Below are 274,133 nucleotides of genomic sequence, written 5' to 3' on the forward strand. Positions count from 1 at the left end.
GAAAAAACAATCTTAAAAGCGTGTATCCGGAAAGCCAAATACAGGGGTTGGCGAGCGAAGCCCCCTAGTCTTCTATAAATCCATAAAATATTGGGTCACTTTAACTACAGTTTGCCACTGAAGTAATATATTGAAAGAATTATACATTTTTGCCGTAAAAACATAAATGTGTATGTTTAAAATCTATGTACATTAACAATGGTCTGAAAATCTATCCATACTGTGCTTGTTCTTGTGCATTTATTCCTGTAACCAATTTGCCTGAGGGGAGCTACCATGTAGAGGCTTGTCATGGAGGACATGTGTATGGCTCTCCTTTCTCATCTTCACCGGGCTGTGGCAGTGGAGCAGTCTAAATGAAGTGTTTGCTATCATCCAAATCATGAGGTTGGTTCAGTACAGTTGGCCTGACCTCATCTTACAAAGGATTCAAAAGAACTGTAGGCTTCTCTTGGCTGAGCAATGGTCACTGTTCATGACTCCCTCCAAAAGATGGTAGGCAAAAATGGACTTCATTATTGATGAGCAAGGCGAAAGTAATTGCTAACCAAAAGAACATTATGTACTAGAAAGACCCTGGGTGATCCCCAAATCTTTTGAGAAATTGTTCTATGGACAGCTAAGAGTATAGTACATTTTTATTTACTTTTTTTGGGGATGACGATGGTTTTCATTATGTCCAGTGTAAATCAAACTACTTCACAGTAAGAACATCAGAGCAGCATTCAAACATGGTAGTTGTAGTGTAATGGTGTGGGGTTGCTGTGCTGCCACAGGACTTGATTCACTTGCCATAACTGAAGGATCCATACATTCTGTTCTGTAGGTACTTCTTGAGGAGACTGGCTGGTCTGTCTGTGAGTCGTGGCATAGCTGAGTAATGCAAGAACACAATGATCCACAACATAAAAGTAATTCTGCCCTAAAATGGATGAAAACAATCAAAATTAAGGCTTTGGACTGGTCAGATCAAAGTCCAGACCTATACGCAATAGAGATACTGTAACAGAACATGAAATGAATCATTAATATTTGAACAGCAATCAGTCTTCCGGAAATAAAGCAGTTCTGCAGGGACGAATGGGCTAAAATCCATCTACAGCAATGTGAAAGACTGACATTGATTTATAGGAAGTGTTTGGTTGCAGTCAATGCAGGTAAAGGTGACACAAATGGAAATTAAGTGTGAGAAGAAAATTACTTTTTCCCAGTTGGTGTGTGATAGCACTGTTGATTCAACAAATAACATAAACAAAAAAAAGTTTTTTGTGTTCAGACAGATTCCCTTTTAACTGATAATTCGATTTTGGGTACACCTGAAAACATTACATGACATAAAAACAGAAGAAAATAATCATAAAAAAACTAACTGATAATGCTCACAAATAATATCCCTTCAATATTTGTAATGCAAAATAATTTTCATATATATATACTGCATTTACAATGATTTGTAACTTATTGCAGAATAAAGGTTAATAGTAACAGCTAAGAAGCCATCACATAAGACCAGTTAATAATGTCTAGTAGATGACTATTTATAATTTGACAAAAAAGGAGAATGATGAAGAAGAGGTTACTATACTGTATAAAAACTAAGAAATGGTTTTCGTACATAAAAACAATTTTTATTTATTTATTTTGGCAGTTTGTCATTTCTCATACTCTTAGACACTAGCAAACCACATATGTAGGAACAGTTGACCATTAGCACATATCTCTACCATAGCGTTACAATAATGCATATTTAAAGAAATTCTCTGTTACCTACAGTGGGTATAGAAAAGAGTCACCCTCTTTGAAATATTCCCTTTTTTTTTGCTTTACAGCCTTAAATGAAAACACACAAACCAATATTTTTCCAGCTTTACTTACTCAATGCAATCTATAACATCCAAGTGAAAGATATCACAGCTACAGTTCAGAAGAATTTTGCAAAATAAAAAACAAATACTGAGATGAATAAAGGATCACCCCCCCCCCCCCCCCCCCCCATACAACCAATCAGGTGTAAGTAAGCACCATTTCCGTTGCAGATCTGTGATCAGTTGTAATCAGTGGGATTAGTGAAGCATAAAAACAGTTGTTCCCGGAGCATTCCCTTGCTTGATAGTGCAACTGACAGCAAACAACTGACTATGGGTGGCAAGCCACTTTCAAAAGATCTCTGGGATAGAGTTGTGGACAGATATAAGGCAGGAGATGGATACAAAAAAATTCAAAAGGCTTTATCAATCCCAAGGAGCACAGTAATAAAGAAGTGGCAAGTGTTTGGTACTACTAGGACCCTTCCTGGATCTGTCCGTCCCTCCAAACTGGGTGGAAGAGCAAGGAGGAAACTGGTAAGACAGGATATCATGAGGCCAATGGCCACTTTGAAGGAGATACAGGATTTTATGGCAAAGAGTGGTCATTGTGTGTATGTGACAACAATTTCACAAGTGCCCCACAATTGTGGCTTGTTTGGGAGGGTCGCAAGGAAAAAGCCACTTCTCAAGAAAGGCCACATTAAGGCTTGTTTAAGCTTTGCCAGAATGCACTTTGAAGATTCTAATGCCAAGTGGGAAAAGGTCTTATGGTCAGATGAGACCAAAATCGAATGATTTGGCCTCAATACCAAACGGTACACCTGGTGGAAATCCAATGAACAGTTCTGTAAAGAAGAGTGGGCAAATATTGCTCAATCTAGATGTGCAAAGCTGTTAGAGAAGTATCCCAACAGACTCAAGGCTGTCATTAAAGCAAAAGGTGGTTCAACAAAATACTGACATTGGGGGGCGATCCTTTATTAATCTCAGTATGTCTTGTTTTTGATTTTTTATAATTTTTCTGAACTGTAGCTGTGATATCTTTCACTTGGATATTATAGGTTGCATTGAGTAAGTAAAGCTGGGAAGAAATATTTTGTGTGTGTGTTTTCATTTAAGGCTGTAAAGCAAAAAAAATGGAATATTTTGAAGGGGTGATTCTTTTCTATACCCACTGTACTTTCCTATTACAGTATGTGCAGAAAATTGAGAAGCTATGATTAATTATTTTGATTGTGCAATTCTTGTCTCAGTGGGGTTTATCCCATATCCCCAAAGACATGCTGGTTAGGTAAAATTATCAAGTCTAAGTGTGCTTTGTGTGTGGGTAGGTGCTGCAATGCTGCCAGGACAAGCCCACCTGTGAGTAGGAACTGGATAGAGCAGGTTTGAGAATGTTATGTTGGGTGTCATTTGGGGTGCTACATTGGTTTAGTGGTAAGCAGTAGTACTTCTCTCTAGAGGTCTGAGCTTGAAATATTGCCCTTATTCTGCCTGGAGTTGGCAAGTTCTCTCTGTGTTTATGTATGGGTTGTTATGCTAGTATTATAGTTTTTATTATTCTATGGCAGTGATTCTTAACCTTTTTTGAATCATGGACCCCTTTAAGAATCTGATGAAAGCTATGGACCCCCTTCCCCCAAAATATTTACATAAACACAACTTTGCATGCAATAAATATAATGTACTTTATTTATCGAGATTTGATTATCTCATACATATATGACATACACAAAGTGTTATTAAACTTTAAAGTAAACAATTTAAAAAAACACTCCCTTTTTTATGCAAAAAGTAATGGCCACTTATTCAAATTATGAAATGCAATCCTCTTGTGCAAATTTAAACAGATCTACTACTACTATGTTTTTGTACTACCATTACTACTTCTACTACATCTACTCTAAATCAACAGTACTGGGCTGTATAGTTAATATAAATGTTCATTTTTATCTATCCCTCACAGACACTCTGAAACCCATTCAAGGACCTCCTAGGGGTCCATGGACCTGAGGTTAAGAACCCCAGTTCTATGGTAAGTTAAGTTTTCCCCTTTTAATTGGTTGGCTCCTGCCATGTGCAGACATTTAGTGTGTTTGCAAGTTTTGCTTAACTTTTTGTTGCAGTGCTGGAGCCCCCGGCTGTGTCAATCATTTTAAGTGGTAGGCTTCTGGCTCTACAGCTCTGAACAGCATTAGGCAGATTCAGATAGATAGAGATAGATAGATAGATAGATAGATAGATAGATAGATAGATAGATAGATAGATAGATAGATACTTTATTAATCCCAAGGGGAAATTCACATACTTGAGCAGCAGCATACTGATACAAAAAAAAAAAAAACAATATTAAATTAAAGAGTAATAAAAATGTAGGTAAAAACAGACAATAACTTTGAATAATGTTAATGTTTACCCCCCCGGGTGGAATTGAAGAGTCGCATAGTTTGGGGGAGGAACGATCTCCTCAGTCTGTCGGTGGAGTAGGACAGTGACAGCAGTCTGTCGCTGAAGCTGCTCCTCTTTCTGGAGATGACACTGTTTAGTGGATGCAGTGGATTCTCCATAATTGATAGGAGCCTGCTGAGCGCCCGTCGCTATGCCACGGACGTCAAACTGTCCGGCTCCATGCCTATTCAGTGATGGATGGATGGAAATCTTGTTTGATTTCTTGTTTGTCAGTACTGTTTTTATTTGCCAATGTTGCAAAAAATATTGCTTAGAAAATAGCAGGGGCAGATGTCGAGGTTTTCAAATAAAGTATTCCTAAATCCACACCAAAACACAGGTATAAATAAAGTGGTTTAACAATAAATATGCCAAGATGTTTTGACCTTGTAGCATCCATAGTTGGGTATTTTGGGTGCCCATTGTGTTACTTTTTTTTTTTAAACAAACTTTTAGCTGTTAATTTTAAGATTTCTAAACATTTTTTGTACTATAATTAAATCAATATTTTATTTTAATTATCTTTTTTTAGTTTAATATTTTCAAATATTAAAATCTGCTTAAAGCAGAACAGTTGTTTTATTCAATGATAAGGTCAGAATATAGCTGAAAACTCTGTGTATCTTACTGAGTCAGCAGTCTGGCCATACAAAATTCCCAGGTTTCCTCTGTGAGTAGGACAGCAGGGACAAGACTTTCAACTGGGATTGGCCACTTAGAATAAAGCTACAGCTTGGTGGAAAAACCTGCTGCTACCACCAATTCATATTACAGTTTAGTTAAATGAAGCAGCTTGTCAAAAGTCTATCAAAAGATGAAGCATGTTTTATATATTTGTCTGTCCACAAAGTTTCTGTGTTTGTCTGAGGTGAAATTGAAAGGGGGCATTTTAGACAGACCTCATAATAGAAAACTGATTTCTGAAACAGAATTTGATGGTGCGATGAATGGCCTGGAACGATAGGCTTAGCTATCATTCAAAGAAGCAATTTCTAAGTTTTTAGGTAACAATAAAGTTCCAAATTATAAAGAAATTGCAAAAAAAAAATAGTTAAGTTTAAGGAATACAATGTAATATGATCACTAAAGTTCAGTTTTTGGATTTGCATTTGGAATTTTTCACTAAAAATCTTTGAGCATTGTGTGAAGAGCAGGGGGAATGATTTCTTTCAGGATATGAAGGCAATGGAAAGAATGTACCAGGGACATTGGGATGTCAGTATAATGGTGGACTGCTGCTGGGGATGCACCAGAAAAAGCTTTCAATCACAGGCTACCAAATGAAGTTTTGGATCACAAAAACTAAGAGGTGACAAAAATGAGAAGTTACTGTATATGTAAGTCAATAAATATGTATTGTTTTCTGTGCACACATTTTACAAAGATCACGTAAAATTAAAATTTTATACTGATTTATAAAAATATTGTTTGCATCAAGTTAAGTACCCTTTTACTGTTATCGCAACCATATACTGTACAAGTACATGGTGTGACAAAAGTACATGCCTTCAAGCCCATGGTGTAAAGTGCAACAGCACAAGACAGCATGAAGCATAACACATTTTACAACAAAGTGCAGAAGACAACACAGTGCAAAACAGAGTTCTGTACAACAGCTCATATAAGAAATTATGAACTTATTCCCTTAGTTGTTAGGTTATTAAACAAAGGTATTTCACTAACCTAGTTCCAAAAATTAGAATATAAGAAGAGTTAAGGATTAAAAGGATGAACAGTGTGTAAAGCTCAGCAAGAGGCAGTGGAGTCTTTAAGGAGCCTGTCAGCCTGGTGGGTAGAAGCTATTAAGCGTCTGATACGGATACTGCAGGAGGACAGAAATGTTAAGAAGGGATTGAATAGAATTTGTCACAATGATGGATACTTTACAGAAGCAGCGTTTATTAAGAGTGACCCGGAGGGAAGGCAGATGTACACCAATTTTGCACTTAGCTATCCATACAGTCCTCTGTAGTATCTTACACTCATTAATACATTTTTATTTCAATGTAAACTATTTATAGCAATTTTATTTTGCAGGGTTAAAAGGGTGAAATATAAAATGGATGGATGGGTAATTCATATGGAACCTGCGATAGACTGACCTCTCCGCCTTGCTACCAGTGTTGTTGCGATAGGCTCTCACCGTAAACCAGAACTGAATTAAGAGCTCTGAGAATGCTGTGTTAAAATTAGAAGTGAGATATTTAAAGTGGACAGAGGCTAGGGATCTGTGCCGGCAATCAGAAGGTTGCCGGTTCGAATCCCGTAAATGCCAGACGTTGGGCCCTTGAGCAAGACCCTTAACCTGAAATTGCTCCATCCAGGGTATAACGTTAAACAATATCGAGCCTGCAACGTAGGTCCTTCAACTTACATAGGAAACTTTTGAGATTGGGGGAAGTTGGTAGTATGGTGGCAGTTTTGGCACTCCAGCCGCTGTTAAAAAGAACTGCTGGGATCCGGAGGTGATTGGTCGTGTGGTGGGTGCGGCAAGGCGCTGTATCAGTGCATGCTCTCTATTTAAAGTAATAATGAATTATATGGAGTTATATAATATTTAATTAAAATTTACATAAATAAATAAAATATGCCAGTACAATTCTGGACAATCAACGGTGCCTTTACTAATAACCCATACAATTTAAAATATACAGAAATGTGTACGTGTACTTACTTATTGTGAGCAACTGGCCTCAAACTGAGAAGGGTATTGTATAAATGTTGGAATACTTCATTGTCTTATATAGCTGACTACCTTTAAATAGATCATAAACGGCATCTGAACACAACACAGCAATTCAGGCAAAGTCATATGTATATACACAGGAAGGTACAGGTACTTTATAGACTAGGCAGTGCCTGAGCTAATTTTTCAAGTAAGCAATTGGTATGTAATACTACATAAGGTTGTTTTAAAGCCAACATTTTGTTAAAGGGTATAACAAAATGAAAATACCACATCGGTACGGTCAATATTAGCACGTCCGTTTTTATGACGATGTAAGGAATAGTGCAATATCCTAAGTGCTAACATATGCGTGATATTACAATATAATATTCGTGGTAACACACCTGACTTGCTAGAAATGTACACCTGCAAGCGTGCAGTGCGAACGCTCGCGATACAGTCTGACCACTTCTCGTGCTCACCACTTTGCTCATATTAGGAGATGGTTTTGCAGTGGAATTTTCCCACAGTGCTTCAGCGCAGCAGCGTAACGGACTGGTCAGAGGTCTGCGGTTGCTGTTTTCTGCTGCTGTTGTTTGTTGTCTTTTGAATAAAATTGCACAAGGTGAGTGTAACTGCATGTTTAGTTTATTTGCATGGTGCCCAAAGCAGTTGGTCAAGTTTTGTTTTTGTCTTCCTTTCATCCTTCGATGTTTCAGGGCTGTCCGAAGTCGTAGCTGCGCAGGTCATTTCAAGATTGTATTGTGAACAGAAATACGCAACTTAAATGTACTGTGAACAGAAATACGCAACTTAAAAGAGTAAAGGTAAAAGGTTTTAATATTGGATGTACCCCCAAAACAGGATATTCCTGCGGGTCAGAAATGTTGTGTTTCTCAGACGTAAGTGAAAGTCTGGTAACTGGGAAATCCATTTATTCATAACGCCTTTTTTAATTCAGGACATCGTTTTATTTTATTTTTAGTTTTTTAGTCGAGGTCAGATAAAGCTGGTTCTGAAAGTAGTATACAAGCAATGTTTATACAGTTACTACTACTCGACTGTAAGTTTTAATGCCTCTTCACTGTTTAACTTATTCATAGATTGATTATGTCCGTGGTTCATTTTCCGCATCCAGGATTATACGGTACACACAAGGAATGTTGGGGTTCACGAAATTAGGTGGAAAATATTTTGGGCAAATTACCATCAAGGATTGTATACACAAGAAATGCTGGGGTTCACGAAAACAAAAGTTTGGTTTGATATACAGTTCACCAGCATTTCCCAGCTCATGCCACAGTAGGAACGAGTTTGTGTAATCAGTTGTATATTTTAGCATTTGTATGTAACAATTATTGAACAGGTAAGCTTAAAATTGTGTTTTACTGGTTACTTAACGTGTAATGCTCATTTAACCTAGTAAGGCCTTCCCTCTCTAAAAATGATATAATTGTTAAACAGAAGGAGGAAATTGTAAAGCACATTGGACTGGTGTTCATCAGTAAATGCAAATAAAACAACTCTTTGTTGTCTTGGGTTGTAGAGTTTAGATTTTAATGGTATTGAAAAATCATCCTAAAAATCGTACTTTTTTCTTCATTTCTCTTTTTCCTGAGTAATGTTATATTTAATATGATTTCTACATTAACAGGCCATCATTTTGTTAAGAAGATAGTAAACAAGACAGATAAGATGTTGAGTTGTGTGGATAAAAGTTGGGGTTTTCCCCAGAACTTTGTTGTGTATTCTATAACCTTTCTGGGGAAATTATCCCAATATACATATTTCAATCAAACATTCTAGCTTTAGAAAAGTAACATTGAAAGAATGACAAATTATCTTGCATTGTATGTATTAGTTTGAAATTTTACACTGCTAACATTTAATGACATCACACTTTTATTTTAGCTATATCAATGCTATATATCAGAGTTTTAAACTCGATATTTAAAACAAATCCAAGTGTCACTATATACATGATTGAAAGTGTTCTCCAAAGTCATTTAATCCTAGAGACTAGAGGATGCTCAGTGAGGTGGGTTCCAAATGACATGAGATCATTCTGGAACTACACATGTATTGTAAGGGTGTTGTTACCCTCTTTCAAACATCAAGAGCAAAATCTTTGAAAATTAATAAGTCTACTGCTAAACTACACTATTATAATTTGCTTAAAATCTTTCAAAAAAAGGCTGAATATTTTGTCTGTTTAACTTGCAAGATTCCAAATTCAAAGTCCAAATTCATATAATTGTATGTTTTTTTAAAGTTGTTTTAACATCTTGATTACATGAGAGAATGTAATTTTGTCATGGATATCAAATCTTCTTGTGCTTCAAAAAAGTACAGCATTTTGTAGAACTAAATAAACTCATTGATTTTTTAGTTTTGTGTTATCTGTAACCCAAAGATAAAATTGATTAGAAAATAGCTAGTACAAAAATTCAGTTCATTTGCAGTATTCTTTTATTTTAAAGCTCACAGAGTTGCATTTCCATATGATGTGGAAATTGGTAATGAGGTGGTACTGCAGTGGAGTGGTCAAACCGTTGTGGTGGCCAAGTGTAAAAGCATACTATTGCAGTAAGCTGTGCATTAGGTGGAAGCAGCAATAGATCATTGATTCAGATTTTGCAGTTTCAGTAGCACTGTTGTGAACTAAACAGGATGAAGGAAAGTAGACTGAAGTCTTCTTTCTAAAAGGCCAAATTTATAGAAGCAAATGCTGAAGCCGTGGTAATCATACAAGTGTAGAAAGCAGCACCCTTCATAAACACTAAGGTTCTCACTTTTAACACCTGCAGTTGCTGGTTATCATTGCCTGGACGATGTCCGATTGTACGACTAGAATTTGTAGGAATGACTGATTATATGACTGTCTTGTGACTTTACAGCACAGTTTTAAATTTCCTATTGTGCTGCTGGCAGCCAATCCACATGTAGCACACTAGCATAATTATGAGAAATAATAATAAAAAAAAAAAACCATTGTTTTGGCTTTAAAGATCCCTGAGCCTGTCCACTGTCTGCACAGTCCAAAACACCTGTTTCCTTCACTTCTTGTTCTTTTGTGTTAATTTTTTTCGTGTATGTTTGATTGGGCACTTATCTGGTTGTGTGCATTGCTGCTGTGTACATTTGACTAGGTGTTATTTGTTTGTCAGCTCTTGCTTGCTCAGAACTTAGAACAAATTCAAACCTGTTTGATTTTGTTGTGGTTAGATTGAGAGCACTATGACTTAGTCGCTGGGCAGGTGCTATGACTGTGTGCTTATCTCCTAGAATATGTAAATTAGGCTATCAAGATACAGTAACATGGCTGGCAAGAGAAAACAGACATTGACTGAACAGCCATATTAATTGTTGACACCTACTTAATTGAGAAACACTTTTTTGAGATAACTGTGTTCAAGGCAGAAATTAAACCTGAAATGAGCCATCGTGAGTCCTACTCATGCACACACCACACTCACATGAAGCCTGTGTAAAATTGCTAGATAACCTAACATCCTCATCTTTAGGATATGGTGGAAAAACCTTAACAGACATGGGACACGTATTAAAAAAAAAAAAAATAGACAGCCATTGGATTCTTCATGTCATCCATGACAGCTAGAGAGCTGAGATATTGAGGTAAACTTCTGGAGGAGGGAAAAAAGACATAGCAATGAAGTTTGGAAGTAGGTGGCAGGATGAGGAAGTAATGATGAGGTAACACCATTGGAAGAGGTTTAAGAAAATGAGGAAAGAGATCCTTCTGAGACCTTTAACAGAAAGGATTGGGACAAATGTAGTGTGACCACTAGGATGCATAACAGCGCCCCAACCCCAGACAACCACAAAGACTAAAGTCCTTGGTTCGAATACAAGTATTTATTATCATAAATACCTTACAAAGACCTCCAAAAATGACACAACTACATGTATTCTCTCTTCTCTTTTCCCTGTCCTTCCACTCCGCTCTTTGTTTATCTTCCACCTGACTACAACTCTCCTGGATGTGGTTGCCCGACTTCATTTATTCTAGACCTGGGAGTGCTTCTGTTGCTAGGGCATAGCCTGTTGGAAGCATGTCAAGCAGAATTCATCAAAAGGTGTGAATCCCCACATCACCCACTTGTGGCACCCATGGAATCTTAACAGGTTCTGCTCCATGGCACCACAATTTCCAGCCTGCACCATGGGTATCCATTTTGGTAACAAGGCCCAAGAATGCTGCCACCTAGCATGCTGGGGAAACCATAGCCATGTCCCATTGTCTCTACTTGTCCTTCCAAAGTACTGCTCTCCCAGCCGGGTAACTGGCTGTTCTCCTTGCCCACTGGGATGCCAACACATTCTTTATAGTGTTTACATCTTCTGCCAACCTCTTGGAGAGAACATGAAATATTCATCCCATGTGCCAGCTCATGAGTGTTGTCCATCTCAGTAGCTTAAACCACTGAGACACAGTCAAATATGCTGCAACTCAAGTAAGAAGATATTGGTACTGAAGTGCTAAAAGTAGCTCCAAAAGAGACATCAAGTAGAGCCCCCATGACACTACACTTTTTCCAGTGATTTTCATTCACAGACTTAATATTCATAACTAGCCATCACACTGCTTTTTAATGATTTTTAAGCACAGGGAAAAAAAATGAACATTTGAAAAATCCGTAATTTAATAAACCACCAAGAAAAGTAACATTGCAACAATGCTTGCTACGAACCAACATACAATCATCGTTCAGTACGCACTGCCTTGTGCCCGCCCCCAACGCTTTTGTCTCTGCTACAGTCCACATGCACCTCTGAGCCACGTTGTCTTTTCATTGTTCTTTGCGGTTCCGGCTGCTTTTCTATATATAATCCACCAAGTCACCCGACCATAGTAGTAGCGAGGGGGGGTGTGTACAAAGGGCAGGGACGTAATCAGTGCGAGCGTATGACCCGCACTTACTGGGAATTCCTCGTTTGTGAGGAACAATTGCAAGCCCCGGTCTCCATTACGAATGGGGTTCAACGGCTTACCCATGCCTGTTGGCGCCGGGTAGACACACGTTGATCCATTCAGTGTAGCGCATGTGCAGTATCGGACATCCAAGGGCATCACAGACCTGTTAATGCTCAATCTCACGTGGCTGAAAGCCACTTGTTCCTCTAAGAAGTTGGATGCCGACCGGTTGGCGATTGCATAACTATTTAGCAGTAGGGAGTCTCATTCGTTTTCGGAATTAACCAGACAAATCGCTCCACCAACTAAGAACGGCCATGCACCACCACCCAGAGAATCGAGAAAGAGCTATCAATCTGTCATTCCTCTCCGTGTCCGGGTGAGGTTTCCCATGTTGAGTCAAATTAAGCAAAATTTGTGTGTGGTGAGTTGTTGTGTCCGGACACATGAGCAGGCACTGTGAATGCCTTGAGAGCGTGGGTGGACACGTGCCGGGGAATAATGAGTATCTATATATCTTCTTAGATATAGAAAGCATTCTGATGCGGTGTTTGGTGAATTGTTGCAGTTTGTGAGTTAGCAGTTGTGATAGTTTTACACTCCAGTACATTACGGTGAACACTGGTAACAGTCGGGCTGGCGGGCAGGCGTTCTCGTCCCATCCATATTACTAACCGAGAATGGTAAACCGGATGGCATGGACGCAGGGACACGGCGATGGGACCATGAGACGTACTGCGCAGGCGCGTACAGTGCGCGTCTCATAAACCGCACGCGAAGTCTTATCCACCGCGCACGAAGGAGTCACGGCCCAAAAACGAAAGAGCTCAACTGACGTGAATGAGTAATGAAGCAACAACGCTCCCATGGCTAACGACTACCGACACAGCCACACAAATAAGAGGACTCTGCGCTGCAGCCCAGATTCAAACGGAAGAGGCTACGGAGGCCCCACGGGTCCATAAAGTACGGAAGGCGCAGGCTTCACCGCCATAGTGTGAGTGGCACTACTGTGGAGTGAAGGCACAGGCGTCACCGCCATATTGTGAGTGGCACCACTGCGGAGTGAAGTAAATGCGCGTCTGAAACTGCGGAAGCAAAGCAGGCACGGATTCAAAACGAACGAGCTCGACTGACGGATATACAAACAATGTATTTCAGGATACCCAACGCCGGGGGTAGGCGAGCGAAGTGAGCAGGGGGCGGACCCCCCTTGTGCTCTTTGAGTTGGTGGGTGTGTCTCTGTATCGGTTCAAGTTGTTGGGCGGTGCTCTGTCGTTTGTATCCCATGGTCGGACGACTTGGTGGATTACATATAGAAATGCAGCCAAAACCGAAAAGAATAATGAAAAGTCAACGTGGCTCAGTGGTGCATGTGTACTGTAGCAGAGACGAAAGCGAGTTGGTGAGTTGTTGCGTCCGGGCACATGAGCAGGCACTGTGAATGCCTTGAGAGCGTGGGTGGACGCATGCTCGAGTTGGTGGGCTGGGCTTTGTGAGTTGACTGACATGGCTATTTTTTGCGTATCCCATGGTTGTCTTCCGGCAGTGTGAATGCCTCGAGAGACAGGGTGTCCTTGTTTGGTGAGTCGTTGCAGTTTGTGAGTTAAAAGCTGCGATGGTTTTACACGTTTGGTGAGTTGTTGCAGTTTGTGAGTTAAAAGCTGCGATGGTTTTACACGCTGGTAACAGGTCAGGCGTTCTCGTCCTATGGTCTTAGAGTTGGTGGGCGTGGCTCTGTGTTGTCGGCGGGCGTGGCTCTGTGAGTTGTCGGCGTATCCCATCGTCTTAGCGTTGGTGGACGTGTCTCTGTGAGTTGGCGGGCGTGGCTATATCGTGCGTATCCCATGGTTTTCTTGCAACTGGTTTTGGCAGATACATGCATATCTTTTTGAAAGTTTGGCCCTGTGCTTTATTAATTGTCATCGCAAAGGCCAATCTAACAGGAAATTGTCTTCGTGTAAAAGTAAAAGGCAAATTATCCGCAACAAACAAACTGTTTTGCATGCTGCATACAGCGATTAACACCCGCAACAAATATGCCTCTCCTTAGATGGTCCTGCCGTGTCCACCCTCGTTCTCGAAGCATACACACCGCCTGGTCATGTGCCCGCTCGCAAGAGCATAAAAGTAAAAGGCAAATTATCCGCAACAAACAAACTGTTTTGCATGCTGCATACAGCGATTAACATCCGCAACAAATATGCCTCTTCTTAGATGGTCCTGCCGTGTCCACCCTCGTTCTCGAAGCATACACACCGCCTGGTCATGTGCCTGCTCACAAGAGCAACTCACAGAGACCCGCCCACCAACTCTAAGACCATGGCATGTAAAACAGTTTGCGATGGTGGACACGGTCGTGTGTCGTAACCGAAAAGAATAATGAAAAGTCAACGTGGCTCAGAGATGCATGTGGACTGTAGCAGAGACAAATGCGAATGACGGCGTGTTTTGTGAGTTGCTGCAAGGTGGGCGTGGCTCTGCGAGTTGTCGTCGTATCGAATGGTCTTAGAGTTGGTGGGCGTGGGTCCATCCTGCGTGCTCCATGGGTGTCTTGCTCGCTGGCAGCTTAGTGAATTATATACAGTGGAACCTCCGATCACGAACGTCTCGAAACACGTACAAATCAGTTTACGACCAAAAAAGTTCGCCAAACTTTTGCCTCGGTTCACGACCACACACTCCGTATACGAACAAGCCAGTTTCCCTTTCGGTTTGTACATGCTCAGTCTCTCCCTGTGCATTTCCTGTGCAGCGAGCGAGCGAGTGAGCGAGAGAGAGAGCGTGACACATACACACACACACACGCACGTGTGCGCGAGACAGAGACACACACACGCGCGCGCACACACACACAGGCGCAAGAGAGACACACACACACACACACACAGGCGCACGAGACAGAGGAACACACACATGAGACAGAGACACACACACACAGGCGCGGGAGACAAAGGCACACACACACACACACACAGAGGCACACGAGACAGAGGCACACACACACACACACGTGCGCGAGAGAGAAGCACACACACACACACACACACACACACACACACACACACACACACACACACACACACACAGGCGCGCGAGAGAGAGGCACATACACAGGAGCGCTAGAGAGAGACACACACAGGCGCTCCAGGCTCGTGAAAGAGAGACACACGCACACACAAAAGAGAGAGCGAGCGAGCGAGGGCTGGACGCATAAGGTAGAAAAGGCTTGTTTTTGTTTTCAGTTCTGTTTACAGCTATCGGTTCGTAGCTTGTATTGTTGCAATGTTACTTTTCTTGGTGGTTTATTGAATTACGGATTTTTCAAATGTTCATTTTTTTCCCTGTGCTTAAAACTCATTAAAAAAAGTGTTTTTAGCAAGCAGTTCCTAGCACTATAGTGTGAACTATTGCAGTGTTAGTTTTCTCTGTTGTTCAAGGTTTTCTCATTGTTATTCAATGTTTTTACATTTAGTTTACTATTATGCTGTGCATTCTATGGTATAATTATCTATATTTGTGCTTAAAAACTAAAAATATATATATTTACATACAGTTCGTACGGTCTGGAATGGATTAATTGTATTTACATACAATCCTATGGATATGAATAGTTTTGGGTTATGGAACAAAACATCTGAGTTTCCATTATTTCTTATGGGGAAATTCACTTTGATATACGAGTGCTTTGGACTACGAGCACGTTTCCAGAACGAATTATGCTCGCAAACCGAGGTTCCACTGTATAATGCATAGAGCGCAGCTGCAGGAGAGCACATAATTTGGACCTCGCAAACAGAGGAGGGGCTCATATGCCTAATGTCTCATACCACAACTGAGTGGGGCGAAAAAAGATAAAATAAAAAAAGCTGAGACTGTGGCTCATTTTGCTTTAGCTTTTGCATGAGCACCATGTCAGGCAGTAGATTATGGACTGTCATAAGAACGGGTAAGCTCACAATACTTTGGAAATGTAAAACTTTCTGGAAAGTCATTACCAGTTCTCTTAATTTGATATATGCTGCGATTTCTACACGTCAAATCTTACAAGCATAGGTGATGAGATCAATAACTGCAGTTGTCAAGTTTGACTTTCCCTCTATCTAGAAGTAATATGCCACCAGCTTATTTGTAGTTTAAATTTCTTAATCTCAGAATGGAGGCGAGGGCAGATTTGGAGCTTTGCTGAGAAAGTACTGTTTCAGAGGAATGGTGAATCATCATGGGCTGCATTTAATGCAGCCCACAAGTTTGTGTTTAGTGTAACATACATGTCGATTACATACAGAGCAGTGCTTACATAAAGTGACATTTTTTACTTTAACAGTTAATTTACCTCAGGCAGCTGCAGCTGGTATACAGTAGAAGTGGCCTGCATACCTGTGCCTCTCATGGGATTTGACTACCCTTTTATTCACTATCTGTTTTGCCATCAGGAGCACCTGTTGGATGAGTAAAAGAGGAAAACGTACCAGTTGCATCTAATTGAAGCTGAACCGAAAATTTCTCTGTGTTAAAATAGACAAGTTCCCAAATCTGTCAGTGCTTTCAATAGAAGGTTTTGAAATTTCAAAACTGTGCAGTATTTGGAATATCTAAATAAAATCTGAATCTTTCCAACACATTTCCTTGAGGAATAAGTGCCAATTTCAACAAAACAAAATCGTCCACAGGGAGCTCAGTTTTTTAGGCATGCATGCAGGCAGGCAGAAAGGCTTGATGATCAAAGTAGATGCTTTTCACATGAGTCCAGTAAATAATACAATTCCATACATTATCCTTCTCTCTGTACCCAGTGTTATGTTATATTTTATAGTGCAAGGACAGTATTAAAATAGATTGTGTATTAGGTGCAAGTGCATTGACATGTTTTATTGAATGAAATAAAGATAGTACAATTAAGAAGAGGAACATTTTGTGAGCACTTGTGTCTCATTATCTTCATTCTTGACATTAATGCATTTGTGTAAGTGATTGGAAGGACGTAATAGCCAGCTGTGTTGAGGCTATATGAAAAATTTTGTGTGTGACCTTCAGTTCTAATCTGGTTTTCTTGCTTCTTTCTGGGGGTTACCATTTCAAAATGTACTTGTTCTGCAGCTTGTATAGTATTGTACAAGGAAAAATATTTGTTTATATGCAATTTATATCTGTATAACCAATTAAAACTTCAAATAGAGTGGCATAATTATTAATTATATCTGCTACACACTGCAGTGCCCCTGAGTATCTCTTCTCTGCAGCAGATAAGTTATAAGGAAAGAGAGGCTGTTATTGCCAGGGGCATATGGATACACTGGAAGCTTTTAATTGCAAACCCCAATAGGCCTTTATTTTAATTACTGTTTATGGGTCTGTTGTCTTGTATTTTGCATATCACAACAGAATGGTAAAAAAGGCTGGACTTGCTGTATGTGGAAAGCATTTATATAGCACCTTTTTTTATCAAGCAGCACGTTATATGCAGGCAGAAAAAGGGACAAGCTTGTGATGCTTTGGAAATTTGAAACTGAGCTGAAGTTTGCAGTGTCAGTAAATTTGCCATGTCCTGTGATTTCTAGTTATGTTAACTGACATGTTCATGCAACAAGATCAGCTTCTGCATTTGTCAAGTTTGGCATTCTCCTCTGATTAAAAGTTGTGTAATATGCCACCTGCTTAATCTGCCGTCTTAAAGGCAACAAGATCCTGCAGCTGCAGTTGTCAAGTTTGACAACTAAAAGTTGTATAATGTCCCACCATATAAAGAGTGTAATTTTTTTTTTTTTTTAATTTCAGTCATCATTTTCAAAAGTAAAGAACAAGTTGAAAACCAGAAATAGTAGATACAGTATGTGGAAGAGGGATTGTTAAATTAGAGGTTAACTAGATGGGGGACTCTCCTTGCTCAAATTTCCCCTTGATTTTCTTAAAGGAGCCATTACATATAGGAGTAACTTCATACTGATAGCGTTGGACTGCATTCAGTTTTACAAATGAACAGCTCTCAGAAAAAAATGTACAATTGTGTTTAGATATGTTAGCAGAGTTTAGAAAATTAAATGATGCTTTGTTGAGTTTGAAACCTTTTTTTATAAGTATATTAAGTCATTGTTAATGGTAGTATGGCCCACATATAACCATTGCTGAAAACTGTTGTAATGTGTTTTTGTATTTTAAGTAACTGCTTTATCCATTCAACAAAACCTTGTTTGCTACAAATGTTATATTAGCCTTACATAAAATGTTGTTTTCCTGTGTGCAACATTAGCTTGAAATTCCGATATCTACAAATGCAATGCTTGCAGAATGATCACATCTTTTAGAATGTAATTCTGCAAAAAAGAAATGTCCAAATATTGGTTCATGTGTTTTGTTGTATTCATTTTACTTAATTAATTTACTTTCGTGAATATATTAAGTCTATTTTTGTGTTCTAAGTTGAGTTGTGTTCATTGTTCCTGGGCACCTGTAAAAAGGAAAAAAATATGTAATATATGAAATTGTATTTGTTAAACAAATTTATAGGTTTGCTCACATATAATATGAAAAGCACCTACAGTGATTGACTGATCTGTCTGTCCACATGAAAACTCTACTCTCAGTGGACTAATTTGATTGAAACTGATACTTATTCTTCAAGAAAATTAGGGGGCTTTTTCCCCCTGCTCTCTTCGCTCCCCAACCCCTGTGCCTGCGCTACGCGGTAGCCATGTTGTGGTTCTGCCGCTCACATATGGGGATGCGGATGTACAATTTCCTATTTTACATTACAGCAAGTAATTAACCATATTAAAAAATAGTAAAACATAATAATTTGTTAATAAACATGTTTCATGTTGCATTAGTTATTCGTTGCGTAATACGATTTTTTTTCTTTTTGGCTTTGAAATTAACATGCAAAAGCTTTTCAAACTTAGACTTTTACTGTAAAACTTCAGTAAAAACAATTTTTTGAAATACATTTTCGTCAATATTGCATTGAATTTTGATTCTGTGTTTGAACTTTCATCGTGACAACGCAACATATAACTTTTCTTTCTCTCCGTTAAATAAATATAAGTATATATATATATATATATATATATATATATATATATATATATATATATAAGTATATGGAAAAAGGAAGTAATAAGGTAATTTTGGCAAAACAGCAAAAGAATATGATGCATTTAAAAATGAACGACCCAAAGATGAAAACAGCAGTGATTTTTTGTGATTAAAAATATATACAGTGTACACACCCCAGCCCCTTCCAAAGTTCACATAATTGTCCAGTGTTCAAGTTGTATAATTTATAAAGAGTGAATGAATTGTAGAAGCTGGCCAACCAAAGAATTTGAAAATTTAAATGTAAAATATTTTTACAGCCAGTACTGAACCATAATATATAACAATAAAAAAAAAAGGACTTCAACAAGCTCACTCGAGTCCGCTAGTTATAATTAAATGCAGAATTCATGTCTGGGTGGGGCAGAGTGGTGGCTCTGAGGCTAGGGATCTGCGCTCGTGGTTCAGATCCAGTAAATGCCAGAAGTGACTCTACTCTGTTGGGCACATGAATAAGACCCTTGACCCGTAATTGCTTTGTGCTGGGAACGCTGTTAATCTGCTTCCAGCCCTGCAAGCAGGTCTTATAACTTGCAGGAAAAACTTGTGGTATGGTGGCAGGATTGGCACTCCACCCACCAATAAAAAAAACCCAAAAAACCTCACACTGTTCCAGTGTGGTGCTGAGGTGTCACCCATTGCATTGCTGCACTTTTGTCCCAGTCCAGGTGGTTCATCGTGTGGTTGGTGAACACGCTGTATCAGCACATGCTCCCAACCTTTCTCTCTTGTGTTTGGGAGACTATCGCTGTCTCTAGACAAATCGTCTAGATAGATAAATCGAACCTTTATACGTGACAGATGGCGATCTGTATAACTAGTTTTCACGTCTTGTTCATCCAATTGCTGTGTTCTTTCACCTTTCAAAAGTCAGTGTGATTTATGCAAATTCCTTTTACAACCGGATGTCTAGCCTTCAGGGGTGCCGCTGTGTTATGGTCCAGGTTGGCTCCATGCTTTCTGTTGGCTTCTGGGAACCTCTTGAACCCGTAACTGTAGATAATCAAGATGAGCCGGGCAAATGAGGAAACGCATATTCAGCAATGTGTTGATGCAAAAGTATCAAGTGCTTTAAGTATATTATGGATTTCTTCTTTTTTTTTATTTATTTAAAGAGCTTCTGTAAAAAGCCAAATTTTCCCCTGGGGACAAATTTCTATAAGTCTATCCATCCGTCTGTCCATCCATCCACAAAACCATGTCCAAACAGTGCAGTCCAAAAATGATCTTCAATAAATAATCTGTTAAAATCAGTGAATGTGATGATTAAAATTCAAATAAATATATTGCAGTAAAAATGAGATTCAAACACACTACAGGAAGCAGTTCTATAAAACTCACAAACCCAGGTGCATCTTTGTTAAAACTAATGTCTTCTCTGCTTACCCCTGATGGGATCCGGCAGCCAGAGGAGACACCTTACTGACAGGCACAGCCAACCTTTTAACTGGCTTGGGTCTCTGCTGCCATCACATGCTCCTGGCAGGGCACCACACCAAGCCTTGCTTCTCCAACTCCCTCTACTACTCCTCAGCCTCATGAGGGAGCCCTCCTGGAGAAGTCTGTCACTCCTGCTCCCCAGATTGTTCAGCATGAGTGACCTTTGGTCCCCTCATGTGCAACATTTATGTATACAGAAACTTGTCTTTTGTTTATATAATAACTCTAATTTCATCCTGTATATGTGTGTGTATGTGCGTTTATGTAAATGAGTGAACCAAGTGAAGGACTTGTTACTCATCTTAGCTCGGCTCCTCCTTCGACTCTGATGGTCTAAATTGCCACAACTTTATATTGGAATAAGCACATTGAAAGAGTGAATGAATTTCAATACAATGAATATTTGTGCTTTTCTTAAGTTTTTAGAATGTCTCTAAGTTTTGTTATATGTTCTTCCTTTTGAAAACATATTTTCAACATTCAGTATCTCTTTGAGGCAGCTTTCATTCTAGCATTCACATACAAGCCAACTGTATCATTTGTATGCTCTGATATTGCCTGAATTCCCCTACAAAACTTACATAATTACATTTTTAATTAGAATGAATCCTAAAAATTTCTGTAAAGTGTCATGTCAAGTAATGTTTCTTAGCTGTGTTCGGACTGAAAATCTAGAAATAAGGTATAACATGACAAAATGACTGCAATTTACCAGAAATTTTATTCGCCATATGTTTATTGATTTGAAGGTGGAGGTTGTTGTAACATATCTTAGACATCATCATATGTGAAAGTGGATGGGACCACAGTTTAAGTGTTTCTCTCTAACATATGCACACACTCATCCAGAAATCTTTCACTTATACTGATTCATAAACAGAGGTAGATTATAGTGATGTGGAGCTATAGTATACAGCAGAGAATCTTACATTTCTTTCAGCAGAAGTTCTGTAGCATGGTGGAGAATGATAGTAGCCAAGTTCTCAATGCTCACTTTTCTGGTCAAATGAAATGTCTATCCATACTACGTCCGTACACAGTGAGTGTTTTCAGCTGTCGTGGATATTGTTACAGCATAGAACATCATGCATATTTGAGAATAGCTATGACAACTACAGTAGAACCTCTGATCACGAATGTTTCCAAACACGTACAAATCGGGTTCCGATCAAAAAGTTTGCCAAAATTTTGCATCTGCTCTCGACCACACGCTGTGGTGGCGAACAAAAACACAATGAAAAAGATTCACAGACTTCCCTATTTTTTTTTTTTTTTTTTTTACCCTATTTTTCTCCTTATAATAAACAAATAAATTAAGCACAATTTTAATACACTGTACACAATTACTAGGATTATACTAGTTTACCATTTTTTCCTATGGTTTATATGAATCAATGTGTATTAGGTTCCTTATGTTTTTTCCATTGCATTCTATTTGCTATAGTTTTATTTACTGTGTTTCAGTACTGATGGTGTGACTGCAGATGTAAAAAAAAATGTTTATGCAGATATTAGTTATAAACTGCTGCAGCTATCATTCATATATCAACTTGGTCACTTACTGAACTATGAAGATATCAGTTGTTTTATGTAGATAAATATTTAACAAGGAGGACAAAAGTTAGTATTCTGTTTCAAGGCAGTGTTGCATTTCCATATAAAGACTAAACATAAATATCAAATTTCAGTTACACAGGGATAAAATTTTGTAAAAACATTAAGTGAAGCCAGAGCAGGCAAATTTAACATTGCGTAAAATGTGCGAATTAGATAATAAGCATTACTTAACTTTCTATTTTTATTAGAACTGTTACCCTCAAACCTGTATGACTGTAGGCCTTCTGAAATTAGGTACATTGTCTTGAGAGGCTGGGCAAGTAGATAGTATCCAGCTTAGTTCCTGACTTTACAGTTTACATTTTAAATAATTGTTTTGAATTCTTCACAGATTGAGAGAATTAACTAATTGTCTATTGACAGAGCTCAGCTATTTAAAAACTAAGTCAAATAATCAGCAAATGTGTAGAACTCATAAACTGTACAAGTATATACAATCATATGAAAAAGTTTGGGAACCCCTCTCAGCCTGCATAATAATTTACTCTACTTTCAACAAAAAAGATAACAGTGGTATGTCTCATTTCCTTGGAACATCCGAGTATTGGAGTGTTTTCCGAACAAAGATTTTCAGTGAAGCAATATTTAGTTGTATGAAATTAAATCAAACTGGGTGTGCAAAAATTTGGGTACCCTTGTAATTTTGCTGATTTGAATGCATGTAAAGTATCTCACAAAAGTGAGTACACCACCCCTCACATTTTTGTAAATATTTTATTATACCTTTTCATGGGACAAAACTGAAGATATGATACTATTATAAAGTAGTCAGTGTAAAGCTTGTATAACAGTTTAAATTTGCTGTCCCCTCAAAATAACTTAACACACAGCCATTAATGTCTAAACCGCTGGCAACAAAAGTGAGTACACCCCTAAGTGAAAAATGTCCAAATTGTGCCCAAAGTGTCAATATTTTTTGTGGCCACCATTATTTTCCAGCACTGCCTTAACTCTCTTCGGCATGGAGTTCACTAGAGCTTCACAGGTTGCCACTGGAATCCTCTTCCACTCCTCCATAATGACATCATGGAGCTAGTGGATGTTAGAGACCTTGCACTCCTTCACCTTCTGTTTGAGGATTCCCCACAGATGCTCAATAGAATTTAGGTCTGGAGACATGCTTGGCCAGTCCAGCATCTTTACCCTCAGTTTCTTTAACAAGGCAGTAGTCGTCTTGGAGGTGTGTTTGGGATCGTTATCATGTTGGAATACTGCCCTGCGGCCCAGTTTGTGAAGGGAGGGGATCATGCTCTGCTTCAGTATGTCACAGTACATGTAGGCATTCATGGTTCCCTCAATGAACTGTACCTCTCCAGTGCCGGCAGCACTCATGCAGCCCCAAACCATGACACTCCCACCAATCTTGCTTGACTGTAGGCAAGACACACTTGTCTTTGTACTCCTCACCTGGTTGCCGCCACACATGCTTGACACCATCTGAACCAAATAAGTTTATCTTGGTCTCATCAGATCACAGGACATGGTTCTAGTAATCCATGTCCTTAGTCTGCTTGTCTTATGCAAACTGTTTGTGAGCTTTCTTGTGCATCATCTTTAGAAGAGGCTTCCTTCTGGGACGACAGCCATGCAGACCAATTTGATGCAGTGTGCAGTGTATGGTCTGAGCTGACCCCCCACCCACCCCTTCAACCTCTGCCGCAATGCTGGCAGCACTCATACATTTATTTTCAAGAGACAACCTCTGGATATAACGCTGAGCACGTGCACTCAACTTCTTTGGTTGACCATGGCAAGGCCTGTTCTGAGTGGAACCTGTCTTGTTAAGCCGCTGTATGGTCTTGGCCACCGTGCTACAGCTCAGTTTCAGGGTGTTGGCATTCTTCTTATAGCCTAGGCCATCTTTATGTAAAGCAACAATTTTTTCAGATCCTCAGAGTTCTTTGCCATGAGGTGCCATGTTGAACTTCCAGTGACCAGTATGAGAGAGTATGAGAGCGATAGCACAAAATTTAACACACCTGCTCCCCATTCATACCTGAGACCTTGTAACACTAACAAGTCAGACACCGGGGAGGGAAAATGGCTAATTGGGCACAATTTGGACATTTTTCACTTAGGGGTTTTCTCACTTTTGTTGCAGCAGTTTAGACATTAATGGCTGTGTGTTGTTATTTTGATGGGACAGCAAATTTAAACTGTTATACAAGCTGTACACTGACTACATTGTATCAAAGTGTCATATCTTCAGTGTTGTCCCATGAAAAGATATAATAAAATATTTACAAAAATGTGAGGGGTGTACTCCCTTTTGTGAGAAACTGTAACTGCCCAATACTGATACTTGCAACACCAAATTGATTGGATTTAAGCCTTGAACTTCATAGACAGGTGTGTCCAATCATGAGAAAAGGTATTTAAGGTGGTCAATTGCAAATTGTGCTTCCCTTTGACTCTCCTCTGAAGAGTGACAGCATGGGATCCTCAAAGCACCTCTCAAAAGATCTGAAAACAAAGATTGTTCAGTATCATGGTTTAGGAGAGGACTACAAAAAGCTATCTCAGAGGTTTAAACTGTCAGTGTCAACAGCAAGGAATGGAATCAGGAAATGGAAGGCCACAGGCACAGTTGCTGTTAAACTCAGGTCTGGCAGGCCAAGAAAAATACAGGAGCGGCATATGCGCAGAATTGTGAGAATGGTTCACCTCCAATGACCTGCAAGAACATCTTGCTGCAGATGGTGTATCTGTACATCGTTCTACATTTCAGCGCAATTTTCACAAAGAACATCTGTATGGCAGGGTGATGAGAAAGAAGCTCTTTCTGCACTCGCGACACAAACAGTCACTTATATGCAAATGCTCATTTAGACAAGCCAGGTTCATTTTGGAACAAAGTGCTTTGACTGATGAGACAAAAATTGAGTTATTTGGTCATAACAAAAAGCGCTTTGCATGGTGGAAGAAGAACACCGCATTCCAAGAAAACACCTGCTACCAACTGTCAAATTTGGTGGAGGTTCCATCATGCTGTGGGGCAGTGTGGCTAGTTCAGGGACTGGGGCCCTTGTTAAAGTCGAGGGTCTGATGAATTCAACCCAATGTCAACAAATTCTTCAGGATAATGTTCAAGCATCAGTCACATGGCTCATAGTTTAGGTCATCTTTATACTGATGACCCAGACTTATTGTACACATATTTAAAGCAGTACGTATCTGGAGGGCAGCTTGAGCATCATCATCTACAAGGAACATCTTCCTGATAAGGATCTTTTGAAGTGTTGTTTTTGTTCTGAGCCATGTAAGCCCGAACACCTTTTTATCACTTTAAAGTATGATCATATATACCATCCTTGGTGTAAATGAGGGCCTATGACCTTCTATTAATGAATAATTCTTCAGAAAATGAGCTGCTATATTGTACAGTGCCATGCTTGTTTTGGTGAAAGAGTATGATCATCCAAAACAATTCTGTGGAATGTGTGCTGGAGTTGTAGTTTTTTGTTGTCATGATCATGTGCATTTTCCTTGTAATAAAGATAATGATTTTACAGGATTTCAATTACAGCAGATAAAATTAACATTAAACTGGTCTAAGTCAATCACCACATTAAACGTTAAAGGTGCAAATTGTAACAGAGTAACATGACTGTAGGTGTTCAGAGAGGTCTGCTTATAGAACAAGGCAACTGCGGGTAGCACAGATAGGCAAAATGGAAACCACTGGCTTAAATTACTGCCCTTTATTTTACCCCAGGTGTTTAGGATTATCTCTGCAGAGGTTAATTTTTTCGTAGACCACAGTACATGCATATCTGATGCTAATTTGCATTACTTTAATAACAAAATTAACAGGTGGTACTGGCTTAAAACAGTATTTTAGATGTTAACCTGCTGTCATGATCTGGCATTTGTTTTTAACCAAGTAATTATTTCTCTCAAATATGCAAATTTAATGGTTGTATTAGTTTTTCTGATTTCACATATTTTTAACATTGTTTAAATTAAATCACGTTGTCCCATGATGCTATCTTGTTCTTTTGTGGACGATGCAATGTTGAAACAGTTGTTTTTGCTGGTTTCTATGCAGTTATCAGGCAGGATGGTTGAGAGTGTGTGATGAATGTCATCATTACCACAGTAGTATAAAAGGTCAGCATTGTAATCTTCCTCATTAGTCCAAGTTTCTGGATTCAAGTCAAAAACCCTAGCGCTAATTTCCTTGCTTTATAATTGATTATCTGTTATAGATGTTTTCTCTTCTTTTTAATGTTAATCGTGTATTTACATTTTGGCTTTGTTTGTGTGCTTTTCTGAGTTTTTGACTTACTTGCTACACCACCTGGCTACAGTTTTTGGTTTTCATGTCTTGAACCTATTTCTCAATTCTTGATCTCTCTGTTTTGACCTACACTAGTATATGCATTGTTTTCCCTTCTCCATATTACATTCTTCATTTAGACTGCTGCCATTTAGTGTAGTCAGTACGCCTGTCAGCATAGCCTGCCTGGCTGAATATATCTATTTACTGTGTTAGGTCCAAAGAATAAGAGATCAAGGTTACTTTGACCCAGGTTTGCATTGATCTGCCTGTATACATAAAGAGACAACACTGACAAAAGAATGGACAATATATTGAATATCTGTGGTCGTGCCTAGTAGTGGACTGATTCTTGTGTGACAAATCTAACATAATCGTGACTAGCTGTGAAAGTATGCCTCTTTTTTTCATCACTTCTATGGCCATAACAAATTGCAACATTGCTCAAAATGTGATTTGCTGGTGATAACCCACCATCACTTTACTTAAAATATAACTATCCCCAACTGCTGTGATTGTTACTATTTGTACTGTACTTCCTTATAAAATTACTTTATTGATTACATAAACCGTTCATTCAGTTTTACTTTATTAGTGTCCTCCTCTCTAACTTACATAGTTCGTTATTATTTCTAGTTCTCCAAAATGCATACTACAGTAATTTTCCTCAAAGTATTAAAACAAATTCATCAACAATAAAATCTGTTTAAAAAATGGTTATGATCAGGACCGAGTTAATGTTTTTTTTGATTCAGCCTCTTTTATCTCTACTGGCTCTTGGGGATAGTATTAAAACATCATTTAAACTTTGTTTGTTAATTCTACGCACAAGTTTCTGTAGAATGGCAAAATTTAAGAAACACATTTATTGACCCCTGCAATTAGCGATATCACATCATAAAAAATAGAGAAGTTTGTTGTAGCTTTGTGAACATTTGAAAATTTTGTATTTGACAATAAACTAATTTTAAGCTACGAATTGTAATGCATGTTTCGTATCAGGATTTCACTTGTACTACTTTTTGTTACTTTAACACCAAGAGCAAGAACAAAGTTCATGGAATGCTTTACTTGTATATTTATTTCATCAAGTGTAAGAGACAAAATATTTGCACCCTTAACAGTGCATTTATTAAAGCTTTTTTTTATACATTTGTGTTTTTTTAAGAGACAGGTTTATTCCATTTTAAATGAAAAGGTACTAAACAAATTGAGCCAAAACTTAGAACTAAAATGAGTGTGTTAAAACAGACCTCGGAAAAACAGTGCTTAAATTATAGTTGTGCCATCTAGACGAAGACATGGACTGACAGCAATCGGTGGACTTAATATCACCATGGTCTTTTTGACATGTCCCAGATCAACACAGTTTACATGTGCTAAACAAAACCAACTGAACCATGGAATTTTTTGGTTGGCTTAAAGAAATGTTTTGAAGAAGGTAAGAGAAATTAAACATCTGTGTTTTGGAACTAGTGGAAAAGCACCATTATACTGTATATTGCCAGAGGTATTCCTTGGGTGCAAACTTTATGCATACCTTTGTTCATTGGCACCATTGTGGTATTTTTTGTTTTGTACAGTATAACATTTTCACCCCATTGCTCTGTGACTGCAATTCTTTAGGTTTCCAATAGTTGGAACATCATGGGGTCAGTGGAACATCATTGTGTGCTTGAGACTTACACAATAAATTAGGTGACCTTTATTATTTATTGAATGAATAATATTGAGCTATGCAAGATTTAAACAAGTTTTGAAGTGAACTGTTAAGTAAAATACAAGAACTATCATTGCATTGCTGCCTAACCAGATGATGACGACCAGCTTTTCCCACTAGATGGAGCTCCTTTCACATGCATTCTTTAGTTTTCTTTTTTTTCTTTCTGGATTTTTTTTACTATTGTGTTAGAGTAAAGGCTTCGTAAGCTGAGCCATTCTGAGCTTGTCGGATCTGTGGTTGATCTGTAAAGTTTCATAATTGTATTTCTTCTTTTTGCACTAATAACAGACCTCTCCAGACATTGTGCATTAAGTAATGCACTTTCACTGTAAGTATGTAACACACAACTCTGAATTGTGAGTTTGAGAATATCATTTTTATTTACATATGGTAACAGACATCTGTTTTCATACTAACCAAATGATGTTTCCCTCATTGTGTCATTAACAGTGTCTGTGAGTTAAAACAGTAAACCACTGTTTATTGTTTTTAAACTCTGAAAATACAAATGTTCTTATAAGAATATACTGTCTTCTTTTAAGCACTTGAACCTTGGTGTTGCTTAATTTGCTCAAACATAGATGTTGCCTTTGATAATGAGATCTCCTTTATTGGTTATAATGAGACCTGCTTTTTCCAACTAAGAAAAATAGTATGAAGAAGTCTTCTTGATATGTATGATACAGAGGCTAGTTCATGCATTTGTTTCAAATACAGCTTTACTACTGTGAATTCTTTACTCAGATTATTCAGGTCATTTTATTTTAAGACTTTTGAATTCAAAACACCACTCCAAGGGTTGTTGCTAGAAATATTTGATTTGTTTGATCCCTTCATAAAAATGTATAAACTAAACTGCTCAGACAGTGAACTATATCTTACGGGTCAAATTAGGAAAACTGCAGGCTTTTATTATAATGCAGTTATTTCATCATCATCATTTTAAAACAGTAATGCTACAGCACTATTGGATTCCTTATGTTTGTTTTTAGTGTAATGTTTTCTTTCTCAGAATATATACTGAACCTTTTCCTATAATGTTCAAGTTTAAAAATATATTCAGAGTGATTCTGGGCCAGTACTTTGTAGACATTTTCCAGATCCTTCATGACCAAAGGTCTATGCTTTTAATTCAGTCCACAGTTTGACAGAATGCTGACAGAAAGGGCCATTATTAAGTGCTCATTTGTTTTCATTCCAACATTCCTTTGTTGATTGTGAGATATAATTAGAATTTTGTTATTTTCAGTCATGCAACTATGGCCAAGCAGCAACTTTTCAACAAAGGCAACAAGTTGTTTCATCATTATGTCCTGATACTTGATAAATTTCAGAATTACAGTGATTTTAACAAAGCCCGGTTGTTATTGGCAGCATGACAGCACAACACCATTAATTATCCACAACCACTTTGAGTTTGAGGTTGTTTTCTTTTTGTTGCATCATCTACTGACACCAGACATATTTATCATTAATGTGTTAAAAAGACTGAACCAAGTACTCCATTCCAGTCAAACTCCCAATAGTGTTGGCAAAGTCTAGCCACTTTACTAGAAAAATTGTTATTCTGATAATAAGCTAATTAATTATGGCAAACAGATTGTTTGCAGCACATAATTTTTGGTTTGAAGATTTGCTGACCCAAAGATGCAACTGGGGTGCTAGGCATCAATTTGCTTTCAACTTTTGCATTTATAGGCAATACATTTGTGTTGCCATCCTAGTAAGTTATCTAATTGTATTCTGTTTTGATCTTTTGTTGATTGGCTTAGTAATTCTAAGCAATATTTTAGCAAACAATTTTTTTATTTTGATGTGTCCTAAAGGTCAGTTGAGGCTGTAAGTTTTCTATCAATCAAGTAGTCTTTGTTTTATAAATAAAGACTGGTTTTCAAATGTATATACTGTACTTTGATTTTTGCAGTTATTATGAGACTTGCATTATACTTGTACCTTTAAATAGAAAATGAGTGCCAGCAATGAGATCTTTAGGAGAAACTGTTTATTTAAAACAAAAGCATCACAAGAGATGGATGAAATATTGTGAAAACAGAAAGTGTCAATCAGTATTGCAAAAACAAAAAGCACAAAGGTGGGGCATATTTAATATACAAGAAGACTTTTAGTGTCTTCAGAACAAATTTTTATACATTTCACAATAATTTGTTTAATATTAATGGTATTTTTTGTTTTGTTTCCTTTTACTGTATGTAGCTCAAATGTAACGATATTAGTCATGTTTTTACAATAGCCATTTTACTGTTTTTTTGTTTTATATATATATACTAGGGGGCTTCGCCCCCTGCTCACTTCGCTCGCCAACCCCCGTGTTTGGTTTTCCGGATACACACTTTTAAGATTTTTTTTTTCTTTGAATTGTTCCTATTTCATTAGTTTCACTTTTATTTCAGAATTTCTGTAAAAACAATATTTGTAATCTTGCGAGTCCCAATATGCTGAATCTTTTTAATGAGGTCAGGATAGGTTTCTCTGTTTCAGCACAGACAAAACGATCTACATCATCAGCAGTCAATAATTTTTTTTTTACAAAGTAAAAAAGTAAGTAGAGTTCTGCATTGGACTCCTGTCTGTAAAGTCGTGCTATTTTCCTTTCACATTTCCAAAAGTACATGGGTTTACTAAGGTGATACCCCAGCATTTGTCTTGGTTTTTGTACAAGGGCTAGACAGAACGTTTTTGACTCCTGGGGTAAATTTAGCTTTTTAAATAAGCAGACAGATAAATATATATACATTAACAAAGTAACCAATAAATGCATGTGCGGTAAACTCCGTTTTTGAAATTCTCAAGATTCTTTATTTGTCACATGAATAGTTATACAGGACAACACGCAGTGAAATGCATCCTGATACGCTTATCCAAAAACTGTACAAAGTTAGAAAAATATCAGTTAGATTAACAAAAAGTCATAGATTGAAAGATAACAGTATAGTAGAACATAATAAATAAGTAAAATTATGTGAATAAAGTAGAATTAAGTGTTAAGGTGCCATAGTGTAGTAATTATTGTGCAAACCAAAGTTAGACTGGTGCATAGTTAAATGAGGCAGTTTGTTTGTTTGCGCTAATGCGATCTTTACTTTCTTTTTTATATTTTCTAATTTTCCTACTTTCATATCCTTTAACTTTCTCCACATGTGTATAGCGCCAAGGTTTTTTTTTTTTTTGAGCCTTTGTAATTTCACTGGTTTCATAGTCTCTAACCTGCTCTGCATGTGTTTAGTGCCAACGTTTGTAAACGTCTTTATGAAGTTCTACTTTGTCTTTTACTCATTGCCTTTTAATTCTGAGCCGGATTGGATGTGCTTTTTTTTCAATTCCACTTGTTCCGGGGTGATAATTACTTTCCTTATTTTCTGAATTTGCACCTCGATTATTCTTTTTTGCTCTTTTTTTTTCTCCGCGCTGCTTTCTTCTTCGCTTAGATGTCGACATTTCATTTATAACGTACTGTCCTTATAAGCTTTATATGCGCTGAGAGCCCTGGATCTGTGTATGCTCAAATCCTTCACAAGACTGAATGTTTTGCTGCCTATTGGCCTGTTTGATAGATTGTAAATAGGGCGTGTCTTTGGTCTCACGGGTAGATTGTAAGTAGGGCGTGTCCTTGGTCTCGCGGGTGTTTAAAATGTCTTCCGAGAAGATTATGTATCGTAGACTTGCTTTTCCATTCCAAGATTTTCTTTTATATAGAGAGAGATATAAATAAACCTGTCTCTTAAGGCCATGTCACATTAGCCTGCTTTTCCAGTGATTTTCAGTCATAGCCTTCATTTACATAATCATAGTGAGTCAGAGGCAGTTGGAAGCATGCTCCAGTGAAACCTATCATCTACGTTGACATACCTAGTGACTCATTCCAGATATAAAGTCAAACTGGTTTGATTTTGTCATTTAGTTGTAGGGATTGACTTCTATATGCATGAGAGCTGACAATTCTTGCTTATTACTTATCTCTAGTTTGTGGCCATCTGTTGTATTTTGTTTGTGGTTATCATCTTTTGTTGTTTGAGCAGGGAGGTGCAGTCGTTAGCATTGCTGCCTCACATCTCCGATCACATTTTTGGCTCCAATAATCAGTCTAGCATAGTTGCCAGACACTTTTCTATGCATGAGGTGTCCCACCAGTGGAACACTGCCATATTTGAGAGTTGTTTTTGTATGTTGCAATAAACCCACAAGTCAATGAAAAGCAATAAGGGTATCTTAACTTACCAAAGGGAATCTGGTGTAAAATTTTGCTGAATTAATATGTGAACAACAATATAAATTTCCATACTGAATCAGTCGAGCCCCGGGTTAACAACAACTGCCACCAGTACTGTCTGCCAACAGGGTGCTGGCGGAAATTGGGCTACCGTTGGCCGAAGAAGGAGAGAAAGAAGTTAAAGAGAGTGGAACTGAGGGTAGGAACTTTGAATGTTGGCAGTATGACTGGTAAGAGGAGAGAGTTAGCCGATATGATTGAGAGAAGAAAGGTTGGTATATTGTGCGTGCAAGCGACTAAATGGAAGGGGAGTAAGGCCAGGTGGATTCAAATTGTTCTATCATGGTGTGGATGGGAGGAGAAATGGGGTAGGGGTTATGCTGAAAGAACAGTATGTCAAGAGTGTTTTTGAGGTGAAAAGCGTGTCTGACAGAGTAATTATGAAGAAGGAAATTGGAGGTGTGATGATGAATGTTGTTAGTGCATATGCCTCACAAGTTGGGTGTGCAATGGAGGAGAAAGATGATGTTTGGAGTGAGTTGGATGAAGTGATGAACAGTGTACCCAAGGGACAGAAAGTAGTGATTGGAGCAGATTTCAGTGGACATGTTGGTGAAGGAAACAGAGGCGGCAAGGAGGTGATGGGTAGGTATGGTGTCAAGGAGAGGAATGAAGGTCAGATGATAGTGGATTTTGCCAAAAGGATGGACATGGCTGTGGTGAATACATATTTTAAGAAGAGGGAGGAACATAGGGTTACGTACAAGAGTGGAGGAAGATGTACACAGGTGGATTATATCCTATGCCAGGGGTGTCGAACTCCGGGCCTAGAGGGCCGCAGTGGCTACAGGTTTTCATTCTAAACCTTTTCCTAATCAGGGAGTAGTTTTCACTGTAATAACTCCTTTTCCCTTCATTTCAATAGCCCTGTTTTTAAGGACTCAGTCCTCTGAATTGATTTGTTTCTTCATTAAATGGCATCCAAACAGAAATGAGACATGAAACAAGTCAACAGATGGCCAGTTAACTGGGATTTCAAACTCCAACCAATTTCACTCCAACCACTCTCTTAATGAGAAGCTGATTCTTGTTGTTAATTAAGTCCGTTATTTAATTCAATGGCTTGTTGCTGCTCTCATTCTGCCACAGCAGACATTTCCAAATCTGTTGATTTTTCTGTTTTTTCTGTCATATAGTGGCTTGTTTGATGTCTCATTATTGTTTGGCTACTAATTAAGGAAAAAGAGACAATTCAGGTGCCTGACTCAAGTTAATTAAAACTAAAGAAAAAGAAGTTAACAGTAAAATGGCTCACTAATGAAGAAGATGGTTAGAATGAAAACATGCAGCCACTGCAGCCCTCGAGGACCGGAGTTCGACACCTGTGTCCTATGCAGAAGAGTCAATCTGAAGGAAATGGTAGACTGCAAAGTGGTAGCAGGGGAAAGTGTAGTTAAGCAGCTTAGGATGGTGGTCTGTAGGATGACGTTGGAGATTAAGAGGAAGAGAGTGAGAGCAGAGCCAAGGATCAAATGGTGGAAGTTGAAAATAGAAGACTGCAAGGTTGAGTTTAGGGAGAAGGTGAGACAGGCACCAGGTGGTAGTGAAGAGTTACCAGACAGCTGGGAAACTACTGCTGATGTAGTAAGGGTGACAGCCAGAAGAGCGCTTGCTGTGACATCTGGACAGAGGAAGGAGGAAAAGGAAACCTGGTGGTGGAATGGGGAAGTACAGGAGAGTATACAGAGGAAGAGGATGGTAAAGAAGTGGGAAAGTCGGAGAGATGCAGAAAGTAGACAAGAGTTCAAGGAGATAAGGTGTAAGGTGAAGAGAGATGTGGCAAAGGCTAAAGAAAAGGCGTATGATGAGTTGTATGAAAGGTTTGACACTAAGGAAGGAGAAAAGGACCTGTACAGAGGACCGAGCTGGGAAAGATGTGCAGCAGGTTAGGGTGATAAAGGATAAAGACGGAAACGTACTCACAAGCGAGGCGAGTATGTTGAACAGATGGAAAAGTACTTAGGCTTATGAATGAAGAGAACGAGAGAGAAAGAGGGAAGAGGTTGGATGATGTGAAGTTTATGAATCAGGAAGTGCAATGGATTAGCAAGGAGGAAGTTAAGGACAGCTATGAAGATGATGAAAAATGGAAAGGCTGTTGGTCCAGATGACATACCTGTGGAAGCGTGGAGGTGTTTAGTAGAGATGGCAGTGGAGTTTTTAACCATATTGTTTAATGGAATCTTGGAAAGTTAGAGGATGCCTGAGCAGTGGAGAAGTGTACTGGTGCCGTTATTTAAGAATAGATAGATAGATAGATACTTTATTAATCCTAAGGGGAAATTCACATATTCCAGCAGCAGCATACTGATAAAGAAACAATATTAAACTAAAGAGTGATTAAAAAAAAATGCAGGTAAAACAGACAATAACTTTGTATAATGTTAACGTTAAACCCCCCTGGGTGGAATTAAAGAGTCGCATAGTGTGGGGGAGGAACGATCTCCTCAGTCTGTCAGTGAAGCAGGACATTGACAGCAGTCTATCGCTGAAGCTGCTCCTCTGTCTGTAGATGACACTGTTTAGTGGATGCAGTGGATTCTCCATGATTGACAGGAGCCTGCTTAGTGCCCATCGCTCTGCCACAGATATCAAACTGTCCAGCTCCATGCCTGCAATAGAGCCTGCCTTCCTCACCAGTTTGTCCAGGCATGAGGCGTCCTTCTTTATGTTGCCTCCCCAGCACACCACTGCGTAGAAGAGGGCACTCGCCACAACCGTCTGATAGAACATCTATAGCATCTTATTGAAGATGCCTTCTAAGGAAGTATAGTCAGCTCTGTCCTCTTTTGCACAGAGCATCAGTATTGGCAGTCCAGTCCAATTTATCATCCAGCTGCACTCCCAGGTATTTATAGGTCTTCACCCTCTGCACACAGTCACCTCTGATGGTCACGGGGTCCAGGAGGGGCCTGGGTCTCCTAAAATCCACCACCAGCTCCTTGGTTTTGCTGGTGTTCAGGTGTAGGTGGTTTGAGTCGCACCATTTAACAAAGTCCTTGATTAGGTTCCTATACTACTCCTCCTGCCCACTTCTGATTCAGCCCATGATAGCAGTGTCGTCAGCGAACTTTTGCACGTGGCAGGACTCCGAGTTATACTGGAAGTCCGATGTATATAGGCTGAACAGGACCGGAGAAAGTACAGTCCCCTGCGGCGCTCCTGTGTTGCTGACCACAATGTCAGACCTGCAGTTCCCAAGACGCACATACTGAGGTCTGTCTGTAAGATAGTCCACAATCCATGCCACCATGTATGAATCTACTCCCATCTCTGTCAGCTTGTCCCTAAGGAGCAGAGGTTGGATGGTGTTGAAGATGCTAGAGAAGTCCAGAAACATAATTCTTACTGCACCACTGCCTCTGTCCAAGTGGGAGAGGGATTGGTGTAGCATGTAGATGATGGCATCCTCCGCTCCCACCTTCTCCTGGTATGCGAACTGCAGAGGGTCGAGAGCGTGGTGGACCTGTGGCCTCAGGTGGTGAAGCAGCAGCCGCTCCATGGTCTTCATCACATGTGACGTCAGAGAGACAGGCCGGAAGTCATTCAGCTCACTAGGACGTGATACCTTTGGGACTGGGGTGATGCAAGATGTTTTCCAAAGCCTCGGGACTCTCCCCTGTTCCAGGCTCAGGTTGAAGATGCACTGTAGAGGACTCCCCAACTCCAACGCACAGGCCTTCAGCAAAAAGGTGGATGTGCAGAACTGTAGTAACTACAGGGGGATAAAACTGATGAGGTACAGCGTGAAGTTATGGGAAAGAGTAGTGGAAGCTAAGTTAAGAAGTGAGGTGATGATTAGTGAGCAGCAGTATGGGTTCATGCCAAGAAAGAGCACCACAGATGCGATGTTTGCTCTGAGGGTGTTGATGGAGAAGTATAGAGAAGGCCAGAAGGAGTTGCATTGTGTCTTTATGCACCTGGAGAAAGCATATGACCTGGTACCTCAAGAGGAACTGTGGTATTGTATGAAGAAGTCGGGAGTGGCAGAGAAGTACGTAAGAGCTGTACAGGATATGTACGAGGGAAGTGTGACAGTGGTGAGGTCTGCGGTAGGAGTGATGGATGCATTCAAGGTAGAGGTGGGATTACATCAGGGATCGGCACTGAGCCCTTTCTTATTTGCAATGGTGATGGACAGGTTCACAGACGAGATAAGACAGGAGTCCCGTGGACTATGATGTTTGCTGATGACATTGTGATCTGTAGCGATAGTAAGGAGCAGGTTGAGGAGATCCTGGAGAGGTTGAGATATGCTGTAGAGAGGAGAGGAACGTCAGTAGGAACAAGACAGAATACATGCGTGTAAATGAGAGGGAGGTCAATGGAATGGTGAGGATGTTAGGAGTAGAGTTAGCGAAGGTGGATAAGTTTAAATACTTTGGTTCAACAGTACAGAATAATGGGGATTGTGGAAGAGAGGTGAAAAATTGAGTGCAGGCAGGGTGGAATGGGTGGAGAAGAGGGTCAGGAGTAATTTTTGATAGACTGGTATCAGCAAGAGTGAAAGGGAAGGTCTACAGGACAGTAGTGAGACCAGCAATGTTATATGGGTTGGAGACGGTGGCACTGACCAGAAGCAGGAGACAGAGCTGGAGGTAGCAGAGTTGAAGATGCTAAAATTTGCACTGGGTGTGACGAGGATGGATAGGATTAGAAATGAGTACATTAGAGGGTTGGCTCAAGTTGGACGGTTGGGAGACAAAGTCAGAGGCGAGATTGCGTTGGTTTGGACATGTGCAGAGGAGAGATGCTGAGTATATTGGGAGAAGGATGCTAAGGATAGAGCTGCCAGGGAAAAGGAAAAGAGGAAGGCCTAAGAGGAGGTTTATGGATGTGGTGAGAGAGGACATGCAAGTGATGGGTGTAGCAGAGCAAGATGCAGAGGACAGAAAGTTATGGAAGAAGATGATCCGCTGTTTCAACCCCTAATGTTAGCAGAAGAACTTACCAAAGGGTGTCTTCTTTCAAATAAGTTATAAGTTTCCATTTTGCCTGCTCTCTTTCGTTAGTATAATATGCGATTTGCACACATATATGCCAAAACCAGAAGCATGTAACAGCTGAGCGAATGACTTTGAGCCACACACAGGGATACTCATCATTGGATAGCGGAGTTTCAAATCTTTCCAATGATGTATAGTTGTTTAAGATTCGTCATTCATAACAAAGGTCAGAGCTGTGCATAAAAGGCAAGAAATAAATTGCGTTTCTGAAAGCTGATCTTTATGCATCTTTACACACAAAAGTTCTGTGAGACTGCGAGGGATTGTTTGGTTCATGTGCAAGAAGACTTGAAGTAAAAGGAAACCTACTGTTGAGGAAGCACTAAAAAAGTTACAGAATGCTAGTGATACAGAATATAAAGAACTAGAGTCACAGTTATGCTTGATTTGTAAGTACTGCTTAATATAACTTTAAAGTGTCACAGTGTGCATTTTGTCAATTCAAGCATCTTGATTTCAGTTACCTTATCCAGACTGTGTGTTGCACATTCTACATATGTTTTCTGAGCAGTGCTCTTCCAGTTTCAACTTCTTAGTATACTGGTGAAAGTACCATTAAACCGTACCCACTTGAAGTTTTTGATCGAACTTTTTCATCACCCTTTTGATCCAAAGTCACTTTTCCGCCCTCTATTTTGCAAGCCATAAATGTGCAGTTTAGGTTATTTGGACACTGTGTGAATGATTTTAGGTGTAGGTGTGTTTGTACGCTGTCCAGTGCTATTTCCTGCACTATGCCCAGGGCTGCTAGGAAAGGCATTGGGAGAAGCTGGTTTGAAATTGTATACATGTACTTGGTTTATTGCAGATGTGAAATGCAAGAGCAACAGCAACAAAAAAAAAAATCTTAAAAACACAGTACAATTCTGTGCAGCAACTGCAGCAGAAGGCAGGAGAAGATGTGAGAATTGCAGCACAAAAAAATCAATCTAATGTACAAAATGTAAGGTTTCTCCAAGTCTAGTGGGAAACAAATTGTTTCAAGGATTAGCATGAAAAAGTAATTTTGAAAGTAAAGGTTTGAATGAGTGCATAATTATACATACAAAGTTTCAAATTTGTTTACTTTTTGCTACTGAGTAATATATAAAGTGTGCTTGTGTAGATATATATTCTCTATCAAAATTCAACTGCAGCTGCATCTCTTGTTTTGAGAGATTGTTTAGGTGCAAGAGACTAAATGTTTCCAAAATGGGAAACAAAATGTTTCCAAAAAGCAGGGCATTTTGTGCCAAACAGTTTAACTTTGCAATACTATGAGATATGAAATCTAAACATGGCACGATGATAGCTGATAGATTTGGGAGAAAAAACAGAAATTGATTACAGGGTTGTGCATCATAATTTTCTTGGTTATTTATTGTAAAATCCAGTTTTTTGGATAGCAATTCCAAAAATAACTTTTTTTTTATTTAATGGACATTGGTATGAAGTAAAGGTTTTTACTCCTATAAAGACTTTCTTTTAAAAATTTGGAGTGTCTCTTATACTCACTAAATTTCAACTATTTGAATCTCCTTTATTACATACAGTAAGCAGAATTATAGCCTTTTATTTTTGGGAACATGATTTAGGCCCAATAATACCAAAATCTCCTTCAGGCATAAGGGGTTCAGAGACCATTTCACCATAATAAGCCATTCAAAACTAGTTCAGTTCCTCCTTCCCTACTGACTTCAGTACATTTCGTCAAATTCCGTGAAGTTCCTGAATATTTCCTGTGATTTCACTGAACTTGCAGCGAACATCACTAGACAGGATTGTTGTGTTGGAAGATTGTGGAATTTACTTTATCTTTTTGTATGTGGAATTTAGCATTGCATCATGTTGAATTTTTTAGCATTTACTCTAAACAGACTATAATAAAATAAATTTTTAATACACATGTGTATTAATGCAATGTTTGTACAGTATGTGATGTTTAATTTCTATTTGTATTTTTAACTTTGTTCAACCTAACCTGTTTTTGCTGGTTTATTAAAAGTTTTCTGCATTAAAATAATTTTTATTTAGTTTTTTCTTAGAAAAATTATATACAAATATACACAAAATAACTCAGATTTTTGTAAATATCAGTGCAAATGCAACAACAATGTAATAAGCATTGTCTTGAATGTTGTGTGCTATATTTGTTAATGTGTTTTTTTTTTGTTTTATTTTTTTCCCGTTTTGTAGCTTCCTTCTCTTCGTTGCCTTACATTTTGTTTTGTGGAAATACCTCAGCGATGTCCGCATTCAACTTACTTCATTTGGTGACTAAAAACCAGCCAGTGCCCGAGCGAGCCTGTGGACTCCCCTCAGGTTGAATGGGTGCTGTTTGTTGTGTTTTGCAAAGAAATAAATCTAACTCAAGCCAGCAGGTGACTGTTCTTGCTGTTGAAAACTGTAACAAAATTTAATGTTTTAATAATTCAGAATGTTATTTGAAAAATTCTGCTATTATTTAATATGTAGAGTAAAAAATCAAATTGAAACTTGAACATTTAACAGTTCATGAGATGTCTGGCTAGCTTGACTTGAGAGCAGCTTCTGCTTTGAAGTGGTTGCATGATCAATTAATAGCTGCATGCAATTGAAATACTTTTGTTTTTATAAATTAAAGCATGACTAAATATCAGCAGCTCTTTAAGCTTAAAATAACAAATATTTTTAGAATACATATACAAATGGTATTTACAAATAGAATAGCAATAGAAGTTCCTTGGCATTAAAAAAGCATTTTTTCCCACTAAAGCTTTTTTTTGCAAAATGTGTTTTATTTCACAACTGTGTGTGCATTTTCACATATTGCTTTTTACTCACTGTTTAATATTTGTTCAAAACTTTTCTGAAGCAGAAATCAAGGTTTGGTGTCATTCACAATTTAATTTTAAATTCTGTTTTGTGTTACCATTCTCTTTAGATTTGGTACAGTATGTTTACTTTAATTAGTAAAGCATTAAAGATAACTGAAAATACAATGCTTAGCACTGCTGCATCACAATACCAGGAACCTGGTTTCATTTCTTGGCCTCCTGACTCTCTAGGTAAAGCTTGAACGTTATTTCTGTGTTCACCAGAGTTTGCTCCTGAGGTGAACTGGGTATCCTCACACATAACAAAGATTTTCATGTTAGATTAATTAATCTGCAATTGTGTGAGTGGGTGGACTGGCATCCAATATACGGCTAGTTCCTGCCTATGATTAATGCTGCTGGACCTTGTGATAATGTAATGGGTTCAAAAGATTTTGTGCATACTGTATGTAGAAGCTCATTATATTAAAGACTGCATTGGAGCTATGAAGGTGACATTCTCAAATAGAACAGTGACAGAAGTACCACCGTCCTAGCACTGCTGTCAAAGTGTTAATGGTTGCAGCTTTACCTACTGTTGAATATATTGCAGCCTACTTTGATTTTTACCTATAAATGTGTAAAAGTAAATGTTGTGGGTATAGACAAACCCAGTTTCCCTTCTGTAAACTCATGGAATGGTACAAGTCCTATAATTCATAAAACCTTGTGAAAACAGGAAAGTTACGGGTTTCAGCTGGTTTTTCATTATGTAAGAATTTTTTCATGTAACTGAAAGTGAAAAAATTTGGGATTGTAATACGGATCCACAGTTTTAATAGTTCAACTTCATTCACTACCCAATGGATCTGCATGTAAGTTCCCTTTACTTTTGTGAAACACAATGCACATGCTGGGCGGCACAGTGGCGCAGTGGGTAGCGCTGCTGCCTTGCAGTTGGGAGACCTGGGGACCCGGGTTCGCTTCCGGGGTCCTCCCTGCGTCGAGTTTGCATGTTCTCCCCGTGTCTGCGTGGGTTTCCTCCGGGCACTCCGGTTTCCTCCCACAGTCCAAAGACATGCAGGTTAGGTGGATTGGCGATTCTAAATTGGCCCTAGTGTGTGCTTGGTGTGTGGGTGTGTTTGTATGTGTCCTGCGGTGGGTTGGCACCCTGCCCAGGATTGTTTCCTGCCTTGTGCCCTGGGATTGGCTCCAGCAGACCCCTGTGACCCTGTGTTCGGATTCAGCGGGTTTGAAAATGGATGGATGGATGGAATGCACATGCTTGAATAGTTCTCCCATCAAGGCAGAGTGCTGTATTTTATATGTAAGCTTATTACAAGTACCAGTTTTTAAATTACTAAGTATAAAATGCATACACTAAAAGATACAGATTTGTCTAAACACACCATAAAACAAGCAGCTCCAAATTGATTAACATAAGTGAAACCTAATACTGTCAGTCCATTAACATTATCTTTATACTTGAACCAGTTGAAAATGGAGGAGAGAAAAAACAACAGAATCTTTATATCTGTTGATTCCAGGGCTCACAGTATCTGTGGTGTTTTTTCCATGGACAAGAAAAACAGCTTTTAAGTAGAGCACTGAAACAAAGTGCCACAGCAGGATACTGGGGAGATAAACAAAATAAAGGAGGGTTAGTAACAGTTCATAATGAATTGTATTACTGATAATTTATGCATGTGACTAATAGCAAAGATATAATAGTTTTCAGCCTGGGTTTAAAACCTGAAACTGAAGGGGCATTTTTATATAAGCATACAGATTGTTCCACAACTTTGGGGCTCGGTAGCTAAAAACTCAATCTCAAATTTGTTGTTTTGTTAATTCTTGCAATCTTTTAGTATGCTAGCATCTTGAGATCTTAAAACCTGCTCAGATTTGTAAATAATGATAATTTCATATAGGTAAGTAGATCCTTGTCTATTTAAAGATTTGTATGTAAGAAAGAAGATTTTAATATCGGCCCAAGGGATTACTGAAAGTTATTGTAAGGACCTTAAAACACAAATCATGTGATGGTGCTTTCTATTTCTTGTATGAATTCTTGCAGCAGCATTTGTGAGTTAACTGAAAGTTCTGTAAAGAATGGTTTGAACAGCCTGTGAATAATGCATATAAATAGTCAGTTCTATTAGAAATACAGGCATTAATTAATTTCTTGGTATCCTCCATATTTAGAATCTGTGTTCATTTTCTTATATTCTTAAGCTAGAAAAAACATTTTAGGTAGCTTTGTAATGTGTTCTTAAGGAACATATACATATTGGTGTCAAGGATAACACCTACGTTGTGTGCTGATTCAGTAAAACTAATATTTAGACCAGCGAAGTTAAAACGTGACACAATATTGTTGCAGTCTGTCATTTTCATCAATAAATAAAATTTCCGTTTTTATTCAGAGAAAAATAGTTATCATCCATCCAGTACTTTAACCCAGTTGGCACAGTTAATTAAGGACAGAATTGGAGAACATCATTTGGGTTAAAAGAAGGCTATAGCTGGGTATTGTCTGCATATGAGCAAAAATAAATGTTAGTTCCCAATGGAGGCATGTAAAGTGAAAATATGAGTGTGTTCCAATTATAAGATTTAAATATGAAAATACTGTTTTCAGACAATTGAAATTAAAAATAAATTAACTGCTCACAACAGTGTAATTTGAAAATACAAACTTTTACTAGCATATTATGAGCCTTTCCTCCTCAAGTGAGAGAACATTTTTTGTAACTTTTTTTCTTATGTGATATTTTTACCAGGCAAAATTACCTGTTTGTTGTTCCAAGTAATCTTCAGTTTCTGTTTGACCCCCATACACCCTGTCATTCAGCATCACTGGACCGCTGTCAGAAAAACAAAGCAACAAAATATTCACACTGACTTCATGGCATCTGGACTATAGCAAATGATGCTCCATTTCTAAATTATAGTTAACCAAAGTGACTACTATTTGTGTTAATTGTAAAAATGCTAATCACAAACAAAGAATTATCTCTGACTGTACAGAAAGACAGCAAATGAAGGTGCCTAATTAATGCAAGTTGTGAACAAATAGATCTCCAGAAAACCAATGGCTGCAGCATTAAATAATGGCTGTTTCAGTTTTGGTGGAGAATGCATTGAGAAAACAAATAGCAATTTTAGTATAAAGAACACAGGAGAAAAGTTATACAGTGATCACAAATAAACACTGAGCGAGGGGATTTACATCTTAGAAAGTTCATAAATAGATGTGGAGTTTAAAATTAAATATGAGCCAATCAACAGTCACAAGCCACAAAGACTACTTTAGGAGAAGTTAGGGAACTTTGGGTCTTTGTGTCAAGAAGGCATAACTCAAGCAGCACATTCTTAAGGTAGGAGAGAAAAGAAGCACTGTAACATTATGTGCTGATCTGTTATTATAGTCACATTCTATATTACAAGACCAGTGGAACAAGTGCTGGAAACATTTCCTTGCTTAAAATGTCAAAACTATGAGCTTATACCTCTGTCTTCTACCCTCGATCAGTGTCAGCCTTTTAAGGCCAAGTGTCTTTGTCTCTTTGTTATCTAATATTGTCCTAACCCAGTTTCTCAGGAGATATGCACATCATCTAGGGTGAATTAAAACATGCACCAGGTACTTTAAAGGGCCAACACTTAACACACTAAATTTGGTCAGAATAGCTGCAGTTTAGGGTTTAAAACCATTTAATGACCCTTGATATCAGGAGAGAGAACAAGCACTAATCTAGTCAGAGGAACAGGCCATGGTCTAAGAGAAAAGAGCAGAGAAGAACAGGCTCAGTCATGAGTATCTGGACAACTGTTTCACAGATTGGAGCCAGGGTCCACACCCTATAAGGAAACATCAGGGGCCTCATGTATAAACGATGCATACGCACAAAAATGTTGCGTAAGCCCGTTTCCACGTTCAGATCGCGATGTATAAAACTTAAACTTGGCACAAAGCCACGCACATTTTCACGTTAGCTCAAACCCTGGCGTACGCAAGTTCTCCGCTCGATTTTGCAAACTGGCGGCACCCAGCGTCAAAGCAGTGCTACTCTTCCAGTGTGGTTTCCCTTTCTTTTTCAGATCCATATCCCTGACGCAGCTTTATAAATACACTGAAGTTAACCGCATATCGTTTATTAGTTTAAGGCATCTGATTGTAATTAACCTGTAACAATATAATGGTCCACGGAATGTCCAAACTATTCCAAATACCATAGCTGCTTTAGCGTTGTTACTCTCACTGCACCACTCGGAGCAGCTGATCGGAAAGAGAATTATCGGTATACAGAATCCAGCACATACTGCCTCAGCCATTCACTATTTGAACTGCTCTCATCCGACAGACGCTTCAGAGCCTTTCCTGTACGGACTTCGAGGTTCAGAAACAGTTTCATCCCAAGAGCTATAAATGCACTCAATCAATCCATCAAGTGCTCCTTATAGAACTGTTTGTACTTACAAGTACAATTACCTCACTGTAAACTTGCAAAACAGTTATAATATTGCACAACCTGCACCACTTTATAAAGCGCGTATTTACATATGATGACGATATCATTTTTAAGAAGAAATGCAGCAAATGTTTATTACATTTTACAGATAAAATGTTAACGTCATTTAAATAATCTATATTGTTAATAATTAAACATGTGAGGACACAGTGTCGAGCGCTAGCGACGAGCTGGCGCCCTGATTATTCCTGCCTCGCGCTGTATTCTTGCTGGGGCTGGCGCGACACTGCGGAAAGACAGATGGATAGAATAATTAAACATGTACTATGAAGATATTTCAGTGTTCCTTAAAAGTTTTGACGAATTGGCGTTCTAAGCTTACAGATGGCTTAACATCTATTACAGAGCTGATTGTGTGGCGATTGGTTACTTGAAGAAAAAAAAGGAAGGACAGGAATTGGGGGTTAGTATGTTTGAAAGAGACAGTATTGCTGCAATAAATTATTTCATCGAAGGTCGCACACGACTCAGCAAGCATCTTGCGGGAGGCAGGAACAATCTGTGGACGAGGCACCTGCTGCGCCACCGTGTTCCCATGTTTAATAACATGCTTTACCTCCTATCATCATGAAAATGATATCATGTATACATCTCAGTATTTTAATTATTCAGAGAGCTGTAATATCACGAATGTAATGGATTCTGTATCCTGTCGGAGGAAGAGAAAGCCCGTTTAAGAAAAAGGTAGTGCACATAGAAGATCAAATACAAAACAAAGCATTTAACGTGCAACTTTAGTTACGATGGGATTTGAGAAACTAGTAAATTAAACGATTTAAAGATGAAGTTTATGATGTTCTACTTTAATGACAAAATAAACTGCGTGATTAAAGTGGAAATTTCGAGATTAAAGTTGACATTTTGTGCTTTTTTCCCCACTGTGTGCCTATTTTTTTTTTCACCCTCTGTACCTTAATAAGCTTTCATATGACACTCAGACGCTGGGCTACAACTCGCCTTTTCACTACAACTTTGATATCTGACCACTTCTTTTTTATTTTGGGCACTGTGCGACTTTGTGAACTTGAACTTTCGAGTTTCTCCGACACTCTATGTCACTCGATCAACTTCCTTTTGTTGTATATATCACTGTTTAAATCAACAAATATTAAGTTTTTCCTTGCCTCCACTTGGCATTTGCCATTGTCTTTTCACAGAACGCTGAGCTTAAAGGCTATTTATATTGATTTGCATATTCAAAGATGCGTAATTCTGGGAGGAGTTTGGGGCGGGACAGCAGGCGTGTGCACGTGCGTTACTTCTCACACTGACCGGGATTTATGTAGTGGAAGAACATGGAAGTTGGCGTTCGCACAGATTTATGCATCTGGATTTTTTTGTGCGTAAGCACATTTCCGCTTTTGTCCGTACACCATGTTATAGTGTGAATTCTATGCACGGGATTATACATGAGGCCCCAGGAGAGGCTGAGAGTTGGGTCCCTTTTCCCAGTTCAGTTCTACTGTGCTTGCCCCTGCTATTTGACCCTGTTTGTTTATTTTGTCTATAATAAAACTTTTTTGTTTTGGAACCTCTGATCTGGTTTTAAAATTATTCTGGGTTCTGAGATGCTTCAAGAGCAGCCTCTATTGTTCATAACACACTCCAGTCAACTTGCCAGAGGACCAAAAGAACACAGCAGTTGAATAAAAAAAATACACTTGATGCTATATGTGCAAAAAAATGTTGATACCATAATTAATTCAGAGATCTGCAGTAGTCTTGGAACAACTGAGACTCATACAGGATCTACTGTCTAATGACAAGTTTTGAAGCATTAAAAATTGTTAATGAATCTAATGAAACATGACATGTGCCAGCACTTTTGTGCATAACGCATTGATTGAATTTATTGACATAATGTTTGATATTTCCAAGTCTGCATATTCAGTGAAACATGTAATTGTACCATGGGTGTCCAGATCTTAGCATAGAATTATGTATGTGTACACACACATACAGTGGGGCAAAAAAGTATTTAGTCAGCCACCAATTGTGCAAGTTCTCCCACTTAAAAAGATGAGAGAGGCCTGTAATTTTCATCATAGGTATACCTCAACTATGAGAGACAAAATGAGAAAAAAAAATCCAGAAAATCACATTGTCTGATTTTAAAGAATTTATTTGCAAATTATGGTGGAAAATAAGTATTTGGTCACCTACAAACAAGCAAAATTTCTGGCTCTCACAGACCTGTTACTTCTTCTGTAAGAGGCTCCTCTGTCCTCCACTCGTTACCTGTATTAATGGCACCTGTTTGAACTCTATCAATATAAAAGACACCTGTCCACAACCTCAAACAGTCACACTCCAAACTCCACTATGGCCAAGACCAAAGAGCTGTCAAAGGACACCAGAAACAAAATTGTAGACCTGCACCAGGCTGGGAAGACTGAATCTGCAATAGGTAAGCAGCTTGGTGTGAAGAAATCAACTGTGGGAGCAATTATTAGAAAATGGAAGACATACAAGACCACTGATAATCTCCCTCGATATGGGGCTCCACGCAAGATCTCACCCCGTGGGGTCAAAATCATCACAAGAACAGTGAGCAAAAATCCCAGAACCACACGGGGGGACCTAGTGAATGACCTGCAGAGAGCTGGGACCAAAGTAACAAAGGCTACCATCAGTAACACACTATGCCGCCAAGGACTCAAATCCTGCAGTGCCAGATGTGTCCCCCTGCTTAAGCCAGTACATGTGCAGGCCCGTCTGAAGTTTGCTAGAGAGCATTTGGATGATCCAGAAGAGGATTGGGAGAATGTCGTATGGTCAGATGAAACCAAAATAGAACTTTTTGGTAAAAACTCTACTTGTCGTGTTTGGAGGAGAAAGAATGCTGAGTTGCATCCAAAGAACACCATACCTACTGTAAAGCATGTGGGTGGAAACATCATGCTTTGGGGCTGTTTTTCTGCAAAGGGACCAGGACGACTGATCCATGTAAAGGAAAGAATGAATGGGGCCATGTATCGTCAGATTTTGAGTGAAAACCTCCTTCCATCAGCAAGGGCATTGAAGATGAAACGTGGCTGGGTCTTTCAGCATGACAATGATCCCAATCACACCGCCCGGGTAACAAAGGAGTGGCTTCGTAAGAAGCATTTCAAGGTCCTGGAGTGGCCTAGCCAGTCTCCAGATCTCAACCCCATAGAAAATCTTTGGAGGGAGTTGAAAGTCCGTGTTGCCCAGCGACAGCCCCAAAACATCACTGCTCTAGTGGAGAGCTGCATGGAGGAATGGGCCAAAATACCAGCAACAGTGTGTGAAAACCTTGTGAAGACTTACAGAAAACGTTTGACCTGTGTCATTGCCAACAAAGGGTATATAACAAAGTATTGAGATGAACTTTTGTTATTGACCAAATACTTTTTTTCCACCATAATTTGCAAATAAATTCTTCAAAAATCAGACAATGTGATTTTCTGGATTTTTTTTCCTCATTTTGTATCTCATAGTTGAGGTATACCTATGATGAAAATTATAGGCCTCTCTCATCTTTTTAAGTGGGAGCACTTGCACAATTGGTGGCTGACTAAATACTTTTTTGCTCCACTGTATGTACACTTACAATGTTTGTCTCCACAGCTTTGAATTAGAATAAGCAAGGTATTTATGATGTTAAAATGGATTTTTAACAATTTCTGAACTGCTTAAATCTCATTCCATAAGCAAATGATTATTTAAGGTTAGTGCACCTACAAGTAGTCTTAATTAAGACAAGAAGTCAATTGAGAAGAGGAAGAAAAACCTCCTAGTTAATTTGGAACAAAGAGAAAATAAACCTCATCTAATTTTAAGTTTCAGAACCCAGCCAATTTGATTTGCAGTTGTCTCCATCATAAAAGGTTTTGTTTCAATGAAATATTTGCAAATAGAGTAAATATCTCAGAAATATTGATCAGCTCTGGCGTCTGTTCCAGAAAGTGAGAATAGATCATCCTGGATCTCAGAACAAATTCCAGCTTGCTTTAGTGCGATTTTGCACCAGTGGGTTAGCCAGTTCTAGAGCACCAGATTTCAGTTGGCTCACACAATCCCTTATCGATTGATCCAAATTAATGCATGTTCACAGCAAAATTTACAAGCCCTTGTGAGTGCATCAATGAACAATCTATCAACCATGGACTACAAGTCTGAGAAACAGAACAACCTTCACACCAGCAGAGAAAGGGGCGCATTTGGCTCTGCATAAAGGTTATCCATATATCCAATAGAAGAGGGAGTAGCAACACAGCAGAAGCAGCAGCAAAGGAAAGGGGCATGGAGGAATGTCAGTGACCGAGTGCATGTGTAAACTGGTTAATCAGTGAAATCTATGTAAACTTTGTGTTGTAAATTGTTGCATTGTGCAAAATTGACCCCAGCAATATTAGTTTGCTTGAAATATTATATGCCCCTAAGTAACCATTGTATTCTTTATTTGCAATTGAAAGTAAGACCCATTATAAGTGTTCAGCATACATGGAATTGTTGTAGTCATTATTGCAAAAGATGTCTAACGTTAGCCTTCCTGCAGTGAACCCTGTATTGCTTGGTAATTACATGACAAAAAGAAAGCAAACATCAATTGCTTTCATATACAAATCCACAATAGAAGATTCATAGCACCCACTCTTTAAATGGTAACTTACCTTGTTCAAACCTGACATCCCTGGTATTTGGCCTAAAATTTTGTACATTAGAATATTACAAAAATTTATACAAGAACATGCCATTTACCTCAACAAAGCTTGCAAGTCCTCTTCACTTCATTCCTCCAAAATAACATCAAGTCAGGTTTTGAAGGGCCCTAAATTCCACCTGTCTTTCTAATGTTTGTGCAAAATTTACCCTTAACAAATTTGCAACTGTGCCGCTGCATTCTTGTTTAACAGCCATGATCCACTGTACTAAATCTTTTCATAATTTTGAACACTTCAGTTCTGTCACCTATAAATTTTCTTTTGCTTAAACTGAAATCTTTCTTCATAGCTCATGTCTCTTTTCTGGATTTGGCTTAGTGCTTCTGTTTTTTTTTTTCTTTTCCCTGTAGCTTAAGGACCAATACTAAACACAGTACTCCAGAGGAGGCCTTACAATCTATATATATAATTCACTAAGCAGCCGACCATGGCACGCAAGACAGAGACCATGGGATATGCACGACAGAGCCCCGTCCGCCAACTCTAACCCTCCTCCCGCGTCATGAGTTACACACGACCGCGTCCACCCTTGCAAAGTGTTTTACATGCTGCATACAGCGATTCCCATCCACAACAAACATGCTTCTTCTTAGATGGTCCTGCAGGAACAGGGAAAACCTTTGTCTACAAAAACCTGATTCATACCATACTAAGAGCACTGTTACCAGCATTCACCACAATGTACTGGAGTGTAAAACTATCACAGCTGTTACCTCACAAACTGTCCTTATTCCCCAGATTTCCCTGACCCCATCAGATTCAAATTTGCCTTTTACTTTTACACGCAGACAATTTCCTGACCCCATCAGATTCAAATTTGCCTTTTACTTTTACACGCTGACAATTTCCTGTTAAGATTAGCCTTTGCAATAACAATTAATAAGGCTTAGGGCCAAACTTTCAAAAAGATATGCCTCTATCTGCTGCGTCCACCCTCGCAAACTGTTTTACACGCTGCATACAGCAATTCCCATCCGCGACAAACATGCTTCTTCTTAGATAGTCCTGCAGGAACAGGGAAAACCTTTGTCTACAAAACCCTGATTCATACCATCAGAGCTAGGGGAGACATTCCTACAACCGTAGCATTTACAGGAATAGCTGCAACATTGTTACCGGGTGGACGAACTGCACATTCCATTTTTAAAATACCGTTGAGGCTGAATACTACTTCCACATGCAACATCAAACCTACCTCGCCACACGCTCAACATCTTCTGCAATCCAAATTGATCATATGGGACGAGGCACCAATGACACATGCATACGCATTCCAGGCAGTTGACAGGTTATTACGTGACCTCACGGGTGACACGCAGCCATTTGGAGGCAAAACAATACTATTGGGTGGAGATTTCCGACAAATTCTCCCCGTCATTATGCGTGGCACTTACTGTCGCCAGTTGCATTAACAAGCAATCTTTGTGGCATCACATACATGTTCTTATACAGATGATAAATATGAGAGCTTTTCCTGAAGAACAACATTTCGCAAAATGGCTCCTCGATGTTGGAGACGGGGAAAACGGAACACCTGTGACATTGCCTTCAGCATTGACTCCATCGTCACAGACGATCCTGCAGATCAACTTTCATTCCCCGAAGAATTTCTTAATAGTCTTACTCCCACTGGCATGCCTCCGCATAAACTCAAAATTAAAATTGGTTCAGTCATCATGCTTCTCCTGCCAGCAAAAGGTCTCTGTAATGGCACTAGACTTTCTGTTACCAGCATTCACCGCAATGTACTGGAGTATAAGACTATCACAGCTGCTACCTCACAAACTGTCCTTATTCCCCGGATATTCCTGACCCCATCAGATTCAAATTTGCCTTTTACTTTTACATGCAGACAATTTCCTGTTAGATTGGCCTTTGCAATGACAATTGATAAGGCACAGGGCCAAACTTTCAAAAAGATATGCCTGTATCTGCCGAAACCAGTTTTCAGTCACGGACATTGCTCTCTCCAGAGTTCCATCTTTTCATTCACTCACAGTCGTATCCTCAAACCCACCCCATTTGGACAGCTGTGTCTTTCAGGAAGTGTTCACCCACCAATAAATAATTATGCGGCGTATGCTACGCCGCGGTTGGCTAGTGTATTATAAACCTTCAGCATAACCTTTTTTGGCTTGTGCTCTACACAGTGTGCTATATAACCTAACATTCAGTTAGCCTTCTTAATGGCTTCAGAACACTTTGTAGAAGTTGATAGTGATGAGTCCACTATGACTCCTAAATCCTTCTCATAAGATGTACTTTCAATTTTCAGACCTCCCATTGTGTATTCAAACCTAACATTTTTACTTCCTATCTATAAAACTTTGAACAGAGTACACAGTGCTTGCATGGACTGGGTGTTGGACATGGGTCGTAGGGTCTAGCGGCTGTGGGGCAAAGAAAGATACATGATCTTGACTTTTCTAACGATGCTGTGATCTTCACAGGGTCAATGGAGGCTCTGATTCTTCTCAGATGCAATGGAGGCTCGGATTGGGGCTGTCGAGAATGAGTGAGGAGTCTGAGTGTCCTGGATAAAAAACAAGATCCAGGCCTTTAATGACCTCTTAGGCACAGCCAGCAGCAGTGTGTCTGCAGAGAGAGTGTCGACATATCTCTGGTGACTCTTCCTATGAAGTCAATAGATGGATAGGGAGAGCATGGGGTGGGGGTAATGAGGTTGCTGGAAAGGGGTATGTAGCGTTCCTGATATCTATACAAAAGGATGAAGGTCCAAGTCTTTAGAGTCCTGCTACTTCCTGTCTTGCTATATGGTTGTGAGACATGGATAGATGCTATCCAGTGACCTGAGACAAACACTGGACTCCTTCGGTACTGTGTCTCTTTGGAGAATCCTTGGGTACCATTGGTTTGAATTTGTGTTGAATGAGTAGTTGCTCATGGAGTCCTAACTGAGGCACATTACCTGCATAGTGAGGGAGCGTCAGTTACGGCACTACGGCCATGTGTCTTGTTTCCCCGAGGGTGATCCCGCTTGCAGGATCTTCATTGTTGAGGACCTAAGTGGCTGGACCAGGCTATGGGAACCTGGCTGTGGCAGGGAGGGTGGGACTGGATCACGTGTCTTCCTGGGGGGTTGCCAACCAGGATCCCAAGCTGTTTCATCTTGTGGTGGGTGCAGCAACATACTGTATCAGTGCATGCTCCTTGACCTGACATGACCTATAATAGTTTACATTTCCTTGTGTTAAGTTTCATCTGCTGCAAATCTGCCCAGTCCTGTATGCTGTCCAAGATCCTTCTGTAGTGATTCAAAGGATACAAGGTTATCTGCCAGTCCACCTAGCATGGTTTCATTTGCAAACTTAACCATCTTATTGTTTATATTCCTAGTTCTTTTTTTCTGCTTCTTAAATAGTACTGGTAGGATCATCATTTCTGACAGGACATTTACTGCCTTTGATTTTATGATTTGATGCTCTGCCCCTTAATTATTGAGTCTGCAAAGCATAAAGATCTATCTATCTATCTATCTATCTATCTATCTATCTATCTATCTATCTATCTATCTATCTATCTATCTATCTATCTATCTATCTATCTATCTATCTATCTATCTATCTATCTATCTATCTATCTATCTATCTATCTATCTATCTATCTATCTATCTATCTATCTATCTATCTATCTATCTATTAATCCTTCACATTAAACCATCTTTTTGCAGGTTAGTTTCAGAGCATTGGTTGCACCAGTAACTAGAAAGCAGGATTAGATAATTATCCGCATAGTTACATTGTGTCTTGGTAATGCAAAGAAGATTCTGCTTGCAACTTGGTCTGTTTGTAGTGCAACATTTGCTGTAACAATAGGCTATATTCAGTTTCCTTTTTGGACACCATTTTTTTCTTTTTCTTTCCAATATACTATATTGAAATTTCTTCTATTAAATATATGTATATTTTGATAACTACTAAGTAACTAGTAATTTACACTAGTTTTTTTTTCCTTTTTTAACTGTTCAACATCATGGCCTAGGTTTATTGTATATGGACTGTACCATAAGAAATCTAATTTATGATAGTGGGTGTAACAGAACAAGATGCAGAGGACAGAAAGATATGGAAAAAGATGATCCACTGTGGCAACCCCTAACAGGAGCAGCTGAAAGAAGAAGAAAAGCATATAACTTTCCATACAATCAAGTCAAACATAACAAAACGAAATTCAATCCCCACCCACAAGAAAGAGAGGAAGCCCAACAGCCAAAGTAAAGTAGTAAAGAGGGAAAGAAGTCCTTCTCCCCAATATAAATGCTTATTCTGAAATGTTATTGATTAGATCCTGCCAGGTTTTTATAAAGTTTTGAACATATACTCTAAGTGAGAATTTGATTTTTTCCAATTTCAAATAGTATATAATATCAGTGCTGGGCGGTATACTGGTTCATACCGAAAACCATTTTTTATTTTTGTTGTGATATGGATTTTTCTTATACCGCAACACTGGTTTAAATTGCCTAAACAACGTTCAGAACGTGGTGCAGCGGGAAACTGTTGAAGGGGGACCTTTTTCACTGCTACACCGCTAAACACATGCAACGGAGTATATGTGTTCATAGGCATATATAGATAGTCGCCGCATTCACTGTGTTGCCCAGTTGACATGATACGTCAGCGTGTACGCCATATTGCAAGTGGCAAAAGTGGCATTTAAACTAAAACAGGTAAACGTGGAAACCGGGTTTTTTGATGAAAAAACAATCACATTTAAAACAGTATCGTTTACATATAACAGATTTTGACGAATCGTTTAAATGCAATTATTTATATCCATTTATACACTAATAATGACAATTATTAAATAATAATTATTATTATTAAATAATTCCTCCCATATAAGTAACATTTCTCAGACTGCCTTCTTCCATCTCCGAAACATTTCTAGACTTTGTCCTGTTCTTATGCAACACAGTACTGAAGTATTGGTTAATGCCCTAGTCGCCTCACGCATAGATTACTGTAATGCTATTCTATCTGAAATCCCACAAAAACTTATCCATCGCTTACAACTTCTTCAAAATTCTGCTACCAGGATAATAACCTGCTGAGATTACTGTAATGCTATTCTATCTGAAATCCCACAAAAACTTATCCATCGCTTACAACTTCTTCAAAATTCTGCTACCAGGATAATAACCTGCTGTTCTAAATCCACTGCACATATTACGCCTCTTCCCTCTAAACTTCACTGGCTCCATGTTAACTACCAAATACAATACAAAATACTGCTCTTAACATTTAAAGCTCTCCACAACCTCACTGATCTCCAACAGACTTACACTCCCTCTCACTCACTCAGATCCTCATCTGCAGCTCTACTTTCTGTACCGCACATCAAACTGTTCTATGGGAGCTCGAGCGTCTCTCATAGTGCTCCTCAACTCTGGAATTCGCTTCCCTCTCATATACGTCAGCTCGATTCAATAACACATTTTAAAACTACCCTCAAAACTTATCTTTTCAAACTGGCATGCCAATTGTGAATTTTGCACTGTTACTGCCAGTTAACTTTGTTTGTCTTTCTTTTAACAGTGAAATGATACACTCAATGACAAAAATAAACAATTTTATTGTATACAAATTGGCTTAATAATTTCTGAAAACATTTCACTCATTCCTCTCTCAATCTCTCTCACACACACAGACGCACACACACACACAATGTATACAGGATAAGATCTAAAATCCATGAAACAGAACTGTCTTACATAGCTTTTTCCATGTGTTGCCACTCTGTAATTTGAGAGTATTCAGTCTGGCAATATGGTGCAGGCTTAGTTTGTGGAAGACAGACACAACTAAAGACATGAGCATAAAATGATGGTTGTCAATTTCAAACTGTTTCCTCAATGTGCTCCTTGAGAAAAAAAACATCATCTGAACCAATCTCAGCCCGAACAAACTGATTGATCAAAGATACACTGACAGCTTGCCCTAATGTTGACTATCGGATAACACGCTCAGCTACTTTGACCACCTTGACTGTACCCTCAGAAGGAATCATCAGACCTCCTTTGTTTTTTTAATATGAGCAAGTGGTAGCTTTGATCATATGATGCCAGTACAGCATCTGTTACCAAACTAGCACGGCACAAATCACAGGACAGCTTTCTCAAAATCCCTCCCACTGCTTCCTGAGGTGGATTTCTTTGGGAAACTTTCAACGTTTGAGAAATGTTAACAGCTAACAACAATCTACATAGTTAGTGACTAAATACGTTTAGGCAAAATGTTGTTTGGATGCTCACTTGAGCATATAAATGCATAGCTTTGCTAGTTTAGCCTGGCATAGCTAAAGTTAAGATTATAAAACGGGATTTTCTAATGGCCAAATACTGTATAACCAAAACAATTGTTCAGCTTTACCTATGAAATGTAGTCCCTGTGATCTGGTTTGGAGCGTACAGCAGTTTGTACAATTCCAAGCGACACATGCGTGAGGCATCTTTATCCATTACTTCACTCCACAGCAGTGTCACTCGCAATATGGTGGCAAGGTTGACGTACGATGCGGCTCGTCATGAGGCATCTAGTAATTCTATGCCTATGCATGCGTTAGTGGAGGTGTTGCACGGGGGCTCTTTTTCACTGCTATACCGCTAAACAGGAATGCAACGGAGTACATGCGGTAGTGGAGGTATTGCACGGTGAAAATGGACAGAGAACATTGCGAAACTGAAGCTGTAGCAGACGATAAAGTTGAACATGATGACACAGAAGAACTTTTGCTGCAAAAAGGAGTCACGTCTGTTGTCTGGAGATACTTTGGATTTAAAAGGTCGGATGTGGACCATTATGTTCAAATGTGTGAATACTGTTTCTATACTACTGGATAATACTGCAAGCCAAGTTGTACTTGTTTTATTTTTTTCAATACCGTGTAATGTACCTGGGTACTGTGTAATAGTGTGACGACATCTTGACTTTATTCTCGACATTTCCAATTTAATCTTGACGCTTATGGCGAGAATAAAGTCAACATGTCGACTTTATTCTCGTAATTTGTTATTAAAGTAGAACATTGTAAACTAAACTTCATCTTAAAATGAATATTTAATTTATTACATTTTCTCAAACCCCATCATAAGTTATGTAGCACATTAAATGCTTTGTGTTAAGTGCTCCCGAAGCCATGTTAATCGCTACGTGCTTCTTAAACTGACTTCCTCTTGTACCAAGAGGAGGCGCAGGCAGCACACAGAGTACATTAATTTCATGATATTCCTGTTCCCTGAACATTTAGAATGCTAAGATATATACTTGATATAACCAAGTCATCACCAAGTTGCACTTGTTTTATTTTATTTTTATTTGGTGAATACTGTCTAATGCACCTGGGCTTGAAGTCTTGAAGTAATAGTATTATTACTGGAAGTTGCACTATTATTTATTTTATTGTTATTATTTATTAGTTTAAATATTATGCAGTTTAATTATGGTAAAGTTGTTTAAAAAGTCACTTTAATGTGTCAGTGGACAGGGATTGTTAACATTAACAGAAAGTGTAGTTGGTTTACAAAATATATTTACTATTTATTCCTTTTCTAAGACATGTTCAGTGCAGTACAACTTTTGACAAGCACCTCTGGATATTTTACTAAGTCTAAATGCCTCTTTGGATGGTTGAAAATATGTTGTCAAAATTTTAGTTTAAGTTGTTTACAAAATTTGTTCAATAAAAAGGTTCTATATTTTGACTGGAACTGTCATGTAATGTGATTCCTTCTCTTCATTAGTGCCACTCCCTTGAAAACTATCACTTTATGGGGCCAGACAAACCTGTATTAATACTTGTGTGCACATTAAAATGTTTTATTTGTACAATGTACAATTCTCATGACAGTGGAATAGGTTATTCTTAGCCAGTCTACTGCAGTAATTGCAGTGGAAAATGTGGTTAACATCCACTCATGCATGGGAAAAAAAATACTTTTGAATACCGTGAAACCGGTGTAATTTTTAAAAATACCGTGATATAGAATTTTGGTCATACCGCCCAGCACTATCAGTTACCCATTGACTTAAAAGAGATGAATTTGGATTCTTCCAGTTGAGCAAGATAAGTCTACATTCCAATAGTCAAGTAAAGGCAATTTGTTGTCCTTCTCCACTTTAAGCCCATCAGGGAGTACACCAAACACAGCTGTTAATGGGTTAGGAGGGATTGTGATACCAAGGCAGTCTGATAGGAATTTAAAAATTTTGTCCAGAATGATGTAAATTTGGTACACGCCCAAAACGTGAACTAGTGAAGCTGGAGCTCGATTGCAACATTTATGTTCAATTTTGCTCGATAAAAGATTTTAAATTAAATGCATTGCGCATATGGAGCTAAAGTGAATTTAATGCATGGCTGCCTTCTTCTCCTTTTTTGAAATGTTGAGTAAGAGGTCCTTTTCTCTCTACTCTGAGATCTTTAAAAGGAAGGGACTTTAAAATGGTTTTATATATTACAGAAATGCTGCCTGAGTCTTCAAGACTGATCAGTAATTCTTCTGGAGTAGAAATAGGTGGGAGGTGAGGAAAATTGGGCAGATTTCGTATACCAAAGTTTCTGATTTGGAGATAGTGGAAAAATATGTTGATGGTGTGCCGAATGGCCGGAGCCCTTACCCGCCTGGGATGCCCCAACAGTGTAAGGACTGGGGGAGACAACATTTCCAGGACATTTCCTCCACCGCACCGGCAGAGGGCTGCCCCCTTGGCTTCCAGCTGGGCCACAGGTCATGAGCATGCAAGCTCAACCCTGCTGGGACCTGTGCAGGGCCCTATTTGGCAGGACTTCAATCACATCTGGAAGTGCTGCCGGAAGAAGCTCGTTGGCCACCTGGACTCCTTCTGTGTGCCCTATAAAAGACGCACAAAACGATGCGTACACCAACTTCCAAGCACTTCAGCTCCATAAATCCCGGTCAGCGTTAAAAGTAATGCATGTGCATATGCCTGCTGTCTCACCCCGACTCCTCCCAGAATTTTGTATATTTTAATTTGCAAATCAATATAAATATCACCTTCCCTGTTCAGTGTTTGGTTTAAAGACAATGGCAAAAGCACGTGAGAAAAAGAATTTCAGCTTATGTGAAGTGGAGGCAAGGAAAAACTTAGTATTTATTGACTTAAGCAGTGATATAAACAACAAAAGGAAGTTGATCAAGTGATACTGAGTGGCACAGAAACTGTGAGGTTTATGTTCAGAAAGTTGCACAGTGCCCAAATTAAAAAAAAAAAAAAGTGGCCAGATATCAAAGCCAACGTGAAAAGGCTAGTTGTAGGCCACCATCTGATTGTTATACGGAAATGTATTAGGGTACAGAGAAATGAAAAAAATTAGGGACAGAGTGAAAATAAAGGTTGAAATGTTCACTTTTATTCTGTCATTAAAGTAGAGTTTCTCAGATCACATCGCAACTAAAGTAGCAAGTTAAATGCTGCATATTGTATGTGTTCATTTATGTACTCTGTGTGTGAATCAGTACGTGCTTCTTAATTGGGCTTTCTCTTATGCCAACAGGACACAGAACACATTACCATCATGATATTCCAGCTCTCTGAACAATTTAAATACTAAGATGTATACTTGATATCATTTTCATGATGAAATTAACTAAAGCATATATGAAACATGGGAGCACGATGACGTAGTGGTAACGATATGCTGGCTTCGCGTCCAGAGATGCTTGCTGGGATGTGCGTGACCCTCTGTTAAATGATTTATTGCAGCACTACTGTCTCAAACGTGCCAACCCCCAATTCCTCTCCTTCATTTTCTATCTCTTGCCACACAATAAGTTCTTTAATAAATGTCAAGCCATCTGTAAGCTTAGAAAGTGGATTCTTCAGAACTTTTAAAGAACTTTGAAATATCTTCATAGTACATGTTTAATTATTCCATCCATCTATCCATCCAGTCCAGTTGCGAGGCCAGAACAATCCCTGGATGGGGCACCAGCTCATCACTACCACTGCAACACTGTACCAACACATTTAATTATTAACAGTATACATTATTTAAATGAAGTTAAAAATGTATAATGTAATATACATACTTGAATGCATCTCATCTTAAATATGATATCAAGAGCTCCAAGAAGATAGCTCTTGGAAATCTAAATTGACTTAGAAGCCAGTTATCATCATCTGTAAATACATGCTGTCTTCTATTGAATTGAATTGAATTCCTTTATTGTTATTGTATTGTACAATGAGATTCAATATGCAAATCCTCCTTAAACTTATTTTCCTATAAAATGATATAATAATAATACGATAAAAACAATGAAAAATATTCAATATGAAAGCATAAGTACAATATACATGTACATATAATTCATATGGTTCATAAAGTGGTTCAGGCTGTGCAATATTACAACTGAAGTGCTAGTTTACAGTGAGGTAATTGTAATTCTAAGTACTGTACAAACAGTACAGCTCTTGGGATGAAACTGTTTCTGAACATTGAGGTTTGTGTAGGAAAGGCTCTGAAGCCTTTACATTGGGAAAAGTTCAAATAGACTGTGCACATGGCTGAGGCAGCATGTGCTAGATGCTGTATCCCCATAGTCCTCTTTCTGATCAGCTGCTATACAGCTGTGAGTCCACACGCCAATACAGTGGGTTAAAATACTCTGAGTGGTGTACTTGTAGTAACAATGCTAAAGCAGTTATGGTATTTAGAATAGTTTGGCCATTCCATGGACCATTGTATTGTTACAGGTTGATTACAATCCGATGCCTTAAATTTATAAACGATATGTGATTAATTTCAGTGTATTTGATAAAGCTGCGTCTGGGATGTGAATGTGAAAACTAATGAGAAACCACACAAGAACAGTAGCACTGCTTTGACGCTTGGTGCTGCCAGTTTGCAAAACCAAGTGGAAACTTGCTTACACACAGGGTAAGGCTGGCGTGAGAATGTGCGTGGCTTTATGCCAAGTTTAGTTTTTATACATCGCAATGTGAGCGTGGAAATGGGCATATGTAACATTTTGCGTATGATTCGTTTATACATGAGGCCCCAGATGCTTTCCCACTCTGAAGTGAATTTATAGCGTCTAATAATTCTGATAGCGTCAAAGGTTTATCCAGTTCCTCTGCACTAAGTATCTAGTTGTGGTGTCTGTAATGTATCAAAAAATCTATTAGATTGTGTCTTGTATTTTTTAAACTGAATAGAATACATGGACTTATAAATGTGTGCATTATATTTTTATGGTCAAGGATTTAATCTCTGTTGGTGATTACTGATAATGGATTTGTTGAGCTAAGATCTTATTGGCCTTCTCTCTGGGTTCTGAGTACTGATTCAGAGTAGTGATTGCGATTTAATAATTAGTTGTTTTGTTTCTTTTGTTGTCAAGAGGTTGAGTTCTGATTTTTATCCTAAAAAATGCCTCATTTGGAGACCTGCTGTGATCTTGATCTATTGTAGTAATTTCACTGATTAACTCTGAGGCCTTCATGGTTTCCGATTTATTTTTGTGGGAAAGATATGTGATAATCTGCCCTCTTAAAAATGCCTTGAGAGTTTCCCAGAGTATTCCTGCAGAAACCTTTGAGGATGCATTTGTCTCTTAAAAAATCAATTTGCTTAGATATAAATTCCATATAGTTCTCATCAGCTAATAACAGGGGGTTACGATGATAGCTGTGAGATGAGTATGTGGGGCACAGCAATTTGAGCTCCATGATCAGAGGGGCATGGTCAGTGATAACAACAATCTTGCATACTTGCAAGATTTAATCATGGGCAAGAAATTGTTATCTATAAAGAAATAACCAATTACATTTATCCATTTCACTCCCAACAGCTGTAAGTGCCAACATAATAATAGGCTCCTTGGCCTTAATACCTGGGAACAATATGTAATCAAGGTTAAAGCTATTGTATGAAGCAACATACTACATTTGTTTAAGTTTACAAAATGTTCCTTAAAAGCTCAGAAGTAGTGTCTCTCTGACCAAACATTGAACTTTGTAAGCTATAATGTCTAAGGTCTCAATCACGATCTAAAGAGAGAAAAAAGTACTTTCTCACCTACCAGGTCTAAATGCCAAGATAGTATTTTTAGAGGAGACTCGCTTAATAAGTAAGGACCAGTTTTGGTTGTAAAGAGATTAGACTGGAGAAATGTTTCACTCCACCTATACAAAGAAAACCAGAGGTGTGAGAATGTAATACACAAAACAGTCTCATTTGTAGTATCAGACATAATATCTGATCCTGAAGGGCAATATGTCATAACTAGCCAACGCCTGCCAAAAGACGCAGTGTGCATGTAGAATTTCCGGCCAAGTAGGATTACATGTGAAAGTGATAATAAATCAGGCTTTTCGAATTTACGTACTATGGCCATAGCATCCTGATAATTTTGCATGTATCTTGGACTTCCTGGAAATATGGACGGCAATATGATCATTTTGCCTACACGAACGTTGTTATTTTCAGCGTTTGCTTGCAGTGCGTCTGATAGTTCGACGTGCAGATCTTGTTGATGTAATCTGAGATAGTTGAGATGCGCGCCTTCTGTTTTAACATGCGCATCTACGATGTACTGTTGGAATAGTTTGCCGCTGGAGTGCAAAATACTAAATGTATTCCTCATTGCTAATCTGTACGCATAAAATTGGCATTGAGTAAGCCTTATTCGCTTGGCGGTTCTTTTATCGGGAACGTGTTGTAAATCTTTGTGCCAGCCAATGTCTCCGTAAGGGAATAAAAGTGGGTAAACCATAGGATTGCAATTCATATGTAGCTCAGAAATCTGTTTACAGGAGTTGCCTATGGGATAGATGCAAATGTCCCTTTCGGCAGGCGGTTCGCCATCTTCTCCGACGAAAATCGCTGCAACATCGGTGTGACATGTCGGGGCATTGTATCGTCGTAAATCCTGCCTAGGGAGTTCCTTGAAAACCATTCATATAGATGCTGTTGGATTGGACTGAGCGATTTCATGCATGTGTTTGTATGATTTAGCGAAGGGGTTGATGGTACTGAGCATGGAATCTAGCTGGAGATGTACATTTTCGTTACATGCAGAATTTGCTTTATTTTGTAAGCGTACTTTTGTAGTTTGCGCTGTGTCAAAAACATACAACTGTCCATATCCTGGAGAGATAGAAGTGTTAGCGTATAGTGGAGAGATTTGGTGATAAATTTGCCCGTGTATTTTAAAACAGTATGGTCAATGGCCAGGAGGTTGAGTTATCTGTGCACCCATGGAAGCAAACACTAGAGAAGGGTTGTATTCTCGAATGTGTTCACGATAATTTTTAGCTTCTGATGTTTGCTGTGTAAGAAGCTGTTGTAAAGACACAGGTGGCTCCCGAAAGGGTGGTAAAGCTACTTTACCAGTGTGGCAGCACCTCGAGTACTTGTTGGATGTATTACGCTCAGCAGGACAGTATAGTGCATGACATGGAAGACGACGAATAGGAATCGAGAAATGCGTGTCGGCTGCATGTGGGCGGGACCAGTTTTGAAGTGGAAGCAGGAGGAACCAGAAGAGAAATTTATATAAGAGATGATGGGTAATTTATTTAAATGTAAAGAAAGTTATCCACATCCTTGGCCTCACAGATCACATAATTCTGTCTTAATCTGTTCCAGAAACTCAGGTTTGAGTTACAGTAATCCAGGTTTCCTGGAATGGAATTACCCCGATTTCTGTGAATCTGATTTACTTAAAACAGATTTTGCACTAATCCTACTTTTTGGAACAGACTGCTAGTTCAAAAAACATTTGGATGTGTTTCATTTTCAGCAAAATTTGGCTTCTAACTAAGAAATTGGTCAGAGTGAAAATGGTGACCCTCTAACAGCTAAGCTTGAGACCCCCAGAATTTGCTAGTTATCTGCTTGCTCTCTTTGTGTTTCATTATTGTTTGGCTACTTGTTAAGGTCAAAAGCCTCAATTAAAGGTTGTGAATCAAAAAAAAAAACAAGTCGGTTGCTGTTAAGACCAAAGAAGTCTTTTAGCAACAGAAGTTAATTACTAATTAAGAAAGTGTCTGCAATGGAAGTTGTGGCAACATCGACTCTACAGGATCTCATCTTAACAATCCCTGGTCTATAAGTGATTGTAAACAGCCTTAACAGCAAGTGTATACTACACTAAAACAGCAAGTTTCTGACAATGATTCATTTACAATTTTATACTTAAGAGGAAAGAATATTTTAGTTCTACTCCTGGTCCTTGTTGCCATGTTTTAATTAACAGTAGAGTGGTAAGTGAATGATTTGAACAGACCAACAGAAAAGTATTACAATAGTCAGTTCTTATTCATATGAATTAGTGAACTAGCTTTTCACCATCATGTACTGTATATTAAGAAACTGCCTTCACTTTATAATGTTACAAAGCAGGAGAGAAAGAGTGAAATATTGTACAACAATATATTAAATAAAGGTTAAGATAATGTGAAAGACAATGTCTAAATTTCATGTGGATTCAGTCTAACAATCCCTATCCCTTCTTCCATGTGTAACAATTGTTTTTTTTCCAAGCATAGTGGTAGGTTGAATGCCTACAGACAATAAACCCCAAAGAATAATTTTCAGACATCTGTAGCTGTATCATACAATAAATGATTTTTTACATGTACATTGGTGAGTGCTGTTCTCTCGCTGATCCAGTCTCCTGGGGTTGAATCAGCCACCTGGCTTTTGTCTGTGTGGGCACATTCTTCGTAGGTCTGCATGGGGTTTCCTCTGAACACTCTTAATTTTTCTCTCAGATACCCGAAGATATTCAGTTGAAGTTCATCAGCTATTCCAAATTGTTCCAATGTGAGTGGGGCTGTGTGCAAGAATGGGCCCTAGGATGGACTAGACTGTTTCCTGCCCAGCCCAGTGCTCTGGAATAGGCTCTAGTCTCCTATGACCTTGAATTGAATTAATGGGAGTGTCCTGTTATATGAAGTAGACCACTCAAGTTTGTGAAATGAGTAGTGACCGGTCTAATCCTCTTTTCTGATCCCTGCCACTATTGAATTTGGAAATAATAATAATAATAAATTTTATTTATATTGCACTTTATATTTTAGCAATCCCAAAGTGCTACAGAGTAAAAATAGAATAATAAAATAAAAAAAAGAACAGAAGAGTCTATAAAATACTTTAACAAAATGACTTTCTAAAAAGATGAGTTTTTAGGTTTCGCTTAAAGGCCTCAGTCGACTGTGGGGCTCTCAGGTAATCAGGGAGGGCATTCCACAGCCTCGGCGCCACCGATGAAAACGCCCTGTCACCCATGCTGCTGAGCTTAGTTCTGGGGACTTGAAGAGTGTTAGTGAGTACAGAGCGGAGGGAACGTAAGGAGTTATGGGGGGTAAGGAGTTCCTGTAGATAAAGAGGGGCATGTCCATAAATGCACTGATGGGTAAGAAGGGAGACCTTGTACTCTATTCTGAATGAAACAGGGAGCCAGTGAAGGGTTTTCAGGATTGGGGTGATGTGATCATACTTTCGCACCCTCATCAGGATCCTGGCAGCGCTGTTCTGAATATACTGGAGTCTCTGGATACTCTTGCCAGGAATCCCAATGAGGAGTGCATTACAGTAATCCAGCCTGGAAGAGACAAAGGCATGGACGAGCTTCTCTGCATCTGCCAGGGTGAGTAATGGGCGGAGTTTGGCGATGTTCTTGAGATGGTAAAAAGATGACTTACAGAGATATTTGATGTGGGTGTCAAAAGTAAGTTGGGAGTCCATTCTAACACCCAAATTAGTAACAGATGTGGAAAGAGGAATATTTTGGCCAGAGAAAGTAATACTGGTGATGGTAGAAGAGCGAAGATGATGTGATGTACCAACTAAGATAGCTTCTGTTTTGGATCTGTTCAACTGAAGAAAATTGAGCCTCATCCAAGCCTCTATCTCCTCCAGGCAGGTAGACAATGTAGATGTTGGCAGAGGAGCAGTAGAGGAGGTGGGAGTAGTCCTGAGGTAAAGCTGAGTGTCATCGGCATAGCAATGGAACGATAAACCATGTCTGCCAATGACAGTTCCAAGGGGGAGCATGTAGATAGTAAAAAGGATAGGGCCCAGCACAGAGCCCTGTGGAACACCACAGGCGACGTTGTGGGTGTGGGACTTTGCGCTGCCAAGGGCGACATGCTCAGTTCTGCCAGTCAGGTATGATGTAAACCAATTTAGAACAATTCCTGAGAGTCCAATAGTGTATTGCAGGCGGTGAAGAAGGATGTTATGGTCTATTGTGTCAAAAGCAGCTGTCAGGTCAAGGAGGATAAGTAGTGAAGGTGAACCAGTATCTGCCGTCATCAGAAGATCATTGGTGACCCTGACCAGGGCTGTTTCAGTGCTATGGCCAGGGCGAAAACCAGACTGAAACTTTTCAAACAGATTGTTCAGTTTGAGATGATCGTGAAGTTGTGCTGCAACTATTTTTTCCAGGACTTTGGAGAGAAATGGAAGATTGGAGATGGGCCTATAATTGGAGAGAATTTCAGGATCCAAGGTGGATTTTTTCAGTAGAGGTCTGATGACAGCAGTTTTTAGTGCAGAAGGAATATGGCCAGCCAGGAGGGACTGATTTATTATCCTGGTGATAAGTGGAGAGATGGCAGAAATGTTGGCCCTCAGCAAGGGTGAGGGGAAAGGGTCCAGGGAACTAGTAGACGGTTTCATTTTCCTGATGACATCCTCCACCTCTTCCCGTGTGGCAACAGAGAAAGAGCAAAGAGGATGGACGGTCTCAGACAATGAGTCAACAGTTGGGAAGGGCAAGATATCCTTGGTAGAGAGGTGTAAACGGATATTATCAACTTTTTGTTTAAAAAAGTTGATATACATGTTGCATCTGTCATCAGTGGTCTCAGAATGGGCAGGTAAAGGAGGTTTGACAAGATGATTTATGGTTGAAAAAAGTTTTTTAGGGTTGCTGGAGCCATTTCTGATGATGGTGGAATAAAACTTGGACCGTGCAACCTTCAGAGCTTCTGCATACGCTCTCATGTGTTCTCTGTAAGCCTGTTTATGGACAGTCAGCCCAGAGGCTGATTTGTACATTCATATTCAAGAAACAAATCATGTCAAAATCACACTTTAATTCACTTAATTGGTAACAACTTATTTTGTGCTGCTTATTATAACGCAGACAACTATTGAAACCTCATTTGAGTTCTCATTTATAAAAGGTTGTGTGGATTCGAGTGTGAAAGTATGCATATGCCATAAAACAAGAAAATGCATATGCCAACAAAAAACAAAAAATTTCTATTCAATTTACCTTTATAAATCAAAATCATGTTGTGAATGAGTGTAAGTGAATGTACAGCAAGCACCACCCGGTTGCCACCTTGAAACTACCCTGCATTGGACCATGCGAATGAACCTCGTGCATATGCAGTCACAATGCAGCAGAACTTCATTGGCTGGTAGAGCAGCCTCCCAATTGACACATCAAGTCCTGTGCTGCCCCCTGCAGCTGAGTGTGCAAGAACATGCATTACATTGTAGCGGCACTCCTCTGCATTCTGGGGGTCTGGGAAAGGCATAAGGCACCAGCATCTGTGCAGATCCCCACTAATCACTTGGCCCATGTGTAGGCTATATGAACTTAGGGTTCACCTGGTTATCTTGCCAACAAGCCAGTCGCCGCATACAGCAACATTACATCTGCCAAAGCTTATTTGCCTCAAAATAAATGAATCGCATGTTGATCCAGGCCATCAACACACAATGCCTGCCAGTCACATCTTAGATGACTTGTGCATTTATGACATGTAACTGCTTACGGTTAACAAAAGCAGCTTCATTCTTGCCAGGTGACTTTATTGCAATATGAGTGTAGTAAAGTGCTCCAGTTACATCGGGAGGACCAGATTTCTTCTGTAAATTGCTGTAAATTTACTTTTTATGTTGAAAAAAACATGTTTTATGTATGTACACCCACACCAAATGAAAACTGGATGTAGTATCTCACTGGTTGGTTAATGACTTCTAGCACAGCTGGCATGATGAAGTGAAAGTTGGCTGAGATATTCGTGACCTGTCAGACAGTTCCCTGAGAAGCGACAGCAGGTAGGTGATATAAACTGACGAATACCAAAGAAGTTCTTCAGTGCAAATATGCAGCATTAACTCTCTTAAAAGGGAAATCAAATACAGTCGGTCCATCATATTGGTCACTTTTAAGGTTTAATAAGTTTGTCACGTCTTCTATGATTTACAGTGCACAAGGATTGTCATTTAGCTGGTTTGACTTCCTGCGGTGGGTTGGCACCCTGCCCAGGATTGTTTCCTGCCTTGTGCCCTGTGTTGGCTGGGATTGGCTCCAGCAGACCCCCGTGACCCTGTGTTCGGATTCAGCGGGTTGGAAAATGGATGGATGGATGGATGGTTTGACTTCATTTCCCTGCTTGATCAAGAATGTCATCATTTCCCTGTTTTACAAAACATTGTGTATGGATTGGTTGGATTTGCCTTTTATATGCATACAGAAGTGGGAAAAAGTAGGTTTGCATTTGTTCATATGGAAAAAGATGTGCAGGTTATGATTATTACCATAGCTTTATTAACTCAATATTTTATTAACTCAAAAGAATGTCATGATGGCTCAGTGCACTTGGGTACAGTCTTGTAAGTGCTCAAATTGCCAGCCTTCATTATTTACACATTCTTGTAGTCTATTTGCTACACTCAAGCACACTTTAATTATAAGAAGTAAACAAATAAATGAGACAAATAATACAATAATTAATAAATAATAATACAAGAATAAAGTTGTGTGTTTCTCACAACTGTAAACCTACTTTTGCCCACCCCAATATAAAATATATATGCAAGTGCTCCCATCAACCTTTCTTTTATAAATTTCTACTTTTGCCTGGAAAATTCCGTGCACACATTTCAATTGAAATTTTCATTTGAAACACTCTGTTTAGTCGAGTTTCCAATTAGGAAACTTGAGGCTAATCTGTCAAGTCCAAGTATGTCCAACCTCAGATCATGATGTCAATCCAAAACTTTAGCGAGAGCTGTAGCATTATACTGTTTATTAGCAATTAGCAATTTTTGACTCACTAAATCAGGTGTACACACAGTACTGTCCAATATATATCTGTGGATGTGTTACTACGGTGTTTGGATGTGCAGAATACCACATAATGTGTTGTTATCAACTGCAGTTTACTCTGATGGAGCACACACAACAAAGGTTTTCCTGGATGTGTCCATATTGATTTTCCTGGAACACGGTCAACTCGTGATGTCATTCCCAGCACCAACATCCAGCTTCTGAGGTAATTGTAACACAGAATTAGAATCACCAGTCAACCTGACACGTACTGTATGTTTTGGGTTGTGAGTAGAAAACAAAGCACCAAGAGAAAACCCATGTGAACATGGGAAGAATATGCAAACCGTCATCTCACACACATACCCATTTATTTTACTAATGTTTATATGACTAGCCTAATGCTTGTAGGATATTTATCAATGGAAGCTATGTAACAATCAATACTTTTTCTGCCGTAAAATATTAAAAGGTTTTTAAAACTTATACAATTTCTTTACAGCTGCAATAGTTGTATCAGCTTTATTCATATCTCTCTATTATATAAAAAAAACTGCGCCGAGACCAGACTTTTTTGAAGAGATTTTTTCCAGTCCCGCGAGACTTTGGCTGTGAGATTTTTTTCAAGTCATGCCTTCCTCTCAACCATTTTCAACTACTCTCAGCTCACATTTGTGTGAGTTTTTTTTGTCGGACACAGTTCCTGCTCTCTCAGCCCTTATAAATTTTAATATTTTCCTCACTTTTAAGTTCCCAATTAAAGAAGACGTGTTATGTCCTAATCTTTTTGAAGAATTTCATCACAAAGGGTTATCAACAGAAAACAGAGTACACGGCCAATCATAGCACCAAGAAACGATAAAGTCGATGAAGAAAATTAACTCCAAAAATGTTGATCGGATACACGTCAAATTGGTTAAATGTATATCAATAGACTATGCTGAAACAGTTGGCAGTGATGAAAACATCAACTTACAATATCCCAAAGAATATCTACAACCATTAATAATGTCCGGTCCTCCAACGCACAAATTCCTGTAGAAAAAAGGATGTATCCAAGAAAGGTAATGTAGTAAATCTTCCACGCATAACATTAGACAACAAAGGAGATCTTGATATACCATTTGTATTAAAATGTTAACAGTTTCCGGTTAGAATAGCGTTTGCAAAGACAATTAACAAATCTCAGAGCCAAACATTTGAAAAAGTAATTTTATTTAATAGAGAGAAGCAAAATTCAATCATGGGCAGTTATATGTTGCGTGGTCATAATGTAAGTCCAAACACAATCAAAATTCAATGCGATGTTGGTGACACTAAAATGACGCTAGTGTATGTGAGTGCTTGTATTCACTTTGCGATGAGCTGATGCCCTGTCTAGGAATTGTTTCTACCTCGTGCCCAATACTTGCTGGAATGGACACATCCCTGGATTGACAGATTTAATCATTAAACACCCTTTTCAGAGATATTGCGGTAAGGGGTCCTCGGAATTTAATGGGTGTTCCAGGCAATTTACAACACAGCGAAGCAGAACCTGTTCTCACTGTGATAATATATCTCACTGCCACCTGGTGGATGCTTCCAGATTTGCGTAAAGTACACGTGCAAGTATAAACAGTAAAATGTTTGCATAGCAGGAGCGTCCGCTGCAGCATGCGTTGCGTCACGTGAAATTTAAACCCAGCTTTAGAGTTGGGGATATACTGTACATTAACTGGTAAATTGAGAGCATTTTCTGAGCATTTTACCCACCTTTTCTTGTACAATGGCAATACTATCGATGCTGTTGAGTTAATTACTGAATTAATTTCACAATTTCCACTACCTTCAACCAAATATAGTCAGACAAGGAAAAGGAGTTATCCAACAAAACACTTATTGCTGTTGTGAAGTAGCCACATGTTAAGAGAGAAAGCCACAGCAAAGCTATTAATTACTTAATATGTTATTTAAAGGCAGTAAAAAAGTCAGTAATCCAAAATTATTCATTTTCAAAAAGAAAAAATATATATAGAGATTTTTGTGTGACACGATTTTATTCAAAAATACACTAAAAAGTCGAAAATAAATTTTTCATAGATCGGTTAAAGTGAAATTTCTAACCAGCTTAACTATGGAAAGAAAGCGGCACATCATATAAAAGTTGATTAACGCATGTAGGATGGTTAATGGTTATAATTGTAGAAACTTTGAAATTATAAGTTTTTTTTATCATTTAAGGAATTTCTGCATTTAATTGAATTAAATTAATTATTTTATGGGCACCCCACGATTTTATTTTTAGTCACATGTGACTAACAAAATCTTAGTACAAGAAAGAAAAATATTTTATACTTTTTAGCGCATTTTTGAATAAAATCAAAACACTTAAAAATCTTTTGTTTGTATATTTTGTAGCCACCCTAATACCACACAGTCCTCTGCACGTTACAAAACACTTGACTTGGGCAGGAAGGTAATTTGACAGGAATTACATTAGCGACAGAATGCAGTTGAACCTACAATTTTAAAGTAAAACATAACATTCATTCATGTTCATTTCTCACTTCAGAAAATCCGAATCATGGTGAAACCTTGCACATGTAAAGTACTGGAAATGTGTGTTTGTCTGTTGAAGAATCGAACCTTCAATCTTTCTTAGAATAGCCCAACACTTTGTCCACTGATCCAACATTGTCATATCACTAAAAAGAGTGTTTAGTCAAATTTGTATATAAATGATGAAAACTTGGTAAAATTAAAAAAAAAAAAAAGTTTGTGTACATTGTTCTTGAACCTTCTAAAATTTGATTGAACAACCAACACTACTAATTTTTCATATATACATGTATTGGCTAAAAGCATTATATATATGTGTGTAATCACTTAAAGTATAATAAGAAAATGATGAGCTTAAATTTGATGTAATTAACATACAGATCCTGGGTCAAAATTGATGAAATATTGCATTGTCACCAGAGATCAGAATGCATGCAAAGTCTGAATGGCATTGGTTTGGTAAAAGTGGGTAAAAAGTTGATTGCAGAATTTGACCCAGACAAACAGAAAGGGCAAGTTGAATAAGATTGTGTAATAATAATATAGCAATAATGGTAAAAACTACATCCAAAAGCAAATGCTGAAATTCCAATAATAACAGGAAAGGAAACACAGAACTACAGAGAAGTACAAAACAGAAGTTATGTGCCGGGAGGATTAAACCATGAAGATCAAAATCTCTACCACCTAAATTTGAATTTTTTAAAAGAACTAAATTGAATACATAACTCAAAAATTATGAAAATAAAAGCTAAGCTTACTGGTAGCTAGTCTCACAAATATCTTCTTTATAAGCTTCAGTTTCATCTACAGTTTTTTGGAGCAGCTTCCTTCACTCTCACTCTCACTGTACACTGAAACCCCTTTCTCCCTCAGATCGCCCTTCACACAGTCCATCCACGTTCTCTTTGGTCGTGCTCACCTCCTCCATTCTGACACCTCCATATCCATGATTCTTCTCCCCACATTCTTTACCTCTGTTCTCATTACAGACCCATATGGTTTAAACTTTCTTTCCTGTAGTTTCTTGGAGATCTCCCTAACTTTCTCTGTACCTCCAATTCTCTCATTCCTGATCTTCGTAATTCTTTGTTAGTTCACACATCCATCCTAACTTCCCCATTTCTGTAGCATCCATTTTCCTTTCATGCACCTTTTCAATTCCTGGGTTTCTGCTCTATTCAACAGTGCTGGTCTGACCATTTGTATGACTTCTTTGGTGAAATAACACACTCAATACATTTTCCAGTTTTTTCAACCTGGTTGCAGTCTATGGTTTGTTTCTGAATCAGGATCCCCATATTCTGTCATTGTTGATCCTAAATCAGTGGCACTCAAATATAATTTTTAAAGGTCCTCTCACTAAATTTTCTCATGAGACAAATGTCCAGAGAACGTGAGGTCCATTGAACAAATAAAGAACAGAACTTTGTTCAAAACAATGTTTCAAAAATTCAGACTATGCGCAAAGTAAGCATTGCAGTTTTAGTGAGAAAAATTACATTTCATTCTCTAAGCCTTTAAAATTGGGCACAAAATGTGTAATGCTCAACTGGAGACACTCGTGCAAATGGTCGTTGATGAGTCTACTTATCATATTCAAAATTGAATATGCTGATTCACAGCAGTATGTTGAGGCAAACATGGTGAGTAGTTGAATGGCCAATTTTTGCAGATGGCTGCAGTAATCATCTTTGTCCAGAAAGTGACCATTTCACAGTGAACTTCCTTTAGAGTACGGGTTCTTAACCTAAGGTCCGTGGACCCCTAGGGGGTCCATGGATGGGTTTCAGGGGATCTGTGAGGGTCAGATAAAAATTTACATATTCACCATAGAGCAGGGTACTGTTGATTTAGTGTACATGTAGTAGTAGTAGTAGTAGTAATGGTAGTAGAAAATGTAGTAGTAGTAGCAGATCTGTTTAAATTTGCACAAGAGGATTCATCCATCCATCCATCCATTATCCAGCCCGCTATATCCTAACTACAGGGTCACGGGGGTCTGCTGGAGCCAATCCCAGCCAACACAGGGCTCAATGCAGGAAACAAACCCTGGGCAGGGTGCCAGCCCACCGCAGAGCACACACACCCACACACCAAGCACACACTAGGGACAATTTAGGACCGCCAATGCACCTAACCTGAATGTCTTTGGACTGTGGGAGGAAATCGGAGTACCCGGTAAAACCCATGCAGACACGGAGAGAACATGCAAACTGAACCCAGGTCTCCTTACTGCAAGGCAGCAGCACTACCCACTGCTCCACTGTGCTGCCCGCACAAGAGGATTGTATTTCATAATTATAATGAATGGCCATTAGTTTTTGCATAAACAGGAGTATTTTTTAGATTGTCTACTTTAAACTTTTAATAATACTTTGTGTATGTCATATATGTATGAAACAATCAAATCTCGATAAATAATCTCGATAAATAAAGTAAATTATATTTAATGCAGGCAAAGTTGTGTTTATGTGAATATATCTAGGGAAGGGGGTCCATAGCTTTCATCAGATTCTTAAAGGGGTCTGTGACTCAAAAAAGGTTAAGAATCGCTGCTTTAAAGAAAGGTTTTCTTGGAGGTCAATTAACTCCGTTTGCAGTGAAGCAGCACTGGCCCATTGACAGATTTTCTTTGTTTTCACAGAGAATTCTGTGACATTTTTTACTGCAAATGGGTTTTCAAGGAACAGTACGTTTTCCCAGGCTGAAGTCTTCAAAGCAAGTTTTGAAATTTTCAGTGAATTTCTCCAGGAAATAATTCTGATGGTGATGTTTTTCTTTTGGTTTGTGCCAGAAGTTTTCAGAAGTGAAGCATGCCCTCCTGTATGTATCTTTAAATACCTAAAGTTTTCTCTGGAAAGAATGCACTGCTGATATAAGGTCACATATTGTGCTGTTTCTACCCTGGAGCTTCACATTTGGGTCGGTGAGGTAGGATGTTCTGTCAGACAAAATAAGCAACAACTTCCATTGTTTCATTCTGCATGAAATCCATACACTGTTTAGCTTTTGCATTGTTTTAGATAGATAGATAGATAGATAGATAGATACTTTATTAATCCCAAGGGGAAATTCACAATGTAATTTTTCTCACTAAAACTGCAATGCTTACTTTGCACATAGTCTGAATTTTTGAAACATTGTTTTGAACAAAGTTCTGTTCTTTATTTGTTCAGTGTTAAATGTTAGCAGTTCTTTCTAAGTGACCCAAAAAGTTTCCAATACCCTGCTGAGCTACCTTACATTATTGTGCAAAAATAAATAATCAAATGTTGCACTAACACGTGTCAGGAATGCACGTAGTAAATAATGCTGCAGTGCAGATGATTCTTTCCAATAATTGACAACTTTCATCACTGTCGTCATAACTTTTCAGTAAATTTCTCCAAAACTGGCACACAAAACTGTCTGGTGGATTACTCAGTGATAGGATTAACAGGTCTGGGTCATGATCTTTCAAGTGTTCCACCAATTCCTTCTCTTTTCTTGTCATGGGTGGTGCTCCATTAGCAGCTACTGACACAACATGCTCAGGTCATTAGTGCTTCATAAAGGTTTTCTAGTCTTTTGTGGCCATGAAGAGTTTTCAGATGTAAAAACTCTGCCTTTTCCTTATCATAAAGTCTAACAAAAAAATCAATTGTCCATTACCTGAGATATCCGTTGATTCATTCCCAGCTAACAAAATTGTTTTTGCCTTTTTCATGGAATAGTTAATTTTCTTAAGTAAATATTCAGCAAGTATTTCTGTTCATCTTGCTACAATGGAATCTAAACAAGGTATTTGACTTATTTTTTTCTGTCATTTCATCCTTTTGTTTTCCGTCAAGCATACAGAAGCTTGTATCACTACACTCATGCATTATTTTACTAATTTGTGTTCAGTCCACAGTGTATTTAAAAAACTTCTGTAAAAAGCCAGATTTCCCTGGGGACAAATAAAGTTCTATCTATCTATCTATCTATCTATCTATCTATCTATCTATCTATCTATCTATCTATCTATCTATCTATCTATCTATCTATCTATCTATCTATCTATCTATCTATCTATCTATCTATCTATCTATCTATCTATCTATCTATCTATCTATCTATCTATCTATCAGTTTTCTAATGCTTGCTCTTAAGTATTCATTGTCTTAATAATTATTCTGCTTGTAGCTTGATATGATGCCTTCAGCTGGTCCAATACCCTGGCTCTTACCTCGATGACCTTTTGACAGTTCTCCTCAAAATGTCTGTCTTTGGTATTATAGTGACATTTCGCATTGCTACGCCTTACAACGGCAATGGTATCATGACCAACAAAGCACATTGGTTTTGTAATTTTTTTTCAGGAAGAATGAAGGCATACTTTTCAATCCAGTCATCCTTAAATGTGCAGTTTTCATTCTTAACTTTCTTTTTCTTCATGATGAACATTTTAAACAGTTTTTTACTTTTTTTTTTTTTTATGAGTTTTAACCATTCTCGCTGCAGCCTGCGGAACGGCGAAGTTGAATGTTGAAGGCAGAGCTTGTTAACACTGTCTAAGGTGGCAGGCTGAGGTCTCGTACAGAAGTCATCACGTTCACACACCACAGTGTTACAACTTCTGTAATTGAATCATATACAAGAGCACCCATAATGAGTGCTTTGAAGATAGATAGCTAACAGTACATGGCTCTTTTTTTTTCTTTGTGCTAACAGCAAATAACCAAAATAACTGAATTTTTGTTTTGTTCAGAGTCCTAATTAAATCGTGTTTGGATCCAGATCCGAACTGGAGTTTGCCAGTTGAGTACTACTGTCATAGATATTTTCATCCCTTGTAAGTCTTTCTCCCTAGAGGTTAAGTTCTCCATCTTGTCCTTGTCCCTTAAATCTTAGATGTGTTTTTTTTTTTTTTTCTAACTAACGTTGAGGTCTCTATTTGCCATAGCTCTTCTACACTCCTCCTGTTTCCTTTCTGCAATATTCTTAGTGGTGCCACATTGTACAACATTGTCCACAATTAGCATACACCATTGGACCTGACCAATTACTCCCCTTGCAATAGCTTCCATGACTACAATAAAAAGATACAGGCTTAACCGTGATATCTTAAATCATGCTTAAATTATGCTGAATTATGTTAAAATGTACTTCCATGAAGTTCAAAGCATGTCTACACATCAGTCAATAGCCTCATGGGTTAGTTCAAAGGCAACTGTTTCTTGAAGCCCACCTCTTCAACACTAATTTCCTTTAGTGGCCCATCGTTTCTATACATTTACTTATTTGCCTGACGCCTTTATCCAAGTCAACTTACAGCATTTATGATTCAATTGATTTTGGTTTTTCAATTGGGGCACTGGCAGGTCAAGTGACTTGCTCAGTGTCACACAGCATCAGTCCAAAGCCTTAACCACTACACCACACTGCCTTTATCAGTGCCTTGCCATCACTGAAACCAGGGTGTAGGTTGTTTAGGTGACATCAGGTTCTTCAGCAAAGACTCAGTCTTTGGTCACCAGCTGCCTCTCTTTGCTTCAGTATCATCAACCTGTGCAGTTACAGTATTCAGCTTTATGTGAAACAACAAGGCCAGCCAGCTGGGCTTTTGCATTTCATAAACACCGCATTACTATAATACTGCATTTACAGTTAACCTTATATATGTAATGAATTATTATTATTATTATTATTATAGTGCTAATCATTGAATAATAGGTTTTGGCCAAGTTAAAATGGGACCAGGGATTCACAAGTGGGCCAGAAGAGAGGACAGAGCTTGGGTGATAAGTAAGCACAAAAAGCGGACCCTCACACGGCAGAAATTTCTCATGTCTAGTTAAAATGGGCACTGTTGTATTGCTTTGCTTTCTTCTTTAACTACATCTCTCTCTATTCCTGTCTTTAGTATATGTTCTTTTTAAAAATGATATGATAGAAATGTGGAATCTGGCTGATCGCTCAGTGTGCATTGGGTCCTTTGGAGCGATTTGTGACATCACTTTCAAGCTCCTGTGACCACTGTAGTTGTTTCTTCTACTCTTACAGATCCTCTGTCTCGGTTTCATTGAGAAGGGCTTAATGAATAAATTACAGGGTGTATCAGAGCCTTGGAGCCAAAGAAAATATTCCTTTTGCAATATTTTCCTAATCTTACACAGCACACTTTTTGTAAATTGAAATACTCCTGTGATTATCCACAGTATATGGCCAAACTAGATTTCTTGGGGTTGTGCGATTGATTTCACGAAAGTGTATCAATTTGTTGCCAAAGTGCTTCAGTGATTTAACATTTTTGGGATCCTATTTTATAGAGTATTTAATGAAAGTACCATGTAAGTATTAGTAAGAGCATGGATGTTCATAGCAACCTGGGAGTTCAGACATCTGCTACACCTTGAGCGGTGCTTAGGTTTTTGATTCTAGTTTGAGATTGATTTGGAGAGACAAGTGAAATTAACATTTTATAGCGCTTGGCACTGTACTGTATATTCACGTGTTTTAATTCCTAGCCATTGGGTTATAAAATGCTTGTATGCTCTATACATTTTATAGGAAGAAATGCAGATAATAAACACCTGCTTTACTGATCTTATTGATTTTAGTTTTCTGTTTTTGATTGAAGTGTTCCCACATTTTGAAGAGGTTGGGGAAAGGGTAAGGGTGGCTTTGCAGGTTACTTCTGTGGTGTACTTTTACAATGTAAGTTTATATCTCCCATCCATTCACTATCCTAACAGAGGAAATTCCATAACTACCCCCCTCCCCAATCCCACCTAATCACCATCATCTGTTGGAATTGTACTGTATGCTTCACTCTGCCAGTTCACTATAAAGTCATCAAAGGAGTTACTGCATTGTGGTCAGGCAGTACAAGAGCATCCCTGTGTTTGACCCCAAACTGTTTCCAATCATTTCAGGGTGGCCACTGGAAAAGTTTCTTTCCATCTGGTAAGATTTAATATCAAGGGGCAACATTTCTCAAATGTGGCTCATTCCTGCATGTGCTAGTAGAGAGTGTGTATTTTCTTTTTTATATTATTATTAAATTTCATACTGACTTACATTTCTGTCTTAGATGGCATGCTTTAGTACACGACAGCTGCAAATTTAAAATGAATTGTGTACAGTAATTTTATGAATGTTCATTTTATTTAAAAATATAATGAAAAAAGAGTGTAACCAGTGAAATAAGAATGAATAATTATTGAAAGGGAATGGTAGAATGGCTCAGTGGTTAGCTGTACTGAGTCATGGACCCGGCATTCTGAGATCATGAGTCTGCACCTTCTCATCATGTCTGCACCCCAGGGTGCCCTGGCCTTTCTCGCACATCTCCCCAAAGATATGACCAACCAGCTATGCTTTTACATTCCATAATCACCACAATACTATAAGAATGAATTAAGTTACCGTTAATGTTGCTAATCAATACATATGCTTTGGCATTGTCAAATTGGAGGCAAGGATTCACAAGCAGGCCAGTAATGTGGAGTGTTGAGTGTTGGTGAATTGGCCGTGTATGTGAGTGAGGGGGGCTCCCTGTTCAGGACATTCACCTGCCTCTTTAGCTTAATGCTGCCAGCCCCCCACAGCCTTCACTTAAATTAAGGGTGGGAAGGGTTGAGAATATTATAGTGTTTACTGAAAGGTTTTGATTTAAAAATAAGAATACAAAGACGCAAAGTTTTTTTTTCACTCTCAATACTCTAATTAGTATAAAACAGAGATTTTCATATTATTATGGAATCAATATGGAGGGAAGCAGAAAGGAGTACAAATGGTATTTATTGATTTTGAGTAGGCATATAAGTAGGCATATGAGTTCCCTGGCATGAAATGTGGAGATATATGAGAGAGAAGAAAGAACCAGAGAACTAATTAAGGAGAGTGAAAGTTATGTATGAGGGTGCCTACACACAAGTGAGAAGCAGTACAGAAATAACAGAAGGATCTGCAGTTAAGGTTGAGTTACATTAAGGGTCATCATTAAGCCCACATCTTTTTACTCTAGTTATAGCTGTTATTGCAAGAAGAATGATAGATCAGGCCTCATGGTGCATGCCATTTATGGACAACATAATGCAATGTGGCACCAATAAGAATATTGTGGAAAGGAAGCAGGAGAAGCAGAATAGGGATATGGAGTATAGAGGCCTTAAGATTAGTAGAAAGGGGACAGAATATCTCAATATAGGGACAAGAACAAGATGGAGAACACTGAGACAGGCTTAAAATAGTCAAAAAGGTCAAATATCTCGGATCAACCATAACAGAGGGCGGAGAGCTATATTTGGAAATAAACCATAAAATGCAAAGAGGTTAGAAAAGCTGAAAATAAAGGTATTTGGAGTGTTACGTGATGTAAGAATTAGTGTGAATAAAATGTATAAAACAGTAGTCAGACCAGCATTGTTGTGTGGATCAGAAACCTGGGCAGTGGAAAAGGTGCATTAAAAGAAAACGGATGCTTCAGAAATGAAGATGTTAAGATGGATGTATGGAATAACAAAGCTTGATAAGATCAGGAATAAGAGAATAAGACGTACAGTTAAAGTACGGAGAATCTCTAAGAAAATACAGGAAAGAAGATTAAAGTAGAATGAGCATGGCATGAGAATAGAGGTCAACAATGTGAGAAGAAGAATCATAAATATGGTGATGTTGGGACAGAGGAGACGAGGACGACTAAAGAGCAGGCAGATGGACTGTGTGAAAGGAGATCTAAGGGAGGAAGAGGTATCAGGTAAGGTAATGTACAACAGATGGAAGTGGAAAAGCCTGGTCAAATATAGCAAACATCATGAAAGTGGGAAAATCCTTACAAGAAGAAGAAGAAAGATTTTTATGTAATGAATTGTACTTTGCTGTTATTTGTAATATTACATGTTCAGATTTGGACATCAACAGAAATAACTCTGCAGAATTGGTACAGTGGTTATCATGTTAAGATGTACCACTCTATAAAATAGACAAACTGGATGTTAGTTCTTAAGTAGAAGGGATTCAACTTGGATGATTCTTCACAATGGCATAACTAGAATTAGGTAAATTAAATCCCGTTAGCAAATGACCACCATTGATGATAAACATCAAGCTTATAGACTACATACAAGGTCAATAGTCATAATAAAGCCTTATGGAGTTATGGGAATGATGACAACATTGACCTTTTAATCTGATGTCAAACAGGCAAGCATGCAGTCACCCTTGGCCCTCCTCGTCCATCGACCCCGGTACAACTGCTTTATCCACATTGCCTATAGTTATGCCACTGATCATATACATACTTCTTACATTGGCCTTTTTAAATAATACTAGGGGGCTCTGCTCCCTGCTCGCATCGTTTGTCCACCCCCGGGTTTGGTTTACCGGATATACAATTTAAAGAGATTGTTATTTTCATGGGAATTTTTATGCATTATTTTCACTTTTACTTTAAAACTTTCGTAAAAACAATACTTTATTTCTGGCCCTGGGTGTGGTTAAATCTTTCTTGCAGGACGTATAACGCTGCTCATGTTGTGAAGGGGGGCGGCTGAACGCACGCTAAGGAGATGCCGTTGGATCATCTGCTGTCTTTCAGCTGCTGCTGCTGGCGAGCTGCATGTTCTTTTGGTCGTGCTGCACGTCGTCACTGCTGCTTCGTGTTCTGATGGGGGGCTGAACGCACGATAAGGAGATGCAGTCGGATCATCTGCTGGCTTGTTGCTGCTGGTGAGCTTCGCTTTCTGCTTGTCGTGCTTTGCGTTGATCATTTCAAAGCCTGTACAGCAACTGTCCTTTTGCCACTTCGCGTCTCTGCCGCTCGCGTTGTGAAGGGGGGGGGGGTGGGGGGGTGGCTGAACGCACACTAAGGAGAAGCGGTCGGATCATCTGCTGGCTTCCTGCTGCTGCTGCTGGCAAGCTGCGTGTTCTTCTTGTCGCTTGTTGTTGTTTTAAGAGCTGGGAGCACATGATGTCTGTCTGCCAAAAGCATTCCAACAACTGCTTGGTTAGATGTCCATGAACTTGTTTTAAATGTTGTCTCACTGCCTTGTCTCGCATGACGTTAAAGTGTCTCCGCGGGATGTCAGATTGTCTTCCGAGAAGATCATGTCTCGTCTCCCTAGTCTCCCTCCCAGGATTTTTTTTATAATAGAGAGATATGTGCTTGTAGCAAAGAGGAGGAAGAGCAAGGGGAGGTGGAGGAATAACCTGGAATGAGTTCCTTGAATGTATATTGTTCTTTTTGTTTATTGATGCTATTTATACTAATGAACTTGTTTGTAAAAAATGAAAAATATCTGATCAAAAAATCTATAATGTATGAAATATTTAAGGCCATCAACCACTTTAGTGACAGGCATGAGCCCAGTGAATACAATTCTTTTTCAGTTTGGTTGCCTATCCAAATAGATTCAACACATTTCACAATAGGGCAGTGTGTGGAAGCAAATTAGTTGCAGGGTTTTATTGTACATAGTATCTCATTTTGTGGAAAAAAATCTTGGAGAGAGATTTCATATAATTTATTTGGCCACAACAAGTCTATTGTGGATGGATTTGGGTTCTATAAAGCTAGGAAAAACAGCTTTACAGTAAGTCTAGAGTAACACTCATGATCTTAGTTCAAGACTCAAGGGTCTGATTAAGGCAGAATTATTGGATTTATTTTAGGTTAAGCATCCATCTATCCATTGTCCTAACCCACTTATTAAGGACAGAGTCAAGGGGCAGGTGGAACCTATTCCAGCAATCACTAGCCACAAGGCATGAACAATACCTGGGCAGGGCACCAGTTCACCACAGGGTGAACACACAAGTAAGCATGCACACTAGGGCCAGTTTAGCAACACCAGTTCACCTAACCTGCACATCTTTGGACTGTGGCAGGAAACTGGAGCTTCCAATAGGAAACCCATGTGGACAGAGGTGGAACATTCCAACTTCATGGAAAGAGCACCAGGGACCCTGTTGTCCTAATTGCAAGACTGCAACACTACCACGGTGCCACCCCTTAGGCTAAATAAATAAAGAAAAAGTACTGTTGGTGATCAAGCTCAAACTAATGTACATGGATTCTCTCTGCTACCTTGACTTTCATCTTGACTATAAGATCCTACCAACTATACTAGTCTTATTTTGTTTAGCCTTTCTCAAATATTTCGCCATTACACCTCAATTTTGACATAACAATCCTACTTATTGTAATTCAGGATTGCCAATTTGAGGCCAGTTTAGAACTGCAAATTAACCAACTAGGCATGTGGAAGAAAAAACCCTAAGTACTTGAACAATATTATGACACAAAATACAAAATGTAAGGGAAACATTATAGAAAAAGCCTGGCCACTCAAGAACTTTAAAGAAATGTATTTAATTATCACCAACAAAAAAAAAAAACAAACGAAAAATAATAAGCTAATCAGAAAAAGGAAAGGGCATAATCGTGAAAGAAAACACAAAATTAAATACTGTCATGGCTTGTAATAATTTTGATCACTTTCACCAAATTTTCTTGTGCGTTCTTCTATTTATTTCTCATTTTGGTTATATTTAAATATTAATTTTTCTCTCTTTCTGTCACATTGTGTGTTGCCACTTTGAATGTTATTTCTGATCTTTGTATCTTTTCAAGTGGCCAAGGCAGTCGTGTTATAATGACGGTGTGGTGTGTTATAATCTGTGTATTTTAAATGTTTATTGTACAAATTTCTGCAGAGTGTCTGGCGAGCTAAATGTTTGTTGTAATGTTTTAAGAATTCAGAATTGGGTCTTTATTGTTTTTAACACCCTTTGATAGAGTGTAAAATCTATTTGTGTTTTCTGTCAGTGCCATTTTGTTTCTTTTTGGTTTTGTCATTTTATGATGCATCCTCCTATTTTTGAGGGTTTGTTCACAATGGTTGTGACCCTGATCTCGCTAGGTTACAGGTCTAAAGTTTAAAGTCCATGTTTTATATGAGTTTTGTGGATAAAAATCACATTCAAAATTTTACAAAGCCTTTTGTTTTTGATCTCTTGCTCTTTATTCTGAGTTCTGAGTTCTGATTTTGTTTTCCAGAAAGATAGGATTGACCCTCCCTTCTGAACTCAGCTTGATTTTTTGATGATGCGTTTCTCCTGGTCCTTTACTATAAAAAATATTCTTGGCTCCATACACTACACTACATACACATAGCACTTCTAAGATAGCTCTCTATAGGATAGGACTTCTTGTTTGTTTGTCTGTTTTTTAAAAAAAAAACTTTTATTTTGGCAATTAAAGGGTTGTATACCTCACCTTTGTACAGAGTATATCTATCTAAGGTAATAAATAATAATCCAATCCAATGTTCCTTTGATTGCATTAGACTTTTCTTTTATATTGAGACTCATTTTTGAAATAAAGTAGTTGTCAACTGGATTTGTCTCTGGACTCTTACTAATCTGGCATCGAGTTACTTATCTGAGGCACAACAGATTGGTGATGAGGATTGGGATTGTGGGGCAGTGTGAAAATGGCTAATGTTGTTACTGCAGCTTTGGAGTTTAAAGAGTCAGAGGAAGAGTTTTTCTAACTTTGAAGACAGGCTTGAGAATTTCTTTGTAGCAAATGCTGTTTGAAAAGAAAAGAAAAAGGTGGTGTTCCTGAGTGTAACTGGGACAAAGAACTTTGAGCTACTAAAAGATGTCATAGCTTCATGAACCACAAAAGAATGAGCTTAGAACAGCTAACCACCTTGCTAAAGGCACGTTTTGAACCAAAGTGGAATATGATGGCTGAATGTTATGTTTTTCACAGCGGAAAACAGCAAGGTATGGAGTCTGTGTCACATAAAATATTGGCTTTAAAGGGACTGGTAAAACATTGTCAGATTGGCACAACTTTAGGAGAAGTATTGAGAGGCCAACTAATCTTTGGGTTGACTAATGGGGAGCTGCAAGGCCAGTTGCTAAAAGATGCTTATGAAGAATGGTTAACCTGGGGCAAGACGGTGGATATTTGTAAAAATTATGAGTGAACCATTGCCAGCATGAAACAATTTCAGCCAGTAAAGCTATTTAGCACTGGCAGCTTGGTTGCCGGGCAAAGAATAAAGGAGAAGTGCTTCCATTGTTTGGGGATTGACCATAAGCCTAATACATGCCAGTTCAAGGATTTTAAGTGTAACAAGTGTGGAAAAGTGGGACATTTTGGCAGGGCTTGCTGAAGCATTCCAGTTGGTGAACTAGTGTTGTCATTTCCAAAACTTTGTGGATGGTGTAAGAATGAAGGTGGAGCAACTGCATTGCCTACTCCTGACAGGCCCTCTAGGGTAGGGGTCAGAGGTTGTGATGGACTTCTGTGAGATAAATAACATGAGCGCGATCGGTATGAACAGTGCACCTAGGGCTAATTATCGATTGAATGCTTTTCCCAGGATGGCAGGAAACATGAAGGTGGGGCCAAGGGTACACGTTTCTTCTGATTGATACAGGTGCTGCCATGTCTGTAATTCTGGAGAAACTGTACATTTCTGAGTTTACCAGGTTTCTGTTGTGTTCAACGGAGGTTGCGTTAAAATCTTATACCTCAGAAAATCTAATAGTTTTAGGTACGTTACTTGTAATTGTAGAACATGATGGGAAACTGGTTCCATTGCCACTACTCATTGTAAAAGGAAATGGGGGTGCTTCAATAGTCTGAAATTGGCTTCCTCGTTTAATGCTAAAAAGTTCTGGTATATTTCCGGTAACTGATCAAATTGAGGTATTGCAACAGTAATATGGTTGTATTTTTGATGGGGAAATGGGGTTTGTAAAAGGTATCCAGAACAATCTATATGTATCTGACAATGCTATTCCAAAATTTTGTAAGGCAAGGCCTGTGTCCTATGCAATTAGAGATGCAGTTTGACCTTATATTACAATAAGGGTATTGGCCCCAGTATTGTATGCAGAATGGGCAGCTCCAATTGTACGTATCCCCAACTCAGATGAGAGTATACATGGGGACTAGATGTAGATTCCTACCATATTCCCCGTGTTGCTAATTGTAAACAGTTTAGTAAAACTGATTTATCACAAGCATATCAGCAAGTTGAACTGGATAATGGGCTAGATTACCCTATAGAGCAGCCAGCGTCCCTGCCATTTTCCAGCACAAAAAGGACACAGATTTCCAAGATTTGAACAGAGTGATCTGCTATTTAAATGATATTTTGGTTACCGGGCACAACCAGGAGGAACACTTAAAGATTCTTTAAGCTGTGCTGAACAGGCTAAAGCAGTGTGGGTTTAAAATTAATTCAGAAAACTTCTCATTTTTTCAGAGTCAAGTGAAGTATTTAGGGCATATATTTGACAGGGAAGGAATAAGGACTTTTGAAAGAAAGAACTGAGGCAATTGAGAGAGCCCCCACACCCTGGAATGTATTAGAACTGAGGTCATTGCCAACTTTAATAAATTATTGTGGAAAATTTATTCCCAACCTATCCACACTTGTGATCCTATGACAGAGTTACTGCAGAAATGACAAAAAATGGATGTTTTCAAAACAGTTGCATTCGGCTTTTGCGAAAACCAAGCAGCAACTTTGTTCAGAAACATTCCTAGCTCATTTTAATCCAAGACTGCCCGTGTCCTTAGTCTGTGATGCTTCACCCTATGGTGTGTGAGGTGTTGTTGCACACAAGTACATAGATGGCACAGAGAGGCCCACTGCATATGCTTCTTGAATACTCATTAAGGCCGAGCAAAATTATTTGCAGATGGAAAAGGATGCACTTGCTATTATTTCTGGGCTCTTAAAATTTCATGAATATCTATATAGCAGAAAATTCAACTTAGTCACTGATCACAAGCCCCTAGTCAAAATTTTAGGTTTCCGAAAACAGCAATTCCCACTTTTGCTCCTACAAGACTACAGAGATGGGCATTCATCTTGGAATCTTATCAAAATGAGATTCGATTAAAAAAATCTGCTGAGCACGGGAATGCTAATACAAATAATCAAGATTGCCATTAAAGTAGACTGCTCCAAATTCAAGTTTAGAATACAAAGTGTCTTTCTTAGATACTCTTCCAGTTTCAGCAGCAGATATTGCTCAAGTGACAGCTAGAGATTCAGTGTTGAGGAAGGTGAAATTCTATACCTTGAGTTGGTGACCAAAGTATCTAAGAGAGGATGAATTTCTGAACCCTGATTTTCAGAGGAGAGCAGAGCTCACTGTAGAGAACAATTGTGTACATTGGGGGCTGAGAGTGGTAATTCCAGCATTGTTACATAGTACCCTACTGGACAAGTTACACAGGGAACACTTGGGAATAGTAAAAATGAAAGCAATAGCCCAGAGTCGTTTTTGGTGGACAGGATTGGATAGGCAGATAGAATAAAGGGTGGCTGTGTGCAGATTCTGCCATGAAAATAGGAATCTGCCAGAAAAAGCACCTGAACATTCTTGAAGTTGGGCTAAAAGACCCTGGCACAGGCTTTGTTTGGATTTTTGTGAAGAAAATGGGCAAATGTTTTTATTGTTAGCGGATGCCTATTCAAGGTGGGTCAAGATTGAAAAGGAAAATGCCTCTACTACCATGAGGTTGGCTGAGGTTTTGAGAAAGCTCTTTGCTGCCTATGGTCTCCTGGAAGAGATAGTATCAGACAATGGTCCATAATTCAAGTCAGCTGAATTTTCTGAGTTCCTTAGTCTAAATGTAGTAAGACACAAGAGTTCAGTACACAATTGTCCACAAAGAAATGGAGCTGCAAAACATAAAATTGGAAGAACAAACAGGGTGTCCGAGATCATTAGAGCAAAAGATAGCTCATTTCTTACTTGCTTATCATACCACACCTCATGCCACAAAAGGAAAGGACCCTGTAGAACTGTTTCTGAATAGATAAGTCAATAATGAAGCAACCATATTACATAGTTATGAGAGTGAAAAAAAAGGATGCTTAAAAGCAAGAAGGAACTAGAGAATGTATGTGCCGACAGTGTGTGTTAGTTAGAATGTACTAGGGTGGGTAAAAAAACTGGGCAATATCCTGTACCTCAAATGGGTAAAAAAGGAGGTGAACCAGTTATTAGTCACAGGGGAAGCGGAAACTGGTGCAATGGAATGGGAAACATCCATACCCATTACTGCCGATGTGAGCGAGACAGAACCTACTAGGGCTGAGTCAGATACAAATGAGGGGAATGGCGGTAATCCTAAGGCAAAACCTTACACTTCCAGCAGAACTTTCTGAACAGAATCTCAGGGTTCATTCGCATACGGATAAGGAAGCTTCCTGAAAGGCTGATGCCAAAACTGTCATTTTGATTAGGATTGATTTGTCATGCTCATAACCCATTGCCCCACTGAAAACCAAGGGGGCTGCCCTCTATTGCCCCAGGGGAGAAACTGTCCCAATAATATTCTCTCCCCTGGTCCATTGGGCATCCTGGCCGGGCCACCCGCCACAATGTACAGTATATCTTCTATAAGGACTGCTTGATTCCTGTAATTTAGTGTGGATGAAGCTTACTGTTTGACATAATATGCCTTTTTTGCAACATCAGGCACACAAGCTGTTATGAACTTGTTTTTGTTTGTAATTTTTTTTTTACTTGAAGGCGCATGTTTTACACTAAAGTTTCTTTTTCTATGGGTTTTTTGAATTATGCAGAATTACATTTTTGCTACAGTTGTTTTTAAAACATATTTAATATTTTCAAAATAATTTTATGTTGATTTTGACACCATATTTGTTTCTCTTGAGCATTGCCATTTTGGAGCTTTTGTAGTAGCATTACTTGGTAATGAACTGGAGATGCACAGCATGTGATTTCTGCTCTCAAAAAAGGTTAGCACTGATGTCCTGTCTCTGTCTGAGATTTCAGATATAACCTTGGAAAAAGTTGTGTGTATTTTCTTGTTTTCGTTCTCTGTGGCAGTAGATATTGTGGCCATGTATTTTTTGACTTTGGTATGGATTTTGCCTTGGGTTTGGTAAAAGATCGGTCAGATATTGTAGTTATTGAATTTTGCGCTCTACTTCCGCCTGCATTTCATTTCCTGGTCTGTTTCGTTAAATATACTGTCTTCTCTCTGAGACAGAACATACAGTATAGGAAATAAAACTTTGTGCTGAGTGCTATGAATTAGCGACGCAGAGCTGTGCTGTTCATAAGTACCTGCTGTATATATGCTGTGACCACTAGGTGGTACCATCAAGTGTCAAACCCCAGGCACAACTCTACAGACACAAATCCCCACACTGCACAATTTTTTTGTCCTTCTCTCTTCCACTCCTCCCCGGTGAGTGTTGTCCCTCTCCTCTCCTGAAGCCAGTTCCAGGCTTCTTGTTAAGTCCCAACCCAGAAATACTTCAGGTCCCAACTGCTTGTCACTGGAAATCACTTTTGGGCAAAACCTGACCCTTCACTTCCTGACATCTCCCCCTGCTGGCCTCCATGGAATTCAACAGGTCAAGGACGGGTATGGGACCAAAACTCCAATGCTGCCCAGGAAGAATCCATACTGGGGTTTGTCATAAGGGATGTTGCCACCCAATGTAAAGGGGAACAATCTGCATGTGAGAGGCAGTCTCATGTGTCTCAGTCTCAGTGAGGGTGGAGTGTTGGCTCTGAGGCTAAGGATCTGTGCTGGTATCCAGAAGGTTGCCGGTTCGAATCCCCATCACTGCCAAAAGAGATCCTACTCTGCTGGGACCTTGAGCAAGACCCTTAACCTGTAATTGCTCCAGAGGTGCTGTACAATGGCTGACCCTGCACTCTGACCCCAAGGGGTATGTGAAAACTAACAAATTCCTAATACATGTATTCCTAATATATAAGGCGAAATAAAGAACAAAGCAAATCATCCCATGTGGTCTCCCAACCGGGAAAAAGTCCATTACTTATTCCAGTCGGGATGCTCCAACCAATTTGTTCTTTGGCATCCCAGCTAGGTATGTGATTCCCATCCATTGCTGCTTGGATGCCAGTGCTGTTGCGTTTCCCTTCTGTGCAATTCATTACGTTGGCCTCCTGGTTATGTAAGGGATGGTAGTTCATCTCAGCTGGGACGCTGGTCCATCTATCACTCTGTTTGTGTATGATAGAATATTTTATTGGAAATTGTAAAGTTTAGATTGAATGAAAAAGATCTTAAAGTACTATGCCATACCATTTACTAACCCTGCTTAATCGCGAGCAGAGTCCTGGGGGTCCGGAGCCTATCCCATCAAGCATCAGGCTCAAGGCAGGATCAATCCCCTGGATAGGGTGCCAGTCCCTTTCAGGGAAGAGCTTAAAGTGGAAGGAAAAAAATTCAGATTGACAAAGCAGTAAATCATTTTTGAGGTTTTCCATTAATTTTAAAACCTCTCGCAGATGCATTTGCCTCATCCGATTTTTGAAGACTAATTTATGTAATGCTTAACTTTGTATAGCTTATTAGTCCACAGCAGACTATATGCACAGAGTGAAAAAAAACCCTCCCAAAGTCTGACAACTTTAAATAAGCAAAGGAGGTTTTATGAAGAACAAACCTTGCTTACAATTAGGAAACAATATTTATATTTGAGGTTTAAAAGCCAGGATGTAGGAAAATCTTGCTAATTTGAAAGGTGACCTTTAAGTGCACTAAACCAAATAATTTGTAGGCTACGACACAGGGCACATTCTTGTAACAATCTGTGTGAATGCAGATTTAGTGGTTCCCAAAAGACAAACAAAAAAAAAAAATGGAATGAACTCCATATTCTTGCCAGATAATAGATCGACGTAGAGTGTGAAGTACGGCGGCCTGCTTTCAATGCTTGTCATCTCAATAAAAACTGGCCGAAAGCAGAAACTTTGGTTTGGAGGGGTTGTGGTGGTGGGTACTCCTGTTGTCACAGCAGCAGCCGTGTGTTAAAATGTGCTATGAAAGGCAGTGTGGCGCAGCAGTTGAGGCCGTAGTCTTCAAACTCTGAGGTTGTGGGGTTCAAGTCCTGCTACTGACACTGTGTGACCCTGACAAATCACTTCACCTGTGTGTGCTCTAATGTGGAAAAACTAAACAATCCTAACCAATTGCGTCTCAGATGTCATTCGCCTTGGGAAAAGGTGTCAGGTAAATAATAAATGACAATGGATGTATTGAGTTTGTTCACCTTTTGCTACATTTCTGTTTGAATTTGATTTTTTTCCCAGTGGCATTGATATACAGTACTTCAGCAAGGACTGAGTAAGACACTTTTTTATTTTTCAGGGCCATATATTTGCCTTGGTCCGCCCTTTAAACTTTTTTTTTTTTTTTTTTTTTCAATGCTCTCGAGTAATGACTCTAGGTAGAAAAGCATCTAATGTTAGGAAATGGCAATTCAATACCACGTAATTTAAACCTGCAGTTTCTTCTCCGTGCTCTAAATGACATACAGATGGGCAGCTCTGTTGCTAGTAATTGGAAAGCACAATTACTCTTTCATATTGTAGCACACAGTTGCGTTAGAAACAAAAATAGTTTTGTCAGAAGTGTTTATTTCTGTTTGTAAGTGTTCTAATTGCACCCTACAATTAGAAAAAAATAGGTATTTTGTTAAATTGAAATGTGCAAGTTTTCTGTTTTCTTTTGGTCGTGGGATGGGGGAGGGACTGGTTGTGTGGGGGGTATGCAGCAATGGCAGGAGGAATTTCAACAAAAGGCTTTCACTTTCTCGGGTGATGAATTCCTTTCATAAAGTCATTCACCATGTGATTTTAGATTTAGTAACAATATGATCATCTGCTAGCTTGCATGATGCTCAGTGGATTACCAGCCATCGCTAAATAGATGAAAATTTCATAGTGTAGCTCACTTTCAAACTCTCTCTGCTCGTTTCACTCATAAAGAAGTAAACTAAATTTGAGAGGTACTTCACATGAGAGGTTTCTGTTCTGATATTGTAGAAGGTTGTCCAGTTAGCTGGAAACTGGAAGTGGGGTTGCACTGGACAGGGGATGATCTTGACAAGAGCCAGACAGAAGGTGACCAAAGAGGACTTCTATTCATCAGTAAGAGTACACAAAGTGCTGCAGAGCACTCGAAAAATTAATCATTCGCATTCACCTGAAAGAGAAAGGACAAACCCTGGTGGAATGGTGGGCATCGCAGAGGTCCCATTTAGAACAAGTGGCAAGCTGTTTCCCAGACTGAAGAACATGTGGGCCTGAAGCAGTTCCTATGTGTTATGATTTAGTGCAAAGCTAAAAATAAAGACGGTTAGTCCTGATATAGTAATTCATAACATAACTCTCTTATTGAATTAGTAAGTATTTAAAATAATAGAGTAGTCGTTGATTAATGTCTCTCTATTATAATAAAAAGACTTTTTGGAAGATTATTTTAAGTCCCATGAGTCGTGACTTTGGCCATGAGATGTTTTCAAGTCACGCCCTCCTCTGAACCATATTCAGCCACGCACACGGTACTGTCACCTCTCATTCGTGTGAATGCTTTTGACAGACACAGTTCTTGCTCTCTCAGCTCTTATAAATGTTAATGTTTTCCTCACTTTAAGTTCCCAATTAAAGAAGATGTATTATGTCCAAATCTGAAGAATTTCATCATGAAGGGTTATCAACAGTAAAAATGAGTACACGGGCAATCCTAGCACTGAGAAACGATGAAGTCAAACTAATTAACACCAAAAGTGTTGATTGGTTATACGGCAAATTGGTTAAATGCCTATCAATAGACTATGCTGAAACAGTTGTTGGTGATCGCGTGGAAGATGAAAACATCAACTTGCAATATCCCAAAGAATATCTACAACCATTAACAACGTCAGGTCTTCCTCCACATGAATTACTGTAGAAAGAGAGATATATCCAAGAAAGGTAATGTTGTACATCTTCAGGGGATAACATTAGACAATAAAGGAGATCTTGATATGCCATTCATATTAAAATGTTAGCAGTTTCCCATTAGAATAGCTTTTGCAAAGACAATTTACAAATCTCAGAACCAAACATTCGAAAAAGTCATTTTATTTAATAGAGAGAAAGAAACGAAATTCAATCATAGGCAGTTATACGTTGCATTGTCACGATGAAATTCCAAACACAGAATCACAATTCAATGCGATATTGATGAAAATTTAATTCAAAAAATTGTTTTTACTTAAGTTTTACAGTAGAAGTGTCAGTTTAAAAAGATTTTGCATGTTAATTTCAAAGCCAAAGAGAACAAAATCGTGTTACACAATGAATAACTTGTAACGCAACATGAAACATTTACTTTCAAATGATTACATTTTACTATTTTTTAATATGGTTATTTACTCGCTGTAATGTAAAATAGTTAGTAAATTGTACATCCCCATATGTGAGCAGCAGAACCGCAGAGAGGCTAGTGCGTAGTGCAGGCCGGGGGGGGTTGGCGAGCGAAGCGAGCAGGGGGCAAAGTCCTCTAGTATTAGAACAAAAATGTCCTATATTTCAGCCAAAAACAGAAGAAGATTTCAGCTAGGGTTGCTCCCCTGTTGTTGTGAACTAGGAGTGTCAAAGCAGATAATTCTCAATAAGTTCCAAAAGCACTTCTAAAAATGCCCTCTAGAGGGGGATATCACAATCAAACCCTGGCTAGTAATAAGGCTAAGCACTGAATCTTTATAAAATAAAATGTTTTATTTTCAGAAAATGCTGTTCAACAACAATGCAGCTCTGTATAGCACAATAAGCAAAGAAATTGCCCGAAAACACAAAGGGAGTTGTTCCCAGGCACAAGTTTAGGATTGTCTGTGACACTAATTGGCGCCAGGAGCTGCTAATCGACACAGCTGTGCCACGTCCAACATTTTAAAAGGAGAAGTGTGAGTGGAAGGAGGGAAGGCTCAAAAGAAAAGATGGAAACAGAGCAGGCTCGCAGGAGAGGAAGCAAGCAGCTGGGAGGAGAACCCCTGGGAAGGAGTGTGTGTGGCCAACACTCGGGGTGGCAGTCAGATGTGGTCACTCCAGCTGAGATGTTACAAGGAGCGGGAGTGCCCGGGAGTTTTGTGTGGCCCACCACAAAAGACCAGGAAGGCAGCAGAGGTCGAAGAGGCTTGGAAGGAGAGCCCTAGCATGAGTGCCATGGCCACTGGGGACCTAAGTCTTGGTCTGGTGAAGAAGTCTGTCTGTAGACACGGGATAACAGTGTTAAAAGAAGTCACCGGGCTTTTAGAAAGGACTTTTCCTGCCAGTGGATTTTAACCTCTTTTTAAAGAATATTTACTGTATTTATTGTGATATTAACCACGACCTTTTCATCTGTTTTTATGGATTAGTTATTTATGAATTTTGAAGCACTGCACTTTCTTTTTGGACACTGATTTGTTTGAGATTTGTTTTTAATAAAAACACTGAACACTTTTGCATCCTTCCCCTTGCTTCACGTGGTGTCCTCATTTGTACAGCTCATCCCAGTCATGACTATCAACTATGTCAGTTTCAAGAGGGTCCCAAATGAGAACAGGGAGCATGGAGTCGGACCCACACCGTCAAACTAGTGCATGACAAAAAGAGGTAATTAAGCAAACGGGAAAGATTATTTAAGCCTCTTAAACAAAATAGAAATCCTATGGACTATCTTAACATTATATAAATTGATCATACTAAAAGGTTGAAATACCTTTTGAGTAGTGAGAAAAGCACTACAGAAATGTAAAGAATTATTATTTTTTAATAGAACAAAGCTTCCATTAAGTTATAATTACTTTAGAAAGAATCAAGAAGATCTAAAATAGTAGAAACACCAAAACAAACGATATAAATATAAGGTAAAACTCCCCTCAAAAAAAAACAAAACAAAAAGGAATACTCACACAATATGCCATTAAATAACCTTAAATCTTACCTTGATAATCTATATACAGTACACATGATTACTCACAAACTACTGGGACTGGACCATTGATTTTGGTCTAAACTGAAAGCTTATAACCTGATATGCATTGGTGATTTAATGCCAACCTCGGCAAAGTGTGCTGGGTTTTTTACGTTTCTTACACAAAAGGTGACCTGGCAGAAATAAAAAGAAGAGCAGCAACATCTGCTGACTGTGAAGTAAACTGCTGAAGCCACTTACATAATAGGAAGAAGAAGAAGAAGAAGAAGAAGATGCTTAGCATCAAAGGACATATGGCATGGCAACCTGCTGATACTCACAAAATACTGGTGTTAGAACCTTGATCTTAGTCTTAATCAAAAGACTATATGACCTGATACGTCCTGGAAAGTCAAAATATGTGAGGTTGTAGTAACCTCAGAAAAGTAAAGTGATTTGACAGAGCAAGAATGGCAGAAAGAAAAGTGCCATCTTCTGAGTGTCTTACTGCTAGGCAGGAAAGTTCTTTGTAATGAAACTTCCATCCTCACAAGCCCATCTATTGATAATCCCTGAGGACATGCTAAATACATCTTCCAAATTCATAATTAAGTGTAAGTATTGTGTCTATTGATCATGGACTGTTATGATAGAAAGAAGGAAGAAGAAGAACAGCAACATCTTCTGAGTGTCAGGCATATCACGGAAGACACTTAATACAACATACATCATGCATGAATGAGTACAAAAGAGAAACGTATGCAGATAAGTGAGCACTACTCAAAAGTTACATCACTGAGATTACTGTGAAGCTGTATTGTTTCATGGGAAAAAAAACACTGTCTTGCCAAAATGGAAAAGTTTGGCTTACTGTTATGTGTGTGGTTTCCTAGTACAAAATAAAACCTTGGTGAGAAGACATAAACCGTTTATATAGGGCAGTCTCAGATGACTGACCTGTATACACAGGTGGTTCTGCTTCTACTGAGCACTACTTAAAGAGACTAAAATAGAAAATAATTAACCTATTAAAATGTGGCAGTTATGAAATAATTATTTGAAAGAAAGAAAATTACATAAATAATAAAGAAGCAATAAACTCAAAATCAAGCAAAGAAAAATAGGAGACAAAAAATAATTCAAAGCAAAAAGAAAAAAAAAACAGAAACTAAATCAAGCCAAAGAGGACACCTCAATGTTGCCCTAACACGATGGAGGCCACTAGGTGTCACTGTGATCTAGCAGCTCAAGAATTCTACAGAGTTCTACTGACCCTGGAAGTAATTGTAGAGCTTGACCCAGAAGTAACCCTGAGTGCAGAGTTTATTGGCCGTGACCTGCTGGAGTCCCTGTGAGTTTAGAGTAGCTGGATGAGGCAAGGCAGATGGAGGCTAGAGATACAGAGACAGATACAGAAGGTGAGAGCAAGAGCTGAACATAAAGCTGAAAGCAGGCAGATACAGCAGTTAATAAGATCCAGAGGGGCAGGGGGGTTTGTTTACTTTTGGGTTCATTTTCATATTTGTGTTCTAAGTTTGTTCATTCAATCTATTCTTATAAAGTTGTTTTCTACACCATAGCTTGTCATGCTATACACGCTTTACATTACAATGTGGTTAAAATGGAATACAAAATAACAATCATCATCTTGTATGTTTTTTTGATTTCAGTTAGGCACAATTTCTGATATTTTGTACTATTCTTGATTGGAGAGTCGTGCTGTGCTGTGCTGTTATAGAATAATTTCTGATATTTGAGCAGGTGGAGGAGACCAAGAAGACACTTAAGTTAAATGCTTAAAGTTCTCCAGTATCACACGAGCAGACCGCAAACTGGTTAGGAACCACAATACATTTTAGTACAAAGAAGTATAAATATTTGGATTTGGCAGTCTAACTTGGTGGCACAAAGATGCACTCCTAAGGACGTTGATTGGATTTTTGAAGCAGTAGCTATTGCCTGCATACGTCCAGCCGTACCGTGATCCTGAATTGGAGTAAATGGATTTGAAAATGTTATATTATGGTATGTTAGTTAGCATTAGTGCTTGACTGATCCAATGTTCTGGGCTGAAATCCTAGTCTTGGTCATTTTCTTTGTGGAGTTTACTCATTCTCCTGGTGTTTGTTTGAGTTTTCCCCTCACATCCCCAAAGATGTGTGTGTGTGTGTTGGGTTGATTGCTAGTTGTAAATTGCCACTCTACAAGTGGACACTGTGATAGACTTGTACCCTGTCCCTTTTGCCCAATGCTGCATTGACTGGCTGTGGCTCCAGTGGATTAAGTGGCTTTGAGAATATTAAGGGTGATTTATTGGAATTAAAAAATGATGAATCATATAGTTTGTTCACACCTTATGTTCTTAATCTATGATCTTTTTTCAATTTCTCTTTTATCATAGTCGCATGCTGTTTTCAGAACTTTTGAGTATTATTTTAAATTAAAGCTGCAACAAGTATCTTTGATACTTTTGAAGAGTGACTTACAGTAAATGAACTTCAGCCTATAAGCAAAAAAGTACAGATTTTGGGACGACAATGTCCCGTAGTTGAATCTAAACAGCTTCAGAGAATGGATGAATGCAAAATAATAAAATATGGATATTGGGCTTATAAAGCACTGGGGTTATTAGTTGATCTTTAGTGGATTTTGAGTGTACATGCACAAGAGCCCTTTAGAGTGTCTCTCTCTGTCTCACATTCTTCCAACACGGTGATAAAAAAATTATAAGAATTGCATGGACCCTAATCATAAGATCTTAATTTCACCTTACATTCCTAAGGACTGGAATCCTTTTGTAATTTACTTTAACATTGTAAGACTGTGTTAGGTTGCATGTAAAATCCAGCAGAAGGAATTACATCTCTCTATTATTAAAAAAAAAAAATCTTGGAAGGAGACGAGACGTGATTTTCTCAGAGAGACACTTATACGTTCCGTAAGAATGTTGGCACGGTATACATGCAGAGCATGTTAGAGATAATGGAAGTACAAAAATTCAAAAGTCTCAAAAAAAGGATAGAGAAGATCGCATTAGCGCAAACAAACTGAAATTATTACTCGGTGAAATAACAGAACAGCGAAAAGAGATATATATATTGTTCAGATTTAAACTTTAAGTCAGAGACTTGTAGATCGTCCAATTCGTGTTGCCAGCAAGAATTAAAACAGTGGTTCTCAAACTGTGGGGTGGGCCCCCCTAGGGGAGAGCGAAGTAACAAAAAGGGGGGTGCAATGATGTGAAAAAAAGAAAACAAGAATCGAAAATATAAAAAATACATCTATTGAAACCAAAACAAATTAACTTAAACTACATTCTGATACTAGAAAAATAAATATAGAGTTAGATAAATGTCGATAAAAGTTAAGTAGGTATAATAAAATATGCACCTACTGTATGATATATCATTAATTAAAAAAGAACAAATTGGTATTAGTGGGTTCCTTTCAAAAAAACGTTAGGGGGGCGCAATTAAAACTGTTATGAAAACTCGAGTCGCAAATACTTAAAGGTTGAGAAACGCTGAATTAAAAGATTCCAAACACATTGACGTGGTATGAAGTCCCGTGAGACGAAGACTTTTAACATGAGATTCTTTCAAGTCACGCCCTACTTAAAACTATTTTCAAACAAGACCACGGTCATCTAAACACAGTTGCGTGAATACTTTTGCCGGACACACTTCCTGCATTCTCAGCTCTTATAGATTTTATCAGGACAATAATTTTATACGTTCTACATGACATGTCAATGACTAAGCGAAGAAGAAAGAGCATGGACAAACATTTGAAAAAGTTGTTTTATTTATTAGAGAGAAAGAAACGATATCCACTCACAGGCAGTTATACGTTGTGTTGTCACGATGTAAGTCCAAACACGGAATCAAAATTCAATGCGATCTTGAAGAAAAGTTAATTCCAAATATTGTTTTTATTAAAGTTTTAAAGTAAAATTGAAAATAATGCATAGAGTATGTAACAATTCCAATGAAAATCGCAATCTCTTTAAATTGTATATCTGGTTAACCAAACTCAGAGGTGGGCGAGCAAAGCGAGCAGGTGGCAGAGCCCCCTAGTGATAATAAAAAAAAGTCTTGCATAGAGAAAATAACCAGCTGTTTTAGTGGCATAAGGTATTATCATGCCAAGGCCAAGAGTAAGTTATTACTGGGACACTAGGAGAAATAGTCAGAAACTTTCAGTCAGTAGAGGTTGCTGGAGTGGGCTGGTTGGAACAACAGGCTTCCTGGGGGTTATTTTACTGTTTAAACGCTTGTTGTAGTTTGGTGATGCAGGAGTACCTGGGGCCACCATAGGGAGCTCTAGGCAACTGGCCATAGGGCTTCTACACAGCATGCATGACCCCAGAAGTAGTTCCTGGGTTTAACTTGGTTATGGTGGAGCTGTAAAGTTGTCTTTTTCAAACCAGTCTAATGAGTTTGAATTTGGGAAAGGAGTCAGAGGCATGGGCTAAACCAGTAAGAGGATAACAAGCCAGAGTAAATGAGCAGAAGGGCTGGGAATTGAACTTGGGTACCTCCTCGAATGTCAGTGGTGTACATTCCATGTGAGCAGGCTCAGTAGGGCAATAACTTATTATAATATATAAAATATATTATATATAATATAAAATAACTTATTTTTCTTGCTTATTTTATGCCTTCTTATCCCTCCAGTGAGTAAACATTCCTTTTTTAGCATTTCTGTGGCCTCTTTGGTGTTGTTTGAGTATGGAGCTTAAGAGTGCTCATCACCTATTATTCACAACATATATTCATGTGTGTGTTTTTAATTTTACCATTTACTTATATAAATATTTTTTTCTGTTTCAAATTGTTTTGAAAAAATGTTATAATTATCTATTAAACCATATCTGTAATGCTCTAATGTACTGTATTACTGTACCCTATATTGTCCCTGCTTTCAACAAGGTGGGTGATACACAATTCTACATTTCAAAGATTTTAAATAGCTAAAGTATTTCACTGAGCCTTGGTAGTTTCTACATTTCTGTAAACATTTTCCATTTTTATATGTGTGAGAATATTCTATCAATATATTTGCATATGCTTTTATATTGTCTTTCATTTACCAGTAATAAAAACCATGTTAATTCTTTTTGACATTATTATTACATCACAATACATTAATTCTTACAGATTTTCTACTTTATTGTTATTAGATTTTCAGGGTACAGCTCAACTGCTATTGCTAATGTACAACTGGAAAGGTAGATGCGATATATTTTTGTATGAATTACTGCAATTTGAAGTGAATAACACATTTATCAGATTTGTTAACATTATGGTGTTTTTGAGAATTTGCAGATTATGGCTTTCACTCCATCTCATTAATCAGAACCATTTCCTATCTGTAACTGGAGTCAGATTAATTCATAAACTGAAACAATTTAATAAAATTTGTGAATGGAGGCCACCTTTTCCATGCCTGTCACTTGAATGCCAATGAACTGATGCCACACTTCTCGCCTTATAGGTTGAGATGTGACATATTGGCTCTATGTGGCTTTTTCAATCTGTACCTGACTGGGCCTCTGGGATCACCTGGTCACCAGGCTCCCCAGAAAATGTACGAGTTTCAAATATATTTAGTAAATGCCATAATTGAAATGGTGCTTTTTGGATTGTTTGCCAAACGTGAGTAATTGACTTGTTGAATTGACTTATCGAATAATTGCAGTTATGTTACGTGATCAGCGACTGTATATTCTGTACACTTGGGTAAAGAGGGGTGTTGGTCTGTGTGATATTTGCCCGAACACCACCAGTAGGAAACCACTTCTTTATCAAAATCACACGTTTATTATACATAATAAACACAGTCCTTAAACACCACACAATGCACAAAGCAATAATCTTCCCAAATACTCTCTATCTCAGTCCTTGCCGCCTCTACTGTCCTCCTGGGAGCTTCGTCCTGGTCCTGGTCCTGGTCCTGGTCCTGGTCCTGGTCCTGGTCCTGCTCCCACTCCCGACTCTGGCTCCCAGACTGTAGGAAGGCGGCGCCTTTTATCCCTGCCCAGATGTGCTCCAGGTGTCTGATGATGTCCATCCGGCAGCACTTTCTGGTGTGGCGGAAGTGCTGCCCTTTGAACCGGAAGCACTCCGGGCGTCCCTGGCAGGTTCCTCCACCATCTTGCCAAGTGTGGCGGAAATAACTGTTTCCAAGTCATACAAGGCTTAAGGCGCTCCCTGGCGGTGGCCACAGGTCCCAACAGGCCAGAAGCTTTTTGTTCTTCTCCCGTGGTCCTCTCCTGCTCCAGGGCGGTTGCCCCTCGTGGCCCGGAAGCTATTCCTGCCACCTTCCGGTCCTTTTAGGCATCCCGGCCAGGTAATGACCCCGGCAATCTGCCACAGCTGTCATCTAATCACCATTTTCTGCAGATCTACTTTGGATGGACAAGGCTTACTGGGCAGACATGGAAGACTTAAACAGATAGTCAAAGGGTATACTAGGTTGAAGAAAGTCTTTATGTACTGTTATAAGGAGATTCTCCAGGAGATCTGACTGGGTGGTGCCAGCTAGTCAAGTGGGTAGGAGTTGCATGAGTGACTGAAGTGAAATCTCAAGCATCAGGAGGTGTTTAGGGAGTCCAAGGACAATGATTTTCATATGGATTCAGAGAGGAGTTGACAAAGCATTCAATGACACAGAAAAGGTAGGGGAAGGAATAAAGAGGGGCAAAAACTGATCTCAACTAGGAGGATCATAAATAAATAGAAGATGCACTTTTGAGGATCTTGTAAACTCAGTGAAATTGCCTCATCAACAGTGGGCATTAGTAAGAGCTGGGTCTATTTCTGTCTCTGCAGTCACTGCAATGACCGAAAAGCTCCTTAGTAATACGACTACCGGAATATAGTAAGGGTGTTTGAGTGACATGGCTGTTCAATGTCAAAGGCAAAAAACGTGTCTTGAAATTTGCTAATTACATTGGTGGTCCCTATTTTTAAATAGGCAGACCAGAAGGACTGTTCAGCTGTCCTGGGAAAACCTATATACTCTTCCACTGGAAGGGAGTGTTCCTGTGATAGTCCAATTCTTTGTTCCTTCACAGATCATGTGAACAACTTTTTTAAGATGCAGAGAGTATAGTCCATATGGTTCACATTCCTCAAAAGGCCCACATAACTGGTCAGTTTTACTCTGATTTGCTTCAGGTTTTCCATTAGTCAATCAGACAAAAGTAATGGGGAAAGTTATTGAGCACATGCCCTTCTTCTTCATGGCCATGCCCCTGCTCATACTGCACAGGTTGCAATATGAAACCGGATATTCAAACACATGACACATCTTCTCTGTTCTTTGGTGCTGGTCCCCTGTGACTACTTCCTGTTGCCAATTATGAAGGGCTGCCTTTGTGAGATGCGTTGTGCCAATGGTGAAGATACGTATTCATAGAAGCGTGATTATAGAAGCAAGATACAATGTTATACTTGAGTGGCAAAGAAAAGTTTCATGAACATTATAAAACAAAAGTGTTAGCGTTATCAGGGATTAGTCTCTGAAAATGTCAATATCTTCGATCACCACTTGTATATTTGTCAGTGGGCTTGGGAACATCTAGAAATTCCCAAGAGACTGTTTCTGAGTTTGGGGTGACCTCATCGGTCTAGTTTAGAATATTGTCAAAGGGTGAAGTGGATTGATAGAGGTGATCTTTGCCCTATACTAATCCACCCATCCATTATCCAACCCACTATATCCTAACTACAGGGTCACAGGGGTCTGCTGGAGCCAATCCCAGCCAACACAGGGTGCTAGGCAGGAAACAAACCCTGGGCAGGGCTCCAGCCCACCTCAGCCCTGTACTAATCAACATGCAATTTGTCCACATGATCAGTTGCATGATTAGCAAGTAGAACAACCTTACTTTGAAACGTGTCATCCTTACATGAAGAATACTAGAACAAAGTCGTCAAGTAAGCTCCCTCAAAGTATGTAGAACTACCAACTGTCTAATTCCAGCCGTGATGTGAAAAAGTGGGATTGTACTTTCCAAAGAGCTTTACAAATACAAGGTGCATCTGTCTACATCTATTTTTATATATTTGGAGCACTGGCAGATTACTGTAAGTGATTTGCTCAGAGCTACACAGTGAGGTGGCGGGTGAAGACTGAACTGACAGTCTTCTGGTGTAGAGTCCAGTTCCTTTGCTATTATGCCATGCTGCCTGTCTGTAGTGATTATAGTGTGCATAGCTACTGTGGATTGTGTAATTATCTTTTTGTATCATGCATTGCAATTTTACTTATTATCATATTTGAAGTGGCAATATATTTTCACATTTCCATTTTTACTGATTCTTTTTCTTTCTTTTTACCTCCACCTAAGATTAGTCTTAAGGACCTGTGGTATCTAGTCATTCCCTTTTCTTCTTCACCCACTGTACTGTGACTGTGCTCCTTGTCTTTTAACCAGTTTCCACACTTAATACTCCCAGTTGATCCCTCCCTATGTGCTCTGTCTGGTTTAATGGCCTTCCTGCTGCTGCACCATTTTCTTGGAATAATATTTTTAGACATATATCTCTTTGGCTTCCAAAAAATCCAAACCAACATGTTCAAATTAAATTCATTGTATCAAACCTGCCAGTAGAATTTCACCAAGGAACTAGCCTCTGATCCTTTGTGACATCCATGTACCCACAATGTTCCTAGTACACTTATGCACATATTTTAGGACTATTGTCCTGTCTCTTCTTTTCAAACTGTTTCTCTAGTGTCCTCTGTATGATTCTGTTATTGGATTTTCTTTTGCTATCCCATATTTTCTTCCTCTTTTTACCTCTCCTCTCTCCTGTCTCCTACTTTCAATGGAGGCTTTTGTCATTAGGCAGCACTGATGCTAAGGTGGTGTGAGTCTCCTGATGGAAAGTCCCTGTTTCTTGTTTCTGTTCATTTCTAAATTTCCTTATTTTAAAATTTTGTTCTTCTGTGTCATGAATCCACTGCTACTTTAAATGTATTCCGAAGAGAAAACATTTTTGTTATAGAATACATCCTAGGTATATTATCAGGAATCTTTGGGCAAGCTTACTTTCATAATTAGAAGCCTATTTTGAAAGTTTACATTTTTGTTTTGATTATTCCTGTGACACCATTTTGTTTTGTAATTGGTTCCACCATTTTGTGCATAAGTTGCTATTCGGATGCTAGGGACATGCCTGCTGGAGGTTGCGCTCTACAGCATCATTCCTACAACTCTGTATATAAACTGTGTAAATCTCTAGATAGGTCGTTCCAATGTCCAACTTTGTGGATACCACTTACATCTTTTTTGCTGCATGTTTCTTAGGTTTATTTTTTGGTTTTACTCTCCTTTAACCTTTCAACTATGATTCAGTCTTCTCTTTTGGTTTAGACCTTAGGCCTTGATTGATCTTCTGCTGTTAGCCCTGATTGTTTTCTTGGCATTCTCTTCCCATTCTCATAACGCTCTGCCTGTTCACTGGACGGTGGAAGAACATTCTGGTACTTTGTACATCTTGGATTAACTGGTTTTCCAGAACTTGGCACAAATGGCACAGTCCCGCCATCTGCCCCGCACTCTCTTGAGCCCTGCCGCCCAGTCCTGCTCCTGTTAAAGGAGAGCTCACTCTCATTGGATGATACAAAGTGTTACTGAAATTAGCAAAAAACAAACAACATGATTAACAGGCTTGAAAGTACTGGAATAAACATTTTTACCAGGCTTGGAGCTAAAGTTTATATTTATTTTTATTATTAATACAATTGTAATAATAAGTCATATGTCTTGCTTTTTAGGCTGTTGACATTAATTTCTTTACAGTTACAAAGGACAAAGTCTCCTTTGGAGCACTAGTAGGTTGAATTTCTTGCTCAGGGTCATGATTTTGCTTTTTATCGTTCTTTATAGTCTGTTTACTGTGCAGTATGCACATCATGTTTGTTCAATAAACAGTATTGTGATATGCAGTAAACATAAAATAAAGATCAATCAATCAACTAATAGGGACTGGTCTGTCAGCATAGGACTTTCAGTTGACTACCACATAGTTAGGTTAGTTGCTTAATCACATTTGTTGTTCACATTTCTTGCAAAGTGTTTGCAGCACTGTCTAACCTCTGCACAGACAATAGCAGTCCTTCTTTCCTATTAAATGTACTGTACACTGTGTTCTTTGTTCTCCATCTGAGAAGAAGAGGTGTAATGGGAAATGGAAATAACAGACTCTGAAATCATTGGTTGTTGTCTTCGTGATGGACATGGAATGATCGTGCTTTTATTTATTTTCTGTTCCTACAGGTCTGAAAAGAGAAAAGAAGAATTACAAGGTGGTTTTCACTGAAGAAGAACTGAGGAAACGCCTCTCACCTATGCAGTACCATGTTACTCAAGAAAAGGGAACTGAGAGGTAACATGTCTCTAAAGTATTCTCCATAAATGCAGCTCAAAAATTCACTTCTGATAAACATATTTACATTTAACTTTATTCACTTAGCAAACACTTTTAACTACTCAAAAAAAAAAGATATTTCCTCTCTAGTTCTACTCACATTTCCTCATACCAGGGTGCCGTAAATCCATCTGGATGCACCAAGTCATTGTAAGAGGAAGCCTTTGAGGCCCACAGAGTAAGTTCTGTTTTAACACTCATTTCTGTGGCATGTTATTGGAGAAGACCCACAAGGAGAAAATGAGAATGTGTAAACTAAACAGACAGAGGCCGGATCAGAAACCAATCCAGGATCCCAGCAGTAGGACTAACCATGCTAATATAGTGTTGGTCCTCTGAAATAATTCATTCAAATACACAATTTCTTTTCTGTACCCAACAACAGTCTTGGTTAATTCATTAAAATGTAATTAGTGCACCCTATTACTGTGATGATCTATCTAGCTCTCTTAATTTAAAATGAGATTTTGGCCTCAAGGTGATGTCTAACTGAAGGGAAAGCCTTACCCCAAACTCAAAAAGCAGGCTTCAGCCAGATGGGGGTGAATTTAGTTTTGTTAGGTTTTTGTCTTTTTTGTCACTGCTTCCATTTATAACTTTCTGATGAGGTATTTTTTTCTTCATTGTATTTTTTTTAGTTTGAGTATTAAGTCTTGTTGCATAAGCTTGACTTGATCATATGCAATGTTATTTTCTTCAAATAGAATAAATAAAAATTAAACAAAAGCACAGGCCTGGCAAATAGGGATGAATGTTTTAATAGACAAAAAAGCTCAGCTCAGAAAGGAAGAGGACATCCAAAAAAAGCAAACATCAGGGCAAGCTAAACCAATAAGCAAAGTCAAATATTCAAAGCAAAAGTTCACTAAACCACAAAAGAGAATCAAAAGGTGCACTTGAAAATGAACACATATTAGCTTAATACTTTAAACAGCATATTCAATAAGAAATAATAAGGGACAAAAAAGACAAGAACATAATCTATATTGCTAAAAAATTAAAGAAAAGGAAAAATGCACTTGCACCTGAGGTCACACCCAGAATGCACCGTAACAGGTACGACCTCCACCTAACGTGAGAGGAAAATCCTTCACCTCTTCACAAGACAGGCACTGCTTTACTCTGGATTGTCTTTCTCTATCAGGCATAACACACAAAGGAGAAAAAAATCAAGCCAAAATAGGATTATGCTTCTGTAATACATGGAAATTTGTCAAAATAAAACCACAACAGATTCCATCCAATATATGAAATTAATTGTGAAACAGGGGACAGTCATGATTCAGCTTCCTTTTTTGAAATTCATTACATGAAATAAGTAAAACCCTATATTTGTGATTTCTCATCCATGCCATTCTCGGTCTCAGGATTAATATAGAGATTGCATTATTGGTTTGATTTGTGTCTTCTAAAGAAATACATTTCCAGCATTGGCCTGGTTTGACTTTATTTTCATATTTTCTCTTTGTTTTACTCATTATAGTGCCTTTAAAGGGGAATTCGCCGACCACAAAGATGAAGGAACCTATACCTGTGTTGTCTGCGGGGCTCTGCTTTTTAAGTAAGTTGCATGTGTGAAGTTTAATGACAAAACTGAATGCTTTGTAAGGTTGCCCACATTGCTCCTTGATTAACTGAATCTATCCACCATCCATCGATTTCCTGTTCCTACTTTGTCCAGTTCATGGATGCGAGGACTGGTCATATTCCGAGCAGCATTACAGGAAAGCTGGTACTAACTGAAGAAGGAGGGTCTTTTCCTTGAAGAGCACTCTCATACTCACTCCTGTGTTTATAATTTAAAGTTATAAATAATCCTAACTGTGCATCTTAGTGGTTATGGGAGGAAAATGTGAGAATTCAGAAATTAATTCTCAAACTCAGAATTCTCAAAGTCTGCACTGACAATACCTTGGTCAGGATATGGAGGCACAACTCTAAAGCTTCAAAGCAGCAGCAGTAACAACTATGCCAATGTGGCATTGTAAGTTTTTACAGTACAGTGTACAAACTTGCAAACTGGCTATATTGGGGACTGTGACCCGTAAGTGAGATAAGGACCGCTGACCTTAGAGTTTCAAATTCTGCACCTTATTGACGATATTTACTTTTTTTTTTTACCTCAAAGCTGAAGACCACAGCAAAACTTAGAGATTGGAAGTAGGAACATTCACTGATGGATTCTCAGGACCTAACTTTGTTTTTAGTGGTATAGACCATAGTTTTAGCACTATGAGTTGGAGCTTTTGGGACTGTGTCTATAGTGTGAAACCTTTCTGAGGCAGTTGGAGATGGTATTGGAAAGTAAATTCATAGTACGCTTTGAGTACTGAGAAAAGCGCTATATAAATGTAATGAATTATTATTATTATTATTCACTGATCATATGAAAATGAAGTCTGTAGCTAAAAATGGCTGGAAAAATGTCCTAACCCTGCCCCCTACTCCTGACCCTAACCCAAAGCCTGGTCTCTGTTTGTCAAACTCCATTACCAGGGCCTAATTTGATCTCATGCCTACAAGTCCATTGGGAAATCTAGAGCATGAGAGCAATACTAGCCAATATCTCTGAAGCCATTGTCCAAATCTTTAACAAGATATGGCCTACTCAAAAAAACATCATCTTTACAAAAAAAAAAAAAAAATAAGGACCAGGGTGGAAACCTAAGAGCTTAGAGCAAAGAAGCTGCGTCTCCAGGGCCTAACCCTAATCACAAAGCCTACAGGGCCTAAAGAAAGCATGGACTATGAGTGTCCATTAGCATAGCCTAACCCTATTCCAAGCTCTCAAGGCTAGAGCAGAGCCTGGGATATGAGAGCAATGCCAGCCAATAACTCTGCAGACCTTCTCCGCTATCTGTACCCAGATATGGTCCATACAAAACACAATGGACACTAGAATCACTCTCAGCAGGGAAAAGGACAGTGACTCCTAAGTTGACTCCCTCTACATCCCTTGTGCATTTTTGGAAAAAAACATTGGGAATGGGGTCATTGTCCAAAAAACCTAAACCTGACCCTAATGCAACAGGGCTTTCAGACACATCCATGTTAAATTATTTGCCTGTTTGGAAATTATACAAAAATAAATGCAGTTTGGTTTAGGACTTAAACTGCTCATCTTACATGATGTCTCCGTCTCTTTCATCTTGGGAATATTTTTGGAAAACGTTTACTAGACTGAAGAATTTCTCCAGTTTGCAAAGAAAAAATACACTTTAATGGTTGATAAACATAAGCATGGGTGGCACGTTGAGGAAGTGATTAGTGCTGCTGTCTTATAAATACAGATAACTGTGGTTGAATTCAATGCCGAGCTATCGTGTATGGAATTTGCATAGTATTCCCATATCTACACAGGTTTTCTTCTGCATACTTCAGTTTTGGTTGCACATTAACACATGCAAGTAACAATTTCACTGTACATGTGACAATATTGATCCTGTGGCCCTGTGTGCTGGTGAATTCTAAATTGGCCCTGTGTGATTATTGGTGTGGGAGTTTGCAGTTGACTATTACTTGCTCCTGACTTGTATACAGTGTCGCTAGGAAGGACCCCTGCCTTGCAACCTTGAATTGTATTAAGCAGATCTAAGAAAATTAATTTATTCTAGTGAAAAGCCTTTCAACTATTGTTATGCTTCAAGCAGTCTCCCCTGACACACCATTTTACCTCTGCAGTAACAATCATAGTGGAAAGGGGTTCAAGAAAACTGGTTTCTTTCTCATTTTCAAAAAACTCTTCCTAACAAGCAAAATCTGTATTCTGTTATTTTGTAGTAAGAGCTGAATGCCCTTCACATTACTGTATGTGTTTCCACCCACTCATTACACTTTGACTTAACTTTATGAAACAAACAAGAAGAGAATGATGGGAAGATATAAATTAGAGAAACAAAAGTGGGGTAGGAGAAAGTGGGGAAAAACAGTGGGGGCATGAGCTCACGCATTGTGATTTGTGCCTGTTTTCTATGACAAAGAAGTACAATAGAACTGAAGTGACACCTACCTAACCTGGAAGAAATATCTCTGCAGGATTGTGATCTGGTTTTACTTTTAGAAACAATTACCGATGCTTCCCTATAGGAAAGATGCTATAGAATGGTTTTTGGCTGAATGATTGTGATGTTTGGAGATTCTGGTCCATGCTGACTTGATCACTTTATGTAGTTCCTCTAGATTTTTTTGCTTGTGTATTAATGCTACAGGTCTCCTATTCCACCTTATCCTAAAGGTGCTTGCTCTGTAGGGTTGAGATTTGGGTTTGAGGCAGACCCTCGAAGCAAATCAAAGTCACTGTCATGTTTGTGGAAACAGTTTGGTATGATGTGTGTTTTGTGATATGGTGGGCTACTCTGCTACAAATATATACTATAAAATAGATAAATGCGGTTAAAAGAGAAATGCACATTGTGAACAGTAATACTCAGGTGAGCTGTAGCATTCCAATGATGGTATTAAGCAATATGTGCCATGAAAACAATGCCATTACACTGCATCTACCAGCCTGCACCATTAACACAAGGAAGTACGGGCCCATGGAGCCGCGCAACTTACAAAAGGTCCTAATACTACCATCTGTGTGCCCAGGCAGAAAAGGAACCTTGTTCAGCCAGGTGACATTTTTGTATTCTTCAGTCACAGTATCCCATTTTGGTGATTACAGTGACATATGAACGTCTGGGCACTCTTGCTTAAAATGTCTGTTACTGTGAACAGTTAACTGAGCAGAAGATGAACTGATCATCAAAAGGCTTAAAGTTAACGATGACACATTTCTTTTTGGAAGACAATTGAGTGTCATTATGAACAATGCTGCTCTTCTTTCTGACACACTGTGGATTTTCAGCCAATGAATTATTCAGCATATGTCTGTCAAGAAAATGCTACTGGGGCTCCTTCATACCAACACAATACGTCTGCAGAATGCTTCACTGCAACTTTAACTTTGTTTTTTATTTTTGGCCAAGTCAGAAGTTTTCTTTCCATTCTTTTCAGTTTTATTTTCTTTTTTAGTCATTCTGATGTGTATTTGAGAGGGGGTCTGTTGCATATTATGATAATGTTTATTTATTAAGCTTCTGTAAAAAGCCGCATTTCCCCTAGGGACAAATAAATATCTATCTATCTATCTATCTATCTATCTATCTATCTATCTATCTATCTATCTATCTATCTATCTATCTATCTATCTATCTATCTATCTATCTATCTATCTGTCTGTCTGTCTGTCTGTCTGGTTTACAAGTTATGCAAATTTTAGTCAAATTTTTCCAAGTGTTTGTTTTTATACCTTGATTTAATTGAAAAAATACATAGTTTAATTTTTGTTATTCCCCCATTTCTGATTGCTCAGTACTTTATAAAAATAAATAAATACATTGTGAAAAACAATCTCTTAATATATTTCAGAATTTTACCTCTCAGATTTTATAAGGAGAAAACATATAATACTTTATTGTAAAATTAATTTATATCTTTGTTTATTGTGCATGTTCATTAGTAATCCGAGTCCTCATAGCAACATATGTGGAATTGAATTTATTATACGACCCATTTCCTTATGCAGCTGTTTGATTAGTCTCTGTTGGTTCATGAGAGCTATTGCCATTAAAGAATACCATGAAATGCGATAGTTCGTTTTTTTTGTGAGAAAATATTTTTTTCATGAGTAATCTCTAAAATTACCTTAAAGACCGTTTCCCATAGATTTTCTTCTTAATCCAAAGTACAAAGTTGTATGATCGACATGCCAGGTTACATTAGTGGTCATAAAAACAGAAGAAAAATTAAGAACAAGGAGGGCATTGAGTCCATCTGGCCCGTGTAGATCATTGCACTTAATTTAAAACAGAATCTGACCTGTGTTTGAAGGATTCCAGTGTCTTTGCATTAACAGCATAATTTTGTAATCCTTTCCCTGGATTCATCGTTGTGTGTGAAGTATTTTCAGTGCAGTACTCAGTCTGCTGCTTTGTTAGACAAACGCGTTTCATGCTTAATTTTATTGTAAACCGTGCATTTGCGAGTTCTGTTGTGGCATTTATATAGGGCTCACATCAGTAAAGGATGCCTATAACATAATTATAACCAGAGTCTGCTGGTAATTTGAGTACACGTTTTTTCATCAGATTAAAATTTAACTCTGGAATTTGTTTTTATTATAATAAAAAAGGGTGTTTCCTGATGGTTACAACCTGGAGAGGGAGAGGAAAAGCTTCTGTTCCTTTTGAGTATAAAGTTTATTGGTGCTCTTAGCAGAAGCTAAAAATTTAAAGGTGTAAATTTCAGAGTCAAATTATTTTGTTATTAAAACTTGAATTTGTTTTTGCACTGAGACTTGTTCTGCCTCATTTTTTATTTCACTTTAAAATACTCTTATAATACCGTAAAAGATGAAATAACTCACCTCAGGACTGCTACAACCTCACAGTAAGACCTCAGGTGCAAGGCTGGAACCAGCAGTGAAAAGACTGTCAGCCATCACAAGGCTCTCTCTCTCTCTCTCTCTCTCTCTCTCTCTCTCTCTCTCTCTCTGTCTGTCTGTCTGTCTGTCTGTCTGTCTGTCGGTCGGTCGGTCGGTCGGTCGGTCGGTCGGTCGGTCGGTCGGTCGGTCGGTCGGTCGGTCGGTCGGTCAGTCACACTCACACAGACAAGGGATCAATTTAGTTATATCAGTTAACCTAAGATGCACATCCGTCTGCTGAATAGACTCTTCATCCGTCTGGAAAAACAGAGTAGCAAGGTGAAGATACTGCTTCTTGACTTCTCGAGTGCATTCAGCACAATACAGCCCAATCTGCAGGGGGTGAATGAGGCTCAGTGAGGGTTAATACTACCATTATGTCCTGAATAATGGACTACCTAACTCTTAAACCAGTTTGTGTGGCTTAAGAACTGTGTATCAGACATGGTCATGAGTAGCTTTGGGGTTCCACAGGGACCTGCACTGGCACCCGTCCTGCTTACCCTGTATATGTCAGACTTTAGATACAATACCAAATCTTGCCAGCTGCAGAAATTTTGTGATGACACAGCCATAGTTGGGTTTATCAGCAGTGGGCAGGAGAATGAATTACAGGACACTAGTGAAGGACTCAGAAATCATGTCATGTGCATGGAGTACATTAGATACATACATACATTAAAATGATCTTTAAAATGGGAAAAGTCGTACAAGAGCAGGCTATTACTTTTCCATGCTAAGTACTTCCTGCCTAGCAGAAAGCTGACATCTCCGACTTTTCCTTCTGTGGCATGGTCTTTCCTCCTTTGTTCTCTACAGTTGGGGCTCTCAAACTCGAGTCATCAAGGGCTACTCTTATTTTGTGTATTAATTCATGATAGTAAAATAAAGCTTTCCATTCTTTATTGTTGCTATAGATTATTGGCAGAGATTTATATGACATCAGTATTGCAGTTAAGATAAAATAACATTTGACGATTTAGCATTAAAAAGTGCTCAGTTATGGAGTACTTTTCTATTCATGTTTAAATTTTCCTAGCCTACCACTTGGCTTTAATTTCCTGCTGATTTTTAAGGTGAGGTACTTGATGGAGTTATACTTTAAAGATAGCAGAAGAAAAACAAACAAAAAAAATTATAGCAGAAGAAAAACAAAAAAATTGAGCACATCCATTTCAGAATAATTCACATAATTGTTTGAAATATAAAGATGTTTAAACTTTTTTTCTATTCAATCTATACATCTGAAAATAAAATGAAAAGTAAAACCTTACAAAAGAAATATGCATGGAAAAATTCCAAAATGGTAAATGGGTATTATTTTTTTGACCTGTTTTACAGGAAAACATTAAAAAAGACAGGACTAAAAGTTGATTTAGCTTGACATACTAGGGGCAAAACAGTTCAGAGTAAAAAACTCAAGTAGACAAGCAGTGTGTTAGCATGGAAATTATGACAGACTTACACATGTAGTCATTGAGATTGAAAGGAAAACTTTGATATGATTGTCCTTCATTCTGGTGATAAAACACGGATTATTTATTTTTGTAAAATTGTTTCTTGAAAGTGTATGCCTCAAGTTTAAACAGCTCTGTGTATACACATTTCATTTATTCATTAATTTTAAATCCATCCATTTGCTGAACACATTCAATCTAGTTTTGGTGTTAGTCAAGCAATCAAGCCCAGCAGAAATACAAGGGTCAGACCTGTTTGGGATGCCAGTCCATTGCAGAATGCAACGTTAACTCATGTGTGTTTATCCCACTTCAAACAACCACATCAACACCAAAGGTGTTATAAAGCAATAGTCTGTGGTGCATGTTTCATGCAGACCATGCTACTTTATCTTCTGCACTGAATATACAGTAAATATAACAAATCGTTAGGTGCTGACTGGTTTCTTTTTATGTAATAGTTTGCTCCTGTAATGTGTTCATTAGGATGCTTTACAACAACGTTATATCTGAAAGCTAAACATTCATTTTTATGGTGCCTTTTCTCAGAAATAAGAGGTTAGGTTGTAAGGAAGACATGTTTTGAGGAAAGTTAGTTGGATGGATGGATGGATGGATGGATGGATAGATAGATAGATAGATAGATAGATAGATAGATAGATAGATAGATAGATAGATAGATAGATAGATAGATAGATAGATAGATAGATAGATGGCACTTTATTTGTCGCCAACTGTACAGAGTGAAGAGAAAAGGAGAATAGGCTGTACCCTTGTGTTGTTCACACTGGTAATAGAAACACCGTCCTTGAGCCTCACAAACTGTGGTCTGCCCAACAGATAGTCCATTATTCAGGACACCATAACTCATTATGACGGTGCAGGTCGGCTCCATGCTCTCCTTTCCAATTGGGAGCCTCTTTAACCTGCCGATAGTCATAACCGATATGAGCTTGGCAAATAAGGACACATCCATGCAGCAAGGGGTAGGTGCAAAAAGTGATAAGTGCTTTTATTAAAATCAATCCAAACAAACTGTCTAAAAGAGTTCAGTGTGCCAAATATTCAATAATAAATGATCCAACAAAAACACAGTGTCCGCATGGAGGTTAAACTCCCACATAAATAATCTGTTAAAATGAGATTAAAATCACTAGGCAGGACACAGTCTCTTAAAACTCATTCCTTTAAAACCAACATCTTCTCTGATTACCCTGTATGGGATCCTGCATACAGAGGAGACACCTTGCCGATAGCCACAGTCAACCTTCTCATTTCTCCTCAGCTCGGATTCCTGCTGCCAGCTGTGGCCCTTGCAGGGCGCCACGCGGAGCCTCCCCTCCCTGACTCCCACTGCCCCGACTCGGTTTTACATGGAAAGTCGCATGCACAATGGGTCACTTCAGCTTCCTGAACATGCTCAGGCGGAGTGATCCTCTTCAGCCCTTGAGCGTTGGCCCTACACTCCTCTAAGAGGTTCTCCACCCAGCTACCTGCCTCCTTTCCTCTGCACCAGCTCTCTCCCATTCCTACTTTTATCTCCCTCTTTTAACCTCTGTCTTTTTTTCATTCTCCATTCTTTTCCTGTCCGCCTTTGCCTTGCAGGCTCCTTTTATCGCCTTGATTGGGTGCAGGTACAAACCTTGTCCCACTCTAAGGCATAAATGTCGCACCTGGCCAATCCCGTCTCTTTTGTATGTACTGTATGTGTGTGATTGGTTAGGCTACCGCAATCAACTCCGGAGTGGTGCTGTCTTGCGCACACCCGCGCCCATTCCAAGCCTGCACTTCATGGGAGATGATTATTTATTTAAAATCTGCACAGCACCACAGACCACTTCTCACACTCATCCACCTTCATATCTCTGAGTTTACCCCTTAACAGGGATGACTGGATGGTTTTGAAGGCGGTGGAGAAATCAAAAAACAAAATCCTAACAGTGCTGCCAGCTTTGACCAGGTGAGTATAAGCCTTGTGGATCAGATAGATCATCTACTGTAGTCTTTCTCCAACTACAGTTGCTTCATGTGTTGTACCACAACAGGACTCACATGGTCCAGACCAGCCTCCTAAAGGTCTTAATGATGTAAGACATTAAGGGTCACTGGTGTGCAGTCATTAGGTGAGTAATACTCACTAATAATTGTGCCAGAAAGTTGCTATATGTTGTATGTTGATCAGCACATACAAGTTAAGAATTTCGCTGTGATAATAATGACCCTTGTGGCCAGCTGCAGGAATGACTGTTCACACAAACGTCAACGGAGTCGTCCTGTTTAATCAATGAAAAAGTCCAATTTACAGAATGTGTAGTTTAAAGTATCTGCATTCTCTTTGTTATCCACAAGAGGGTAGAAAAACACTAGCATTCAATTAAATGTATTTCATTTTCTGGAAAAGAGATTCACACACAGTGGTGGGGTGGTGCCCTGCCCGGGGTTTGTTTCCTGCCTTGCGCCCTGTATTGGCTGGGATTGGCTCCAGCAGACCCCCGTGACCCTGTAATTAGGATATAGCAGGTTGGATAATGGATGGATGGATGGATAGAGATTCACACAAGAGCAGTAACTTGTCTTTAGTTATTAAATTAGTTAATGCTGAATTGATATGAATAAGAATTCTAGCTTTGAAAGTTATGGCAGCTGAGATATTGTAAAACAAAAAAAAGAAAAAAAGTAGAATGAAGATGAATCCAAATCTAAAATTAAAAAAGCAAAACCTTTAAATCTTCACCTTGGTCTCCTGCTTGCTCCCATCTATGTATATTATGTCCCACAAAGGAATCTCACTTGTGAATTTCCCCCTGGGATTAATAAAGTATCTATCTATCTATCTATCTATCTATCTATCTATCTATCTATCTATCTATCTATCTATCTATCTATCTATCTATCTATCTATCTATCTATCTATCTATCTATCTATCTATCTATCTATCTATCTGTCTGTCTGTCTGTCTGTCTGTCTGTCTGTCTGTCTGTCTGTCTGTCTGTCTGTCTACTTCAATGACTCCCCAAATGGTATTGTTTAGGAGTATAGAGAAAGGACTGCCATTTAACTCTCATTGAAGGACAGCCAGGTATAGGCAAGGCTTTCTCAGCTAAGAATTCACAGCTCGTTTGACAGCCCCTTAGTAGCATCTTGGGAGTTATTACATACCTGATGTTTTCCCACAGTTCACGGGAGAGCTTAAAGTTCTGCAGTATTTACAGCTAGTATTTACCTATACGTGAAACATGATGTTCCCACAAGGACTCCATATTTTTACTTGAAAAGCACAAATAATTATGTTTACTTTCCAGACTCTACTGTCACTTAGAGCTGCAAACCAAATGAATGTGGTTTAAGAGACAAGTTCTTGAAACAAAATCTTGATAAAGATGACGATTATGAATGTCAGTAATTTTAGTATTACTGAAGGGGTGAATATGTTATAGTGCAGTTCATTTACAGTTATGTGATCTGAATGTGTAGTTGATGGCTGCTGAATCGGTATTTAAACATGTGCTTTTACTGCAGTAAGGCAGATGCCATGTCCTTATGGTCGACATTATGCTGCTGATTTTCATGCTTCATGTTATAATAGCATTCAAGGTTCACTCCTGCCTTGTACCCAATACTGCTTGTGCTAGCCCTGTGACCTATGAAAGTCAATTTAAGTGCCTTCTACTTTTGTGCTTCTTATGTGCTGTTTTTGATTATTTAGCCCACACTTTGAATTTGCCCTTTATCTTGGGCTTTTTGATGGTTTTAGTCTTTGTTTTTCCTGTTCATTTTGACCACTGCTTTCTTATTGATCTTGACTTTGAGCTCGGCCTCTATTTTATTGTAAAAAAATGTTCACAAAAGGTAGCTTAACCATTGAGGTTCTTTTTTTACTGGTGGACAAGTTAATATTGGAAATGCCTAAATGATTAGCCTTGATTTGTATGTATGTTTGTATTTTAACTTAATCAGCACAGACAAATACCAAGCAAAAATAGCAGCTGTCTAGAGGTGAATCCCTTGCAAAGCATCCCTACTGGGATTTGCAAACATGTCAATCCATCGCCTGATTGCTTCCTCCACTTAAAAAGGTTACACTCCAGAATACCCTAACTAAAGCCAGGAGCCACTCCAAGAGCTGCTCCTGCTGAGTGTTTCTCTCCAAGCACAATCTAACAGGAGCCAAGAGCTTGCTTGAAGCCTTCCCTTGCCAGGTCATGGCAGATTGTACTCAAATCTCTGCTTCTTCTTCTTCTTCTTCTTTCGGCTTCTCCCAGTAGGGGTTGCCACAGCGGATCATCTTCTTCTATAACTTTCTGTCCTCTGCATCTTGTTCTGTTACACCTATCACCTGCATGTCCTCTCTCACCACATCCATAAACCTCCTATTATGCCTTCCTCTTTTCCTCTTACCTGGCAGCTCTATTCTTAACATCACATATTGATTTGGCAAAATTTTACACCGGATGCCCTTCCTGATGTAACCCTCCCCATTTATCCGGGCTTGGGACCAGCATGAAGAAACACACTGGCTTGTGCATCCCCTGTGACTGGGTTACTCAAATCTCTGCTTCTGAAAGAACCTAATCTAGATAAACCGCTTTATATTAACAGTCATTAGTCATTGCTAAATGGTAATAGACAAATTAGACAAGTTTATTGAGGTAATACCCACATTTTATTTTAATCATTACTTATATTTATTTGCTGACAAACCAGGCAATAATGGTAGATATGAAATCATGTAACCTGAATGACTCACATTAGGGTCACACATCAAGCTTTGTATCAGGCAGCAGCTTTACCTTCTGTAGTTTTGCCTTCTTAAGCTGTGATGCTTGTAAGAATTGGGAGTAGTAGATAGTAAAACAGTTGTCTTCTCTCTCTCTGGAAGTTATGATGTCCTTCCTTTCTGAAATCCTTTTAGTTTACTGTATAGTGTTTTGCTGGCTGCTTTATCTAAGACTACCCGTCACCCGCGGCTCCGCCGGCACAATAGCGAAACAGGACTGTGAGGAGGGCTCTGCCCGGGTCCCCACTCCTGACATCACGCTTCCCCCTCCCCTCTGCCACAGTCCCTGTCTCTCGGATTACTGTGAATAGATCGCTCCTGCAAGCGAACTATGATTTTTAGTGCGATGAGAGAGGTCGCAAAATCAACCGGAATGTTCAAGCAAATTAGACAAAAACTGAAATCTAAATCCGTTAAGTAGTTCTGTCATGAAAAGCGGACAGACATATATATATAAGTTCCATCAGTCAAAAATTTAGACAACCGAGTAATTCTCATGATCTGGTTGATTGTTAGTTAAGGTACTTTCAACTAAAAAGGTTTACTCTCTTAACTTTTTTAATACTTATTTTCCCAGAATTCTTGGCTATTTCTAGTTTGCATACACCCCAGAAGTTTATCTTGTCCTGAATTCATCACTCTTGGAAAAATTCAAAATTCATGTTTTATTTATCCTAAAATAAAAACAAACTTAAATAAAACCCACAGATATTATCATACTGTAAAAGCACATTTTTGTAACAACATTGCAATATCATATAATGAAATGTCTGCATCCCATGGGAATCCCATGGATTTTCCAGTTTAGGAGAAGACATTCAGGGTTTGGAGGTCAAAACTGTACATCCTGTAGTTCAACTCAGACTAGCTGTCTGACATGTTTTGCAACTGTGATGGTCCCTATCTCAAGGATCTTGTTGTCCAGATTTAAACAATAGAGTAGCTTTCACTTGTGAGACAAAGCCCTAAATACACAGAGATATCTCAAACAGGATTTAAAAGTCAAAAGTTGATCGTTTTGGGGTAGAACAAATCAGAAAAACTCAGATGTGAGCGTCAGTAGGCTTTAAGCCCTAGGAATCAAGTTACCTGAACTAATCTATAACATTTCAGTAATTATTTACCGCTCTGATGCTGATCTTTTTGATCATAAAATAAGTCATTACAATAGAAATTGACGAGAAGAATTCATAATTAATTGCAGATTTATGGTATTTGAGGGTTTCTATAGACTGTCTCAATCTCTTGCTCAAATTGGCTCAAAAACTAAATAGCACATCGTCATCATCTCATAACAAGCTTAAGTTTCGAGTTTTGGTATTTTTCCATCCAGTCGTTTTAGCTCTAGATCGTCCTCAAGAAACTGTGACATACAGATACACACACACGCACACACACACACACACCCATCATCAAGATATCAATGTTTTCGGTATCAGGGGGCCCTAAAATGTTGAAGTCTGTCAAAAATTGGAGATCGAAATTTTTGACGAATCTAATGGATGATAGGTTATGGTGGGGAGGGTGCAAAGCAAAAAGAATATGTGGCAATGACTGACAGCTTACCAATGTAGTGCTTGCATATAGACAGTACACACAGCATACTCCACCAACATAGTCAGGCTGAAATGACATAGAATTTAAACATAACACTGTAAGTCCCATAACTTATGTAAACCAACAGGTACCAGCATATTTAGCCTCACTCGAATGACTACTTCTGAAAGAACTATAAACAAACACAGCTTTATATTACCGCTCATCAGTTATTGCTAAGTGTCTGTAACCAACCAGACAAAATCCAATGAAACAATACTCAGACTTTTACTCTTATAACTGTTTGTTTTATTTGTAGAAAACCCAGGAATAAATGTTACTAATTGTGAGGTTTCTGAACTCTTTGGATACCCACCCCAATGGGATGACACACCGAAGTGCGTCCCGAAGCGCGATTGCTGCGTCTGTTGAAGATTGCTGGTCCATTGCCAGGGCAACCGCAGGCTTACAGCGCTGCAGCGGAATTCCGCGGTAGCAAATCCGAGCCAATTGTGGTCATGCTATAAGCTCCTGTTGTCGATGAGTGATGCAAGGAACATTATAAATGCAGGGAACAGTATTACTTGGCCACTAACTTGGCCATGACCCTACCTGACTGCTGTGTCTGTGTATAGAAGAGTGGTAGATCCTGCTACAATAAATAACCGTGCTGTTCCTTTTTCAAGCTGAATAAAGCTGGTTTTGCTAAATACTGACACTCAGCCTCGTGTTTTGGGGTGCATAAGTACATACAACCTGAACAATTCAAATCAGTCACACGGCAAGCTTTGTATTAGGCGGCCGCTTTAGCTTTTATTGTCTGTTGTCTTCTTCTGCTGTGATCCTAGTGAGTGTTGGGATGGTGGATAGCAAATAGTTGTCTCTTCTCTTGTAGTTGATGGTGATTTCTCTCTCTCTCTCTCAGTACCCTTTTAAAAGTCCTTTTTTATACTGTCTTGCTGACTGCCTTATGCAACATATTGCATCAGTCAAAAGTTTGGGACAACTGACAAGTTCTCATGGTCTACCTTTGGCTAAACATGAGACATGTTAATTTTAATGTCCCTAACCTCCATATCACATTCTTATAAGCATACATACACTAATTGCTTTATTTAAACTTAAATATATACATTCTAATAAACAATGACACTCTAACAATTTCCACTTATTTTCTCTTTTTATATTCCCCAGAGTTTTATCTACTTCCAAAATCCAACACTCTGATAAACTACCTTATAAAAAATTAATGTACAATTGAGCTCATTTACACAGGCTGGCTATTTCAGTTATAGAACATTTTTATTACAAAATGTCATATGAGCCCTAAAACATAGTCTTGGTCATATAGTTTAAGAGCCATTATCTAAATAATTCTAAGATAAAAACAATAAAATAAAGCACACAAATGATATATTACGTGTCGTATTTAGTATAATACAAAAACACAATTCATTATAGCCACTCAAGTAAAAGTTTAGTTTTACATTTACCTGTTGTCATTGGTATTCCACACAATGCTCCTCTGAACTTACAGTTGCCTCAAAGCTATTGCTGTCTGTTGAAAGTGACAGGGCTGTGCTCTGACTTCTGTCCTCAAGGCTCACCTTCTTCCCCACTGAAGTCAATGTCAGAGACTTGTGCAAAGTGGGCAACAACCTCTGAATGCTGGACTGGACAGTGCAGTGCTAACACAGTATTAGCGTTGTAGCACTGGGATTCATTCATTTATATTCAGCTACATTAGGGACTTTCCACTTTGATTTTTAATTTGTTTTTGTAACGGTAATTTATCTTGTACTGTTTGTAAAGCAATTTAAGTTACATGGTTGTGTGAAAATCTCTCTATTATAAAAAAAAAAATCCTTGCCTTGAAAGCAAAAGCAAAGCTACGATACGTGATCTTCTTGGAAGACATTTAAAAGACCCACAAGACCAAAGGGTCTTGCCACGGAGCGTCTCGTGGGGACCGTAAACATAAGACTTTGTGCCAAGAGATTGACCCAGGACCATCTCGCGATGACGTAGAACATGAGATTCTTGCAAGCCACGCCCTACTTGCAATCAATTTCAAATAAGACAACAGGGTAGCAAAACATTCAGTCGTGTGAAGGATTTGAGCACATACAGATCTGGGGTCTCAGCGCATATAAAGCGTATAAGGACAATACGTTATAAATGAAACAACGACGAATAAGCGAAGAAGAAAGCAGCGTGGAGAAAAGAGACTCAAAAGCATTGGAAAGAAAAAAGAAAACATAATCTAGGTGCAAATTCAGAAAATAAGGCAAGTAATTATCAGCCCGTAACAAGTGGAATTGAAACAAAGCACATCCAATCGGGCTCAGAATTAAAAGACAGAGTAAAAGACAAAGTAGAACTTCATAAAGACGTTCACAAACGTTGGCGCTATACACATGCAGAGCAGATAATGAAAGAAGTGTAATTCGAAAGGCTCAAAAAAAAAAAAAACGTATGCGCAATTCAAATGTGGAGAAAGTTCTATAATATGAAAGTAGGAAAATTAGAAAGTGTAAAAAAAGAAGGTGAAGATCGCAGTAGCGTAAACAAATGGAAATTAATACTCGAAAAAGGGAAAATAATCATCATGGACCAGGGGCCTCATGTATAAATGCTGCGTACGCACAGAAATGTTGCGTAAGAACATTTCCATGTTCAAATCGCAATGTATAAAACCTAAACTTGGTGTAAAGCCACGCACATTTCCACGGTAGCTCATACCCTGTCGTACGCAAGTTCTCTGCTTAGTTTTGCAGACTGGCGGCACCCAGCATCAAAGCAGTGCTACTGTTCCTGTGTGATTACCCTTTATTTTTTAGATACACATCCCTGACATGGCTTTATAAGTACACTGAAATTAACCGCATATTGTTTATAAGTTTAATGCATCTGATTGTAATTAACCTGTAACAATATAATGGTCCACAGAATGGTCAAACTATTCTAAATACAATAACTGCTTTAGCGTTGTTACTCTCGCTGCACCTTCTTCTTCTGTCAGCTGCTCCCGTTAGGAGTTGCCACAGCGGATCATCCATATTACTAACCGAGAATGCTAAACCGGATGATGGACGCAGGCACATCCGGCCATGGGCCGTAGCTGCAAAAAGACGTACTGCGCCGGCGCAACAAACAGTCCGCGAGAGTCGGCTGAGGACCCGAGAAAGGCGGACAAAAGAGGGCGAGAGAGGCGGATGAGGGTCCGCGAGAGACGCAGGCGCAAAAAGAGTCCGACAAGAGCACAGAAAACAGGAGTGAGCACATACAGAAAGGAGTCCCAAAAATGAGGCTCAACAAGCACCAAAATAAGGAAAAGGCACATAAAAGAGTACTCAAACGAGGGGAAAGCACGAAACACATTGCACACGAAACTAAACACACCAAAAAAAAAAAACAGACGAGCGCCCAATAGCAGGGCACGACCATACCCCCCCCACCCTACAGGCACGGGACGGGACGGGACGGGACACACACCAAGAGGGGGATTCAACAAGCCCATGGAAGACCAAAAAAAAGAACAAAAAACCACCCCACAGACCCTACAAGCAAGGGACGGGACACACACAAAGAGGAGGATTCAAACAAGACACAGGAACACAAAAAGAAACAAAACGCTCGCGCAACAACGATCCCCCCCCACACATCCATAAGAAAAAATGTCTCGACTCCAAAAACGCAAAGCTCAACTAAAGCTTCTAACTAACGATGTACCTAAAAGTAAAAACTTTATGAACTGCATTAGATCCTACAATAGTTCATTTGCTTTTAGTAAATATCAGGCCACCAAAAGGCAATGGCCCATACTGCTTTCGCATATGTGCACAAATACTGCATCGCATTGGAACAGTGCACCCTGAAACAAATCAACAACGCAAATATGCACAAATCTACATCCTAGATCCACATTACGCAATCTATCAATCAAAGTGTTGCATCGCAACAAGCACGGATTCAAAACGAAACACCTCCCGTCTCAGACATACGTTAATGGCAGCGAAGGCTACAACGGGCTTCTCACACAGCACAGGCAAATCGATTACAGCTCCAAAACAACACGTCCCAAATACTACACATGCAACAACGCGCCTCTCAAACGGCACAAGGAAAACATACACCAGGAAAATTCATTCGGATTAATGAATGTCATTTGCAATCATTGTAATTCAGTTCACTTCCCTGAAGAAACAACTGGCAATACAAGTTATACATTTACACGTTGTTGTCAAAAGGGTCAAATTAGACTGCCTTCTTTACATTCATATACTGAATATCTACAGAAGCTTATAACTGACGATGTACCTGAAAGTTAAATCTTTATCAACTGCATTAGATCCTACAAATCGGTATCCACTATGAACATTAACGGTGGCACTGCACGTGACATCCGTCTTGAAAAAATGTTGTTTATTGATGAATGTTCAATGACATGAAGTCACTTACTCAACACCATTCATAAACTTCTACAAACGTTTATGAATAATAATATTCGATTTGGAGGAAAGGTACTTTTATGAGGAGGAGATTTTAGACAGTGATTAGCTATTCTTCCAGATGCCATGCACTCAGCTATTGTTCAGTGCACCTTAAAATACGCAGACAATTGGCATTACTTTCAAAAGATACAGTTAGTAAAAAAGATATGATGTCCAGAACCAGATCATAACAATTACTTATTACAACTGAGAGATGGTACACTCACCAATACAGATGGACTTCAGCCACATATTATTACAATTCCTCAAGCCTTTATCTGCGACAACTTAGTTACAGAGACATTTCGAACAGCAATCTCATTAGACCAAATGCCCCTTTTAACACAACGCACTATATTATGTCCAAAAAATATTAATGTGGAAAACATAAATACCCAAGTCATTCCATTACTTCCTGGAGAGACACAACTCTTTCTAAGCTCTGACAAACTTGACTCTGATCACAACAATAACCATCTTAAATGACCTTACAAGTTATGAGCTGGAATTACCTTTTACACTTAAACGGCGTGTACAAAGAAATTTTCAAATAAACCTTTACACTGTGCCACACACTTTATTGTTTGATTTCTATTTGCATCATCTACACCGTCACACTATTCTATCTCATTCATACATCACGCTCTTTGTCATTCCCAACACCAGGGGTTGGCGAGCGAAGCCCACCCCACAGACCCTACAAGCAACGGACGGGACACACACAAAGAGGGGGATTCAAACAAGACACAGGAACACAAAAAGAAAGAAGACGCTCGCGCAACAACAATCCTCACCCCCCCCCCCCCCACACACACACACACATCCATAAGAAGTGACACCCAAAGCCACATATTCTAAAGTGAACGTCAACACCTTCACACTAGACAGCATAGGTGTCAGCATAGGTGGATCTCCTTACAATAAAGCACTATTAACCGTTCAACTGCAGAAAAGGAAACATATTAACAGTGACTGCGATCCTCCGGAGTGGCAGCAAATCTGTTAATAAATGGTCGTACATGTCACTCAATATTCAAAATACCGGTCCCAATCACAGAGACATCAGTATCCACTATGAACATTCACAGTAGCAATGCCCGAGACATCCGTCTTGCAAAACTGATAATTATTGATGAATGTACAATGGCATCCAGTCACTTACTCAACACCATTGATAAACTTCTACAAACGTTGATGAATAATAATATTCCCTTTGGAGGAAAAGTTCTTTTATTAGGAGGAGATTTTAGACAATGCTTAGCTATTGTTCCACATGCCATGCGCTCAGCTATTGTTCAGTCCACCTTAAAATACGCAGACAATTGGCATTGCTTTAAAACAATACAGTTGGTACAAAACATGCGATGTCCAGATCCAGAATATAACAGTTGGCTGATACAACTGGGAAATGGTACACTCACAAATACAGATGGACTTCACCCAGATATTATTTCCATTCCACAATCCTTTATCTCAGACGACTTAGTAAAAGAGATATTTGGAACAGCAATCACATTAGACCAAATACCCCTGTTAACACAACGCACTATATTATGTCCAAAAAATATTAATAACCAAGTCATTTCATTACTTCCTGGAGAGACACAGATCTTTCTAAGCTCAGACAAAGTTGACTCTGATGACGACAATGAACATATAAATTTCCCCTTAGAATATTTGAACACTATTAACCCTGCCGGATTACCACAACACGACCTTGCCCTTAAAAACGGAACAATAATCATGCTATTAAGAAACCTTAACACAAAACAGGGTTTATGCAATGGCACACGGTTAGTCGTCAACACCATGACACGCAATGTTATTCAAGCAACAGTTCTTACAGGATCACATGCTAACAATACTGTTCTCATTCCTAGAATTGACCTTACAAGTTCTGAGCTAGAATTACCTTTTACATTGAAACGCCGACAGTTCCCCATTAAACCTGCATTTGCCATGACCATCAACAAATCACAAGGACAAACCATGGACAAGGTTGGCATCTACCTCTCTGAACCCATTTTTGGACATGGACAACTTTATGTTGCCTTCTCACATGTTCGCCGTTCATCTAACGTTAAAGTTAAAATTATAAATAATCCATGCCAAGGAAGACTCATTCAAGGACAAGACACCATCTTTACTACTAATGTTGTATACAAAGAAATATTCCAATAAAACATTAATATATGACAAACACTCTATTTGTTATTTCTATGGGCATCATCCAAAGCTGCACACTATTCTATATCTAATTCATACATCTGACTCTTTCTCATGTCCCAACGCCAGGGGTTGGCGAGCGAAGCGAGCAGGGGGCAGAGCCCCCTAGTCTTTTTCCATATTACTCTCACTGCACCACTCGGAGTATTTATATCACTGTATCTGAGTGTGAATCACAGATCTACAGCGATTGGAAAGAATTATCGATATACACCATCAAGCACTCGCTGCCTCAGCCATTCGCTATTTGAACTGCTCTCATCCGACCAACACTTCAGAGCCTTTCCTGTTCGGACCTCGCGGTTCACAAACAGTTTCATCCCAAGAACTATACACGCACTCAATCAGTCCATCAAGTGCTCCTTGTAGAACTCTTTGTACTTGCAAGTTACCGTGAGGTAATTGTACTTATGATACAGTTATAATATTGCACAACCTGAGCCACTTTATAAAGTGCGTATTTACATATGATGACAATGTCATTTTTAAGATGAAATGCAGCAAAAAATGTTTATTATATTATACAGATAAAACTTTAACTTTAACTACATGGTGCTGCAGCGCTAGCGAGAAACTTGAGCTTCGTTCATGGTTTGTTCCTGCCTCACGCTGTATTCATGCTGTGGCTGGCGCGACACTGGAAGGATAGATGGATAGAATAATTAAACATTACAAAGATATTTCGATGTTCCTTAAAAATTTTGAAGCATCGGCACTTAACAGATGGCTTAACGTCTATTACAGAGCTGATTGTGTGGCGATTGGGTATTTGGAGAAAGAAAAGTGAGGACAGGAATTGGGGGCTAGTACGTTTGAAAGAGACAGTACTTCTGTAATAAAGCATTTAATCGAAGGTCGCGCATGGCGCAGCAAGCATCTTGTGTAAGACATGAACAATCACTGCGCCACTGTGTTCCCATGTTTAATAACATGCTTTAACTCATATCATCATGAAAATGATATCACGTATACTTCTCAGTATTTTAATTATTCAGAGAGCTCTAATATTATGAATGTAATGGATTCTGTGTCCTGTCGGAGGAACAGCACATAGTGATTCAAGCACATAGAGCACATATAAGATCAAATGCACAACAAAGCATTTAACGTGCTACTTTAGTTACGATGGGATTTGAGAAACTAGTAAATTAAATGATTTTAAGATGAATTTTATGATGTTCTACTTTAATGACAAAATAAACTGCGTGATTAAAGTGGAAATTTTGAGATTAAAATTGACATTTCGTGCTTTATTCACACTGTGTGCCTTTTTTTTTCACTGTACCCTAATAAGCTTTCATATGACACTCAGACGGTGGGCTACGAGTCACCTTTTCACGCCGACTTTGATATGTGACAACTTCTTTTTTACTTCGTGCGACTTTGTGAACTTGAGCTTTCGAGTTTCTCCGACACACTATGCCACTCGATCAGCTTCCTTTTGTTGCTTATATAACTGTTTAAACCAACAAATAGTACGTTTTTCTTTGCCTCCGTTTGGTATTCGCTGAAATTCTTCTATTTTACCTCGTACTTTTGCCATTGCCTTTTCACAGAACGCTGAGCTTAAGGGCTATTTATATTGCTTTGCATATTCAAAGAGGTGTAATTCTGGGAGGAGTTGGGGCGGGACAGCAAGCGCGTGTGCACGAGCGTTACTTTTCACGCTGATTGGGATTTATGTAGCGGAAGAATGTGGAAGTTTGCGTACGCACAGATTCCTGCATCTGGATTTTTCTGTGCGTAAGCACATTTCTGCTTTTGTGCTTACGTCATGTTATAGTGCGAATTCTATGCACGGCGTTATGCATGAGTCCCCAAGTGTCATTGAAAAAAAAAGCAGGACAAAGCGAGGTCAGAAATTAAAAACAAAGTAAAACATCATAAACAGGTTAAAACAAAGGGGGGCAAACACATGCAGAGCAGGTTAGAGATAATTCAGGATAGGTTTCTCTGTTTGGAATTTCAGCACTGACAAAACGATCGACATCAGCAGTTAATTTTTTTTGCAAAGTAACCAATAAATGCATGTGAGGTAAAACACGTTTTTGAAATTCTCTGACTTAAACTTCAAAGCCTTACAATATTTACATACCTCTGACATATCACCTGTGTCCATATATTCAATCTCTATTCATCCATCCATCCATTTTCCAACCCGCTGAATCCGAACACAGGGTCACGGGGGTCTGCTGGAGCCAATCCCAGCCAACACAGGGCACAAGACAGGAACCAATCCCGGGCAGGGTGCCAACCCATCGCAGGACACACACAAACACACCCAGCACACACTAGGGCCAATTTAGAATCGCCAATCCACCTAACCTGCATGTCTTTGGACTGTGGGAGGAAACCGGAGCGCCCGGAGGAAACCCACGTAGACACGGGGAGAACATGCAAACTTCACGCAGGGAGGACCCGGGAAGCGAACCCAGGTCCCCAGGTCTCCCAACTGCGAGGCAGCAGCGCTACCCACTGCGCCACCGTGCCGCCCCAATCTCTATTCACCTTTTCATTATTTCTCCAAGTAATAATTTCTCTTTCTTTGCGCTAATGCGATGTTTACTTTCTTTTTTTGACACTGTCGTTTTTTTCTGTTTTCATATTCTGTATCTTGCTCTGCATGTGTTTTGCGCCTATGTTTTTTTGGGGTCTTTTGAATTCCAGTTTTCATTATCTATAACCTGACAAAGTCATTAAACACATGTCTCACTGACCTCATTTAAATGATTCAGCATATTTGGACTCGAAAAATTCCAAATATTGTTTTTACTGAAGTTCTGAAATAAAAGTGAAAATAATGAAATAGCAATAATTCAAAAAAAAAAAAATCTTAAAAGTGTGTCCGGAAAAACAAACACGGGGGTTGGCAAGCGAAGCGAGTAGGGGGCGAAGCCCCCTAGTATAAATATAAATTGATTAAATAAATGATATTGTTGTAGAAATGCAAAGTATATCTATCTATATCTTGCCCTCTGTAGTGCTTTACATTAGAGGCTAATGGGGCACGGAGCACCACTGGAAAAAAAAAGCTTAAAAACTATGTAAAAGACCATTGTTGAGTATTGTGAATACACACTGTCACGTATGTGTGCCACTGAGTCAACTTCCATATTCGCCTAAAGTAAGTAGTACCACCCTGGGACGAGAGGGGGCATTGTCACTAACAGTCTCAGCTCCATTTTGCCTCACAGCCTCTTCCACTCTACCTGATATAAAAACAGAATGCTCCCAGAAGACGGAGTCTCATTTTGATGATGACCTTACTTCTGTGCAAAGCTTATAACCTAGTCGTTCCTGAGAGAAAGAATATATTTTCTAAAAGATGCATTGAGGTGCATATTTTTGTTAATTTTGTTATTTTTGTTCCAATTAAATGATGTTTTGCCTGGTTGGCACCCCAAACATTTGGCTTTTGCCCTGTCTCTTCATGGACCCCGCTAAAACACACATTGTAAAATAGTTTAGACATATCATTTTCAAACAAAAAAAACACACCAATAATATGAGATTCATCCATTTTAAAAGAAGACCAGCTGGGTACACCATCTCAAGATTTGTCTTCTTCAGCAATAACCTTTGAAAAGGTGTGATTTCCTTTTGAAAGACCAAACCACAGTAAGCTTTTCATGTCACATGGTTGGTTTCATTTTCATTCACTTCCGCAATTATGTGAGAACTCACACAAATGAATAGACCATCCCTTTTCTTGTCACAAACACGCGACAACACAGAAGGCATGTTTTTTTTAACTTTTGCACTTCATCAGTAAGTTTTTAAGTCGTTATTTTTCCAGTGTTGCCCCATACCCCTTTAGCCTCCATTGTAAAGTGCCAGTGAGGGCAAGATTTTTTTTTTATATTTATAGAAAATGCTTAACTTTAGAACACAATATCCCATGTGTGCAAATGCATATATAGCCTGTTCGTGAAGAAATAAATTTGACTTGAAAAATACCAAATGTTTCCTGTAACAAGACAGAAACAAATGGGGGAGAAAAACAAATGGAAAAAAAAGACAAATGTGAAACCAAATGTGGCAGAAAGTACATTTATAGAGAAATATTAACTGTAATAGGTGATAAGAATTAAATAAAATCAAACATAAACAAGGAGAATTGAACAAGCAGTGGCACACAGAAATAGAAATTCCTAGGTGAGCTGACTGATTCTGTATATCAAGGGACCAACAAGAGTGTACTCCTATGTTGATAAATTATAATAATAATTAAGGTAAATTTCTTTAATTTACTGGACCCCTAGGAGCCAATGATCATCATATATTGTATTTAGAATGACAGTATTTTAGTAATAAGGATTATAGTTTCCACTACTATTATACTTTCCATTATGCGTTATTAATTTTATATTTTTTTATATTGCAGATCTGAAACCAAATTTGACTCAGGATCAGGTATGTTGAAATCTTTCAATCAGAATACAGTTTTATGAATGAACTTAATGCTGAAGTCAATGAAAAGTTTTAAGTGTTTAAATACCTAGCAGCTTCCAGAGGGGGTACTACATTCCTCATCCTTAGGTGGGATTTTGTATTGCTTTTGTTTAGAAAATTAGAGAGAGAGATCAGGAGGTACCATTACTTCAAAAGTTTAAGTTGATTCATTAATTCATTCTTCAAGACACATCATATTGCAGCTGCATTTCTGGGGTTGGGGGGATTAGACAGAAGAGTTGAGCCAATGCTGCTGTTTTTACATCATACTCTTGGTGGACTGTCAGGAGTCCAGTTATAACCCTCCTGCCCATCAGACAGGAGTAGGGAGCTATTTTCCACTTGCGTCAAGAGCACATTATTTGTTTATGATGTGTGCTTTTCTTTGAACATATCATTCATTTTCTTTAAATTTTGTTTATATTTTTATCAATAACTGTGTCACAGTTATGGATTTATGTATGGTATGTGCTCTGCCATTCTGGAGTTATGCAGTGTGTTTTTAGGGATATGATTAGCACATTGCATGACCACAACACACCAGAATTATAAAAGATGGCCACGTGTTTTAAGTAGCATCTGAGTTTTAAGAGAAAATCTTGTGAGAGATTAGGACTCAAGCAAACTAACAAATAACTTAGGGAAGAGATTATTATTTCTGTCTTTATTTCATTGCAACTCTGACTTTCTGTTTGTTTATAAAACTCTGGTGAATGATCAAACGATTTTAGTGTGTCAGTCTTTGCTAATGTCCATGACAGGCATTTTCATTTGCTCTTACAGGCCACTTTTGATCTCTGCTACTTGTTATCAAATTCTGTTTGGACATGAAAAACATTCTGCTCAAACAGACTTAAAGGCAGAAGGTCGAAAAGCTGCCTGGGAGATCCACCTCTTTAAGGGCTTCAGTAGATTCATTCATTCATTTCCTGATGATTTTTGATTATCTTTTTATGAATGTCATATGCAAAGCTGCCATAGTGCCTTGTGTGCAATAATCGTAAATAAGGGAGCAAATTGTCTCGGCAACCCACATTTAAGAAAATCTTAAAAAAAGGAGTACAGCTTGGCCACTGTAGGACAAAAAACTAAATGGAAGTAGATAAGGTACTTCAGGTGCAGAACTGGGAAAACACAAGAAAACAACAAAATAACATTGAAATTAATGGTAAGTAAATGCTTCATTTAAAAGTATTATAAGAGTGTTTAAGGTGAAATGGAATAAAATAAAATGTGAATGGAAATACTACATATTATAAAATCACTCAGTGATGCCGAGGAAATGAAAATCTTCTGAATTGAAAAAAAAAATTTAATAAATATGATAAAAACCAAAACAACATGTACGCTTTATAAAGCAGGTTAAATAATTAAGTGAATCTGAGCCATACACTACCACAATACTGGATTTGTGTATGCAGTTAGTCTTTTTTATGGCTGTCTGTCCCCAATTTTATGGCTTCGCCATGTCCAGAAGAGCATGCTTCAATCGTGTAAGGGTATGCATTTTTTTTTCATTATTATAATGCATCATAGCATATATTTCTTAGAATAAGTTCTTACATTGCTGCTGTATTTAGTGATTCTGATTCCTAATGCATGGTTACTTTTCACGTTGTAAAATAAGGGAAAGGACCACAAAAATGTGAAAATACCTCTATTCTTGAAGCAGTGTGATGTTTAAAATAAGGCTCAACTTGCACCTTTTTATAATAATACTTTTTTTACTTATAATTTAGAAACAACTACAGCACTGTGGATAAGCAAACTATCCAGGGCTATTAAACTACATAGACAGATGGGAAAGGAGCTTTAGACAATAAAAGGTCAACTACAGGCATTGAGAAAAAGCAGAATATAAAGTACTAGTCATTTAGCCCGTTACAATAACGGGCGCTAGAACAGTAGTGCATAAACATTAGTAGGAACAGTCTATATTAAATGGCAAGGGACTTTGACCTCATTCTTTTTGTTGGTCGTATTTTTCTTTGTCTTTCAGCCTTTCTTTTGTTGATGTTTACTTGCTGTGCTGACCGTTCTTCGTGGGCTGCCACCGTGTATTGTGTGTCTTTAATTTTCTGTGACAGTAATACTGTCTTGTACGTCCGCTGGCTTGTACGTCCGTAATATACCTTTAATTTTCTCTGGCGATAATACAGGCGTGCGCGTCGGTAATATGCCTTTAATCTCATCTGACAGTAATACTGGCTTGTATGTGGCTGTAATATGCGTCACTGTATTGTGTACATTTAATTTCCTCTCGCAGTAATACTGGTTTGTATTTCCGTAAAACGCCTGTAACTTTCTCTGACAGTAATATCGCGCATCGCACCGTGCCCCGCGCATGCGCACTTCACCAGAAGACACACACACACGGACACCTGGACGCACACAGGGATTTTATTAAAGAGGATTGTAGAAGACCTAAGTTGTATATTACTCCACAGGTACACATATTGAATAGTTAATTTATTTTTCTTGAGCTTCTATAAAATTTTAATTATAAAGTATTATCTATCTCATGGGTTTTTAGTTGATTTTTCTTATAATATTATTATAAATTGTCATTATTAATTAATGCCATCTTCTTTCAGAGTTGTTGCTGCTTGGTTTGGTGTTATGTTGAATGTGCTCAGTCACTTGGCTTACATACGTTCAATTACATTCTTTCCTATTTCATATTTTTGAGTTGTTGCCTATAATGATGGTATTACAAAGCACACTCTTACTTGTCACTTATGTTAACATTGCTTGTGCATAGAAAGTTAAACGGAACTAGAAGTGGGCCCACCACAGCCACTAAAATAATTTAGAGTACATTATTAGATGTTACGATTCAAACAGAAATAAAATGTCACTACTCTGTGTACAATTTTGTTTCAGGGTTATTTTAAAACTTGGAAGTTTTGGACATCAAGGTTGTTTTTATACATTACTGTCCCCAGACAATCTTGTTTTCATTATGTTTTTTTTACCTCAATGTTGTGTTGTTTTATCATAGCTGCTGCCATTTTGTTGTCCCATTGTCACAGTGTGCTGCGTGGTTGCTGGGGGTGTGTCCTAGAAATCACGTTATGTGATGTCATTGGTGCAACACTTTAGAAGCCAGCGCCACATGCTCATTGGCACCTGAGACTGTTTGTTAGTAACTTCCAGTATGTTTGCCAGGAAAGAATTAAATATCAAAAATATTATCATATTCATGACCAGCAACCTTGAAATACCATTAAACACTCCAAATGCCTATATTACCAATACCCATTTTTTAAAAGTTTTGTGAAAAGGAGTAACTTTGATCCCTCGTATTCCATTAGATGGTGAACCCCTGGGGTCACTTGACGTGGCTTGCACAGCTTTGATCATTTTTGCTGAAGACTCCTATTGGTTTACTCTTTATCATAATGGTGTAAATTTCCTGCATAAAATATGTTCCAAGAATGGCCTAAAATTTAGGGTTTTTTGGGTCTGGGGCAAACTACAAAAAGCTTGCCATCTTGCATAACTAGACCTCAAGGCGAGTCAAATGGTTCATCATATGTTGTGAGTCAGGAGGCAGTGGACAAAAAACTGAATGGATTTCAAAGCATTCATAAGTAATTCTTATGAACACAAAAAAATTTGGTTGTTTCTTGGTTAAAACCCGTGCATGACTCAGGCTTGGAATACTAGGTTATCATGGTTTTAACTGAGTCAGATTCAGGGTGATGTTTAATGGTCCGCTTTACAGTGTAAAGCAAGAATAACTGTCAAGACAGTATACGGTTGCCATCTAGTGGATAAATACACATTATGCTGCCAAAAATTAATCGTCACTCTAAGACAGGGGTCTCAAACACACAGTCCCTGAGGCAATTATCTGCAGTCTGCGACAACTTACTTGAACTGCCAAAATCTTCCACTAAAATCTGTTTTACTTTGCAGCATTTTCCTCATAATACTGTTTCCAGTCTGACGATCAGAATTAAAATACCATTCTTCTTACTTACCTCAATATCAGTGCACAACCATTTTTTTGGAAAGTCTTGTTTCCTGAAAAGTTTTTGCTGATTGTGACAGGTACCTACTGGGTATGCACAAATATAGGTTTTGGTTTTACTGCATCATGTAGGAACTCTGAGAAATAGCCATTTATATGTTTACTGACAATAACGTATTTAGTCACGTGTATGTTTCGCATAAGGTATTAAATTCAACAGAATTAAAAGTGTTTTGCTGCTGATTTTCTTTTGTGTTCAATGTCTGGTGCATCACGTTGCAGTGTCCAACAGTAGTCAGCAAGCATTAACGGATTGCAGTTGCCCTGGTATCGTTTCTCCATCGTAGCAATGTCCTGGTGAAACCTTTCACCGTGTTCGTCACTGACAGCACCGAGATTTGTGGGGAAGAAGTTTAAGTGTGAGTGGAATGAATCTTGAGTGACATGTTGCACTTCATTGTCTTGTATGCTTTGAGAAGTTTGTCTACCAGCTGAATGTAGTTTGGGGCTCTGTAATTTCCCAGAAAATTGTCAACAACATCTTTGAAGGCTTTCCAGGCAATTTTTTCCAGCCCAGCTAACAGATCTTCAAACCACTTGTCACTCATAACATTACTGATCTGGGGGCCAACAAAAATGCCCTCTTTGATCTTGGTGTCAGTTATTCTTAGGAACATCTGTCTTAAATAATGAAAACCTTAGCCTTCCTTTCACGAAATTCTTCATGAGTCCCAGTTTTATGTGATGAGTCTGCAAAAATATCGATTCATGTGCCACATTTTTCTGTCCTGGAACTAACTTTTTACGGAGTAACCAGTTCTGTCGAGAAGAGTGTGACTCTTTGGCACAGCTGTCCCATTCACAGATGAAACAACAGTACTTTGTATAGCCGAGCTGCAGTCCTAGTAACAGAGCAACGACTAAGATCTCTCCAGATATTCCAGTTGTACCTGCTATACTGCTTCAGCAACAGTTCCATATTCTCATACATTTCTTTCATGTGTGCTGCATAGCCAACAGGTACTGAAGGATAAACGTTGCCATCGTGTAGCAGAACAGCTTTCAGGCTTAACATTGATGAATCAATGAAGAGATGCCACTCTTCCGGGTTGTGATCACAACCCAAGGCCTTGAACAATCCTTCAATGTCACAACAGAAACAGAGACTGTCAACTTGTGCAAAAAATTTGGTTATATCATGATGTCGGCCTCGAAACACAGAAATTTTCATACCTGGTGACAGCAAACACCATTCCTGCAGTCTCGAACCCAGCAGCTCGGCTTTTGCTTTTGACAGACCCAAATCTCTGACCAAATCCTTCAGCTCGGACTGTGTTATCAAATGTGGATCGCCTGATGAGCACAGTTCAAAATCCGGGTCAATGTCACTGTCAGTACCCTGCATTGCAGTTTCTTCATCTGGTTTGTCTAAGGTCCAATCGTCTTCTGATTTCGGAATTGGAAGACTGTCGTCATGTGGCATGGGTCTCATTGCTGAAGGCAGATTAGGATATTCAACTGACTTCTTGTTTTTGTCAGAGAAACCAGACACATTAGTCAAAAAGAAGTAACAGTCCGTCACATGGTCTTTCTGTTCTCGCCATATCATCGGAACAGCAAACAGCATTGTCTTTTGAGTGCCTCTGAGCCAGGTTCTCAGACTGACAGCACATGTCGCACAGCAAATGTGAGGCGCCCATTCCTTGTCTTGATCGCCAATTTTGCAGCTGAAACACAGATAATAAGCTTTCTTCACAAGAGCAGTCATTCAACATCTCTGAGGTGCAAGTGTATATTCACCACAGATATAGCAGAATGTATCGCGGCTGTTACGACATTGACGAGACATATCGCCCGAAACCAAAACATCTATAGCATCATGCTTACTTACTGCTATATTGCTACAGATACTATACTTTACTATACTGATACTATACATACACACTGACTATCTATATTAACCAAATGAGCAGGATCGGTGTATGCAAGCCACCTTTATAGCATGCTGAGACAGCGTCAAGCTCGTTCAGACCTTCCACAGAACAGCTTCCAACCTGGTCTGATTCCATGCCTGGACATGCCCAGGCTGCACAAACTGTTGTTGATAAGTCTCTTACAGGAGCGAAAATGTTTGGATACAAATATAAGAAAAAATCATGACAAAACTGAAACTGTACGTGATGGGTGAATTTTGATGTGATATTCGTGATCAGCACCCAAAAATCTATAAGAAACATCCAACAGTCTTCAAGAAGCAAAAACTTTGTTGTGCAGTGATTCAATTTGTGACATCAGTTAAACGTAAACAACATTTACAAATTACTTTGTATAGTTCTTGCTGTTAATTGTACACCTCATTGTTGATTAAAGTCATTAATGTCGTCTTCGTCATCGAAAAAGCGCAAGATTGCTGACGAAAAATGAATATTCCAGGATAAATGGGAAAATTTATATTTTGTCACGAAGGTGTGAGACAGAGCCCAGTGTCTTGTTTGTTTGCAGTTTATCTCAGTGTTTATGGAGTACAATGTGCGTCGACATTACAATACACTGCATCGAGAACAGTATGGTGGATTGTCTGGCAAACTGCATGAGGAAAAGGTTCAGCAACTGAAAGCATCAATTACAAAATAGTGAAACATTTCTCGAATGTTGGTAAGTCAAGTGAATATTCTGTAAAAGTAAGTTTTGTCCTCTGTAATATGATAGCAAAATCTTCACGACCGTTCACTGAGGGCCAATTAATACTTTTTTTTTTTTATAAAGACATGTGAAATTATTTGTTCACACAAAAAGAAACAGTTTGAAGGCATAAGTTTATCCGCAAACACTGTTGCTAGAAGAATCACAGAATCAGCAACTGATTACAGCAGTACAAGGTTTTGAAGCATGTTCCATAGTGCTTGACGAGAGTACTGGTGTAACAGATACTGCATACTGTACTGAGTTCATTTGTGAGATTGATGGAAACCTGAATGTAACCGAACAATTATTAGATTTATTACCTATGAAAGGCACAACGACTGGTCATGACATTTTTAATGAATTGGAAATTTGCATTAACAGAGCAGGACTGCCATGGGATAAACTTGTGTCCGTGGAAACAGACGGTGCACCAGCAATGTGTTCTGAAATGTTGGTGTTGTGGGATTATTGAAAGGAAAATGAAACCAGCTTTCTTTGTTGGGTCCTTTTACTGCCCTACACTGCATTAGGAAGCTCTGTGTGGGAAAAGTCTACAAAAGAAAGAAGTTATGGATGTTGAAGTTAAGACTGTTAATTTTATATAAGCAAGTGGTGTCAACTACAGGCAATTTACTTCATTCTTGCCTGATATCGACACTGAGTATGGAGAGTTGATGTATCATACCGAAGTCAGATGGTTGAGTCAGGGAAATGTGTTGAAGAGATTTTTTACTTTAAGGCAGGAGATAGCACTTTTAATGGCATTGAAAGATAAAGATGTTTGCCAACTTTCTGATCCATCTTTTCTATCCAATTTAGCGTTTCTTACAGATGTCACGGAACACCTCATCGCATTCAACCTGAGACTCCAGGGTCCAAAGCAGATGATTACGATGATGAATGACAGTGTCAAATCATTCAGGTGTAAACTGTCTTTATGGGCCAAACAGCTGCAGTTTGGCAATTTGGCTCATTTCTCAGCTATGTAGTCGTTGGTACGCATCGAACCAGAATGCTTGAAATATTACTCGGATATTATTTCTCAATAACTTGAAGAGTTTGAGTGATGTTTTGAGGAGTTCCGGGCTCTTGAATCTCAATTTGCACTCTATTCGACTCTGTCTGTCTGGGGTGGATGTTGATTGCGTTTCAGAAGATTTACTGATGGAGATTATGGACTTACAGTGCAACACTGTGTTTAAACAGTGTATCGTAGTCTTTCCCTCTACTTACCCTTTACCTGTTTTCTTCAAGGGTAAGTGTACTCGTCAATTTCACTATCGGGTTGGTCTACTGTTGCATTTTAATATTAACACACACATACATAGCTATACGCATACACATAGATCCTAACCACAACCGTGCCCCATGAATGACACACACACACTGATTAATGTTTAGCACTTTAAACCACACAAGTGCTTTAGGAATAACACAGCCTGTCACTCAGCATTTCAAGAGACTTACTTATTATCGGCACGAACAACATACAATGTTTTAATGATATCTCAGACCTAAATATTACTTTTGGTCTACAAGAATACATTTAAACATACAAAGGCTCAGCACTATTGACTATAGGCCATTTATCAGCCAAGAATACCTTACTTTACGTACTGTTTCCTACTATTGAGTGGAGCTCTCACTTGCAGCCTTAATAAACCTCACAGCACAGAGGTAATGGCAAATCTCTGGCTGCACCAGGTGCTCAAAGAAATCTACCTTATTATTTCAATCATTCTAGACATTAAGACAAAGTATAGAAAGTTACAAGCAGCATGGTATTTATTTCAGGAATAATAATAATACCACTGGAACAAAGAATAATAAAAAATAAAACTGATAGAAAAGTCTGGATAGATATATAGTCTTTAGAAAAAGCTTTCAAAAAAAAGTAGAGATGACAAGGATGAATGTCCCATGGTGGCGTTTGATTTAGCTATCGATGTTCATGAAAATGCTGTTAACTGACGATTGGATGAAAACTGGTCACACGTCTTTGTTTTCTTCTCTGATATCGCTGTTCCATCTTCGCTGTTTCTCTTCTTATGATGTTGCTTTCAAATGAGACATATTTATTATAAAATTTCATGCCGTGGTTTCACAACACATGATTGTTGCATGTACCTGATTGGCTGGCTGTCAATATGATGGATGAATTTTGCTCAGACTCTTTAATCTATCTTTTCCCAGATAATAAAGTTTTTTGATGTTGCCTAAAAAAACATTGCTATGTCCTCCTTCCCCAGGCTGTAAACCAAATTGTTGTCAAGGTGTCCATCCATAAAGTAATCAATATCCTGAGATATCGGCTCAGTCTTCCTTTCCCAGGCTGTAAAACCATTTTAGCACTATGCTGTGAACAACTGTTATAAAAGTGTAAGGGAAGAGGATATGCATTTTTTATTATAATGCTTATTCAAGTGTCCTGCATCTGAATTCATCTTGTTGGGATTGAGCAAAATATAATAATAAAAAATATAGAGAATAATTTGTAGATTTTATACACTATAACACAGAGTTCCTACAAGTTTTTGTCAGGCGAAAGATTTCCGAAACTTGTTAACGTTACTGCCAGAATCATGGCCATGTTTGGCAGTAAATACGTATGTGAACAGTTCTTCTCATCAATGAAGACTAAAAAATCAGTGTTACGATCAAGATTTACAGATGAGCATCTACGTGCAACAATGCGATTGGCTTCTGCGCATAACATCAAGCCGAATCTTGATGTTCTTGCATCTGCCAAATGCTACCAACTGAGCAGTCAGACTGCATTTAATGACATTTGAACTGGAAAACTGGATTTTATAATAAGCACATTGAGTAAATTTGCAAACCTATCTGTATTATTGTAGTAATGTAGTATTGTAGTTCAAATAATTGATTAACAATAATATTGTATTTGTATCGTTTAGAAATTAATGCGGCCCACTGACTAGCACTTTTTTCTATGTGCAGCCCATATATCCCATTGAGTTTAAGACCCCTGCTGTAAGATAAGTCATCAATATTAATGAGTGCAATGGAAAGTGAAACTTAAATTGAACCATTAGTTGAATCAAGCAACAGTGATAACAATGTCAATTGGTCATCGGAAGTTGACATGAATAGTGAAATTGATGCATACGGAACTGTACGACCAAATCGCCTATAAATTCAGTTCTGTGAACCTTCATCATAAAGCAAACATTGCAAAATGATTACTGTCAAGTGCAAGGACAAGAACGATGTTGGCTCTCTATAAACTGCTCACAATGCAGCAACTGTTGTTGGTTTCCAGGGAAATGTGGAAGTCTTGCATTATGGTAGCCTTCAATAACTTAAGGTGTGTGTTGATGGTGCAGTTCAGGCACTGACATTCTAGCCTCTCATACACAAGCAACAAAAAATATTATAAGAAAAGTATGTAGATAAACATTTCTACTGTTCTGATTGTGATGTTGGGCTGTGCATTGGTGGCTGTCTTTAAACAAGCCACACAAAGGACTTTCACTAAATCTGCATCTGTACAGCAGTGGAGATTCAACATACCTTTCCTACTGTATTTATGTTGATGTTTTATTATTTGCATGTTTCTGTTACACATAACAGCATTTTTCTTGTTGAAAAAAATTAAACATTTTTGGCATGCATTTCTTAGTGAAACATAGCACTAATGAGGCTTGCAATCAGAGAATATCTCTCAGTCAAGGTTGTCCAACAAATGACAACTGATTTTCTGTCTGTAATGAGCCTTTATATGGAGGACTGAGCCGGAGGAGGACAAAAGGATATTAAGGCTCATCTTCTTAAGTTTTCCTATCCATTCTTAAAGGGAAGGTGAATTAATTATTAGTCAATGTGAATCTTCCTCCCATCTGCTCCTCTGTGCCACCAAACACTTTCCAGACTTGCGTGTTTGACAATATATTCATTAGCCCCTTTGCTAGAGCACTCATTGACATAGGCATGAACTTCATAATTACAAGACATCTGAGTAGTCAGGTCTTGTATCTGGTTTTGAAAAGAACTGATGTGACTGATGATTAAAATTAGTGCACAGGCCAGCTAGAAAGGATCTGTGCGCAAGAGTGCCCAGTGAAAATTTTACATGAGTTACTTGAATAAAGTTAGTAATGTCTAAAAATTGGTCAATCAAATATTATTTTGAAACATCTGAATTGGAGGTGTCTTGTTATGGTAATACAAGGGTGCTCAAGTTCAGTTCTGGAAGGCTGCAGTGACTAGAGGTTTTTTGTCTCAATCCAATTGCTTAATTAGATGCTAATCCTTGTCATACAGAACTTTCTCTTTTCTATCTGTCCACTTACCTCCAGTAAGTGTTGCATTTTCTTTCCTCCTGATTCTGACTCGAATGGTGGAGGCCAGACAGCTACCTTTTACGTCAGACCCAGGAGTGCTTCCAGTGCCTGTGTTTAGCCTGATGGGAGCACTTCTGGGTCAAGCATAAACCCTGAAAAATAGGGATCATGAATCCCCGCAGTACCCCCTGGCAGCACCCATGGTGCTGATTCATGACACTACAATTCCCATCATGCACTTAAGGTGTCCACATGGTTACCGAGGTCCTGGAATGCTGCCACCTAGTGGACTGGGGATAAAAATATTCCAGAATAGGAGCCTTTCCCTATTGCTCCTTTGTTTTGTCCTCCCATCTGGGTAAGGGTCCTATACTCAACCCGGATGGGATGCCAGTTCATTGCCGTCCTTTCATTCTAGCCTCCCTTTTCAGCAGGGTTACCCGTTTTCTCCCAGGTGGGATGTTGGGTAATCCTGCCTGGCACTTACAATACTTAAGAGCATGTAATATGTTATTGGTATTACAGTCATCACTGCATGGCAGAAATTATTCAAACTGTGCTGGAACTCTGCCTTTTTCTTTGAAAGTTATGTCAGCCACTCACTATGCACATCGTCATTTATTAATATTTCCTGTGTGAAACAATAAAGTAGTGCTGTTCTCCCTGAAAGAATGTCTGTTAACTTAAGAAGAGAACTGGTTATGCAGACCCACTACAAATATTATAAAGTTTTCAATTTTCCTGACTATTCCTACCATTTTTATAAACATGGACACCCCTTAAGTGCAAAAGTCTCAGTATTTCTAACAAATGATAGATTTTTAAAATAAAACAGTTGGTTAAAATATCTTATAATTTGAAATCTAATAGATTGGGGTGAAACTTGTCAGTAGACGAGTTTCTTTTTGTAAAACCCTTTTGAAAAATAAGCAAACATCTGACTACAATAAAATCAGAAGAAGACTTTACATAATTGCAAGGAAAAACAAATGTGTGACATGAAACAGAAAGAGTGAGAAAGCATCAGAAGTATGTAATTTTCTCATTTTATTGTGATTTCATCATTCAGAGTAAACTGCTTTTTCTCTTTGATGCTTCTAATAAATATTACTAGCAGTTGGGAGATTGCTCTTGTAGCTGAAAGTCTGTGCCATGTGGCGGTGGACCATAAAGAGATTTATATATCCTGTGCTGAAAACTATCGAAGGAAATGAAAGTTGTGATCCATCATCAGTTACTGGTAGAAAATATGGCTGGAAAACTGGTGATTCTTTGCACTTTAGTTTATTAGTCCAAGAAGACAGTTGAAAAGAACAGAAAGTGATTTGCTCTTCAAAACATTTACAAAGTTTTAAAACTTTGGAAGCATCAGTTCCTTGAAAGCACACTTTTGAGTTGAGGATAATAATGTTTTTTTTGGAGGAAATCAATGTTGTATGTCACACAACTTCCATTTATCAAAGGATGACACACTGATCTAACAATTAGGTGTCACTTCTCCCCAGAAAAGCAAACAAAGCAATTCATCATGATCTAACTATACATGATAGCTTTTTATAAGGGTTTAATTTTGTTTTGTTTCATCATACTTGTCAGCATTCAGTCTTCCATATCCGTTGCATCTTTTCATAATCTTTTATCAAAGTAAAATCTTCTTACCTGCTGTTTGTCATAAATCCTGCTCAGAATGAAGGAATATACAGTAAGGGAAACTCCTTCACGGTAACAGTCAGGTATGGTTTTATCTATCACCTTCACAGAGAACACTTTTTAAAGCGTTTTACTGTACGCACTACCCCATGTACTGTGTCCATCCATTTAGTAGTCTGGTTATGCCAATTCAGCGTAACAGGTAGCCAAAGCCAGTCCCTGAAGCACTATCTTTTGACCCTTGATGGATATTTACTGTTCTCACCCACTCTTACAATCTTGTGATCCAGCTTGGAGTCAGTGTTATTCATAGTATTGGAATGTGGGAAGAAAATGCACATAGGCTTCATGAGAACATGCAAAATTCACACAGGCTGTGCTCAAGCCTGGGATTCTGAACCAGAATGTTAGAGATGTGAGTCAACACAACAGTAAGCTCTGTGCCATCATACCACCCGCAACTCATTTTAATTTAAAAATAAATAATCTAAAATGGTGATGCGGTACTGAGTATGGTGCAGTCATAACCTGGAATTGTATCTCTGCCTAAAACTAATCTGTATTAAATGTGTACATGATCTTCCTTCCTTCGTTGCTGTCTTTACGGGAGGACTGATTTAGTTAGTCAGTCATTTTCTAACATGCTTTGTCCTGAACAGGGTCATGCCGGACCCTATCTTAGGGCACAAGGCATTAATAAACCCTGGACAGGGCACCAATCTATCACAGAGTAAACACACACACACACCTAACCACACACTAGGTCCAATTTACTATCTCCAATCCACCTAACCTGCATGTCTTTGAACTATGGGAGGAAACCAGAACACCTGAAGGAGACCCACAGAGATATGGGGAGAAAACGCAGGAAGGACCCGGGATGTGAACCCTGGTCTCCATACTGCAAGGCGGCAGTGGCACTGCACCAACCCAGGACTGATTTAATTTAATTTAATTATTATTTCAAAAACTGCAGTATGATTCTTAGCAACTGGTCACCATAACATGCACGTGAGCTTTTTCAAGGTTTTTAACATTTTTAGGTAATTTTTAATAGTAATAGAATTAAACTTGTTTTGTGTCAGTGTTTACATTCTACAATTTACATTTACTTATTTGCCTGACACCTTTACAAACACCTTACAACATTTCTCATACAATTAGTTATATTTCTTTTTGGTTTTGCAATTGGAGTCGAGGCAGGTCAAGTGACTTTCTTATGCTCACACCATGCGAGTTGTGGGATTTGAATCCACGACCTCAGTGTTTGAGCTCCAAAGCCTTAACCACTATGCCACACTGCCTGCGATTTTAAATATATGTAGTCTACTTATTTACAGCACATTGCTGTCCTTGTATTTGGAATGAGCTGATATTTATAACATTTTTTTCCTTTTCATTCTAGAAAACATTTACTGTACTTTAGAGAATATGTATTAGATTAACAACAAGTCTAGATAAGAATATACAATTTAAATTCCATATTTCTCATACTTTATTCTCTGAAACTATTTCCTATAATAAGGCTTTAAGGGCCAGCTACAGCACATCTTTCAGTCTTTTATTGGTGCTAGTGGGCTTTGCCCCCTGCTCGCTTTGCTTGCCAATCCCCGTGCTGGCACTATGCGCTAGCCTCCTTGCAGTTCTGCCGCTCGTGTATGGGGATGCGGATGTACAATTTGCTAACTATTTTACATTACAGCGAGTAATTAACCATATTAAAAAATAGTAAAACGTAATAATTTGAAAGTAAATGTTTCATGTTGCGTTAGAGTTCTTCGTTGTGTAATACGATGTTGTTCTGTTTGGCTTTTAAATTAACAAGCAAAAAGTTTTTAAACTTAAACTTTTACTGTAAGACTTCAGTAAAAACAATTTTTTGAATAAAATTTTGTCAATATTGTATTGAGTTTTGATTCTGTGTTAGGACTTTCATTGTGACAATGCAACGTATAACTGCCCGTGACTGAATTTCGTTTCTTTCTCTCTAATTAATAAAATGACTTTTTTGAATGTTTGTCTCTGAGATTTGTTAATTGTCTTTGCAAAAGCCATTCTAATGGGAAACTGTTAATATTTTAATACGAATAGCATATCAAGATCTCCTTTGTTGTCTAATGTGATCCCCTGAAGATGTACTACATTACCTTTCTTGGATACATCCTTCTTTCTGCAGTAATTTGTGCAGTGGAAGACTGGATGGTGTTAATGATTGTAGATATTCTTCGGAATATTGTAAGTTGGTGTTTTCATCTTCCACAGGATTACCACCAACTGTTTCAGCATAGTCTATTGATACACATTTAACCAATTTGCCGTGTAACCGATCGACATTTTTGGCGTTGATTCATTTGACTTCATCGCTTCTCGGTGCTAGGATTGCCCGTGTACTCATTTTTACTGTTGATAACCCTTCATGATGAAATTCTTCAATAAGATTTGGACATAATACATCTTCTTTAATTGGGAACTTAAAGTGAGGAAAACGTTAAAATTTATAAGAGCTGAGAAAGCAAGAACTGTGTCTGTCAGAAGCATTCACCCGAATGAGAGGTGGGAGTACTGTGTGCGTGGTTAAATATGGTTGAGAGGAGGGCATGACATGAAAACATCTCATGGCCAAAGTCTCGACTTGTGGGACATGAAAAAATCTTCCAAAAAGTCTTATCTCATCGCAGGGTTTTTTTATATAACAGAGAGATGTAAGACAAACAAAGCCTTTGTGATGGTCTTCTTCTGTGGCAGCAAAAAGAGAAAGAGATGCATTATGGGTAACTCCTGTACTCAACTTTCATTGGTGCGTTCTAAGTTTTGTTGAGACCAAACATAAGTTGTTACATCATGGGCTTGGCACTTGTAAACTGTCAAAAAAATTTGTACTGTTTTTTAAAGTGATAAAAAAATCCAGTTTTTTCTTTGTATTATATTTAATGTTTTAAAATACCATTTGAATAAAATGGAATTACAGTATTAAGACTAATTTAACTAATGTACATATGTGGGTAGTAGTAATATTTTCTTCTGTATGGAGTACAGAGAGAAATCTACTGTTGAATAATATAGGTGTAGCATTAACCACTGTGTTGTGTATTGTAAAAACATGATAATGGTAGCACTTCTAAATAAACATTTGTTAATAATAGATGTTCTAATATATAAATATAACAATAAATCTTTTTTCAAATCCCAGTACCACCAATGCTAACCTCTATAAATTTGAAACAGTTAATAAAATGTATGGGACATTTTTTAAATGTCTTAATCAAATATTTGCAAGTGTTGACCATTTTTCAGAAAGCCTAAGGGAGAAGCAAGCCAAGCAATTTATCATCGGTGGATAGTCAGTCAGTCAGTCACTTACCAACCCGCTATATCTTAACACAGGGTCACGGGGGACTGCTAGAGCCAATCCGAGCCAGCACAGGGCACAAGGCAGGAACAAACCCTGGGCAGGGCACCAGCCCACTGCAGGGCGTGCACGCACACACACACACACACACACACGCACACACACACACACACACACACACACCAAGCACACTCCAGGGACAATTTAGGATCACCAGTGCACCTAACCTGCATGTCTTTGGACTGTGGGAGGAAACCGGAGCACCCAGAGGAAACCCACGCAGGGCGAACCTGGGAAGCGAACCAGGGTCTCCTTACTGCGAGGCAGCAGCGCTACCACTGTGCGGTGGATAGTTAATCCACAAAAAATTCTGAAACAGTTGGGATGAAGTTTAATTTTACTCTTTTCAATTTTTTGAGAAAATCCACAGGGAGGTTAAAATTATACAAAAAGAACTAGTTTTCATTTATTCTGTTTTTTAAATTATTGGACTGAACTTTAAACCTTCTCCTTTAAATCGTCTTCATCTACCTTATTATTAAATGTTGTTTAAAAAATGCATGCACACTAATGGAAGGCCTGCAAATGCTTTATCTCTCTATATACTGTATATTATTTGCTTTATTTTTCATTGTGCTTCTTACATTTCAATAACTGATTAAACTATCCAGCTACATCATTCAGCTTTCACACTTAAGGTGGCTGCTGTATGCCTTTGATGTGGCAGGTTTATAAAATTGCACAAGTCACAGTACAGCTTGGAAAATCCAAAACTAGTATATCAAAAATGAGCACAACATACAATATTAGATGTTCACAGTAATATGAAATATAAATAATACTAAAGAAAAGTATGTCAAACTAAAGATAAGTCTAGTAGGACATACAAAAATCATTATTTAAATTAAATGAGTTGATAAAGAAAATGAAAAATAGATCATACATAAATAATTAAAGAAGAGATAATTGGAACTGCACCAGCCATCTAATATTAAAAATATCATAGAGTATGCTAAAAGTTATATCATTTATGTTTCCTATTCCAGTATGCAATTAAGATAAATAGATAGATAGATACTTTATTATTCCCCTAAGTCAGGGGTGTCGAACTCCAGTCCTGGAGGGCCGCAGTGGCTGCAGGTTTTCATTCTAATCACCTTCTTAATTAGTGACCTGTTTTTGCTGCTAATTAACTTCTTTTGCCTTAGTTTTAATTAACTCGACTCAGACCCCTTAGTTCTTTCTATTTCCTTAATTAGCAGCCAAACAATAATGAGACACAAAACGAGCAAACAGGTGACCAGCTAACCACATTATCTGAACATAAAGAAAGGGTGAGGGTCTCGGTAAGGTTGATCTCTCAGGTCAATAATCAGAAACAGAAAATCAACAGTTTGGGAAATGTCTGCTGTAACAAAATGAGAGCAGCAGCAAGCCGTGAAATTAAGTAACGGGTTTAATTAACAGCAAGAACTGGCTTCTCATTAAGAAACTGGTTGGAGTAAAATTGGTTGGAGTTTGAAATCCCAGTTTAGCTGGTTATCTGTTGGCTCGTTTCACGTCTCATTTCTGTTTGGCTGCCATTTAATGAAGTAAAGAATAAATTGAGAGGATTGAATCCTTAAAAACAGGGCTATTAAAATTCAGGGGAAAGGAGTTAATTAGCAGTGAAAACTGGTCACTGATTAGGAAAAGGGTTAGAATGAAAACCTGCAGCCACTGCAGCCCTCCAGGCCTGGAGTTCGACACCTGTGCCCTAAGTGGTACATATAACCAAATATATAGACTTATAAAAATACAACAGGCACACTACATGAAAAAAGTCAATAGAAATGTTATGTTTTGGCTCGTGCATGGTTTCATTTTTTTTTATTTCTGTTTTTGAATCATTATTTTATTATTATTATGTACTTTTTACTTTTAGTACTGTTATATTTATACATTATTTATTATTTATGTATTGTGAATTAGCATTTGACCACACTACTTGTTTACTTTGTTGTTGGACTCTCAGTTTGAATTACTCCAGAGTCTAAGACTCATTTTTCAGCCTGAGTTGGCCTGGAATAATGCCATGATGTGATAGTGACCAGGCATGGGCTGGTGTTCTGGCCAGGATGGTTCAAGTTCCCTTACTCATCTAGGAGGCCAATTAATGGAAGGGCAATTGGAGACCAATTACATGGACTGTTTCCTCCCCCGACACAATAGGTGGCAGTCTTCCTGGACTACAATGCCTGCCTGCATGGATACCCACAGGGCAGGCTGGGAATTGTAGTCCAGTAGCGCAGCCCTGCAGTGTTCCATCAATGCTGCCAGGGAGAGCTGCAGTGACAAATTGTCCCCGCTTAAAGGTACCTCTGCCTGACCTGGTAGTACCTCCTACTTGTGGTAGTATCATGCCAGATGTGCTCCTGGGTCTAGCATAGAAGAAGCGGCCCAACCTCATCCAGGGAGCTAGAATCGGGAGAAAGGAGGACAAATCTTATGAAGAGGAGTTGAGGAGGCAGTGATTAGTGGCCGAGAGACGAAAAAGAGAGAGAGAGAGTTGCCGAGTGCTATATTGTGCTTTATTGCTGTGCTTTCTGACTGCAGTTGTGGTATGGGAAATACTTCAAAGAAGAGTTTCCCACAAATAAAACTCTTGCTGGAGTAAAAATCTTTAATATTTAAAATAACTAAGCAAGTTTTTTTTATAAACAATAATGATTGTATTAGTTTCAGTTAAAATGTAATTTAATTATCGAGAATATAGAGATAAACATCACATACCTACACCTTATATCTTTCATAGGCAGGCAGTGTGGTGCAGTGGTTGGGACTTTGAACTTCACACCCTGAGGTTGTGGTCTCTAATCCCACTACTGACACAGTGTGACTATGAGCAAGTCACCTCACCTGCCTGTGTTCCATTTGGAAAAATAAAAGAAATGCAATCAATTGTATCTCAGATGTTGTAAGCCACCTTGTATAAAAGTGTCAGGCAAATAAGTAAACTTTTAAGTCACACCAAATGAACACAGACTTTCTCATTATTAGAAACAAAGGGAGATGATGGAAAAGGAATATAAAATTACATTTAATGCAGGGACAGTTCTTTACGTTCATTGATGCATTTATTTAATTAGGTTATGTAACCAGGTAAAACCCACAATGAAATTGCCATCAAGAATGATACTAAAGTTGCAAATTCTGCAGGTTTAAACTTGTGTCTGCTACGGCGAAGTATCACCTGTTAGTCACAGCAATATTTTCCTTTATGAGTATTTTTTTAGAAAATAATTAGAATAGTTAAACTTGAAGTAAAATCTAAAATTAATAGCATTCCTGAACATTTGTTAAAATGGGTTCAGCTTACTGCAATGTATACAGGATGTTGTCATTAACATGATCAATGCTTTTCAAGGTCATGTATGAAGATTACCAGAAAACAAGAGCATTTTCCCTCATTTGCTTTTATCTGTTCTCATTACTTTAAGCTAAAAAGTAATGCCTGATCCTAGAAATCTTTTTATGGTTGATTTAAAGGATGAGTTTACATGTCGAGTGGATGCTAATGGGGAACAAATTTATTTTAGGGTTATTTATCTCTGGGTGTTAGGGAGTCACTCTCAGACTGCATACTATAGAATAATGGACAAATTGCAGGGATTAAAATATCTAAAGAAATGAGATTTAATGAACTCTCTCTTGTCTGACATGATATATTTATTGGACATAAACAAGATAATTCTAGCACTCTATTGCAATGGAATTTGCAGAATCTTAATTACTAAATTCTTGAATGTTAACTCTCTATTGCGGGTTGGCTTGTTTTACAGATTGTCTCCCCATTATGTTACATAGCCTGCATGTAGAAATGCTTTGAAATGTTTGTGTCATGATCTAGTGAAACATGAAGAAGTGTTTTGTTTTGCACATGCAATTTAAGTTATTGTAGCGTGGAAGGAATTGAAAAGGAGTTTTTCACACCTTCACAGTTTCAGGCATGTGGAGATTAGGTCTTCAGCCATTCCAGTGTCTCACGGACATTTCGCTGCTCCATTTTTGAAAATGGTGCCTATAGTCCAGTGAACTTTAAATGTATTTGATGGATATGCTGCCTTCTTATTCCATTTCAAATAAGGCTTGCATATTTCAAACAGGTTGAGCACAGACATATACAGTTTGTTGTATTTAAAAAGTTAATGTAGCATTGCAAATGTGCTCTTCTTTCTTTGAGAAACTGAGTTGAAGTATTCGAAAATCTTTAAACAGTTCTACTGATTTTAAGGGCTAAAATAAGGAGAGTAAAATCACATTTTTTTTTTCTCCAATAAGGATAGCATGCCAATTAGTACATTACTTTTACCGATCACACATGTCTGATTTTTGGTTGGTGCCAACACCGTATTCATGTTTTCTGCATTATTGAAGACCACCATCACTATGGGCAGTAGACCAATATGAGCCAGCAACTGAGTGAAGTGCATTAAGCAGTCATGTACAACCTGACGATTTTAGGCAGGAAACTGAAAGATCCAGCAACAGATGAATACTATAAAAACTTGCAATGCCTTGCACAAATATTCAGTCCTTTGACCAATTCTCTAATTTTACTGAATAACAAATCCTGAAATTTTCTTCAATGTGATATTTTTATTTCAAGCCACTGAAACTCTAAATTATTTTTGACACAAATATTCAATCCTGCTGTTGTGGAATCTCTAAACTTAAAAACAATTGCCTAACAAGAACACAATTGCCTTACAATTGTCCAGTGAATCAATAAAAAAACTTTCACATTTTCTGGATAAAAACCCCACAGTTAAGGGACCATTCTTCAGGTTATGACTCTAAATAACAATTATGAAAATGAGAACTCAAGAGCATTCCAATGAAGTTACAGGTAAAATAACACAACTGCATAAATTAGGAAAAGAGTAAATCACAATATCAAAATGTTTTGATATCCCGGTGGGAACTGCTGGTTAAGGTATCAGTGAGTCTATGTCAGAAAACTCAGACTCTGTCTAGAAAAGGTTGTTATTCGATACTCACTGTACAAACAAGAAGGAGACTTGTAAAACCACAGAGAGGTTTAAAAGAAGCCTTTACTCAAAAAGAATCATGTGATACTATGTCTGGAGTTTACCAAAAGCATGAGTGTGACTTAGATGCTATGTGGGAAAAGAGTTTGTGGTCAGATGAGACCAAGACAGAACTTATTCGCCAAAATTCAAAGACATACAGTATATGTGACACAAATACAGCACTGCCCACACCTCGAGAAACACAATATTTACATTGAAGTGTGGTGGTTGAAGAATTATCCTGTGGGGCTGCTTTTCATCAGCATGATCTGAGTATCTGGTTAATACAGAAGAAAGAATGGATGGTGGAAAATACAAGGAAATACTGTAAGAGAACTTGTTTCAGTCTGCTATAGACTAAAGCTTGGATGAAAGTTTATCTTACAACAGGACAATAACCACAAGTTTAACACTGTTGTAACTCTGGAGCCCCTTAAGGTAGAAATGTGAATGTCCTGCCATCCATCAGCCAAAGCTCTTATCTCAATCCATTTAAAAAAATGTGTCATCCGACTAGCATGAACAACATGCAGCAAATCTGTCCACAGAATTGGGCAAAGATCGGTCTTTAACAGTGTTCAAAGTTGGGACATATCTACTCCAAAAAACTTTGATCTCTTGTTGCTGCAAAAAGTGACTCTATTTTTAAGAGATTAAAAAGATTAAGGGATTGGATACTTATTAAAATACAAATATCACAGAGGACAAAATTCCATTGTAAGACTGTTTTTCAGTAAACGTTGAGAATTGGTGGAGGGATGGAATACCTTATATATGGCATACTCAATCGCCATCCAGAACTGACAATACACACTTGGTGATCTAGTTGTTACAATAGTGTTAAAATTTGCAAGCCTGACACTTTTCCACTTTTCAGTTTGGTTCTTGCTATATAATCAAACATTTCAGCATTTTTTAAATAAATGGATACACTATCCTTTTAAATTCATTAACATTTATTTTTTTTTATAATGAGCATTATACGGCTACATGTTTATTAAAAAAAACATATACCACTTGTTCTTGTTTAAAGTAGAAAAGAGACTTTATCACACTAAACTGGAATACATCAGTGCTAGCTATTCTGGAGGTTTTCTCATGGTCTTTTTCCACAAAGTTTCAGGAACTGGGAGCACAGCTGAACAAGTGGTATGGAAACTGAAATAAAAAGTACATTAGGTAAGCTGATTTGCAACTCTATCAAATTAAATGAAGTTCAATATTTGAATACATTGTTTATCGTGGTGCTGTAGAGTGGTGACATGTAGCATGTTGGTTGGACATGCAAGTAAGAACTGCACTGTACTCTGTAAACATGGCCATACTACTACTACTACAACTGTCACCACTACAATGTGGCACATGAAACCCAGAGAATGCAGTAAATATCTGGATTATTTTACTTTACCTCTTCAGTTCTAATTGCTAAGGCATCCATGCCCTGGTCACCATGTACATGCTTTTTGCTTTAATTTTATTTTTGGTTTGTGTTTTTTTCTTCAATGTTATATCCTTTTGGCTCCAGCAGACCCCCGTGGCCCTGTAGTTAGGATATAGCGGGTTGGATAATGGATGGATGTTATATCCATCCATCCATCCATCCTTTTTTCCAACCCGCTGAATCCGAACACAGGGTCACGGGGGTCTGCAGGAGCCAATCCCAGCCAACACAGGGCACAAGGCAGGGAACCAATCCCGGGCAGGGTGCCAACCCACCGCAGATGTTATATCCTTGAATGTGTTATCATATTTGCCATGATAATGAAAATCAAAGCAATACTGAAATTAGAGAAATCCAATCTGGTATGGTCCAGAAGATGAAAAAAACATTCTTTTTAGAAGTGATCAAGTTTATCTGAACAAATCAAAACTGATAATTCTGACAAGACTATGTTACTTTGCTGCTGCTTTATGTTTCAATCTAGCATTGCACATGCTTATATTTGTTTGACCAATGATAATAATTATTATTATGACCTCAACTATCCGTCTATCAGTGAATTTTCTAAACCTAATTTCTGGTGTGAAATGTAGACACAGACATGGTCAATAATGGGTGTGAGGCCTCCAAAAGGCGTTGCTGGCCTGGCCAGTCTTCCTATTTCTACTTGGAAAAGGCCTTACTCCAACAGGCTTACTTCATATCTACTAGTCTGCCACAGGTTTCACCTGCCCAAAAGGGATTTAAGCCTTCCAAGGGAAATTTAAAAGTCTCAAAAACATATCAAAAAGCCCCACAAGTAGGACTCAGCTTGTGTACAGAAGGGCAATGAAGAAACTTTATAAATCAAGGATTTGCTCCTTAAAAAGAAAAATACAAGCTAAATGTTCAAAAGAGTATAAATGGGCAAAAAGATAGTGATGTTATGTGAGAAATATGATTCGAATAATCTTAGAAGTCTATATAGATAGATAGATACTTTATTAATCCCAATGGGAAATTCACATTCTCCAACAGCAGCATAATGATACAATAAATAATATTAAATTAAAGAATGATAATAATGCAGGTGAAAAACAGACAATAACTTTGTATAATGTTAAATGTTAACGTTTACACCCCCGGGTGGAATTGAAGAGTCGCATAGTTTGGGGGAGGAACGATCTCCTCAATCTGTCAGTGGAGCAGGACAGTGACAGCAGTCTGTCGCTGAAGCTGCTCTTCTGTCTGGAAAGACACATATATTTATACATTTATAGACACTCGTATCCTTTTTAGACTTTCAACCTCATCAATAACCAGGGATAGAATCTACCATCAAAGCATTGTGGGTGCACACCCAAGGGCCTATAATGTCAAGGGGCCTTTTTACTAATACCCCTCCTCCCCCAATTACAATGATCAAGCATCTTTTAGTCAAAATGATCATATGGGACAACTAAAAGAGATGAAGAAAATGAGTCTAGAGCAGAAATCACCAGTGAGCATTAAACAACCTGGTGTCCATGTGCTGTGTTTTTAAAAGTAGATTCAACTCAGTGTTAAGGAACTAAGTCACCCAGGGGCCTGCAGGGGTCTTAATCCAGCTTTGTTGATGATGTGTGAAGTCTTGCAGACTGTCCACATCACATCACTAGTTTAGCTTGTGGCTCAAATAACAGAGTATTTAAGGCTAACAAATTGGTAAATGGAATTTTGTGTACCCCAGTCTCATCTGTGCTCTGTAAATGAGCATTCTCAAAGGCAGGGGAAATAGACAATTGTTTGAGGTGTAAAACAATTGAAAATGTTTGTTTATATCCCTCATCCATGGGATACACAAAGTCTTTCACAGAGTTCTGCTTAGTTAATGTATTTCCACATTTCATTGTAAGCACAGACATACTGACCCTCCAATAAAAGTAAAAATAAAAAAATTGGCGAATGAATATTCATATGCATTATTTATAAAGTGATTGTATTTTCAGTAATATTGTTATTATAAACATTTGCTACTCAGTAAAGTTCAGACTTATTATATTGGTGATGTTTAAAATCTGGATGAGAAATGGCAAATCAATGAGTGGGCTTATAGCATTTTTCCACATGCTGCCCATAGATGGTGTAGTGTTTATATGAAACATCAAGAACTGAACCTTTTCTCAAACCCTTTGCTAGTATGGTTTGATGCTTCATAAAGCTTCAAGTCACTGTCACTAGCAATAGTATTTGTCTAAAAAGGCAATCAATCCACAGTAAACCAAGTTCTAGTATAAAGTTCTCACTCAAAATCCTTTAGACAAAAGTGAGATATCAAAAAATAACCAGAGATTCAGTAAGGAAACAGTAATACTTACAAAGCTCCAACCATAAATAAATCTTTGAATGATGGATCCTACCTGTGGCTCTGAAAATAAAGCCTGGAGGAAGACCGAGCTGCTATGATATCAGGGTGGCTCTGTCTCTTTGGGGCTCCACCCACAAGGAACCAGTAACAGAGGAAGTACAGAATTACATCCCAAACAGAAAATACATGAAAATAAATACTCAAAATCAACAAAAATAACAATAAAATACATAAACACACATTAATACATAACCATTTTCAATCCCAGAACAGGGAGTCAGGGTGAAAAATTCTCAAAGGCATTGATAAAGTAGATTCAGACCTTTCAACTAAATGCCAAATCACTCATGCGAGGACACCTGTCAAATTCAAGGGGAAGTACATTTAAGAGGCACTTCTTTATGCAAAGAGTTGTGTGAATCTGGAACAAACTACTGAACTATGTAGTTGAAGCAGAAACTTTAACAACCTTTAAGAAGCAGCTGCATGAGATGTTAGGCAGCTTAGCTATTAGTTTAACAAATGAGCTTGAGGGACTGAATGGTCTGCTCTCATTTGTCAAATTTCTTAAGTTCTTATGTTCAGGGTTCATCTCTACAACACTCAGTGTAGGTCAAGAAGAAGATCTGGATGGACTGCCTGTCCATCACAGGACACTCTCGCTTACACATCCATAATTACTCAAATTCTATGTGGTAGTAAGATCTTTCAAAGCTCATCCATCATATATAGACATTTTGTCCAATTCAAAAGTGTATGGATATCCTAGGAGCTTTGGGTGCAAGGTACCTGCTTTCCAAAAGTGAAATGGAAAGTCTGAAATGAATATTTGAAAAAAAATTTGAATATAATATTAAGCTAGACTTTACAAAGCTATGACAAAATAGGAGCGTTGCAGATTTAAACACTAAAACGTTTTTCATTCTTTTACACCTAGATTTTCTGACATTTCAAATTTATCTGTAATTTTTTATGTAAATGAATTATGACTGGAAAGAGAAATGCCCCCACATCAATCCTGTGAAGAGAGGTGCAAAAAACAGATAATGTCAAGGCAGCCATGAGGAAGAGCCACAGTCACTAGTTAGGAGAACTTCATATCACTGAAGAACGTCCTCCCAGCTTATGATCAAACCGAAGAGAAGGCAGACACTTCCTAATGAAGGGATTGAGTAATCTGCAACTGAGAAAGTTAAAGAAGGAGCAGGTTATGTAAGGAAGATTTCTATAGATTATAAGAGAACGCCAGTCTGTAGATCACTAGCAAGACTGTCCCAATAAAATGGAATAAAACCAATATTATTATAAAGCAAAATTAATAAAACACAGTAAAACCAGTGGTCACAAAAGTAGGAAATATATTTGAAAAGTACCTTAAAAGGTTAAGAAATGTATTTGAGGAAGAGACTTATTAAAAATTGCTATAGAGAAACTACAGGTGATAGAAGATGAGTCTTTTTAAGTCTGGCAGAGAGATTATTTGGGTTTTATTCAGTCTTCAAAGGTGTTGCCAGTTTCTTTGGGAATTGAGATGTCTTGTCTGGGTGTGTTCTTCTTTCTTTTGTTGTTCCCTTCTCAGCTGTCTCTTCTATGTGAGGTATGCATCCCAAACTTAAAACAAAGCTTAGTCATTGATGTGCCATCTAGAACGTATAGAATTTTTAAGAGCTGGGAGCACATGAAGTGTGTCTGCCAAAAGCATTCCAACAACTGAGAGGTTAGATGTCCATGATCTTGTTTTAATTTGTTTGTAAGTAGGGCATGATGTGCAAAAGTCACCATCTTTCGGGTCTTGCTTCCAAAGGTTGTAAAGTCTAGTCTCGTGGGATGTCAAAGTGTCTTTCCGAGAAGATCACGTCTCGACCCAAGATTTTTTTATTATAATAGAGAGAAATTTTCCATTGGTCAGACAGAGGCAAACAAGACTGTTGAAAGTGATGATTAAAAGAACAGTGACTTTGAATTAATTCATTTTATAGCCAGAGATTGCCTCATAAGTACTAAAAAAAAAAACAAAGGAAGTAGAGATTCATGGCAATGCTACCAGGAAAATGATGTTGTCTGTAAAATTAAATGTTGAAGTCATAGATATGTCATGCATGCACATCTGAGGTTTGCTTTCCCAGCTCATCGGAGGTAAACATTACCACTCCAGGATACAAGGGGCACTGTTGCTGACGATATCATCTCTTTTTTCTCCCACTGCCACAAGAAGCTACCCACTGAGTGCAACTGACTCTGCCCCTTCCGGTCCCTCTACTCTAAAGCTGAACCACTCGTGGCAAGGGGTGTCTTATTTTGGAGAGAGCAGACTACAAAGAGGAGCTCATTCCTGAATACTGACAACTCTATAGAGCCTTGAACCTGAATGATTGCTGTCATTATTTTCTTGTTTTGTTTTTTTTCTTTTGCGCCATCGATCACCTGTTTAAGTTTTTTCCACTTTCACAGCTTCTTCCAAAATTTGTGATTTGCTCACAATTATTAATACAACCAAGTAAAAAAATACACACCAGCCTCCCCAATCCCGACACAGATAGACGTTGGACACAAGTGCAAAACTCAGACTTTTATTTTAAAATTTTTTTCTCATGGGAAACGCCTTCTCCCGTCTCTTGCCTGTACAACACAGTCCCAACACAAGCACCAAACACTTTGTTTTCTTTCTCTTTCCTTCTAAGTCTGCCACCAGTCCTCCTGGCAAGCTTCATCCTCTTCCTCTCGACTGTGGCTAACAGAGTAGTGGCTGCTGGCTCCTTTTATAAGGCACTCGGAAGTGCTCCAGGTGCTCATTTACCCACTTCTGGAAGCACTTCCAGGTGTGGTGGAATAGCTGCACCAAAGGGCTCAACAGTTCTCCATTTCATCCCCTGTCGGTGGCCACGGGCCACAACAGGGTTGAGCTTCCATGCTCCAAACCCATGACACTGCTGCACACCAGGGGGGCTGCCCTCTAGTGCTCCGGGGAGGCAATGGTCTGGATAGACTCCTCCCCCGTACCTTCCATTATAGGGGGGGTGTCCTGGCAGGGCAAGGGCCCTGGCCATTCGCCACAATATATATTTATACTAGCAAAATACCCGGGCTTCGCAGCGGAGAAGTAGTGTACACATATCTACATATACATATATATATATATATACATATATACATATATATATACATATACACATCCACATATATATATATACACATATATACACACATACATATACACACATACATACACACACACATATACATATATACATATACACATACATACTGTACATACACATACATATATATATACACACACACATACATACATACATACACACACATATATATATTGTCACGGATGAGCAGGGACACTGCCCGGCCGGGACGCCTGGATAGTCCCCAAGTTGGACAATACTTCTCCTCGGCCACGGGAGGGCAGCCGCCCGGGCCTAATTTGGGGCCACAGGAATGGAGCCAGGATACTCACCACTGTGAGAAGACGTGGCCACTGCCAGGGGGCGCCCGGACAGTTAGGGAGTCCTGGATGGCAGCACTTCCGCCACACCAGGAAGTGCTGCCGGAAGTAATCCCAAAGGCACCCGGTGTACTTCCAGGTGCTCTCCTGACACTTCCGCCACACCAGGAAGGGATGTCATGGGGAGCACCTGGGGCTCATCCGGGTCGTAATAAAAGGGGCCGCCTCCCTCCACTAAGAGAGCCAGAGTTGGGAGGAAGAAGACAAAGCTTGTGAGGAGGGCGAGAGGAGGTCGAAGGTGAAAGAGAAGAAGAAGAAGAAGAAGAAGAGACAGAGAAGAAAAGAAGAAGAGAGAAAGAGAGAGAAGGTTGAAGGTGAGAAGAGAAGAAAAGAGAGAGAAGAAGAGAGGGTTGGTGAAGGAAGGCATTGTGGTGCTGTAGGAAAATAAAGAAGTGTGTTTTGGACATTCTGGTGTCTGTCTGTCTGTGTCTGGGGGTATGCTTTCCACAATGGCGCCCAACGTGGGGCCCTCCTCCTGCTAAAAGGAGGGGACCCGTTTTCAAAAAAAAAAAAAAAAAAAAAAAAAAAAAAAAATTTTGTGGAGGCTGCCCGCACAGCGGACGAAGACACACGTTTATTGTGGCACGCAGTCCTGCGCCAACGTCCCAGAAAACGCTCGCCAAAGACCACGCTTGACGGACGTTTAGCAGTATGGGGAAGAAGAAGGGCAAACGCGCCCCTAAGATAGCGACGCCTCTGCCCAACGTCGTCTTTCCGGACGCACGGGTTAACAGCTCAGCAGAAGAGGCCACCCAGCAGCAGTATGCTCAAGAAGACGGGAACCGGGAGGTAAGTCTCGCGTGTGACGGCGATACGCTTGGCGGGGCTTACCCTGTTGTCTCCTGGTCTTGCTTTTTAGCAGGAGACTGCCCGAATCCACGTCTGTGGCCGAAGCACGCCAACCCCTGGAGTGATGGCGAGACGGAGACGGAAGACGAGGAAGAATCGCTACTGGTTGCAGAAGGGCTGCGGGGCGGAAGCTGCCCGGAAGACTCTTCCCCAATCGAGTCCGCTCATAGGGTGGAGGGAGCGTCGAAAGACCGGAAGTTCCTCCCAGCGACAAGCACAGGATTGGACGGGGTCTGTTGTATACCCGCCGGTGAAGACTTGAAGGCGGGACCAACGAACGTCAATCCTGAAACGCTCAAAGACCCAACGGAGCATGCGCAGGGGCTCCACGGCTCCCAGCCGGTAGGTGAGTGCAGAGAAGGCATGAATTCACCGCCGGCTGATGTTAGTGAATTGTTGTTGGCTGTATGGGACTTGGAGAAAGTCTTTCGTCCTATACGGCCTCTTCTACAGATGCTGAGTGAGGTAAAGGGCGTAATTAAGACACTGGAAGAGACTGCGGACGCGCCCCTGAGAACCGTACTGAGATGGTTGAGGCGGCGCGACGTGGGATTCTCCTGCCAGTCCGATGTCGGGGTACAGGTAAGTGATACTGGTACCAAATATAATAATGGAAACCCTAGCGAAAAGGACCCGGATGTAACGGAAGGGATCCAAGTAGCAAGGGTTCCGACAGTAGATCAGGGGACGAGTACTGAGCCTGCAGTACGAGCAGAGACGCGGGGGCGGTGCCGGCTTGTTTGTGTCGGTACCCAGACCACCCCGCGCAAGGAAACTGCGGCGCTCATAACCCGTTCGAGAGGTGTGCAAACAGCACAGGGTCCCTCTTTGTCCCATAAGGGGATCCAGGCTGTTACAGCACCCCAGAGGAACGGGAGGCCCCGGAGGAAAACGGAAGGGTCTCCCAGGGCGAAACAAGACCACGAGAGCTCGTGTGCGGTGAGAGAGCTCTCTCCAAGGCAGTGGAGAGTTGCCCCAAGCCAAGCTGAAGAGATACAGGCACGGGCGTTCCCGTCCTGTTTTCAGACCTGGAGGGCACCGGAAAGACGAGGGGTGCGCCGGTGTTACATCTGCCATGGAGTCGGGCATCTGTGGAGACGTTGTCCCTATGCCTTGAGCAGAGATGCCGTTAGGCGGCGTCGGGACGACGTCTCCGCGTCTGTTTCTTATTTTACAGGTCTGGACCGTGGAAGATGGTATTCCGGGACCCCGCCTTGGGACATTTCTATCCCTCGCGGGACGGGCCGCTTTGCCAGATGGGCTTCAGCTGGTGAGGGGGCACTGTCACGGATGAGCAGGGACACTGCCCGGCCGGGACGCCTGGATAGTCCCCAAGTTGGACAATACTTCTCCTCGGCCACGGGAGGGCAGCCGCCCGGGCCTAATTTGGGGCCACAGGAATGGAGTCAGGATACTCACCACTGTGAGAAGACGTGGCCACTGCCAGGGGGCGCCCGGACAGTTAGGGAGTCCTGGATGGCAGCACTTCCGCCACACCAGGAAGTGCTGCCGGAAGTAATCCCAAAGGCACCCGGTGTACTTCCAGGTGCTCTCCTGACACTTCCGCCACACCAGGAAGGGATGTCATGGGGAGCACCTGGGGCTCATCCGGGTCGTAATAAAAGGGGCCGCCTCCCTCCACTAAGAGAGCCAGAGTTGGGAGGAAGAAGACAAAGCTTGTGAGGAGGGCGAGAGGAGGTCGAAGGTGAAAGAGAAGAAGAAGAAGAAGAAGAAGAGACAGAGAAGAAAAGAAGAAGAGAGAAAGAGAGAGAAGGTTGAAGGTGAGAAGAGAAGAAAAGAGAGAGAAGAAGAGAGGGTTGGTGAAGGAAGGCATTGTGGTGCTGTAGGAAAATAAAGAAGTGTGTTTTGGACATTCTGGTGTCTGTCTGTCTGTGTCTGGGGGTATGCTTTCCACAATATATATATATATGTAAACACATACAGACACATATATATACATATATATATCTACATATATATATATATATATATATATATATATATATATATATATATATATATATATAGACATACATATATACATACATACATTCACATATATATATATATATATATATATATATATATTCATATCTACATATATATATATATATATATATATATATATATATATATATATATATATATATACTGTATATATATATACATATATACATATATATATATATAGCCAAATCCCCGCGCTTCGCAGCGGCGAAGTACTGCTTTTAAATTTTTATTAAGAAGAAAAGAAAACCTTTTTAAATTGAGGGAAAATATACCAATAACAATTTGTTAAGGATCTGTTTTTTTGTGAAGCTGCCTTTACACAGCCTCTCCCCTGATTTATAAACGAACGCCATATAAGGCCGTCCTTTCTCCTTGCTTAGCGGTTCTATACACATCCACATATATATATATATATATATATACACGTATCAACATATATATACACATACATATACACACATACATACACACACACATATACATATATACATATACACATACATACATACACATACATATATATATATATATATATATACACACATACATACATACATACACACACATATATATATATACAGTAATCCCTCGCTATATCGCGCTTCGCCTTTCGCTGCTTCACTCCATCGTGGATTTTATATGTAAGCATATTTAAATATATATCGCAGATTTTTTGCTGGTTCACGGATTTCTGCGGACAATGGGTCTTTTAATTTCTGGTACATGCTTCCTCAGTTGGTTTGCCCAGTTGATTTCATACAAGGGACGCTATTGGCAGATGGCTGAGAAGCTACCCAACTTACTTTTCTCTCTCTCTCTCTTGCGCTGACTTTCTCTGATCCTGACCTAGGGGGATTGAGCAGGGGGGCTGTTCGCACACCTAGACGATACGGACCCTCGTCTAAAAAATGCTGAAAGATTATCTTCACGTTGCTACCTTCTGTGCAGCTGCTTCCTGAAGCGACATGCTGCACGGTGCTTCGCATACTTAAAAGCTCGAAGGGCACGTATTGATTTTTGCTTGTTTGTTTTTCTCTGTCTCTCTCTCTCTCTCTCTCTGCTCCTGACGGAGGGGGTGTGAGCTGCCGCCTTCAACAGCTTTGTGCCGCGGTGCTTCGCATACTTAAAACCCAAACAGCCCTATTGATTTATTTGCTTTTCTCTATCTCTCTGACATGATCTGCTCCTGACATGCACTCCTTTGAAGAGGAAGATATGTTTGCATTCTTTTAATTGTGAGACGGAACTGTCATCTCTGTCTTGTCATGGAGCACAGTTTAAACTTTTGAAAAAGAGACAAATGTTTGTTTGCAGTGTTTGAATAACGTTCCTGTCTCTCTACAACCTCCTGTGTTTCTGCGCAAATCTGTGACCCAAGCATGACAATATAAAAATAACAATATAAACATATGGTTTCTACTTCTCGGATTTTCTTATTTCGCGGGTGGCTCTGGAACGCAACCCCCGTGATGGAGGAGGGATTACTGTATATAAACACATACAGACACATATATATACATATACATATCTACATATATATACACATATATATATACATATCTACATATATATACATATATATATATATAGACATACATATATACATACATACATTCACATATATATATATATATATATATATATATACATATCTACATATATATATATATATATATATATATATATATATATATATATATATATATATATATATATATATATATATATATATATAGCCAAATCCCCACGCTTCACAGCGGCGAAGTACTGCTTTTAAATTTTTATTAAGAAGAAAAGAAAACCTTTTTAAATTGAGGGAAAATATACCAATAACAATTTGTTAAGGATCTGTTTTTTTGTGAATCTGCCTTTACACAGCCTCTCCGCTGATTTATAAACGAACGCCATATAAGGCTGTCCTTTCTCCTTGCTTAGCGGTTCTGTACTGTTTTATTGTTCATTTATTACGATTGTTATAGTTATTGTGTAGCTATTTGAGACTCACTTTTCTGTTCAGGTACCCATTTCCTTTATGTAATCCGCGGATTCTCCGCTATTTTTTGTTCGTTTATTACGTGTTTTCTCATTAAACTTGTATGTCGCGAATATGGTATTGCAAACGGCAGCGGGAGCGTTTCTATAAACTTAATTTAAACTTACGGTTTACACCGTGCTTTGTTTACGCAGTAGCTGCACTTATGAATATGCTTGTATGCGTCACTCGCTCGCTTCTTATTGTTTCGCTGCCTTCTCAATTGTGTAATGAATGTTTTCTTCAGCGCTCTTTGGGGCTCTTCCTTGTTTTCTACATACTGCGTTCACAGTCAGTTCACGTGATTACGTGGGAGGCGTGATGACGCGATACGCAACTCCGCCTCCCACGGCCATCGAGCTGCAGTCTATTACAATATATAGACAAAAAAGAGGTTCCATTTATGACCATTATGCGTAGAATTTCGAAATGAAACCTGCCTAACTTTTGTAAGTAAGCTGTAAGGAATGCGCCTGCTAAATTTCAGCCTTCCACCTACACGGGAAGTTGGAGAATTAGTGACGAGTGAGTCAGTCAGTCAGTTACAGCCTTATTCCAAAATTGATTAAATTCATTTTTTTCCTCAGAATTCTACACACAACATCCCATAATGACAACGTGAAAAAAGTTTACTTGAGATTTTTGCAAATTTATTAAAAATAAAAAAATTGAGAAAGCACATGTACATAAGTATTCACAGCCTTTGCCATGAAGCTCAAAATTGAGCTCAGGTGCATCCTGTTTCCCCTGATCATCCTTGAGATGTTTCTGCAGCTTAATTGGAGTCCACCTGTGGTAAATTCAGTTGATTGGACATGATTTGGAAAGGCACACACCTGTCTATATAAGGTCCCACAGTTGACACTTCATGTCAGAGCACAAACCAAGCATGAAGTCAAAGGAATTGTCTATAGACCTCAGAGACAGGATTGTCTCGAGGCACATATCTGGGGAAGGTTACAGAAAAATTTCTGCTGCTTTGAAGGTCCCAATGAGCACAGTGGCCTCCATCATCTGTAAGTGGAATAAGTTCGAAACCACCAGGACTCTTTCTAGAGCTGGCTGGCCATCTAAACTGAGCGATCGGGGGAGAAGGGCCTTAGTCAGGTAGGTGACCAGGAACCCGATGGTCACTCTGTCAGAGCTCCAGAGGTCCTCTGTGGAGAGAGGGGAACCTTCTAGAAGGACAACCATCTCTGCAGCAATCCACCAATCAGGCCTGTATGGTAGAGTGGCCAGACGGAAGCCTCTCCTTAGTAAAAGGCACATGGCAGCCCGCCTGGAGTTTGCCAAAAGGCACCTGCAGGACTCTCAGACCATGAGAAAGAAAATTCTCTGGTCTGATGAGACAAAGATTGAACTCTTTGGTGTGAATGCCAGGCGTCACATTTGGGGGAAACCTGGCACCATCCCTACAGTGAAGCATGGTGGTGGTAGCATCATGCTGTGGGGATGTTTTTCAGCGTCAGGAACTGGGAGACTAGTCAGGATAAAGGGAAAGATGACTACAGCAATGTACAGAGACATCCTGGATGAAAACCTGCTCCAGAGCGCTCTTGACCTCAGACTGGGGCGACGGTTCATCTTTCAGCAGGACAATGACCCTAAGCACACAGCCAAGATATCAAAGGAGTGGCTTCAGGACAACTCTGTGAATGTCCTTGAGTGGCTGTGCCATTTTAAGAGAGATCTTAAAATGGCTGTGCACCGACGCTTCCCATCCAACCTGATGTAGCTTGAGAGGTGCTGCAAAGAGGAACTGGCAAAACTGGCCAAGGATAGGTGTGCCAAGCTTGTAGCATCATATTCAAAAAGACTTGAGGCTGTAATTGCTGCCAAAGGTGCATCAACAAAGTATTGAGCAAAGGCTGTGAATACTTATGTACATGTGCTTTCTCAGTTTTTTTATTTTTAATAAATTTGCAAAAACCTCAAGTAAACTTTTTTTATGTTGTCATTATGGGGTGTTGTGTGCAGAATTCTGAGGAAAAAAATGAATTTAATCCATTTCGGAATAAGGCTGTAACATAACAAAATGTGGAAAAAGTGAAGCGCTGTGAATACTTTCTGGATGCACTGTACCAAATGCTAAAACATTTCACTCTGTAATTCAGTTTCCAATTCTGTAACACTTTCTAGTCCAGATATTCATGAAAAATAATAAATTGGTAATAGGCTATTCTGTTTGTCTAAGGAGTTTTTAAATAGCTCAAGCCATTATGTTTGTAGCATCTTGGTACACTCGAGCTTTTATGTAATGTTATCAATAATCAAACAATTCCTACATAGGAGATACATTTTGTTCTGGTTTTCAGGAAATCACATTGATTTGACAAAGCCCGGAGCTGAGATGGAGCCCAGTACTAAGTCTCAGTCACACAGTTCCACTTCATTCACGCTTTACATTAGCTACATATTCATTGCATCTGAGTTACAGGCAAGGATTTCTTTTAATTTTTCTGTTTACTTGTTGGCAGCATGTTTCAGGATATCGAAGCACAATCTTAAAGAAAACCCATCAAATAACACATCAATTATACACACTGTAAGAAAGTATATTTTACATATAACCTATTGCAGTAAAGCTTAACAGAAGAGTAAATCAGTAAAACAGAAGAGACAGGATTTAGGGTCATGCAGTGGCCTGTTATTAAAGATGAGGCTGTCACTTTCTCAGGACAGTTGTGATAAGGTTTTGTTCAGCTTGGTTTTGAGTTAAGACTAAAGGAGCCTCACAAAGGCATATATAGGGAAGAGCCTGTGGATTACACCAAGCTAGAGGACTGAGTGTCTGAGGGCTTCCAAATATTTCAAGGAAACTTTTGTATTCTGTTGAAAGCAAATAACTCTCAATTGCCTGTGGGGGGGCACAATTACATCTCTTTTTCCCTGTGAGGTCCTGCTTAAGTACTGTACAGTGATTGCTGCTTTCACAGACTTTTCAAATAAGGCAGATTTGTGTATTTTACTTGTCTGTTTCTAAGTTAGATCTATAAAAAGGTTTTGTTTACAATAGCTCATAATGTCTTTGTTCTAAATAAAAGTAGGAGATTGAAATAAAATGATGTATTTTAAATAAATATGTATGTACAGACAGTTTTACTAGCTTTAAAATGAGCTTGTTTGAATATAATTATTTTCTTCTATAGTGCCTTTATTATTATTGTAATACATATCTGTAAAACAACATCCTCAAGCCTGCTTAATCTGATTTATGGTCAGAGAAGCTTACACAAGGAGTATTTAGCACAAAGCAGGAACCAATCCACTTGCAAACGGCCAACCCACCTAACAAGCACATCTTTGGGATGAGGGAGAAAACCCACACAGACATAAAGGAGAAGGTGCCAACTCTCCATGCACGACAACTAAGCACAGGATCTGACCTCAGGACTATGGACATGAGATGCAGCAGCACTAACCAGTGCTCCACTCACACTGTATACAATATTTATAGAGTAATAAAAAAACTAAAGAAAAAAAATACATTCATACAGCCACAAAAGATTAATGCTGATGTGTACTAGAGAGTAAAGAGCTGAATTTTAAAACCACAAGAGTCCACAGTCTATTCTCAGCTTTCTTATTCTGTGATCCTAAACTGGCTATGCTTTTAACTATGACCATACAAAATAGTGAAATAAATATAAACTCAAATCTGGTGTGCTATTGATTGTTCGGTATCAAAGTTGTGGTATACAATTACTATGATGAAAATAATTCATTAAAAAATTAAGGGCTAGTCATACATTGTATTCCTTATGCACAAACCATGTCAAGCACAGAAAGAAAATAGCAATTCTCCCCTCAGATTCCAATAAGTTCAGTGTGCTCCTTTTGGTATGCCTCATTTCTTAGAAGAGCTCTAATTTTCACAAAAAGGCTGCACGGTCACTCAGTCCCCTTACCACCATCTCTAATTAGGCCAAATGCACTGAATATTTATTTTTCTCATATTCGCAGACAAATCACATTTTGTGTTTGGGTTGTGCAGCACCAGAAAAGAGGAAGTGAAGAGGAGGTTGGAGGAATGGAGAAGGGGTTTGGAAGATAGAGAGTTGAAGATATATAGGAAGATGACAGAATATATGAGGTTTAATTATGGTTAGGATTCAGAAGTTAGCCAGTAGGGAGATCTACTAAAAAGAGTGAATAAATTGAACTATCTAGGATCAGTGGTAGCCCAAGTTGGATAACTAGATGCTGAGATAACCCATATAGTGCATTGTGGATGGAACAATTGGAAGAAGGTATCAGGGGTATTGTATAATTGAATAATTAAGGTGAAGGTTAAAAGTAAGGTTTTTAAGACAGTGGTAACAACTGCTATGATCGGTGGCACTGAGACATGGGCAATAAAGTGAGCACAGGAGCAGTTAGATATGGCAGAAATGGGAATGTTGAGATGGATGTGTGGAGTTACAAAAAAAGAAATAAGAAATGAGACAATAAGAAATACAACAAAAGCGGGAGAAATATCTAACAAAGTACAGGAAAGTACTGTATGCTGAAGTAGTATGGACCTGTGATGAGGAAAGAATGCGAATATACAGGTGAAAGAGTGATGGGAATAGAAGTACATGGAAAAAGAAAGCAGCGGAGGCCAAAGCAGAGGTGGATTGTTAAAGTGCAAGAAGATCTGACGGAAAAGGGTTTGACTGGTGAGGATGTGCACGACCAAGCTGTATGGATGAGGTAGATCAAGCAAATTGACCCCACATAGAAGCAGAAAAAGATGAAGAGGAAGAAGAAATCTGAGGCAAATCAAAGCATTTTCCTTTTGGGCCACCCACTCATTCACCTATTTGGGACATCTCCAACTACTGACCTGATCAAGATGTCTTTGTTCAGAATCAATGATGAATATAGAGGAAGGAAGGTTGAGCTATACGTGTCTTGTGCTTTTAACCTCCAAATGCCACCTCCCATTACCATCTAGTCATTTCAGATCCCATCACCGAAGTGGTAAAAAGAGAAAAAGTCTCCCAGCAGAATAGCCGTGAGTATACCTGGTGTATGGAAGCCACTCCATGATATTGATCCTGGGCTGAATATATTGGTGTTCTCTCACTCCACATACTCTCATGAAAAGCTGTTTGTGACAATTTAGTTGTATGTATTTTTATTTTGTATTTTACATTTTTGTATTAATTATGTCTAGCATTCATTATCATTATTCATTGTAAATTTCCCCTTGGGATTAATAAAGAAGAATTAATGACCTCTTGGGCACAGCCATCAGCAGTGTGTCCGTTTGCGGAGAGAGTGTTGACCTTGTTGAGAGGTTTACTTACCTTGGCAGTGACATTCATGTCTCTGGTGACTCTTTCTGTGAAGTCAGTAGACGGATTGGGAGAGCATGGGGGATCATGAGGTCGCTGGAAAGGGATGTGTGGCACTCCAGATATCTATGCAAAAGGACGAAGGTCCAAGTCTTTAGAGTCCTGGTGCTTCCTGTCTCACTATATGGTTGTGAGACATGGACGCTATCCAGTGACCTGAGACGAAGACTGGACTCCTTTGGTACAGTATCTCTCCAGAAAATCCTTGGGTACTGTTGGTTTGACTTTATGTCGAATGAGCGGTTGCTCATGGAGTCCTGAATGAGGCACATTACCTGCATTGTGAGTGAGCATCAGTTACGGCACTACGGCCATGTGGTGCGTTTCCCCGAGGGTGATCCGGGCTCATAAGATCCTCATTGTTGGGGACCCAAGTGGCTGGACCAGGCCAAGGGGTCACATACGTAACACCTGGCTGCGGCAGATAGAGGGTCATTTCTGGAAGGTAGGACTGGAACGCGTGTCTGCCTGGGGGGTTGCCAACCAGGATCCCGAGCTGTTTCGATATGTAATGGGTGCGGCAACACACTGTACCAGTGCATGCTCCCCAACTTGACTTGACTTGATTAATAAAGTTTATTTAATCTAATCTGATCTGATCTAATCTAATCACATTTTCAGTACACAGTATTAATGTGAACAATTAATAAAATCAAACAAATCTGTCGCATATGACGAATACCAGTCAAAACCAAGATCAGAAATGTAAAAAACTAGGCAGACATCACACAAGATTCTGAAATTCTACAAAGATGTGTTTATCCTTGTAGAGCTGGTTTAATAAGAGTTCAGAACTTTGAGTTTTTAACATTTCATTTATTACACAAAAATACAAAGTGAGTGATATCTGGATTCTTCAAAAAGATTTGTCAATTTGCATTCAAAATCTTTGTGACACAAATCAACTATACATAATGGTGACAATAAATTTTAACGCCTTGTGAACAATTGTGTGTGTGTATCTAACAGAAATTCCAACCAATACCAAAGGGAAATTAAAAAAAGGCATTAGGCCAATAAATAACAGTGAAATATCAATTCCAGTGATGACAGAGCTACCTCAACACCCCAGGCTCCAAGACAACCAACCATTGACGTGGCACCAGTCTGAAAATAAAGGAAGAAATGCAAGTAAATAATAAAGTGAAGAAACAGCCTTCATGAACATTGCTTCATGCAGTTGATCGAGAGTACAGGAGAGCAAATGGAGATGCTATGGAGTGACAAGGTGTCAAAATAGTATATCAAAAACTCAATATATCTCCTGCAGCTACAGTGGAGAAGGTAAGAATGGAAAAGTTAAGGCGAGAACAGACGAGTTAGAAGAAGTAGAGGAAGTGGTGCCCTTTAGATTCTTTGGATTCAAGATTAAGAGGAATGGAGGGCTGTAGTGAGAAATTAGGCAGAGAATCAGAGCAGCAAAAGGAAAATACAGAAAATGAGACAAGCAGTGTTACATAGTGCAGAAAATTTGGGGCACAACTGGAAGGGAGTCTAAAATAATGGAAGTTCAAGAGATAAAAATGCTGTGATGGATATACAGGGTGAATCAAGCAAAACATAAGTACTGTACGTATATTAGGGGCAGCTTAAAGGGGCAACGGTGAAAGATGATGGAGAGAAAATTCTAGTGGAATGGACATGTATGGAGACAAGAGGAAATTAGTGTGCTAATTCCAGATGCAACTGGAGTTTAGTGTGGCTTTCTGGAAGAACAGTAATGTTCAGTAGGAAATGCCATTGTACACTTGTTGTATTTGGCTGTCTTGTTTTTCTAATGTTATCCATAATTTCATTTATGTCTAAAATTGTAATTTGCGACAGAACTTGACCATTGTCTGAAAGAAAATCGACTAATGAACAAAAAACAAATTAGCTTTTGATGGCAATAGACCTATGATGCACTATCAGTATCTTGTAGGACAAAGTGGGCATTGCCCTTTTTGCTAGGCTTTTAGTGGAACATAAGATCTTTTATAATATCAAACTTACCAATGCTGCAGTAATGCATTCCTAATAAATGCTGAAGTGAACAACTGAACTGCAGCTCTACCAAAACTTTGAATAACTCTTGTAGCAGTTGAGGTATTTATCGACCTCTTGAACCCTCAGGTACCACTCTAAACACCAGGTAAAAGTATAATTATTATTTATTAAATAATACAGTGCACCAAGCACCCTCCACTCCACAATACTCATATAATCAATAAACCAATCACAAATACCAATCCTCCTCTCCCAGACACTTTGCCCCCTAACTCCCAGCTCAGCTCAGTGTCTGGGCTTTCCCAGAGTCCTTTTATACCCCCTGACCCGGAGGTGTTCCTGCCCAACAGTCCACAAGTCCTTATTACTTCCGGGTCAGGGTAAAAGTCCTTTTCTTCAACCTGGAAGTACGTCATTTCTCCTGTTCACGTGACCAGGACGTACTTCCAGGTTATATGGCACATAAGAGTCCATGAGCCTCCCTACAGCGACTCCCGGTGGTCCCCAAGGTATCCAGCAGGGCTGTGCATAAAGACTACAAAGTCCATGAGGCCCTGCTGGAATTCGGGGCACGTCCATGCTGTCGGGAGAGCTCCTCCTGGCAGCCTGGGGGTGAGGGCCGGAATATGTAGCCACCCATCCATCACACTCTGTACATTATAAAGTTGTTAATCAGAGTTGAGCTGACACCATAGCAGAGACTCCTTCAGGAGAAAAAGCACCCAAAAGGACGTCCATTTTAGGATTTTAACCACAAACTGAATTCTGCCTGAATATAACAGATGAAATATAGCACTTAATCCAATCACCAGAGGCTACTACACCTTCTTTAAAGACTAGCTGATTCTTTTTTTCTGTCTTTTTGGGGGAACTGAAAGCTGTCAATCTGTTCTCCTTATGATGAAAACCAACGAGTTGCATTCTTTACGGTAAGAAGCCTCCAACTCTCTGCAGAGCAACTAGCTCACCGACTTTCTTTGGCCTGTAAACTACACTCGATAGAGTCTTGGTGCTGGATGCCTGAACTAGCTCCACTAAAATCCACCCTGCCTAGCCAAGCTCTGTGCCAGTGTCTCTTGGTAAGGGAACTTCTGCGGCTACATTCTTGTGCCTGAAAGAGTAACACTTTTCACTGTGGAGTTGCGTAGGACATAGCAAAGAGCCTAACAGCGAGCTGAGGAAGACAGCATCACAGCATACTGTGGACAAAGGACCATGTAGTAAACAGCAAAAGTCCACTCTAATACTCCAGTGGGGATTTCTCCACTTGAACTCCAAATAAAACACACAACTCCACACAACATTGGGCATCATCCTATTTTTCTATGTTTTTCTAAACTGCCCGTTAATTAGCCACCTTTTCTGTGTTATATTTTTGTCTGTCTTGTCTGTCTTACAATCTTTCTTCTATGTCGACATATACACAGTTATTATATTTCCATAATCCTTGTGATTATCGATAAATAGTTTTTTTCTTTTCCTTACAACAAGTGTGCTTCAGTTACCTTGAAATAAGTTTATCGGCCAGAGGCCCACTCCTACAGAGAAAAAAGGAAAAAAACGTTGGAGCCACACCAAATTATTTAGATAATTACTGGTATCGCCAATGGCAAAGCTGTTTATTAATTAACTGATTACAATTCTCCCATCCATACACCTCTCCTATAATCTCCACCCTATACTTTGGATGAGACTTTTAAGTGTGAATCATATTTATTTGGGAAATCTCTGTGTTAATGCAGAAATGCCACCTGCACATCAGAACAGGTAATCCACCTGAAGCTAAGCATGTTTGGGTCTGGCCAGTATTTTAGAACGGAGACCAACTAGGAAAGACTTGGGTTGCTGCTGGACGAAGTGTCGGTGAGGCCTGCAGGGGTTGCTTACCCTGTGCTCTGTATGTGGATCCCAATGCCCCAGTACAGTGAAGGGGATACTGTGCTGTAAAACCAAGATCTTGAATCTCTGTGGTCATAAAAGATCCATTGGAATCCTTCGAAAAAGAGTAGGGTGTTTCCCGATGTCCTGTCTAAACTGCCCACCACAGCCTGGTCTTTTTAGTTCCTTAATCATGTTGCTAATTGGATATCTTTCTCACCCCTTCACCACTTAATACCTAATGTATAGTGAGCACACTGGTGTAAAAATGGCTGTTGTTGCATCATATAGGTGGTGGTTGAAGTGTCCCCCAACCCATTGTCTGTGTAAAGTGTTTTGAGTAGGTTAGAAAAGTGCTAAATAAATGTATTAAATTTATTATTGCTCTAGTACTGTATGCATGAATAAATCTCAGTAAAACACTGACATGGTAAACTTAAGAATTTTCAAGGTCTAATGTGGGAGAAGTGAGAATGAGCTGATTGACAAGGGCATTCTTAGCAAGTAAGAAGAAGGGAAGATAGACCCAGCCGGCAGCTACACTACCAAGACCTGTGGCCTGGAAAAATTCCTGAGATGAATCTACATATACCAAGCCGTACCTCTAACAAAATATTTTCCCCTCAATCAGCGGTTTAAACACAAGCACGCAAAAGCAGGTTTGTCAAATAAGTGAATAAATATATTAAATGGAACCCAACAACAAAACACTACTGCACATTCCCCATGTAGAAAAAAAAAATATATATATGTATATCCCTCCACCAAAGCAGCAATGTGAAAACACCATATATACAATAACAAACCCTCCCTTGCCCTTGTAACGTATAACACACACAACACAAATAACAATGAATGAATATGGAAATGACAATGATCATGATCTTGAGTCCGAGTCTATTACTGTCCTGAATACGGATGACTTGGTCAACAAAGAATGGATGTGTTTGAATCTCCTGGAAAAATGGAACAATCTCACCGTATATCCTCGGTGTGGTGGATAATGAAGTCCAACCCCGGGGTCTCTGGCGATGATTGAACTGAAGTAAATCCGGCGGAATGAAAAACAAACTGGATACAAAAGCGCGATGTGAAAAATAGCAGGTAATGGTGGTTCATTGTCGTAAAATGAAATCTCCGTCTTTCTCCTTCCTTCCCTCTTTTCCCTCCTGATTGTTTCCAGGTGCTTTCCATCTCGAGGCTGCGGTCTCTCTCCTTCATCCGCCCCCTCTGTATTTAGGGGGACAACATTCACTGACGCACACATTATAAACAGCAAAAGAGACAATGGAAAGAAAACGCACTCAGCACAAACATTGAAAACACTATTACTATGTAGCCCCGCTACAGGCTTAAATGAATGGGAAGAAGCACTCATGCATTTCATGTTTGCCAAACTTATCAGGACCACAGTGTCTCTCCATACCCTTGGAAAAAATGCACTGTTATTTTTTCTGAATAAAAATAAATGTACACACATATTATAGCAATAGTGTGTATACTCTCTCTCTCTCTATATATATATTATATATATATATATATATATATATATATATATATATATATATATATATATATATATATATATATATATATATAGCCTGTATAGTGTATTTCTACAGACATTGAGACCAAAATTGAGATTTCAATTCAAGATTTTCAATCAGTTTATCAGATGTATCATGCACATATAATGTACTGCTGGTCAAAACCAGCAGGCAAATACTTAAGTGATTCACAAAAGAGAAAATGTCATAAAGCTAGCCTGCTGCAAGAGTCAATCAACATCATGCAAGCAGTTTAAAAAGGGAAAGGCTGGTCTCAAAGGAATTATTTAACCTCATCTTGTAACTCAAAAAAGGCAGTCTGATAGTCTTACACTCACATCTTATTTGTCAAATAGCATTTTATAATCCCTCCATACCAAGTTAGAAGAGTATGGCACAAATCGTACGTATGATGATACTGCTTCTGCAAAGCTGAAAGTGATGCAAATTTGTTCTTTTCTATTGTATGTGTTGTGATCTTGTGATATATATTGTATTGATAATTTTTAGTTTATATATTGCCAAGCTGCAAAGGCTCTAGTAAAAGTGACTTGCAAATTTCTAGTTCTGTGATTGCTCTTTATTGATCATTAAGCATTATTTAACTATATTATGTGAATTTCAATTAAGAAGTACTTATAGTTGCAAGAAAAACTTTGTGAATTCTTAGAAATTAATTTCTCCATTAATTATTTATAAACATGTATGAATAATTATTGCAGAAATGCAGTAAATTCCAAAGGTTTTAGAAACCTTTTTCTTGCAACTGTATATTGTGGCCTGTAGGGAGTGTAGTAGCACTTCAAAGTACAGACACAATTGCACAGACATGATTACCAGTACAAGTGAAGGCTTTTATTAACATAATTACCTTTACAAGATTTCTTTACTCTCCACTATGTGTTACAATATTTACAATAAACTTTCTCTTTAATCTTTTCCCCTCCGCTCTTTGTCCTTCCTTTGCACCTGACACCAGCTCTCCAGGGTGAAGCGGACCAGTCTCCTTTATACCCGATCAGGGAGTATTTCCGGTGCCACATCCAGGAAGCACTTCCAGGTCAGGCTGTAAATTCCCTAAACAGGAGACAACTTCTCTCGCCACCTCCCCCTGGCAGCTCCCACACAAGCCACTAAGGCTGCCCACTGAAATTACAACTCCCATGAAGCCCTGCAGGTATTCACACGAAAGACCCACCAGAGAGTTATTGAGACCTACTGTGCTGGAGGAACACATGGCTCTGGCACACTCCAAACATTATCAAGGACTCCCAGATGAACAAGGATGCCAGCCAGCCATTGTCCTATGACAATATATAATTACCTAAGCATCTCTCTAATTTCTTCTCCCATTTCAGTCCAGTTCAGGGTCACAGTAAGCTAGCCTGGGCTGCACTGTATTATGGAGGCAGATCTTTCTAGACAGCCATGTTTACTCATAGCAGGCCAGCTTAAAGACAGTAATTAACCTTGTATAGTTGTGTCTAGTCTAAAAAATTATCGAGGAATAGTTTACAGCTCCCATTGACCCTAAATAAGCAGGAGTACGAAAATGGATGAGTAAAAACTAGGGAGAATATACACATTTCAATAAGTGAAAGAACCATAGTTTAATTTCAGGCTCAGCCTTCCAATGCACTCCAAATCATATTAGCCACCTTGTCATTCTAAAGGTGAATATAATTTTAATAATTTATTTTCATAGTTAATTTAAAACAGATTCAAATATTTCAATAAATATCTTGATATATTTGAAGTACATAAATACCGAAATATTTTTATCATTTCTGTACATTTATTTTCATCAATAGAAGTCTTCACTTGCAAAAGTGCTTGCAAGTTTCTGATTTTTACTGCGTGTTACTGAATGTGTTATTTGCATTGAATAATTGTCTTTGCTTTGTTTTTTTATGGCATTAAAACCTTTACTGCTTTTCAGGGCAGTACTCGGGTTGCTTAAACATATTTTTTACATATGCAAATCAAGAGCTCTTTTCTACACCACAGTTATTTTGAAATAAAGCCCATAATTTTTGTGGTAGGGGGTATGCATGCAGCCTTGGGTTTTTTAATTGAGAAGTCTTATTGTCTTTGAATGGTTTCCATATTAAATTATTTTTCCTTGAAAATTGACTGGTTAAAATGTTTCAAATTGTGTACATGTGTGAATGCCTGCAGTATAACAGTCTCTGATGTAAATTATGGCTGTCGATCACCTACTGTGACTGTCATCAACTTAGCCCACTGTCTTTATTATTGTATAATTGGCTGGAGTACTTATGTGAGGAAACTGAGTAGATCATGATAAAGTACAGTTATATATATTCAACCAGAGTACGCACAATTTACATGACTTGCTTAGTTACACACTGAGTTAGAGGCGGGGGCTGAACCAGCAACTTTTTAGATTTAAGTAGATTTAAGTCTACAGAGTATGATTAGCTTGTAGATTAGTACTGAACTGGAGGTATACAGTGCTTGCTGTATAAAACATATTGACCCCTTTGGAAATGTTCACATTTTTTTGTCATACAATATTGAAACATAGTGGAGTTAATTTGCCTTAATTTGATTTTGATTAACAGAAAAAGGCTCTATAATATCAAAGTCAAAACAGATTTCTGCAAGGCAGTCTACATTAATTACAAATAGAAAACACAAAAAATACAAAACCAAATTAGGGATGCCCCTCCTGTTCTTTGACTTACACACCAAACCCCATGTGTGATGTCTCCCCTGCCCTTCTACTTGCTTAAAACCTCACGGCGAAGCTCTTCAATTAACCTCCATGTGGGACTAGGTCAAGCTAACAACTCACCTGACTCACGCCCTTTAATATGACACACCTAAGTCATCACTGGTGCAGCCAATTGGTTTTAGAAGTCTCATAATTAGTTCAATGGAGATCATCTGTCTGTAGTCAAGGGGTTTCAATTGACTGTAGTCTAAATGTACCTTACCTAGGTCCAACTTATGGTGAGTCCATATGTTGGCCTAAGCTACACAACGAAGACAAAGAAAAAACATTCCAAGCAACTCTGTGAAGAGGTGATTGAAGAACACAAGTCTAGTGATGGAGATGAGAAAACATTCAGGTCACTGAATATCCCTCGTCCAGTTCAAACAATTATTGAGATAAGGAAAGATTATGGCACAGCTGTAAATCTGCCGTGAGCAGACTGTTCACAAAAGTGAGTGGCCGTGCAAGAAGACTAGTGAAGGAGGCCACCAAGGGACCATGAAAACTCTGATCAACTAATGCATTGATCTAAGGATTTCAGTTTTTTTTTTCTTTGTAGTTTAAATTGAGAAAGTTCAAGATTCCTCCTGTTATGCGTTAAGGGCATTTTTGTTCCCTATGACACCGCTGTTTCAGTGTGTTTGGCATCTCCCATTGTCGTAGAATTCTTCCTCAGTTCTGTAGATTGTAGGTTACCTGTGACATCATCTAAGTGATGTTTTAAAGGTGGCTCCAAACGTCTCCAAGTATCAAAGTTTTATGGATACCACTAATGCTGAAATCTTTTGATACTGTTTGTTCCTCTTGACAACCTATTATTTTGCTCTCGTTTTTGACTACTCACTTTTGATTATATTTCCAGTTGTTTCAAAGAAGGGATTGACTCTGGTTCCAACGTGCATCTCCTGGTCCTCAACATTAAATAATTTGCCATCTCACTCTGAGTCAGTATTTATTACAAATGAGCAGAACATTGTCTTATAGCATAAAAATCATGCTTAAAATAATTCTCATATCTGTATCTTAAATTAAGTAAATGCTTTCACTAGCACAAGCTAAATATGTTTTCATGTGGTTATAAATGCAAGATAAACTTAAATGCATATATTGTGAAAAGAGGAAAATAAAAGGGAGATGATGAAGGGTTGGGGACCAGCCAGTACCCTGTTTAATGTGGCAAATAATAATAAGAGTAAAAAATAGTATAAATGATGAAAGGAAATTACAAACATTGCTCATTCATTGTTCCCTCTTCCAAAGCTTTACTTTGTCAGTATTTCACATCGTCATGCTGTCCTGGATCTGGTACATGAATAAACGGCGTCTATCAGCACTTCTGCTCTTTAAATAGCTCGTTGGGCAGAAGAATAGTGTGAGCAGAATTCTTTGTTTGGGCTGTGGGTGGAAAAGTAGCGTCAGTTAGAGACTGCGTTTCCTCAGATGCTGGCTTGTGAGTCTTTACTTACGAATCGGCACGAGGATGATTTCGTTTTGTATGTGCGCAAGCAGCAGTGTATAAGTTTGGTAAAAATAAAGTATAATATGCAAAGCTTATGTAAAGCACAATTCACAAGGACATATTAATTTCTGATTATCAGTTATTTTTAGTGCTTGCAAAAGGTGTGTGAAGTCACAGTCTTTTATGCATTCTTGTTTAACTTTTTATTACATAAGAATTGAAAAGGCCAGAGTTTTCAGTTACTCACCACTGCAGAAATGTATGTACTGTGCTGGGAGGGGGCTGCTGGAGCACAGTATAGGTGGTCGGTGTCAAAGTATGTATTCCGTTTGGAGGCCTACGAACACTTGATTCATCAATTTTGCTTACATTTCAGGATGCAGACAGACGTGAGAAGCAAGCTGGCTAGTTGCAAAGTACTATAAGGACTGACAGATTCTTTGCAAGTCACTTTATCTCTAAACTCCACATACTGCTAGAGAATTCCAGCTACTCACAAAGCTTTCAGGCCTGGTGCATGACTGGTGGCTGCAGATGTTAGCGCATGGATGCTTTGACTATTTTAAGATATGGGTGTGGCATGTAATTTGGAAATGTGGCTTCAGGTTATTGCCAGGTGTAGCATTTCGGGAGTTTAAAAGCAGACAGCGCGCACTCGTAAGGTTAGGTGAGTTTGTTTTAGTTTTGGTTTAGGATGCTCAACAAAGGGATAGAAGGAAAACAATTAAAACCTCTGGCCTATGAAAACAAAACTATGTTTCTTTAATACAGTGGTGTCTTGTACTTTGAATGATTCTAACTTCAAACATTCCAGAGTTCGGACACTAAATTCGAGAGGAATATCATCTGAACTTTGAACAATGCTTTGAAGTCATCTGTTGTGCGCCCAATTTGTCTCTCGTGCTTGCTGTGAAAGCATCTCTTGTGTTACACTTGTGTGTTTTCGGTGCTTTTCTTACTTTATTTTTGATGTGTTTAGTTAATTATGTAACACCTCTCTATTAACCATGGCATCCAAGAAGGGTGTGGAAGCAATGAAGCCTAAGAGGAAGGATGTAGCATTGATGATTGAGGTTGAAAAGGAACTTACTGCAAAGTACAGCTATTTGGCGTGTTTATGGAAGGTGACCCCCCTTCCAAGCAGTAACCTTTCTCTTCCTCTCCATCACCACTCCTTACTTACGTACAGTAAATACAGTTTTCATTTGATTATACAGCATTCACATATTTTATTTGTTGTTTTCATGTTTTAATTTATTATTTAAGTCATTTAATTGTGTTATTTTACCTTGAATTATGTGTAATTGCTATTTAAGATTATTAAAATGGATATTGTTTAGGGTCTGGGAATGGATTAATTCACTTTTGAAGTTGATTCAGACTTCAACGGCCTCCTGAAATGAATTTACTTCGCAGTACGAGGTACCACTGTATTTAAAAGATTTATTCAGAATTCAAAAATGGTTCCAATTAGAACATAGACAGGATAAAAGAAAAAGGAAACAAAAACGATTTTGTTTATAAAGTAGCAGAGAAAAATAAGATCCTTCTTTAGGGGCGAAACCAGGTCAATGTCTAAAGCAAAGTTAATTTCACAGAGAGTCATTAGGCTGTTCACCAGAACTTTCAGAGACACAGCCAAAGATGTGGCAATCCACAAGTTATAACCAAAATCTTTTATTATTGTCTCTGTATTTCCATCATTCTTACTGTAACTGAATCAGGCTCTGTCTTTATTTGGCTTGATAAAAAGTTTACTTGTTTGAGCTATAAATTATTCAGGCTCTCCCATGATTCTGCTCAAGATGAAGCAGGTTAGAAAATGGATAGATGGATGAAAGTTATTCAGGATAGCTTTGTATTTTAAATAGTACCTTTTATAATATACCTTTAAATCTTATTCTGCAAATAAAACGTGGAGTTTCCCCACCATCATCTTGTGCAGAATTACTGCACATATATACCAACCACAACCTTTCAGCCTTCTACTGTTTTCAAAAAAAGAAATTAAAAAATCCAGACACCCTACTCCTGGACAAGAGTACACATTAAAATTTCAGCGATTCAGTGCTTACTGGAAATTCCACACGATTGAATCCTCAGTGATACTGTATTAGCATTGACCTGTAATGGTGGCCTGCATAACGAACAGAACTGCAGATGTGTTGCTCAATGTTGGATTTTCACAATGTTGGCATTCTCAGTTTCCACAGGAGGTGAATGGTGGCCTTGTAAAGGGTTGTACCCAGTCTCAGTCACAGAAATGTCTGAAAAGGTGCTTTTCCCAACATCCACGTGACCCCAGCACAGGAAGAGGCAGCAGTGTTGAAGCTCATATCCATGGCCCAATCCAGGTGAAAATACTATATTTGCTACAAAGACCTTACCTGACAAGCAACTTCATTCTGAGCATAATCTGTAAATTTATTAATCTTGTGTTTTCATAGTGCTTGTCTACGATGTCTCCTTCACTGCAGCTCTCCACAAATCCATTTTTCTTCTTGCAGTATTTTGATTAATAGTTATTTGAAAAAAAAATACAGTTTCTTCACTTCTATTGCCTTTTTCGTTTTCTGAAGTCTCAATGGCACGTTAAATTATGCTGTAAATGTTATGCTCAATAGCTTATGATTTCATGTCTGAAATCTGAAATAAATGCACCAAACAAAACCATTTTTTTTTGTTTATCCATACACAGCTTTGTGAGGGTGGCTGTACTCCCTGACAGTATGCAGAGTGTTATGATAAATTGACTTGCAAAGAATCTGTTTGTCAGAAGTGATCTGAATGCCTTAGGTGTGAGACCACATAGGTTCACTTTGTTTGGGAGGCTTAAATAAAATTCAGAGGTTCGCAGTTTATTTAATGACACCACATGAGCTCCTATCTTCTCTGATGAGTGCACATTACTGTAAATTCAAATGATGTGTATATAGTTGGACTACAGTGCAGTTAATCCTGGGAGGCTACCCAAAGACATTTTTTTATAGCAGAGAAATCCGTATTGTGCTTAATGGTTCTGTATGTGATTTGTTGTAGGTGGGCAGAGTATACTCTTCTGTTTTGCTCTTATTAAATGCTCTTGGCCAGAAGGATGGCTTTTTTCTCACAAATTGCTGCATTTGTTCCTCTAAACCCGGCTCAAAGGTCCTACATGGAAAAATGCAGATTTCTCTCTTTGAAGTTTTAACTTCCTCACTTTTAAAACATTATGATTAAGTTGTCTACTTTTTTTTAATATACACAAGAGGTAAAATGTTGTTGATTGTAAAAAGTGTAATCCAAATGCGTGAATGATTGCTGAATGGATTACATGAGTTTGTTTCCAGCTGCTAGCCTGGACTGTGACCCTGACAGTTCTGATACATCACACGTTCTCTTGTCTGTTTCATGTAAACATTTACTATTTTAAGTGGGCTTTGTAATCTAACAAAAATAAATATGTAGATGTGAAAGTCCTGTAGACTAAATTAAAGAAAAAAACTAGACAGTCTTTTTTTGTTCTTTCTTTTTTTATGCTATATAAACCAATAAGCATGACTTGTTACTCTGTGAACAAAGCAGCGAAGTGATTTGTTGAATTCTGTTTATGTTTCGGCTGTGGAGCTGGCTGTTGGGACCAGCAGAAAAGTGCAAGGGACAGAAAAAGCAATTTATCTTGTTCTTCTAAAATGTATATATGTTTTGAAAAATGTGTAGGATCTGCGATACCCCTGAAACGCAGGACCCAGCATACATAAATGCTACTAGCGGTAGATAGTGCATGCTTGACTTAATATTTTTAAAATATTTTCTTTAGAATGCATACTCTGTACTTCAACAATTTAGAGATATTTTTATGTGAATAGCTCTATTCAAATAAATATATATATTTTAGTATAGCATAGCTGCCCATTTTAAGATATCCTGAAATGCGTTTGAGATATCTTGAACTAAGCAGGGAGTTATTTTCAGATACTGTATCTTGAAATGCAGTGTAGATATCTGAAAATGGAAGTTATTTTTAGGAATCTGGAAATGCATTTCAGATATTTGGAAATTTACTATTGTTTCAGATATCTAAAATACTCTTTTTTAGATATCTCGAATTAGTTTCATGATCTTAAAATGTATTTCATGATAGTTTGAATTTTATTTCAAGATAACTCAAATGCTTTTTAAAGGAATATCAAAAATGTTACTTCACCCATGTAGTTTCTAGTGATGGAATTTGTTTTAATCTCATGTTTTCATAGAGAACAAAAATTAAATTTTCTGATAGAACGAGATCCAATGGTGATCAACGCTGGACAACAGCAAACAGTATCAAAAATGTCCATTAATTATTACATTACTCGTGTTGCATAATCCAAGATTAAGGTATTTTTTGTAAAAAAAAACAAAAAAACCTGATTTCATGATATCTGAATATCATTTTCTGATAGCTGCAATGCACTTCTAGTTATCTCAAATACAGTTAGGTCCATAAATATTTGGAGAGAAACAACTTTTTTCTAATTTTGGTTCTGTACATTACCACAATGAATTTTAAATGAAACAACTCAGATGCAGTTGAAGTGCAGACTTTCAGCTTTAATTCAGTGGGGTGAACAAAACGATTGCATAAAAATGTGAGGCAACTAAAGCATTTTTTTTAACACAATCCCTTCATTTCAGGGGCTCAAAAGTAATTGGACAATTGACTCAAAGGCTATTTCATGGGCAGGTGTGGGTAAGTCCAGCATTATGTCATTATCAATTAAGCAGATAAAAGGCCTGGAGTTGATTTGAGGTGTGGTGCTTGCATGTGGAAGATTTTGCTGTGAACAGACAACATGAGGTCAAAGGAGCACTCCATGCAGGTGAAAGAAGCCATCCTTAAGCTGCGAAAACAGAAAAAACCCATCCGAGAAATTGCTACAATATTACGAGTGGCAAGATCTACAGTTTGGTACATCCTGAGAAAGAAAGCAAGCACCGGTGAACTCAGCAACGCAAAAAGACCTGGACGTCCACGGAAGACAACAGTTCTGGATGATCGCAGAATCATTTCCATGGTGAAGAGAAACCCCTTCACAACAGCCAACCAAGTGAACAACACTCTCCATGGGGTAGGAGTATCGATATCTAAGTCTACCATAAAGAGAAGACTGCATGAAAGTAAATACAGAGGGTGCACTGCAAGGTGCAAGCCACTCATAAGCCTCAAGAATAGAAAGGCTAGATTGGACTTTGCTAAAGAACATCTAAAAAAGCCAGCACAGTTGGAAAAACATTCTTTGGACAGATGAAACCAAGATCAACCTCTACCAGAATGATGGCAAGAAAAAAGTATGGAGAAGGCGTGGAACAGCTCATTATCCAAAGCATACCACATCATCTGTAAAACACGGTGGAGGCAGTGTGATGGCTTGGGCATGCATGGCTGCCAGTGGCACTGGGACACTAGTGCTTATTGATGATGTGACACAGGACAGAAGCAGCCGAATGAATTCTGAGGTGTTCAGAGACGTACTGTCTGCTCAAATCCAGCTAAATGCAGTCAAACTGATTGGGCGGCGTTTCATGATACAGATGGACAATGACCCAAAACATACAGCCAAAGCAACCCAGGAGTTTATTAAAGCAAAGAAGTGGAAAATTCTTGAATGGCCAAGTCAGTCACCTGATCTTAACCCAACTGAGCATGCATTTCACATGTTGAAGACTAAACTTCGGACATAAAGGACCACAAACAAACAGCAACTGAAAGCCGCTGCAGTAAAGGCCTGGCAGAGCATTAAAAAGGAGGAAACCCAGCATCTGGTGATGTCCACGAGTTCAAGACTTCAGGCTGTCATTGCCAGCAAAGGGTTTTCAACCAAGTATTAGAAATGAACATTTTATTTCCAGTTATTTAATTTGTCCAATTACTTTTGAGCCCCTGAAATGAAGGGATTGTGTTAAAAAAATGCTTTAGTTGCCTGACATTTTTATGGAATCGTATTGTTCTCCTCACTGAATTAAAGCTGAAAGTCTGCACTTCAACTGCATCTGAGTTGTTTCATTTAAAATTCATTGTGGTGATGTAGAGAACCAAAATTAGAAAAAAGTTGTCTCTCTCCAAATATTTATGGACCTAACTGTATGTTTTCAGATATCTGAAAATAGCTTCCTGTCCAGTTTCAGAAATATGAGATGCATTTCAAGATGTCTCAAAATAGCTTTTAGCTCGTTTTCAGATATCTCACATGCATTTCAAGATACCTTAAAACAGACAGGCAATCCTATTGAAGGAATCTGAAATTTTACAGAAAGTGATTTTTATTACCTCAAAGTTAATTTCAGATACCTTAAAATGCATGCAAGGTCAATTTGAGATCTTTCAAAATATATCCAAGACTAGGGGGGCCAAGTCCCCCTGGCGCCTTTGGCGTGCAACCCCCAGAATATTAGTAAATTTACAAAAGAAAAATGATTGTTTATTGGAGTCAAAATCATGAAATTTTATAAATATCCATACATCCATTGTCCAACCCGCTATATCCTAACTGCAGGGTTACGGGGGTCTGCCAGAGCCAAACCCAGCCAACACAGGGTGCAAGGCAGGGAACAAACCCCAGGCAGGGTGCCAGCCAAACACAGGGCATGCACACACACACACACACACACGCACACGCACACGCACACACACACACACACACACCAAGCACAAACTAGGGACAATTTAGAATTGCCAAAGCACATAACCTGCATGTCTTTGGACTGTGGGAGGAAACAGGAGCACCCGGAGGAAACCAATTTTATAAATATGTAAAAGAAAAATTAATTATTATTTAACGGAGTAAATAAATAAATAAATGATCCATTCGTTTTAACTGACATTCTTATAAATAAAAAAAAACAGTTTTTTAAAAAAATGACTCATTTAAATAGCAGGAAAAAACACGTGAAAACTAAAGAGGTATGCAATGGGTCATTGTAACTCGATCTACTTGATATTTTAATTTATAATTTAAAAACAGAATAAGGATCTGAAAATCTAACAACATCACATTAAAGTCCGATATATTCTGAAAAGAAAGATATCAAACATATATATGTAGGTTTTAAAATAAGCCAGATTTAAAGTGTGACAAAAAACGTGACATAAAAATGTCACATAAGATCGTTGCACTTTAGGCTTAGGATTTTATATACAGTACTGTGCAAAAGTTTTAGGCAGGTGTGAAAAAATGCTGTAAACAAAGAATGCTTTCAAAAATGGAAGTGTTAATCATTTATTTTCATCAATCAACAAAATGCAGTGAATGAACAAAAGAGAAATCTAAATCAAATCAATATTTGGTGTGACCACCCTTTGCCTTCAAAACAGCATCAATTCTTCTAGGTACACTTGTACACAGTTTTTGAAGGAACTCGGCTGGTAGGTTACACAGTACTGTATATAGAGTAGATATCTTGACATGGAAACTGTCAAGAAATGTAGTTGAGATACTGCCTTTAAGGTTTACAGGTAACGTGAGTCCCCCATCACCTTTTTTTTTCTTCTCTGTAGTGTTAAATAAAACACATGACATCAGACAGGTGAGCCTCTCTTCTGTTTGCAAAGTCCAGAACGCCCGCGTTCTTTGTTCCTCATCTCTGCATTATATGCATTGTACTTTGGAGCGAGTGGTCATTCATTGTCTGTTCTCATGCACATAAGGAGCCCACTGCTATGACTTGAGACAAAATCAAACCTGACAGAGTTGCACACTAGTTGAACCAAGATGCTGGGCATGTCACGCTACATGACCGCATATCAACGTAGCATGCCACGAGTGCCTTCGACTCACTAACTTTTCTTAAATTAGGTCTGCTACTGAGAATCGCTGGAAAAGTCGTATAATGTGACCTGTAATTATTGTACTAATTGCATGCACACTAAGGATTTATTAAAAAAGCAACAGCTATCATAAAGAGTGTGGGAAACAGCCCGGACACGGATAAGTAGACATGATTTTATCACCCAATACACATTTAATTACACTATTTACACAATAAGTGACCCACACAACCCATTTAGCTTTTGAGATATCTCAAAAATGTATTGTCGATATCTTTAAATATAAAAGAATATATTTTGAGATATCTGGAAATGAGTTTGAAATATCTTGAAACTGAAAACTGCATTTCAAGATATCTAAAAGTCATATTGAGTTTTCTCTAAATGTTAAATAAACTTGCCATATGTTCAAATAATAAGTAGATAGACAAAGTATAAATATGTAATAGATAATCCATCCATGTTTTGTTTTATTCTGAGCATGCATTTTAAATTACTAGGTCATGTGAAGTTAGAATCTGTATAACCAGCATTAGGGGATAGGAAGGAACCAGCATGGTGCAGGCCACACTGATAGACACGAATCTTCTTCTTCTTTCGGCTGCTCTCGTTAGGGGTCGTCACAGCAGATCATCTTCTTCCATATCTTTCTGTCCTCTGCATATTGTTCTGTTACACCCATCACTTGCATGTCCGCTCTCACCACATCCATAAACCTCCTCTTAGATCTTCCTCTTTTCCTCTTCCCTGGCAGCTCTATCCTTAGCATTCTTCTCCCAATATACCCAGCATCTCTTCTCTGCACATCCTCATGTCTGTATGTAAAGAAAAGCCACATTGACACAAGGGATGAAGTGCAAACACCACCCATACAGCGACCAAGCCACGAATTAACTTGAGTGGGTAGAGCTCTGAGACTCCAGTGGTCACTCACTGTGCAAGCTTGGCACACTGCAGCAAAGGAGTTAGTACAATTTATAGCTAATTACTTCAGATAGTATAGGTAAATAATATTCTGAGTTGTGCAAATTAAGTTTTAAATATAACCAAAGGTATACATAGAAAAAGAAAAAAGTAGATATATGTGCACAACAATGGTCACTGTGTTCTTGTATTTCGTAACCGTGGCTGCTTGTATATTTAAGCACATAATGAAGTAAAGCCTATTTTGTTATTCACATAACCATTTTGTACAGCTGCAGAAGCTCTGGAAAGGTGTTGATGAACAAAGATAATCATCAATGACTAATATTTAAAATGTTTATAAAACACACAAACAACAAGAAGTGCCACAAATTGTAATAAGTGATCAATGTGTATGTCGTAGTATTCATTCCTTTCCATAGGTTTTAGTGTTTGAAACTCATTTGGAAATGATTTGCAAATATTACATTTTTTCTATTTATTATTTACACAATGGAAAATCATGGGTCATGAGACCGCAGTGTTTACATCTGTAAGTCCACCGGAACCTCCACCGAGAGTCAAGATTATCCTTCAGTTAGATAGAAAATAAACAACAATATCTAGTGTGAGTTTCAATTCTTAGTAAGCGCAGTGCTAGGTTTGCTTCGGTTCTTTCCCTTTATATTTGATTTTTGGTTTGTTCCTGCCCTTTGATCTGCCTGTTTTGACATTGCCTAAGACAGACTTGGATTCAGAATGTTCACGTTATTATCTCCTGGTCCTTTCATCACTTGCAATAAATCCAGAGACTCTCATTACAGTGTATATTTAAGGGACTTATTAAACTTAGTTCACATATGTGTTCAGTTTATTTTTACATGGTTCTCTTCACCAGGTTTATTCTCAGAGCACTGTAACAAGTTTACAGATAAAATAAGTTTAGATATTTTTACATAAAAATCAAGATTTGTTTAAATGCCACAGTAACACAAAGCCCTTTCAAACTGATTAACATAAATAGATTCTAACAATATACAGTACTGTGCAAAAGTTTTAGGCAGGTGTGAAAAATGCTGTAATCAAAGAATGCTTTAAACTATGGAAGTGTTAATCATTTATTTTCATTAATCAACAAAATACAGTGAATGAACAAAAGAGAAATCTAAATCAAATCAATATTTGGTGTGACCACCCTTTGCCTTCAAAACAGCATCAATTCTTCTAGGTACACTTACACACAGTTTTTGAAGGAACTCGGCTGGTAGGTTGTTCCAAACATCTTGGAGAACTAACCACAGATCTTCTGTGGATGTAGGCTTCCTCACATCCTTCTGCCTCTTCATGTAATCCCAGACACACTCGATGATGTTGAGATCAGGGCTCTGTGGGGGCCATACCATCACTTCCAGGAGATCTTGTTCTTCTTCACGCTGAAGATAGTTCTTAATGACTTTGGCTGTATGTTTGGGGTCGTTGTCCTGCTGCACAATAAATTTGGGGTCAATCGTATGCCTCTCTGATGGTATTGCATGATGGATAAGTATCTGCCTATATTTCTCAGCATTGAGAACACCATTAATCCTGACCAAATCTCCAACTCCATTTGCAGAAATGCAGCCCCAAATGTTCAAGGAACCTCCACCATGCTTCACTGTTGCCTGCAGACACTCATTATTGTACTGCTCTCCAGCCCTTCGACGAACAAACTGCCTTCTGCTACAGCTAAATATTTCAAATTTGAACTCATCAGTCCAGAGCACCTGCTGCCATTTTTCTGCACCCCAGTTCCTATGTTTTCATGCATACTTGAGTCGCTTGGCCTTGTTTCCACGTCGGAGGTATGGCTTTTTGGCTGCAACTCTTCCATGAAGACCACTTCTGGCCAGACTTCTCCGAACAGTAGATGGGTGTACCTGGGTCCCACTGGTTTCTGCCAGTTCTGAGCTGATGGCACTGCTGGACATTTTCCGATTTCGAAGGGTAATAAGCTTGATGTGTCTTTGATCTGCTGCACTAAGTTTCCTTGGCCGACCACTGCGTCTACGATCCTCAACGTTGCCCGTTTCTTTGTGCTTCTTCAAAAGAGCTTGAACAGCACATCTTGAAACCCCAGTCTGCTTTGAAATCTTTGTCTGGGAGAGACCTTGCTGATGCAGTAGAACTACCTTGTGTCTTGTTGCTGTGCTCAATCTTGCCATGACATGAAACTGTCTTCCACAACCTCACCTTAGTAGAAGAGTTTGGCTGTTCCTCACCCAGTTTTAAGCCTCCTACACAGCTGTTTCTGTTTCAGTTAATGACTGTGATGATCATTAGCACCAGTTTGGTATAATTAGTTGATCATACACCTGACTATAATCCTACAAAATCCCTGACTTTGTGCAAGTGTACCTATAAGAATTGATGCTGGTTTGAAGGCAAAAGGTAGTAACACCAAATATTGATTTGATTTAGATTTTTCTTTTGTTCTCTCACTTTGCATTTTGTAAATTGATAACAATAAACAATCATTATTTATATTTCTGAAAGCATTCTTTGTTTACAGCATTTTTTCACACGTGCCTAAAACTTTTGCACAGTACTGTATATCTATTAATATTGTTAAGATATGGCTAAATGAGAGCAGAGGAGAAGAGATCAAAAACTCCAGTTAGCAGCATCCCAGGGGAAAATAAACCTCTTGGGGTCCACGGTCAGTAATAATGCAAAGTCAAAGGATTGCTACAGTCCTCAAGAACATAGCCAATTGGTGGCCCACCATCTCCTGGGAATTCTCAAGTTTCATATAAGATTGTGCTAGAAAGTCTAATGAGATGACAAAATTCTTTTTCTTGGGATTCTGGGACTTCCAAATGTTTCTGCTGATTTGCCAATAGCCGGAGAACATCTTGGCAGTATAGCAGTAGCACAAAATGCCACTGCAGGATAACAAAAAGAGATACAGTATAGTGAAGGGTCAGCAAATGTTCATAGTTGTTGGAATATTTGTATTTTTTGCATAAATGAATAAGAAATGTATTTAACAAATGTATATTATATTATCCATTTCCCAACCCGCTGAATCCGAACACAGGGTCACGGGGGTCTGCTGGAGCCAATCCCAGCCAACACAGGGCACAAGGCAGGGAACCAATCCTGGGCAGGGTGCCAACCCACCGCAGGACACACACAAACACACCCACACACCAAGCACACACTAGGGCCAATTTTAGAATCGCCAATCCACCTAACCTGCATGTCTTTGGACTGTGGGAGGAAACCGGAGCGCCTGGAGGAAACCCACGCAGACACGGGGAGAACATGCAAACTCCACGCAGGGAGGACCCGGGAAGCGAACCCAGGTCCCCAGATCTCCCAACTGCGAGGCAGCAGCGCTACCCACTGCAACACCGCGCCGCCCATATTATATTATATTATATTATATTATATTATATTATATTATATTATATTATATTATATTATATTATATTATATTATATTATATTATTATCTATATTATTATCTATATTACTAACTGAGAATGGTAAACTGGATGGCATGGACGCAGGTACACCGTGTACAAAGGAGTCACGGCCCAAAAACGAAAGAGCTCAACTGACGTGAATGAGAAATGAAGCAACAACGCCCCCATAGCTAACGACTAACGACACAGCCATACAAAAAAGAGGATTCTGCGCTGCAACCCAGAGTCAAACGGAAGAGGCTACGGCGGCCCCACAGGTCCACAATGATACTACGGAAGGCGCAGGCGTCACCGCCATATTGTGAGTGGCACTACTACTGAAGGCGCGGGCTTCACCGCCATATTGTGAGTGGCACTACTGCGGGGTGAAGTTAGGAGTAATGTGCTGCTTGGGATTGTACAAACCGCTGAACGCTTTACACTGAATTCAAACACAATACAGCTCAATGATACAAACACGAGCCCACCTAGATAAGATCAATGAACACAGGTGCCTACAACGCGCGTTCGAAACTGTGGAAGCAAAGCAGGCACGGGTTCAAAACGAACAAGCTCGACTGACGGATATACAAACATGAGCCCGGCTGGATAAAATCAATGAACGCAGGCGCCTACAACGCGCATCTGAAATGCCGCAAGCAGAGCGGGCACGGCTCTAAGATGAATGAGCTCGACTAATGTATTTCAGGATACCCAATGCCGGGGGTAGGCAAGCAAAGCGAGCAGGGGGTGGAGCCCCCCCTGTATTATATTATATTATATTATATTATATTATATTATATTATATTATATTATATTATATTATATTATATTATATTATATTATAAGCAAATCTCTGATCACGGTATAGTAGACTAACATAATGAATTTCCAATTTGGATTTAGAAACAGGCATATTTTTTCACAGCTTTGTTAAACTTTGAGTCCCTCTAACTAATGTCACAAAAGTTGTTTTATGAGTCGTTGGAGTTATTAGCAGGTCGCTCCTTAAAGTTTTAATGAATGCTGAAGTTTTTAAAGAAAGGTTCATTTAGGTAAGCAGGGCCTTGGCTATTTAAACTTTTCTGTGTAAAAAGAAAGATTTAACATTCAACCCAAAACTTAACTGTAAGCCATTGTAATGACATAAGAACAGGAGTTATATGGTTGTATTTTTCTTATTAAGGATTCTTACAAGAGCATTTTGAATCAACTGAAGATGCTGATTCTACTTATTTCTATAAAAATACATGTAAAGACTACCAAAAAGATAAAAGATATACCCACAGCCATAGCTAAATCCTCTTTTTCGGCTTGTGCTAGAGGTTGGTCAGTGCTGCTCCCTGTAAGCATCCACTCTCATGCACCAGTAAACCTTCACTGCTGAGTTCCCATTGAGTTAACCAGCTCCAGACACAAATCAAGTACAACATGGTGGCTGTTCTGAATTTTCAAGACTGGAATTGGAAGGGAGTCATCTTAGCCAAAAGAGGTAAATCTTTTCTGAACTACTCGATTTTTCACAATGATAAAATTAAATCAAAAGACAAAGAACATGTCTTCATTTTCCCAGATGTCTGTGTAACCAAAAACATTCAAAGAACATCAGTTACTATACAACTGTTATAACTGACTACTGTTACTCACTAAAGAAGGTTTTTTAACACAGTGCAGGGACATCTTTGCCCCAGAATCACTAATTTTATAAACTGAAGCTGTCAAAGCAGCAATTAATATGTGTGTGTTGCTTTATGGCGTCTTGAGGGGCTATAGTGCATACTGTATGATGATAGGTACTATTATCAAATTTTTTATATACCGTACTCGCGTTTAAGTTCTAACATGGATAAGTCAGGGCTTGATTTTACCATATACTTTCTGGTATTTTATGATGTCGGTTGTATAAGATGAATGCGGAAAACTGACGCTATTGGTCTAAGAGATTATGATATGCTATAACGCCCGCCTGAGAGAGTAACCACGGAGCACACTGCCTTTTTTTTCTATGTATTGTGCCTATGTGACCACACAGTAATACCCAAACTATTCCGAAGTGACGTTTGCACTGATTTGTGTTTCTTGTATCTCACACCCTCATACACCTTTATCGTAAAAGCATCCCTTATCTACGATGAAGTGTTCGATCAGAAGAAAATATGAAGCTGGTTTTAAATTAAAAGTCGTTGAAGTGGCGAAAGAAATTGGTAACTGTGCTGCAACAAAATTCGATGTCATCTGAGAAACTGATACGAGATTGGAGGAGGCAAGAAGATAAAAAATTAAGTGTCGTATTTTTGAACGGGCATACAAGTCGGGGTCTGATTTTTATGATCGATTTTTTGGGTTCTGCGGTGGGTTGGCACCCTGCCTGGGATTGGTTCCTGCCTTGTGCCCTGTGTTGGCTGAGATTGGCTCCAGCAGACCCCTGTGACCCTGTGTTCGGATTCAGTGGGTTGGAAAATGGATGGATGGATGGATTTTTTGGGTTTTCAAAACCCAACTTATGCGTGAGTATATATGCAGCATGTGTATATCCCATAGCCTATTTGTAATAACTTGTCTTTTTCCAGTACCTCAGCTTTCCCCCATGCCTGTCTGATGGCTGACATCTATCTCCCAGTGGTGACCTACTACATTTCTGCCAAGGGCACACATTTCTGTGCCATTCCCTACAATAGTGCATCTCTCTTCATCTGAGTCCTTGAGTGGACCTTAACTTCCCTATCTCTTTAATATCATCTGTACTTTCTGTCCTGTCTCATAATTGTAAATGTTGTAATGGTTATAAAAACGTTTTCAAGAGAGAGAGAGAGAGAGGTTAGGAGTATGGGCTGCTTACAGCATGTTGACGCACCCACCACATGACCACCGTCTGCCATTAATTTAAGAAAGCAATTCAGAATTATTTTATTCCATAATTAGAGCAGATCTGTCATTCAGCCTAGTCTGAGAATTATTTTGGCAAGCCTTGTCTAACATGTACTACTCGTATGACTATTAAAATATTTAAACTTAGCTTTTTGACTTGTATTTTATAAAATCGGTCTAGATTTCTGGTAGTAATATTTTTCATAATAAATTATTGAAAACATTCTTTATCTGAAAAAAAGAATGCGGGAAATGATTCATTCATCTATGAAATGAGTTATTTCCCTTTTTTCTGAAGAAGGATCAAATGTTTTTCAGAGATTTTTATTTTTTAAGAGTGCATATTTATTCACTTGTACTTCATTGCATTTTTTCAATTACAGTTCCAGAGTAATGACTAAAACTAGAGGTTGTTGCTTGCTAAAAATACATCTATGAACTAAATGGAAGCTGTTATAAACAGACTGATCTGATTTGCACCCAGCACTGTAAGCTGGCACAGGTTTGTCCAATTTCCTGTTTAGTTTGTGCTTTGCTATGCTGAACATGAATTTAGTGCAGCAGTTGTATGGTGATAATAGTTCATTAGATTAGTTTCATTGAGTATTCATAGGGATTTTCTTCTTCTGACTCATACAGTTCTTATATTCCCCATAGAATATCTGGCATTGCACTGGAATTTCATTTCTTTGTAGTTTTTAAGCAAACTCCTTGAAGCAGTTACTTTCTAAGTAACCATATTGATGTGGTCTGTGTATAATACCTGTGGAGAGAGGTCATTGATCTGGCTCCTGTTTTTTTCTTCAGAATTGAGAAATTCTTTCTTTCATTCAAATTATTTCCTAGCTGTCCATTTTTTTTCTGGAAGTGTTTTATTTTCTCATGTGCTGTACTTCAGAATGTGTTTTGGATTAATTTTTAAATACATCACACTGATTGGGAAGACAGCTTTCCGGCATATCCCTACATGGTTATTTAACATAGTGTTATGATGCTTAAATCTTGGTAGTACTGATGCAATATACAAGGACAACACAAAATACGAGAAGATAAAATTTTCAAAGGTAAAATATGATGCAGCTTACAACTGCAACACAGAATATAACTGAGATAAAATAAAATAAAATATGATAAAACATAAAGAAAATAAAGTTCCAGGTTGTGCAGGTACACATAGGTACTGAGTAGAAATGTCAGACCTGGTTAGTTGGAATAACTGCACACCCCTGATTTCTCCAAGATAACAGTTTTAAAGGTGTCTTCAGTCCTACACTCTAGCACACTACTTGGTAACTTATTCAATGGGCTTAAGCTTCTGTGTAAAGAAAAATGTAGATGTTTATTTGAAATTTCTATGCGTGTCCTGTTCTTGCTAAAGAGCTGTTTTTAAAGTAACAGCTGAGAACTACTGTACTGATTTCCGTCATAATTTTAATACTTCTGGGACATTTGGAATAAATTCTGCTCTCTTTTGCCTGGCAGTACTCTCCCTTTTTATACTGGCATGAGAACAACACAAGTCACTGACACAGGCTCTTATTCTTTCACTGAGATATCTCTGGGCCCTGTTCTTCTCCCATGGCAACATATTACAAGGTACTGTAAATGACAATGTTAGGTAAAATACATTTAGGTAAAGAAAACTAACCCGAAGCAATCTGAAAATACATGTATCTGCATAGCACTCACTGTCCTAGTCAACTGGCAGTCCAAACCCTAACTGGACATTGCACACATATGACGGTGCCAGATACTGTATGTCTGTGGAATCGCACAACAGTCTATCACTGCATTTGTCAAAGAGGGACAAGAGGGACATGACTTACAATTATTCAATGTTATAATTGGAAAATGACTGACTGATTACAAATACACGCACAGGACACTGTGAAGAGAATGACAACAAGAAAGGCAAGGCATAGTGAAAGAATGGCTAGCAAAACAGTACTGACAGTAACTCCAAAAGCTCTTAAAAGAGTGTGCGCTATGCTGAAGTAATGTGAGTTTAGCCTTGATTTATATACTGAAACTAATTGGCATCTTTATGTTATGGAGTCATTATTGTCATGTGTACAGGGTACAGTCAAATTTATTCTTGCAATACATTGAGCAGATAGATCACTTCAGAGCTTTGTAATTTAGAGCTTTATAGTTAAAGGCTCAGCTTCCTTTATTTCTCCTTAGTATTTTAAGAGTATCTTTCAATCAACATTTACACCTTGGAGTATACACTTTTATGAGTTCTGTACATTTAAGGTATGACTACTGTTAAAATCCAGCAAACCATTTTTCGCAGTGAATATGCTGTGCTCACCGGCGACCTTATTTGGTGAATATATTCCTGGAAATTCGCTGTGCCACCAACTTACACAACCATTTTTTTTCACAGTTCCCCATGATGCTTTGTGAGGCCAGCGTGACATCACAGAGCTGTAGCAGCAAGGCACAGAACTTTGATGCACAAGTATTGTAAGATTGTTGGTGATCTGCTTCAAGGATGCATCATGTCATGACCCAATCAGTACTCCAGCCTTTCACCTTGCATACATAAAACAAAATACAATAAAAACTTACATTATATTCATTGGAGGGTATATTAGATAACTATAATGGGAATATTATGAGTACTGCCACTGGATATATAACAATGATTCCTGCACTGCATGGCTAATTTGCATGCATAATTAGCCACGTGCTGAAGCTACCTGCCAAAACAAGCCTTAAATGACCTCCCCCCAAAGAAATAAAACACCTGACACCTGTGAAATATTATTATTATTATTAATATTATTATTATTATTAACAAAAGATGTATTACTGTTTACTAGGTAATTCTACCTTCATACAAAAACAAACTGCAAAACATCTGCACATTCTAGCCATGATTTCAGTTAATGGAATGGGCCAGTCCCATGCCTCTGCTTCATCACACGGCTAGTGTGTGCTCCAGAATGGGAACTCTTATAAGCACAATGATGTATATTTTTTACTTATTGCTAGTTTGGGGCCATGTGTTGTATTTCTTTTGCAGTTTTTGTTCCATCTGTATCTTTTGTTATTTTCGGCACGGTGGTGAAGTGATTAGCCCTGCCGCCCCACAGCTCAGAACACATTTTCAGCCACAATAATCGGACCAGCATAGTTGGCAGATGCTTCCCTACCCTCAGGGACATTTACACCACTAGAATCCAATTAAAATTAGTTCAGTTCCTCTTTTCCCATTGATTTCAATGCATTTTGTGGAATTCAGTGAAGTTCCTGAACATTTCTGTAATTTTGACTAACTCAAGGCAAAACAAACTCCATAAGGTTCACTCGTCACTAGATGCAACATACTTTTTTGTGTGCATAAATTAGATTTTGCTTTTTTGTCACATACAATCATGCAATGTACATTATGTAGTGATATGTTTAGTTGCTGAAATCCAAAACTGTGCATTAGAAGAATATAAAAAACAATAAATAAAAAATACTCAACTCCATAATTATTAATAAATATCAATGAATGCAATGACAGAATGAATATAAAAAATAAAATAAAAAAATATAATAAAAATAAATAATATAGGAGAATTAAAAATAGGGTATCATGTAGCTGCAGACACTGTCATCATTTAGAATGCGGAGGGACTATGGAAAGCAGCTTGTACTCAGTTTTTCTGAACCAGTTTTTAGACAAAGATAGCGTCTACCTAAATGCAGCACAGAGAAGAGGCCGTTATTGGGGTGGCTTTGATAATTTTCTTATGCCCTTGTTCAACATCACTTGGTATAGATGTCTTTAAAGTTAGAGGTTGCAGACCTATGGATGCCTTCATCTGACTACACCATTCTCTGAAGAGCCTTGCGGTTCTGCTGTGTGCTGATTCCAAACCAAAGAGTTATGCTTTCTCTCAGGATATGATTGATGGTGGATTTATAGAAATTATTTTGTATCTGGCCAGGAAGCCTGACATCTCTAAGGTGTCTGAGGTAGTAGAGGCATTGCCGTACCTTCTTCACCAAGGTGTCAAATGTGCTTGGACCAGGTTAGGTCCTACTGAGGTATCTGAAACTGTCCATCTTCTCTACTTGAGTTCTGTTAATACTGAGAGGGTGGTAGTACTTCTGCTGTTTTCTCCCAAAGTCCACAAACAGCTTCTTTGTCTTGCTGATATTCAGAAAAAGACTGTTGTCCTGACACTTCCATCACATATCTTCATTTCCAGCCTGATGCATTGTCGTCTTCTCTCATTTAAACTGAAGAAGAATGGTAATCACTTATCAATATAATTGGCAATTTAGGAGAAAACACCACTGGGAATCTCTTCAGTCATATTCTGGAACATAAAATGAACATGAGAACCAAAAAAAAGCAAAGTCAAGAAATCAACTGGACCTCACAAGATCCGGTCTCAGCATGTTCCTTGTTAAGAATTCCTCTGCTACATTTCTATCAAATCTGTAAAATGATTTCATTTTGTGCTTAATGACAATATCTGAGATGAAAAAGTTAAAAGTGTATTTAAACTGGCCATTACAAGCATACTTTTTGAAACAAAACGGCTTTGGTCATTGAGTGATCCCTAGTAGCTTCTTCACACCTTTTTGATTTCATTTCAGTATTTACCCTTTGTTTGTAGTTTTTGGTCCACCCGTTGTTTCAGAACTTTTCAGTTACTGACCTTTTGTAACTTTTTCTGGATGTTTCCCTTGTTCATTTTGATGATGTTTTCACATTAGCTGTCTGTTCAGCCTGACTTATTGAATGTGTCTTTATTCAGTGGCACCAGTGGAGCAAAAGTCATTGTGAACGTTTATGCCTCGATGCCAAATAGTAGAATATGGGTAAGTGATCAAGAGTGAGTGAAGTGCAGGCTTAAGTTGAAGGATGAGCAGCACTCTTTAGGGTGGCATCTCCAGAGCTTCTTCTCACACAGACTTCCTCACTAAACTGAAAGTTTTTGAAGAACTGAAGAACATTTCAAGTATGTTAACCTCCAAATTTAAAATAGTTGATACTCTTGGGTACACTGCTTTGTGCCTTATGTAGTGACTGCAGATTTGATTGCTTGCTTGCTTAACTCTCCATAAGGAAGAAGAATTATCAGCTTTTGTAGCTTACTTGGGGTTAATTGGTTTCTTTTTAAAAGGTCGGTAGCATGCTGAGGGACATCTTTGAGTACTGCCTGCAGTCCAGTATTTATGATTTTATGGTAGGGCATGTATTTTTGTTCCCATAGGAAATATACAATGGCTTCAGAAGATCTGGGAGGATGATAAAAACACAATATTGAACCCTTTTTACATAAAGAGACCACCCATTTACTGTGGTTAGAAAGAAAGGGAGACACCATTATACCGTTCCTGTTATAAAATACTGTACATTTAAACTTACCAATGACTGGACGGAAATTAGCTTTAGTTCTTGCCTCATTTTTGAAATTATATTTAAACTGGACTTTGACTCTGTATAATTATTTAAATGTCTTCTTTAATAATAAACAATTCTGTATTTGATGTCCCACTTCAGAAACTGATATCAGTTTGTGCTCTTTTATTCAATGAAAAGAAAAAAATATTGTAGCAAACTCTTTAAAAGCCTCTTTAAGGTAATGCTTTTATTACTTGCTCTAAATCCATATGTTGTTTGTTCCACACTGAAATCCTAGACCCATGGGAAACCTGCTGTGAGTAAATTTTAAAAGATTTTTTTTTCCTTTACATCATTTAAGGCCAATGTGACATGTAGTAAATAATGAATTCAAAAGTTGCACATGACTTTGAATGGAATCCATGCACCCCGAGAAATCTTCAGTAATTTCATACGAGTATAGTACATCAAAAAATATTAAATGTATAGAATTATGTGCAGCATGTATGCAAATTTTTTATGTTGAAATGTGCCTAATAAAACAATAAAAATGGTGAAATCTGCTATGGAGAAATCTGGCTTTTGACAAAGTGTTTCATAAAAGTCTTCAGTTTTATCCATTATGTTGTATTTTAGTCAATGATTTGGTTCAGAAAGCTATAATATTGTTCACAGGATGTATGCTACTGTATATTGCAATTTTTCTCTTTTTCTTTTTTTGCTGTAGTCAAGTTTTTATGATAGTGAATGCTTTTAGTGGTGCTTTATAAAATAAAGTTTTAATTAGCAGTACATTATTAAAATGACAGTAATAGTCTTTTTATTGTCAAATGTACAATATATAGTGGGGTCCCCAACTCCGGTCCTGAAGTTCTGCGGTGGCTGCAGGTTTTTATTCTAACCCTTTTCTTAATTAGTGACCAATTTTTCCAGCTAATTAACTTCTTTTGCCATTATTTTAATTAACTTGCTATTTAAGACAGGGGTCACCAACTCCGGTTCTGGAGGACCACCGTGACTGCAGGTTTTCATTCTAAACCTTTTTTTAATGGGTGCCCTGTTTGTGCTGCCAATTAACTTTCAATTTTAATTGAATTGCTTTTTTAAGATTTGTGGATTTATTCATCATTCCTCTGAATTGCTTCATTTCCTTCCTTAAATGGCACCAAAACAGAAATGAAGTGTGACGTGAGGGAGTCAACAGAAGACCAACTAAGTCAGGGCCTCAAACTCCAACCAGTTGCATAATGAGGCGCCGATTCTTGTTGTTAATTAAACCCGTTCTTTAATTCCATGGCTTGTTGCTACTCTCGTGGTGCATTAACAGACATTTCTGAAATTGGTGATTTTCTCTTTTCTAAGAGCACTGGTCAAATGTTTTGGGGACCTGAGCAGATCAGCATTCCTGAGACCTTCATCTTTCTTTATTTTCAGATATTGTATGATGGACACCAGTTGTTTTGGCTCATTTTGTATCTTATTATTGTTTGGCTGCTAATTAAGGAAAAAACAATTAAGGGGTCTGAGTCGTCAGGAGCAAATCAATTAAAATGAATTCAAAAGAAGTGAATTAGCAGCAAAAACAGGTCAGTAATTGAGAAAAGGGTCAGAATGAAAACCTGCAGCCACGGTGGTCCTCCAGGACCAGAGTTGGGGACCCCTGATTTAAGACACAGACCCCTTAATTGGTCTTTTTTTTCCTTAATTACAGTCAAACAATAATGAGATGCAAAATGAGCCAGAACATGACCAGCAACCTGTGCCTATCATACAATATCTGAAAATAAAGAAAAGTGAAGGTCTCAGAAATGTTGATCTTCTCTTGTCCTCAAAACATTTTGATGGTGTTCTTAGATAAAAGAAAATGAACAGCTTTACAAATGTCTACTGGGGCAGAATGAAGGCACCACACCATAGAATTAAATAACGGGCTTAATTAGCAACAAGAATTAGCTTCTAATTAAGAAACTGGGTGGACTGGAATTGGTTGGAATTTAAGCCTCAAAATTAGCTGGTTATCTTCTGGCTTGATTCATATTTAATTTTTGCTTGGCTGACCTTTAAGGAAAATAAGAACAAAATCAAAATTAAGGGAAAAAAGCTAATATCTATCTATCTATCTATCTATCTATCTATCTATCTATCTATCTATCTATCTATCTATCTATCTTTGGCAAAGTGAAAGCAGGATTTTAGAAATATTTGCCAGTTTGTTAAAAATTAAAAACTGAAAAGTCATATTGACACAAGTATTCAGTCCTTTTGCTATGACACTTGAAATCTAGCTCAGGTGCATCCCATTCTGTTGATCATCATTGAGATCTTTCTACATCTACACCTTATTTGGAGTCCACTTATGTATCAATTCAGTTGATTGGACATACTTAGTAAAGGCACATTCTTGTCTATAGAAGGTCCCACAGTTGACAAGAGCACAATTGACTTCATAATTCCTAAATGAAAGATGTTTGGAACAATCCTGACTCTTCCTAGAGCTAGGCATGTGGTGAGCCTGAGTAATCGTGGAAGAAGGGCTATAGTGAGAGAGGTAACCAAGAACCCAGTGGTCACTCTTACTGAGCTCCAGAGATACTGTATGGAGATGGGAGAACCCTCCAGAAGGACAACCATCACTGCAGCCTCCAGTGATCTGAATTTTATGACAGAATGACCAGACACAAGCATATCCTTAATAAAAGATATGGAATCCCTCCTAGAATTTTCAAAAAGGCATCTAAAGGACTCTCAGACCATGAAAAACAAGATTCTCTGATCTTACGAAACCAAACTTAATGTCAAGTCTGGAGGAAACCAAGCACAGCTCATCACCTGTGCAACACCATTCCTGGTGGTGGCAGCATTATGCTGTAGGGTTATTCTTCATCAGCAGTCACTGGAAGAATAGAAAGGCTTGAACAAATGCTGAATGGGACACCTTCCAACTGGACAATGACTCTAAGCACAACGGAAAGAAAATACAGGAGTGGTTTAGGGACAACTTTGGGAATGTCCTTGAATTGCCCAGCATGAGCCTAGATTTGAACCCAGTCAAACGTCTCTGGAGAGACCTAGTTGTCCACTGATAGTCTCCATCCAAACTGAGCTTGTGGTGATCTGTAGAGAAGAATGGAAGAAAACCCCCAAATTCCAGGTGGGTGAAAATAGCTGTCGTATTCAAGAACACTCCAGGCTGGAACTGCTGCCAAAGGGTCTTCAACTAAGTACTGAGTCAAGGGTCTGAATACTTGTGTCAATGTGATATTTCACTTTTTTACTTTTAATACGTTTGCAAAAATTTCTAAAATCCTGTTTTCGTTTTGTCATTCCAGGGTATTGAGTGTTGGTTGGTGAGCAAAAAAATGAAGTTAAATAAATTTAGCACAAGGCTAAACAAAAAAATACATTGAAATGGTTGGAATACTTTCTGAAGGCACTACATAACTGATTATTTTTTCTTACACAGAGTAAGTGAGATCCACCATTACATGTATCTTACTTTAAGTGCCAAATCACTGCGTAGCAGCACTACTTGAATTGCCTACAACTCCTTGCAGCCCCAGTATTACACCATTGGGCAGATTCACAGGGCACAGAGGTTGCTGGGAAGGAGGATAATTAGGCAGTCTCATTGATAAAGTGCCAAAAAGATGGAAAGGGAATAACGATCATCCATGTTTATTCGTCTCTATTCTTCTCATCCCACCTCTGGAATACAACTACCCTTAAATTATAGTTTCATTCTGGATTTACTGCTTGTGCTTGTCTTGTGCCTGCTTGTTTGTGTGATTTTGTCTGGGCTGGTAAACGTCTTCATCCGGGGACCACTCCTAACTTCTAAAGATCTTCACCCAATGACTGAAGTATGGAAGGACAAAACTTTCATAACATTCAGGAAACTGTTCACTTGGCATCTCAACTCATTCTCTCCATCATCCACACCTATTATGCTCGACTGTGTTTTGGACGGCATTGTAAGTGTTGATTGTTTATCGCTTTGTAATTAACAGTATAATGAACTTCTGAGTCTAACATAAAGAACACTGTTTATCCCAGATCTCACCTCTACACCATATTGGAAAAGACAAAGTTCTTTCAGTTCATAATTTTATCATGTAATCCATAAATTCTACATTTTTATTCTGTTCCCTGGCTTTACTGTATGCTTTGTAACATGCCCTGTGATAGTTCTCGCTATCAAAAACTCCATTGAAAATAAACACTAATTGATTGTTGTACACTCAGTGGCAGATGGCCGGTTATAAGGTCATCTCTAGAGGTTTTATTTTATTAAATAGTAAATCTAACATTTTATGAAAAAGGATATGGTTCATATACGACAAAATAAAAATATGATTGATTGCCTCTGTAGAAAACAGAAAATGTCAAAAATAGGAAAAAAGAAATTCACTCACAGTCTGAAAAGGTTGGATGCTGCCAGATAATTTTGGAGGGAGCTCTGCAGAGACATGTTTTTAATCACGTCTTTGTATTGTGGTTTCAACTTACCAATGGCAGAGCACTGTTTATAGTTATGGGTGAAGGAGTTTTGGAATTTGGGATATTACATCACTGTCGGTTGAACTCCAAAACACAAGAGATGCCAGACTTTTAAATGTAGTTCTTATGCGAGTTCTCTTTAAAATATGCCATATAAAAGTATAAAATAAACTATAAAATTAGCCAGCAAGTCTGGATAGGTGCCGTACAATTTAAGATAATTTACAGCATTCATTTTTGTTGAATATTTAGTGTAACCAATAGGAGGCACTCCACAAACCAAGATACAAGAGACTGAAGTAAATGTCTCAATCCGGCTAAGAAAAGTGCTAATTTTATTTGAACAGTTTTCTCACTTGTCTGGCTGAATCCATTTTTTTGGTTAACAAAGCAAGATTTCTTCATTAAATAAAGGCTTTAATAGATAGAGATTTCAGTATTATTGTCAGCCATCAACTAATACTTTGAGGAGTTCCTCTGCAACAAATCATTGACTGCCTGACACAGTCCTTCAGATAATGGTCTTTGTCTCTCAAGTGTCATATTCATATTGCTGTTTCATCTGTCCTGTCAACTTTTATCTTCTTTTTCTAACTGATTTTTTAGCATTTGAACATCATGTCCATTTGCAAACCTAAAACAAAAAAAAACATGCTTTAACTACCTTGATGAAATTCATCTTATCTTACTGGGGTGTATGCCAACATGCCATACTCTTAAAAAAGGTGCTTTCTTAATGTTTAAAATAATCATGTGCTGTATATTCTGTTTTCATGTTCATGATGGAGATGAAGCAGTGGGACTTCATCATGTTAAACATGTTACTTAAGTGTAGAACGCAGACACCAGCCACTCATTGACAATAAGTGTGTGTTATGTGTAATAGCAGAACTAGTTCTAAATTACTTAACTTGCTCTTCATGAATTGTGGTCGAACTGTTTCCATTTTTGTGATAGAAATTAATAGTACAGTACAGTAGTCATATTGTTACAGGTACAGAGTTCAGTGTGTAAGAAAGGTGCTATATTGCGCCCAAACCGGCACAGACTTGACATGGGAGGCACGTATAAAATAAAAAGACTTTTATTTTACTTCAGCTGCAGGGCACATCTTCCCCGTGAACCCCCCAGCCACAACACAACACTAATCTTTTTCCCCACCTGTTGCATTCCTGGGTGGGGAAAAAGATTAGTCCAGCTGGGCTCAGGGAACTATGCTGCACCCCCTGGCGGCCACCCCAGACCCCAACAGGGCTGTGGAGAACTCCATCTCCCATGAAACCCTGCGAGAGACTGAGGCACCACTCCAACCCAGGGGGGCGGCCATCCAGCGTTCAGGGGGAGGTACTGCACCGTCCAGGGCTGCTTCCCCATGAATACACATCGAATTGGTGTCCTGGCCGGGCATGGGACCTGACAGTCCGCCACAAATGAAATTCTTACTTGCACGTATGACCAATATGCAGCACATCACCACTCTCTGGCATCATCAAGAATGGATTAAAATACTTCATTTCATTTAAAAGAAAACAAAATCCTGGTTATCTTACACCCCAAAACCCACCATTTCCATATCACTAGTTCAGTTACGCTCCCAGTTCTTCAGACCTCATGGAAGAAACACTGAAGAAAAATCTCCACTTTAGTCAACACTATTTTGTGAAATGGGGTATTGGAATCATGAAGAAATGGAACAACCCAGTTCAATTATATAAAGAGTGGCCAGTATGTACAAGTGATAGTTGCCATGTAGGTTGAGCTGGTAAAAGTGTAACATCAAAAATGTTTTCATGAATCTTATCAGTGGCCAAGCTCAAATTTTTTAGATTGTTCAAAAACACCAACAATGAAATGTTGAATGTACTTTCAAAACTGATCTGCACAGAAGCTTGAATATTTCACAAGCGTTCACAAATATTTAACCATAACTGTTAATGTGACAACGAAATTAGGGCATTTCTCTACAGTAAAGAACTTACTTACTATGTGTGCATGTGTGTATATAGTATGGTATGTGTACAGTTGTTTCTATTGTTTTCTGGTTTTTTTATGTACAGTTATAAGAAACTAAATTGTCCTGAAATGCTTTGACTATTTAAAAATGTGGGTTTCACTATCATCCTTGACTTAAAGTTTGAAACCTTCTTTCAGAATCGACTGCTGTCATGAACTGTATTACTTTGGGTCATTTCCTTACATTCATTAAAATGTATTTTTCTGTTTTTTCTTATGTTAAAATAAGTTAATCACCTGTGAACTTCTGGACCTAGAACCTTGATCTTGGTATTCAAGACCTGATATATTCTGAAATTTTTTTAAAAATTAAGGTTGTGGTAAACTTGGCAAACTGACTTATGGGTTTCATGAGGCAAACTGATAAGCAAATAAAGTGACATGGTGGAAAGAAAAGAAGACCAGTGACTTCTCTGAATGTCAACCAAATCACAGAGTCTGATGAACACCATTATAGGAAGATGAAAAAGAAGATGAAGAGCAGGCCACTTGCCAATCACCTAATATGCAAGAATGAGAAGGACAGAGAAATGCATGTGACTTTGAGTCTGAGTGTAACTACTTGGGCTGGACTGAGCATCAAGTGTGAGATATGGAATATAAGAACGAAAAAGACAGAGAAGTGCATGCAGTAAGAGGTCTGCATGTTTCAGTAGTTTATTATGCTTTGTAAAACACCTATTGAACTGTTCATCTTTATAAAATCTCAAATTGTATATATATTTTGTCACATATTTGATGTAAATTGTGCTGAGCTGCACTATGAGGTTGATATATAGTTGAAAACCCTTTCAGACGTGTAGGACAGGCAAGATCAGAGCCGCCAGCCTCGTGGTGCTGTGAGGCATTAACACCAGCTACTGTAATGCTCTCTTTGAAGTTATGCAATCTTACATTTTCATATGTCCCACTTAATGATTCTCAAATAAACAGAATGCTAGCAGCAATATTTTTTTTTAATAAGTGGAAGGTTGCAAGGTCAAACATTCTCTTCTTTCTCCTGGCTTTATTTCTTTTTTGCACTATACAAGTAAATTTCAAGAAGGGAGTCAATATAAAACTCTGTTAAAATTTTGTTTTGTTGATTGAGCTAGGGGTTCCAAAAGCATTTATAAAAAGCATACCTAATAATTACACTATATTTTTCACACTGTTTAATATTGGTTAGGGAAAATATGAATACGTTAGTGTCTGTCGCACTCATCGGCCATGTTTTCTTCTCTTTCTGCTCAGGTTGGCCCTCGTTCTTTGATGTGGTAAAGACAGATGCTGTTTCCCAGATGGATGACTTCTCTTACGGCATGCATAGAATTGAAACGAGCTGTAGCCAGGTATGGTATTGCAGCCCACAAATCAATGTGATACTACTATACTTTTGACACTGTGATTTTTCTTTTATTTATTTGTTTAGGCCACAATACCAGTCAGTTGATTTATTTTTCATGGTGCAGTTCATCCCATTTGGTTTTATTTGTATGTTATAGCATAATGTGGATACGCTTACATACAGGATAACAGCAGGATAAGTGACTTGCTCAGAGTGTGGATGTTCTTGGAAGCCTCTTTAGCATCCTTCAGCTTTTTAAAGGAAAATATTTTCACTGTGGTTTGGCTTTATACCATATGCTTACAATTTCATTCTTGACTGGGTGATTGTATTTTGCTGAAATTGCAACACTATTCTTGAATAAGGAAGCTTTTACACATGGTAGTACAAAAATCCCTGTTACACGTTCAAACCTACAGCATCTTGTGACTCAGGTTTGTGGTGTGGCCCAACACTGCACTAAAACCAATAAATAATAATAAAAGCACTAAAAGCAACCCCTTCCTAAAACAATACCCAATCCTCCTTTCATAAAAACAGAACATTAAAAGAAAAAGAATTTTAAAATGACAATACAATCAATCAATAAATAGTCCATTAAAAAGCTCAAAATCTTAAAACATCCTTCTCAGGCTTGAGTTTGTAGGTTCTTTAAAAACATTCAGGCACCTATCCCGCTTGCTGTTTCTCCTTCTGTTCTTTGTTCCTCACTGCCTCGGCTCATCCCACCGCTGCCACCAAATGTGATGGTGAGGACTGGCTCCATGCTTCTGCTGCACCCAGGAGTCTATTGGACTCGACACTGGACACATACATATAGCAAGGGGTAGGTGCAAAAGTGATCTGAGTGCTTTTATTTAAATTAATCAAATAAACAGTGTCCAAATAGTGCACTGCTCAAAAAGTCTTCCATAAATGAATAAATAATCCTTAAAAGTCAGTGAATATTTGGAGGTTAAAACAGTCAAATAAATCTCTATATTATAAAACAAAATCTTGAGACGAGACGAGATTATGTTTTTTTAAGAGTTTTTTTCAAGTTGGTCTCAACCATTTCCAGTTGATGGCCTAAGGCAACGGTCCTCTCATCTCTCATTCATGTCAATGCTTTTATCACCTCTAATTTGTGAGAATGCTTTTGTCACCTCTCACTCGTGTGAATGCTTGTGTCAAACAGAAACAAAAAGGAGTGTTCCATCCAAGAAAAATTAATTGCAAAAATGTAGCTTGATTAAATATTGTATCACCAAAATATATCAAACAGTTTCATTTAAAATTGTTGTTACATGAATCTAAAGGAGCAACTTCATATAGAGATGTTCTAACTATAGATGGGGCTAAGTACGGTACTTTTCAAGAAGCGGCACGAGCAGATGGATTTTGTAAATCAGACGACTATATGTTCAAAATGATGTCTGAAGCCACTTCTGTAATGATGCCTGACAAATTAAGACACTTCTTTGTGTATTTAATTATGATGGGTGAAGTTGATGCTTTAAAATTCTGGGAAGCGTTCAAAGGACCATTATCTGAAAAGTCTAATGAACAAATGGCTTTCGATCATTAAAGAATTGTTAGAAGCAGAAGATTTAATGATGCAGCAATTTGGACTTCCAGAAGAAATAGACAAATTTGAGGTAAAGAAAGAGATAACAGTAGACTGAGATTTAGCTGTGGAAAGCCATGGAAAATTATATTGTGAAATGTACTCATAATTAAACGATGATCAAAGAGCAGTTTTCAACACAAAATTCCAAAATGTGTTCTCGGTGAAATTTGTCAGCGGTTATTCTTCATAGATGGATCTGGTGGCACAGGTAAAACATTTTTGTATAAGTGTTTAGTCCATTATTGCAAACACTTATGCAAAAAACATTGCATCGATAGCGTGGACAGGTATAGCAGCAGTTCTTCTTTCCATACGGTAAAATGGCTCACAAATCTTTTAACTTACCTTTAAATATCACAGACGAAAATGTTACATTGAAATGGAAAAAGAAGATGAAACAAGAAATGCAAAAGACCGAAATATTTATTTGTTTATTTGTTTATATTTATTTATTTGGGACAAAGCGTCAATGATCCCACAAACAGTATTAAATATAATTGACAAAATGTTTCTGGATGTTTTTGGCTCCGATCAACCGTTTGCGGGTAAAACTTTTATACTGGGAGGTGACTTTCATCAAGTTCTACCAGTAGTCAAGAAAGGAGGCTGAAGGCATATTTACGATGCATGCCTAAAGAGTGGGCCTTTATGGTCTTCGTTCCAACAATTCAAATTACAAAAGAATATGTGAGCAGATCAAGATTCGGTTGATTTTGCTATGTGGCTATTAGACATTGGCAACTTTAAAATTCAAAATCTTTCAATAAAAGACGACTTATTATGTCCAAATCTTATTGAAGAATGTCATCCTGAAGGGTTATCAACAAAAGAAATGAGTACACAGGGCAAATTGGTTAAATGCGTATCAATAGACTATGCTGAAGCAGCTGGTGGTGATAGTGTGGAAGGTGAAAACATCAACTTACAATATCCCGTAGAATATCTGCAAGCCTTAACACCATCCAGTCTTCCACCGGCTGAATTACTGTTGAAAGAAGGATGTATCGTAATTAATTTCTCGCTGTAATGTAAAATAGTTAGTTCTATTATGCATATGTAACAGTTCCCATGAAAATAACAATCTGTTTAAATTGTACATCCGCTTACCCATATACGAGTGGCAGAGCCTGCCTCGGGGTTGGCAAGCAAAGCGAGCAGGGAGTAGAGACCCCTAGTATTCTATAAAAACAAGGTTAAAACAAGCAAGAAACTGTCCTTTTTAAAATTCTCCGAGCCCTGGTGTATCCCTTTTATCTTGGCATCTCCCCCCCTTATCCTGACAGAACCTTGCAGGAGGAGAAGACGCCCATCCAACAGTCACAGTCACCCATATTTTACAGGTCCCGGTCCCTGCTGTCCTATGGTTAGAGCAGGGCTCCCAATCTGAAACTCATTTCCTAGGCCAGGGTCCCAAGTGTTATCAGTAGCCCCCACTGGGCTCCCAATCTGAGCATCCCCGACTCCCACTGCCTTCCCCGTCATACATGGGTCATTCCAGCTTCTTAGTTGCTCAGCTGGAGTGGCCTTCTTTTCTCCAGTCCCTGAGCGTTGGCCATACACTTCCCAGAGGGGCTATCCTCATGGCTGCCTGCCTCCTGTCTCACTCAGTTGCTGTTACACCAGCTCTGTCCCATACCTGCTTTTCACTCTGCCCTTTTCTTAAACTCCGTCCTCTCTATTTGTTCTTTTTTCCTCTTCTCTGATTCTCCTTTCTGCCATGCCGGCTCCCTCTTATATGCCTCTGTGGGTGCAGCTCTTCAATCGTGAACTGTAGAAAGCCAATGTAGCAATCAAGACAGACCACAACCTCACATGCGGATGTGCTCTGTGTCAATCACCCCACCAACCTCCTGCAGCTGCATGAGTGTACACCCGCACCCACGTTGATTGAGTCGGCTAAATAATAATGTATGTAAAATGCACCTTGTACTGCTTAGCCGCGGGCCCACTATTCCACAGACTGACATACATTTAAGAATTTTTTGAAGACCCGTGAATAACATTTATGAAAACTGCTTATAGTGCCGAACATTTCTTTAATCTTCTTAAACAAATGCCAAAAAAGAATGCCTGAAGGGACTGTTGGGAGCTCTTGAACCCTTCACCTTCGGTAATGTTACCAATGGGCTTGGCAGTGAGGCATAACAAATGGAGCAAGGGGATAGTGTACAAAAGTGCCAAGTGCTTTTATTAAAAACAGCAAACAAACAATCAAAAACAAAGTATTCAAAATAAAGTGCAGTGCTTTCAAAATATCTTCAATAAATAATCCAGTAAAACGAGTGAAGGTTTAAAAACCATGACATGAAACTATGACATGAAGCGGTCTCTTTAAAAACAAGCCAGGTGCATTCTTTAACTAGTGACCCCCCTGCTTCTCCCTATCCAGACTTCGCAACAGGGGAGCCACCCTACTTGCAGCTGTCCTTCCTTCTTCCTTCTGGTCTGGAGGCTTCCTGATCCCTGGCTTCGATTCAGCACTCTCCCCAGACCGAGACTTGGCTTCCCTAACGACCAGGACTCTCATGCCAGGGAATTCACCCCCCAAGCCTCCTGACTCCCGCTGCCTTCTCGGCCTTACGCGGCCAGCCGTCCTTTTTCCGGTCACTCCCGCTCTTCATAGAATGCTCAGTGGGAGCGACCACAGCCAACTGCCCTAGTTGTTGGCCAAACACCCTGCTAGGCTCACAGTCCACCTGAATGCGAGTCCGCATGCGCGCGCGCTCACACCGGCTCCCTCTCCACACTGCTTCTTGCCTCCTTCATCCATGCAACCTCCGTTTCTTTCTCTTTACTTTTCCCCCTCTTCTTGGATGCCTCGCACTTCTATTTATGAAGAGGACGTGGCAGCTGTGGCACATCAGCAGCCCCAGAACAATCACGGATGTGGACCGCTTCTCACCTGTGCACTTAGGTGAGAAACGCTCACATCACAAATCACCCGGGAAACCGCTTCAGCCACACAACTGCCATGCCCCCTCGCTAAGCTGCCAGTGCGGTGATTATTTATTTAAAAGTGGCCTTCCAGATGGGAGCTGTGGACCCGCAACACCACACTCCGTTAAATATGATGCACAACATTTTTGGATTACTTACAAAATAAAAAATAAGAACACCTTTTTGTGCTTTAGCTTTACTATAAACCTTTTAGCGAATTTGTCTGTTGTTCAAGTTCAAGTTTTGCTTTGCATATTGGATATTATTATTTATTATTATTATTGGATATTATTATTATTATATATATTATTGCATATTGTATTTGATTTTCTGATTTTTAATTTTGACTTTGGCCTGTTTTGATTTTGGTTCGATTTGATTTTCTCATCTCCTGTTCTTGTCAGTTTGCGGTCTGCCAAGTTTGACCTAACTATTGACCTATTTATTAAAACAAAAGTGTGTGTTAAGAATGGCTTTTTGAAAACATCATCCATTACTATTTCCAATATTATATCCTTTGGAGATAAAAAAGTAGTCCTAGCTTATCAAGGTGTAATTATTCTTTTCTAAACATTACATGTATGCTATTCTTTGGCATCAGAGCTGCTTCTTTGAGAGCCGAAAGTCGGAGCATGGCAGCAAGATTAAACATTACTCACCTGCAGGTTCTCTAAAAATACCGCCTCCTTAAAAACAAAGAGCCATATTGAAACTTTAGCTTTTTATTTCAGCAAAGAATTCTTAATAGGGATCATTTTTTTTTAATTGGAGAGCTCATGTCTTGGCCAGGTGTATGGTTGGGTGTAGTATAGTGACAAACAATAAAATGGTCAAAGACATGGGAAACTGCAAACAAAATGATGGTGTAGTACATAATAATAACAATTAATAAAACAAAATGAAAGGAACTTTAACAACATTCATGAATTTGAAATGCTATCCAACATTTACAGGAAGGTTCACACAGCCTTTTAAAATGATGAGCCGGTTGTCATTAATTCTTTCATTTCCTCTTCCAAACCCAATCTGCACTGACAGCAATTTCATTTGTCAAATTGAATTCATTATTTTCATTTCCAGTATTTATAAATCTCCAAAGATGCTCTGTGTTTAAATCAAAATTCTTTCTGAACTGTAAAGCACAAGTGACGGTCAAATGTCCAACTCCAACAAACTGGCATTACCATCGCTTAACCCACTGTTAAACCATCTCTAGACATACACTACCTAAACAATCTTATTATTTATGCATTTGCGCTTTGTAAGTTGCTTTAGGTAAAAGCGCAAACACATGTAAACATTCCTTTAAGATGGACTGTTTTTCTTAGAGGCTAAGACAAAAAAGCTAAAGAGTGCCAGTTTAATCTCCAGCTCCACTGCACTGTTCTGTGTTTCTGTTGTACAAAATGATGATGATTGTAGACGAGTGTAAAATAAAGTGTGATTGTTTAAACGTAAAGACTAACTGATTTATTTATTTAATTTTAGTGTGGTGCTCACCTTGGCCATTTGTTTGATGATGGACCCCGTCCGACTGGTAAAAGATACTGCATCAATTCTGCCTCATTATCCTTTGCACCTAAGACACAGATACCCACTGAGAAGGCTAAAAGTAATGACAATCAACACTTGCCAGCAGGCTCCGAAAATGCACAACTGTAAGCTTCTTATTGGAGCCCAGCCTATGGACCTTGAAATCGCCTATGGCCTTTATTGCTGTTATAACATTTTAATTTTTTCAGTGTTCAGTCTATTTTTTGGAGAACAAAAGAGCTTCATATAAATTTTGAAAACAAGGTAATTTTGATACAGGCATATTATGTACAGTATAATAAAGGCAATACCTACACTTACAGAGAATGTTGGACTGGATGAACAATAAAGTTTTAAACCAAAAATGTAAAAGTGAAATGATTTTAATATTAATCCACTGATTTATGACTAAGAGAATACAATAACTATTATGACTATGTATTTCAACCAAAGTCGGTTTTTTAGTAATGATTAGAAAGCTTATTACATAATAATTACATAAAGTAGCATAAAAGCAAGCACAGTGTGATTGTCGGGTGCGTAAGGAATGAATGAGTTGGCTATTCACTAATTTTGCAGAAATGTTAGACAAAAATATTTTTTGCATCAAATCTTCTGATTTAATCTATGACTTCTATTTTCAGTTGCATTCATGTTGTAATATTGGAGCATTTATTAAAGTGGAACAATCAATTCATTCCGAAAATATCAAAATGTGTTCATGTTTATTTTCTGGAATTTGGATTATCATGGTTCAGCCAGCAAATTCCCCAGGCTGGTGTTCAAAGTTGCGTTACTTGTTTGTGTCATGTTTGTTGGTATTAAGGTTTATCTTGTTTTATATGTACATTTTTCTTTATGTTCATTTGTCCTTGTGTTTTGTGGGTGTCTCTCCAAGGGTTGGGGCCACCTTCCAATCAATGTCATCATTTTTAAGGGCGGGCCTCCCGTGGTTCCTGCATTTCTTTGAACGCACTGGAGTAGGCAGTGTTTTGTTGAGTTACTGTGCTATTGCTTTACTTTGTGTTTTATGGATTTTCGACTCTTTACTTTGTTTTGTACTTCACCTCTTGGATTCTGATTTGGAGCTGTGCTTTCTGATTTTATTAGACCTTTGTTCGGTTTTGATCACTGCTTTGGATTCTGTATTGGAACTTTGTTTGCTGTGGTTGCCTTGCCTCTTCAGGCATCTTCTTGTGTTTTTCGGAGGTTTGTGCTTGAACAGCCATTTTTGTGAAAATAAACATTTTAATTTATCATACTTTGTCTCGGACCTTTGGGTTTCTAGATGAGGTACAGTATTTTAACATTGTTTTCCCCCTCTAGTGGGCAATTTTGGAAGTGTTTTGGCAACTGTTCCCTTGTCTCCAAACAACCTCATGACATAGATAGAGTGCCATGCTGGCACCGATAATTAACACTACTGCATTGTGGGTCCACAGTCTGGGCCTACGTCCAGTCATTGTCTTCGTGGAGCCCATGTCTGCATGGTTTTTCACCAGGTACTCTTATTTTCCTTCCACATCCCAAAAACTTGCATACTAAGTGAACTTGTGTTTCCTAATTCACCCAATGGATGTATGGTAGAGCAGGTCCTGCAAAGAACCAGCTGTCCATTCAGGTCTGTTTCCTTCTTTGAACAAAGTGTTGTTAGGGTAGACTATAAACACCACAATCCCAACCTTGAAGTGGAATTAAGCAGGTTTGAGAGTTTTGCGTATGTTATGCTAAAAAAGGAGATAGGCTTCAGATAATGACAAGGGCTGTCATCAGCTTTGCTATAGAAAGGTTTGATTTGGAGGAGGAGCAGGCAGCCAAAGCCCCATATGTAAGGACCCATAGGATAGAGGAAATCTACCATTTGAGATCCATCAAGATCCTTAAATTCTCAGTTCAAGATGGCTAGAGAGGATCAAATAGGTGCCTTACTGGAACTTTGGGATGTCTTAAGAAAGACACTTTAGACCCCCAGCAGGGCAGAATGGTACAAAAGGTGAAGGAGAAATAGGATCAAAAAGGTGACTACATTAAATTGAAAACCCTTTACATTACTTAAGAAAATACTTGACCAAAAGCAGAGTGCTTACTGTATCTTACATTTTCAAAAGGAGAGATTGACTAGCATCTTTACAGCACTATCAATACCATGCCAAAGAGTAGGTCTTGGGACTCTTCAGAGCCTTTCTCAGCCCACCTGGACCCAAGTTGGAAGGAGGCAAGTGGTAAGGAAATTGAGAGGATTGTAAAATCAACAACAGCAATTTTAATTTCACAATTGTGTTGAGTGCCCTACAAGGTGTACCAGAGGTGTCCCAAAATACTTCATTGTTTGTTGGGGATCTTTAGGGTGACCTGGGGCCTCATGTACTGTATAAACGGTGCGTATGCACAGAAATGTTGCATACGAACGTTTCCATGGTACCTCATACCCTGGCGTATGCAATTTCTCTGCTCGGTTTTGCAGACTGGCGGCACCCAGCGTCAAAGCAGTGCTACTGTTCCTGTGTGGTTACCCTTTCTTTCTTAGACCCACATTCCTGACGTGGCTTTATAAATACACTGAAACTAACTGCATATTGTTTATTAGTGTAATGCATCTGATTGTAATTAACATGCAGCAATATAATGGTCCAGGGAATAGCTAAAGTATTCCAAATACCATAACTGCTTTAGCGTTGTTACTCTCACTGCATCTTCTTCTTCTTTCAGCTGCTCCCGTTAAGGGTTGCCACATGGATCATCTTTTTCCATATTACTCTCACTACACCACTCAGAGTATTTATATCACTGTATCTGAGTGGGGAATCACAGCAGCAGCTGATCGGAAAGAGAATTATCGGTATACAGCATCAAGCACACACTACCTCAGCCACGGCAAAACGCTTCAAAGCCTTTCCTTACAGACCTTGCGGTTCGGAAACGGTTTCATCCCAAGAACTATAAACGCACTCAATCATGTGCTCCTTGTAGAACTGTTTGTACTTATAAGTACAATTACCCCACTGTAAACTTGCACTACAGTTATAATATTGCACAACCTGCGCCACTTTATAAAGCGAATATGATGATGATATCATTTTTAAGATGAAATGCAGCAAAATATGTTAATTATATTATACAGATAAAACTTTAACTTCATTTAAATAATCTGTATTGTTAATAAGTAAACGTGAGGACACGGTGCCGCAGCGCTAGCTAGTTCACGGATTGCTCCTGCCTTGCGCTGTATTCTTGCTGGTGCTGACGCGACACTGGAAGGATAGACGGATAGAATAATTAAACATGTACTACGAAGATATTTCAATGTTCCTTAAAAGTTTTGAAGAATCGGCGTTCTAAGCTTACAGATGGCTTAACGTCTTTTATAGAGCTAATTGTGTGGCAATTGGGTATTTGGAGAAAGAAAGTAAGGACAGGAATTGGAGGTTAGTACGTTTAAAAGAGACAGTACTTCTGTAATAAATTATTTCATCGAAGGTCACGTATGGTGCAGCAAGCCTCTTGCGTGAGATATGAACAATCACTGCACCACCGTGTTCCCATGTTTAATAACATGCTTTCATTCCTATCATCATGAAAAAGATATCATGTATACATCTCAGTATTTAAATTATTCAGAGAGCTGTAATATTAGGAATGTAATGGATTCTGTGTCCTGTCGGAGAAAGAGAAAGAACGGAAGCACATAGTGATTCACACACATAGAGCACATAGAAGATCAAATACAGCACATAGCATTTAACATGCTACTTTAGTTACGATGGGATTTGAGAAACTAGTAAAATAAACAATTTTAAGATGAAGTTTATGATGTTGTACTTTAATGACAAAATAAACTACATGATTAAAGTGGAAATTTCGAGATTAAAGTTGACATTTCGTACTTTTTTCCCCACTGTGTGCCTATTTTTTGTCTCTCTACCCTAATAAGCTTTCATATGACACTCAGACGGTGGGCTACAACTTGCCTTTTCGCGGCGACTTTGATATGTGACAAGTTCTTTTATATTTTGGGTACTGTGAGACTTTGTGAACTTGAGCTTTCGAGTTTCTCCGACACTATGTCACTCGATCAACTTCCTTTTGTTTATTATACCACTGTTTAAACCAACAAATAGTACGTTCCCATTGCTTTTCACAGAAGGCTATTTATATTGATTTGCATATTCAAAGAGGCGTAATTCTAGGAGGAGTTGGGGGGGGACAGAAGGTGCTTGCACGTGTGTTACTTTTCACACTGATCGGGATTTATGTAGCGGAAGAATGTGGAAGTTTGCATACGCACAGATTCCTGCATCTGGATTTTTCTGTGCGTATGCACATTCCCGCTTTTGTGCTTACGCCATGTTATAGTGTGAGTTCTACGCACAGCGTTATACATGAGGTCCCTGGAGAGGAAGCTTGTTGCTTAGCAGTGGAGGATTGTAGAGGGCATCTGAATTCTAAAAGAGGAGAACTCAAAGAACATCAAGCCGTTTAATTAGAGGCCAAGGTATTTTGCTGTATCATTTTCTGATGATTTGCTGGAGCAGAGAGTGTTTTGCTGAGTTACTGTACTTAAACTAGTAGAGGACCTCCTGAAGAATTCATATACCTACATAGGCAATTGTGCAGAAGGATGGGATCCCCAAATTGCCAGGGTATATTAAGCACGCTTTGGTGTTCACACAGTTGATTGGGGAGCCAAGAAAGATCAAAACAGATCTGGCTGTGTTGTGAATAGACTTTGCCAGTGTCTGTGAGTCCATACCCCATATGCATCCTGACACCAGACAAGATCAAGGATTTCATTTTGAACAACTACAGTAGTGTCCATCTGAGAGTCATCTCTGGAACATTCACATCTAAGTGACATTAGAGAATTATTGCTGTATGTAACAGTTCAGACATGATCTTTATTCTTGTCATGCTCATGGTGATCAAGTCTGCAGAAGTGAATTGTAGCAAATCACTGCAGTTTTGCATCTGAGACTCCACATCTGAATAATCACAAAGCCACAATTTTATTAATACAAAGCTGCAGGTGGATTCGGCAGGGCATGGAAAAGCTCACAACTTGAGAAAGCAAAATCCAGGTCCGTGATGCTGAACAGATGAAAGGTGGTTGAGAAGTTTCAGTTCTCCTTCGAAGGGACACTGATTTCAACCATCACAAAACAAACTGTCAAGAGCACCATGCGGGACACAGCATCCATTAAGGCAGAAATTTTGGGGAACTAGTCTTCAATGGCAGCAGTGAGTAAAATCGAGAAAATGTAATTTCTGAATTTACCAGCATGCTGTCCACTGCTACTGGTGTGTGACATCCCAATATCAGCCATTGAGACTTTACAAAGGAAGACCATCCCCTACCTGTGCCGAAGACCAGGCTTACCACAGACTTTAGGAAGCATAGCTTTGTATAGGCAGAACAACAAAGTAAAGCTCTCAATCTGCAGTGTGACTGAGGAGTTGAGGGCTACTTGTACTACGGAGTTGTGGCTGTATATGGAGTCTAATGGCCTGAATGTATTACATGCATGTCATTGGTCAGACAGGACAATGGTCAATGAATGAAGGGGAGAGGAGGGTCATCAAATCAAAAGCACAGACCCATGTGAAGGGGGTTCCTGTTTGTTGATTACTTTCATTGCATAGACTTATTTATTTAACAATATTTTTGCACACTGTAAGCACATGATGTGATGACTTGGCTTGTGAATTATGACACCCATGAGATTTTTTCATGGACATTTTTGATATTGTTTGCTGCTGTCCAGCACTTCTATCAGAAATTTTGTTATGTATATTTTTTTTCCCTGCCATGACTACCAACTTCTGTACATGGGGTAAGTAACATATAAAACAATTTGTTTTATGGGTTGAGTATTCCTTTGAAACATAAACAGTCCATAGCCACAACCTCATTCTTCAGACAGTGCCTGGATTTAACATAGCAATATCACCGTATAGGGGGTTCTGCTTAATTTTTCCAGTTTGGGGTGGGCCTCATGTCTCCTTGTCTTTTCCTGCATGCACCCCAGTGACTTAACTAAAGTTGCTGGATGACTTCTTTGCAGATTGCCATTATGAAAGAGTGGTCTGGAACAGTTATTCTGACCTCTTCTGCCATAGCACATGCATATTGTTGTTTGGAGATCTTCAGGGAGAAATGGGACAAAAGGTTCCATGGCCATTATTTTCATTTTATGCTCAAGGTAGTTAACTCCAGATTACATCCACTTAGCCCCTGTTTTCAGAATTAAGATTTCACTGTTTGGACCACCAGGTGCTGTACCAATGCATCCAGATGCTTGAGCTGACTCACAAAAGAGTAAATATCTGTCATTTTCATCTGTGGCTGCCATTCTTTGAGGCTGTGGTCTTCCTGGAGAGTGCAATGTAGTTAGCTATTTGTTTAGCTAATGGGCTGAAGCTACAGTCTTCTTAAATGTGGTGAGGAACACTTCTATGCTGCCTGATGGGGTGAGGGTCCTAAGAGTTTCAGATGGTAATGTCCTTGGCACTTCCCAATCCACTTCTTGGTGTGGCTGCATGTACTACAGCTGAGCCCCTATTGCTCTGTTTTCGTGTACTGTTGACCTGTATGTACTGCAGGGACATCGAACTGTTGGCCGTAAGTCTGCATTCCTATTACTTGCCCAGAGAGTTTGGACACGTCATTGTTGTTATTGTTTACATCCCTCCTCGGGTGGACGTGGAGATAGCGAGTGACATCATCCATTCTGCTGTTGCTAAACTGCAAACACAGCACTCCGAGGCGCTTGTGCTAATCGCTGGAGATTTTAACCATGTGATGCTGGACAAAACATTACCTGTTTTCTCCCTGTACATCGATTGTAACACCTGGGGAAATAAGACTATTGATTTACTGAACGCAAACGTTAAAGACGCATACAGCATCACCCCGCTGCCTGCGTTTGAGAAAGCAGATCATAACCTGGTTCTGCTTCAGCCTCAGTACAAACCAAGAGTGAGGGAGCTACCTACAACCACACGCTCATTCAGGAAGTGGTCCCTTGAGGCAGAGCATGCTCTGAGAGACTGCTTTGGAACTACAGACTGGGATATCCTGCAAGGATCATATAGTGAGAACATTGAGGAGGTTGTTGACTGCACTACTGACTACATCAACTTCTGTATGGACATTGTTGTTCCAGTAAGAACAGTACACTGCTATGCTAACAACAAGTCATGGATTACAAGTGACATCAAGGGCCTTTTGAACCTGAAGAAAAGGGCTTTTAAAGGCGGTGATCAGCATGAGCTCAAGTGCGTGCAGAAAGAACTCCGAGTCCAGCTCAGTGTGATGAAGGAGCAGTACAGGAGAAAGCTGGAGCAGAAGTTACAGAATAACAGTATGAAGGAAGTGTGGGATGGGATAAAGATCATCACTGGCTGCAGCTCGAAGCAGGGTGCCACCATCGAGAGAGACATGGAGAGAGCAAACCAGATGAACAACTTCTTTAACAGGTTTGACCACCCTAACCCACTCTCACCTCAGAGTACTGCACCCTCCACCCATCCTTCTGCTGATGCCAGCATAGGAGAGAGTTTCCCCCCACCCACAATTACAGCAGCCCAGGTAAGCAGAGAGCTGAGGAGACTTCGTGCCAGCAAAGCAGTGGGTCCAGATGGAGTATCGCCCCGATTGCTGAAGGCCTGTGTGCTGGAGCTGGGGAGTCCTCTACAGTGCATCTTCAACCTGAGCCTGGAGCAGGGGAGAGTCTCGAGGCATTGGAAAACATCTTGCATCACCCCAGTCCCAAAGGTATCACATCCTAGTGAGCTGAATGACTTCCGGCCTGTGGTAGCTCACGTTATGTCCCGAGATAATCTGACCTAATGGAAGCATGTAGATTGAGAAGAGCAGCGGACCCAGGATAGAGCCTTGTGGAACACCATATAGAATATCATGTGTCTTTGAGTTATAATTACCACAACTAACAAAGAATTTTCTCCCTGCCAGGTAGGATTCAAACCAATTTAAGACACTGCCAGAGAGGCCCACCCATTGACTAAGGCGATTCTTAAGAATATTATGATCAATGGTGTCAAATGCGGCACTCAGATCTAAGAGGATGAGAACAGATAAATGGCCTCTGTCTGCATTTACCCGCAAGTCATTTACTACTTTAACGAGTGCAGTTTCTGTGCTGTGATTTGTTCTAAAACCTGACTGAAATTTATCAAGAATAGCATGTTTATTGAGGTGCTCATTTAACTGTATAATGACTGCCTTCTCTAGAATTTTACTTAAGAAAAGCAGGTTAGAGATGGGTCTATAATTTTCAAGAGCAGAGGGGTCGAGATTATTTTTCTTAAGTAGAGGTTTAACTACCGCAGTCTTAAGACAGTCTGGGAAGATCCCTGTATCTAATGACGAATTTACTATGTCAAGAACATTATCAATAAGCACGCCCGATACTTCTTTGAAAAAATTTGTTGGTATTGGGTCAAGGGCACAGGTGGAGGGTTTCATTTGAGAAATTATTTTATGTAAATCAGGTAAATCTATCCTAGTGAAAGACTTTAATTTGTTTATTATGGAGTACTGGGGTTTAGGAGGATCCTTAGTGTTGGGGAGATATACTATGTTATTTCTAATATTATTAATTTTTTGATTGAAAAATACAGCGATAGCCTCACAGGTTTTACTGGAAGTACTTAGGAGGCATTCCTTTGAGTTACCTGGGTTTAACAGATGATCAATCGTCGAAAATAAGACTCTGGGATTACTAGCATTGTTATTTATAATCTTAGAGAAATAGCAGCGCCTCTCAAGACGGACTGTGTTATTGTATTCTGTTATTTTAACTTTTAATATTTCATAGTCAATAGTTAGTTTAGTTTTCCTCCATTTACGCTCAGCTCTACGGCATGTTCTCTTTAAATCAGACACTCTTTGGGTCTTCCATGGTATAACAATGGCAGAAGATTTTTTAACTGTCTTTTCAGGTGCAACTAAGTCAACAGCAGCTCTCACTTTAGTATTAAATCTTTCCACCTTACTATTTACATTCTCCTCGCTATTATAGTTGGCACTATAAACGGACTGATTGGTTAGAATGTTTGTAAGTTTTAAAGTTGCTGATGAGTCAAAGAAGCGTTTTTTAACAATATGCTTCTCATGAGTGTTTTCTATCATTATTTCTATATTAAAAAGTAGAAGAAAATGGTCTGATAGACCAATATCAATGACCTGCTTTATATCAACTTTTAGTCCTTTAGTAATTACTAAGATCGTTGATAAAAAACGTCTTGTTAGTTAAAGCTCTAATATTTAATAGTGCCATATTCAATGTTTCGGAGGAGCAGAGATGAATACTATGTGCGTTTTTAATATATGGAACAGGAATTAAGTTCTTTTTATTAGCGCCGCTCTGTGTGTATTTTTTGTTTAATCTATGATCTGTTTTTACAGTTTTAAAATATTGTTCATCTAAAGTAGTAACTTTAATTAAATTATTGGTGTTTATGCCGTATTGCCTAGATTTTCTATGTGCATTAATTAAGCAATTAAGATGATGTTGTGGATTTGTTGGAGCTTTTTATATTCAACTTGTAACTCAACCTCAACTTTTATATTTTTTCTGGCTTTAAAGGATAATGTGAGTCGTTATACTTAAAGTTCAAAAGGAGTCCCAATTTGCTTTTCAAGAAAAAAGATTTTGTAGTATTCAGAAAGTTTTCAGTTGAGAAATTTCCTGTCATATCTTTGCTTGTTGCACTAAAATATTTATTTTTGATGGTAGCTTTGGTTCTAAGTGTGGGCAGAAATAAACTACAATATGTAAAAAAATAAATAAATAAAACCCTACACTTTCAAATACAGAAAAAATGTTAAAAAGTGTTTATCTAAGGTCTTACATGTTTTTCTACATAATATCCCAGTCAACACAAGCTTGTCAGTGCAAAATTCTGTTTCCAAGTCTCCTTACTTGCCTATGTCATCCAAATAATAAAAATAAATGAACTCTCCCACTACCAATCAAATATTTTTTAAGCATAAAAGTATTAAAATATAATTTAGCATTTTCCAAATTGTAACATCTGATTATGCATTAAAATATTAAAAATGAATCTAACAAAGGCTTTGTATCTCCAATTCTTGGTGAGACATTATTTAATACACATAAAAATTATCCATCAGTAAAAAACATGGAAAAGAAGAACACACTTTAAACTTTGGTCTTAAAAAAGCAGGCCATCAGAATGATCCAGATAAATCTGTATTTTTTGTGGGCTTCAGTATTTAACAGAGAAAACTGTGTGCCATGAATTGGGATTTGATGTCAGTGTGCATGTTGAGATGTCTGGGGGTTAAGTGCAGCTCAGTGTTGTGTTCTTTGATTGAATCTGGTGGTCTTTAGCTGGAGTATAGTCAATGTCACATTATGTAACTTCTAGTCATAGGAATTTTTAGAACATAAGAACAGGCCATTCGGCCCAACAAAGTGCTTCAGTCCTATCCACTTAATTCCTCCAAAATAACATCAAGTTGAGTTCTGAAGGTCCCTAAAGTCCTACTGTTTACCACACTACTTGGTAGCTAATTCCATGTGCCTGTGGTTCTCTGTCTGAAGAAAGACTTCCTAATTTTTGTGTGAAATTTACCCTTAATAAATTTCCAACTGTGTCCCTGTGTTGTTGATGAACTTATTTTAAAGTAACCGTCTCGATCCAATTTAATGATTCCCTTCATAACTTTAAACATAGCACCTCTTAATCATCTTTTAATATATCCTCATAACCCATCCCCTGCAGTCCTGGAACCAGTCTAGTCGCTCTTCTCTGGACATTTTCTAGCACTGCTATGTCTTTGTTGTAGTTTGGAGACCAAAACTGTACATAATTTTGTCAAAATTGCTAACTGAAGTATGCTGAATTTGTTGCTGGACCATGTCAATTTATGACTGAAAATCATTGGGCATGTCAAATTTACTGAAAGAGCACCAACCTTTCAGCACAGTCGTGCTGAACTCTTTTTGTGCCACCCAATAGCGTGCTGCTTGACAAAGTCAGTGTTGTAAGCAGGGTTAACAAATATGGAGAGTTCAACCACAATCCTGTCCCTATTTTTTTTCTTTTTTAAACTCTCTCTCATGGTACATAAAACACAAGACATCAGACAGATGAGCTTTTCTTCTGTTTGTGTGGTCCAAAAAACTGCATTCTTTATTCCTCGTTGCTGCATTATGCTCATTGTAGTTCCTGATGAGCATTCCTTGGTTGTCAGCTCTCAAGCACAGTATGACTAAAGACAAAACCAAACCAGTTTAATTTTCTCGGGGTGATTCATGAACTAGTTCAAGTGAGTCTCTGGGTATGTCACATTAGGTGATCGACTTCATAGGAGCATGCAAAGTGACTGTCTCCAAATCTTTGTGATTATGTAAATGAAGGCTAAGACTGAAAATTGCTGGAAAACTTGTCTAATGTGACATGGCCACCATAGATGAAGGAAAAGGGAATGTTTCCCAGATGAAACCTCTGAGGACAAGCTGGTTTTCTTAATGTTATTTTGGCTATTAGAGAATGTAGAGGTAATAGCTGCCACAATTAGGGTTCGAGGTAGGGGAGAAAATAAAATAAAAAATAAGAGATTATTGAAAGTAGGGATGAGAGGATGAAAGGGGAAAGACAAAAAATGAGAAAAGTTAAATGAAGATAAAGACATGCAGAGGATACACATTTTTTAAGACCAAAGTAAACTCATTTTATAATGAGATTAAAGTAAACATGTAGAAATTCAGATTAATGAAAAGAGAGAAGTAATGGAGTGATAAGGAAGGAGACTTTCACACATGGCACGAGAAACGAGAGGCTCGAGTGAGAGGAAAACAGCAGAAGCCCATTAGTGGATTAAGATATGAGCAAGAAGATAACATGGAAGACAGAGTCGACAGAAGGCTGAGGCGGACCAGACATGACAGAGAAGTACTGCAAAGTGTGCAATTTGTGTTAAATGAAGCTTTCAAAAGAGACTCTCTGATGGAATCTTATTTTAAAGACTTAATTCAAAGAGAAAAATCAAGGTCAATGGAATTAGAGAATATAAAAATGTCATTGATCAGACAAACAAAAGAATACAATGTGATCAAGTAAAAGAACAGATGAACATTATGAAGTTTTTCTTCATTATTTGAAACTGTGGAACAAGAAAACGAAGAATTCCTGAAGGTCGGAAAAATGAATAAGCAAAACATAACAAGAAGGAAACGCATGAAAAAATAGAAACGAATAAAGAAAACATAGAACAGAATAGGAAAATTAGGCCTTAAATCTGCACAAACAAATGGAAATCTTTTGGGACAAAAGAAAAAATGACACACAGGATGAAGGGTAACAAAACAGGTGAACTCTCTACAAATAACGACAGAAAAATTGCAAATAAAATTACCTCAGGAAAGGAAGTGAAGAGTTAAATTTTCATTTTTTTGACAGAGATGGGTGCAAACATAATTTATTAAGAAGATTAAGGTTCTGTTTTGGGGATATTGGAAAAAAAATTAGAATAGCTGGTAGAAATCAATATTGCTATTTAAAAAATGAAAATGAATGTGCTAAATTAATACTAAAGCAGGCAGGAATAGAAATGGAAAAACTGCACTTGTAAATTGGCATATTGGAAAAGAAAGTATTGACAAATATATTTGCACCAAGTCATAAACAAGAGGAGGTGAAAATGGTTCAAACATTGAAAATAAAATTCACAAAAACATTTATTTATATAGCACCTTTTCATACATGATAGCAGGTCAAAGTGTTTTATAATAGGCGAGCAGAGTTACAAAAGAAACTAAAAACTAAATTTGCAGTAGTTGCAAGGATGCTAAGATTCACACCGTCTGAAAACAGTGAGTTATTCATTTTATTATGGGGTCCCCAGGATCACACCCAGCCTTGACGCGTCACTCACACACTCACACACAGAGACACTGATAAAGGGACTCATCCATCCATTTTCCAACCCGCTGAATCCGAACACAGGGTCGCGGGGGTCTGCTGGAGCCAATCCCAGCCAACACAGGGCACAAGGCAGGGAACCAATCCCGGGCAGGGTGCCAACCCACCGCAGTAAAGGGACTCAATGACTTGATAAATAATGAAGATACAGTAAAGTATATATTAAGCAAATAATGAAGGAAAAAAACAATATTAAATAAACAATGCATACACAAAAGCCCTTCCCAACTCTGCTGATGGAGATAATAATTTACAAACACTACACAAATGAAACCTAACGAAACACTAAGCACTAACTGATAATCAATCAACACTTATGACGCCATCCAAAACACAGTCCAGAACAATAGAGGTGGGTGATGGAGAGAATGAACTGAGAAGTCAAGTGAACAGTTTCTTGAATGTTATAAAAGTTCAGTCCTTCTGTGTTCCAGTGGTTGGGTGAAGATCTCTGGACAAAGACGTTTACCAATTCCAGACAAAATTACGCGAACAAACAGGCACAGGACAAGCACAAGCAGTAAATCCAGAATGAAACTATAATCCAAGGGTGATTGTATTTCAGAAGTGGAATGAGAAGCGCAGAAATGAATAAACACAAATGATCATGATTCCCTTTTGACTCATTTTCAAAGAGACCGCTAAATGATCCTTCTTCCCAGCAGCTCCTGTTCCCAGCGAATCTGCCCAATGGTGTAATACTGGGGCTGCTAGGAGTTGTAGGCAATTTAAGTAGTGCTATATCTAAAGTAGGATACGTTTAATAGTGGATCTCACTTACTGTACGTGGAAAGAAGAGCAGTCAATCATGCAATGCTTTCAGAAAGTACTCAAACCATTTCAAATTTTTTACTTTTTTGTTCAGCCTTGCGCTAAAATTATTGAAATTCATTTTTCCCCCATCAACCAACACTCAATACCCCGCAACGACAAAGTAAAAACAGGATTGTTGGAATTTTTGCTAATGTATTAAAGACAAAATTGAAATATCATATCGACACAAGTATTCAGACCCCTTGCTCAGTACATAGCTGAAGCCCCTTTGGCAGCAATTTCAGCCTGGAGTCTTTTTGGCTATGACCTGACAAGATCCACACACCTGAATTTGGGTATTTTCTGACCTTCTTTGCAGATGACCTCAGCCTCTTTCAGCTTGGGGCCTGAGTTGCCTTGAAAGCTTACATATTGTAATCTTTCTTGTTAGCCAATAAAAGCTGTCATTTTGCTTAACTTCTCACCAGGTCTTTCCAGAGAGGTTCAACTGGAATAAAATCCAGAGTTGTCACCCAAGCCAATCCTGTAGAAGAATTGTCCTGTTGGAAGGTGAAGTTTCAGCCCAGTCTGAGGTCCAGAGGGCTCTGGAGCAGGTTTTACATTAAGATTACTTCTTTAAAGCTCCATGCAGCTTTTCATTGACACTGACTAGTCTCCAAGTCTCTGCCACTGAAAAACATTCCTACAGTGTGCTGCCCCAACAGTGCTTTACTGTTAGAATTACATTGTACAGGTGAGGAGCAGTGCTTGGTTTCTTGCAGACATGATGCTTAGATACACCAAAGCAGGTGAATTTGATTCACAATTGCCTGTGCTTCCTAAACTGAACAGATTGATATTCCTGAAGTTTAATTGACTTGGTGTTAGACTGTGATGATTAAGTGTTCCCTTAATTTTTTGAGTAGTATAGTTTCTTTTTAATAATGAGGATGTGGTGATTTCTGAAAAGGACAGAATGAATGTTCACTTAATTTAGTGACTTGACACATGACACCAGAGAGTGGCGATATGTTGTATGACTTTGCTCATTGACATCTGAGTTGCATGGTGTTAGATCAGATAGATAGATAGATAGATAGAATTGAAGAGTCACATAGTTTGGGGGAGGAACGATCTCCTGAGTCTGCCAGTAGAGCAGGACAGTGACAGCAGTCTGTCACTGAAGCTGCTCCTTTGTCTGGAGATGACACTGTTTAGTGGATGCAGTGGATTCTCCATAATTGATAGGAGCCTGCTGAGCGCCCGTCATTCTGCCACGGATGTCAAACTGCCCAGCTCTGTGCCTACAATAGAGCCTGCCTTCCTCACCAGTTTATCCAGGCGTGAGGCGTCCTTCTTCTTTATGCTGCCTCCCCAGCACACCACTGCCTAGAAGAGGGCATTCGCCACAACTGTCTGATAGAACATCTGCAGCATCTTATTGCAGATGTTGAAGGACGCCAGTCTTCTAAGGAAGTATAGCCGGCTCTGTCCTCTCTTGCACAGAGAATCAGTATTGGCAGTCCAGTCCAATTTATCATCCAGCTGCACTCCCAGGTATTTATAGGTCTGCACCTTCTGCACACAGTCACCTCTGATGATCACGGGGTCCATGAGGAGTCTGGACCTCCTAAAATCCACCACCAGCTCCTTGGTTTTGCTGGTGTTCAGGTGTAAGTGGTTTGAGTCGCACCATTTAACAAAGTCCTTGGTGAGGTTCCTATACTCCTCCTCCTGCCCAGGCCCGGTCTTAGGTATTATGGGGCCCTAGGTGAAAGGGGGGTCCAGGGGCCCCACTGGAAGCTCTGTGAAATGCGTGAAAATTAGACCAAGGAGTCGATCCGGGGACCCCTGGACACCGGGGCCCTAGGCGGTCGCCTACTTCGCCTATGCCTAAGGCCGGGCCTGATTGGGACAAATAATGCTGTAGTATATTTAAGTATATATGACAATTGCTCACTCTGACAATTTGTTTTGGGGGCCCCCAAGAAGGCAGGGGCCCTAAGCTATAGCTTGTGTAGCTTATACGTAAATCCTGCACTGCTCCTGCCCACTCCTGATGCAGCCCACGATAGCAGTGTCGTCAGCGAACTTTTGCACGTGGCAGGACTCCGAGTTATATTGGAAGTCCGATGTATATAGGCTGAACAGGACCGGAGAAAGTACAGTCCCCTGCGGTGCTCCTGTGTTGCTGACCACAATGTAAGACCTGCAGTTCCCAAGATGCACATACTGAGGTCTGTTTGTAAGATAGTCCACGATCCATGCCACCAGGTATGAATCTACTCCCATCTCTGTCAGCTTGTCCCTAAGGAGCAGAGGTTGGATGGTGTTGAAGGCACTAGAGAAGTCTAGAAACATAATTCTTACAGCACCACTGCCTCTGTCCAAGTGGGAGAGTGATCGGTATAGCATATAGATGATGGCATCCTCCACTCCCACCTTCTCCTGGTATGCGAACTGCAGAGGGTCAAAGGCGTGGCGTACCTGTGGCCTCAGGTGGTGAAGCAGCAGCCGCTCCATGGTCTTCATCACATGTGATGTCAGAGCGGCAGGCCGGAAGTTGTTCAGCTCACTAGGACATGATACCTTTGGGACTGGGGTGATACAAGATGTTTTCCAAAGCCTTGGGACTCTCCCCTGTTCCTGGCTCAGGTTGAAGATGCGCTGTAGAGGACTCCCCAGCTCCAACGCACAGGACTTCAGCAGTCATGGCGATACTCCATCTGGACCTGCTGCTTTGCTGGCACGAAGTCTCCTCAGCTCTTTGCTCACCTGGGCTGCTGTAATTGTGGGTGCGGATGTCTCTCCTATGCTGGTTTCAACAGAAGGATGGGTGGAGGGTGTAGTACTCCGAGGTGAGAGTGGGTTAGGGTGGTCAAACCTGTTAAAGAAGTTGTTCATTTGGTTAGCTCTCTTCACGTCTCTCTCGATGGTGGCACCCCGCTTCGAGCTGCAGCCAGTGATGATCTTCATCCCATCCCACACTTCCTTCATACTGTTATTCTGCAACTTCTTCTCCAGCTTTCTCCTGTACTGCTCCTTCGCCCCCCTGAGCTGGACTCTGAGTTCCTTCTGCACGCGCTTGAGCTCATGCTGATCACCGCCTTTAAAAGCCCTTTTCTTCAGGTTCAAATCGCCCTTGATGTCACTTGTAATCCATGGCTTGTTGTTAGCTTGTTGTTTGTAGGGTCCTTGGGTGACCCAATTCTCACTTTCAGACTCTTTATTGCGTAACTCATAAAAATGTACTCTTCAAGAGCCTGGTCACTTTTAGGATTGACTGCATCCTCCCCTTTTATTTTATATTTGTGGCCCCAGACAACAAGCCAGAGTAGCAAAACAAGCACTTTTATTGATGCAATATAGATTAATTTAATGTGTACAAAAAGAAGCAAATGAGTGTGGCGACATAATATCAATACAACCTGGATAGGTAGCAGTGTGACCTGTTAGGAATCTAAATATTCAATATGCTTAGACTACCAGATGGCTGTCTTAATAAGCTGATCGGTGTCTGGTCTGGCATGGCCTCTGGGCAGATGGAATGGCCTGAATATACAGTATGCTGGCCTTGGGCTTCCTTGATGCACTTCTTGGACTAATGGGGGTCATAGTTTATTTACCCTCTGACTCTTCATTTTAGCCCTTGGCTAGGACAAACTTGTTTATAACAGATCTTATCTATACTAGTTCTTTATATTTTTTTATATTTTCCAGATGTCCTCCACCTTTAACAATACATTGTTCTAAACAAGCTCAAAAATTGTTCAGTATATTTTAATTCAATAAACTGAGTATAAAAGTTGAGTTGTGTAACCGAATTATTCATTAAAATTTTATGCACTATTTAAAATTTGGTTGATAGGATAAATCTTGAGGAAGAGTTTGGCAAGCAGTCTAGTCTGAAGTGTTTGATTCTCCCAACTAACATTGTGCTGAATGCAGAGGGCTCCCATGTACATCTTCTCAAACCTTTTTGATATTTTCTGCTGTTCTTACAGTTCCCAACTATCCTACAGGCACATCCTTCACCATAACAATAGACTGAAATGTGACTATTATGAGTGAATGTCTTTGTTGCTTAAAATGTCCAAAGCACCTGGAGCTTCACCTATTAACTCAGATTGAGTTAATTTGTTTTTCCTGGACACATCTTTGTGTGGTCCAGCTTGCCACTGATGGCAGGTGTAGAAAAATAACATCAAGAACTGGTCTACGTTCTGCTCAGCTTTTCTAGTGGCATTTTTACAGGCCAATTATCAGGCTGAAGTGGTAGAACAATTAATGTCAGCACGGCAAGGTCCCAAGCAGCCCGTTAGTGCAATACTGTTCACTCTGTCTTAGGTAGAATCCCCGACTGCCAGAACAAAACATATGAAGGCGCATTCTTGGTGCATGTAAGCCCCAATTTGCAGGAGTACCAAGGGGCACAGTCAGTACAGTGCAGTCCTTGGCTAAATTCCATTCCCTGATTAAAAGAACTGGGCTTTGGAAGGAAAGTCAAATGTAAGTAATAAAGATCCTTCCAGCAAAACAGCCAGTGCTAAACCATAGTGCTAGATGGACTAACATGCTGAAACTGAACCATCCGTGCAAACCAAATTGCCTCTCTTGGTGGTGCCTGTGAGTGTGCAGAGGAACACAGTCCTTACCTTAATAAAGTTTTGGGAAAAAATTAAATTTCCAGGTGAGCTGCTTCTGGGGAGTGCAACAGTAAAATTTTTTTGGCAGATGAATAGGCATATGGTAGCAATGTGAAGGTTCTGATTGGGTTTACTCTTCAGAATATTACTTGGGAAGCTGATGCACTTGTTCTGGAAGATGCAAACCTGTCCATGCCACTACTCCTTGCACTAAACTTTATTACATCAGCAAATATTATGTTGCACCATAAAACATGGGAATACACATTGCATGAGGGTGGAGTGTTCAGGTTCTTTCTATCTGATTGTTCTTGTGTAAGAGAGAGAGAGAGAGAGAGGCTGGGAGCACATCATATATTTCTTTAATTTCAAAATATTTTGTTAAAGTGGTTGAGGACACAGTGGACTGAACAAAAACAATCATTTAAGAAGGGGTGGAATTTTACAAAGAAATCACCTTAAAAAAAGACAGCAGTTAGAAGAAAGAAAAGGAAGAAGGCAACAAGTTTGGCAGCATGGAAGGAATTTCAACAACAACAAAAAATGACTTGCCTCATTGGGACCACAATATTAACCCAAATTTGTACAGTACCAGAGGCACATCTGGGAGTGGTCCTGGAGTGTCTGAAGACATCCTGGTAGGATTAACTGATTATAGCTGGCAAACCACATCTGAGGCGCTCTCTCATCCATCCCCTCCATACAGTTACCACATCATTAACAGATGTTTTTTTGCCTGGGCACTTTACCGACTATTTACCACGATTTGGACAGTTTGTTTTTTTCTGGCCTGTGTGTTTGTTTTGTTTGTTTTGTGTGTGTGGTATGTTTATTGGTTATTAGGAAATCATTTGCAACACTACAGACATGTAAATGTGTATCTGCTTTCTGTTATTAATATATTTCTAGATTTATTTCCTTTTTGCATGTGGTCATTTCAGTGTTGCTGTGTGGTGATTTATAGGAAAGTAGTGTTGGTTGCCCACTCTCCGGTTATTTTTGCTGTCACTCCAGGGTGGTAGCGTATTAAACCTGTTAGTCCAGAGAGTATTATACACTAATATATTCTTAATAGTATAATAGAATAGCAATGATTCAAATTACTAAAACAAAATGAACATATGAAAAAAAACCATTAACAGAACTGAATGATCTCCTGCATTTTGATGATGCTGTGATCTTTGTGGAGTCAGTGGAGGCTCTGATCGGGGCGCTCGAGAGACTGAGTGAGGAGTCTGAGTTTCTGGGCTTGCAAGTGTCCTGGATAAAAACCAAGATCCCGGCCTTTAATGACCTCATGGGCACAGCCATCAGCAGTGTGTCTGTTTGCGGAGAGAGTGTCGACCTTGTCGAGAGGTTTACTTACCTTGGCAGTGACATTCATGTCTCTGGTGACTCTTCCTGTGAAGTCAGTAGATGGATTGGGAGAGCTTGGGGGGTCATGAGGTCGCTGGAAAGGGGTGTGTGGACGAAGGTCCAAGTCTTTAGAGTCCTGGTGCTTCCTGTCTTACTATATGTTTGTGAGACATGGATGCTATCCAGTGACCTGAGATGAACACTGGACTCCTTTGGTACTGTGTCTCTCCGGAAAATACGTGGGTACCGTGGTTTGACTTTGTGTCGAATGAGAGTCCCAAATGAGGCACATTACCTGCATTGTGAGGGAGCGTCAGTTACGGCACTACATCTATGTGGCGCGTTTCCCAGAGGGTGATCCGGCTCATAAGATTCTCATTGTTGGGGACCCAAGTAGCTGGACCAGGCCAAGGGGTTGCCCACATAACACCTGGCTGCGGCAGATAGAGGGTCATTTCCGGAGGGTAGGACTGGACCGCGTGTCTGCCTGGGGGGGTTGCCAACCGGGATCCCGAGCTGTTTTGATGTGTAGTGGGTGCGACAACGCACTGTACCAGTGCATGCTCCCCATCTTGACTTGACTTGACTGCATTTTGCTTCTCTACCATTTGATTTCATCAGCGTTTTCTTCTTTCCCTTGGAAAATCTATCCCTAATACTTTCCTTAGCTCACAGTTTTCATCTTGTCTCCATACTTTTCTAGCCCACTGGAGTCTTCTTTCCATTGTCTTCCACCACATGCCCCTCATCTTTAGCTAATATCCATGTTTTCTGCTCAATACACTTTGTTCACCCCATACTTTCATCACCGCAGTTCTATCACTTGAGCCTTCCTTCTTTCATTCTCCTTTCTAGTTATTTCCACAAGATTCTGCACTGTACAACATTGCTGGTCACATTACCATTTTGTTATTTTTATCCTTTCATCTCAGATGCTATCCCTTTGATTACAGAGAATTTCCTTACACTTTCTCCAATATTCCTGCATATAACTGAGTGTATTCACACTTCTGATATTATTGTATGTACTATACCTTACACCTATAACAATTTTGTTGCTTGTTTTTTTGTTATTTCAGTTGTAATACACTAGACCATATGAACTTCTCTTTCAGGAACAATAGAGTTGCCCATGATCTTGACCCACAAGGTTTTGCATTTTGAAATTATGTTTAGCTTTGTATGAATGAGTTTATGTGAGGTAAAATGCAGTGTGACTTTTAATGTGCAAAATGAATATAACTGAGCAGATTACTCCAATTGGGATTGCTAAAAAAATGATTACTGAACTTTGTGTGCCACCATGGAACATACTATAACAACACATTTTTTGTTTTATTGGTAAATGAGTTTACTGTGAAGCACTTTCTGTTTAAGAAAGATCATTTTCAAATAATCTGCAAGGCTTTATAGTAATGGACAAGTCTTTATCATGAATGTGAATAGTTTAGTCAAAGAACCTTCACAGACAAACATCTGGCAAGAGCCATAGCAACGGCTTGGAATGGGCTAGTAGAGAATTTTCCCTTTGCTCAATTTTTAAATCATAGAAGTCTAAGGTTCATACCTGGGTCATTCTGGTAAAGCAAAGAGTATGCTGAAAACTGCACAGATGGTACTATTTACTTTGTGGCATTAGGCATGATTCCTAGACAGTAAGCATGCATGTCAATGATCTCACTGCCATGACATGAGTGGATTTTCTTTCTTTCTTTCTTTCTTTCTTTCTTTCTTTCTTTCTTTCTTTCTTTCTTTCTTTCTTTCTTTCTTTCTTTCTTTCTTTCTTTCTTTCTTTCTTTCTTTCTTTCTTTCTTTCTTTCTTTCTTTCTTTCTTTCAATATGTGAATGTAACAAGTAATACAGATAAATAAAATATTCTCAAAACAATTCTCTTGTTCTCTCTTTATCTGTTTGTAGAAAGTAAAATTACACAGCTTTGAGCCTTAGGTCAAGAAGAGTCAAATACTATACCGAATGAAAAAACAGCACTGTAATTCCTTTTAAAATACCCTTCTATTTTACATTAATAGTGTTAACCAGTGTTTCCTAAACTTTTTTTCTCACAGCCCTATCTTTCCCTTCTTAGTTTCTTCGAGACCCAGAATCGCCATCAATAGTCACCCCAGGGGTTCCCACTTGGAGGGTCAGTAGGTCAGAGATGGGCAATGTTGTTTGCTTAAACTGCCCTCAGCGACCCATCAAAAAACACTTCACAAAGCGTACATGACCCATCCCCTTTTTACATAATGCCCACAAGCAGGCAAATCACAATCCAAAAATTGTGGCGTCCCCCAGTTTATGAAGCTATGCTGTAAACTATTAGCAATCATTAACAATTTGGCATTTTAACATATTTAACATATTTTTTTTCCACAGTCACAAACCTCCTTGTATTCTGTATTTTGAGTGAATGCAAGATATGCATGTATTACAGTGTTGTAGGCATTGAATATTAACTTTAAGTCTTAAGAGTTTTCACAAATAGCACTGCAGTCTTTTTGCTTTCCCTACATATACCTAGGAAAAATACAGCAATCACCAGATAGAGGAAAAATGCTTTAATTTATGCACTTTTGAGTGTTAATGGGACACTGGCAGTTTTGTACTTTTTAAAACTTTGGATTCTTTTAAAGATTTGCTCATGCTGTTGGCTCTCCACTCTTTCTCTCGGGCAGGGGTTGAATTCTGGTTTGTTAAGTTTGACAATAATAATAATAAGTACAAATTCAAAGTACTTTGAATTCTTGTAAGAGAGTTTGTCTTTTGAGCCAGGGGTTTCATGGTTCTCTTCCCTCTCTCTCTTTTTTTATTAGCCTGCTTCTTGAGTTTTTCATGAGCCCTGCAACTCATAACACTTTTGAATGGGCCAACAAATGAATGGCAAAAAAAGGCTGAAAACCATTACAAAACCTGATAACAAGTCTAAAAATGTACTAGATAAATAATGATTTAAAAAAAAGACAATGAAAATTAACAAAGCTCAAGATTTTAAAATACAGTAGTGCGTCGTACAATTCTAACTTCAAATGTTCAAACGCTAAATTCCAGAGAAATTTCATCCAGAGTTCAAACGATGCTTCTACGTTTGAACTGCAAATGTGCAGTGAAAAAAATGCTGCAACAGATGGCACTTACGCATTGAGCATAAACCCCATCTGTTGTGTGTCCAAGTTATCTCTCGCTCTTGTTGTGAAACGTTTATGGGTTTTCAGTGCTTTTTTTGCTTTATTTTTGGTGTGTTTAGTTATATATATATAAATATAAACCCCCTACCTATTAATCATGGCATCCAAGAAGAGTGCAGAAGCAACAAAGCCTACGAGGAAGGTTGTAGTATCGATGATTGAGGTGAAAAAGGAACTTATCACGAGGCATGAAAGTGATGCACATTGTGGAGGATCTCCCATCAATGTTTAAGATACCAAAGTATAATAAATGCAATTTTCCTTTTATTATACAGTATTTATGTATTTATTGTTTTTATGCTTTAATTTATTATTTAGGTAATTTAATTGTATTATTTTTACCTTTAATTATGTGTATTTGCTGTTTAAGTTTAGCGAAATGGTTAATGTTTAGGGTTCGGGAACAGATTACTTCACTGTAATGGAGAACATTGATTCAGACTTCAAACATTTCAGAGTTCGAATGGCCTCCTGAAACAAATTAAATTCGAAGTACGAGGCACCATTGTACAAGACAAGAAAAGCAAAAACTCAAAATCCCACACTGAAAAAATACAAAAAAATTAAGTAACTATTAAGAGAACTAAGTAAGGGAAGCAAAATAAGCTATTGTAGCCATGTTTCTTCATTGTTTCCAAAATTCTGCACTGTGGCTCAATTTGAGAAATCCATGATCACAAATTTAGGTGTGAAAATGGATTCCACTTTAAAACGTGATAGCCATGTGAATGCAGTGGTAAAATCTTGCTTTTTCCAGTTGAGGCGGCTGTCAAAAATCAAATCTGTTTTACCTAAGTGCAACTTTGAAACAGTGATACATGCTTTTATAACGTCTATCATCTAGATTACTGCAATGCACTTCTTTATGGAATTAGCCAGGCCTCCATTGCTCGCCTACAGCTGGTGCAAAATGGTGCTGCTCGATTTTTAACTGGCACAAGAAAGCATGAGCATGTTACCCCGATTATGGCTTCCCTTCACTGGCTTCCAATTTGTTTTCGAATCCATTTTAAGATCCTTGTATTTGTTTTTAAATCTTTTAATGGTTGTGCCCCTCTTTATTTGTCGGAACTGCTGCACCCTTACATACCGTCTCGCTCTCTCAGGTCAGCAGACCAGATGCTTTTACGTGTTCCCAAGGCATGATGCAAACTCCGAGGTGATCGAGCTTTTTCAGTTGCAGCCCCAAAACTCTGGAACGATTTGCCGTTGCACGTTAGGCAGGCTCCTTCACTAGCTGCCTTTAAATCCTATTTAAAAACACATTTTTACTCTCTGGCTTTTAACCCAGTATAATATGTTGGCTATCTGTATACTTTTTATTAAGAATCTCTTCAGTTCTTATGTGTTTATGTGTTTCTGTTTCATTTACCCTTTGGTTTTGTGTGACTGATATGTTAGGTTTTCTTTTTTTTTTATTGTACAGCACTTTGGTCAGCCTTGATGTTGTTTTTAAAGTGCTTTATAAATAAATAAATAAATAAATAAATAGTATGATGCATGCACAAAAAAATTCCACATGCCAATTTTTTTAGGTTTTAAAAGGTAAACTTCAAAGCAAATGCAGTTCACACAATAAAACAGATACAAACTGTTAATAAACACTATTTTTTTTGCTGGTTTCAGTGTCAGAATTGCATATGTTAGATAAATTTCTTTAAGTTACTGTATTTATTAATATTTATATTGTTAAGCACAGTGATATATACATTACTGAATACAGTCAGAAAACTGCATGCCTCTGGATGGTTCCATTTGCAAATAATCTGACTTTCTAGCTCAACTTATTCTGCAGTGACATCACAAGTGCCAGGAATGTTTAGTTTGCATGTTAGCTTAAAAGGAATAAAACAAAACCTTCCATTATATACTGTATGTAGCTATGTAAAACTAATACTCTGTTCAAATGTTCTGCAGATACTTATGTGAATTTAACATCAACTTTAATATTCTGGTACTTGCTTTTAAACTATTAATAATTAGCTATCAAAACAAAAACAGCAAAAATCCAAAAATCTTAATTCAAAATTTCTAAATAGAGTTAAAATAAAAAAAAAATCCTAAACAAAATGGTCCAAAGCCTACACACAAGCATAAACGCAAAAGAAATGAAAGCAGAAGAACATTACTTGAGTTTAATCACTCTTCATCTAGTGAGTAGCAACAGGAGAGTCATGGAGTCCTCAAGGTACTGCCATAAAAGCCTAATGGCCACACCCGAGGACAATCTCGCTCCACAACCTAACAAGAAACAACGTAAGATAACTAACAAATAAACTGAAAAGCAGTTAGCAATTGCAAAATAATTAACAGAAACAAAACTTAAAGAGACAATCATAGAAAAAAAACGGTAAACAAAAATGCCAAAAAGAGAAAAAAAACGAAATTCCATGATGAGACCAAAAGGAAACTCTAACAAAGAGTTGCGATGCATGAGATAGTAGACAGTGCAGGAATCAGTTATTGTTATGCGGTGGATCCATTTTTAATTTTCTATAGGTTTTTTTTGTTATGTTTTGTTGTGCTTTCTGCATCTATTTGTTAATTTTAAATCCATCAATGGTTCCTGGAAGTATTAATTACATAAAGTAGCTCCAATTATTTTCATACTGTTTTTAGGAGTCACATTAGGTTTCACGGACGCTACCATTTGTTTACCAATTCCCGGAAGGACGCAACATGTAATGTCATTAATTGTGATATGTTAAAAGGTCAGAACAGACATCGCTTCTTCATCTGAGATTGTGGATACAAACGGACCTTTATATTATGAATCTTTAATAGTATGCTTTTTCTGGTTAACAACCTTTAAACTAGGCTTCTTTGACTTAACACAACAGTTATGAGTCAGCTGAACCCATTCTTCATGACCGATAAAACATAGCAGCCCAAAATGGTAAGTCATAAAATGTTCCAGATTTGAATTTCAAATTAGTACATTATGACTACCATCCTGCCCCTTCTGCTTCATTAGAGTGTTCCTGCTCACACTGAATGGATATTAAAGTGAAAGCGACAGATCTTAAAAGATGCGATACCCATCTCTCCAGAGCTGGGGTCTCATTTATAAAACTTTGCAAGTCTGAAAATATGTGTGTGCCACAAACTAGCAAAATGCATACGCCACAAAAAAAAATTCCAGTTTATAAAACCCAGTATACAGTGGCGATGCTAGGTTATTTTGCACCCTAAGCTAAGCTAATTAGTGCGCTAACTGACTATTCAGTAACAAACACGTGCAGCTGGGTTTCCCCCACCTTATGATCTATGTGAAAACCTTTATGGTGACGCCTGCCCTGCCAGGGTATGCGCATTTGTACACAATTTACTTCATAAATAACAATCATGTTGTAAATGTGCAAATGTTGAATGGGCTTCAAAAATCTCCCAAATGCCACTCTGAAACAACATATATGGACTATCATTATTATTATTATTATTATTCTAATCAAGCTCTCATACATATGCAATTATGATGCTGCAGATCTTCATTGGCTGAGAGGGGAGCCTCTCACATGACACATCAAGACACCAGCACCTTCATCTATGGTGTACTCAGCAAGGCACTGAAGCACAGGGTCGGGGAAAGGCATAACACATCAGCGTCTGAGTGGGTAGCCACATGGAATGACTTGATTGCTGTTACAATGAATAGTACAAACCATATGGAAAGCTCAGGGTTCAGCCAGTTACCTTACCAACAAGCCAGCCAAAATGTTCAGCAGCATCATGAGCAAGTCATTTGTCAACGCTCCTCCAAATAAAAGAATCGTTGGTTGAACCAGGCTACCGAGTCACAACATTTGCCAGTCTCCTCTTAAGATAGATAGATAGATACTTTATTAATCCCAAGGGGAAATTCACAAAATAATGTGAATAATGTGAATAATAATGTGAAATTCACATTCACATCACAGACAACTTGTGTGTTAATGGAATATCACTGCTCACAGTTAACAAAAGCAACATCATACTTGTTGGTGACCTTGTTGCTATTAGTGCTGTCAGTTCCCCCAATTACATTAGAAAAATTGAATGCCTCTTGGGAGTTTAAATCAGCTCATAAGCCAGTCATTACCATTGTAAAAAGTCACTAAAAATTTGTTCCTTTGTTTCTTTGTATATATATGACCATTTGCCTAGTTCAAGATGATAGATAGATAGATAGATAGATAGATAGATAGATAGATAGATAGATAGATAGATAGATAGATAGATAGATAGATAGATAGATAGATAGATAGATAGATAGATAGATAGAGAAAAGCCAAGCAAAATGACACCTTTTTGACACCTTTTATTGGCAAGATCCTGAAGAAGGGGCCTGAGTTGCCTCGAAAGCTTGCATATTGTAATCTTTTGCATATTGTAATCTTTTGCATATTGTAATCTTTTTAGTTAGCCAATAAAAGGTGTCATTTTGCTTGGCTTTTCTCTACATTCATAATGGCTAACACGGTACAACACCCTAGTACTATAGATAGATAGATAGATAGATAGATAGATAGATAGATAGATAGATAGATAGATAGATAGATAGATAGATAGATAGATAGATAGATAGATAGATAGATAGATAGATAGATAGATAGATAGATACTTTATTAATCCCCAAGGGGAAATTCACACACTTCACACAATAGTGCCAAACAAGCCATGTTGTGTCAAACAATTAGGCTATGAATTGGCTATAGGTCATGAGATTTATAGCTTTTCCAAATGTAGAAAGTGAATCACATGTGTGCTTTAACTGTGTTATGGTTACTAACCCTGAGAAGTGATATCAAGTAGGATATATAAACTAACAAAATAACAAAAAAATTCAGTCATTCAAATATGCAGCATTTTTCCTATTTAAAGGGAACTAAAAAAGTTTGCATGTTAAATTTATCACTTTTAACTTGTAATATGTTTGTCACGTCAATGCACATTATAATAATGGCTCAGTGATATGAATTATTGTGTGCATAAGTCTTCATTTACCTGGGCTGGCTGCATTTCCTACTTGATCAAGGGTGTTGTTATTTTTCCATTTTCTCTGAAATTTTGTGTGTGGATGGGTCAGAGTTACCATAAACATACACAAGCTGCCCATCAAAACTTTTCTTTTATAAAATCTGTTTGCGCTGAAAGCTGTGCACTCACATTTCAAGTCTTTTTTTATGCATACACAATTTTATAAATCTGATCCCCTGGTCCTATGTGACTACCACCTGTTCCCCAGGGCTACCACTATGGGGCGTGTTATGCCAATGATGAACGCATCATGTCAGCTACAGAAGTGTAGTAACACAAACAAGACATAACACATCATTTGATGGGCATAGAAATGTGAGTGTTACACAGTGTACACAAGAATTAGGCTGAAAAATAAAACATTTCGGTTTGGAAAAATTCTGACAAATCCAAAATTTTAATTAAACTTTGTACATTTTAGGCATCTCTGCACCTAATTTGATCACATTTAGTTATGTCTGGATGTTAGCCTTTGGACAATGATAACTCAAAGATAATCTGAAAGAAATTGACAAGTTACTAGCATTATACAATACTAGAAGTTTATTGTTTTTGAGCAAAATCTCTACAGTAGATTTTGTTCAATACGCAAATAATGAGTATTTGCTTTTTGTGTACATTTGTGTCAAAACTAAAGCACAACTGGGGAAGGAGAATGTACATTGTTCAATAAGATTTTTTTTTTCAATTTTCTTTCTTCCAGATAACAAAATGCTGGGCTGCAACATTTTACTTCAAAAATTCACAGCAACATGTAAGGATCTGTGACATGTTTGACCTCACATGCAAGAAAGAATTTCACTGCTCTGTGCACACATGACAGTAAACTAGCAGTTGAACTTAAACTTGCACATAGTGGTTAAGGCTTTAGAGCAGGGGTTCATAAGCTGAGGTCCGTGGACCCCTAGGGGATCCATGGATGGGTTTCAGGGTGTCCGGGAGGGTCAGATAAAAATTAACATTAATATTAACTATACAGCCTGGTACTGTTGATTTAGAGTAAATGTAGTAGTAGTAGTAGTAATAGTAATAGAAAACATAGTAGTAGATCTGGTTTAATTTGCACTAGAGGATTGTATTTCATAAATATAATGAGTGGCCATTACTTTTTGCATAAAAAATTAGTGTTTTTTTAGATTGTGTACTTTAAATTTGAATAATACTTTGTGTATGACATCACAATAAATAAATAACATTATATTAATTTCATGTTGTGTTTATGTGAATAGTTCTGGGGAAGGGGGTCCATCAGATTCTTAAAGGAGTCTGTGACTCAAAAAGGTTAAAAATCACTGCTTCAGACTTTCATTCCTGAGGTTATGGCTTTAAATCCCAATACTGATGCTGTGTGACCAGGAGCAAGTGACTTCACCTGCCTGGGCTTCAATTGGAAAAACTAAAGAAACGTAACCAATTGAATCTCATATGTTGTATGTCACCTTGGATAAAGGCGTCAGCCAAATAAATCAGTTAATAACGAAAATAAATCTTTATGAGAATGTGGAAAATGATCACACTGCTACAAATTTGTTGCAGTCACAGTACACACTACAGCCAAAAGATGGCAGCAAAAACACTTTTCCAGTGTTTGGTTTCTAGTCAACATGCTGGAGGTGCACAAAGGCTTAAAATGCCATTCTGTGTTATTGCTTATAATTCATAACCATTGCAATCCTTTTGGAAACATTGACAATTATGTAAAGGTTTACTTCTGCATTATATTTAATATTCAACTTTGGTTTCCTGCAACCCTAACATTGTTTAGTAAAAGAACAAATTAGCTGTTAATGTATACTGACTTCCCCTCCTCAGAGTCTCACAGTCCTCTTAATTAAATTCAAATACGTTTGTTGCCATTGAAGTGGTGGTTAGTTCTATCACCTCACCGCTGCAGAGACCTGGGTTCAGTTCATGGCCACTGACTGGGCAGTTGTTACCTTTTATGCTTGTCCATTATGATAACTGATGACTCTAACCTAGTTCTGAGTGAGAGGGTGCATGCATGGCTGTGCCTTGCAAAACACTGGCATCCAGGCTACAAAAGGTCCCCCTGCTTTGCACCTCACGCTGGCTGTGTGGACTTTGATTCTCTTTCACCATATACGGGACAAGCAGGTTTCGAAAATCGATACTGCCTTTGTATGTTGCCATGCTGTGTGGACTGGGGAAGATACTTCAGAGTTTGCAAGTTGTAGTGTAAGCACTGTATTAATTTGGGGGATCTGAGGAAGGCCCAGAAGACAGCAGCAGCAGACTATGAAGCTGAACAGACAACTATTAAAAAAAAAATCACCTCTGAGAATGAAGAAAAGGGCTCATGTTGAATGTGACTGGTTGGTGGATGTTGTATAAAATAGGCAGATGGATCTTTGTGGAAACCCTGCGTGGACAAGACCCTCCACTTTTTTGAGCATATACAGGTGCCATCTCTAAAAGGCATTAGAGCTAAAATTGTCATTGGGCTTCCCTCAGGTGCTTATTAAAGTCACCTCCTACGGAGTGTCCTTTAATGTTGTGACCATTCTGTGTGAGGAGCTGGGGTAGGGACATCTGTCAAAGAGACTGCAAGGTTAGGGCATGAGGAGCTCCAAGAAAAAATATGTATACATGTGAATTTTGTGAATTGTTTTGATAATATTGTGCAATTAGAATACAACCACAGGTATTAAATACAACACATGCAATAAATACATTGCCATACATGATATGCACCTGAACCTGCTTATGCACTATCACACCCTTATTCAGTCGTATCGGGCAAATCAGTTTATAGTTAAAAAGAATATCTTTGTGCGGCAGAAGGCAACTGCACTGTCCACAGAAAATCTACAAGGACTCGCATAGAACATGCAAGGTTCACGCAGACAGTGATCATGTCCCTGTAGTTGTGATACAGTCGCAGTGACCACTGCAACATTCGGCTGCCCAAAATCAAAATCATTAATTGAGTCATTAATAATTTCCGAACATAACTTTCTTTCTTTTTTCTTTTTTATATTTTATTTTATTAAAATCAAAAAACATTCCATACATACAAGTCATGTTTAACAAAACTGGTTTGAAACAAATCGACCCCCACCCTTGCGAACATAACTTTCTGATACAGTGGCAGAGCACAGGGATCAGTTCCCCAGCATGCTCAGTACCAGTTTGTTTGTGGCTTATATCATGGTACTCTGGTTTTTGCCTATATCTCAAAATGAGAAAACAGATTTCATTGGCAACACTGAATTCATAAAGCTTTGACATGACAGCACTTAACCACTGCCACCATGCCTTCCCAAGTATACAGTGCATCTGGAAAGTATTCACAGCGCATCACTTTTTCCACATTTTGTTATGTTACAGCCTTATTCCAAAATGGATTAAATTCATTTTTTCCTCAGAATTCTACACACAACACCCCATAATGACAACGTGAAAAAAGTTTACTTAAGGTTTTTGCAAATTTATTAAAAATAAAAAAATTGAGAAAGCACATGTACATAAGTATTCATAGCCTTTGCCATGATGCTCAAAACTGAGCTCAGGTGCATCCTGTTTCCCTTGATCATCCTTGAGATGTTTCTGCAGCTTAATTGGAGTCCACCTGTGGTAAATTCAGTTGATTGGACATGATTTGGAAAGGCACACACCTGTCTATATAAGGTCCCACAGTTGACAGTTCATGTCAGAGCACAAACCAAGCATGAAGTCAAAGGAATTGTCTGTAGACCTCCGAGACAGGATTGTCTCGAGGCACAAATCTGGGGAAGGTTACAGAAAAATTTCTGCTGCTTTGAAGGTCCCAATGAGCACAGTGGCCTCCATCATCCGTAAGTGGAAGAAGTTTGAAACCACCAGGACTCTTCCTAGAGCTGGCTGGCCATCTAAACTGAGCGATCGGAGGAGAAGGGCCTTAGTCAGGGAGGTGACCAAGAACCCGATGGTCACTCTGTCAGAGCTCCAGAGGTCCTCTGTGGAGAGAGAAGAACCTTCCAGAAGGACAACCATCTCTGCAGCAATCCACCAGTCAGGCCTGTATGGTAGAGTGGCCAGACGGAAGGCACTCCTTAGTTAAAGGCACATGGCAGCCTGCCTGGAGTTTGCCAAAAGGCACCTGAAGGACTCTCAGACCATGAGAAAGAGAAGATTGAACTCTTTGGTGTGAATGCCAGGCGTCACGTTTGGAGGAAACCAGGCACCACTCATCACCAGGCCAATACCATCCCTACAGTGAAGCGTGGTGGTGGCAGCATCATGCTGTGGGGTTGTTTTTCAGCGGCAGGAACTGGGAGACTAGTCAGGATAAAAGATGACTGCAGCAATGTACAGAGACATCCTGGATGAAAACCTGCTCCAGAGAGCTCTTGACCTCAGACTGGGGCGATGGTTCATCTTTCAGCAGGACAATGACCCTAAACACATTGCCAAGATATCAAAGGAGTTGCTTCAGGACAACTCTGTGAATGTCCTTGAGTGGCCCAGCCAGAGACCAGACTTGAATCCAATTGAACATCTCTGGAGAGATCTTAAAATGGCTGTGCACCGACGCTTCCCATCCAACCTGATGGAGCTTGAGAGGTGCTGCAAAGAGGAATGGGCGAAACTGGCCAAGGATAGGTGTGCCAAGCTTGTGGCATCATATTCAAAAAGACTTGAGGCTGTAATTGCTGCCAAAGGTGCATCGACAAAGTATTGAGCAAAGGCTGTGAATACTTATGTACATGTGATTTCTCAGATTTTAAATTTTTAATAAATTTGCAAAAATCTCAAGTAAACTTTTTTCACTTTGTCATTATGGGGTGTTGTGTGTAGAATTCTGAGGAAAAAAATGAATTTAATCCATTTTGGAATAAGGCTGTAACATAACAAAATGTGGAAAAAGTGATGCGCTGTGAATACTTTCCAGATGCACCGTATATACTACCACACACACACACACACACACACACATATATATATATATATATATATATATATATATATATATATATATATATTTATTTATTACATGTTCTATTTTGTTTTTCATAAGTTTACTACTCGTACTTTGGAGGTGCATTACACTCTAATGGCATCATTTCTTACCTCCTGCCTCATCTATAATATTTTACTTTATTTGTACAATATACTGTAGGTCTAAGTCCAAAATAAATTAAAATAAATTAAAATAATTAAAATATTTTCACTATGAATTATTAAGCAAGTACATTAATTAATGGCTACTGCACCCATTTTTTCAGTTCAATTGATTTTTACTCTTATATTATATTATATTATATTATATTATATTATATTATATTATATTATATTATATTATATTATATCTTCTTTTATAATAGACTACTATGGCTGTTCGTTTGTCTGTCCAGGATTTTAAATCACCTGTAGCTTACAAACTGTTTGAATTATTGACCTGAAATTTAGTGCACATATACTACATTCCCTCTACTGTCCACTTTCAGGTGATGATTTTTATTCCTCTTTTTATTTTTATTTTATTTTATTGTAGAATCAACTCTCAGCAGCATGCAGCAGGGCGGCCGTGAGGCGTATACATACGAGCGCCGTTCTCAATTCCTACCACCTATGCCGTCACTTCCCTATACCTCTTCATATCTTAAATCATTCTTGAGACAGCTTGAAGACTTAAGTGCCAGCTTAAGTGAAAAATTAAGGAAAAACGTACTAAGTAATTGCAACACAAAATCTGACTTAATCAGTTTTTATGTGAAAAGATGTCGACGGAAGAAGAGAAGAAGCAGGCTGCTAAAGTGGAGAAAAGAAGAGCTGCTCACGAAGCAGCAAGCGCATCAACCTCTGAGCAAACGAATGCTAAATGTGTTCACTCTACAATGTGCTGGCATCCAGTCCAGAGATTCATGCCTTGCACCCTAAGATTGCTGGGATTGGCTCCAGCTTCCCTGTGACCTTGTTCAGGGTAACACAGATTTAGAAGAGGAACTGATGGATGGAAGAACTGATAGATGGATATTATATTACTATGACCACTTGTTTATTTAAAAAAGAAAGTTAAAGACAAAGTTTAATTCAAAACAATGCATACATTATATGGCAAAATATTTTAAAAATCCTATCTGGGCCGGGTTACCAATGAAATCGGCTTCGAATTTTGAAATGAAAGTTGAGAGTTCTGCACCATGACTTCAGTAGACCCGGTCCTTTCTATGTAAAGCTGGTATTGACAGACTGAACCAATATTTGGCTTTTTCAATTAAAGATTTTTTTTTCTTCACTGAAGAAGTGATGCAGACAAATGCATTTTAAGCTTCATGGGTTTTCAAAGGGAAATGTGTAGGCATGGGTGCATATTATCCTTAGAAAGCAAGCATTAAGAACCTATTGGAAAAGCTGAGTTCCAAAAAAAGATATGTATAATAAAATAATCTTTATGATCATTAACCTACTTCATAGCAGAAGTCAAGCACTTGTTTTTAACATTTTTAACATGTCAAACACACAGCAATACTTTGATCAGGCAGACACCTGAGTATCTGTTCTCTAAACTTCTGAAATATCAGCTTTTGTGAAGTATTCCTCATTTCATAAATAAGACATTGCAGCTCGAAGCGGGGTACCACCATTGAGAGAGACGTGAAGAGAGCAAACCAAATGAACAACTTTTTTAACAGGTTTGACCACCCTAACCCACTCTCACTCTCACCTCGGAGTACTGCACCCTCCACACATCCTTCTGCTGATACCAGCATAGGAAAAACATCCCCACCCATAATAACAACAGCGCAAGTGAGCAGAGAGCTGAGGAGACTTCGTGCCAGCAAAGCAGCGGGTCCAGATGGAGTATCGCCACGACTGCTGAAGGTCTGTGCATCGGAGCTGGGGGGTCCTCTACAGCGCATCTTCAACCTGAGCCTGGAACAGGGGAGAGTCCCGAGGCTTTGGAAAACATCTTGTATCACCCCAGTCCCAAAGGTATCACGTCCTAGTGAGCTGAATGACTTTCGGCCTGTTGCTCTGACATCACATGTGATGAAGACCATGGAGAGGCTGCTGCTTCACCACCTTAGGCCACAGGTTCAACACGCCCTTGACCCTCTGCAGTTTGCATATCAGGAGAAGGTGGGAGCGGAAGATGCCATCATCTATATGCTACACCGATCCCTCTCTCACTTGGACAGAGGCAGTGGTGCTGTAAGAATTATGTTTCTAGACTTCTCTAGCGCCTTCAACACAATCCAACCTCTGCTCCTTAGGGACAAGCTGACAGAGATGGGATTAGATTCATACCTAGTGGCATGGATCGTGGACTATCTTAAAGACAGACCTCAGTATGTGCGTCTTGGGAACTGCACGTCTGACATTGTGGTCAGCAACACAGGAGCGCCACAAGGGACTGTACTTTCTCCGGTCCTGTTCAGCCTATATACATCGGACTTCCAATACAACTCAGAGTCCTGCCATGTGCAAAAGTTCGCTGATGACACTGCTATCGTGGGCTGTATCAGGAATGGGCTGGAGGAGGAGTATAGGGACCTAATCAATGACTTTGTTAAATGGTCCGACTCAAACCACCTACACCTGAACACCAGCAAAACCAAGGAGCTGGTGGTGGATTTTAGGAGGCCCAGACCCCTCATAGACCCAGTGATCATCAAAGGTGACTGTGTGCAGATGGTGCAGACCTATAAATATCTGGGAGTGCAGCTGGATGATAAATTAGACTGGACTGCCAATACTGATGCGCTGTGCAAGAAAGGACAGAGCCGATTATACTTCCTTAGAAGGCTGGCTTCCTTCAACATCTGCAATAAGATGCTGCAGATGTTCTATCAAACAGTTGTGGCGAGCGCCCTCTTCTACGCAGTGGTGTGCTGGGGAGGCAGCATTAAGAGGAAAGACGCCTCACGCCTGGACAAACTGGTGAGGAAGGCAGGCTCTATTGTTGGCATGGAGCTGGACAGTTTAACATCTGTTGCAGAGCGAAGGGCGCTCAGAAGGCTCCTATCAATTATGGAGAATCCACTGCATCCACTTAATAGTATCATCTCCAGACAGAAGAGCAGCTTCAGCGACAGACTGCTGTCACTGTCCTGCTCCACAGACAGATTGAGGAGATCGTTCCTCCCCCAAACTATGCGACTCTTTAATTCCACCAGGGGGGGTAAACGTTAATATTTAAAATTATACATAGTTATTGTCTGTTTTTTTCACCTGTATTATTATCATTCTTTAATTTAATATTATTTATTGTATCAGTATGCTGCTGCTGAAGAATGTGAATTTCCCATTGGGATTAATAAAGTATCTATCTATCTATCTATCTATCTATCTATCTATCTATCTATCTATCTATCTATCTATCTATCTATCTATCTATCTATCTATCTATCTATCTATCTATCTATCTATCTATCTATCTTGAAAGTTGGAGTTGAAGTAAAGCAGTCATTGTATTTATTAAAAAACAGTAAAAGGCTCTGGCTCTCTTCCATCCTGTACTTGACTAGGTGGGTTTGGAAAACAAATCTATTGATATTTTTTATTACCTGTTTTAATACAGTATCAGAGACTATGACTTTCTGTGCAAAGTAAGTCGTCGTTGATGCTTTTTCACAAACTTAATTGAAATTAACATTTTGAACAGAATTGACTGAAATGCAGACCTCTGAAGGAATAAAAAAGGAAAATCAGTATTGTCATTGCTTACTGAGCGCATGCAGCTTTGAATGCAGAGAACATTTTTTGGAAGGTAATATTTAAAATCAAACAAGAAACCAGAGTCACAGAAAGGACCCATTTTCCTATTCAGCCAAAACAGAAATGTCAAGCAATAAATATACAGATTCTTGAAATACCAGCCCACCAGAGCCCAGAAGCTTTTTGGGGGGAAAATTTATATTTATGGCCTGACCAAACTTTTTCCTGTGCTGGAAAGTCTCTGTGGCTTCTTGTGATGTATAGCGTAACAATGCTGAAAGTAGTGTTAAAATAATAAAGGGACCGTTATAAAACTGACTTTCATAATATAAATCTCCATCTATAAATGCACTTTTAATTAAGCTAAAATTTTCTGAAAAGCTGCATTCTGGACAAAGAGCTTTTCCAGCTGACAGATATATTTAGTGCCGTGCACTTTTTCTGAGACTTGGAGGTGATGGATGTCTACCACATGCTAGCTGACAGAAAATGCCTCTAATTTTGAACTTGAATGAAAGTCCCAATAATCGTCCTCATATTGAATATATAAAATTGCTTTTCTACAGGGTTCTTTGCTGTGCAGAGCCAGGCAACTTGCGGGCATCAGTGAGACCACATTGCATTCTGCATTAGTGATGTCATCACATTTTGCGGGATACAATAATGTTGCTAATTTTGTTTCCAAGAATCCCTTTTCTAATCCTCTATTTTCCAGTGCATAGTTGTGGAGACAAGTCAAGAACCAAATCTTACTGGTGCAATAGTCCATCATCATGCACACTCACACATACATAAATACACTTACACGTGCAGTCACTTTCGTCAGCCAGTACAGGCACGTGGCCTATCTATCTATTATTTATCTATTGTATAATAGATAATTACCTAAATTGTCCCTAGTGTGTACTTGGGGTGTGTGTGTGCCCTGCGGGGGGCTGGTGCCCTGCCCAGGGTTTGTTTCCTGCCTTGCGCCCTGTGTTGGTTGGAATTGGCTCCAGCAGACCCCTGTGACCCTGTAGTTAGGATATAGCGGGTTGGATAATGGATGGATGGATGGATAATAGATAATTATCCGGAAAGTATTCACAGCGCATCACTTTTTCCACATTTTGTTATGTTACAGCCTTATTCCAAAATGGATTAAATTCATTTCTTTCCTCAGAATTCTACACACAACACCCCATAACGACAACATGAAAAAAGTTTACTTGAGGTTTTTGCAAATTTATTAAAAATAAAAAAACTGAGAAATCCCATGTACATAAGTATTCACAGCCTTTGCTCAATACTTTGTCGATGCACCTTTGGGAGCAATTACAGCCTCAAGTCTTTTTGAATATGATACCACAAGCTTGGCACACCTATCCTTGGCCAGTTTCGCCCATTCCTCTTTGCAGCACCTCTCAAGCTCCATCAGGTTGGATGGGAAGCGTCAGTGCACAGCCATTTTAAGATCTCTCCAGAGATGTTCAATCGGATTCAAGTCTGGTCTCTGGCTGGGCCACTCAAGGACATTCACAGAGTTGTCCTGAAGCCACTCCTTTGATATCTTGGCTGTGTGCTTAGGGTCGTTGCCCTGCTGAAAGATGAACCGTCGCCCCAGTCTGAGATCAAGAGCACTCTGGAGCAGGTTTTCATCCAGGATGTCTCTGTACATTGCTGCAGTCATCTTTCCTTTATCCTGACTAGTCTCCCAGTTCCTGCCGCTGAAAAACATCCTCACAGCATGATGCTGCCACCACCATGCTTCACTGTAGGGATGATGCCAGGTTTCCTCCAAACATGACGCCTGGTATTCACACCAAAGAGTTCAATCTTTGTCTTATCAGACCAGAGAATTTTCTTTTTCATGGTCTGAGAGTCCTTCAGGTGCCTTTTGGCAAACTCCAGGCGGGCTGCCATGTGCCTTTTACTAAGGAGTGGCTTCCGTCTGGCCACTCTACCATACAGGCCTGATTGGTGGATTGCTGCAGAGACGGTTGTCCTTCTGGAAGGTTCTTCTCTCTCCACAGAGGACCTCTGGAGCGCTGACAGAGTGACTGTCGGGTTCTTGGTCACCTCCCTGACTAAGGCCCTTCTCCCCCGATCGCTCAGTTTAGATGGCCAGCCAGCTCTAGGAAGAGCCCTGGTGGTTTCGAACCTCTTCTACTTACGGATGATGGAGGCCACTGTGTTCATTGGGACCATCAAAGCAGCAGAAATTTTTCTGTAACCTTCCCCAGATTAGTGCCTTGAGACAATCCTGTCTCGGAGGTCTACAGACAATTCCTTTGACTTCATGCTTGGTTTGTGCTCTGACATGAACTGTCACTGTGGGACCTTATATAGACAGGTGTGTGCCTTTCTAAATCATGTTCAGTCAACTAAATTTACCACAGGTGGACTCCAATTAAGCTGCAGAAACATCTCAAGGATGATCAGGGGAAACAGGATGCACCTGAGCTCAATTTTGAGCTTCATGGCAAAGGCTGTGAATACTTATGTACATGTGCTTTCTCAATTTTTTTATTTTTAATAAATTTGCAAAAATCTCAAGTAAACATTTTTCACGTTGTCATTATGGGGTGTTGTGTGTAGAATTCTGAGGAAAAAATGAATTTAATCCATTTTGGAATAAGGCTGTAACATAACAAAATGTGGAAAAAGTGATGCACTGTGAATACTTTCTGGATGCACTGTAACTATCTCTTTTCTAAACTTGATTCCTTGACTGCCTGATTACTTAGAATTAGACTGTATTCCAGTACTGTCAGGTGTAATGCAGTAATGCTCCCTATGTACTGTACAACAGTCACTCATGCTACCCTGATATACACAATAATGCCATTTAAGAGGAATTCAGAGAGCCTAAAGGAAACCCATACAAACTCTGGAAGATGTGCAAACTACAGCAATCAGCTTAAGGTTGAATAATATATTATATTATGTGAGTTAGGTGGCCTGGTGATGCTAAATTGGCTCATATGTGGTGTGTGTGTGTTCACCCTATAATGGTGGTATTGCAGTAAAACAATGGGAGTACCTCATGACATCACCATAATAAATAAAGAGATAAAAATAACAAACAAGTAAAAAGTAAAAATAAAATAAACACATGCCAAACTTAGACAAGGCATTATTAAAAAAAAAAAAAAAAAATTCTGTGTTTTAAGAAAGCACTTACAAAATTATCTTAGAAATTATCCACAAACTTAGAAAAGATCTCCATTTGGCATTGGCCTAAATAGGATTGTTGCAATAAGTCGTCACAATCCATGACTTTCAGGAAGCGTGGCATTAGTAATGAGCACAAGTGTTTTAGCAGCATGCTAAAAATAGTGGCATTTATGGAAAATCAAAAATGACAATATAATAGTAACAATATAATAAAACTAAAATTAAATACCAGGTCGAAAGCTAAAACAAAGAAATAAAATGAAAGTGAAAGTATAATCAAAGGTCAAAGAAAATTTATCGTGGAAAAATTAACAAAACAAAACAGAATCATGACGCATAGATTCCTAATATTTTTGTATTGATAATACTTTTATAATTTAAACAGCTTAAATGTAATCTTTCATTAATGCTTTAATGCATTAAATACTTTGCTAAAATAATCTGCTAAATTTGCTAACCTTCCTTCAATAACTATTGCGGGAACGATACTGCCCAGCACTTTTGAAGACATATTGTTCAGACTTTTCTAGTTTTGCGAAAGAGTGTGCTGCTAATTAATTTGAGGCAAGACTTTTCCTTTATAATATTAGATAATGAACGGAAATCTGATGTTAATAAAATACACTCCTGTTCAATTTCTGTGAAAAGTTTAATTCATGGAGTGTCCCAAAGTGCAAGTGGCAGAAAATTAAAGGAGGTGGTGTGCATCACCTCTTAATGCTGACACCCACTGTATTTTTCTTACATCACCTGTTGTTGTTATTTTTTCAATTTCAGCTTTTTGCCCTTTGAGGCCACTGCATATTCAGTTTAAAACTAGAATAAAATTTAACAGACAGTTTTGGATATCCTTCTTCTTCTTTCGGCTGCTCCCATTAGGGGTTGCCACAGTGGATCATCTTCTTCCATATCTTTCTGTTCTCTGCATCTTGTTCTGTTACACCCATCACCTGCATGTCTTCTCTCACCACATCCATAAACCTTCTCTTTGGCCTTCCTCTTTATCTCTTGCCTGGCAGCTCTATCCTTAGCATCCTTCTCCCAATATACTCTGCATCTCTCCTCTGCATACGTCTAAACTAGCGCAATCTCGCCTCCCTGACTTTGTCTCCCAACCGTCCAACTTGAGCTGACCCTCTAATATACTCATTTCTAATCCTATCCATCCTCATCACACCCAATGCAAATCTTTAACTCTGCTACCTCCAGCTCTGTCTCCCGCTTTCCTGCAGCTTTGGATTTCCTATAATCCTTAAACGTCTAAAAGCCCTGTTTAGGATAACACTCAATTTCAGGGCTGAACAATCTATTGTGGCTATCTTATACTACATTGCTGACACTTTGCTTTATCTTATTCAACTGGAAGAATCCTAACCCACCTACTAAACACAGTGAGAAAATAATGTCTTATATTACTTCATGTTAGAAAAATTAAATTCACAGTACCAGGAGCTATGTTGAGCTTCTTTAGAATTTGGCAGACATCATCCTTAATTAATCATGCTGAATGTATGCAGACCTTTGGGATGCCTCAACATTTATAACTGAATTACTAAATATTCTGATTTTTTTCTCTGTTGATAGTCTCACACCTATCTCTGTCTGCCTGTGTCATCTAGCTTAGGCTCTAAATACATGAAAGCATGATCTTTGTTTTCCTCAGATGAGTACTGGAAGTCAGCAGAAAGAGGGTCAAAGAGACTGCCAGAGCAAAGACTTCTAAAAGAAGCACCTAGAGCCACCTGTACGAGGACTCCAGAATAACCAGAAGAACCCGAAGAGGGTCAGACAATTCACTTCTTGCTTCCAACAAAATAGCAACTCTACCATGTGGCGTGTATATCATAGACCTGCAGTAGTACATAGCCAACAGGCAGAAAGAAAAAAGACAGGCTCAGAAACAGGAGCTACTAAAGATCTGTAAAATTATTATTGACTCTCAAAGGCTAATATAGCTTCCGTTTGTTGCTTACATCTCATAACACAGACGAGCTATATAAGAAAGAGCCGAGCAGGCTATTTTTTCTTAGGAGATTGCATTTCTTTAATGTGGGAAGTGACATTCTTCACTTCTTCTTTGACTCTGTGATGTCAGTGCAATTTCTGTGCTGTGGTGGGCTGGGCTGGTAACATCACTGAAAGAGATGCTCACCGAATCATCAGGCAGATTAAAAAGACAAGAACAGGGATGTACTCTGGACCTTCTGGACCTTGTAGCGAAGGAGAGAATTAAAACAAAACTGAGTGCCATTATGAACAATGCTGCACATTCCCCCTCTGACACACTAACTTTGAGTACTTCCAGACAATTAATTATTTAGCAGAAGTGTGTCAAGAAACACTACTGGGGCTCCTTTATACCAAAAGAAATACACCTACATAATGCCTCACTGTGACTGTGACTGTTAAATCAGAAGTTTTCATTTCTTTTTAAATTTTCTTCGTTTTTAGTCATTCTGGTGTCTGTTCAAACCATATTGTGTGTATAAGAGGAGGAGGAGAAGCATCTGTTGTACTTCTCCAAAAAGAAAACAATCCTGTTATGTGTTAAGTTCCATCATCCAACCTGCTATATCCTAACCACAGGGTCACGGAGGTCTCCTGGAGACAATCCCAGCCAACACAAGGCAGGAACCAATCCCGGGCCGAGTGCCAACCCACCACAGGACACACACACCAAGCACAATATAGGATTGCCAAGGCACCTAACCTGCATGCCTTTGGACTGTGGGAGGAAACAGGAGCACCTGGAGGGAACCCACGCAGGGAGGACCCGGGAAGCGAACCCAGGTCTCCTAACTGCGAGGCAGCAGCGCTACCCACTGCACCAATGTGTTAAGTTTATACATTAAAAAAAATTGAATGCACAAAGGAAGGCCATCAAATTAGGAAAACCTTAGAAGAAAGATCTTGAACCCACAGCAATGCAGGATCAGTATGAATGCTGCAGATATACAAATATGCTGCAGCATTTGTATTTTTATATAAGCAAGTAAAAATATATTTAGAAAAATTTAAGGTCAAGGAGGACTGCTATGCTCATGCATTGTTTTTCTTTTTTTTTTTTTTTTTTTTGAAAACTCACCCTGACATATTTCCTAGAGGAATTAAAAATTTGGGAGTATCAGATGCACAAGTCACATGAGTGTTTTACAGTCAAAGGCTTTAAGGTTACATAGGGGAAGGATTTGCACTCATTTATCCCAAAATAAGAAGACCTGGAAGATGAAACTTTTCTAATTCATCATCTCACAAGTAGAAAATGACTAACAGTTGTTGACCAGAACTTGAAAAAGAAAATTCTTGACCCTAAAACAATTTTCCTTGTATTATTTTCCAGCTAATACCAGCCTTAAAATGTCTATTAAACCAGACTTTCCAGGACTGAAACCTTAACTTTTTACGCATGTATCTATTTGTTTAATTTATAGGAGCCAAACAACAGGAAACCAGAGACTCATGACAGAGAAGGGCCAGATCATACACCTCAAACACACTGTAAAAAGAGGAAAACAAAATGAGGACCATGATCTGGTTCTTGTTCATTAAGGAATAAAAGTGCAAAATGAAAGGTAGCCTGCAAGAATAAGGAAGCTACTGTAGAAAAGAATGCTTTCTATAATATAGGCATCAATCAGTTATTATTACAAAAGAAAAAATTAACGGAATGAAACACAACAGTGTCCCAAAGTACGATTGCTGTGTCTATGGAAAATAATGTATTGGTTGCCACCACTAAAACAAATTAGAAAAGTTCACGTCACGCTATGAGCACCTGCCATCGATGGGTGGTGCAAGGAATATTACAACTACAAGGAACAGTATTACTTGGCCATTAACATGACCACAACCCTGCCTGATTGCTGTGTCTGTGTATAGGAGAGTGGCAGATACAATAAATAACTGTGCTGTTCCTGTTTCAAGCTGAATAAAGCAGGAATTGCTAAAGTACAGAGATTCAGCCTCATGTTTTGGGGTGCAAGACAGGGACTCACACGTCACAATATACATACAAAGGGAGACCAGAGGAAAATGATTAGACATGCAGGAATGAAAGGCAATGTATAGCAAATGAGGAAACTGGGGTTGGTGGGTGTACTGCAGGTAGGTGGGTGTAAGGGGGTGAAATAATAAGGTGGGATCAGAGGGTGTTTATTGGTCATAAAGTCTTATTTCTTTTTAAACTTGTATATGCTGGGTTCATGTCCAAGTGTTTCTTGATGGCGTTTTCATTTGATAGACTGGCACTTTTTATATTGGCCCTGACTTTTATTTTTTACCTTGTTCCATTGGGGATCCCATTGGCATGCCTTCTTTCTGCCTTAAGTATTTTCCATTAGACCTGTAGTCATCTTACAGTTGGGCCAAATTTTAACTTATCTAAAACATCTTTAAATAGTCAAAAATGTGATTCTGACTTTTCTGTCTATAGCACCAAGATGGCAGTGCAGTGCCTGAAGAATGTATCATGATCTCGTTTGATGTCGTGTCACTGCTATGATTCCAATTCATCTGGTTACAGAGACTTTAAAAACAAAACTAAACAACAACCCCACCATATTGGCTCAAAAGAAGCTGACCAAGAAGGACCTAAAGCATTAAATATCACTTTTGCAGAAAACTCACTTCAATTTTAATGGAAAATACTGCATACAGAAAGAGGGCATGCCAATGGGATCTCCATTATTAGGACTCTTAGCTGGCCTGGTTATGCAGCGATTTGAAAGAGTGGCTCTAACTCAGTACACACCTAAACTTTGTATATGCTATTTTGACGACACATTCATCATATTAAAAAGTGATGAGATGAATGAATTTCACAGCCACCTTTTGCTTCCCCTTGCAGAAGTGCATACACCTGATAAGCCCCAAATAGGGCGATACTATATAACATGTCTATGACCTGTTCTCCCAACTGAGAGGATGTGGCGGATGTCTGCTGGCTGGCCGATCAATCACACACGTTACCTGGTAGATGACCACCTAAATATCAGAAATATATAGAGAGAATAATACACACAAGTATAGACAGTGTGGTTTGTCTAAGAATACAGGGAAGGTTTTGGGTGTGACACTGCCACTAATATAGTTTCCATTTCCTTTACAGTGGAGGAGAACAACCTGGAGGACTTTTAATGTAATTTCTAGTCCAGACATCAATAGCTCCACCCCTTCCTCTTCCTCTATTAGAAATCTGTTCTCCACACAATAGGTGACCTTCATTCTTCCATAGAAGAAGCATCTCTCTTCTAACAACAACAACATGTATTTATATAGCACATTTTCATACAAATGATGTAGCTCAAAGTACTTTACAGGATGAAGAAAGAGAAAAAGATCAAATTAGGCAATATTAATTAACAAGGTCTCAATCAGTCCTCATGGTATTCAGGCTTCACATGGAAGAACTTGATGATGACGGTTGTGTGGACTTCTGGCCTTTAATCCATCAATGTAGGGACATCACAGTGCTTTGATCGGGTGGTGGTGGCACAGATCGCCACCACAGAAAACTGGAAAAAGAACAGAAGAGAAAGTAAGTGTTACTACGGATTTTGGAGCCACCATGAATGATAATAATAATTAAATGCATATACAGAGTATCAAGATTAAGCTAAAATGAAGCTATGAGAAAGCCATGTTAAAGTAAAGTGTTTTCAGCAGTTTTTTAAAGTGCTCCACTGTATTAGCCTGGTGAATTCCTAATGGCAAGCTATTCCAGATTTTAGGTGCATAACAGCAGAAGGCCGCCTCACCACTTCTTTTAAGTTTAGCTCTTGGAATTAAAGCAGACACTCATTTGAAGATCTAAGGTTACGATTTGGAGTGTAAGGTGAAAGGCATTCTGAAATATAAGATGGAGCGAGATTATTTAAAGCTTTGTAAACCATAAGCAGTATTTTAAAGACAATTATAAATGACACAGGTAACCAGTGTAGTGACATCAAAACTGGAGAGATGTGCTCGGATTTTCTTTTCCTAATTAAGATTCTAGCAACTGCATTCTGCACTAGTTGCAATCGGTTGATGTAATTTTTGGGTAGTCCTGAGAGGAGTGCGTTACAGTAATCTAGCTAACTGAAAACAAAAGCGTGAACTAATTTCTCAGCATCTTGCAATGTTATAAGAGGTCAAACTTTTGCTAGGACAGTGAAAAAATGCTGTCCTAGTATTCTGATTAATATGGGATTTAAAATTCAGGTCAGAGTCAATATTTACCCCTAAATTCTTTGCCTTCGTCTTGACTTTTAATCCTAATGGATCAAGTTTATTTCTAATACCCTCATTGTATACATTTTTGCCAATCACTAAAATCTCTGTTTTCTCCTTATTTAGTTTAAGAAAATTACTACAGAAAATTACTACAGAAACACAAGTAAGACAATATCACGTGTCATTGAAGTATAATTACCACAACAAACAAACAATTTTCTACCTGCCAGGTAGGACTCAAACCAATTTAAGACACTGCCAGAGAGGCCCACCCATTAACTAAGGCGATTTCTAAGAATATTGTGATCAATGGTATCAAATGCAGCACTCAGATCTAAGAGGATGAGAACAGATAAATGGCCTCTGTCTGCATTTATCCATAAGTCATTTACTACTTTAACGAGTGCAGTTTCTGTGCTGTGATTTGTTCTGAAACTCGACTGAAACTTATCAAGAATAGCATGTTTATTGTGATGATCATTTAGCTGCATAATGACTGCCTTCTCTAGGATTTTACTTAAGAAAGGCAGGTTAGAAATAGGTCTAAAATTTTCAAAAGCAGTGGAGTCGAGATTATTTTTCTTCAGCAGGGGTTTAACAACAGCAGTCTTAAGACAGTCTGGGAAGACCCCCGTATCTAATGATGAGTTTACTATGTCAAGAATACTATCAATTAGCATGCCAGATACTTCTTTGAAAAAACTTCTTGGCATTGGATTAAGGACACAGATGGAGGGTCTCAGTTGAGAAATTATTTTATATAAATCAGGCAAATCTATCTTGGTGAAAAAATTTAATTTGTTTTAAATGGAGTACCAGGGTTTAAGAGGATCAGTATTGGGGAGATGTACTATATTATTTCTAATATTAATTCTCTGATTAAAAAATACAGCAAAAGTTTCACTGGAAGTTTTTTGGAGGCATTACATTGAGTGACCTGGATTTAGCAGATGATCAATTGTAGAGAATAAGGCTCTGGGATTACTAGCATTGTTATTTATAATTTTAGAGAAATGACACCGCCTCTCAAGACGGATGCTGTTGTTGTATTCTGTTATTTTAGCCTTCAATATCTCATAGTGGATAATCAGTTTAGTTTTTCTCCATTTACGCTCAGCTCTCTGGCATGTTCTTTTTAGATCAAACTGAGTCTTCCATGGTATAATAGTGCTTGAAGATTTTTTAACTGTCTTTTCATGAGCAACTATGTCAGCAGCAGCTCTCACTTTAGTATTAAAATTTTCCACTTTACTACAGTATTTACATTTTCCTCGCTATTGTAGTAAGCACTACAAACGTACTGGTTGCTTAGAATGTTTGTAAACTTTGAAGCTGCTGACAAATCAAAGAAGCCTTTTTTAACAATGTGTTTCTCGTGAATTTTTTCTATTATTATTTCTATATTAAATAGTAACAGAAAATGATCTGATAAACCAATATCAATGATCTGCTTCACATCAACTTTTATTCCTTTAGTAGTTACTAAATCCAACGTATGCCCTGCTTTGTGTGTAGGCTGACTAATGTGCTGGGTCATATCAAAAGGTTCATGAAGTAGTGAAGTATCCTGATAGTCTGAGGAGCTCCATCCCTTCTTCTGTTTGTTCTACTTATTTCACAGAGGAGTCGTCAGTAGAATTCCCAGGAAGATAGACCAAACGGACCTTGCAATTTTTACATAACACGTGGCAGAACAAACTGATGCAGTTACAACTACAGGTAGCCAATAGACAAGCTAACTTTGCTGAGGCAGTAGCCCAGAGGAGCACAGAGGCTGTATTGCAACCAAAAAAAGTTTTGGGATTCTAACAAGTACTTTTGCTACTAGATGCTCATATGACAATTGAACATATTTGCTTATATTTGAAACAATGGCACTTCATCATAACTGGGGCAAGATCAAGCAGGCCAATTATAACCTCAGTGCAGCAGTCACCACCAGTTACAGTGAAACCTCGGTTCACGACCATAATTCGTTCCAAAACTCTGGTCGTAAACCGAGTTGGTCGTGAACCGAAGCAATTTCTCCCATAGGATTGTATGTAAATACAATTAATCCATTCCAGACCGTACGAACTGTATGTAAATATATATAGTTTTTAGTTTTTAAGCACAAATATAGTTAGTTTTACCATAAAATGCACAGCGTAATGGTAAACTAAATGTAAAAACAATGAATAACACTGAAAAAACCTTGAACAACAGAGAAAACTAACACTGCAATAGTTTGCGCTATAGTGCTAGGAACCGCTCGCTAAAAACACTTTTTTAATGAGTTTTAAGCACAGGGGAAAAAATGAACATTTGAAAAATCCGTAATTTAATAAACCACCAAGAAAAGTAACATTGCAACAATGCAGGCTACGAACCGATCACTGTAAATAGAACTAAAAACAAAAACAAGCCTTCTCTACCTTATGCGTCCCTCGCTCGCTCTCTCTCTCTCCCGCCTGTGTGTGTGTGTGTGTGCCTCTCTAGCGCGCTCCTGTGTGTGTGCGCGCCTTTCTCTCCCGCGCCTGTGTGTGTGTCTCTCTAGAGCGCTGCTGTGTGTGTGCGCACGTGCGCCTCTCTCGCGCATGCTCCTGTGTGTGTGCGTGGCTCTCTCTGTCTCGCGCTGCCTGCGTGTGTGCCTCTGTCTCTCGCGCTGCCTCTCTCTCCCGCTGCCTCTGTGTGTGTGTGTGTTTGTGTGTGTGTGTGTGTGTGTGTGTGTGTGTGTGTGTGTGTTTGTGTCGCGCTCTCTCACTCTCTCTCTTGCTTGCTGCACAGGAAATGCACAGGGAGAGATTGAACATGTACAAACCGAAAGGGAACCTGGCTTGTTCATATACTGAGTGTGTGGTCGTGAACTGAGGCAAAAGTTTGGCGAACTTTTTGGTCGTAAACTGAGTTGTACGTGTACCGAGACGTTCGTGAACCGAGGTTCCACTGTATTAGGTTGTGTAGAAACATTATGGAGTATCATCGGATATACAAGTGTGAAAATGTAAGTAACAGCAGTTTGATGTAAGCTGGCCATTGAGGACCCAAGCATGTGATCTTTAGGCAAGATAATGCACTGACTGAGATGTGATGAAAATTTCAGTGCACATGTCATGTAAATTGGAGCCTGAAATTATTTGATTAATGCATTACCCGAGTCTGTTGTCAGGCCAATATATCAAGGAAGAGTTAGTTGGGATCATAGAGAAGCATTGGAACACACTTGACGGGGATAAAAACAAAGAAACAAAGAAGTGTGACTCAACATGATCTTTTCAAAGTGAACCTTCTCATTGCAACAAATCAGCCTTGTGTCCTAAAGAAAAATCTCCTCAACCTATAAGACAAATGCAGCAGTCATGGACATGTTAATATTAAGTGTTGTAAGTGTCGTCAGGGATCATCTGGCATCTCAACCAGGTCAAGAACTGATCACTTGCCAGGAAAGAAGGCCATTAAGGTGAAGGGATCGGAGGAATTGGCCTTCCCGGAGCCTATACTCCCCCTCTACAGTGGAGGGCAGCATTTTTGTGTCTCTGCCCCTGCTTTTCAATCCACGGGCATGCTGGGAAGGTTTCTACCTGACCCAGAAGTATTTCCATCGGATTGTGGGCAGACACCAGAAGTACTCCCGGGATCCGGTTTAAAGACAACAGCTCTGTCTTACATCAGGGAGTCAGAGTTGGGAGGCAGAGGACAACACTTGCGGGATGAAGAGGAGTTAGAAGAAGAAAGAACACGAAGGATTCACTATCCATGTTCATTCTGTATTGTTTGAACCCGTGACTGTGTATGTGTCAGTTGTGTGTGGAGTTTCGGGCTTGATAGCGCCCACTATTTTTCACAGTGTCCATATCTGGACAAGCAGATGGAACTAAAGAACACAGTACTGTGGGATGGTGGTGTCTGATCCCTATCTTTCATTTTATTCATGTACTGCAGTAGTAAACAGGCAACTAATCATAGCACTCTTGGATTCCGGCAGCATAACTACCACGACAACCCTCCAGCATTTTGTGGACTGACTGCTTCAGCCTCATAATGCCTATAGTGCTGCTTATTTCCAACACATGAGAGGAACACATGGCCACTACTTTTCAGCCACAGGCCTCCATATCTACCAAAAAAAAATAACGCTATTTCTGCTTAATACAAGCCGAGTGTTTAGGCTAAGTAATGGGTTAGGGTTAAATCAAGGTTGACCTAGGTAATGCACGAAAAGACACATAAAAGCTTTTTTCTTTTAATTGTATTGATTTTATTAAAATCAAATAACATTCCATACAAATAACTCAGGTTTTACAAAAAAAAAAGTTCAAAACAAATTAACCCCCACCTCGAGAAGGAGAGCTAGGCCAGCAGTGTAAAACTTTATGCTAGTAAAAATAAGTAAATAGACAAATTAATAAGTGAATAAAGATAAATGGAATAAAAGAGAGGAGAGAACCTGCTTCCTCAATTTAAATGCTTATTCTAAAATGTTATTGATTAGATCCTGCCAGGTTTTGAAAAAGTTCTGCACAGATCCTCTAAGTGAGAATTTGATTTTTCCAGTTTCAAATACTATAAAACATCAGTTACCCACTGACTTAAAAGAGGAGAGTTAGGATTCTTCCAGTTGAGCTAAATAAGTCTACGTGCCAATAGTGTAGTGAAGGCAATCACAGTTTGTTTGTCCTTCTCCACTTTAAGCCCATCTGGAAGAACATCAAACATAGCTGTTAGTGGATTAGGAAAGGATTATGACACCAAGGCTGTCTGAAAGGCATTTAAAAATATTGCTCCAAAATAATGTTAATTTGGTGCACAGCCAAAACATGTGGACCAGTGAGGCTGGAACTTGATTGCAGCGTTGGATCTTGCCCTGGAAACATTTTGGAAAATTTTAAACAAGTAAAAAAGTAAAAGCTTTTTTAGATCTAGGCAGGTACTACTCACCTTCTGCAAAAGGGCTGCACCTTTAACAGATCTGTTACAGAAGTCAGTCCCTAACCACTTGGCCTGGAATCTCATAGCAGAGGCTGCATTCAGCAGTCTTAAGAAGAGCCTATAACATCCATGCCTATGCTAGTTGCACTTTCTTTCTTCCTTTTGTACTCCAAATGAATATTTCTTGTGGCAATTTGGTACTGTATTAAGTCAGAATGCCTCTACAGTGGATGGCTACTCACAAACTAAGTAATCCTCGATTTGCAAGATCCTAGACCTACAGGGATATCATCTCACAGTGGTCCACTGCAAGGCCTTGTTCCATGGCCAATGCTGATGTATTGTCCCAAATCCATGATCTCTCTCAACCAGGTCTGCTCCTTTCTGTAGAAATGAGCCGAAGGAGGGGAGACCATGTCACAAACATGAGCATCAGTTGTGTTTCAAAGGTAGTGGTTTATTTAAGAATACAAGGAATGTTTTGGGTGTGACACTGCCACTAACACAGTTTCCCTTTTCTTTAGAGTGGGTGAGAAGACTGATGATGTAATTTATGGTCCAGATGTCATTAGCCCAGCTCCTTTTACTTCTTCTATTTTAAAATTGGTATCCACACTGGAAGTGACCGTTTATTCTAGCCATTAACTTTTAAAGAACACACAACAGACAGGAGCTGTAAAACCTACCCTGCACTCTGCTCAGCATCTGCTTTTATTTCTTTTCTACATGGACATTAACTAAATGGGGTGTGCCCTGGAGCCCACTTCTGTTTTCTCTGTCTATTTCACTACTGAATATACATATATGGTGGTACTCTTTATTTGTACAAATGGCTCTTTGGACCTCATATTGAGAGTTTACAGTGACAGCTTCCAAATGCAAATTCCACACTTGAAATCAATTTGAGTCCTTTTAGCTGCTTAATAGTTAATAAAATAATGAGGGGACTGCTCCAACCTGGCTATGGGACAGCTTGTCAGTCAAATGTCTACTTTTGAGCCCCTGAAAATAGAAGGACCATGTTTAAAAATGTCTGTCCTTCCCAAACGGCTCATACAATATTTTTGGTAAACCCCTGTAGTACTAGGGTGTTGTACCGTGTTAGCCATTATGAATGTAGAGAAAAGCCAAGCAAAATTACACCTTTTATTGGCTAACTAGAAAGATTACAATATGCAAGCTTTCGAGGCAACTCAGGCCCCTTCTTCAGGCAAGATCTTGCCTGAAGAAGGGGCCTGAGTTGCCTCGAAAGCTTGCATATTGTAATCTTTCTAGTTAGCCAATAAAAGGTGTCATTTTGCTTGGCTTTTCTCTACACTGGTAAACCCCTTAGATTAAAGCTGAAAGTCTACACTTCAATCACATAATGATTGCTTTATTTCAAATGCATTGTGTTGGTGTACAGAGCCAAAATTATGAAAATCTTGCCATTGTCCAAAACATATGAACCTAACTGTGTTTGTGTGTGTGTGTGTGTATTTACTGTAAATGAAACACAGCATAAGCATCAAGGTATGGGGCAATAAACATGAGTTTAACATTTATTGAGAGAAATGTCTTTCCAAACGCAGGTTTAGACTGGAGAAAGATGGCAGTAGTTGAGATTATGAAATCGGTGAGGTTGAAGAGATGCATCCAGGAGTTTCAGAACTGTGAACGTGATGTCATGTACCGGTGAGTTTCTTGAATTGCAGTTTTCTCAGTTTGAACTTTGACATTTTTACATGAAGATGGACTTGAGAAAGCAACATACAGTTACGCATATGAGAAGACAGGATTAGTTAAGTAAATTCCAACTTTTTGAAGAGTTTGTCCTTATGACTTGTTAATTGTCATAGCAAATGCGCCTCTTATAGGAAATTGTCGTTTAAATTGAAAAGGAATATCTGGACTTTGATCTTCCAAAAGAATCCATTGTGAATTTAATTGCTATATATTTTTTTTGATATTAAGAAAGATACTGGCAAATATAAGTGGAAAAATGGGATAAATTAAGTAAAATCACTTTTTTGTTGGAAAAAAATTAAGTATTAAGTATATATGTGGGTCAGACCCCTTTATGGTAGTGACTGAAAAAAATTCATATCTTTGGCCCTATAAGGACCTACACTTAATCGATTCAGCAGGTGTCTAGCTCTGTCCCCCTAAGATTTCATTCACTAGTCTTTGCATGTGCAGAAGTTATGTGCAGAAATAGCACCAAAAGTGTGTTTTTCCAAATGGCCTCCATTTTGAAAGTGGGGGGTCAGATGGTGGTCAGAACCCTTTGTGGTCCTGACTGTAAATATTAAGAATGTTTTAGTCAAAATTCTGAGGTCACAACTCCAAAAATGAAAGTGCCTATTCCAGATAAAGATCCTTCTCTTTCCTTTAATTATATAGATATACACTATATATATTATGCTTATCCCAAATCTTACTTCATTGTCATTGAGTGTTAGGCAAGGATTATATTGTACACTGTTAACTCAAAAGATCAACAAAGACATACCATAAAGAAAAATGTTTAAAGTACCAACCCGAAGTCCCATAGTCTCTGGTGCTGCTAAGACATGCTATCCTCCACTCCCTAATCCCTGAATGGTTAAGAATGTGTGAAGATGGATATTTGATATAATGTCTGAAAAGTATACTTATTTAATATTTGTTCACCTGCTCAGACATTCTCTAGTAGAATAGCTTGTTTCAGCGCAAGTTGCTTGTTTTACTGTATTAGAGACAGACATGACGTAAGGCAGTGAGATCAATTTCAGTTCATAAAATCATATGAAACTTCTGCCAAAATTGACAAAACAAAATCTTGCAAAATGAATATCTAGGAGCGTATTATTTTGTCATATAAAACAACCACCAAAGGAAAGTACTAAAAGATATTTCAACATAGACGGATCCCTGTCAAAAAAGAAGACACAGAAAACAGAACAAGCCTTTTTTGCTAGCAGTTAGTCAGGTTTTCTTGTTAAACCACACCTGAATAAATAGTCTTTTTTTATATTTGTTTCTTGAACGATTACTAATGCTTCAGAGCGATTTTGGTCCCAAACATTTACTATGCAGCTTTTACTGGGCAAAGTGGTAAATCGAAAATGTACTTAAATAACCCACAAGATTCATAATAAAGTTGATGTGGACTATTACAATGCACTGTAATATACAAGTTTTTGCAGTCTTTAAATCGCATCACAGAAAATTCAAATGGTCACTTAAAAATGTTTCTGCCTTTCAAGCTTCATGGATGAGCTGAAAAGTTCAGAATGCACAAATGCAAAGGTATGCACGTACCCAAGCAACCTAGAAACAGACCAGAGACACCAGGCACAAAGTGCATTTCTCAAAACTGGAAAAGATATGTTGTTAGAGCTAAGCTGAGTTTTCAAATAAATATTTTAGCAATACATTAAATTATTGAGATGAGATTCCTACTTACTTAATTTGAGCAAAACAGTGTCCTCTGCTGGGAATACATTCAAGAGCAGTGCTCCATCTGCCTCTAATGCAGAGACAGCACAGGTTACCACTGTAGTCCCAGTCCCTGCTGGGCACATCACTACTTTCTATGACATTTCTAGATCTGTGCACTTATAATCCATTGCAAGGTCCATTCACACATACAGTCACAATCACACTTACACTGGGTATGGGTTCAAAGACAAAATCAACATAAATATGGGTAGAATGTGAAAAGTCACACGTGGTGTTTATACAGAGATATTAAGGAGAAGAAATGGAAACTGGGCCAGTCACAGTCCATATTGATTTATAGGGTTGTTATTGTCACACATGCAAAGTACAGTGAAATTCTAACTTGCATGTGGTAATCAACATGTACCTGTAATGTGTCATCACTCTTATTCTATGACTGGGAAGACATGCAATGTGAGTAGTCTGGATGCACTGTCAACTGGGCAGTATGTCCTCTAGAACAGAGTGAAGAGATCTGGCAAAAGTATTACAGTGTTTCCCCAGGACTCTGAAATGCAGGTGATCCAGCACTAAAGAAGCCATATTCTCTGACCTGAATGTGGTAAAGAAGGAGAAGACTGGAAGAATTTCTACAAACATTCAGATCATAGAACTGGGTGAAATCCTGGACAAGCTGCAGCACTGTGCCCTGTTACATGGGACAGACAATACCAGGAGCACTAAGGTAGACTGTTTTTTTATATGAGCATTGTGGTTCAGTAATGCTGGGAGACCTGGGGCTGTCAGAAGGAGCTCTGAGAGGAAGGCATTAGGCCTTCCAGAGAGTAGTTCCAGGGATTGTCTGGAAAAATAACCCTATAGTGGGGTCCCTGCCACCGACTTAGGCCAGGTTTATACTTCACACGACGCGACGCATGCTCCAGCGGACGCTTCTGCTACGCAAGCATTTTACTGTTTATACTTGTGCATGTACTTTACGTAAATCTGGAGGAATCCAGCAGGTGGCAGTGCGAGATATTATCATGGTGAGAACAGGTTCGGCTTCGCTGTGTGGTGAATTGCCTGGAACACCCATTAAATTCTGATGACACCTTACAGCAATATCTCTGAAAAGGATGTTTAATGATTAAATCAATCAATCCAGGGATGTGTCCATTCCAGCAAGCACTGGGCATGAGGCAGAAACAATCCCTGGACAGGCATCAGCTCATCGCAAGGTGAATACAAGTATTCACATACACTAGCGTCATTTTAGCATCACCAAATCCCCAAATCTGCATATCTTTGGAAGGAAACCGGAGCACACTGTGGAAACCCAGCAGGAAAACATGCAAACTCCAGGCAGGGAACACCAGCGATGTGACTCCCTGCGAGACAGCAGTGCTACCACTCCGCCTCTGTGTCACCCCCATGTGTGTAATTATTAACAGTATTCATTATTTAAATGAAATTAACGATTTATCTGTAAAATGTAACATATATACTTTAATGCATTTCATCATGAAAGTGATATCAAGTAGAAATCTAAGGATTCTAAATGTGCAGAGAGTTGGAATATCATACATTTAATATGTTCTGTGTGGCGATCTATTGCTGTTTGCCACTGCTGTCAGGTCCGGAGGAAGCCCCAGAAAAAAAAAGACAGCACAAAAGATGGTATGTGAGACTTTAAAAATGTATTGTGTCATTACGATCGGGAATATGTGACGCTTGAATATAAAAGCACCACAAATGCATCTGTATGTCAGCATTTTGGTTCACCACATTGAACCATTCATCAAACATCGAAGCACGCACATAGAGACTTTCTGTCACATGAAGATTGTAAACAGAGACTCTGACGTCACATTCCAACTTTTGTCACACTGTGTCCTCCCCACTTTTTGCTGGTACTGCAACTCGTGCACGCGTCGCGTTAATTTCTAAGGACCTGCTCAGAGGACGTGTCAAATGAACGCTGGGAACGCATGGCAGCCATGATTCATGCGCGTACGCATTCTAAGCGTGAAGTATAAACAAGCCCTTAGTGTGCTTAGAGATTCATGCTGCAAAAAGTGAAATATAAGCCAAGTGTAATGTTAATGATGTTAAGTCTAGTTTTCCTTATTGTAAGAATTATTGACTTATCCAAAATTTGTATTTATGATTATTTAGCTTACATTACTAAATCTTGTCAAGTGAATTTTGCTTACCCATTTGGCAAATTTTTTTTTGCTGAATACAAGCAAAACAAAAAAAAGTTTTTTGTTTTGTTTTTGCATATGCATTTTTGCATTGCAGGGTGTATTGGGTATGAACTTAAACTGGCAGGAGGGCAGTGGATCAGAGAGACAAAGAGTAAGAGTATTTGGGGAGAATATTTCACTGAATGTGGCATGGCATTTTGGATTACACAAAAATGAAGTTGTGACCAAACTTTCTGCAAATGTACACGTTTATCAGAGTTATTACAGGCGACAAAATATGGTGTTTCCAGTTTGATCTGAAAACAAAATGGCAAAGCATGTAGTGGAAAAAAACAAGTTTACCATGGCCAAAAACAAAACCAAAACAAAAAAGCATGGTCTTGAACTGCAAGCCTGACACGTGTGCTTTTTATGATGAACTCAGTGTTTTCACTACATGCTTTGTTGCTTTGTTTCTGCATCATACAAAAAAACACCATGTTTTTTAACTTGTAATAACATGTTAAACGTGTTCATCTGCAGAAAGGTCTGCCACATCTTCAAGCTGCTGCTTTTTCTGTTCATCTATCAAGATTCATGGCACACAAGTGACACTACACGGACATTCTAGAAATTAAATTGTCACACTTCGAGTATATACAGTTATATAATATCAAGTACAAGGCAGATACAGGTTCAGGTGTCAGTCAATCACAGTGCTCACCCTCATAACTTAGCAATGTGAAATCACCAATCAACCTAAACTGCACAAAAATTGAATATTGCAAACCAGAGAGCAAAACAAAATATACTGTATATACAGGGGATGAGAGAAATTATGTAAATTTCACATAAACAGAGGGTAGACTGGGAATAGAACCTACAATTGTAACCACTGTGCTTCTCTTAACTATCTGTCCATTTACTGAGCCTGTCTTTTTCAAATGTTCTAAATTTGCACCTTATTATATTATATTATATTATATTATATTATATTATATTATATTATATTATATTATATTATATTATACTAGCTGTGTAAGCCCGTGCTATTTAAATCATCAGAAGAAAAACTGAAATGTAGAGATGTCAGGTAATTGAAAGGAACTACTCTGGGCGTCTCTCTCCTAGGAGGATTCGCGTTGCCAACGTGCTCGCCTCACTTGTGCATTAGCGGCAGGAAGAAAAGTAAAAGGGGTACCGTTTTGCCGATGTTAGCGGCTAAGCGACTTTGTCTTTCTTCTGAGGTTTCGTTTTGCTGGCCTCGCTTGTATTATTAGCGGCTAAGTGAGTTTTCTGTTTCCTCGGAGGCGAAGCCCTTACCCTGAATCCACCTCTCACTTCCGAGCTGGACAGACACACATAATTTACACGAACAGACGTTTATATATTATATTATATTATATTATATTATATTATATTATATTATATTATATTATATTATATTATATTATATTATATTATATTGTGCACAGTGTACATGTGTAATAAAAAGCAATATCATGAATTTCTTGACTACAACAAATATCACAGAGTTAGATAAAGTGGGGTATGAAAGTGTCTGGCAGAGAGTCAAAATGGCCTCACCAATGTTATACCTCCACTAGACCTCTGTGTACAAGCAAAGTGGATTCTGGTTAGAAAGGTACTGAGAACTAAAGCATTCTCCTAAATGCATATGTCATTCATATGTTTTTGCCAACACACCATCATGACATCTCAAGTTCTTAACTCCTAAAGCAGTGAAATTTTCTTAGCTAAAAGCAGCATGTGAGTGAATTGCTATATTAGCAGTCTAGTTTTTTGGCTCAATATTAAGTTTTGTTGATTTTTTTTTCTTTTAAGTCACTTCAATTCTCCCTTTCCTCACTTCCCCTAAACATTTGTAGCAGGGAGATTAATCAATCCCAGCTCGCTGCAAGTGAAGGTAATATTGACCAGAGCTGCCCCGGCCACTTTAAAGTAATTCCAAGGGAAGAGTAGAACCTTCAAAGTCGATGGCTTCCTGGGCATGTTAACAGGCCTCCACCCAGCAGGTCCAGGCTGTCAGCGACTTGGCCTTTTCCTGAGGTAAGGGCTTCCAGCTGGGCAGGAATTCAGTGTGAGAGCAGAGGTCACCATAAACGCCATCTAGCCAGAGGCATCCATCTCATTCACAAAACAAGCCTCTGTATAATTAGAAGCACAGAGAAGGAGGAAACTGTTTTGCAAAAAAAAAAAAAAAAAATGAAAGAAAAAACTTTGGAGGCCAAGTGAAAGAAGATGGGAATGGGGAGGGGGGTCATGGGGTCCCCAGTTGAAGTGGTGTGTTTTTCTTAACGTTTAACTAGAGCTGTTACTATAAACTTGATTTATTTTAATTAGAGAAGATGTTAGTTTGAGAAAGCAGCACTGGGAAAGGCACTTGCTTACCTAAAACCAAGGCCAATGTGTTTTTTGTCGAGGAGAAGGACACATTTTTTGAAAATTTACTTGAGACAGGCCAGCTGTAAATCAAGGGACAGCGATGGAGTGTGGGCCTCTGCGTTGCCCAGTCTAAACAGTGCTGACTGCTAAATATTCTTTATTGCAAATGTTAAATAAACTAGCTGGTGTGTTAGGCCTACAACTGAGCGCTTGAGCCAGTGGGCAACTCAGCAATGTATATAATCTCACTCTCTGTGTATACACTATATAATAATGGTATGTGATTCTGTTATGGTGTACATGTAAAGCACTTTCTTCACTATGAATTCCATACATAAAACTGTTGCCAAAAAAGATTCTCTAGCCATCCTTCTGAACATGTTTTTCCATTATACAGTTAAGAGCTGTTTAAGCTTATCCCACCTGTACCTAGTGAACGTAGGGCAGGGTTCATCCAAGAAGACAACAGTAGCCCACCAAAAGCCATAATAACACACTCATGCATACCAAGGTAATTCAGAGTCAGCAGTCCATCTTGCTTGTATGGTATGGGGATGTAGGAAGATCTCAGAGTTCCCTGTGTGGCTGGGTGCAGGAAGGTAAAAGTCAGGAAACCAATCGGGCTGTCTCATTTAATCAACAGAAAAAAGGGAATGCCTCTTGCATTATGCTTCAAACCCTTAGACAAAAAAAACAAAACTGATTCGGATTTCAGCTACAGAATTAGGGGTCAATCATAGGAGCTCCATATAGTGGGTCGCTCTGATTGCAAAAGATGCTTCCTTCTGAGCAGCAGGGTCTCTTATTGCTGATGAACTGGAAGGGGCAGAGCTAAGTGCCCTCACTGGATGGTTTCTTGGTGCTTCGGGGAGAAAAGGAGAAAAGAATTCTAGAGACAGCGCCACCTCTTGCCCTGGTGGGTTATTACATACCTTGATCAAGCCTGTGAGGAGATCCTCTGATGCACATGCATGACTCCTGACAGAAACTGAACGAATGTGAAAACTCCATAATGACCAGATTTTGATGCAAGATCTTTGCAGCTGTGAGGTGGCAGCACTAACCACTGTGCCATCATTACAACGAGCATTATTAGATATCTACCATATTTCAAATATTTTTATAGGGTATTTTATGTCAGACATGTTTTGATGTGATGCTTTGCAGTAATCTCTCAAATGTCATACAAGATTTGATTCTGTAAATCAAACAATCAATAAAGGCTTACGTTTTCAGTTTTTGAAAAGGTACAGCAACATGAACAATGGTCAAGTGAGTGAGAGAAGAATTTTATCTCAAAAGGGTACATCATTCACCTTCTAAATCTGCACCATAGATGAAGATTATAATGTTATAACGAATGTTGTTGTCAAGACTATTTTTGCCCAGTCCAAGACGTGTTCAAAATTAGAACTAGTTAAGATCATGTCAAGACCAAGTCCAAATGATAGCAAGACCAGACATATAGTATTGGGAGACAATCATGAGTGAATTTTGTGGGTGAGAAAAGTTAGATGGCTCACTGAGTATCACATTTCTAAATCAATCCAAGGCCTCATGAAGGTGGTGCTCAGAGTAGGGGTGATGATGTTAACCTGTAAAGAGTAACAGTGCTCTCATTAACTTGAGATGACAGAGAGCAAGCTTCTGATTCTGATGAACAGTCAAAAAGTCTCCTAAAAACCCAATCAAACAGATAAATGTGTGTCACATCTACAGAGAGCACACTGCATGTTTTAAAAATAAATATAACATGCTGCAAGTGAAACACCTTTCTGTAACATTAGATTATACATTTGAAGACATCAATGGACAAAACGGTAAACATGAACGATGTGTTATCGCAGGTTCTGTGTGTGCTCTCTGTTGTTCAGCATTACAACAATAGTGTAGGAGTTGATGTACTGTATGTTTGAGAGAGTTGGCAGCTAAATATGAATTTGAAGTAAACGGTGTGTCAGACTCTGTCAAAAGGACTGCAGTTAAGAGAGCTGATTAATGAAGACCCACAGGAGGTATAGATTTCAATACTCAAAACACCCGAATCAACAAATCTGCCTTACGACACCAGTAGATGCCTAGATGAGGCTGCACTGCACCTACCTCCTGACTGCATGTTTAAATGAATAACTAAAGTAAGTTAATGTTACTATCTAATCAGAAATATAAACATTACCTGCCAGAATGGACATGTAGTGTATGCATAGACCACAATGCTTATCTAGACTCTGTTTGCTGTTGTTAAGCCATATAGTAAAGCAATAGTGAAAATGACAGAAAGCAAACAGTGGCATTTCTCTAAGGGGTTGGTCTACGTATATGTATGTGTGTGCATGTCTGTCTCCTCTGTCATTACAATGTACATATCTATACTAATAAAAGGCAAAGCCCTCACTGACTCACTGACTGACTGACTGACTGACTCATCACTAATTCTCCAACTTCCCGTGTAGGTGGAAGGCTGAAATTTGGCAGGCTCATTCCTTACAGCTTACTTACAAAAGTTAGGCAGGTTTCATTTCGAAATTCAAAGCGCAACGGTCATAACTGGAACCTCTTTTTTGTCCATATACTGTAATGGACTGCAGCTCGCTGGCTGTGGGAGGCGGAGTTGCATATCGCGTTATCACGCCTCCCAAGTAATCACGTGAACTGACTGTGAACGCAGTACGTACACAATTCAGAAGGCAGCGAAACAATAAGAAGCGAAGCACGGTGTAAACCGTAAGTTTAAATTAAGTTTATAGAAATGCTCCCGCTGCCGTTTGCAATAGCATATTCGCGAGATACAAGTTTAATGAGAACACACGAGGTATAAACGAGATTTGGATCACTTTGTAACGGAGTTAAAATTGCTGTAGCGAGAAACTTTGAAGTGCCGGGTCTTAGCTAACATTAAATAAAGCCGTGGACATCGCAAAATCACACAAGAGAGCGGCTCACGTGAACTGACTGAACACAGCAGGAGTGATCACTTCGCTACTGCGGAAGCAAAGCACGGTGTAAACTGTAAGTTTAAATTAAGTTTATAGAAACGCTGCCGTTTGCAATACCATATTCGCGAGATACAAGTTTAATGAGAAGATACGACGTATAAACGAGACTTTGGATGACTTTGTAACGGAGTTAAAATTGCTGTAGCGAGAAACTTTTAAGTGCCGGGTCTTAGCTAACATTAAATAAAGCCGTGGACATTGCAACATCATACAAGAGAGCGGCTCACGTGAACTGACTGAACGCAACACGTCGGAAACAAAGCACCGTGTAAACCTAAAGTTTAAATTAAGTTCATAGACCTACAAAAGGTTGCCATTGATTTGAGGCAAGATTGCTTTTCTCCTGTACAA

At 38.8% G+C, this 274,133-nt stretch overlaps 1 protein-coding gene across 4 annotated transcripts; it reads left to right on the forward strand.

Moving 5' to 3' along the window:
- The first annotated feature begins 7,417 nt into the window (after window positions 1-7,417).
- msrb3 (methionine sulfoxide reductase B3) lies at window positions 7,418-212,643 on the forward strand. Of its 4 annotated transcripts, XM_051923564.1 has the most exons (8): window positions 7,418-7,549; window positions 7,644-7,751; window positions 39,481-39,606; window positions 103,937-104,045; window positions 105,571-105,648; window positions 129,428-129,456; window positions 205,757-205,854; window positions 211,885-212,643. In XM_051923564.1, exons 3-8 carry the CDS (start codon window positions 39,531-39,533, stop codon window positions 212,056-212,058), a joined length of 564 nt encoding a protein of 187 aa, XP_051779524.1. In that variant the 5' UTR covers window positions 7,418-7,549; window positions 7,644-7,751; window positions 39,481-39,530; the 3' UTR covers window positions 212,059-212,643. The 4 variants fall into 4 exon arrangements, with proteins under 4 accessions (XP_051779524.1, XP_051779530.1, XP_028662836.1 ...); XM_051923570.1 differs by lacking the exon at window positions 7,644-7,751 and having other exon boundaries at window positions 7,434-7,549; XM_028807003.2 differs by lacking the exons at window positions 7,418-7,549; window positions 7,644-7,751; window positions 39,481-39,606 and adding an exon at window positions 95,015-95,063.
- The last annotated feature ends 61,490 nt before the right edge of the window (window positions 212,644-274,133 follow it).

This window comes from Erpetoichthys calabaricus, chromosome 1 (genome assembly GCF_900747795.2).
Source record: "Erpetoichthys calabaricus chromosome 1, fErpCal1.3, whole genome shotgun sequence".
NCBI lineage: Eukaryota > Metazoa > Chordata > Cladistia > Polypteriformes > Polypteridae > Erpetoichthys > Erpetoichthys calabaricus.

Coding starts and splice junctions, on each gene's coding strand:
- msrb3 (XM_051923564.1), top strand. CDS start 39,531: ATGTCCGCATTCAACTTACTTCATTTGGTGACTAAAAACCAGCCAGTG. Junction 104,046..105,570: donor CAAGAAAAGGGAACTGAGAG/GTAACATGTCTC, acceptor TACTCATTATAG/TGCCTTTAAAGGGGAATTCG. Junction 105,649..129,427: donor TGCGGGGCTCTGCTTTTTAA/GTAAGTTGCATG, acceptor TTTATATTGCAG/ATCTGAAACCAAATTTGACT.